The following is a 253,888-nucleotide window of genomic DNA, read 5'->3' as shown; positions in this document are numbered from 1 at the left end:
TAGTGTTATTAGACCTAGCCAAACTATGAGCTAACACCATTGTCCCAGCCTTAACCATGAATTTCATGGTTGTTGGTGGTTTAAGGAAGCTCTTAAATTTGTTTGAACATTTCGCAGTAAATTGTTTATGCAGTGTGTCTTACTAGCAGTTTATTATTGTAGGCAGTGATAATGACACTGTTCATTTTAGAAAGTAGTGTTAGGGTTTGTTTTGTGTTTTAAATTCTGAGTAAAGTGCACTGTGAGGGGTGAGGGTTGTACATTAGGTTGTAGCTTCCGTTAAATTAATCCGCTCTCCACAAAACTACCCTTATTATGAACAGGATCTAAATTTACTTTGAAGTGGATTCACAAAGAAAAGGATTAACTGACTCCATTTATGTTAAGTAAATGCCAGGATACATTTATTGCACAGAAGACAAACATTGCCATCTCTCATTAACCCCCAATCCCTTGCAACCCCAAGGGTCACACTACTCACTACAAGGCAACTTCTCTTTTTGTCAGTGGATCATAATTACGTAGCGTGTACTTTCATTAGGCTCTGTAAGTGCCCTTTTGTGCTATCCATCACCAAAGAAGAAAAAAAAAAGTGAATGGTATGCTGCTTGCAGACATAAAAGTGAATACAGTGGAGAATCAGAGAATCTAGCTACAACAGACAGATTTATAACCACCCTGTCCCAGCAACTTCATCAGCATTTTTTCTGTCTGACAGTAATCTTTTCTTTTTCCTCAGTACAGAAAATATGTTTGAAAAAAAACCAAACAGATGCCAAAGTACAACTGAGAGCTTCCAGTCCAAGCATAAAAGTTTACTATGTTTATTTCAGGAAGGATATTAGGGTGAGAAAACATTATGGTTCATGGGTTCTCTCTCTCAAAGAAATGCCTCTTTTTTAAGACACGGTAATTGACAAATATCAAATTGATACAAAAACACACCACAAATATATATCTTTTTCAGATAATATGACATTGTTAGGGTATTTGCTCAATCTTGTGTACCTGAACACATTCCCAAAATATTTATTAATTTGTGGGTGGTAAAATACTAATTTTGCTAAGAAAATATCCAACTTGTTGAATTGTATTAACATAAGAGATACCACAGATGGGTCAGAAGGGAAGGTATTACTCACTAGAGGCCTAGTCTAGTGCCTGTTGAAGTAAATGGGTCTGTTTGCAGTGATCTAATAAGAGTTAGATTATGCCTTCAGTTGTTTTCTCTGTTTTTGAGAGAAGGCTAGGCTCAAAACTAATGTAGTTCCACCATTTGTCTGGGTTTGGACAGTTCAATTAGCTTTCCCAGTTATAGTAAACATTTCAGTTACAAATTTCCTTCTGATGTACTAAAAGGAATATATAATAGAATTGCCTATTAATCTCCTCCCCCACTATTACGGGCAAAATTGTTAATTCATACATAAATCAAGTCAGACTGAGATTGCAATTTAGTTAATAGAGACTGGAATACATGTCTCTTTAGTTTCCAATTGTACATGCTTCGGGTGTGACATGTGGCAGCAATTCCTGCTTTTTTATATGCAAATATGGCTGGCTCTCATCCAACCTCTCTCAAAGGAACTAAGAAAACAAGGTCACTGTTCTCTAGTCCTTTCTGCCCTTAGTGTGTGATGAGCAGAGCAGGAATTTACCCACATGACCTTCAGTTAATATGAATGAAAGGAACAAAGAGAACATATTGAACAAAAACCACCCACATAAACAAATCCTTCTAACACCAGTGATAAGGGAGTGTTGCTCTGTTGTTTTATTTGAGAGGTGAATATATACAAAAATTACATTTTAGAAAATATTTTTCAATTTTAGGAAACAATGGAGTTGTTCAGCGCTAGGATTCTTGGTACCCCCCACATCTCAGTTCTTTATTCATAACATGCAGCAAGCAGACTGCTTGCTTAACTGTTTTACATGAAAACTGTGTAATGCTTCTTTTGCAAGTAAAGAACCTACACATAAAATACTGTCACTTACAGAGAAGGTTACTTACCCTGTGCAGTAACTGAGGTTCTTCAAGTTGTCTCTCTCTATGGGTGCCATAAGTGCCGACTCCATGGGTGCTCTGGGGCTGGAGCATCCATGGGAAAAAAATGGTGGGTCTGAGCACCCACCAGCAGCCCCCTACCAGAACCTCCCTCTCCTCACAATGCCTCCTGCCCGCCCCCCCCCATCCCCGCAGGCTCCACAGATCAGCGCCTCCCCATCCTTCCCAGTGCCTACCATGGATCAGCTGTTTTGTGGTGTCAGGAGGCGTGGGAGAGGGGGGAGGAGTGAGGGAGCAGTGTGCACGGGGGAGGGGGCAGAACTGGGCAGGGAAGGAGCGGGGTGGGGTAGAGCAGGGGTGGGGCCTTGGGAGAAAGGGTTGAGTGGAGGCAGGGGTTGAGCGGAGCACTCCCCCCAGAAGATTAGAAACTCAGCACCTATTATGGGTGCTCCACTTGTAGGTGCAGCAGCACACCCTGTGCCTGCAGTCAGAGATCATCAGCAGTGCCCATTGGACCACACATTAGCACCTCTCCCCTCTCATGCTCTGCATGGGACATATAGAGCTCTGTGGTCCGACTGCTCCCATTTCCTTCTCTGCTGCAGAATGTAGGTGTGACGCATGGTGCTCTGTACCTCAGGGGAACACCCAGCACCCCCATGTTCATCCTTGTAAAATGATTGTGTGGTATCCAATGCAAAATTTGTCATGTTGGGTGTCTTCGGAAGGCTCATGATGTACTGAGCATGGTTGTTATAGTAATTGTTACAGTAATGTTATAGGTTATAATTTAATGTATATAGTTACGAGGCTGAAAATGTATCCTCATGGCTTAAAGCAAGCCCAAACAAAAACTCTCCAAGAGCAGAGCGTCAGTTCACACCTCATCAGGGCAGGTATGGGACAAACCTAGCCTCACGGGAACAAAGGGTTCTGCCCTAGGCAGTAACAAAAGGATCTGTTAGACTCTGGAGGGAGTCACCCCCATTCCTTTGGTCAGTTTGAGACTGCAACGAGGTAATGCTCACCTGACTCTGAAGGTGGGGGGACAAAGCCAAGAGGGAAGAAAGAACATGATAAAAGGGAGAGACATTTGCCATTCTCTCTCTCTCTTCCACCTACATCTACAGACACCACACCAAGCGACTGAAGCACTGATCAAAGGGGAGAGCCTGGCTGAAGAGCAACCAGTCTGTCTGTGGTGAGAAGCATCTAAGTTTCTAAGGGCATTGAAAGTGTTAAGATCAGCTTAGAATGCATTTTGCTTTTATTTCATTTGACCAAATCTGACTTGTTATGTTTTGCCTTATAATCACTTAAAATCTCTCTTTATAGTTAATAAATGTGTTTGTTTTTTCTACCTGAAGCAGTGCGTTTGGTTTGAAACAGGTCAGAGGCTCCCCTTTGGATAACAAGCCTGGTACATATCAATTTCTTTGTTAAATTGACGAACTCATATAAGCTCGCGGTGTCCAGTGGGCATAACTGCAAGATGGAGGTTCCTAGGGTTGTGTCTGGGACTGGAGATATTGGCTAGTAGTGTCATTTGGTTGCAAGTAACTGGGAGCAGCTTACATGCCAGATGCTGTGTGTGAACAGCCCAGGAGTGGGGGTTCTCACAGCAGAGTAGGGTAAGACGGTTCCCAGAGTCAAGGATTGAAATGACCTAGCAGACCACTGGTCCAGATAACACTAGACAGGAACGTCACAGTATGTTTGTTTAACTCTGAAGCAGAGGGGAAGAGGAAGGGTAGTGGAGCACCCATAGGGACACACATCTCAAAGAACTTCAGTTACTGCACAGGGTGAGTAACCTTTGTCTTCGCATTGTGTCCGTATCTCAGGAATAGTCAATTATTTTTTGTCAAGGTCTACATTTCTTGGTCAAAGGTATAGTCAAGGTCCAGCCTCCAGAGAAAATAATAATAATAATAAAAAATAATAGTAAGTAAATGAAAAGATTTCAGGGTCCGTTCAAAAGGGTCTGGCGGTCTGGATTTGGCCCACGGTCCACCTATTGACTATCTCTTATGGGTGCTTCACTTTTAGGTAATTAGAAAGCAGTGCCCCTAATTGGAAGGCTGGGGTTTCGGAGTGACACTGACTGTCTATAATAGGACAGCATATCCTAGGAGAGTTTCCGTTGTGACGTTGTGTGTAATAGCTTAGTGCTGGACAAAAGTGTCAGACGATGCCCATGTAGCTGTTTTGCAAATGTCATCAATGGGGACATTATTGAGAAAGGCTATCAAGCTGGATAATGAGGGTGTGGAAAGGACAGTTACCTGTTCTGTAACTGGCGTTCTTTGAGATGTGTTGCTCCTGTCTATTCCACAGTAGGTGTGCCTGCTCGCCACAGGCACCGGTGCCAGAAGTTTTTCCCTTAGCAGTACCCGTACCGGGGGAGCACTGTGGCGACCCCTGGAGTGGCACCTGTATATCACACTATAAGGGGTGCTACGGGCTCCCTCTACCCCCACAACTCCGACAGAGGGGAAGGAGGATGGGATGTGGAATAGACAGGAGCAACACATCTCGAAGAACGCCAGTTACGGAAGAGGTAACTGTCCTTTCTTCTTCGAGTGATTGCTCCTGTGTATTCCACAGTAGGTGATTCCAAGCAATATCTGTTGGAGATGGGTAGGAGTTCATGATGGTTCGGGATGAAGTACCGCCCTGCCAAACCCAGCGTCATCCCTAGACTGGGAGACGATCGCGTAATGCGAAGTAAATGTGTGAACTGAGGCCCACGTGGCCGCCCTACAAATGTCCTGGATGGGGACATGGGCGACGTAGGCAGCTGATGAGACCTGAGCCCTCATAGAGTGTGCCCTTACAATCGGTGGCAGCGGAGTCCCTGCCAAGTCATAACACGTGCGTATGCACGAGGTGATCCAGCGGGAAAGCCGCTGGGTGGAGATGGGTTGCCCCTTAGCCCACTCGGCCGAGGCAATAAAGAGTTGAGAGGATTTCCAGAATGGCTTAGTCCAATCCAGATAAAAAGCCAATGCCCTACGCACAGCTAGCGTGTGGAGGCGGCGTTCCTTGTTAGAGGAGTGGGGCTTAGGACAGAGCATGGGGAGGAAGATGATCTGCTCCATATGGAAGGTGGAGACCACCTTCGGGAGGAACGTCGGGTGTGGGCAGAGCTGGACTTTATCCCTATGGAAAACGTATGGGGGGTTCTGAGGTTAAGGACCTCAGGGGAGATATCGTGGGCTATACAAAACTCCCATAGGTTCAGGGCTTCCCGGCAGAGGGCTAGGGAGCGAGTCCCACCTTGCCTGTTGATATAGTACATGGCAGTGGTGTTGTCCGTGAGGACTCTGACCACCTTGCCACGGAGGTGCGTGAGGAACGCCACGCACGCCAACCAAACCGCCCTGAGCTCCTGGATGTTTATGTGAAGGGGCAAGTCCGGGGCCGACCACGTTCCCTGGGTTTGCACGTCCCCCGTGTGGGCTCCCCAGCCCAGGTCCGAAGCATTGGACATCAGGTCTATGGACGGGTTGGCCTCGCTGAAGGGAACCCCTTGCAACATATTGCTTGGGCAGGACCAGCATAGAAGGGAAGTGAGTATCAGAGATGGGACCGTGAGAACTTTGTCCAGACTGTCCCGAGCTTGGGAGAAATGGGAGGCCAGCCATAATTGGAGGGGCCTCATACGGAGCCTGGCATGGCAGACCACGCAAGTGCACACTGCCATGTGTCCCAGAATCCGAAGACATGCCCTCACCGTGGTCACCGGGAAGGCCGTGACCAAGGCGATGAGATCCCTTAGGATCTCGAACCTGTCCAGGAGGAGAGAGGCTGTGGCCCTGGAGGAATCCAGCAGGGTCCCACTGAACTCTATGCGCTGAATGGGCACTAATGTTTATTTGGTCTTGTTCACGACCAGGCCTAGATCGGCGCATGTCGAGAGGAGCAGCTCTATGTGGGACTCCATTTCGAAACGGGACTTCCCATTGAGGAGCCAGTCATCCAGGTAAGGGAAGATTTGTACGCCTTCCCGCTTGAGGTAGGCCGCAACCATAGACATACATTTCGTGAAAACCCTGGGTGCCGTGGATAGGCCAAAAGGGAGGACCATGAAGTGGTAGTGGTCCATTCCCCCCATGAATTGGAGGAAGTGTCTGTGTCTCTCGAAAATATAGACATGAAAGTATGCGTCCTGGAGATCCAGGGCCACGTACCAGTCCCCTGGGTCCAGGGAGGGGATAATAGAGGCCAGGGACACCATGCAGAACTTGGAACGGGTTAGAAACCTGGTCAGGTCGCGCAGGTCCAGAATAGGCCTGAGACCCCCTTTCGCCTTCGGGATCAGGAAGTACCGGGAGTAGAACCCTTCCAGTGCCCCTAGATGGAGCAACCGGTCCACCTCCTGATGCAGGAGGCGGACATGTTCCAGGTCCCACAGGGCCATCGTGGATGGCAGGTGATTTGGCGGGGGTGAGGTGAACTGCAACACGTAGTCCTTGGAGATAATACTGAGGACCCATTGGTCCGAAGTTATGCGGGACCACGCCCTGAGGAAGGCAAACAAACAATCGGTTGCAGAACACAAACTTTATTAAATCGGGGGGTCTCCCTGGCAACAGGCCCGGTGCCCCCCTGCAGATAGTCAAAACCGCCTCTTCCCTTGCCTCTTGCCCTTAGAGGGACCAGGCTGCGGGGCAGAGCAGGACTGCCTCTGAGACCGACACTTCTGGTCTCTGGGCCTTTTGTCCGGGGGCTCATATCTGCCCCTTGCAGGCTGAGCTGCCAGAAGCAATTTGGCTTTGTCCTTAGCCGGAGGAACATAGAGGCCCAAGGTCTGCAAGGTGGTGTGGGAATCTTTCATCCCATGCAGCCTGACGTCTGTCTGGTCTGCAAAGAGCTCCTTGCCATCGAACGGGAGGTCCTGCATCAGTGATTGTGCCTCCGTCGACAGCCCGGACAACAAGAGCCATGACGCCCTGCGCATGGTGATCGCGGAAGCCATCGAACAGGCCGCCGTGTCTGCCACATCAGACGCCGCTTGCAGGGCCACTTTTGCTGCTGACAACCCCTCTTCCACCAGGGCCTTGAAGTCCTTCCTGTCCCGGTCTGGGAGGAGGGGCTCAAATTTAGGCAGGGACTCCCACAGGTTGAAGTTGTATCTGCTCAGTAAGGCCTGGTGGTTGGCTATGCGAAGCTGGAAGCTAGCCGACGAATAAAATTTTCTGCCAAAGGAGTCCGGTCTCCTGGTGTCTTTGTTTTTTGGGGTGGGCACGGGCTGGCCCTGACGCTCTCTGTAGTTTACCAATTCCACAACGAGCGAGTTGGGTGCCAGGTGTGAATATAGGTATTAATGGTCCTTCGCCAGCACAAAGTATTTCCTCTCGGCCTTTTTCGACATTGGGGCCAAGGAGGCGTGAGTTTGCCACAAGGAGTTTGAAATGTTGGCAATATCCTGGTGCAGAGGCAGGGCCACGCGGCCCGGTGCTGAGGGAGACAGGACATTAAAGAGGGAATCGGACGGATCCTCCATCTCCTCGGCCTGCAATTGGAGGTTGGAAGCCACCCGCTTTAGCAGGTCCTGGTGTGCCTGAAGTCCTCCTGCGGGACCGATGGCGGAGGTGCCGCTCTGGTGTCGTCCGGTACCGGAGAGAGGGCCCATACGGAGCTGGGCACCTCGGTCGGTGCCGGGGTGTTGATACCGAGGTCAGAGTCCTGGCCGACTCCTGACCTGCCGACTTGTCTTGTGGGAGGCCAGAGGAGGCCGATGGAGCCCAGGACACTCCAGCAACTGAACGGGCCTCTGCTTGGGCTGGCACCGATGGCCACGGTGCCCACTGGCACCACTGTTCTTGCTACAGACTCCCTTGCCATTGGTTTGGCTGAGCACGGGATGGCAATATGTGCCCCGGTGGAACGGCGTGGGCAGAGGGTGGGTGGATGTGTGCCGAGGCCGAGATCGCTGAAGAACGCTTGGTGCTGCGGGAGCGGTAGGAGCGGCATCTGTGGCGTCGTCTCCACCAGGACCGGGATCTCAACGATGATGAACGGTACCCACACAATGAACTGCTTTGGGACGCGTGACGGCGACGCAAAGCTTGGTCCCCTGATGCCGAGGTACATCGAGGGGAGCCTCTGGCATGGCACCTAGACGAGCGGGAGCTGGAACAGGAGCGGCCATTGGTTCGGCTGAGCACGGGATGGCAATATGTGCCCCGGTAAAATGGTGTGTGCCGAGGGTGGGTGGACGTGTGCCGAGGCGGAGGTCGCCGAAGAACGCTTGGTGCCACGGGAGCAGTAGGAGCGGCATCTGTGGCGTCATCTCCCCCGGGACCGGAATCTCGACGATGATGAACGGTACCCACACAACGAACTGCTTCGGGACGCGTGACAGCGATGCAATGCTCGGTGCCCTGACGCCAAGGTACCCCGAGGGGAGCCTCTGGTGTGGCGCCTAGACGAGTGGGAGTGGGAACGGGAGCAGCGACATCTGTCCCGTTGAGAGTGTCCCCGCGACTCCCATCCTGACGGCAGCCCAGATGGTCTGGCCGGCATCTACGGTGGCCAGGAGCTGTTGGAAGAGCGACTGCTGTGCGCCGAGCGGTGCGGGGCGTGATCTTCGGAGCGGGAACTGCGGCTGCTCAGAGAGGTCCAGTGGGCACCCAAAGGGGGCTTGCCTCGCGACCTAGGGCCCGTGCCTGATTGCGAGCTCGGAACGGGCAGGGACATAATACCCTTCAGAGCCTGCACCGCCTCCAGCGTCGACGGCATCTGTACCGGTGGGGTTGCCTGGGTCGACAGTACCAGGCTGCTCTGCTCCACATGAGTCAGAGCCTTAGAGCCTGGGCTAGATCGAGGGCTGCCCAGCACGGGACCAGCCTCCCCCTTGTCCTTATCGCTGCGTTGTTGCAAGGCCGAGCTCTTACCTTGCTTTTTGGAGGGAGAACGGGCGCCGACTGGTCGAAGGGGCTTTTCTATGTACCGACGACGCAGCAGCTGGTGCCGAGTCCGATCTGCGCACCGGCATTGGAGTCAGCGCTGACTCCATCAGGAGAGCTCAAAGTCTGAAGTCTCTCTCCTTCTTGGTTCTTGGCTTGAACGACCTGCAGATCTTGCAATGGTCGCTGATGTGAGTCTCACCCAGGCAGCGAAGACACTCAGCGTGAGGGTCACTCCTGGGCATAGAACTGCAACAGGAGTCGCACAACTTGAAGCCTGGGGCATGGGGCATGCCCTAATCCCGTTCTACCCACTGAAGAACAATCTACAACGGTACCACTAAGGTCGAGAAGAAAGGCTACAGCAGAGCTGGAGCACAAAAGTTCCGACTACCTTCACTGGCGGCAAGAAGGAACTGAGGGTGGGGGGAGCCCGTAGCTCCCCTTATAGCGGGATATACAGGCACCACTCCAGGGGTCACTGCGGTGCTCCCCCAGTACGGGTACTGCTAAGGGAAAAATTTCCGGCACCGGCGCACATGACGAACACACGCACCTACTGTGGAATACACAGGAGCAATCACTCGAAGAAGAATGTGCTCTGATTGAGGTAGGAGGTTATCTATCATAGGTTAAATGTATACACTGCAAGATCCACTTTGAAAGGCGTTGTTTAGATAGGGCAGTGCCTCTGGATCTTTCGGTGGTGGAGAGGAATAAGTGTGGTGATTTTTGGAAAGGTTTAGTCCTAAGTAAAAGGCTAATGCTTGTCTCATGTCTAGGATGTGTAGAACTGCTTCCTGTTGGTTGCTGTGAGGTTTTGGGAAGAAACAAGGAAGTTGTATTGGTTGGTTGAGATGGAAAGATGTTGGGACCTTGGGTAGAAATCTTGGATGTGGGCATACCGTAACTTTGTCCTTATAAAACAACGTGCAAGGCGGATATGCCATAAAAGCCACAGTTTTACCAACTCACTGGGCATAAGGGATGGCAACAAGGCTGTTTTCATTGATAGGTGCACGTATGAACAGGTTGCCATCGATTCAAATGGGGGGTCTAGTCAGGGAACATAGAAGGATGAGGACAAGGTCCCAGGCAAGGGTCAGGTCTCAGATATGAGCATAAAGATTTTGAAGACCCTTCAGAAAATGTTTTGTAAGTGGATGTGCAAAGATGGAATGACCATGTATAGGGCAGTGAAAGTTAGTGATTGCCACCAAGTGTACCCGAATGGAGCCTGTGGATAATCCTGTCTATTTAAGGTGTAGTCCAGGATAAGCGGTAGCAGAGTACATGCTGCATCAACTTGGTGGGAGGCACACCAGCTGTGAAATCTAGTCCATTTGTGCGCCTAAGTATGTCTGGTGGTGTCACACCTGCTATTCAAAAGCATCTATTTGATTGTGTCCAAATAGGTTACTTCTGAATCCATGGAGGAGCCAGGCTTTGATTTGGAGCATGTATGGCTTGCAATGGAGGATGCGTCCTGTGAAAGGAGCCGTGGTGTGAGATGGAGGAGATAAGGCTAATGTTGCTGGTGACTACGCCTGATGAGATTGGGCCTTTTGTAGACTAGTCCTGGAAGAATGCTGATGCTGCCTATGGAGTATGGGGAGTGGGAGAAGCAGTATTCCTGGAATGGCTTCCCAGTTTGGGGTGGAAAGAAGAAGTGAGCCCTAGTGCCCCATTCTCCTTTCTGTTGCCCATCTCCTTGTGAGGGGGCCAGGTGAGCTGGCAGCTTTTGTAGAAGTGGACAGCTGTCATCCAGGAGACGGACTGAGACCACCCACATTCAGCCCCTCTCTACAGCCATAGAAAAACAACTTGTGTTCATGCTCAGGCTGGTTCGGATTTTAACTGATGACCTAGAAGCAAAGGAGTCAGACAAGTCCAAATTCCCTGATCTATTCAGTCTCCCTAAATTTGGGTTATTTTAACGATATGTGAGCGCTGTGCTATAATTAGGATAGGCATGGTGGTAAGAAATCAATACATTCTACAAATTTAAAAGTATCATAATAGTACTGGCAGGTTTTTCACAACGGTTGCTGAGGACCTGTTATTAGAACCATATGGACTGAGCTTATATTACTGCTGTCAGATTCCCCTTAATGAACAATAAGTAAGTAGATTCCTCTATGATAAATACCATATCTTCAAGAATACATACATCTTGAAATGGACAGATTTGTAGCTTGATAATGGTACATTACTGTGTATCTTATCTCGTCCTTGAAAACATGGACAAGCCTTAGGGACAAAGAGCTTAAGTCAAGGACAGCAACTTTCTTGATGTATCTGTAGAAAAAACCCCACTTATAACTATAAGTAAAGTCATCTACATTTTCTCAAAATAAACCCAAATATATCAGTGCTATCTGGGATTTAAGAAGCAAGACTAAATGGGAGTCAACGTGTGTAAGGAGAGACCACAGCATGAGAGAAAAATAAAATAATTTAAAAAACTTAAGTCAGGATGTGAAAATGAGTATGTTTTAAGAGTAGGATACTTTCCTTTAAAAATATAAAAAGCAAATGAAACAAAAGCAAACAGCAAGAAAAGAGAACTTTCCTGGTTCATTGGTTTCATTATGTGCAGTGATTGGATTTCAGGAAGTATCTGGCACATACGCAGGGAAAATATAGAGAATTGGCTTTAATGAGACAAGAAAACACAATCAAGCATTTTAATTGCCAAAGTATTTCTTCTTTTGAATGTTTAGGCATTCTCTTGCTGTCAGGGTTCCCTCCCCACTCTGAACTCTAGGGGATAGATGTGGGGACCCACATGAAAGACGCCCTAAGCTTATTTCTAGCAGCTTAGTTTAAAAACTCCCGGAGGCACAAATTCTCCCTTGTACCTTGGATTAGGTAATGCTGCCACCACCAAGTGATTAGACAAAACTCAGGGAAAAGGACCACTCAGAGTTCCTACTTTCCCCTAATATTCCCCCAAGCCCTACACCCCCTTTCCTAGGGAGGCTTGAGAATAAACAAGATGAGCACAAACCAACCTTGGGTTTTTTTTAGACCACTAAAAAAAAAAAAAACCAATCAGATTAAAAAAAAAACACAACAGAACTTTATTAGAAAGAAAAAAGTTAAAAGAAGCACCTCTGTAAAATTAGAATGGAAGATAATCTCACAGGGCAGTCAGATTCAAAACACAGAGGATTTCCCTCTGGGCAAAACTTTAAAGTTACAAAAAGAAAGCCAGGAATACACCTCCCTCTCAGCACAGAGAAAATCACAAGCCAAAATAAAAGTAAGCCAACGCATTTCCTTGCTAGTATTTAGTAATCCTAATAGAGTTGGATTGCTTGCTTTCTTGATCTGTCGCCGGCAAGCACACAGAACAGACAGACAAAACAAAGCCTTCCCCCCCCATCCCAGATTTGAAAGTATCTTGTCCCCTTATTGGTTCTTTTGGTCAGGTGCCACCTAGGTTACCTGAGCTTCTTAACCCTTTATAGGTAAAAGGATTTTGTTCCTCTGGCCAGGAGGGATTTTATAGTACTGTATACAGGAAGGTTGTTACCCTTCCCTTTATATTTATGACACTTGCCTATAGCATAACAAAGCTTTTGCTATGATCTCACCAGTGCTACTTCGTGTTTTAGCTGGAGTGCTTCCCCCCACAATAGTTCCTCTATAATAAAAAACAAAACTTGGAGCAGAAATTAAGGTTTCACAAAAAGTCAGTCTTCATACAGAAAATGCAACTTCGCAAATGCTATTGTTCACTTTTTGTTGTCATCAATCTAAATGATGATCTCTCAGCATTTACCGCAAGCAGCTTATGCTTCTACCATGTCTGTCCAGGAACCATAATTCATCAAATACCCACTGGCTGTGCAGCACTGGCTTGAAGAAACTTGGTGAGTTGTCTCTTATGGCAGAATCTTGGCATGATTTTTTTTTAGGGCCATCATTTTTTTTTTTCTAGCAGCAATGGCAGGTAGCTTTCAACACTTTTTCATCCCCAGCACTAGCACGGAGCTTCCAGTCCAGTACCCGCATTGTGCTGGATATCAGTGGACTCTCTCAAAAATCCTCTAGTTTGCTATGAAGGTTGTGTAACTTCTATCCAGGCAGCTTGAAGAGGACATTTGAGGGATTATCCACTGCCTCCCCAGCTCTAAAACTGTAAAAACTAATTTATTGCAACATTTTGCTCTGTAACTTTAGGACTAGAGCAGTGGTTCCCAAACTTTAACAACCTGTGAACCCCTTTCAATAAAATGTCAAGTCTCGTGAACCCCCTCCTAAAAATGACTATTTCCAGGGATTTTCTCCTTTACCCAAGTATAAATTATGAAAGCAGTGATCTTGGAAATATAAAATTTGTTTTATGACATGCTTATTACAGTTTATTTTTAATTATTATTTATCATTACAGTATTTTTATTACGTTATGAAAACAGCAACACTCTTCCAAGATCTCACTTTCGTAGCTTGTATAACTTTGAATAAGCCTGTTATAAGACAAGGCTCCTATGTTTCATCAACGAGTATTAGCTGTGAAACAGCATGAAGGTATTTAAGAAGCCAACTCAGAGTTCCTCCTACACAAGCATTCAGGTCTTGAGCAGTCCAGGCAAACAGCGCATGTTACAATAAAGCTTAAACTTGTTCTTCATAATAATTTTAAAAACAATACTAGCTGCCTATTTAATTTGAAAAACAGCAAAAAATATCCACCTCCCTTTCCATTTCTTATAAGGAGTCTTGAAGTTTAAATCTCCTCAGTGTGATAGGTATGCTTGCTTTGATCTGCTTAGCTCTTGGAAGTCCAGGGGCTTCGGGCTGCTGGCCCCGTGCTGCCCAGGGTCTCTAGGGACAGCTCTGTCCGCCATTAGGGAATTTTTTCTTGAGAACCCCTTGTAACATTTTGTGAACCCCCAGGGGTTCACAAACCCCAGTTTGGGAACCACTGGACTAGAGTAATGGTCAGTCAACGATTACTCTGCAGAATTTTTTGGTAATCTTAAACCAAATATTCAATTTCTAAACATAAAAAAAAATCTTTCACTAGTTTAAAAATATCACAAATTGCTAAATCATGTAACACTTGATCAGCAAAAAAAAAAAAAATGTAAAATTATCTTTGTGTGAAATTGAGCTCTGAAAGAGCAGTTCCCTGTAAAGGGCTTATCAAATACTAGGTTAAGTATCCCTAAGGTCACGAACATATCCTGAGGCTGCAGTAACTTATGCACTTTCCTTTATCTTTTAATTGGTATAATTTAACCCATACTCTTTTGTTCATAAACTTGTTTTGCTTTCATTATAAAGCATCAGTGCTGTGTAAGTTCAGTAAAGTGTCTGCTTCTAGAAAGTTAACAGACTGGAGTGTTTTACTGTCTCCGTAAAGGCAGAGAACCTAACACCCTCTCTCTGAGGGTCCAGTGAGAGGGACTGGTGCTTCTTGCAGAACAATTTTGGGGTGAATTCAGGGCTGGAAGGGTACTAAGGTCAGCCTGCAAGAACTAACCATGTTGGGCAAAGACTAGATGAGGCTTGTGGGCTGCAGATAGGCTGCTAGAGTCAGAGCTCTGGACCACAGCTACACAGACACAAGATATGCGGCAGATGGTGACCGAACCCCTTAACTGGCCTGGATGAACACTACCTACTTTAGAACGAAAGCTTCTCAGAACAGGGACTGACTCATATGTTCTGTACAGCCCCAGACATGGTGACTGTGCTGTAAGACATCAATAAAAGAAAGGATACTTGTAAAATTAATTTTTCTAATGATGTAATATATTAATTCTTCAAGATTATGAGAATTTAGTTTCTACAGACTTCTTTATGCAACAGAACACCATCTTTTAGTATGGCTCCTCTGGCATAGTCTTACTGATTGAAAATATTCACTTAAAATAACCAATATGAGAACTTTCAATTGTAATAAAACCTAAATAAATCCAAACAATTTCAGCACTCAAAAAGCACTGAAGTGGAAAGGAAACTCGTTAATAAAAACCCCATGTGTTAATAATAATGAAACTGCAGTAGCCCAATAAAGAGGAAAATTAAAACTTTTATTGCATGCTTTGAAGTTAGTCCTAGGACATGTGGTGGTTGCAGATATTGAATTAAGAACCCTTCTGTTCTTAAGACATTAGATACTGACGCCAAGAGTGAAATCTGAAAAACACTTCAAGCTAAATGTTACCAATATTTAAAAAGTTGATCAGAATTATCAAAATTATGGCTGACTACATTACTTCCTCATTTTGACTTTATTCTAGGAGTCAGGTACTGTATCTAAACAGGGCATCAGTTCCCCTTGTAAATAATATTAGGGTCACTAGATGGCACTACTGCAGCTGGTATTACATGCTCTGTTTATCTGAATGTATAAATGCAAGCAACACCATCCCCCATTTTTGTCAATGGGTAGCTGAGATCTGCATCTGGATGAAAATCAGCTGACTAAAACCAAACCAAAACAAGACAAAGATGATGTTGGTAAGAAAAGGGAAATAATCTGAGGAACACCTTCACTCTAACAGTGCAATGTAGCCTAGCAGATAGCGCACTGGACTAGGATAAAGATGACCTAGTTTCTAGCTCTGGCACTGGCCTGCTGGTTGACATTAGGCAAGTCAATTCATCTCTCTGTGCCAGTTTCCCCATCTATTTAATTATCCCCATTTTACTTACCTCCTTTGTAAAACCCTTTGAGATCTAATGACGAAAAGAGCTAGATATTAATTTCTCTTACTATCAAATGCATCTGCCCCCACATTGCTAAATCAAAGAGCAGCCTCGGAGTTCTTAGAATCCTCAGTGCTGTTGCATCCTCAAACAGCCATGGTAGCAAAAAAGCAAAACAACCCCCCTCCCCCAAAATACCAAACCAACCTCACTTTCATCCATGACTGGCCAGAAGATTGCACTCATTTATCAGGCAGACATGGCCAGTGTAATCCATGCCTTTATGTTCTTCTGCTTGATTACTGCAACTTGTATCTAGGAATGAAGCCTCACACTGAAAAATCTCCAGTGATATAAAATGCAGCAGTCTATTAACAACTGTGACCATGAACATATCACTTTGTTGCTTTGCTCTCTTCACTTCCTTCCCATTGAATACAGGCTCCAGTTCAAGTTCTTTTTCTTGATATTGAAAGCCTTCACAGGACTGGCCCTACCCAGCAGAGAGAGACTCTTTCCTACCATCACCTCCCACAAATAGCTAGATTCTACTGGAACAATTCGTTGACCAATGTGGGAGATTCACAAGTGCAGGAGACAGAACTTTCACAGAAACTGGACCTCTATCATGGCACTCAGTTGTAAAAGAACAATCAAGCTTGTGGAGATAAATGCAAAATTAATTCATTCAGTTTAGCTTTGCCACAATAAATTCATCACACGCCACACCCACTCTCCCACACCAACCTATAAACTAATCACGTTATTTCTCATACAGGCTGCCAAGGAAGAGTGATCATTATTTCCAATATTAAGTATAAGGAAAGTGCTCAAATACAGCAATGATGGGGGTGATGCAAGTACTCAAATAGAAGTGATAGTAATCTGAATTCTATTGCCAGTCATTGCTGCTTGGTGTGTGCTTCACAAACCGTATGAGATAGTTGTTTGTTGTAGAATCAAAGAGTTCTTTGTTCAAGCTAGTAACCTGCCACGGAGGGGCAAAAACTGAATGGCAGCAAATACTAAGCAAGCAAATCAGATAAAGGTCAGTATTTTTCTGTACTGTTTTGGGGAAGCAGGATGAAGAGAACTGAACTATTATTAATTGGCAAGTTAGTGGTGCAGGGGATTGCTGAAATATACGTACAGCTATTTGGGGGGGAAAAGGGAATTGCCTTCACTTCTCATAAGCCCCATACATTTTCTTCACATCCTTAACTACAGTATATACAATATGGGTTATTCTGATATAACATCTGTTAAAGATAGCAAAGATTTAACAAAGTCTAGTAAGAAAAACTGGTTTTCTACATTCCAGATCCTGACTCCAAAACACAACAGCAAAATAGTCAAACTTCTGCAAAACATCAGGATGACCATAGACAATGTTACACGTACTTTATGGAAGATACATTTTGATATCATAACTATTTTACTGTAATGTTTTCAATGAAAGATTTTTATATAGATAACTATATAAACTGTATTGTAGAAGTTTGTTTGGGGAAAGCTGGAGATTTTGGCAACTGGCAAGGGAGCATTTATTATTTATACTATTTTTATTATGGTAGTACTTTGAATATGTCTACACCGCACTGTAAACGTAGGCTCAGACTCAGGTTTGAGCCCAAACCTCCCTACCATCCACACACAAAACCACCTGACTCAGGCTTAGCAAGCACTCAAGTCCTAGGACGCACCTGTGGGGGTGAGTTGAGGTCTGAGTGCTGCTGAGACTCTGGTCCAAGCCCTGTTATTTTACAGGTGGGTGCAACTCAAGCCCCAGACGTGAATCAGAAGGTCCACATAGTACAGCATGGATGCATTAGCATGGTTGAGAGACCTGTGTCCAGAAATTATAAACCCAGTTTACCATGCAGCGTGGGCATTCAATCATGGGCTTTAAAATACCGAATCCACAAGCATGGATCCACAATACAGCGCAGACCATTCAGAGGCCTCAGTCAAGGCCCTTTTTTCCCCCTAAGTGCTGAACAACTGTCCCTATCATGGAAAACTTACACTCTTAAAAGAAAAAAAAAAAAAAAAAAGAGAAAGGAGGAATAGAATAGAACAGAAACAAACAGGCACGTCACGTTAGTTCCATTTTTTTTTGCTCCCAAAGCCAAAATGTGGGGGAGCGGGGGGAATGCAATAATAAAAATATGCACAATATTTATATATTTTATATATTAGCTGAATGTTTCTGATAAACCAATCAGCAGTGAAAGTTATTCATATTATTTAAAGTCATTTCTCAAGGGTCAGAATTAGTTCACCTTAAAGTGTGAATGGGAAGTTCACTACTCAGAGGAGTAGTTACAATCCATCTGCAGACTCAGCTCTGTATTTGTTTAGTCAAATCATTTTTTAGATTATCTTCTCAAACAAGCTTATATCTGGAGAACAATTCCACATCAAAGAGTGAACTTTGCAGCATGAAATCACAAAATACACAGGACCCTACCCATAAATAGCATCTCTACAGTCCCAAAGGATGAGCTGAAGAGTGTAGGGAAAGAGGCAACAGTCACCCACCCACAATAGTCTGTTGTGGTGCTGCACAAGCATTGAGACAAAGTATATCAGTAGAATCAAGGACAACCATGTGGTTTAATGTCACCATCATGGTTTTCAACATGCAAGTCCCCATCCATGTGCTGTCTTCACTTGTCTTTGTCCCCTCCTACTGCAGCTCAGCGTTTCTCTCCTCCATTTTTCTTCTGTGTACCTCTGAACCTCCAAAATGTGTAGGCTAAAGGCAACTGTTCACAAGTTATTTTGTGTATGTACAACTGTGGCCTTACAGCTGAAAATTATATACTTTTACAATTTCTTTATTGCAATAAGTGTACAGTATATGTAAGTTTAGTTTTATTCTAGTGTACTTTGCTTATATCTCAGTATTAAAATACTGAGCATTCATAATTCTTTTGAAAGGTTTCAGAGTAGCAGCCGTGTTAGTCTGTATCCGCAAAAAGAAGAACAGGAGGACTTGTGGCACCTTAGAGACTAACAAATTTATTAGAGCATAAGCTTTCGTGGACTACAGCCCACTTCTTCGGATGCATATAGAATGGAACATATATTGAGGAGATATATATACACACATACAGAGAGCATAAACAGGTGGGAGTTGTCTTACCACCTCTGAGAGGCCAATTAATTAAGAGAAAAAAAACTTTTGAAGTGATAATCAAGCTAGCCTAGTACAGACAGACAGTTAGATAACAAGTGTGAGAATACTAACAAGGGGAGACAGATTCAATGTCTGTAATGGCTCATTTTTTTATCATTCACAGACATCCATTAGCTTGGACGTTACTCAAGAGTTAGATTTGCTCATTTAAATTCATAATGGACGCTACTCAGACATATCCCCTTATGTGGGGCTCACTCCCTCTGCTGGACTGCTGCATCACCATACTGACTAGGGTGATCAGACAGCAAGTGTGAAAAATCAGGACACGAGATGGCGGGGTAATAGGAGCCTATATAAGAGACCCAAAAATCAGGACCGTCTCTGTAAAATCGGGACATCTGGTCACTCGAATACTGACCAAGATTTATCCTGCTTCCCAGAGCAAGAGCAGCTTTAGATTCACTGCTTTCTACAATAGAGCTTTGGAATGTGAACATTTCTTCTAGAAACTGCCCAGAACTTCAAATGAATTGGATTTTCAGTAAGTGGAACCTGTTGATAAACGATTTCAGGCAGCTTGAGAATTGTGCCTGCTGACAGCAGATATACCCTCCTTGATGAAGATCACAGAAATGAGAGATACAGAGAACAATGGACGAGATACTTAAAGCAGACTATGGAATGCAGGTGTAGCAACCTGCAGGGAACCTGGAAGAGCAGAGGTGGCAGAAGGGAAGACTTCAGAAGGGGCACTATTAAGTCAGTCTGTATGCTCATTGCTAGAATGGTAGCTGCAGTTGCAGCATCTCTGTAAATAGTTCTCTTAATAAAGAGCCAATTTAGTTTTAGAAATATGGGATCCTTTACAATGAATGGAAGATGATGTGTCCAAATCCCCACTGTTGGGATCTTACCCATTTCCCCAATAATTGAGGACTGCTCCCTACAATACATTTGCATTCTTTCCAGTCTAATTGAGCAAACTCAATTCACAGTGGAGTTTTCACTACTTTCCTTACAAAGATTATTCTGGTGAAAGATTAGGGAAGAAAATTCTGCTGTTCATCCTCAGTTTTCCACCCCCAGGGCTCCAGTGTTTGGCTAGCCTCTGTATACACAGCAATATATTTTCTTCAAACAATTTGTCTCATTCTTCTTGCCTTTCAGTTTCCTTTCTGGTAAAGAAGTACCCAGAACCGTTCACAGTATTATAGATGTGGTCACATCAAAGCATAAGTCGGACTATAACCATTCTGGCCCGTGACACAATTCTTCTCTTTATAAGTCAACCATCTTATGTTGCCTTCCTCACAGGACTGAGATAAGGCTTGATTATGTTATGTTTGTGAATGCTTTAAGATCTTCACATGATAAGCACCCTAAAAGCCCAAGGTAAATTATTCTCACAGATGTTTCACCCCTACCCACATCACCACCTTGGTCTTTTCTTGATTGATTTAAAGTGAACTAGCTTTTCTGAGGTGTTTGTGAAGGTTCAATTTTCTTCCCCAATCATGGATTTAATAACTTTTAGGATACTATATAGCAGTTGTTAAACACTCCTTTTGAAAAAATTAAAACAAACTGACTTTTTCCTCTCCTTAGTCCATTATGAAAGCATAGTGTGCAAAATCTTTAGTTTTAAAATTCAGTGGCGACACATACTGTATTGGCCAAACTGTACAAAGGTAAAAGTATGAACATGTATTTTTAGCCACTGAAGAATTTTAGCCAGTGAAGCTTTTATCAAAGTCTATTAAAATTTCATTAGGTTGTTTATAAGAATGATTTCATTATTGTCCTTGTTAAATAAAACCTGACTGAAAAAGGCAAGAAATAGACTTTTCATCTTTTTACTCACTTTGTGTGCATGTTTAATGCAAGTTAATTACTGCCTGTCTTGATTATAGGACTTTGCTTTTTAAAACAAAATACTAAAAAGCTATTTAAGATGTTGCATATACTATTTAATCTTAATTGAAATAAAACAAGAGGGGGGAGTTTTTGCATGCTATTTTAATGGTTAAGAACATTGCACTAGTTTGGCTTCAAATAACCAAAACACAAACAAGTGATAAAAGCACCGACTTTTTTTGTTTTTTTTTTTTAAACAAAACAATTTCAGGCATTGTAATGCATTTTTTAAGGAGCCACATGAGTTCCATGTAGGTTATTTATACATAGTATGGCACTTTGATTCTTTTAACAGGTTATTTAGTTACCCAGGATAGGTAGGTACAAAATCCTTGGCTAAAATTCTCCATTCTAGCAAGAAAAAACTATTTGTCTACCCCCAACCTTTTTTTTCCCCCTCTGAAAGTTTTCTGAAAAGATGCACCAAAGTATGATTTCTGATACTTCATATTTGTTTTGTTGCCATTGACAAAGATGCCAAGTCAACTTTTAATTTAGATCCCTGGTAATTTATTAACACACAAACACACACACACACACACACACACACCCCTCAACCACTACCATCAAAACAAAAACTGTCCTGCCCCTTATAATTTAATATTCTTCTGGAGGGCTGTTTCAATCTTAGAAGGAATTACACAAGCTATGAAAGAAGTCAAATTCGAGTAAAGGAGACAATTTAAAATGGCAGCATTTGCTCCAGGTAAAGCAATTACATGACATCCACTGGCCTGGTATCCAACCATACATTTTAATACACCGCATTTGTTATTTAAAAAGTAGCATATATATCAATCCAGAAATAAGAACAGTTAAAGGAACACAAATGACGTACATTAAAACAGGCCTGTATATTTTCATATAAATCCCACAGCCCTACCAACACTGTAGAGGGTTTCTATTGCTTTCTTAATTCATCTGAACTACTATATATTGTGAGGCTTTTAATAGGAGCAGCCTTGGGGGAAAAAATTACAATTGGAAGGGAAAAGAAAGTTATGACAAGTAAAAAAAAATTCAAGCATTTAAAAAAAAAAAAAATCTTTACTTGCAAAATTAAGCCGCATGCTATTGTATGATTTATATTTAAATTTAAAAAGACTAATTAGACAAATAAAAATAAAACCCTAAAAATGGCAATTCTATAAATAATGAACATTTTGATTTCACTAGACTTTAATGAAAAACCATTTGGTAATTAAATACTTCCTACTGTCCATTAGGTTGATGAACTTTATTAGGGTTAAAACTATAACAAAGTTCATCCTAAAACATTCTGCAATGCAAAATTATTTTCTCTCAAGGAGTGTCTAAATAAATTGAATGCTATGAATTACAAGCAATCTTCAGAAGCTGACTCACATTCATAAAACTTTATACATCTTTTTAGAACTAAGAAATTTATACTACTAAAAAAAAAAAAAAAATCAAACATGCATCACTTCCATACATTCTGATATCATGATTTATATTACATTATGTAACACCTTTCTTCTAAACAGCAGCAGTTTTATCATACATTTGCTCCATTTTCTTTGGATTTTTGATCTTTATCTTCATTCTTTACAATATCCTATAAAAAGGGGAGAAAAGGCAGTAGCGTAAGTTCTGTTAGCAGTATCCCTAAACTAAGCTGGAAACCAATTTAAAGGGCCTATAAACTTAAAATGAAAACAAGGTATACTGTTTTAACTTGTTAAAATATCAGGTGTGTTTTATGAAAACTATTATTTCTAAGCTGCAACACAATTCCTTTCTGAAAAATTAAGGGCCCACAGATTAAGCTAGGCACAAAATTAGGTCTATTTAAATTACCTGTTTTATATTCCCATGGATTTTTTTTTTTTTTTTTAAAGAAACCAAAAACATCTAGAGCAGGGGTTGGCACGCGGCTCACCAGGGTAAACACCCTGGCGGGCCAGGCCAGTTTATTTACCTGCTGACATGCAGGTTCGGCCAATCGCGACCCCCACTGGCCGCGGTTCACTGTCCTGGGCCAATGGGGGTGGCAGGAAGCGGCGCGGGCAAGGGATGTGCTGGCTGTGGCTTCCCGCTGCCCCCATTGGCCCAGGATGGTGAACCGCGGCCAGTGGGGGCTGCGATCGGCCGAACCTGCCGCATCAGCAGGTAAATAAACTGGCCCGGCCTGCCAGGGTGCTTACCCTGGCGAGCCACGTGCCAAACATTGCCGACCCCTAATCTAGAGTGCAATGTTTTGCAACCTAAACAGTGTTACCACATGCCAGTATATGAGAATCTGAAAGTGAAACTGACTAAATTGGCTTGTTTATTTTCATTGTTCAAAATAAGTAAAATGTAAAAACTAAACAAACATGAACAGTAGAAAGCAAATTGGATTCTTAAAATTCAGTTTTAATGATCTAAGATGCTGTTTTTAACACGTTAATTACATTTAAAAAAATAAAACTTTCTTTAAATGACTGGGTCCATTCAGTTACTGATCATCTTCCTCATGTGCAAGTAGTACTCCTGAGGGCATTCTGCACCAAAAAATTAAAAATTCTGTACCAAAAAATTAAAATCTGTGTGCACAGTATTTTAAAATTCTGCACATTTTATTTGTTAAATAAGTGTGTAGGCTCCAGCATGGCATTGGGGAGCACATGCCACTGACTGCACAAGGTGTGCAGCTCCCCCACCCCAGACACTGACTGAGCAGTGAGGCTGCACCCAACCTGACAGCACAAGGACAGAAACACCGCCTCTCCCCCCCAATGCCATATGCACCAGGTGTGGGCTGGCAGGCTCAGCAAGGCAGGATCCAAGTGTGGAGGGGCTTAGCGTGGGGGGATCCATGTGGGGATTGAGAGGGTTCTGTGTGGGGCAATCTGGGTGCAGGAGGGCTCTGGATGCACAGGGGCTTGTTGGGGGGTTCTGGGTGCAATGGTAATGGGACTCTACAGGGGGGTCCAGGTGAAGGTGGTTGGGGCTCAGCATGGGGGGGTCTGGATGTGGGGGGGGGGGAAGAGAGCTCAGCAGAGGTGTCTGGATGTGGAGGGCTCAGTGGGGTGGGGATCCAGGTGCAGCTGATTGGCCTCAGTGGGGTAGGGATCTGGGTGTGGGTGGCTCATCGGGGCGGTGCAGGGGGAGTGGGGCTCATTGGGATGGGGGGGGTGTTCTGAGTGCAGGGGGGTGAGGATCAGCGGGAGGGTCTGGATATGAGGAGGTCTGGATGAACAGGGGTTGGGTGGGTGGGGGAGTAGCTCCCTGTATAGGAATCCCTCCCCTTGCAGCTGAGGAGCGATGGGTGCAGGAAGCAGGGGTGGGGGGAGTTTGCAGAGCTTCCTACAGTTAGGGGAGAAATCTGGGGGTAGGTCTGACCCAGCCCCAGATGCCGTGCAGGGGAAGAGGAAGTCCCATCCTCTCCAGCCAGGACTAGCAGCTGAGCCTGGCGCAGGGTAGGGAGCCAGGTCTTCCCCAGTCCCACCCCCAGCCTCAGTGATTTACCTCTCTGCTGGCTGCCCTGGGCACCTAAAACTGCTGGGGAGGGTCGCATGACCACTCTTGTGGCTTCCCTTTGCTTCCCCATCAAAAAGTCATTTTTCTGCAGGGGACATAAATCATATGTAGTGGTGCAGGATTCCCCCAGGAGTAAAGTAGGAGATTCAGAGGTCAACACCATATCTAAGTAGCAGCTTCTGTGAGCTCTCCCACAGAGACATTGCTTTGGTGAAAAATTATGGAGAAACTACCATCTCTTCATGGATAAAGTTGAAGCTAGCTTTCCTTTATAAGTCTGACTTTGTCTATTGCCCTCATCTTCAAAACTACAATTCTCCTGAAATGTCACTTATAAGATTTTATGGTAGATTAGAATTTTTCTGGTAAGTCAAACAAATCTGGCATGTTTCCAATCTTTATTTGTTAATGGACCCTTCCAAGATGCCATATGGTGTCACTGAATCAACGTATAGCTGAAAGCAAGGAACTTTTGAGTTCTAACATCACCACTGCCACTAAGGCCAGGTCTACACTAACCCCCTAATTCGAACTAAGGTATGCAACTTCAGCTACGTGAATAACGTAGCTGAAGTTCGAAGTACCTTAGTTCGAACTTACCTCGGTCCACACGCAGCAGGCAGGCTCCCCCGTTGACTCCGCGGTACTCCTCTCGCCGAGCTGGAGTACCGCAGTCGACGGCGAGCACTTCCGGGTTCGACTTATCGCGTCCAGACAAGACGCGATAAGTCGAACCCAGAAGTTCGATCACTCGCCGCCGAACTACCGGGTAAGTGTAGCCAAGGCCTAAGTGTCAGCAATAGCCTACATTTATTCAAGCATTATAACATCCCAGTCAAGTAGATAAATAATATCATTCCAATTATAAATAAAGTGAAACTGATGCTTACATATGTAAGCTACTTGTCCAAGGCCACAAAGGAAGTTACTGTCACAAACAGGATTAGACTCCAAGCCTCCTGACACCCAAAGTTCTAGGCCTTATTCACCACACCACAATGCCTCCCATGCAAGTCTCTGGAAATACTCTACCTACCTACATCACAAGGATTCCCATATGATCCTTTTGCTCAACATAGGATTTAAGGTGGTGTATGGGACAGATTTCAACCAGTGGGTGATATGAAGGCAGAATTACTGTGGTTTTAGATACCTGAACTGTTACTTTTCATAGATAAGGTTACACCTTAAAATAGTTTCCTGGTTTTCAGATTTGTTTTTAAAAACTACACCACTCTATTAATATTTCTTTCACTTAAATGACCAATATGTATTTAGAGCCTTAACTACAGATTAATATGTACATTGTCTGGGAATATTCTGAAAACTCATTTTAAAATAGCTTACTTTATAAAGTGATTACATATAATAACTCAAGAGTTTCAAGATTCTAACCTTTTTAAGAACGCTGTGTATTTCATCCATAACAGTGGCTAAATTTTTGATTGTCTTATTCAGCTGCCCCTCAAATTGCAAATTGGTATCTTCTGAGGTCTTCAAATTCTCTTGTAGTTGGTTTAGGTCCTTTTTTACTTCTTTAAGCTCTCCAGACAGGCTTTTGTTAGAATTCTCCAAATGCAATATGGTTTTTTCATCTTCATCTGGGGAAAAAAAAAAAAGAAAGAAAGAAAAAAAAACCCAAGCTCAAGTTATCTCAAATACCTTATACTATGCCTCTTACCATTTCTTTCTGCATCCTAGAAAAAAACATTAGTACAAAATTTTAAAAGATAGTATTAAGCATTAGCACTAATAAAATGTGATAATTAATATTTAAACTCCTTGCATTTTGAGAAGTAAAATAATCTGTTATGCTGCTCCACATGGGGCATTAAATAATTAACTCCCCAGAAAAAGTCCTCAGGTAAAATAACCTGATTTTTTATGCAATTCAATATTGAACTCTGAGCTTGCTTGTTCTTTGTATGATATGGATTTGCACTTAATTTGACCAGAAAAGGCAAACACCACAAAGGACTAACATGGCTAACAATGGTTCTCCAACCTATTTGATTGGCCAATCAAAAGTGTTAGCTGTGCAAGTTCAAAGTGTGTGAGAGAAATACGGGAAAATAGAATTTAATAATGCATAACTGTTTTATAAATTCGGATCATAAACAAAAAAACTCTAGAATGTTTGAGTGTTATCTACTGTATATGTAGTATTTTATAATAAACATTTCAGAACAATCATGGTATATCTTCAAAGTACATTCTCAAACCTGTTTTCTCTTCCAGCAACTGAAGTTTTTGTTCTATTTCAGCCCGCACTCTTTCACTCTTCTCTAGTTTCTGCAACAGGCTCCCTACATCCACCATAGCTCCATTGTACACAATTAGGCCAACATTTTCTTCTGTGCCCTTAGATTCCTGTTTTATAGTAGGGGATGGTAGCAGCAATCTGTTTCCTAAAATAAATTAAGTAATGCTACAAAATATGTAAAACCATTAAAATTGTGTTAGTTTTCAACTGACCAGAATACTAAGAATGACCAAACTCGAACCTTCTGCCATGTGTTCAAAACCTTTTAAGACCAAAATCTTAAATATTTGAGAACCAAGGTGCTCTTTGCATATGTGGGGGAGGAGATAAAAAGCTGGTAGAGTCAGGTGGGAGGCCTGAAAAGAGCAAATGCCGTTTGCATAACATTCTTCCCATCCTCCTCTTATTGAAGGATGGCTGCATCAATTCGACTCCATGCTAAGGGAGAGGGGTAGAGTGGCTGCCCTTTGTGGGGAATGATACTGCAACCACGTTCCCCACAGGTAAGTAATCCTGATAATCAGCAAGCTCATCTACTTTCCCATTCCAATATACAGGGTTTGCACAATAAACACACCAGAGAGCATGGGGAGCCAGAAGCCCTGGGTTCTGCAAACTGTGCAAGATCTATGTAGACTTCACAAGATCTGCTGGTTTGAAGGGCTGAACTTGTAACTTTTTCAAGGGAATACATATTTTATCCATTCTTATCTCTATAATACAGCAGTGATTTTAGGTGAAGTTTTGCAATCAGGCAAATTAGTACTAACTACCTAACACAGAGGTCCCCAAACTTTTTCGTGCCTCCACTGTACCCCTGTCTATGCCTCCTGCCCCGCCAGCCACAGCTGGGAGCCAGGGGTGGGGCTAGAAGCAGACCTGGGGTAGAGTGGAGCTCGGTGACACTCCCTCCCCACCCCTGTGGGCTGGCCCGGGTCCCACCACACTCCTCTGAAACATTTCTCTGTACCCCCCCCCCTCGGGGGCACATCCCACAGTTTGGGGATCACTGACCTAACATATCTTCCTGCAGGGCTTCAGACTCTTCCTGATTTTCTTCATCTTTTGAGGTATCAGTTAATCTTCTGTAAAAGCAAGATTCTCGAAGTACTACCTTATTAAGTAGTTTCTTAACCTAGAATATAGCAAAGGAGATCAATATTATGTTAGTTTGTTGAATAATGCTATGATAATAGTTTGATATATTTAGAATAGTACTTTTAAAAGAAATATTTGATTTAAAATATTAAATTAAGTGATTGCATTAAAATGCAAAAAAGCCTACTGACTGCAACTTTAAACAAGTCAGGGAAAAAATAATATTTATAACATCACTAGCTTGCCCACAATGAATATGAAACAACCTTTAAATATATTATATACTCTTTCTGCAGCATTCCTGCCTCATCGCAAAACACATTTCTATATAATTATAAAACAGAACCTGAGCACGTGAAAGATGTAGTCCAAGTGTATATAGTATCTCCTCCATGTCCTTTTCAAGAAGGTATCCACAATGACTTTGATCAAAATAAACGAAAGCCATCAGAAGATCCCTGTTAACTGTAATCATCTGCGTCTTATCTTTCTCCTATAGAGAATACATTGCATATTAATTAGTAAGTTACAATATCAGTGTTTACTATTCTTTATAAATAATGACTAGAGTGCTTGGGTTAACAAGGTAAATTCCCTCTACGATTTTTACCATTTACTTTACGAGTCAAGGTTACTACTATTGCCAGTATTTTACACATTAGGCTCATACGTATAACATAGCTTTATTTAGTATGACATCTCTCATACAAGCTATATCCAAAAGTTCTTAACAGAATTAAAGCACAGAAGACAGTTTTTTGTACATGTAAACAGGAAAATATTCTTTTTTCCTTTTGCTCAGGCTACCATGGCTCTTATCAAATTACAAACATCCCTGCACCAATGGTATACAAGTGTGCTCATAGACAATGCCCCCTCAAAAACAATCTCAAATCTTTGAATTGACAATTATTTTCAAGTTAGAATATCCATAATTATGATTAACGAACATTAGAATCACACAAGATCCTGGGATTGATCTGCAGTTCTGCATGCAAGATTAATATTGTTTTTATACCTCCTTAGCTTAAAAGGAGAAAAGGGGTATGATTAAAAATCTGTTTTACTTTCTGATTTTTGGTAAATAAATCCTAGATTCACTATGTTATGGTTAGTTTTCATTGTTCTGAACTTGGAATGTGGAGAAAAGCCATGGTTATTTCTGAGGAAGAGGCTCTTTTTGTGTACGAGGAGACTTCCAAAAGGATTCCTGACATTTATATCCTAATAGTTTGTTGCATTAAAAGAACATCTGATTTACTGAGACATGAACATGGAAACAGCTTCAAGAAAAGGAACCAAGTTGGGATTAAATCACAGAAACCTCAAAGGGCCAAAAGAAACTTAAATGGCATGAACGCATAGGCTGAGCTAGGCCACACTTCTTTCTACCCTCCTTAATAGAGGGAGGCAATTTCACTGGATTTCTGCCTGCCTCAAATTAGTGCTTAAAGTCAGACCAGTTGTCTCTTATGGATGGGCAGGACTTACCCACAAACCTTTCAAGCTAATTAGTAGCCCACCTGAGAAAGTTTATTATGAGATAAAATTTTAAAGTAACTTATGAGAATTTAGAAGAAAACATATTTAAAGTTAGTCATCAGAAGCACTCCTCTCTAACTTATTTAGATGCAAAGTTTCAGGCTAAAAGGAAAGTTTTTGAGGGAAACAAACCAGTGAACAGATTTTATAATGAAAACGAAGGAGCAACCTTAACTGGTACTACTTTAATATTACGGCTATGTATAATATAAAATATGCAGTAAGTACTTTATCTTTAGAAGATCTCTCTTTGCAATGTCTGTTTCCCTCTCTTCTATCATCTCGCTTGTTCATTTCCTCATCATCCCGGTCTAAAAAACAAAAGTGGCATTCAGCAAATTCAGAGTGAACTAGCGTCTAGAGCCATTATTCAAATGCTTGTGTATGATTTTTAAAGGAAATACAGTTTGCACAAAAAAGTGATCAGATTAAAACATTCTCTTCCTAAATATGAAACTGAAAGGTAAAATGTCATTTAGCAAGATTATAATTAAAATACAGTTTTGTTTTTTTTCTTTTGGCGTACTTTGACACAATGCATTCAAATCTGTCAATTTTATCTTAATATATTTTTCAAATTTTCATACATAGGCTTGCTTTTCACATGGAAAGCTAGAGGGAACATTAGACAAGCTAACTTTAATATAGTTCAAACGCCACCATGTAAGTGAGTAAGAGCCACAGAAAGTCATACAACTTCCTCTATTAAGGCTCAAGTGTCTCTGTATAAGGCAGTATCCTTATTTTTATAGTTTTTGTTTCTCCTATTAGGAAAATGGTATTGCTTACTCTCTTGAATATTTTACATAATGAAAAACATCCCACCCACATAATCAAAATCATGCGTCTAAAAAGTCTCCAAGATTCAAAAATTATATCTTAATAATTAACCCAAATGAGAGAAAAAGGATAAGAAGAAAAGATAGATGTTTTACTGTAAGTTCATTTGGTTATGACATTTAGGTTCTCAAAAAACGCGTTATTAAAAGCTTTTTAACAAACTGCTTTTTGTAAGGTAGGCAATATAGTACTAACAAAAATCTAAAATAGAAGGGAGAAAAGTTTGGGAAAAGCAGGGCTGGTTTAAGGTATACAGCATTGTAGATCTGTACCTTGGGCCCCAGTTCTTGGGAGCTATAGGATCACCTCCCAATCCAAGTTTTAATTTAAAGAAAAAAAAAAAAGAAAAGAAAAAGTTTTTCACTTTCATTGTGGAATCTGACCCAGCTGTAAACTGCTGCAATGGTGTCTGCTCAAATCTGCTGACGGCCTGACACTAGCTCTGTGAAGTGTGAACTGCCCCTCAACTCAACTGGGTGTTCACTCCAAGACACACCAATCTGAGGGGCTCTGCCTACATCTCTCCAACAAAGGAGCGTGTATGTGACAAAAGAGTACAGAATGTCCTTCCCATTTATCCTCTCCTGCATTGATGGGCAGGGGGGGACAGAGGGCCACTGCTGCTGCTCCTGGAAAACAGAAGAGGTTTCATTCCACTGTTGCTGCTTCTTTGGAAGGAGATGGAACCAGAAGCCACAAGTCCAAGTGGGGGATGAAGGGATGCAGAGCCTAGGGGACCCTCTATTTTATGGTGTGCCAGAACCCCTGGATTGTGATAATTTGGCCCAGGAAAAAGCATAAAAACCACAAGCCAACATTTTCAAACTTGGGTGCATAAAGTTAGGCACTTAATAGGACTTCAATCCTGATTTTGACCACTCAGAATTACAACACAAACAGTAATATTAGAGTGTCTAATTATACTAATACTTTAATTTTATATTTTCTAATTCTAAAGCTCTCAAGTTCAAAAAACATATCCAGACACAATACAAAAGTTCTGAAGAAGTCAAAAAACTTTCACGTAATATACCATCATCCTCATCTTCAGCATCTTCTGCTTCCATTGGATCATACTCTTCCTGATTATTGTCCTCTTCAGTTTCTTCTTCATCTTTAGTATCATCTTTCCTTTTATCTTCCCTCTGTAATGAAAATGCCTAAAAATTAAGCAATCCAAAGCTGGGCAACAGCAAAATGAAAAAAATCACACCAGCATTAATTAAAAACCTCAATACACTACATAGGTTCATCCAAATTAGTATGTCTAATGAATTTAAAACATTTTTACAACACAGCTGAGACACTCAGCTACAGCAGTAGACACTTAAGAGAAAATGCATAATTGTAAAGTTCTTAAAGGTTAAGAGCTACTGTATCTGAGCAATCTTGATCCAGACAAATTAATTAACACAAAAACATGAAGTCCTGGAAATTGCAAAGTAAAATACGGTAAACTGATTATTGCTTATCCAAGCAACATAGTGTATTTTTACATAAACTAATTGCAGACCTTCCTCTCTTCTTTATCTTCCTTCTTATCTTTATCATCTCCAGATTTTCTCCTCTTAGGTTTTGGATCATCACTTTCATCATCTTTTTCTTCTTTTTTATCTTTTCTCTCCTCTTTTTTGCTCTTTTTATCTTTTTTGTCCTCTCTCTCTGGAAGGGATATCAGTGCTTTGTAGATTCTGACACCAAAATCCCTTTGAAGCATTTCATTGAATAGTTCTGCAAACAATGAAACCTGAATCAAAAAAACATGAGAAACAGCTGGTGAAGAGAGGTATGATATTCTTTTAAAAAATATAGTTATACTGTATTTGCATTTAAGTAACCGCATCACTGCTTCCTTATCAAAATTCATATCACATTAATCGAAAACATGGCACTGTATCAGAGCAACATACTGTTTATCTAAAAAACCCAGTTTGTTTGAATATGGTCATCTGAAAAAGGAAAGTTAAAATTAAAAAATGTTTTTAAAAAATATATTGTAGCTCTCAGGTCCCAGATTAATTTTTATTTTGCTATACAAATTCAAACAAATACTTGTATAGTACTAGGAGGCAGATATTATGGACTTGTTATTGTAACAAATACTTAGTTTAAGCTATACCAGTTCCTAAAGTTAAGAATGATGCAGAGCATAAGAACTTGGGGGGGGGGGGGGAGGGAGGAGGGGGAGAGTGTGGAGAGGAGAGAACGTGGAGAGGGAATCAAGAAACTGTGCATAATTAAAAACAAGTTAATTGCAGAAAGCAAACTATTTCCACACAAAAATAAAAAAGACAATACTGCCTTGTTGTATCAGAAGAAAACTACTGGCATTTAGAACATGGGATTAAAACTGTATTTTTAAAATGCAGATTTGCAAAGCAGAACACAAAAATTAATACAAATCAAAAGCCATGAGCAAACAGTCAATTCACGTATCTGCTTCACAGAAAGCCTGTGTACATAATTTAAGTACTGTAAGATTGGCTACAGCTATTAGTTTATTTTGTCTAAAAAGCAGACTTGTGAATTAGACCACATAGTAAGATGTGACCGAGTATTACAAAAAGGGTTGTATGAAAACCTGTGCAAGGAAAATAGCACCAGTTAGCCAGTTAAAAATAGAAGCCTGGGGGGGAGGGAGGGGAAAGATATATCAAGTATCAGAGGGGTAGCCGTGTTAGTCTGAATCTGTAAAAAGCAACAGAGGGTCCTGTGGCACCTTTGAGACTAACAGAAGTATTGGGAGCATGAGCTTTCGTGGGTAAGAACCTCACTTCTTCAGATGCAAGACATCTGAAGAAGTGAGGTTCTTACCCACCAAAGCTTATGCTCCCAATACTTCTGTTAGTCTCAAAGGTGCCACAAGATATATCAAGAACATAAGGAAAATATCAGTAGACTTGACCTTGGAAAATGCTCAAAGGGGAAAGCAGAGACCTGGTAATTATAAACCAGGGAGTTTGAGGTATGATGGAGGAATCCCGGAAAAGGAAAAACAAAATAGTCTAAAGAGGTTTGCAAATGGACAGTGCATGTGGCAAACACTATGGTGATCTAAAGAGGTCATAAAATATTAGTTAGATATCCTAGTAAAGCAATTAAGTACGAATTCTGAGCCAAGAGTATGTGGATTAAAATACTACACATATGTAAACAAAGTGTAATTACAGATGTCTGAACATGATGCTTGTCATTTAAATAAAACCAATACAATATTTAACAAGTTATCAAAATGTGGTATCTGAAATACCAAGGTATTTCTCTACACCAAGAGGAATAGCTACAGTACCTATGAGAGTGACTAGCATAGACAATCATGTAAGTTCCATGAACTGCTTATGTATTAATATGCAAGACATAATATTCTGAACATGTAATGTGTTAACACGTCTCGTCATATCAATACGCAAGATATTCATGAGTACAGAAAAAACACCCAATTGGCCTTACAGCCTCAGGAAAAGTTCCCTTTGAGTGAGTGAGTGAGAGAGAGTGAGAGAGAGAGAGAGAGAGAGTGTGAGAGAGAGAGAGAGAGCGAGCGCGTGCGTGCCTGAGTGTTTCTTTTAGAATTTATAGAGCAGTCATACTGCAGTGATAAATGTGGTATCAATACCTACACAGTTTTTCGAAGTATGGACCAAGGATTAAACTTCACTTGAAATTCGTCTGTGTTTTTACACTAGTACCTTAATATTTAGAATTTCAGGCTATAGATGCTAACATGAAAATAAGGATTCAGTTGTAGTAGTAAGTTATATTATTCAAATTCTGCTATATTATGTAATCCTTTCCACTGCAACAGAAATACAGAGTCTAAGAACTATTGCATTTAAAAGTACTTATTCAAATATTTGGTGTGAAAAGTTGGTATTTCTCAGTACAACATCCATACACTGAACTCACTAAAATTGCATTTCATTATGCTGTACTAGATACAAAGGAAACAAATTACCTCAAAAGAATGCTCTTTGTTATCCTCCAACCTGTAATCCAGAAGAACACTAAGAGACATAATACTACAATCAAATTTTCCACTTTTTGCTGCCCAGTTAGGATGTACAATGATTGCTGGTTCATCAGGCAAGATGTATCGTCTCTCTCGTCGTTGACGCTCCATTTCTTCCTGACGTTTCCTTTCTTCTTCCTAAAAAATAAAAACATTTTAGAGATGAAATTTCTATATATTAGCTTTATATGCTCACTGCTTTTCACAGAATGGATAGAAGGTTTCAGTGCTGGGAAATTTATTAACAGAGATTGTGGGCCAGTGGCTCCTAGAGAAAATAGGGATGCTATCCAGCGTCATCCTCTGCTGTAGAAATCCTGTTAGCCAAGGCAACATTCCATAGGGTATGTGGGAGTACCAGATCCTCTGTAAGGAGCAACATACAAACCCTTACTAGCACACGGTGCTAACTGCAGTGTACTTGCTTGATAGCTGGAACGGGACCAAATTATGTCCCTTAGAGGTATGATATGCAAGCTGGCAAGTTAGCAGACATTCCCGGGGCTCTTTTGAGCCCTTAAATTTCTTATATGAGAAGAGTAAAAGCTCCCTACACCACCTTCCCCCAGTGCATATAAGCAGCACAGATTTACCTTTAGATGGTAAGTGGTTGATTTTCATTTGGTTTTGTTTTTTTTAAGCAGGGTATCATGTTATATGCAATATCTCTAGATACAACTGCTATAGACTAAACAAAGATAAATAAAAATACCATTTTTTTAATGGTTGGTTTCAGAGTAGCAGCCGTGTTAGTCTGTATCCGCAAAAAGAACAGGAGTACTTGTGGCACCTTAGAGACTAACAAATTTATTAGAGCATAAGCTTTCGTGGACTACAGCCCATATGATTGCAGTAAATTTCATCTTGCAACAAAAAGCACAGATTTTAGCTTTTTAACTGCTAGGCCAAGAACATAAAAGTTTTGCTATTTAAAAATACTCAAGCACAGTCTCTGCTTGCTTTTAAAAACAGCACATTATTCAATGTTCCAAGAAACTCTGTGATTGCTATATGAAGTTACTCATATTCAAGTTTGATTAACTTGGTTGTTAATATACTGTTTTCTGATTCAACCTAAAGGAAGGAAAAATACCAAACTCATCTCTGGGGAAACTGTCACTCAAAGCAGCATCAGTGGCCAGAGACATGTAACAAATATTCCTCGAAGCAGAAGGAACCAGCAAGGTTTTCAGGGCTGGCACTAAGGAAAAAGGAGTCACCTTCCAAACTGAGGGACAAGTCGCTTACAGCACAAAGGTCTCCAACACCAAAGTACTCCCTGGAATTATGGTGCCTCATTGTTTTTTGGGAGTCAGCATTGGGTCTTGGGGGTAGAGACGATTCTTCAATGCTACACCATCTTTTCCAGAGCTGTAGTAAGAGGAACTGAGGCCTCTACCTAAGGAGGACTCAAATGAACCATCAGAGATGGGCCTATGGAAGACATACCACTGACCAATTCCCTTCTCAGAGCAGGCTTTTCAGTAACAATGATGCCTGTGGCAGTGAGAGTTTCAGTTTTGGGCACTGAGGCAAGTCTTTGGCATCAAAGAAACAGGCAACTAGTTTTCTGGTGCTAACAGTTGCACTTTGGCATCTTTAAAGTGTCTGGTGACAACGACATTCCACTTGGTCCTTTGCTTAAAGCATGATTTCAAATGCTTATGAAAAGGACAGACTTGAGCATTCAGCACTTAAGATCTACTTCAGTAGGAAGAGCTGAAACCAATGTCTTTCTTACATGTTTTTTATTATTTGGCACCCATCCCTGAATTACCTTTGGCACCATGGCATAGAAGCAGGGCACAAGGAATAATGCACCAGGGAACTGCCTTCTGCCAGACATCAGTCATCGAGTTTTGTTGTTGGAATGGCCATCCCAGAGGAGCAGGAATGCTCACTCCTGGAAGCCAGATTTTTTTATTCAGATCAACTAGAGACACTCTGTGCAGCACCACGGGGAACAGAAAAAAACCTGAACAAAACTACATTGTGAATATGGAAACTACCACTATATTGTATGATGAAAATTAAAAACTACTATGATTTAGCCAAAACTTAAAATTTAATTTTCAAGCCATAAGTCTGCAACTAACGATGGAAAGGAACCGAGGTAGTTGTGGTCCTGTAGCTTTTCACAGGATTAATTCTGAACGTTTTTCAAAATGGTTCACTGAAACTTGTAGCACCAGAAGTGCATAGCTCATAAGAGGAAAAATGTGCAAAGCCAATATACTTGAACTCCCTGAGCCTCCTAATGTTAAAAAAAGTTAAAATCTTACAAAGTAATTTATTCTTCCTGTTCCCCTCATTTTTTTTTTTAAATGGTCTGAATAATTTAACTCAGGCATATCTATTTTCAGTGAGTTTATATTTCTGAGTTGGGTTCACTGAGGTGAAAAGTTCAAACGACTTAGCTTAGACAAAGGTTTCATTACAAATCAGCAGTTCAAGTTAGAGCAAAAAAGCCTTTCCCGGTCCAGACTCTCAATCTGGCTAGTGGAGAACTATAAAATCTTGATTTAACTATTTCCCTCTACTGCATTGCATAACATTTTAAAATTAAACCAAGTACATCTCAATACCAACCTCTTTGTCATCTTCAGATTTCCTATCCTCCTCCTCCTCATCCTCTTTTTCAGATTTCTCTAACTCCTTCTGTTCTTCTTTTTGTTCTTCTACTTTCAGTTGCTTTGTCAGTCGGGCTATCAGTTGGGATTTTAGTCCTTTAGAGCTAAGAGTACGACTTTCTAATTCCTTGCGAAGGTCATTTACCTAGTAAATAGAAGTTGTGTAAGTGGTACTGATGGGTGCCATAGCAATATACATAATCAATAATGCTGAAGTCAGAAATGCAAACATTACCTACAGTCTATTAGCTAATGAAATCCTTTTTCATCAACATTGGAACAAACTAAACATAAAAATATATTAATAGCAAAACATTTTCTTGGTTTCTCGTTTCATCCCCCTGAAGCCCCTCCCTTTTCTAGAAGGTATTTTGGTAGCGGTAAGCAAGAAGTTGGAGATTTCATTTATTTATTTTTCACTATTATGTCTACTGTGGAGGGAGTTTTGTCTTATGATGTCTACTGGATTATAGTTCTGTATATTGTTGAGCATCATATTTAATGAGAGTTAAATTATGTAAGGGTCCAGAGGAAGTTGTAAGCATTACTTTTTACGTTTGTATACATCAAAATATGTTATATAAATAAAATATTTCCATAGGAAACATGAATGAAGAACTTTATTTGTCTTCCTAAACTAACCTTCTTCTAAACACCGGAGAAGGAAATCTCACTTGAGTATAAGTATATAGGCCAGATTACTGTAGACTCTTCACTTTCAGTTAAATAAAATAAATCTAACTGATTTCTTTAAATTGTACACAGTTTGAAGACTTTCAATGAAATAGTTACGGCTCCTTTATTGTAATCATAACGGACACTAACACACAACTTATATATTCGGATATCATTAAAAGAGTTGTTTACCTATAAAATTAGGAAAGAAGATAAAACAGAAGCATTGTTTAACTTCAAAAAAACTGCACTAGTTTTAAAAGTTTGAGCAAAGAAATGTATCACAACTTTGGCTCTTGATATCAATAATGTTCTTAAAAATAAAAATACACTGTATAATTGAAGAAACCTAAAATATTCAACAGTTACCTTCATTGTTTTTGGATCCAGTTTAGACCAGTGGGTAGGAGTAGAGATCTCTTTAGCTTCCCCATCATCCTTTTCCTCTTCATCCTGGCAAATAAAATTAAGAAATCATCATTCAGAAAGTTTAAGAGTAATTAATTTATTTTTTAAAATTCTGTTGCTGATCTGTGGCAAGGTCACAAATGTTTCAGACAGTCTTCTCCTAAAGTTATTGTTTAGACAAGTCCACATACACACATTCTACCACTTCATAACTGATCACAGTGCCACTCATCAGCCAATAAAAGCCAGATCTGTGAAACGCAAAAGGGTGATAAATAACACCACAAATAATGTCAGGGATACACAGACACTGCTGGTCTCCGCTAACCATACAGTGTGTGATCTTGCCCCAATTTTCAAACATCCATAGTCACTCTTGATTTAGTCAGACCTTTCAATATCCCAAGATGCTGATCAGCCACGTGGCCTGAAATTCAAGTGTTTCAGACTAATTCTTGTCCAATTTCAAATACCATAATTAGAACTGGCCACCAGAGAAAATTTAGAAATTTTAGAAAATGGCAAAATATTTAAGACTACTATTAGTACTGAATCTCACTCAACAACTGGTTCCAGATTCCAGCAACTAGTTGAAGATAAAAACAATGTTCTGCGCATCAAAAGCACAATTTACTTCCATTTGTGGTATCAGCACACACATTAAAAGTTAGTATACTAGCTGAAATAAAAAAACATTCACTATACTGCTGAAAGCTGGTTTACCAGTCATTGTTACCAGTTATGTTCCTCTTATGTATGTTTGTTGTGTAGTATGTGGTGTGCATTTTGTGCCTGTGTTCCTGTGCCTGTGAGAAGCAGAAATAGAAAAAGGGATTAGCGTTCAGTGCCTGTTCTCCATCAGCCTCCTTGCGTTCACCCTGAAGCTTCTCGACCAGCTGCTGCTTGTATCCTCGGGAGAGGGTTTCCCACTCTGAGCGGGTGGGAAGGCAATGCCAAACATCCGGGAAAAATAAAACCACTGTCTCCACATGAGCTGGAACTGTACGCCCCTTGTGGGTCTCCTCAGGGCGATGGTAGCGAATCTCTGCAAAACGGTACCTGTTGCAAGGGAAGAAGCATGTTGGAAAAAAAATTCTACAATACATTTTAAAGAGCCTAGTTCACTTGTAGCACATCAAGTAAAGAAACTTTGCTGCAAGAATCTGAGGTTTATCTAAAGAAAAAGTTATGGAAGCCATATTTTCTCTTTTGGCACATTTGTACAATGTATTGCAAGATAAAATGGAGACGAGTGAACAATATGCTGACTGATATAGGTAAATCGATGTACTTGCCAGTTTGTGTTAGGAAATATAATCCTCAATTAAAAGTAAAAGTTGAAACACTTACATTTAGTGTTAAATAGAAACTTCATTCATAAATTGGTAAAACAGTGGTAAGTGTTAGACAACACAGGACAAATAAACTCATCAAGAAAAAATATGGCTATATAACCAACAGCTAATTATTTACAAAAGAATAATGAAATGAAGTTCTCTTGACGATCTTCTCCAGCTATGCATGAAATGGAAAATATTTTCAACAAACAACCATTACAAAATTACAGCATAACATGTACAAAATTCAGAATTTTTAATTAGTTCTTGAGGCATTACTGAACACATTTGGCACCAATCAACCTCTTGTTACAAAAGAGAACATCCCTTCAAAAGCAGTTTACCTGCACCACCACCGGCTGCTAATAAAGAAAAAATGCTTTAGGTGTTTAACAACAGTTCTGTCTAAGAATAAATCAGAAAACATTTATTTCTATAATATATTCTGTTTTGGAGAACGGTACTTACCATTGTGTGCACACACTTAAGTCAATGCCTGTTAGAGCCTTGCAACAACGGATAGCAGTCTTAATCAGCACAGAGGGGTCCTTTTCTGGATCAGGTCCATCCAGTGATGGGGACCAGTGTCCTCCAATAGCCATAGCTTCATCTTTGCCTTTCATACCCACTAAAAACTGGATAAAAAAAGTCTCCTGAATGTTTCCCTGATAGGGAAAAACAGTTCCCCAAACTGTAAGAATAAGACTATAGGGTACACAGAGCATGAAATACACATCTAACTTTGAAATCCATGAGTAGACTACAAATAATTATTCTGAAATCCAAAATTAAAAGTCTCAATCAAGAAAGAGTTCAGCTAATTTTTTTCCACAGCATTTCAGAAATGGAATAGGTTTAAAACATCATTACTCATTCTTGATTTGCAAGACTTTCCATTCAAAAATGACTTTATGGGCACAGGATTATGCTGAGGAACATTAGTTTTGTAATATGGCTACATGCAGACAAACCTTTATGATAAAAGGTAAAAATAATGTCTCAATTCTAATAGAGATAAACAGATACTGCCTTATAAAAATGAGCTAGTAAAACAACTAATGACTGATATTTATACAGCAGACTTCATCCAAAAATCCCAAAGTGCATTACTGATTGATGTACAAATGATAAACTATGGGGTTCATTTGTCTACTGAAATGCAACCACATTTGAAGTACAAGCAGATGCCTTTAAATACCATCCAGCTGTAACACTACATGACAGCTCATGATGGAAAGTAAGTATTGTACCTTCTTCAAATAAGACCATAAGAACAGCCATACTGGGTCAGACCAATGGTCCATCTATCCCAGTATTCTGTCTTTCAACATTGGCCAATGCCAGATGCTTCAGAGGGAATGAACAGAACAGGGCAATTAGCAAGTGATCCCACCCCAGCCATCCAGTCCCACAGGGAGCAATCAAAGTTACCCAACTGCAATACAGATTGGACTCAGAGTCCAACATGCTTATTTATGGCAAAAAGGGCCATGGGAGTGTTTTAAAGACCACAGGCTCAAGCACCTCCATCAATTACTGAATAAAATAAGTATTTATAGTAACCAGAAATTTCATAGTACATTCTGCAGCAACAGAGTGTTAATTCCAAGGATCTTTTTTAAATTTCAACTTGGATAGAAAAAATATTTCTACTTAACTGTTGACCCAATTGGGTATTTTTCACCCCGAGACTTGAAAGACATCATAATGCTTGTGAAAAAGTATATTGTTAATTAGGCCTCTCTAGATATTTCAGTTTGAATACTCAAGTTTTAGACCTTTGTCCCACCAATCTGAACTCCCATGGTACCTCCTGCTGAAATACATTTTTTACCTTGACAAGTCTAGCAGGATGTTGAAATCCATCACGAAGTTCTTGTGGATCTTCAGCAAGGGCACATGATTTATGATAAAGATCTTCCATACTAGGACTAGCCATCAGCATCACCTGTTACAGAATCAGTTAATCCAGCCTTGTTAAGATATCCTAGAACAGTTGTAAAATACCCAAATCTTGCCAACACTTAACCCCCTTGAGTATTCCCATTGAAATCAACGGGACTACTTGTGTGCAACAGTAAGAATGTGCATTGTATTTCCAGGACTGGGCCCTAAAGTAGCAAGTCAGAGAGACCCTACTACTTCTAATTTATTCTAATGACCTTTAAGACACCCAAAACAGAAAAGAAATACCGAGTCTGGTAGTCAGTTGTCTAGATTAGTGTCAGCATATTTACTGTATATATAAAAGCACTGAGTTACTAGGATATGTAATTAAGACACTATATTTGAAAAGGTAACTTGAAAACCTACTGTTTACTGAACACATTCACAAACTCTAGTATTATGCACTCAATGCCCTACACAGCGATGGGCATTGAGCACAATTCTGGTTTCAATCAGGATCTCGGTTTCTGAATACTGCCATAACATGATCTGTTGTCACATTTTGTTACAACCTGACCTAAGGCTTGGTCTACACTACCCCCCCTAATTCGAACTAAGGTACGCAACTTCAGCTACGTGAATAACGTAGCTGAAGTTCGAAGTACCTTAGTTCGAATTAGTTCAAACTTACCTTGGTCCACACTCGGCAGGCAGGCTCCCCCGTCGACTCCGCGGTACTCCTCTCGGCGAGCTGGAGTACCGCAGTCGACGGCGAGCACTTCCGGGTTCGACTTATCGCGTCCAGACTAGACGCGATAAGTCGAACCCAGAAGTTCGATTTCCAGCCGTCGAACTTGCGGGTAAGTGTAGCCAAGGCCTAAGATACTAATAGCACCTCTCTTCTTTCAACCACTATTTAGTGTGGTTTTAACAAAAACTTATTTCCTACACCAACATTAATTATGGAAACACACAAGTTCATTAAGCTTGAAGCAAGGTTTCCACTATATTCCTGATTTTGACTCTCAGCCCTAACTTCACTAGAACCAAGTGAAATTTTAGACAGATTTTACACAGAGGTAGAACTTTTCTGGAAGTTTAAGGTAAATTAGACAAGGCTTTTTGGAAACACATGGATTAAAAGAGAAACTATTCTTCTTACAAAAATGTTACCACTTATAGCAACTCTAGAACAGATTGGTCTAGAAATTCCAGATTTGCTGTTATCTGCTAGCCTTAGAAGGGACTGGGGCATCTGACTAGTTTTAGGGAAGACTGTTTACAAAACTTAGTTATTAAGATGTTTTAAATGTTTATTATGGTTCTGATGCAGAGTTTATGGACTCACAATGGTCCCAACATGTAGAATAGCTGGCCGAGAACTCAACTGAGAAGGGAGGTAGTCTAAGAGCAGAGGGAAAGAAATCACCATTACATGGGGAAAGGTAGGAAGGAAGCCATATGGGAGGGACCAGTCTAGAGAGAAAATGAAGTCCCATTTAGCTGTCTAGAGACCACTCCTTAATAAATGCACTGAGTGCCCCACTCTCTCAACAGCTAGTTTTTTCCCCTACAACAGGAAGAATGGGATGCAGGGATCGACATTTGGTGTGTGTGTGGTGGCGGGAGATGAGAGGTGCAGTTTATTCTGGGGACCAGAAGGAGAGAGATCTCAAGATAAGCATCAGACTGACTGCCTAAAAATGTCTTAGTGATGGCAATCTTACAAACCTAAAGAAATTCTGAGGCAAAAAATATGATTAAGTTATTATAAGTTCATTATACACCTCTACCCCGATATAACACTGTCATCGGGAGCCAAAAAAATCTTACCACGTTATAGGTGAAACCGCATTATATTGAACTTGTTTTGATCCGCCGGAGTGTGCAGTCCCCCCCCGGAGCACTGTTTTACCACGTTATATTAGAATTTGTGTTACATCGGGTCGCGTTATATCTGGGTAGAGGTGTATTATATGTTACAAGTTTATAACCAGCTATTTATGGGGAAAATCCTTTGAGAATGCTGTACTTCTCTGAAATCCCCCAGATTTTCAAACATTTGGAAATTCAAAGTTAAGTTTACATTTAAACACACCAAACAAGTACACAACTATGGAAAAGCACAACTAAGGCCATTCAATAGCCTAAATTCTACTCCTGTATCACTATTCAAAGAACAACTGATATGCAGGAAACCACCCTATCCTCAAACGGAGGGTATTTTAATTGCATCAGTGACTCACTACCACCTTACTCTTGCCTAGACTAATCATACTGCAAATTCTCCAGGTGTCTAACCTATTTGTTTCAAGATAAATGCAAAGCTCTTGAAAAAATGGATGTTAAGTAACAGATAGATGGCATTAAGGCTGTAAATACCTAAATGTAAGTATTTTGTCTGGTAACAGATAAATTGCAATCTCTTTAATTCAAAGATCTCAAAATGCTTTACAAACATTAATTTCAACACACCCCCTCAGGTTGGCAGGCATCATAACACCCATTTTACAGATGAGAAACTGTGGCCTAGAAAGGGGTTAAGTGACGTAACCAAGGTCATACAGTGGCAGAGCTGAAGACAGAACCCAGGGGCCAAAAGATAGAACTACTAAACCATCATCAACCATTATCCTACAGTTACTGATTATTTTAAGCTTTAAGTATCTGCAGGTTACCTTTAAGTTAGAAGATCTAGAAAACTGAAAACTAACATCCACTCAAACCTCAGTCAGTTTATTAAACAAAATATTAATATAGTAAAAACTTTTTAAACTGGCATGCTGGAGGAACAGGGGGGTGCCAGTAAATTAAAAATGCCAGTTAACTCTGAGGGAGGGGTTTGGAGTACGCAGGGGGACGCCTTGAGGCAGGGGAGGGGGCTCAGGGTGCTGGATGGGGGGGCACTCACCTCTGGTGGCCCCCTGCAAGCGGCTCCCCATCCCTGTTGCTCCTGGCGGAGGCGTGACCAGGCAGCTCTGCAAGCAATGGGCTAGGAGCTGCAGAGTCAGCGCTTGAGGAGGGGGGAACGGAGGCAGCGTGCCTGCAGAGCCAGCTGGCCGCGGCTTCGCCAGCAACAGCAGGGACAGGGAACAGCTTGCGGGGAGCTGCCGAAGATGAGTTCCCCCCCACATCCAGCACCCTGAGCCCCTCCCGGTCCCCGACAGCCTGCCCTAAGCCCCCTCCCAGACCCAAACTCCCTCCCAGAGCACGCCCCGCAGCCCCTCCCAGGCCGACCCTGCACCAGCTGCACTATAAACCAGACTTTCAGTGCATATCAGAAATGCTGGTTCATAGAGCTTGCCAGCTGGTGAAGTGCCGGATAAAAGAGCTTTTACTGTATTATAGACAAGACTCAACTAAAAACATTTGAGCAGAGTGAAAAACTATTTGCTAAGGAAAGTAAATGTAAAGAGATGACAAAAACAATTAGAAAAATGTTACTCTGCAAGTGTATTCACAAGCTTCTCTCTGCCATCTTACCCCTTTTGTTTTCAAAAATTTCTAATGAAAAGTTAAACTATAAGGTGTCATACAAACCTTTGCGCTGTACAGGTGATCAGCATCTGGTGGATCAAGGACAGCAGTGTTTTTATCTAAAGGATCTACTTCTCTGTGCATTACATAGAAATTGCAGTAGTTCCCCAACTGAAATGGTCTTGACATAGGGAAAGCATCCACCCATGTAAACTGAGCATCAAAAAAGTCACTAGGGATGTACAAGTTTTGATAACGTCGTCTCAGTTCCATCATATCACAATTAGGACTGAAAGAACAAGAAAAAAGTATTTTGAAAGGTACAATAACAAGGGATCTTAATCTGAAAATAATTAAGCACTAAGATGTTTAAAGGGTCACTTCACCTTGAATGGGTCCCTTAGAATATGTACTAACTACTTATGCTAAACAATCAGTTCAATCTTGTATTTAGCTGTGTATCTTTCCCAGACCCGAAGACAACATCTCTGTGTAGCTCGAAAGCTTGTCTCTTTCACCAACAGATGTTGGTCCAATAAAAGATATTACCCTCACCCACCTTGTCTCTCTACTAATCTGGGACCGACATGTCTGCAACACTACATAAAGCTTTTGAGAAATATCCACCTGCACTAAGGGATCTGGCAATGCCCCATGCCAATACAGATTTCGTGCATAAAAAACGATATCTCAGTGTCAGTACTTTCTGACGGTTTCCACTTACAAGAAGTTACAAGAACCAAGAAGTTGTAAGTGGAACAAACTTATATTCACTGAAAAAATTCTTAAGAATCTACCCACACATTTGCTTATGAAGGATGGAGAAACCTACTTGACAGAAACCCATAAAGGATCAGCTCTACAGGAAATATGCCCTGCCTACAATGACTAAAGCCACTGGAGGATGGTCTCATTGCACATCACCCTACAGGTTACCCAAGTGAACAATCTGGTGTGCCTTTAACAGAGTAATTTCAGTAAGTGGAAAAAAGCAAGCTAAAGGTCTTCAAAAATCAAAAACATCCAAAAAACGCTGGGCTTGAGTCACACATGTGGCAAACAGCTTTCCAACATCTGTTAATGCTTTCTCTATGTAGTCTAGAAGCAAGCTGCTTATAATGTTTAAATTCAGGAAAAGTCCAAGGTAGTTGTTGGGGGTGTTTTTTTGAGCTAGCCTAGAGACGTGCATCTTACAATAATCTGTATTCATTTCTATATAAAAATGAACTTCAACAAAAAACTGATGGCCAATGAACATACCAGTCTAACGAAAACTTGGAAAACTGAACTGTGTAACGCGGGACAACACGCCGTGGTCTTCGAGGTGACCTTTCCCTCTCTCGCCGAGGTGATCTCTCTCTGGAGCGTTTTCTCTGGGGTGACCTCTCCCGTGACCTACGTCTCTCTCGTTCTCTTTCACGACTTAAAAAAATTTATATAAGATATGAACATTGCTCATTTTAGATGCAACAGCAAATTTTATGAAAATAGGCCTCTCACAGGTCAATAGTTCTACAAAGATACAATGCATTCAAACAACAAGCAGCATTTTTATAGAACTTTTCATCTCCAAAACAAATTGATGGTACAGTCTATGAGTAAAGAAAGAATCAAATCTCTATCAGGACTAAGCTGCTCAAATATACTCAGAAAATTAAACATAACATTTGATGAACTCCATAAGCAGATGTGTCATCAACAACACACCTTCTGTCATCTTTTCTGTTAGGCATAGGGTCCCCTCTGTCATTCCTCCCTGAAAATCTGGATGGAGGGTCTAGTCTTCGTGCTGGTTGAGGCTGTGAAACTATACGGACAGGGGGCTGTAACAAACCAGCTAAAAAATAAAAACAATTTTTAGGATTTAAGCATAATTAAGAACCATTGCCTATTATAAACTGTTATAAATATTGAATATTTTTAAATCATTCTAAAATTCACTTAATAGTGTTTTGTCCACCAATAAACCAATTGTAAAACAGCATATTTAATAGCTTAGTATTTCCAAAAACACCATTCTGATGCCTTTCTTCACTGTGTGAAATAGAAGGTACCTTAAAGCCAATTTTTAAATTTGTGCAGTAAATTTGAATGGCTTAATAGATGCTATTACAGTAATCACCTAAAAAACTTCCTGACAAAATGCAATGGATTATTTAGGAAATATCTTCAACTCAACAGAATATATTCAGGTTTTGAAGCATATACTGGGAAAAAAACAAATAAATTTCTATTGACCTTTCATTAGGGTTCTTCTCAAAAAAGCAAGTGGACAGTTGGATTTGTAGTTGCATTTATTTAACCCCATCTCCAAATAGTTTTGATAAAAAGATGTCCAAAAATAGTACACTTAACTGAAATATCATAACTTGGGAAAATATTCCTAAAAATCGTGCCCTAATGGTACCTGCCAGAATACAGGTCGATATTTTATTCAGGAATCATTTCTGCTAAAATGGTGTTATAGGTTTTTCTTTCCTAATCTTTATCACTGGCAACATGTTTATGAAATCAATGCCTTTGTTTCATTGGAGTACTGCTTCTGCTACTTATTAGTCATATATCATTGTAATTATACTGGTGACATCACAACAATCTTCTGGATAAATACAACATTAAAGGATTATTTGCCCAGATGCAGAATAAGCAGAATGTAGCAAATACGTTAAAAAAGTTGTAAAACATAAGAATTCTCCTAACTTGAAAAACTAAGTTTTCCAGGACGTTTCAGTGGATCTTTTAGAATTACATTCCAATTTGTACTTTGAATTGCATGATATTGTCCGTGAGAATAAATACTATTTTTACATTTTACGGAGGATTTGTTTTTAGATTATAAAACCAATCTCTAAATCACAGGAATTGCAGCAGTCCAGAGGAACTTCCCTTAGCAGGTTTTATTGAGGTACTACAGCTGAGTTCCACATACTGTATGGCTTTCTTCACATAACTCCATGTTTCAACCTGGAAAATGATACAGTCTTGCTCTTCTACAATCAACTATGTTCATTTTAGTTTTCGTTGGTTTTGTTACTTCATTCCTGTGATGGAACAGGTTTAAACATTACCTACATCAACACAACAGGGAGAAAAACCAATTTCATGTTTTGGAGGAATACCTTTCTGTTGTGGCTGTTGTAATAAAGGCTGAGGCTGTGTCTGAAGCAAAGGTGTAATAGAAGCTGCTGATATTTGTGCCTGCAACAGAGATTGTGGCTGTGGCTGTGCCTGAACGCTGAATGCAGTTTGCTGTGCAATAGGCTGAAGTACAGTTGGAGGTGTCTTAAGCAAAGGTTGGGTTTGAGTCTGGTTCTAATGGAAAAAGAGGGAATGCATTGTCAATTAACTTAATCAAAAGAATTCAACAAGAGCTAGATTGGGTAACCACATATACCTGATTTGGAAGTGTTTGAATCCTCTGTGCATTCCACTTGAAAGGCATATTGGGATTATAAGTAGCTTCTACCAATACTCTATCTCCTACTTGAGGCGTCTTCCCTTTAACAGCACTGCAAAATTTTAAAATAAAAAAGTTGTATTATAAGAAAATGTTGTTTAGCTACAAAAATTAGCTTTATACTTGAAGAGTTAGTTATGAGGGGAAAATGTAAGAGTTACTAGTAAGACAGAGCCATGCTTCTGGGTTCAGCAACTTCATGTACAACACTTCAGAAACTGACCAGGAGGAGATGGGAGCTGTTTTATACTTTAAGCATCTTACAAAATGTATCTAGGGTCACATTGTACCTTACTACAGTTAGATCCTAGGGTTGAAGGGAAAGAGGACCCAGGGGTAGATCTCTAGAGTTCCCTTTAAATACTTCACTCAGGGACAAGAGGAAAAGCCGTTAAATTCCCTTCCTGGTCCCACACCAGCAAAGCCTCAAATGCATGTGTTAAGACAGAGGAACTGCATGCTATGTTGGCTCCCCTACTCCCAAGTTCTGCAGCTCCATGGTTCTCAGTCCATTTAGGTTCCTAGGAGCTTCCCACCATGGGGTTTTGAGTAAGAAAAGTCCATATTATGAACCTAGCATTAACAGCCACTATCCTACCCAGGCATCTGACTTGCACTGCTGCTAAATGTCAACTAGCTGCAGAAATGGTCCCCAGTAGCAGAGAATTTGTAAGCTAAATTCTGAAACATTGCTTAGTGATGACATCACAGAACATAGCTGCAGCCAAGTGCACTTGCCTGAGCTGAAAAAAGACATCTTCATCCACAAAGCCAAATGTGTCATGCAGTTTTGTAACTACCCCTGTGAAGACACGCTGCTTCTGTGGTTGGGTTTGCTGCTGGCTTGACCGCGGTGTTGGATAGGAAACAGTTATCTGTGCTGCTGGCTGAGGAGTAGATAGGCTCAGGCTAGTAGGCAGTGCAACAGTTGGCTGTAACCAAAATAAAACATCAAACTCTATAAGCATTCAGATCCCACTGACACAATTATAAAGAATAGCTACTTGAGTAAGGAAAAGCATCTTTCTAAAAACAAATACTTTATAAACAAGGGGCTACTTTTCAAAGCGAAAAGCACATACAAAGCCACACATTACTCCTAAAGGAAATAATTAACTTTAAAATAAATTTAGATGATTCCCTGACACTAAAGAACTCCAATCAACCTAAAAAAAGGTAGACTGCATAGTTTTCAAACATCCATAGCTCTTCAGCAGGGCCACCCACCATTAACTCAAGCTACTGGGTTACCTGGGACTGCATTCTTAAAGTTCCTCCACTCAGCCTACGAGTTCGATTCTGCAAATTAGCAGAGTGTGGAACTAACAAGATTCTTTTCTAACTAGTCAATTCAATTCCTTGTCTATTCATAAATACAGTCAGCAGAATGATGTGCACACAAGTGAATGTGACAAAGTCAGTATTCTGTTTTTGCTGATGGTGGATTTTTAACACACATTGTTTTGAAGGTCTAACATTGAAAAATCAACTACAAATACTTTAAAGAATTGTGGCATTTTGGGCCTGTCAAGATCAGTAAGATCCCTTTAAAACAGTATATGAAATACTGTTTCTAAAAATACAGAGCATTAAATTATTTTCTCTTAAGTAAAGTTTCCCCAAACTGTCATACTGTAAAATAATTGAAATCTTGAAGTCCAAGTTAAATTATTGTATGAGACAATATGCAAAAAAAGTTATTCCTTCTATGGTTGAATGATAAAAATCTTTCCTTTACCTTTATTAAAAAAGGTAAAACTATGGAAATTTTTACAGCTGGATACAATACAATAAAGCTGTACCAGTAAAACTTCTATCATACTGGTACAGCTCAGATACCACACATTGTAACAAGACAGTATACAGGCAATCCACCATTATCTGTAAAATACCCTTAAAATAAAAACAATTGCCAAGATCACAGATTTTACATTGCCCTATTACCTATGTCTGGAGATGAAGACCAAACAATACAGCCAAACTAACCTGGGTTAAAAGGGTCTGCTGAGGTTGCTGCAACTTAAATAAAAAAATTATAAATTAATTTTACACACTTAAAGAAACTGTACAGTTTTACCTTCTCTTTATAAAAAAGGAAAAATAGTTTTTGCTTCATTGACTTAGTTATCTGAGTAGAAACAGTTAATGCATTGGAATTCGGTCATTTCTATAGTCATTCTGCATATCTATGAAAGTGTGTCCATTTATACATTTCATTAGGACCACAATTTCCAGACTTACTCAGTAATAGACACTTCAGTTTTCTTGATTGTTTCACCATCATAAATCATTAATATTTACGACATGTGATGGAGTGTCTCAAAAGAGACAGTTTGAGCAGCTGGGAAGGGTTAGGACTGTAATTTATCAATCCATGTATTCTCTCTCACAATACTGTAATTTCAGGTATGACAACAATGTATGCAACAGGGAACCTCTTTAGACAAAAGCATTCCAGCAGTTGAACTACATGGTATATTTAGAGCATGGCATTTATCATGGACCATATACAGTAGAACCTCAGAGTTCTGAACACCTCAGGAATGGAAGTCGTTCTTCATAACTCTGAACAAAACGTTATGGTTGTTCTTTCAAAAGTTTACAACTGAACATTAACTTAATACAGTTTTGAAACTTTATGTAGGAAAAAATTCTGCTTTCCCTTTAATTTTTTAGTAGTTATGTTTAACACAGTGCTATACTGTATTCGCTTTTTTCCCCCAGTCTCTGCTGCTGCCACCTGATTGCATACTTCCAGTTTCAAATGAAGTGTGTGGTTGACTGGTCAGTTTGTAACTCTGGTGTTCATAACTCTGAGGTTATACTATACATACATGGTACAGTATTTCAAATTCCCCATGGAGCACAAAAGGTAGACTCCTATTCTAGAGATTTTTCTCTATGGATGTGAAGTTAGACTCAAATTCTCTTTCATAAATAAAAACAAACTATTTACATTGTTTGTTTAAAGAAAATATTCAGTAAGGAGAAGTTTCCGGAGACTAATCCTGCAAAGACATGCACACTACAGTATAAGTTATTTGTGATGTACCCAATAAGAATTAGACAAACCTGTTGTTGTACACTATAGAGCGTCTGCTGAGGTTGTGAATATTGCTGAAAAACATACAAAAGCAAGACAGCTGATGAACAGAAATTACAAGCCAGCTACTAAATCCGTTAGGAAACAAACAAATACAAAATCTAACATTTATAAATTGCCTTAAATCTGTTTTAGAGGACTCATAGACTTTAAGGTCAGAAGGGACCATTATGATCATCTGGTCTGACCCCCTGCATGCTGCAGGCTACAAAACCCTTCCCTGGACTCTGCCGCTGAAGTCCCCAATCCTGTGTTTTAGTGACTTCAATCGGCAGAGACCCTCCTGCTAGTGATCCCTGCCCCATGCTGCGGAGGAAGGCGAAAAACCTCCAGAGGCTCAGCCAATTTACCCTGGAGGAAAATTCCTTCCCGACCCCAAATATGGCGATCAGTAAGACCCCGAGCATGTAGGCAAGAGTCTCTAGTCTGACCCCTGTTGGCCATTATACTATTTACGTACCATTGCTTGGTTTTCCTTGGCTACTATGTTTTACCATTAAACCATTCCCTCCATAAACTTATCTAACTTAATCTTAAAACCAGACAGGTCCGTCGCCCCCACCGTTTCCCTCGGAAGGCCGTTCCAATATTTCACCCCTCTGACGGTCAGAAACCTTTGTCTAATTTCGAGCCTGAACTTCCCCACGGCCAGTTTATATCCATTCGTTCTCGTGTCCACATTAGTACTAAGCTGGAACAGTTCCTCTCCCTCCCTTGTATTTATCCCTCTGATATATTTAAAGATAGCAATCATATCCCCCCTCAGCCTTCGCTTTGTCAGACTAAACAACCCAAGCTCCTCTAGTCTCCTTTCATATGACAGGTTTTCCATTCCTCTGATCATCCTAGTCGCCCTTCTCTGCACCCGTTCCAGTTTGAGTTCATCTTTTTTAAACATGGGGGACCAGAACTGCACACAGTACTCCAAATGAGGTCTCACCAGCGCCTTATACAACGGAAGCAGGACCGCCTTATCCCTACTAGAAATCCCTCGCCCAATGCATCCCAAGACCGCATTGGCTTTTTTTACCACCATGTCACATTGTCGGCTCATAGTCATCCTGCGGTCTACAAGGACCCCTAGGTCCTTCTCCTCTTCCGTTACTTCTAACCAATGCGTCCCCAGCTTGTAACTAAAATTCTTATTAGTTATCCCCAAGTGCATCACCTTACACTTTTCACTATTAAATTTCATCCTATTTCTGATACTCCAATTCACAAGCTCATTCAAGTCTCCCTGCAGAATATCCCTATCCTCCTCTGAATTTGCAACGCCTCCCACCTTCGTATCATCCGCAAACTTTATCAGCCCACTCCTGCAATCGGTTCCGAGGTCAGTTATAAATAGATTAAATAAAATGGGTCCCAGAACCGAACCTTGAGGCACTCCACTAGTAACCTCCCTCCAACCTGACACTTCACCCTTTAATACGACCCGCTGCATTCTCCCCATTAACCAATTCCTTATCCACCTCTGGATTTTCATATCTATCCCCATGTTTTCCAGTTTAACCAATAATTCCTCATGGGGTACAGTATCAAACGCTTTACTGAAATCCAGGTATATTAGGTCCACCGCATTTCCCTTATCTAATAAGTCCGTTACTTTCTCGAAGAAGGAGATCAGATTCGTTTGACACGATCTGCCCTTCGTAAAACCATGTTGCAATTTATCGCAATTGCCATTAACCTCAAGGTCCTCAACTAGTTTCTCTTTCAGAATTTTCTCCAGCACCTTGCACACTACAGATGTTAAACTAACAGGCCTGTAGTTACCCGGATCACTTTTTTTCCCTTTCTTGAAAATAGGAACCACATTAGCTATTTTCCAGTCTAACGGGACCACCCCCGAGTTTACAGATTCATTAAATATTATCGCTAACGGGCCTGCTATTTCCCGTGCCAATTCCTTCAATATTCTCGGATGAAGATCGTCCGGTCCTCCCGACTTAGTCCCATTAAGGTGTTCAAGTTTTTTTTCTACCTCGGGTACTGTAATCCCCCATCCTGTGTGCCCCTCTGTAATGGTGCTAGTATCCCTAATACCTTCATTGGCCTCATTAAACACCGATGCAAAATATTCATTGAGATATTGCGCCATGCCTAGATTATCTTTAATCTCCTCTCCGGCTATAGTCTTCAGCGGTCCTACTTCTTCTTTCTTTGCTTTCTTCCTATTTATATGGCTGTAAAACCTTTTACTATTGCTTTTAATTCCCCTCGCTAGGTCCAACTCTACATGGCCTTTGGCCTTTCTCACTCTATCTCTACATTCTCTGACTTCACTGAGGTAAGTTTCCTTACTGATCCCTCCCCTCTTCCACTCTTTGTACGCTTTCTGCTTTTTCCTAATCGCCCCTTTGAGTCGGTCGCTCATCCAGCTCGGTCTAAATCTCTTGCTTAGTAATCTTTTTCCCTTTTTGGGGATACAGGCCTCTGACAGCTCATGCATCTTTAACTTAAAGTAATCCCAGGCTTCTTCTGCCTTTAGATCCATTAATACATTTGCCCAATCCACTTCCCTTACCAGTCCCCTTAATTTGTTAAAATTGGCCTTTTTAAAATTATAAACCCTAGTCTTTGACTTAATTCTGTTGCTCCTTCCATTTAGTTTAAACCGAATTAGCTCACTGTCAAATTCGGTAATTTCTAATACAAAACTTGACCAATACAGTCCACCAATTACTCTTATAACAAAGACCTTCAGAATTAAAAATTCATCCTGGATCATCTTAGAATTCCACAATATCAAACATCATCCATTAATCCTGCCACTCAAAATAATTAAATATCTAGGTCACAAAACATGAAATTATGTCAAATATTGCTAAACTATGCATTGTGGCTTAGTGAAGTATTTGGAACTTTCAACGTGGAGCTTACTGACAGTAAAACTCAGTTCACTAAAAATCGATCTTGTTTGTACAGGGAAGGCAAACACATTTTATTCTACCTGGTCCTCAAGTTAGGCTAGTTTAGGCTTGAAGAGCCAATGTTTTCTATATTACGAAGTTTGTGTAGTAAGCAGAACCACCCCTAAAACACAATGTTCTTTACCTGCTGTAATGCAGCAGCTGCAGCTGCAGCTTGTTGCTGCAAAGCAGCTGTCTGAGTTAGCTGATAGTTGGTTGGAGTTTGTGTAGTGAGGCCTGCTGCCGCCAATGCTGTTTGCTGGGTATATATTGTAGGAGAGGCTCCAAGCAATGATGGCTGCTGAACACCAAGAGCAGCTGAAAACAGAACAAACAATTATGCATTAAGACTCATCATGGCAAGAAAAGGATCCTTACTCTCAATGCTAGTGCTTTCTTCCCCTGGCCTACTCCGAACTCTCTCAAGGGGTTGGGGGCACTCCTGAATCTTGACTCCCAGGTGCCATTTCCTTCCTTCTCTACCTTAGATAACAATAAATATTTTAAAAGCAAGCCTTTAAAAATCACACTTTGCCTCATATTAAATCAGAATCCATAATAAATAGAACCCACACCCATAATATTACAGTCACCAGGTTTCTATTCTAGCAACAAAAGAAGTTGCTGGAACTCATGCCTCTGTAACAAGCTCTTCTGCAGTAAGGAGGTTGGCTGCACTAGCAACTGCAATTCTGCTACATGGCAGTCCTTGATGCACCACTGTGGCTAATAAGACGTTAGTTGTAGAATTTTGCTGCTCATGATTGGCAAAAAGGTGGACAGCTTCAGCCTTGCAAGCTCTGCCCTGGTACCACAAAGTGAAATATGTTATTTTTTGATGGTAGTTACAGAGCATTGACAGCCACCACAATTCTGCCAGACTGACAAACAGTGCTGTTTCAGATAGATTTTTCTTGATGGAATCAAGAACAGGGTACCACATATAGCATGCACACATACTGTCATGACTTAGCTCTGATTTAGGACAAAAGTGCCTGTGACAAAGAGATGATGATGAAAGACGTCATGTTTTAGTAATGAGAGCACAAACCGAGATGTCATTACCAGCGCAATGAATCTTTTAAAATATTTACTTATAAATTAGGGCATTTCAACCCCCTCCATACCAAATGAGCCCTTTGGATTATTCCTATTTGCTTGCCACCCACTATTCATAAATACAATCCCAAGAAAAAGGAGCAGTTTAAAATACTCCGTAACAGGGTGACATACTAGCATCATATTGGCTATCCTGCTAACGTCTCTTCTAAAGTTAGAAGGAGGTAAGGAGTTTGATTTGCTAGTTTTTTTAATAACTTATGTAATTTTAATTTTGTCACATTAATAGCTTAACTTCCTTCTTTCCGTGGATTTTTGCTATTTTTTAATAGCTGGATTAATATTTCATTCTGTTCTGAGTTTTGCTACATGAACCAGAGACAGGAGAAGTCCAGAACCAGAGGGAAGACATCCTAATGGGCCCCTCCATACAGCTCAATGAGATTTCCTAACCACCTTCCCTTCCCCCAATCTTAATGCAGTAAGACCCCCAACAAATATATCTGTCCTTTAGTGAGAGACGGGAGGAGTAACCTGGAGCACCACCAGGTAATGGGTAGAGAGCTAAGATTTACTTAGGGATAAAGAGGTGAGAGATAGCTATTCTTTATCTATTTTCACTAGAGTCCCCCTTTTTCTGTTTCCTCTAAGGTCTTAGCATTGTGGTCTGTCTGCCTCATGCAGCTCCTGGATTGCTTTGATAACTCCCAGAAGAGTATCGATACATCAACCAATCACTTTCCTGGGCTACTCTCAGTGTTACTGATGACAGAATCAGTCGCCACAATTGTTACTGGCGAGAGCACAAGAGCATGGTGGAATTCTCCTAGGATAGCCAAATGAATTGATACTGACAGCTACATTACCTAAGCTTTCATTCTACACTAGTACTGAAATGGTCAAACTGAACTGGTCAGGGTTGAAGCAGTTGTAAACCTTGCTGTAGCTCAGGGGCGGGCAAACTTTTTGGCCTGAGGGCCACATCAGGTTTCCAAAATTGTATGGAGGGCAGGTTAGGGGAGGATTTGCCTCCCCAAACAGCCAAGCGTGGCCTGCCCCCACCCCCTATCCGACCCCTCCTGCTTCTTGCCCCCTGACCGCCCCTGGAACCCCTACCCCTGACTGCCCCCCGCCGCCCCATCCAACCCCCCCCATTCCTGACCCCCCCGACCCCTTCCTCATTCAACCCCCGTTCCCTGTCCTCTTACCGCCCCGACCCCTATCCACACCCCCACCCACTGCCCACCACCCCGAACTCCCCTGCCCTCTATCCAATCCCCCATTTCCTGCCCCCTTACCACGCTGCCTGGAGCACCGATGGCTGGTGATGCTACAGCCGTGCTGCCCAGAGCGCCAGGACAGGCAGCCGCGCCGCCCAGCTGGAGCCAGCCACGCCACCCTGCAGCACAGAGTACCAGGTCAGGCCAGGCTCTGCAGCTGCGCTGTCCCGCCCCAGGAGCTCGCAGTCCTCCGCCCAGAGCACTGTGCCGGCAGCGGAGCGAGCTGAGGCTGCGGGGGAACCGCAGGGGAGAGGCTAGGGGCTAGCCTCCCAGGACAGGAGCTCAGGGACCTGGCAGGAGGGGCCTGCAGGCCGGATGTGGCCTGCAGGCCGTAGTTTGCCCACCTCTGCTGTAGCTAGTGCGCTTATAATGGTACTTAGAATGTTTGCAAGCACTTTCACGTGTTGACACAAAGTTCCATGAGCATGAACTAATGCTATAAATGCCAATACTTTCTAGTGTAAACCAATCCTAAGAAAATCTAACTAGAAAGTTTGTGAAACTCACAGGATATTTTAGTAATTTCTATTATGTAAATTTGAAGGGCAAAACCTGAAATTGTACCATTGTAATTTTTTAAAAGAATTGCATCTTTGTTGATTTTAGTTAAACTTTGTTAAGCATTTTGCCACAACACCACACATGCTGGTAAAAGCAGAACAGAAGAAATGAAACTGAAAGAACTACCTCTGTAGAGAACACTGTTTCTACTCGGAAAAATACTTCACGGGTTCCAAAACTACTTTTCAAATCTACATTACGGATGCCAAATTACAGCTCACTAATCAAATACAGAAAGAGGAGGCTAAGTTTGCAGAGTGGAATTAATGGGATCTGAAGGGAACCATATCCTCCTTTGAGCTTGTCTTCTAGGCTTGTTATGACAGTGAAGATGTATATGAGGGAAAAAATATACAGCAAAAATAAAAAGGAATCCTCAAAACTACAAAATATTATCTAAAGATTGTAGAGATGAGCAGACCAGGCCAGAATCCATTTAACTTTTCATAGATGTAATAGTCTTAGAATTTTTACTTAAATTAACAGAATTGTATATTTAAACAAAAGACCTCATCTTCACTTCATTAAGCAAGTAGTGAAGTAATAATTCTAAATGTGTAACATTACAATCATTTCCTTATTAATAAACCAGACTAAGTCTTCGCTACAAGATGAAACAGCAGAAGTTGACTGAGAAAGGAGAAATAGATCTATATTTGCAGGATGCCTGTGTGACCTTGAGTGTCAAGGTAGAAGTCTCTAAAAACAACAGTGTGTTAGGGCTATGCACGCATGCCCTCCTCGTGGGACCAAAAATGTGATCCTAGGATTACTTAAGGAGCCCCAGCACAGCTGAGTTCCTTTTCGCGAAGAGCCTAAGACTTGAAAAGAAGAGGAAAAGTGCACATCTAGATAAGAAATCATGTCAACTAACTACATTTACTATTAAGTAGCTTCTCTTTCTCCTTCAAAAATCTCACATACAGAGTCCCACTTATTGGACATTACGTAACCATAAAAGCCCATGGAATAATGATGGTCTTGTGGTTAAGGCACTGGACTGGTAGTCAAGAGACCCAGATTCAATTTCTAACTCTGTCAAAAACTTCCTTTGTGACTTGGCCAAGTAATTTAATTTGTGTCTAAACATCCCCCACACCCTACCCCTCTAAAGTGAAAATACTACTACTCTCTTTCAAGGGTTTCTGTTGAGATTTATAAATCTCAAAGACAAAGAAATTTCTCATGCATAAAGACTACTGCCTTAGATTTACTGGAGTTTGAGCTTAGATACTGAGACATCTGTACCCTTATAGTAGGTCTGTATGTAAAGTGTTCTTGAGTTAGACAACATCTAGAGTAAATAAAGAGTAAATAAAGACTGTATTCTGTGGAATTCTCTCCATATGCTACAAATAGTGTGTGAGGTCTACCTAAAGGTAACTAAGAATATATTTAAAATGTAGGCTGCATAACCATCTACCACCACAGGTAATTCTTGAGGATTTGAGGGGGAAAACAAGGTTTGATTTAGGTTTAAAAACAAAACAAAAAAAGACCAGATTTTTTTTAAGTCAGAAATTCAGGATGGTGACACAAGACATTCTTATTTATATGGACCACCATATAAAGACCTTGGATTTCACCCATTCTCCCTGTCAATAACAAATCATTCCTTCTAGCTATATCAAGAGAAACTTCAAATGGCTTAAATAGTGATCCCATAAAGACTATGACCATCACATCTAAATATCAGGAAGGTAGACGCCTTAGTATTGTTGCAAAAAACTTCTAAGGTAACTAAAGCTAAAGAAGAATCTCTATTTCATTTGACTGTGCATTTGACAGTACTTTTTTTGTACAGTCAGTTTCAGTTTCCCCTGAGTATCAGAGGGGTAGCCGTGTTAGTCTGGATCTGTAAAAAGCAACAAAGAGTCCTGTGGCACTTTATAGACTAACAGACATATTGGAGCAGAAGCTTTCATGGGTGAACACCCACTTCGTCAGACGCAACGACGTGGGTATTCACCCATGAAAGCTTCTGCTCCAATATGTCTGTTAGTCTATAAGGTGACACAGGACTCTTTGTTGCTTTTTACAGTTTCTCCTGAGAAGTCTAAGTTATTCTTGTTTATGTGGCTCTCTTTCACAGGACACCAGGAGAGAGAAAAAAGTTTAAAGAAAATGTGTGTACAGAACCACAAAATATGGGAGAGAGACCAACTTCCAACAGTTTTTATTTATTACAGTTAATACTGTAAATAATAAAAGTATCAGAAAGTTTAGGATGTTTTTATAAAGTTAATGACAATAAGGAGACCCTTAAAAAAAAAATCTTTTCAATAGCACGTGAAAACATGAAAGATACTGAATCAGAGATAGGGCTTCTAGGTTAACCTTTCTGACTGTCTGAGTATGCTGATTGAAGAAAAAAATAAAATAAGTTGAATTGTGGACATTAACTAAGTACTACCCCAGCGGAGTCCACAATGAAAAGTCTCCCACTTCAGGGCACAAGTCTTCAAATAAGGTTTATTGGATCACCACCATAATTTTTATTTTATATTCAAAAGGTAGCTAGAGAAGTGAACAAAGTACAGTGATAATGTACTCTCATTAACCTCTTAGTAAGGAGATGGGTCACTGATTTCTGCACCAGAAGTCTCCCCCCCGCAATGTTGGTGCTTTCTTACCAAGTTACCTTGCATTACAATAAATCAAACCTCAAAGTCACAAATACATGGAAGGTTAAGGCATGGACTGCATCAGATAGGATAGGGCACAGCAAAAGTAGCTTTTTTATAGCTGTCACTATATGAGATTACGGATTGTATAAGGCATCAACCAGGTGTAGAACACTGCACTTGAATTTGACAATCTGGGGGCAGATGTCCTCCAGAGATTCGTGTTAGTGTGGCAGCATATTCTTCCAAGATTTTGCCTGTCCATTCCAAAGTGATCTGAGTCATGCCAAGGTTTAACTTCATCCAACTACTCTTTATCCAGGTAATGATCTTGGCCATGCAGGCCTTGAGATAAGTGAATGATGGTGTTTGTATTAGCTATAAGGGAAATTTCCACATATAGCTGGTATCTGACTCAGTCATCTTATGATTTTTCCCAGTAAAGTAATCTGTACTGCAAAACAATAGCTTCGAGTATTTAGACTACTGAATGCTTTAATGAAAGTGATAAGACTGCCCTCTTCAAATAAAGTCTTAGCAATTTCTATTAGTAGGGGGTCCTAGATGCTCATTACATGTTCCAATTTCACCCAGATACTGAGTAATGCAATCAACCACATTCTCAGTGGGGATGGAGTCATAAATCTGTGTCTCATCACCATATTGCAGACATTGCAACTCATGTCTCCTCCCAACATCACATGCACGTTAAGCAAAAGGAGATGACAAGATGGGACCCCATAGAACCACACAAGAGCACCACTAGAGAAGGAGAGTGCTACTCGAGAGGAAGAGTGACAGTCCATCATCAAGAGCACCCTCAGATGTGCTGACAATCACTACCAACAATGTACTCAGTTCTCCTCCATAGGCCGTCAACAGCCACAAAGGACATGGGTCTTGAGCACAAGTTGATGGATGAACTACTCCCAAAACCCTCCAGAGAGTGACACTGATTGAAACTTAAGCAGAGAAGACTTGCCATTTGTCCCCTCCTACACATATTCTTCCCCAAGCGAGGAAGCCAATCTTAACCAAATCAGCAATGGAATTGGCAAATTACGAAAGTTACTCAAGTTCTGTTCTTTTAAGATTTCTGGATTGAACTTAGAATGAAAGGAACTGCAGGAGAGTCATACAGGTGCTCCTGACTCTAGAATACATGCAAAAGCATCTTTCAAAGAATCTAAACCTCTATGTCCTCTTGATCAAAACAGAAAGGAATATGAATTCTCTTTAGAGGGAAAGCGATCTAATGGAAATGTTCACCACTTTTGAAATATGCAGGCTAACACTGAAGACTTGAGAGATCAGTTATGCTGAGCAGCGTATAATTTGGAATGAGGCTGTCCACCGTGCTAGTTCTCCTCCCCAGAAGATCATAAAATCATAACAATGTAGGGCTGCAAGGGACTTTGAGAAGTCATTCAAGTCCATTCCGCTGCACTGAGGCAGGAACTAGTAAACCTAGACCAGTCCTGACAAATGTTTGCCCAACCTTCTTTTCAAAAACCTCTAATAGAACCTCTCTTGGAAGCCTATTCCAGAACATAACTACCGGTATAGTTATCAAGTTTTTCCTTACAGCTAACAAATCTCTCTTGCCACAGATTAAGCCCATTACTTCTTGTCCCTACCTCCAGCGGGCACAGAGAACTGATTGGTGTCCTCTTTATAACAGTTCTTAGCATATGTGAAGACTTATCAGGTGTCTTCCACCCCTCCCCTATCTTCTTTTCTCAAGACTAAACATGTCCAATTTTTTTAATCTTTCCTCATAGGTCAGGTTTTTTAAACCTTTTACTTTTCTTGTTCTTCTCTGGATGCTCTCCACTTTGTCTCCATCTTTCCTAAAGTGTGGAGCCCAGAAATGGATACAATACTCCAAATGAGGCCTCACCAGTGCCCAGTGGAGTGGAACAATTATCTCCTGTGTCTTACATACAACACTCCTATTAATATACCCCAGAATATTAGTCAACAATGTGATGTAGTTGCAGGAAAGGGTCGTTCAGTGTGTGATCCACTATCAACCTCAGATCCTTTTCAGCAGTTATTCATCATTTTGTAGTTGTGCATTTGATTTTTCCTTACTAAGTGAAGTACTTTGCATTTGTCTTCATTGAATTTCATCTTGTTGATTTCAGACCAATTCTCTAATTAGTCACCGTCATTTTGCATTCTAATCCTGTCCTCCAAAGTGCTTGCAAAAAACTATTCCCAGTTGGTATAAAAGCCCAAGGTTCAAGATGAGGTAGAGTGCATCACTGGCAAAGCTGGGTTGTCCAAGCACCCCAAGATTCATTTTCCCATTGTCAATTAATATAGCACAGAGGTTCACAAGGTGGATACACAGAGGCTTCCCCCTTTAAATTACCCCTCATTTTTAATTTATAAGGGGGGGGGGTGTCCACGCTCAGAGGCTTGCTGTGTGAAAGGGGTCACCAATACAAAAAGTTTGAAAACCAATGATATAGCACAAAGCCATAGTGTTAAGATTAATTAGAAAAAGAAAAACTTTCAAGTCAAAATCAGATTGTTCCAGGTTCAAAGAAGTTTATAAACCTGGCTTCACTGGTTATCCACAAATCTTGATTCTGAAGATGGTCCCTACTAAGGGCTGCAGCCAAAATCTAAAGGGTGTCACAATCACTGCAGATGAAAAGGAGGAAACCCTTGCAGGCATTTACGGGAAATGTCCAGCACTATTACCAGGATCTGCAAATATGCTTGCATCTATGAGACTCATTCTCAAGATTTTCTGTAGTGCTCATCACCATAATATCTACCCTTAACCAGCGCAGAAAGGCTTTATTCCAAGTCTTGCAAACAATAGATGCAGGAAGCCATGAAACCAAGGATCTTTACTGTGTTGCAAGCTGTAATCTTGACAGAGAAGGCTGCTGGAGAAAAGTTGCTTATAACTTTGCCAAACTTCAATAGTTTCAGTTGAAAATTTCTGTGACAGGTGTCTCCTCTTTCAGAGAATGAAGATGGGGAAAACACCTTATTTTGACCACATTACAAAGTCCTTGGGACCTTCTCTTCAAAATACTAGCACTTCCATGCTTTGGAGCAGGCGCTTGAAATTTGAGAGGAGGAGGCTTTTGAGTTTAGAATGTGCTTTTTGCCCTCCCCATGAAAATCCACCCAAATTTGGCCAGGTTATAAGCCTTTGAAAAAATGTTCAGTAAAGGCTTACTAGAATTTAACAGCTAAACCCTGGAGAGTCCATTCTCACTGAGCATGTTCAAGTCTCTCACCTCTCCTAGTGTTGACCAGTTTGTTCATGCACCAACTCCAGAGTGACTGAGCATGGTCCCTCACCTCACAGCTCCTACAGCTCTGTGCATGCACCTACCCCATAGAGCAACTGAACATATGCCAGGCCACTTCCCTGCAATGGAGGCTCTGAACCAGGGCAGGGCCAAGCACTGTAACAAGGCAGAAAGTCTCTCTCCTGTGCTCCCAATGGCTCCCGCTGCTGGCAGTCAGAATCCATCTGATTCAAATGGAAGGGGGACAAGAGACAGCAAAAGGGAAAGGAATAAATAGGAACTGCCACTGGTTTGGCATGAGACAAAGACAAGGAGACAGGGAGCAGAGCTGGGAGAGTCTGAATGGAGGGGGAGAGAGCTTGGACAAAGAGATGGGAGGTGGAACTGCAACTGGCTAGGCAATGAAACTAGGATGGGGATGAGAAGCCTAAAGACTGGTGATTGGGATGTGGTAGGCAAAGAGAATGGGATTGGAACAAGGAACCTGGTATGGGGAAGAGAAAGTACCAGGACAAGTTGGAGGGGACAGGGCAAAGAGGGTTAAACTTCAAGAGTGGGGAACAAGCAGAAAAGTCTGTGCTCCCCAGAACACATTCCCTATAGAGCTTGGGATGGAACCAAAGATTCCTGATTCTCAACATTCCGCCTGCTGTCAGCAAATACTTTGCCAATGGGTTTCACAGTTATACCATCCCCCTCTACTGTTGCTCCATATAGAAATAGTATGTTATCTTCTATCAGTTACTCCATTAGCTCAAATGGCATTGGTCTGCGTGATGGAATTAAAGGTTCCAAATGTGATGATCCACGTGGGTGTCAATATACTGCCATGTGATGGAATTTGTGTTTTCAGTTTGCTTTTTTAATAAGCCAGGAAATTACATACAAAAAAGATACTAAGAACATTATTAAGGTTGCAAAGTCAAGCACTCAAAAGTTAGGAAATGCCCCAATTAAGATTGTTTGTAACCTTAATTTGGCCCCCTAGTGAATATGCATTGGGAATGAGTCTTCACTTACATGATCACATACTATATTTTTCCACAGAACCCCTGCCTCATCCAGTGCACAGGATGGACCTGCTCAGAGGATGAATTAGGACTGTTTAGTGAAGGACACTTGTCTGCAGAATTCCTGCCTCATTTGTTACAGAAGTTGGAAAATGAGTAACATATGACAGGTGATGGCCGAAAGAGAAAGATATCATGATTAAGACAGTTAAATGCTGCCTTGGAGAATTGAATTCTATCCCTGCCTCTGCCACCAAGTTCCTGTGTGATGCTAAGCAAGTCTCTTAAACCCAACTTTTCAGAGATGGTCACTAACTGTTTCTTATCATTTCTGGATGCCCAGCTTGAGACCCTGGAACCTCATTTTTATAAAAGTGCTGAGCACTCTCAGCTGCAGCTGAAGTCAATGGGAGCTGTGCTTGAATATACAGTCACCTATAATGCTAAGTACCTTATAAAATCAAGTCCTAAGCATCTCAAATTGAAAACATAAAATTAGTGCATACTTTTGATCTTACTCGATGCCTCAGTTTCCCATCTGTAAAATGGGGATGAAAATACTCTCTCATTTCACAGAGCATTTGGGAGACAAATTAATTTGTGTTTATGAAACACTCTGATATTATACTGATGAGTTTCACAGAAAAGCCCATGGGAAAATTAATAATTCTGTCTTTAGAGCAGAGGTTGAATAGTGTGCTGTAAAAAAGGCCTAAACTAAAGCCACACACTGAATAATGGGAAAACAAAATATTGCTTATTTGCTCATTAACTGAGCATCATCCATCCTGCACATTAAATGAGGCAGGGGCTCTGTGGAATGAAATAGTATGGTGATTGTATCAGAGGGGTAGCCATGTTAGTCTGAATCTGTAAAAAGCAACAGAGGGTCCTGTGGCACCTTTAAGACTAACAGAAGTATTGGGAGCATAAGCTTTCGTGGGTAAGAACCTCACTTCTTTACTTGCATCTGAAAAAGTGAGGTTCTTACCCACGAAAGCTTATGCTCCCAATACTTCTGTTAGTCTTAAAGGTGCCACAGGACCCTCTGTTGCTTTTTACAGTATGTGATTGTGTAATTAAAGCCTGTATCATAATACATATGCACAAGGGGACCAAATTAAGGTTGCACAAGTAACTTTAATTCCGGCATTTTTTTAACTTCCAAGTGCTTCACTTTGCAACTTTAATACTGAAATAACCCACAATGTTTAGTTCTGGAGTGCCTTTCTCCTCTCTTGGGTCCTAGCAAGCCCACAGTAACAGAAGTACCAAAACACTTGATTTCTTTGACTACTATATAGCAATCTTCAGATTCATGTTGCTGCTTGGGAACCTTTATACTCCTTTATGTCTAGAAGAGATTCCACCTAAAATACAACCAGTTGACATAGCTTCAAACAGGTTAGCCTGCAATTTGATTGGGGATTTTACATCACATTAAGATAACTGGCCATGAGGACTGAAAAATACTCTTTTGAACATCAAGACAGGACTTGTGGTGCAGGGAACTTTGATAGAGGGTTCCAGTTTGCACAGAGAGTGCAAGCACATCCCACAAATAGGAATCTATACAACCGATTCTCAAAGAAGAAGTACTTACAATATACAAGTACATTCAGTAATAAGCAAAAAGCAAACACCCATTGTGTAGATATGTGATATTGGTTGAAGTTTCCTTAAGGTAAAACTCTTAGGATTTCCAAGCAGTTATTCCATCAACCTTTACTAATCCTTTTACATTTCATCTTGAGTGACAAATTACCATTGTCAAAATGCATTTTACACAACTTTGGATATAAGTGACTTGATACGTTGTTCACTAAGATACCTAATTGATTACCATTATTATTTCATTCAAATCTAAGACAGTCAACCTTTAAATGTTAACTGACTTGTTTGGTAAATATTCTGTTAGCACTATATCATTCTTAACTCTGCACAACGGTAGAATCTGCAATTCAATTAGATGTCAGGGTTCAAACATTAAATGATGTACAAACTGACCTGGTTGAGATACTGCAGTGGCTGTAAACTGAGTAGCCCACGGGGGATTCTTCTGTCCTCCAAACTGAGCCATGATGGAAGGAAAAATCCTCAGTGTTTTATCTCCTATAACTGTGATCTATTAAAATGAATAAGCAGCTACTGTTATAAATATTTCCGCTAATATTAACAGTATTTTAAAACATGTTCCACAAACTTTTAACTATTCCATTCCTAGGTCAAAGATTTCTTTTTATACATGAGTCTGGTGTTCAACATGCAAGGCTTTTGAGCTCTGTCAAATTAATGTGCAATCTAACAAATGATGGAATGAGATCTTAGTCTTATTGAGACACTGAAGAGCCCTTCATAGAATCATAGAATATCAGGGTTGGAAGGGACCTCAGGAGGTCATCTAGTCCAACCCCCTGCTCAGGGCAGGGCAGGACCAATCCCCAGATAGATTTTTGTCCCAGACCCCTAAATGGCCCCCTCAAGGATTGAGCTCACAACCTGGGTTTAGCAGGCTAATACTCAAACCACTGAGCTATCCCTCCCCCCATCTTGACAACAAAACTAAAACTATTTAAATGTACAGGAAAGGCTGAAAACTGAATTAAACTAAGGTTTCTAATGAGGTCTGGGGGGATTTCACAGAAGAATAAAAAATTTTAAATAAAAAAATTTAAATAAGCAAAAAATCTTTTTTGTGCTCAGAGTCACTCACTCCCCAAACATGGTTAGTAGGAACATGCAATATATAAATTTTGGGCATGACTCACTTTTGCTTTGCAGTACAATTGGAACATTACACTCAGATATTTACACCTTTAAATAGGAAGGTTAAGATAGCAGTGAAGACACAGCAATTCTGCTTTTAACTAGAGTTAGGAGTTTAAGTTAAAGCCAGGTTGAACTCATGCTGCTAACTTGAGTTGCCTTCACTGCTATTTTAACCAGAGTTAAGAACACACTTTTTTTTTTGCAGCGTAGACACCCAAAGTAAGGAAAAAGTGGTAAATCCAGTCAACATACAAACAGTTTTTGTGGCTTAGACAGAAAGCTTAAAAGCCCTCCCCCCCCCATCAGCTAGAGTCACTACAGGAGTTATCTGTAGCTCCCCACCTGTACTACCTGGACTTTTTCAATTCAGACTATTTGTTAACTTGAACAGTCATTTGCAAAATGACTACAGCTTTAATACTTTCATTTAACTATGTATTTAATTACGTACAGACAGTCCCACTGATCTCTCAGGAATGACTCTCAGACATATGTACAGGGTTGGGACGTAAATTGGTCTACCAAACATTACTATTCATTGCGATTTGCATTACAGTAGCACCATGGGACCCCAGGCATAGAGCAGAACCCTACCGCGGTGGGCCCTGTACAAACACAGACAAGACAGTCGCTGCCCCGAGAGCCACCCCCCCAGAGTCCCGGTAATAACTAAGGAGGCACTACCCGCAACTCACAGTAACCACAATGCTCGAACCCCCTAAATACCGAAGCCGGGGCCTGCAACCTGAACAGACACGGGCCGCGAACACGGCAGGGGCTGCTCTGCGCGCCCTTGTAAGGGCGGCGGGGGCAGGTCCGAGTGAAGGAGTCTCGGTGCGGGAAACTGAGGGCAGGTGACCGTGAGGAACCTCCCGCTGCACCGAGCGAGACCAAAGGCCTCTGAGTGGTGGAATCTGCTCAGTAACGGCCCAGGCGAAGCAGGTGGCTTCGTGCAGCTCCTCCCCGCCAACAATGCGGGGCCTGAACGCGGGAGCCGGGCCTACACCCAAGGAATCCCGTCTTGCCTAGACGGGCCTGCTCCAGGGGCGCCCCCCCCCACCCCATCGTTCCCTTCGGAGCCTCTCCTCCGAACCCCGCGAGCACCCCTCGTACCTGAGCCAGGCCAGGCTGGGCCTCACTGGAGCCATTTCAAACCCATCTAGCCCACACACATACGCTGCCGCGGCTCCCCACTGCGCATGCCTCCCAGGACGGAGCGGAAAAGAGCCACGGCGCCTACTGCTGACGTTAAATTAAAACGTGCGTCCCCGTCCCCCCGCACACGTGCTCCGCAAGCGTCTCCAGCGCCATAGCAAGCCGCTACTGCGCACGCGCCAAGAGGCGACCTCCGGGCGGGCTCCTGCCGTGGAGGTCGCGGTAAGAGGGCGTCGGCACTTGCTCTGGATGAGGCACTTCGCCGCCATCTTGCTTCGGGGCATATGGCTCAAAGGCCGACACTACCGCCATCTTGTTTTCGGGCAGAGGTTGGCTAGTGGTGCCAAGCGAAGCGAATCCGGCCCATTTCTCTCTCACGTGGACCCCGCAGGATTCTCCCTGGCTATGCTGAATTTATGACACCTTTATGATGCCTCTCCCCTATCCACTGCTCCCCCCCAAGACTCCTGTACAAAGATCCCAGCTAAAGGAAACTCCAAAGGCTACATGACTCTTTCCTTGTTATTTACATGACTCATTACAGAACCTCATTGTAACCATTCTTTACTAATGATGTACATTATTTCAATGCAAAAGTGATGAGGCACCACATCTGTGTGGAACTTTGGTACTGAGATGAGGATTATTTGAGAGAAATGTGCTCCATGAGCATTCAAGGTACTAAATGCTGCAGGGCTACCGTGCAGACGGGCAGCTCAAGCTGCAGTTGTGCAGTGGGACTCCACTCCACACAAAGTGGACACACACTTCACAGCAGTTGTTGCTGCACCAGCACACAGGATCATTTGGGACAGAGGAAGAACAGAAACATGAGCGGGGCTATGAGTATATGCAACTGCTGGACAATATGTTCCATACAAATTATACAGATGTCTTAGCCTACGGGAGGGGGTATGTGCTAAGGTTTGACTTATATGGAGATTTCTTGCAAAAAGCTACTTGAATTGGGCTTTTGACGGAAGACAAGCATTTGCTTTTGGATGAAAAGCACCATAACAATGTAAGATACTGCTGGTCTCATTAAGAGGCCAAAAAGGCATGGATCTTACAAAAGCAAAATTTTACTCTTAAAAAGAGTTTACTAATATTTTTTTTTTAATTGGAAATGGAGCAAAATCCATTTAAAAGGCACAGTGTCACCAGAATTTTTCCCTGAGGGCATATTTTGGCTTCATCCCAATGAATCATGAATCATTCCACATTCACAAGTGGCACAAACTGCTTTATGTTCTGGCAGAGTAACTAGAATCAAACAACAGTCCACAAAGTACTCTAGAAAAATATAGAGTTGAAATAAATAAATTATCTCATTAAGGTTCAAAGAGAGGCAAAGTTATACTTAGAACTTTATTTATATTGCATTTTAGCTACTGAATACATTTGATGATTTAGAACGATCTTTACATTGTTAAGCATAGTTCTATAAATTTAAATTCTTTATTCATCGTACTATGCTTACTCAATCTAATCCTTAAGTAGTCTTGTTGAAGTCATCTATCTTGTGTGAGTAACTACTCAGTCCAAATAAAGACTGCAGAGCATGGCCCCAATATAGTTGTTACAGTTCAAGAGATCAAGCCATGTTTACAAGCAACACTCCCTACCATGCTCCTCAGTTATGGAGCATCTAAATGTGCTTCTGAAGCATCATAATAACAAGTCCAAATATTTCAGCTGAAAACTAGCTGTGCCATGGGGTATGTGATTATAGCTGTTTACACTCACAAAGTTTCCTTACTAAGGGAGGGATAGCTCACTGGTTTGAGCATTGGCCTACTAAACCCAGGGTTGAGCGTTCAATCCTTGAAGGGGCCACTTAGGGATTTGGGGCAAAATCAGTACTTGGTTCTGCTAGTGAAGGCAGGGGGCTGGACTTGATGACCTTTCAAGGTCCCTTCCAGTTCTAGGAAATTGGATATTAATTACTGCATTTTCTGGGCTACTAGTTTTCAGTGTGCTAAACTAGCATCTGTGGAAGGAATGCCTCTTTTTTGTCAGTGTGAGGAGCAGTATCAGATCAGCACAGTGAGGGGCTGGTAACCAGAGAGGCAATACAGAGGGGTAAGTGTGGGGACTTATGGTGACCTGGCAAAGAATGTACAATAATTAATAACATAAAAAATAATTGTAAAAATACACATAAGAGAAAAGTGGCTGGAGTTAGAGAACAAAATATTGTGGGTTGGTGGAACAGGAAGAGGATCCAGAAGAAATACAAAAGTGAGCTCTGAGCATATTAGCAATGGTTATAGTCATACTCTACCTGAGACAACAGGAAATCAAGATTGCAATTCCCCTTAAACCTCTAAATCAGTGGCTCCCAATCTTTCCAGACTACTGTACCCGTCTCAGGAGTCTAATTTGTCTTGCATACCCCCAAGTTTCACCTCACTTAAAAACTACTTGCTTACAAAATCATACATAAAAATACAAAAGTATCATAACACATTATTACTGAAAAACTTACTTTCTCATTTTTACCATATAATTATAAAACAAATCAATTGGAATATTAATATTGAACTTACATTTCAGTGTAAATATACAGAGCAATATAAACTAATCATTGTCTGTATGAAATTTTAGTTTGTATTGACTTTTCTAGTGCTTTTTATGTAGCCTGTTTTAAAACACTGCACGGTGTCCTTGCCTGCGAGTACCACCCCCGAAGTGTCCATTGGCCGCGGTTCCCTGTTCCCAGCCAATGGGAGCTGCAAGGAGCGGTGCCTGCAGGCGAGGGCAGTGCACGGAAACTTTTCCCACACCCAGGGGCAGTAGGGAGTGGTGCCGGCCACTTCCAGGAGCGACGCGGGGCCAGGGCAGGCAGGGAGCCTGCCTTACTCGGCTGCGCCATGGGGCTGGCAATCCCGCGGGCTGGACTGAAAGTCCTGATGGTCCGGATTTGGCCCACGGGCCATAGTTTGCCCTCCCCTGCCCTATGGTGCACCTTAGAAACTTCCAACAGGTTTATTTTTCAGGACATTTAAATGCTGATATGGAAGAGCTAAGAGTTTAAAACCATGTTTTGTCATGGCTTGCATGGCAGTGTCGCTAAAAGCTGTGTAGTGTACACATAGCCTCAGTGCTTCTACCACCCCACTCCATCCCAATTTTATCATCTGTAACCCTAGGCACCCTGTGTTCAGACCTAAATACTACTGCAATGATATTTGTACACAATGTGCCTTGTGAGGTATCATCTGAAAACTAATAACTCACTCATCAATAATATCATTGTGAAATGTATGGAAGAATGCTGTGTGTGGAATCATGGATACTCAGTGATATTATGCTTTACAGGCTGTGACTGAAAGGTGTTTAAACTAGACATAGCAGGGGAGTTAATAACAGTTTTTTTCTCTTACTTAATTGGCCTCTCAGAGTTGGTAAGACAACTCCCACCTGTTCATGCGCTCTGTATGTGTATATATATATCCTCAATATATGTTCCATTCTATGCATCCGAAGAAGTGGGCTGTAGCCCACGAAAGCTTATGCTCTAATAAATTTGTTAATCTTTAAGGTGCCACAAGTACTCCTGTTCTTTTTGAGGTTTTCTAAAGACAAAGCAAAGAGGCCAAACGAGGTGTGGCCTAATTCAATGGGCTATTAATTTGTAGCTGAAGTTGCACAAAGATAACATTTACATTGTAAATTGGAGCAGGAAGCATCACATTGGAACACAGCAGGGGACACCTTATTCAAGATGGAGTTGCTGCCCCCCTAGAAGACAGAGACTGAACCCCAAAGGCTTAATGTGACTGTACATATTGGGGTCCAGCAGGGTGGTCACCTGCTCTGGCCTTAAAGGGCCTAAAACAGCCCAGGAGAGGGCTGTGGCGGGAAGCAAGTCATTCCCAGGCTGATTGGGGAAGCAGGCTCAGCTGTGGCCATGCCCCAATCAGGAATCAGCTGGCCCTTATAAGAGGGCAGTGGGCCAGAAGCACTCAGTCTTTGTCTTGAGGGAGAAGGGCTAGACTGCTAAACAAAATACCTGAGGGGAGTAGGGCTGGGGAATAGGGCAAGGAAGCTCCTGCCTGGAAAAGCCCCAGCCTGTGACCTTGTCAAATGCCAGAAAGGTGCAAGGGTGCAGCCCAGGGTAGGCAGAGGCAGCTGGTCCAAACCCCCCTTTGCCTATGGTGAGTGGCTTTTACACTGCAGTCTGCCCCAGTGAGTGGGGTCTAGATGGTGACTGGCAGTACCCCAAGACTGAGGCAAGGTAGGGATAGTGGGTGGGGGTTCCCCTGGGTGGGGGTTCCCCTGGGTGGGGAGGCCCTGAGAGTGGGTGTACTGCCAGGGGGCAGCACCTGAGGACAAGGGGCACTGGGTTCAGGAGAGACATGGGGGCCAGCAGCAAGTGGGACACTGGCTTGCAGAGGGCATCTGGGTCAAAAGAGCTAATTCCCAGGATGACTGACAGGAGGTGCTGCAGGGGTAAGTCTCACTGCATTACATGACCCTTGAAACACAGGCAGATTTTGAGATATGACACACAGAAAGACTTTGGATTATCCTTCATCTAAGGAGACAAGGAAAACCAGCACCTTGGACTCTGTGGAGCCTGGCTATGTAAGCCAGCTATTGTTGGGAAAAGTAGATTGGTGAGGAAACAACTTTGAATACAATCTGTAGCTTTTAAAGTTAGGTCTTAGCATTAGAAACAATATTTTTAATTTTTAACTATTTCTATCTTTATTCCTTCTATTTTGTATCAATTAACCTATGTCCTCTTGTTAATAAACAGGTTTTAGTTTTATTATAAACCAACTCAGTGCTGTGTTTGAAGGGAAGGATGTGTTTACCTGACTAATAAGCTATAATATACTGATTATTTAAAAGAGCAGCAAAATGAATATCTTCTGTGACTGCCCAGTGATAGAGGCTATGCATTGCAGAGAAACGGCTGATGTTCACTGATTGTTAGCTGATAGGCCAGGTTTGAGCCAGGAGAGCCTTGAGGAGTTTGCTGCTAAGGAATACAGTCTCATGTAGCAGGAAGCTACACAGTCTAATCTCCAACAAAGCTAAGTCATACTGAGACAGAGGTAACAGTGGCTTAGAGCTCTGGGTGTTCCCAGCAGCATGTTACTGTCCCAATACAAATTGGAGCTGAATAGAAAGGGGGTGGGGTTGAGGTGGATGGGGGTTACACCTCAATTTGCCCCAGGCCCCCAGCGCTGCAGGGGCCCCCATGAGATTTTTTTGGGGCCCCTAGAGCGGGGTCTTTTACTTGCTCTGGGGCCCCCAGAAAACTCTTGCAGGGCCCGGGCCCCTGGAGCTTCTTCTGCTCCGGGTCTTCGGCAGCAGTTCGGCGGTGGGGGGTCCTTCTGCTCCGGGACCTGCCGCTGAAGTGCCCTGAAGACCCGCAGCGGGGGTCCTTCCGCCCCAGGACTCGCTGCCGAAGTGCCAGGTCTTCGGCAGCAATTCAGCAGCAGGGGCACCCTGAATCCTGTGGGTGGCCCTGGGGTTACATCCTGAAAGCAGGAGGGAATTCATTGGCTGAGGAAAAGTTAGTCACAGCAGTCCTTTCTTCCTTGGAAGATTATGGAAATTTTTATTGTCTGTGTTCCTGGTATCTGGCCTCTCCCCACACTGAGCCATGCTGCCCAAGCTAGGGGAAATGTGGGTGGGAGAAGGATGCAGTTTGGCATTTGAAGAAACACAGTGAGGTGTCCTTTTGCTGTGAAAAGGCATGGGCTCTGTGGTGCTTCATCTGAAACCTGACAAAATAAAGTTGTGATGTCTTTCCTTCTCCATTTCACTGTTAGGCAGGCATGGGACAGGATTTTCTGGTGATGCTGCAGTGTAGGGGAGGGTGGGGGGCTTTCTTCATTTGCATCTCCCTTTGTATGGAAACTCCATATTCATCTGAGAATATAGGCAATTCCCACTCAAATTGCTTCCCAGTTGTGTAAGCATATTTCAGCTACTACTTCTGACCCAATGGAATACAATTGTATCTACGTTTTAAAAAACTACTATAGACCTGATACTACAGCTTATTCACCAAAACATATTTTAATATATACTGGTTCCCACAGACGCTAATAGTAATGGGCCTTATAAATGCTGATTGCTCCTGGGAATGGAATTCCCTTGGTCTATTCCTACATTAGCTTATATGTTTTTGGGAGTGCCCCCATGTCAAGAATTTCAGGTATGAGGTGGGTCAGAGGACCAATTTGATATTGGGTACTAAGCTGGAGCCTTCCCCCTTAAATTTAATTATTGGATATGTCCTTGATAGGTGAAGATTATGTGGTAATAAGGCAGCATGGCTCCAACATACAGCTGTGGTAGCTTAAAAAAATTAATCCTGCAAAAATGGAAAAGTTTATCCCCACCAAATATTGATGCCTGGCTTGGTGATATGGCTAACCTTACAGCTAACAAGTGACTGTCCCTCCACAGAATGGGAATGCCTGACAAATTCAAAGCAATTTGTGCTGACTTTTTAGAGGTCTATGATTAAGATAAGATAGATATGTTGCTTCCCCTCCCCTCTCTATCCTAATCCTCTTTATTTACTTTGTTTTATGGTAAATCTTGTATTTTGGCATATTTATTGTATTTAAACAAAAAAAATAATTTTTATTAATTTTTCCAAAGACCTCACAGGGTGGTGTCAAGGACCAGCCCAGTTAGGAACAGCACAGCAGCTGGCCTGTTCCCTGACTGACCCAGTTGCACTGCCTTAGAACTCTGAGTGGCCACAGCCCCTGACCCGCTGCTGGTTTAGCAGCACTGCTCACAAGCCTGGCCCCCAGAGCAATTCAGTGGCTACTCAAGGTGTACCATGCCTACAGCTGTGCTTGATCTTGGTGCAGCCCTTGTTCCAGTCTCCTCTCCTCGGGCTTCAGACTTCTAGCTTCAGCCCCTTGCTCTACCTCTGGATTAAGACTCCACTTGACCCTCCAGTTCTGGTATTTGGCTTGTCTGTCTGTCCTCATACTGATCCCTGGCTGTCTTTGGCTTACAACGCTGATTTACCCGCTCTGGCTCTGGCTTCTGCCCTTCCAGTACTGACCCTCAGTTTGTTTTCTGGACTCTGCCCACCCTGGATGCAACTCTAACTGGTAGGCTAAATTCTTGCCTTCACCACTAGGCCTGATCACCCATGGCATAATTAGCAACAGTTGGTCATTAAATCAATCTTTAATATCTTCAAAATGTGCCTTAGATGTTGTGACATACCAGGGCACAATTCAGATCAATGTGTAGCTGTCTCACCCCTGCCCTGCAACCTGGGGTGCCCTTTACAATACCTTGCTACTATAGCCATCAGCATGAAAGTCATGCCCAGCTATGACTGTGTGTGGTGCAGTCAGCAAGCCACACCTTGCGACTACTAGCCTTAAAGATTACTACAGGGTGACTCCCAACACACTCCCAGTCCCAAATTTTCCTCCAGAAATTTGTCTTATACAGCCTGCCCTCTCTTGGACAGTATAAATATATCAAGTCTGTTATTCCTTTCAAGGAATCATATGCTCACAACTTGTTACCCCAAAGGGGGTTACCTAGACATTTAATCGTAAACACACTGGATTAGATAAAACAGTAAAACAAGTTGATTAACTACAAAGAGAGATTTTAAGTGAGTACAAGTAATGAGACCTAGAATTCAGAAATGGTTACAAGAAAAATAAAGATAAATTACTTACTAGTGCCTAACAAACTCTAATATATTGAAGCAAAACTTCTCACCACATGCTTCCAGCAAGATTACTGACCAAACTCTTTCAGGTCAGGACCTCTCCCCCAGAGTTGAATAGCTGCTTCCAGAGAAGGTAATGGGCCGGGAGGGAGACGGGGTTCCTGGGGGTGGGTCTGTCACTTTTTTGTAGTTTCAGTTCCCCTCTTGAAAAGCACTTCCATCGGAGAGACAAGGAGGCTATGTGGAAGGAAACTCCATGGTGTTCCTTTGCTAAAATGTAGATTTTAAGACCCTGACTGCTTTCTTGCCAGAGAACGGCCACTTAGCAGGTAATGGTCCATCAGCCTTGTTTACACCTGACTGAGGCATCAGCTTGCCCTTTGTGGCTGAGGAACTGGTCTGGCCACTCCCCAGACTTGTCTGGAAAATATACTTTTAGTCATGTCAGCTTGTTTTATAACTTCATGTATAATGCTGCCACATGCATTTTGCCATGATATTATTACTTGGGGAATTCTGCACCAAAAAATTAAAAATTCTGCACACAATATTTTCAAATAATGCAAAATTATGCATATTTTATTTATCAAAATAACACCATATAATAACCAGTTTCAATTATTTTTGGTCATTTATTTCAAAATACCTGTCAGCAAGTATGTCTGTAACAATACAGCCAACAAAAAAGATTCAGGAAATGTTTTTTGACAAATAGATTCCTTCCTAGGCATATTAATACAGAACTCTGAGTAAAAATTCATTTAAACTACAATACAGAACCATATTTCCTGCACCCTTCAGAAGCAGTGCAAAGGCTTGGGGGAGTCAGGGGTAATGGAGGAGCTGAGATAGAGAGAAGTAAATTGCTGGGGAAAAGCCAGCGTGTGAACTTGGAGGGGGGTTGGGTATGGGTGGGAAAAGTATGGAACAGGTTTTTTGGGGAGGCAGGGAGCGATTGTTAGGGAGCTTCCCCCCATGCAGACCCTGGCTGACCCCTAGTCTCTCCCATTCAATCAGGCACATCTGCCTCAATCCCCATGTGCCCTTGCACCCCCTGTCCACGTGTCCCTCTACCCCCACTCAAACATCTACTCCTTCCATCCCCATGTGTCTCTGTGCCATCACCCAGCCACTCCCCTGTCCCTATGTGTCCGTGAACCCCCTGTCCCCATGTCTGTGCCCTCACCCAGCCACTCCCCTGTCCCTATGTAGCTCTGCACTCCCTGCCCCATCACCATGTGGCCCTGTGCCTCCACTCCCATTCAGCTGCTGACCCAGTCTGTCCTCCCCCACTAGCCCTTATGAGTACCATCTGACCCCTCCAGCACGCCATGATGTCTATCTCCCCATAACCCCTGTCACCTGAGTTGGCCTGACAGGCACTGCAAAAAAGGCAGGCTCTTTCTCTTCCCTAGCTGGCTAGGAGCTGCTGCTGTGTTCTATTGCTACAGTACCCTCTGGTGGGCAAAAGGTGGAACTGCAGCAATATTTCAGGAGAAGCTTTTTTCTGCACAAAAAATAAAATAAAAATGTGCATGGCTCATTAATTATGCACATGCAATAGCACAGAATTCCCCCAAGAGTAATACTATTGATCAGCAATTTGAGTGTTAAAAGGGTACCTCAGAAGGCAGACCTTGTACAAACATTATTATAGTAGTGTGTAGAGCATGAACATGGGTATATTCTGTCACAGATGTCTAGATAAATCTTATGGGCCTTTGTGCTTTATAAACACATAGGACATTTGCATTTATCTCCCAGGAAAACCACTTAATACTTTTTGTTCCTAAAGTCCATTCTTGGCTGGCACAATATAGTCCTTTGAACCCTCTGGTCTCACATCTCACCCCCCCTGAGAGGTTGTATACAATCCTGGCCAACAAGAATACAGAAACAATTCACTTAATATAACAGATCTTCCCAAAGACACTTAAACTTAATTCAGTAAGGTCTCCCAAGGATATTGCAGGAAATGGCTATATCTGTTACAACTGTCATGAGGGTCTTACAGTCTAAGTGGACCTCCGGGATTTCAGCTACAAATAAAACAACAGTTGACAGTGCCTTTTGACACAAGTTGTACTATACACTACTGAAACAGGAGGGCCTGTTTTCCAGGCATTAGGCAACACAAGGAACCAGTGTAATGGATTATCCTTCTTTTTAAACTGACAACAAGGGCCAGATTTTTTTATAAGATATGAAGCATAAGCATATGCGCTAAGGGCAAGCATGCCTAATTCCTGTTCAAGCACAAACTGTTTTGCAGTTACTCTTCAGAAAGGTAGCTCCCGTAGGAGAGACTGTAGAACTACACTGTATGGGAGCTATAATATAGCAGAACACTTCTGCCATGACTAGTGTATAGTGGTTGCCATGGAAAAAGTCCATGTTTACCTAATTACCTTGCTGTGGTAATGGAGATCTAGAACAAGAATATTCCAAGGTACCTCAGCTACAGCTCTGCCAGCAATTAAACCCTGCGCATATAAGAGATGGCTTGAGGAAGCTTAGTTTTTGTTGAGCAAAACCCAAACCAGATGTAATTTTCAGCCAATCAACACTTTGGGACAAAATGGGGGGGGGGGGGGGGGGAAATGTCCCTGTTCTAGTGGGCATAATTTTGGCAATCTATAAAATTCATTACCAAAACTCTGAAATCAATGGTTTCACATTAACAGGTGAGGCTGTGGCCATGAAGATTAACAGTGATCAGTAAATGCTTTAATTTTAGGACCTTTCCTTCCATGATGTGCAAGACATTTTTCTAACTACTGTAGCCTGATTCTTTAATGGTTAATGACTGTATTGGTTACCAACTGGTACCAATTTAATGAGGAGGGTTCTAGTTCCAGAATCAGACACAACAGAATTAAAACAAAGGAGTTCAATAACCTGTTGGGAATCCCAGGGTATATGGCAAAGCAAAGCCTTAGCCACTTTTATTAACACAATCAGTAAAGACAAGAAAGCTCCAAAAATCACAAACAAACATTCCTTGCATATGCTCATATACTCACACCCTTCCTTAGGGATCTGGAGGTAAGAGACAAAGGACCAGCTCTGTCCCTGGCATGCAAATGAGTCCAATGGGCTAGACCAGGGGTCGGCAACCTTTCAGAAGTGGTGTGCCGAGTCTTCATTTATTCACTCTAATTTAAGGTTTCGCGTGCCAGTAACACATTTTAATGTTTTTAGAAGGTCTCTTTCTATAAGTCTAGAATATATATCTAAACTATTGTTGTATGTAAAGTAAATAAGGGTTTTAAAAGGTTTAAGAAGCTTCATTTAAAATTAAATTAAAATGCAGAGTCGCCCGGACCGGTGGCCAGGACCCGGGCAGTGTGAGTGCCACTGAAAATCAGCTCGCGTGCCACCTTCGGCACGTGTGCCATAGGTTGCCTATCCCTGGTCTAGACCCCAATGCCCAAAGGTGAGTGGTAAATAATCACAATGAAGAGCTGAAGGGTCAGTGGGTTGCCTGGTATTGTTATGTATTATCTCTCCTCTTAAGCAAGCTATTCCCAATTTCCCAAATTCTAGGGTAACTGTCAGGCCATTTTATCTGTGCTAAGGGTCTTAGGCCTGCTTCACTTATGCTAACCTGCTTAAGCCAGTGTCTTACAGGATACAAGTCTGTAGGTTCCTTGGGTTATGCTAAGTAAAAAAAAAAAAAAAAAGGCTAAGCTAGCTCTATTGGCTATACCACAGGGAGGTAGTTATTTCACTGTACTTATGATGTGTAACCCAAATAAAAAAACATGGAGTTACATTTCTGTGCTATTCCTTAGCTACATAAGTGTTATTACTGGAACCTGTCCTCTGTAGCCGTTGATAGGTTTATTAATGTACCTTTTTCAAAAAATCAGGAAAAAAAAAATCAGATTCAAATACATTTCCAGCTATCCTACAGTGCCAGGAAAACCTGAGTTTCATCAATCAAAGTGAAGGCAAGTATTTTTTCCTTTACACTTGAATCATAAAGAACAGGAATAGTGTGCAATCTGCTGAACAAATGAACTATGTTGTGTTCTTGCACAATAGCTTTTATCTCAGGCTTTTCTTGAAATTGCATAATATACTGAAGCTTTATATTCCCTGAATGCATGGAACACCCATTGTTAAACATTTTGGTATATGGAATTATATTAAATATTTGACAAAAGTGTGTCTTGTCTGGCTTGAAGCCACAGACACAAGGAAAAAAATCAGAGTTAATTTAACCTAATCTAAAATCAGGGCCCAGCAGGTGTTCCAGTTGGGAGCAGAAACTGACAAGGGAGTCTGGTATTTTCTTCTATGCAGCCTGATTTATCTACCATTTTTGCCACCCGAAGCAAGCAAGCAAAAAAAAAAAAAAAAAAAAAAAGCCGCCCGGACTGTGCTGCCCCTTAGCATGTGCCGCCCCAGGCACGTGCTTCCTCCGGTGGTGCCTGGAGCTGGCCCTGTATCTACAAGGAATATACAAAGTCCTGTTTTTCTGAACACAGTAGGAATCAAATAGCACGTGACAGTTCCTCTTTTTGCTGTTTCAAACCTACCTTTTCAGACAACATTCTGTACCCCAAAAGCTTTTCCTCCTAGGTTTAACTCAAGGCCTCCTTACTGTGCTTCTAGGCTGTCTGATTGGCTTTCTCCCTTTGCTTCTGTGTTGTCTCTGTCCCACCCATACAGATAATGCCTTGTAAATCAATCGATCAATCTCTCCCCTCCCCAAGTCCAAATTACTAGGGGAGATTATATGCTCTTTTTGTCTTAGGTGGGGCTGTCCCTCACAGATATCTTAAATTAGATCTGAAGATTACAACAGCTCTGTTGAGGTTTAACCCCTTAACATTATCCTTTTATTTTTAAGAGCCGTGAAACTAGGTTACATGTAATGATCTGCCACAGAGTCTCAAAATGGAGTAAGCTAAGAATGGAGTTTGCTGCCTTAACTTGGAATTTGTTTATGTCAGAGCATTTATTTGGTTTCCCCATTCACAGTTTAGACAGTGTCTCTGGCTACACCTTTGCATTTATCCTTTTGGGGATGGATAATTTGCATGACTAGTATGGATAAACTGCCTCCCACTAATTTTGGTGAGAAGAGCATTTAAAATGCTGATTAACAATTGCTTCAATGTTCTGTTCAATTTGAGTGGCTGATTAATTTTACTTTGACACTTTGTTTTCTTTGGTAATTGTGAGATGTTTAAATTCTCCTTTTTCCAAAATAGTGCGTGATATTTATTTCTAATCCCTTTAGGTTGTCCTGTTCCTTTTAATTTCTGTTGATGCTGGCCATGCTTTGTTTTTAAAGGGCAACTTTATTTGTTCTTTGAATTCTGACTTTTCCTAGTTGCTTCTTGCAGGCTGCGTCCTTCCCAGTTACATCTCCCAACACAGGAGCACACACAGATCACAGTCCCTGCAAGAGCCCACTCGCATTGCCCCACTGTATTTTAAGGTCCATAAAGCATGTATCTCATTCTTCCATTTCCCTCATTACATAAGTAAAAAACATGGCTATTTTTAAAAAACAAACTTAAAAAACAAGTACACATTACAACAATAGTAATAATTTTGTATATTATATCTGTAAACATTAGGAAGCCGTTTCTAAAACTTTCTATTCCAGTGTCTTCACACATGTATGCATCCTATGCTCCAAACCATATTGCTTTAGTGGGAGTTGCGATCAGCCGAACCTGCGGATGCTGCAGGTAAACAAACTGTCCCGGCCTATCAGTGGATTTCCCTGATGGGCCGCATGCCAAAGGTTGCCAATCCCTGATGTAGTGGATAGGGCCCTGGATTAGACTCCAGAGATCTGGGTTCAGTTCCTGACTCAGTCCCAGACTTCCTGTGTGATCTGATCATGTAATCTATCCTATTCTTGTAACTTTTTTTTTCTTTACATTGAAATTAGAAGTGTATGGATAGGAGAAGACAGTCTGACTTTCCTTCAGAAAGGAACCCTATCTGCCGGATGGCTGAACCACAGCCCACAGAGTTTTACAATGCAACTCACAGCTGCCTTCATCTGTATCATGTACAAAGGTGTGACAATGTAAAAGGGTAACCTGCCCTGTACTGCCTCCTGCTAGCCAAGTATGTCTCTGTGGCACCCTGCTTCAGTTTCTCTTCTTGCAGGGCACAGTCCAGAGTTAAAGACAAAATTTCCCTGCTGAGGTTCAGCTTTAGTAAGTTCAAATAAACTTGAAATAAAGACTCTCTGTCCTGTAGTCTCTTCTCTTGGGTTCAGGGATTGCCTGGCCCTCTTTCCTTGGGTCCTGTGTTTCTCAATCCTGGCCTCCCTTTGGCTTCAGGGGCCAGAGGTTGTACAGTGTCTCCCCTTGGCTTCAGGGGCCACGGGTTATTAAACAAGATCAGATTACACAGGAAGTCTTGGGGAGGGGGAGGGGGTGGGGATGTGGGGAGGGAGCAAGGCTAGGGTGTTTGGTTTTGTGCCAATAGAAAGTTGGCAACCCTACGCGGGTTGTATGATTGTAATTCCTTGTGGCTTGTATTTCTGAACTCTCAGCACCTCCTCTAGCAGCTTGCCCAGTGGCTTCCTCCAGGAACTCTTTCAGCAGCTGCCTCTATCATTCTTTCCCTTACCTCCCTAGGCTAAGAGGTCTACTGCTAGCAGTCCTTCCCCTACTGCTGTCTCCTCCATTCCTCTTATGTGTTACTGTGAAGCAGACTCATCTACTGAATCTAATTGCCACCTATGATATTTCCGGTATGTTTATGCCACTACACTCAGGGCCAGCGCAACCCATTAGGCGACCTAGGTGGTCGCCTAGGGTGCTACAATTTGGGGGGTGGCGACCGTGGTGGTATTTCGGCGGCGAGACCTTCCGCCACCTCTGTGGGGGCGGCATTTCGGGGCGGGACCTTCCGCCGCCTAGGCAGCAGAAAAGCTGCCGGCGCTCCTGACTACACTCTTACCCTGCTCTAATAATAAAGTTTTTTTAATGTTACCCCACTTTCTCAATACTCTCACTATACCCCTCATAGTATATTCTGTCACCTTAAAGCATCTGAATTCTTCAGAAAGAGCCTTTCTTTCCTGGGTTCAACTGCTTCTTTAACCTTACATGTGTTACATAGCCCACCTTTGTGTCTCTGATCAATAAAAAAGTATTGTTCAAACCACAGTGACCAGTTAACAGTATAAATACAAGTACTTCACTGATCCTTTCATAACTCTGGAGTAGTGCATTATCCTCTCTTTAGGGCACACTTCATAGCATCTTCTTCTTTTCTCCTTGATCCACAATTCTTGCCATTCCTTTTAAAATCCTTTTAAAAACTAAGCTCTTAAATTCCCCCTTACTCAAAGGAATCTTCATATCAATTTCTCCATTTTAAAATATTTTTTTGCTTCTTTATCTGCCATTTCATTGCCAGGTATCTCAGTGTGTGCTGTAATCCAGGCTAGTATTTTGTTCATGTTGAAGCCTACTATGCTATTGTCAAAAACAATATTTAATGTTTTAGATCATGCCTGCTTTCTGAGGTACCCCCTTTAAATGGAGAATCTGAAAAGATAACAGGTGCATCTAGGTTATATGTCCCTTATCCATTTGATTGCTAATGTTACTCCTGCCAATTCAGCTGTTGTAATGGCTACAAAATTATATATTCTTCGAGATTTCATAACGCCAGTCTCAAGGATGCAAAAGTCTGCTCACACTCCACCTGTTTTTCATCTCCTCCTCTATTCTGAGGGAAGAGACAGTGTATATATACAGCCTTCTTCCCAGAAGAAGGCTTCTTTGTCCTGACTGGCTGGGAGAGATGGGAGCCTTGCCCCACCCACTCCACAAGGCTCCTGATCCCAGGCCCTTCAACCATAAACAGGTGTTGGACTGACCACTAGTCCTCACTACCTTAAGGGGATAGTCATTCTGTCACACTCAGTGAGACTGAGAGTTTCATGGTGATCCATCTTGATGTAGCAGATTGCATTGCCAGCTGGTACTCACAGCTTCCCCAGCTAAGAACTCTGTATTAAAAATGAGGATGGTTGCATTCTGCTCTAGTTTATGCCATTCAGATGCAATTCTTAACTAGATGCATATAGTAGTGCACAATCAGCCTTCTCTACAATTCACCCAGATATAACAAAGCTCAAGTTATCTGAGTTGGCAAAGTTCCTACAGCTGACAGGTGGTAGAACCAAGTGGCCAAGGTATGCTTACCTTTAATAAATATAACGAACGCTGGAGGAAACACAAATAATTAACACACTCTCGCTCAGACAAGCTTTAAAAGCTTCACACAATGATTTCCAAATTAGACCCACACCCCACAAAGTAATTTTCCAAGTCAGTATACCATATGACTTCATTTTATATACCATTGCTCATACAAACTGTATCCCATAATGTTTCACAGAATTAATTATTACAGTAATTGCCTGGTTCAGCCACTGACTTCCATGGGATGACAACAGGGATGACTCAGCCCACAAAGTTAACATAAATATGTTAGTAGACAAAAAAGTTAAAAGGAACAGACAACATATGGTTCTGGATGAAATTTAAATTAGATGAAAAGTGAGTGAGAGAGAGAGTTTGAAGGAGAATGAGGCAATAGAGGAAGGCTGCTCAAGATGGTGGCTATGCTATAGAGGAGAAGGCTCTTACTCTGGGCAAGGAAAACCTCTCTTCACAAGGGAAGCTGCAGTACAGACAGAAGCAGTGCAAGTACAGTCAAAGTACAGATTTTTGCATACAGCCCTGCTAGGTTCAATTAATATTTGGACCAGCTGTTGCCTGAGCTCTGGAGCAAATCCTCCCAAATGCTCTGATTAATAATATGAATGAGCTGAAATGATAAAGTCTTGAATAAAAAACAACAACAATGGAATCAAAAAGAAGTGATGGGTTTCTTTAAAAAAAACAAGGAATTGAAATCTAACATGTTTCAGCTAGTTATTTAAAGCCCATTATGTGGAAACAGGACGGAATTATATTGTAGGACAGGAGCAATACAGCCTGGAGACATCTCTCCTCTGCAGTAGTGCGACTGTAGGTCACAAAGCAGCAAGACAATCACTAAAAACCCTTTTCTCTACCCAACCCCTTCACTTCACACACACGTCTGGAGGCTCCCTGTGACTGACACGTCTGGAGGCTCCCCTGCCAGCTGCCACGGAAAGTTGGCTTTCATACAGCGGAGCATGCTGGCTTGCCTATGCATGCTCGTTCTATTAAAGCCACCTGCCACCACATAGATTTTCTTTACTATGTATAGAAAATACGTTTGGTCTCAATGGCTTTGAAATTTCAATGTCATGTCCTCACTCTGACGGTTTATGGGATCTTTTGGAAGGAAGTCCCCTTCTGAAGGTGTGTCTGTACCTTTCACTAGGACAGATTCTGCTGAGCCAACTATCGGTTCACAAACTTATGAATATGTCTTTGTTTTTATGTAACATTTCAGTTTAACATTTGGTTTTAATCAGAAGACTTCATTTGGATCTTATGTTGTCCTCAAAGGAGGAGAGTCTGGGAAACGCTGTTTCTAATTTTGCTTGAGAGGAAAGTTATTTAATTATTATTATGAAAATTAATAAATTTCATGCAAGCCACGGTCTTCAGAGAATCAATGGTGTTTTGGGATATGTTTGGGTTTTTTTGGTCAGGGTTGGTGTGTGTTTGGTACTGCCCATCGGCTATTTACAGAGACAGTTAATGGAGGGTACTAGGACAAATACCTTGATTGTGGGAATAGCCCACTAGAAGGTCCCTGGACCCTGGGAGGTTGTCTGCCTTCTTCCCCAACCCAGCACACATTTGAATAGTTTAGGAGAAACCTAGTACCTCATGGGGCTTTACTTGGTAAATCAGGAGCCATTTTGAACCTGGGAAAGGCTTTTTCACTTACCCATCTGTAATCCCATGATAACACAGCTGCATGGGAAATGGAGTCCTTATGTGCCTCTGTTCTGGCCAGCTTATGGAGTGGGACCCCTCCCCACCTTTCAGGTCTGAGCTTCTTTCCCTGGAAAATCAAGTGTTTGTTGGCTGAAAAGCAGAGTGGCACAATTCCTATTCTGCGGCTGCCTGCATTCCGAGTCTCCTTCCCTGGCAGAGCAAGGATCTGCAGGGCTGAAAGCCAGACAAGCCCATTTCCTATTTTGCTGCAGCTGGAGGCCTGGCTTCATTGAAATAACAGGCTTCTCCTCATGCCCAAACATGCTGCAGGAAGTCCCATACAGAGCACAGTGACAGCTTCTGTTCAGGAAAAATATCCCAGCAAACACTTCCTCAAGGTAGGAGGGCAAAGGAGACAAAGTATAAACTGTGATTTTAAAACCACTTGCCCATTAACAATGCAAATTATTTCCTTGCAAAGGGGATGCTTGCTTTTGCCTTTTTAGAGACCTGGAATCTCTGCCCTTTGGAAGACTTACACCTGAGCAGGCAGTGGGGAGTTCTCCTCTCCTTGGGAATCCTCATGCTGCTGGTTGAGATGTCTCATGACCACAGTATGGTGGGAGTGTCGAGGACCTGCTGCACAGTCCAAATCAAAGTCTCATGCTCTGGCAGAGTGAGAGTTGGGGCTTAGAGCAGCAGGACCGAGATCATCCTCGGTGTCTTCTGAAAAGCTGTCTGTAACACCTTTTGGACCATCACCTGACTCAGTACTTGCAGGGCTTTTCCACTACTGTGGTGGGGGTGTAGAGGGAGGCTGCTGAAGGGGGTCTGCACCTGAGGAACCAGAGGGCTATACCCTTAGTGCTACAGTTTCCCTAATTGAGGGACAGCAGTGCTAGAAGCTGAGCCAAAGTTGCTATTATATGAAAAAGGATACAACTTAAAGTTGTAAAACAAAATGGTCACAAGAAACTGAACAGCCAACTTCTGCAGCAGGAGGCAAAGTTTCTGGTGGCTTAAATGGAAGAGGTGCAACTCCATCCTGCAGCCTCTACAAGCAACCTTGGACCTCCTCTGAATGGCACAGGTGAGAAATACTACCCATTTGTTAGGAGAGCAGCTGGGCAGCAGAATATAGCAGAGATGAAGGTTCAGATTCTGCCCTTTGGAAGAAATGCTTTAGTTAAGAATTTTGGGTAACTTTTGTCTGTTATACAAGCAGAAGTAGTTCTACCAGGATTATGACCATTCAGAAAAGTAGATCAGATTGTGAGCAGCTGGTGGAGTGATTTAGATTCGCCTTCAGAAAACACAGGGTCATTGTTCAACCAGTAGCTAATGTCATGTCTGGGATTAGATTTAAACATTTTTTTTTTACATTTATTTCAGTGTGTCATGGATCCAAAACACATAGCAGGTTTCCTTAGTAATTTTTTTTTTTTTACATTAAAGCACATATGTCAATTCTTAACCCAAAATAGCATTAACTAAAGCACAATTTTGTTTGTGGTTTAAAAAAAAATCAGGTCTGAGTTTAAAATTCACTGTAGTGCAGGAGGTCCCTGCAAAGCCCTGCCTATTACTTAACTCCCATTTTAAGATGTAAGTCAAGTTTAGATGCATGTAGGACTTTGTGTGCCCTTTGCACTTCGCAGAATTTAACCCTCAATGAATAATCCTAAAGATTGTTCTACAATGGACTCTCTGGAGGGTTATTTACAAAAATATGAACCAACAGTATTCAATGGAAATCTGTCTATGACCAGCATAAAAATCATTAAGATATCACAAACAGTATTTGAACTGCAGTATCATGCTCCTTCAGTGTAGTTATCAGATAGTGGGATGCTTCTAAACACTGAAAGATAGCCCCTACAACAAAAAAATTAACTTGGAGTTGCTGCAATAACTAATGTAACTCATATGCAAAATATGTGACGAGAACACTACAATTTAAAGCCCTATGACCCTAAAAAATTAAAGGTACATAAATATTCTATTACCCTTCATACATGTTTTACAATATTGACATGCGAAAATTCATTGTACATATTCAGATAATAATCTGCCTCCAACTCTTAATATAAAGTGTATATTTTGGCTGTGGAAAATATGTATCTGTTGGAAGAGTTATTAAGTATGATGTGGAGAAAAAGTGGGGGCAAGGCTGGTGGATAAGTCACTATAAAAAGCCACAGGCCTGTATCCGCCCAGATTGGAAAGGAGCCTTCCTGTAACTGAAACCTCAGACCAGTAGAATTTCCTAACTTTTGGGGGTTCCAGTTTTCAGAAAGAACTTGATAATACACCTCTACCCCGATATAATATGAATTAGGATATAACATGGTAAAGCAGCGGGGGGGCGGGACTGCGTACTCTGGTGGATCAAAGCAAGTTCGATATAACGCGGTTTCACCTATAACGCGGTAAGATTTTTTGGCTCCTGAGGACAGCGTTATATCGGGCTAGAGGTGTACAAGCTTTTTGGACTGAATTTTTGTAATTAAAAAAATAAAAATAAACAAAAGGAGAAAAATAACCTGAATGGTCACAGTCTCCTCAGAACAGAATTTCTTTCTATGTAGTATTGTATTAATGGAAGTAGTGAGAGCAGAGCCTCAATCCTGAGAGTTGCTGTGGGGCACTTTTTGCGACAATGTTGGCTAACATTTTTGTCTTTTTTTCTGAAAAACAAGAATTCAAAATTTTTGACCACATCTGTTGCTGCGGGGTTTTGTACTGCATACTTCAGCCCTGCAAATAAACAAGCAGGGATTGGTGAGAGAAGGGCCAGGAATCCCAAGAGATACTGATTCTACTTGCTGATTGATTCCCCCTCCGATGCAGCTAGCCCATAGGGTTAGATGGGATCAAACTTACTCCTGGACTCCAGCAGGGGTGAATCAGTCGGTTTGTGTTCACCATAAATAAATACCCAAATATAACCAAAAGTGTTAATGATAAGATTGGAAAATTTTGTTGGGGAAATACTTCACAAAACTGAATACTTTTATAAGAAAACTAATGACAACTACTATTTTTTTTAACCCCTTCCTTAATAAGATGAAAAGGAATTGCTTTTATTTTACTAATTATAAAAGAGAAAAGATGTATTCAGTGTACAGAATCCGGAGACTACCATGATGCTGGTGAGCATAATTGCCTCCAAGGCACAGCATATTTGGCTGAAAGATTATTAGCATCCTCATATGTGCTACAATACCAAAATATTCCTAGCTATGGAATCAGTATTTATTGCTTGATAAAATAAAAGTTTACATAAAAGTAAATTTTAAATACTATTTGTTTCAGCAATAAGTTCAATTATATGGGTGTAAGATTTTGTTCTACATTACATACTATGGCCCTGATACTGGAACAAGATGCAGGGAATGGGGCCTGTAGCGGCCCAGTCCTCCTGTCCTCCTCAAATGACTTCAGCATGCATTTTGTCTTAGCAGGATCAGGCCACATATGATCAGGAATCTACTCTTTTTATTTGTGTTTGGAAACACAAAAATAGTATTGCTATTTTTAAATGCATATTTACAAAACATAACGATTTAAGAAATATAGGAAAGAAAAATTAGACTACTGAGTGCAAAATAGAAGTATAAAATTTATTTAAAACCACCCACAAAGTTCTGTGTAATCAGGAATGATACAATTTGTAATAGTCTTTTTTTAAAAACTCATGACAAGATTTAAAATATATTTTCAATTACAGTATTCATTTAGCCTTATTCAGTTAGGACGATAAAAAAAATGAAAATTTACGTTCTAAACAGATGAGACACACAAGAAAAATATAACAGAACAGACAATTTCCACAACAACAATCTTTACATGTATGTTTCAACACTATTATCAACATTTCAATGCATCTTGCTACATAAACATGAAATCGTGTACAACAACTGCTTGCACCAAAAACATAGTTTAAGTAAGTCTTTCAAGTAACATGCAGTCACAACTCACAAGTCTTCAAGTACTGCTGGTAAGAGTTCCCTTTGCTGCAGAGAAGATTTCAAGGGTCAGATCCTCACTGATGTAAATCCACATAGCTCCACGAACTTCAATGGGACTATGTGGATTTACACTAGATGAGAATCGGGTCCCAAATGTATGAGAAATGAAGTAACTTTTTAACTTTCTTCTATACATACTGTGACATAATGAAGTGCTTTTTCTTTCTGTTTTTTTTTTTCTCCATTAGGAACTAAAAACATGTTAATGTTAAAAAGAAAATTGTATTTGTCTTTCAAAAGTTATTTCATTTTTTCAGGTCTAAATACAGTAGGTTGATAACACCAAAAAACAAAAAAACAAAACACCACCACCAAATCCCCAAAACACAGAAGTTCAAAGCTGCAAAATAAATATTAAATGCATTCCATATAAAGAAATCAAGAAATATACAGAATATATTGATCAAACAAAAATCAATTTTTCTGCTTTGGCATACTGTACCTTTTTAGTTTTTTTATTAAAGTCAGGAGAGAATCAAACTGCATTCTCTGAATGTAACATTGTAGCCTTAAAAAATAATGTTGTTGTGTCTGGTAATGCCAAGTTTTTAAAAAGCATTTATGACATGTCATGATATTGTGACATTACCAAGAACTGTCCTCTTCCAAACTCAGCAAAGAAATAGTAGAAGAATTTAATGTTAAAGTATTAAATGTCCAATATTAATACTTAAACAGATTTTTCTTTTAACTATATGGGAATATTCAGTTTGCCTCTCTTGATTTGTAATAATTTTTTTAATCTTCGGAGATATTTTGAGGACTAGAGGCTCATAACATTCAGAATGCAAAGGTTGCCTTGTGTTTTGCTAGAATTATAAAGTGACATTCACAAAAGTAAAAAGAAGTCTGTTATAGTGATGTACAGTATCACCACAATTTAGACATGTAAGAATGAAAAGCAAAAATTTCTTTCTCCCCAGTATTTATTTATTTTTAGGAGATCATTTTATAATTCCAATACAATAGTATAGGATGATGAGGCTCAATACTTGCTAATGCAAAACTCACACTGGCAGCAATGGAAGTTTTGCATGACTCAGGCATGCAGGATTGGGCTAATGGTTTCGCTGTCTAATATCACCAAAATTAGGGTGGTGAGAAAACTTTGGCTTTTAGCTTTGTGCCTCACATTTCCCTGTAGTGTGGCAATATTACACAGTATAACAAACCTCACTGGATCTTATGTCAGCAGAGAATGGAGCTGAGTGAATTCTCACAACCCCGCTTCAAGTGGTCAAGTAAAGCTGTTTAATAATAATGATAAAAATGTTGTGAATAATTATTTGAGGAAAAATTGCCCAAATTTGCAATTAATATTATTCACAATCCTACCAGTTCTATAGCCAGGTCACTAATTTGAGGTACAAATCCCTTACCACATTCTTTTTGTAGGCAAGAGGGGAAAGAAGGTCAGCCTACAGCTGGATATCTAAATCCTACAAAAGAAGCTAGATTAGAATATCTTTCTAAACTACATTTCTAATTTTCTCTAAACTAAACACCAGCATAATGATTTGGATCTCGCTGGCCAATACGTGTGCAGCAGAGATACTGTAAAGATCATCCATTGATGACTGCACAGTCAACTTTGAGGCTTGATTCTCAGTTACACTAAGACTTCTTTACACCACCCTGCTAGAGTTAACACACCTTACTATGTGTCAGTTTCATTCAGTTCCACTTTAATGTCATTTTGTTCTCCCAGAAGGGTGATAAAGGGCCTTAGCGTAAATGAGAAAAAGGCCCTTTATTTTTATGTTTTTAAAAAAACTTTTGCATTATAATAGTATATAACAAGAAACAAGTAAGACATCTAAAATGTTTATCAAACAATTCATAAAATCTTCCACAATACAGTATTAAAATGTTCTGTGGCAACAATTGTGATATCAATTAAGTGTCAAATGATTGACATCTATTCCAATGTGAAGCTACAACAGCAATTTTTTTTAATACATTCAGTCTACTGCATGTGACATCTCTATGTAGCTTAATTGTCAATTGTGTTCTACTTCCTACGCATAGAACATTTTGGCATCTATTTATAACAGTATTGTGCCCTTTGACTTTGTGGAAGGCTGTAATGGCGCACAAAGTGGGTAGAACAGTTGAGTGATAGTACAGCCACATTTAAAAATGTTGTCAACCTGAAACAGTGATTGACGTATGACTCAACATATAAAACAATTTAAGGCCCAATCCTGCAGTCATTGCAAATAAATCATTGGGAGCTTTTAGCATTTTAGAATTAGACACCAATGAACATCGTGTCACAGTAACATCAATTTCATTTCATTTGAATTAACTCTGCGGGTTCTGAATCACACAACAGTACAACTTATCTTGATATAGCAGCCTTCATACAAAGTGTCATAAAATGCTTAACAGAAAGAGGCAAAAGAGAGAAGACTTTCAAGCTGAGCACAGCAACTCATAAAAGGAAAAATGACATGGATGAAGATCCAGTAGGAGAAAAGAAAAGAGTTGACATTAAAAGTGATAAACATGCAAGTGTTCTTGCAGATTAGCTATGGTGGGGGAAGAACTGAAGTATGCAGTACTGAATAGGATCTAGTATCATTTGTAGGCTAAAAAGAATGGGAAGATTTGGGCTAAAATGTAGCTTATGGCTACAGCCCATTTGGGGTGGAGGGAGTCAGAAGAGGCTGGGGAATAGTAGGAGTCCCAAAGAGAATTGTAACAGAGTGGAGAAGCACACAGCAAAACTGGAACCCCTACACCCTTTCACAGAGTGCAGTTTATGTTCAACTCCTTCCTGCTCAAGCCAAATCACCCCAAGAAAAGGCAAATCCATAACTCCACTCCTCTTTGGAGAGTCTAGTGCCAGTGGTGGCACTAACTTTATGCAGTCCTTGAACTTCCCACTGGGACTACGGCTGATCCCTGCACAGGGACAAATAGAAGACACAAAGAAGCACCATCTCCTGCTTGTGGGTCTTTGCAGGGACAGTCATAATCTTATCTGTTATGTTAAGATCTGAACAGAGTAAATCATACAGAAGGAAGGACAGAATGCCAGAGATACAGCAGTACAAGCAAAGAATGATCTTCAGCTGTGGAGAGCTGAGACTGGGGGCAAAATGGACTTTGTTGACCATATGTGGATAGAGGGTCAGACAGGTAGAATGCCAAAAGTTTATGGATAATTTTGAAAAATAAATGGGCAGTTTACAAGTGGATATGAAGATTGATAGTGAAGGTGAAGGGATGGACTGAAATGCCCCTTTTTCTTGTAATGAAAAAGTAATTTAACTGCAGCATTCTGGACTCCATGGCAGAGTAAGGCTATAACAGGATGATCAAAAAGGGAACTATCAGAGTTAAGACAGAAAATGATTGACGTGAATATAGATTTTGAAAGAGTTACATTAATAATAAATTCTTGTAAAATTTGAGAGGTGGAGATAAACAGATTTACAGACAAGGGAGAGGAGAGATTAAAAAACAAAAGTCAGGAGGCAAGGCTGACGCTTACATTGCTACCCTTGGGAGCAAAGGTCTGTGTTAAAGACAATTAGAAGACTTGTATGCAGGAAATTATAAGTCTTTAAAGCATTCAACAGCAGAAGGCTATAGGGTCACCAAGCACTGACAGACAAAAGGGGTAAATACAGCAGATGAGCTACAAAGGAATCAAAGCATGAACTGAGCGAGTTGTAGAGTTCAGTGTCATCTATACAGAACAGAAGTTAATGCCTAGGGTTGAAGCTAGCAAATAAAATGTCCTAGAGGGAGAAAGAAGAACAGGAGTACTTGTGGCACCTTAGAGACTAACAAATTTATTAGAGCATAAGCTTTCGTGGACTACAGCCCACTTCTTCGGATGCATATGCTGTAGTCCACGAAAGCTTATGCTCTAATAAATTTGTTAGTCTCTAAGGTGCCACAAGTCCTCCTGTTCTTCTTTTTGCAGATACAGACTAACACGGCTGCTACTCTGAAACTAGAGGGAGAAGATATAGTATACACTGAGAATTATCTCCATTCTTTAGAAAACAAAGCAGCACACAAATGACACTTAAATATTACACTCAAATGAAACATTTAACTAACTCCTCTGAAACATCTACAATATTTTAATATAATGATAAAGTTAACATGAAGTGAGTACTAACTTTGAATCATCCATAGAAGGAAAGAGGCAATCGCTAGCATGGACAGAGTCTGATCTCAGTAACACCTGCATATCTATGGAGTAACTCCACTGACTTCAGTAGAGTTACTCTGGATGTACCTGAGTGTAACAAATCAGAATCTGGCCCATAATATTTAGAGGCTATTCCTAATCTTCTACATACTTGTGCCCAATTAAATATTATTAGAGATTTTTTGGTCCCTGGGATAGCCTCAAGTGATACACGTCTCTCCTCTGTCAGAGTCCCAGGAGAATAGCATTCATATAGTTTTTACAGCAGCATACATCAGTACCATATAAACAATATAATTCAAGACAATTTGTCTAAAATATCAGGTAATCCCAGAAAACTCTGATCTGTGGTTTCACTTATACTCCACTAAAATACTGAGCAATCAAAATCTCAGTACTTTTTACACTGACCATGCTTCTAACATAAGATTAAAAAGGAAGAGATGGATATAAATGTGCCATAGTTTTACACACTACTAAAAAAAGATTGTGTATTTAAAATTTGATATATCTAAATAAACAGTGGTGATATGGCTATACAGTACCTAGGCAACCAAGAAACGGCTTAAGGAGCAACTCAAGTCAGGGCTCACAAGATGCATGCGGTTCTTCATAGCCTGGTTTATAACTATTTTGGGCTTCATATATCCGATTAGTCCTCCACTTGCTCTATCTGGATCTGAGGCAGAGTGAGCAATTATAGCAGTGCTCACATCTCTGTCCAGGGTACATGTATCCGGCAGATCAAAGTAAGAGTGACCTCTCTTCTTCCAGAGGCCGATACAGATTGGGGCAGAGAGAATAGAGAAGAAATTGATTCCGCAAGAGGAAGTGGAGGAATGGAATTAACATACATCAGTACACAGTGACATGATGTGATGACATATCCCTATCAGAGATTGCAAGGCAATGCCAGAATGTCATAACACAATTATTGTGTTTCTTTGCACTTTACTTTTTGATGATAAAGTGGCCTTATAGCTGTTACTGGTTGAACAGCCACTTGGTTAAATTAAAAAACAGTTTCCATATGTGATTGGCCTATTACTCATCTATAATTTCACAACGCGTGATCAAGGGCTTTCATAATGTGTTATGGTTAGCCAGCCAACTCTTCCATACGTAAGAAATAAAACACGACGACAATTTTACTGCAAAGACCTGCCACAAAGATCTCACTACTGAAGAAATGCTATTTTAACTGCCACAGTGGATGTGAGAGGCCATTCATTTAATACTGCATGAATATCACAAATGTTGATACATGTAAATAGGCTGAAAAATGGCATATACATTAATTTTTAAAATATTGGGAGGGAGTAGGTGTCCATAATACAAGTATTTCTGTGCAAATTTGAGAAGAAATGAGATATTTATGCAGCCTGTAAATTAGAAAGCATATTTTATCACTTGGCCTGACCAGGTAGCTGATTTCACACAGAGTCATATTGATCTTCCCCTGTGTAATTTAAGGTAGGACTGTGCCCTACATTTTAAATATAAAAATGCAAATACAATTTTGTTAACAAGCTTTCCTAAAAATTCTACATTTAACTAGAAGCATATTAACATATTGGCCCAAATCCTACTGCACTTGCATCTGCAGAGCTCCACTAACTGCAGTGGGGTTGTACAGATGTGAATGAGAGTAGAATTTGACCCACTAAAGTTAGCATAATACTGTAATGGTGTTTGAAAGGTTTTTAAAGGAGAAAACAATTGTGTATTATGTATACTAGTAAGCATTAAAAAGTTGCCATTTACCTACAGTTATCACACCATGTTACTTCAGATACTAGAGTTATTTCCTATTTTAAGCATAGGGACACATTCTGGTAACTAAGCATGACTTTGTTCTAATGGTGGTCACTGTAAATACAAAACATTGACTTATAAAATTAGGATTATTTGCAGAAAGATATGATCACATCTTAATTGTAGCTTATGAGCAATTAGTCTTTGTATGAGTTTTGTACAGTATTATTACAATATTTGAGGTGAGCTGGTCATATGGCCTTATAGTCATACTCTCTGCTACTATCTGTGGGTTCTAAGTGTCAGATCCCAGCTTGGTACCTCATTCCTTGGATCAGCATGTGCAGGAGAATTGCAGTGGTGACACTCACAATTTCAACGGGAGCTATTGTACTACTGCAACAGTGGCCCCCTGAGAGTCCAACAGGAATGATATTCTCTAGAGAGCATCACTCCTTTCCTCCAAAATGAGGTGGTGTGATGGTGCAGGGCCTATTAGAGGGAGGGTATAGGGACATTCCTGCTAGAAAATAAAAGGTTGCTATGTTGTGTGGCAACAGTCGGTGGTGGTATACTGTGAGGTGATATAAAAGGTGGTGGGGGGGAGAGAGAACAAACTGTCGTCAACTCCGAGTTACAGACTTGGAGCCCTATAGTGCTGTCTGTCTATGAGCATAAACTCCTATTGAAATCAATATAAGTTTTTTACAGATCAAGGGAAGTATACAGTTTTTCCTAGCTGTCTTGTCTTTAGATGTGGTTCCTGACCTAGCTGGCTAATCTGGAAGGATCCTGCTGCTGCAATGTGCAGGAGGTCAGACTAGATGATCATGATGGTCCTTTCTGACCTTAAAGTCTATGAGGTTGAGAGGAAGTCATAGAGCAGTTGTGTGGGATGGAAGGGAAAGAGTCACTTTCTAAAATTTGTAACTTTTAAGAGGACAATATTGTTGCAAGTACAACCTTACTCAATACAACATTGATCTGTGTGCACAAGACTGATAAATATTCTGAAATGTTACAATAAATAGCACACAGCTGTAAATACAGTAAATAGATGTATTTCTCATATTGCAGTATATTTACTAGAAAATATTTGCTTTTCAGATCACAATCTGCTAAGCGCCACATCAGGAAATAAAACTTGGCCAGCTAATTTTCTTATTAGGTATGATTTACCAAAATGTCATGTTAGAAATTTATTATACATTGTAAAGACAATATAATTTTGTTTGGACAGTATATTTTAGCTGTATCAATAACCTTAATAAAGAAGTCCTGAGGGTTTTCTCAGCTATCAATTAATAACATGAATATCTGTTGTTATGTTAAGACATACAGTTCTCTTTTAACATTGCCATTATGAATCTATTAGGGCTGGATTTCCCTGTTGGACTTGCTGAGTCCCTACTGATAGTCAACTGAGAAGACAACCATACTTAAAGATGCCATTTAAGATGCACCAATTCTGCTTCCCAGCTATTTGAGGAAGCTGCTGTTTTCTCTATTAATTGTTTTTAGCATTTGAACTGCCTAATCACATACAAGCCTAAAGGTCTGAAAGGATTCAAATGGAAATTCCAGCCATTTTAATATTTCTTGAATTTCTTGTAAGCAGAATAACGGCCCTGAAACTTTTCCTACTAAATTTGAAATAAAAATGGTATTTAGTAGAATTGCTGAGAAATAAAGAATTCCTTCATTCTGCACTAGACATGCGTATGGCATAGTGAAATTATTTGAAGCTAACATGTGTCTAAATCTATCAGTGACACTTACTAGTAGCAAAGTAATCCTTCTGGTAGATAACTGACCATGATGCTACACAAGGGTACTCAGATAGCAAATATGTTGTTGGAGCAGCTGGAGCAACTTAGAATACTACTTACTGTATATACAGCTGTAGTTTTTACTATATCTTAGCCTCACAAAAAATAGACAAGTTTTAAAATGGAAATCTAAGGCACACAAAATACCATAATGATTTAATGTATACTGTGCTTTACATATTCAAGAAGCAGAAAACTGATGGTACAAACTGATGGCATAATATTGACTTTATTATTTATAATCCCTTCATATCCTGTACTTGAACTAACAGGTTTTAAACTAAAATTTGCAGCATATGGGGTTTTCACAAACTTTACTTTGAGCTAGATAAAATACAAAGAATGGGTCCAATCCTCCTGTCCTTATGCCAACAAAATTCCTGTTAATTTCAATAGTCAGTCTACATAAGAATTTTAGATTTAGCCCAATATCATTGGAACTGCTCCTACGTGTAAATATTTTCAGGATCAGGGTTCTAGTTAGCACTGTGTGTACAAAATAAAATTCACATATTCTTTGTACCAAAACTGTAAATATCACAATTATTATAGAACGTTTCAAGAAAAAAGCACCTTGTCTAGGTATTAGATAAAGTGGATCTAGACATTTCAGATTACTTTTGTTACAGCACCACTGCATTATAGTATTATCAAGTATATTATTGGTATAAGTTCTCAATAGAAAATACTAACCTCAGTTACATCTATGGGGTTACATAAACTGTGAGGATTCACAGGTAAAATTAAGGTAGAGCTTGACCCGTAGGATCTCATCCCACAACCATTATACACAAGAGTAGGCCTTACTTGGGTAGTCCCACTAATTTTAATTGGATTGAGAAGGTGAGTAAGGCTTGCAGGACAAGGTCCTTACTTAAACAACTTTTTTGTTTGGTGATTAGATGATTCAATAAATAAATAATAAAACAGAAATGAGGAGGAGAGGAGAATCAGAGAAAGAAGAGTGGGATGGATGCTACATTATTTATGAATGGAGTGTCTACTTTTCCTCATTTAGCAAAATGTAACCATAATCATTTGGTGATGTGTCAATTTTCCAACTGAAATGCAGAACATAAATTCAAATGTTTGGAACTAACAACTGTTTCCATATGAAATGTATAAATCATTGTTAAAAATGATACAAAGCATGCTTCTAAAAAAACTGAACTGAAAAAGCATTCTTATTAGCTAGTGAACATTCTGGAAGGGAATTATCAACTAAAAATTGCTGTTAATCATTAGATATTGAAAATTTCTTACTTTTTAAAAAATTAATTTGTCATTTTTATAACTTTTTTTCTGAACAGAGTAAGGCAACTCTAGGGGGTATTTTTTTTTTTTTTAAATCCCAAAACGATCCTACCCCTGAGGCATTAGGAACATTTGGTTGTGTCACATAACTTGCAATGGTTTAGATGAGTGAGACTAATGTGCTTATTGCTCAAATAAATCATAATAATTTCTGTCTTAAAAATTAATTATTTAATTCCCAATAGCAACACACATTGACAAGATGTTTCTTCATTCCATATTTGTAAATAATTAAAAGTTTCTGCATTTTATTACTCTTCTGTTTATATGTAACATAAAAATCTTCAATGGAAAAAGGGAAAGTCTAAAAACAATCAAATATGTTATTAGCATACATATTGAAATTGTAACAGTATGGAAATCTACACAGCAAGAACAAAATGATTTCTTCTGTAGAGTATGCACAAACCTTAGACAATATGATCCTTATACTATACTAGTTCAAGTTAATTTTAAAAATAGAAAGTGCTTTTAAAATATATATTTACAGCTTACAAACAACTTCCAGCCATCACTAGTGATAACTTCATTTTTTACACTCTGAAAACTCTAGAGAGAGAAAATTTCATTGGTTCTCTTAAAAGGTTTATCTGTAATTTGGACTTTTTAGCAATGATTGGAAGTTGTTGGAACAATGGCACCATGAAGTAATAATTCAGCTTATTTTTACTGTTTGATGTGGTTAAGCACCAAGAGCTGTGTAGAGCAATCACTGTATAACTTGATTTTACATCATAAAATGTGAATCTGTTAAAATCCCTATAAATGACTTGTTCTGTAGTAAACAGATTTGATTTAAAGCACCAAAATATAATTTCCTAAAGGTAATAAACTGAATGATTCAATCAAGGTTAATAACCTAACCAAAATCTTCTTTTATAACATATTAAAACTATACAATTTTTTTTTGCTTAAAATGTGCTCAAGCACCACCAAATGTTAAAATATAAAGTCACAGTTTAAGATAAATCCCCATTTTTACCTCAGCCTTAAAATGGTTGAGATGAACAAATAGTAAACTACACATGACTCTGTTCTTTAACAGCACCTTAAAGAAATACTGTATAACACTGCACCAAGGCAAGGCATCAGCTACTAAAACCTATGCCCAATGGTTATAGGGCCCTGCAACTCGAGTGAGGGCATAAGAAGACACTGTTATTACATTATCTTGAGTTACTGTTAATGCTCTGCGTGATGGAATTTGGTTGAACTCATTTTCTTCATAGAAAATCTCTCTGGTTTCACTGCTCTGCTTGGTTTTCCTGCTGCTAGATTTTAGTTCAGTGTTTTCAGTCCCTAATCTTTCTGCTTCTTTTTCCTTCTCTTTTGCTCTCTCAGCCATCTTTGCTTCCCACATTGCTAATCCATGTTTTGGCTCATTTAAATTTTTGTGTTGGTAGAAGACTAAAGAGATTCGTGTGGGATGACTGCGGTTTGGTTTCTTAATGGGTGTTGTGGCATGGAGTTCACGTCTTGCACATTCAATTAAGATAGAACCATGAGAAGGTGCCACAGCAACACCACCAATATCATTGTCCAAAAAATTGTGCTCACTGTCTGACCACATTTCCTCAGCTTTTTCTTCAGAATCCATTGGTTCTGCCAGCACATTTTTTTGCTTTTCATCACTAGCTTTGGAATCACAAATCTGTTCTTGATGGGAGCCACCTTTTTCCACTGGACATTTATGAGATGTGTTAGCTTCATTTCTGGTTACATTCTTTGCTGGAGAGTTTAATGGTACTGACATATCACAAGGGTTGATTGACTGCGAAGGAGCATTTTCTAATTGAAGTTGACAATTTTGCTTGTTGTCTGGTTGGTGTTCAAGTATGCTGTGCAGGGGGTCTTTAAGGGTTGGGTGGTCTGAAACAGTAATATCTGGAAGAATTGGTGGCACACCATTCCTCTTTTCGTTCAGCAAAATTCCAGTATAATCTTTAACTGACACATCAAAATTCTTACATTTAATATAAGGTGTGACATGAGGTTGCTTACTACTGCATTCAAAATACCCGTAGGGAACTGAAAAATCTTGTTGAATATCAGTCACTGCTGTTATGCTAGGCTTATGTGTTAATGATGAATAAGGATGTAAACTATCCACCTTAAAAGGGGAGGAAGCAGTATATTGTTTTAATACAGAGCAACTTTTAGTAGCATTTGAAGTATGTTTCAGGGCATAAAGATGATCTGAAGGCTCCATTTTTATTCCAGGTTGAAAAGCATCTGTTTTGTTCCCTAAAAAAAAAAAAAAATGCATACCAAAATGTAAGTATCTTTTCCTTGTTCAGTTATTCAAAATATAGCTATTACAGTGATGTTCCCCACTTGTTCTATAATTTGGAAGATATGGACAGTGACTGCATTTTTTTCAAAATGATCAAATTTATGGGACTATTTGTATAACTTTAAGGCATGCATGAGTATTTGCTGAATTACTGTCTTAATCACTTCATTATAGACTGGTCAATGCCAGTATATAAAACAGAAAACGTGCATAAAGATCTTGCCTACATTATTTTATTCATCCCTCAGTAAAATATTCTTTTATCAAATAAGCGCCATATCTAGAACTATCATAATTCAGTGACTGTTTTACCCCAAATTATGATCCAAGAACATGTTTATTTTAGCTTGTTTCCAATTCAACACAAAAACCTTCCTCTATTACAATAACTGCTTAATTAAATAGCAGATTATTATTCACACAGTTCAGTGGATTCATCTGAAGATATGATCCAGGTAAATCCATTTTTGCAGAGTGGCAACAACTGATTTGGCTGTATTCTTCTGTTTGTTTGCCAAAGACTAAAGTGGTTCCAAATTTTGTCTGAAACATATTGGGCTCAATTTTTGTCTGTTCTTTAGTCATAGATAGTCTTTCTTGACCTGTTGCAAATTGTGCACTTTTGTGCGGTGCCCTCCTCAGATGGCTTGTTCTTGTAATAAATAAGAGTTTGAGCTAAAGTCATAGGAGAGACTCCCATTAGCTTTGATGGGCTTTGGATCAGGACCTGGAATTGTTTAATGGCTGCCTTACTGACAAACTGGCATGCCATAGAGAATTCTTGAACATTTTCGTAAAAGACAGGTTCTCAAGAAGTTTCTTCTGTGCCCCATAAATATATGGAAGCTCAAGTATCTGTCTAATGAATACTAACTATAGAAGTAGTATTCCCTTTAGTAGATGGTGATACATATATGCCTAACTAAAATGAAAGAAAAGGAAACTGAGGTGCAGTCAACACATAATCCAATTAGTACATAGGTGATTTAATTTATGGAGGTTACTTATCTAGATTGACATTTCTGAGTATTAAAAATCTTATAGTTCTTTTCTTTTAAAGACCCCCTCAATGAAATACAACATAAAACTACATTAGTAATTTACTTAAAAACAATACAGATGCCTTCCTAAAAATGTAACACAGTAAGTTTAGCCTAGTAATTAAAATGGAATCTGAGTGACATGATGGGTACATACCATAAAATCAAGAGAGAAACAAAAATACATTTAAGCTTAGTAAAGACAGAAGAATCACAATTAAATGCCCCAGTTGCTGGAAAGAATTTGACATTGCGTGGTGGTTACTAGTATATATTCTTAGTCACCTGGCAGTGAACTCCAGTTGAAAAGGCAACTGTGCATGTTGAGACTACATTTGACATAGTGGTAGAAGTTAATATTTTCCACCTAGAGAATATCCATATTCAAGCAGAGAAACACAAAAACATATTTTTTTGTAGATCTTGTAATATGTGGAGCTACAAACTCCTCTGAAAATAAAACCAAAACAAAAGAGACAAGAGATGGTTATGACTGGAAGAAAAAAATATTACAAAGGAGCCTGAAAAGTTAATTCAAAAATATTAGATACACAGAAATTACTAAGTGTACCTTTCTTGTACTTATTCTGTGCATATATGATTTCAAGGGCTGTGAAAATGGGCATTTTTCCCAAGCACAAAAGTTTTTAAAGTATAGAGGTACTCAGATCAGGAGGTGTAAGGTATTTGCAGGGGTTAGAGAGGAGAAAACCTCATTTAATACTCAGTCATCCACAAAGAACTCCCCAGAGCCAGTCACTATATATCAATGCTGCATGCATGCTGTACCTGCTCAAAGCAGCACCCGAAACATGGCCTGAGACATAGGCGCCAACTCCATGGGTGCTACAAGGCTGGAGCACCCACAGAAAAAAATTAGCGGGTGCTTAGTACACACTGGCAGCCAAGCTCCCCTCCCTTCCTCATCCCCCCCATCACCTCCCGCCTGTTGGTGGCCCCACCTATCTACTCCTCCCCCTCCCTCCCAGTGCCTCCTGCCTGCCGCGGATCTGCTGTTCCGCAGCATACAGGAGGCATTGGGAGGGAGGGGGAGAATTGGGGATGCCGTGTGCTCCGGGGAGGGGACAGAACTGAGCGGGAAGAGGTGGGGTTGGGGTTTGGGGGAAGGGGTGGAGTGGAGTGGGAATGGGGCCTGGGGCTGAGTGGGGGTTGAGCACTCCCAGGGAAAGTTGGAAGCCGGTGCCTGTGGCCTGAGGGTTGAAAAAAGCTCTTCCTCATCAGCATAAAAACAAGCGACAATAATTTAGGGTCTCAGTTGAGCAAAGTATGTGCTTAACAAAGTTCACTCAATCTGCTTCTGCTACCACAATATTAAAAAAAAGGGGAGGGATAGCTCAGTGGTTTGAGCATTAGCCTGCTAAACCCAGGGTTGTGAGCTCAATCCTTGAGGGGGCCATTTAGGGATCTGGGGCAAAATCAGTACGTGGTCCTGCTAGTGAAGGCAGGGGGCTGGACTCAATGATCTTTCAGGGTCCCTTCCAGTTCTATGAGATAGGTATATCTCCATATATTATTTAAAAAATGCAAATTTTATCTGATTGAAAAATTTGTCATGATCACTCCATGGGCACTTCAGTAGCAGGAATACATTTTATAATAGGAAGAGAAGATGTATTATGAGCTATTTGTGGGTACTCCAGTGGAAAAAAAAAAGTAGCGCTAAGATCAAAGGGGAACTTTAATCTTAATGGTTTAATAAACACTTGAAAAAAGTACTGTACTATTTACCATTCATTTTCCCCATAAAAGGTTTATAGTGATTTACTTAATGAAGAAAGAAGGGAGTAAAGGACTAAAAAAACTGAAATAAATATGATCAAGTGGGACTCTGATTATAAGTAGCATAAAATAAAGTCAGAGTATTGTATTCTAAGACCAAGAAGTCTAAAGACTTTGAAGAATTGTATTCCCAAACCAAAAAGAAAAGGCCTTTGCTAAATGGAGTTAAGGGCATAGGCGCTAGGTTTGTATAATTTTTGGTGGTGCCCAGAACGGGTCCAAGCAGAGCCGTCCCGTCCATAGGATGGACCGGGGCAACTGGCCTGGGCCCCACGCTTTGGGGGGCCTCATGCTTCAGGGGGATGGGGAGTCCAGGGGGATTAGCGGGGGGCCTGGTGCAGGCAGCAGTGAGCGATGGTATGGCATGCAAGGATGGCATGATGTGGTATTGCCACCCTTACTTCTGCACTGCTGCTGGCAGGGTGCTGCCTTCAGAGCTGGATGCCTGGCCAGCAGCCACCGCTCTCTAGCCTCCCAGCGCTGAAGGCAGTGCAGAAGTAAGGGTGGCAATAGTAATTTGTGCATCCAAATTGACTTCAATTCACAGATTATAAATTCTCTAAAAACAATCCACTATAAAATACAAGCCTCTCACAATAGACACCACATATATCCCTCAACTCACCTGGTTAGAAAAAAGCCCAGGAAAAGAGATGGGCCTCGTAGATGAGCTAAAGGTCAAAACATTCAAGTTCTGTGCAACCAGTGGGGGCTGGTGAATACATCCCATATTCTTTTACATGACTGAATTATGCTGTGGCTTCATTTTGCTTCCAGCTGGCTGCAGTTGAATATCTAGCAGCAATTAAGTGAAAGAGCAATATTAACCAGCTTCCAAAGTCTGTAGCTGGCTTACTTCCATTCTCTGGCTCCTTTGATTAATCACTTCCCAGTTCTTTTCAATTTTTCCTCTAGCTTTGATTCTAATAACATACTGTACTCTTGGAGCCCAATTAAACAGTATGATCAAACTGCTTTGTTGTTGCTCCAGTCCTGCACAGCATCCTAAAACTACCTTAACTGTCTTTCCGAATCTTCTAGTTGCATAGCTGTGCTGTTGGGGAGGCTAAATCCTTCCCTGCTCAGCCACTGGCATAGGGTGTGTGGCCTGAGCACTTCATTGATCCCTGGCTGTGGGAACCAGGGGCAACCAGGCATAAGTTTGAACAGCCTTCACAGAACTCTAGTGTGTATCAGACACCAGCCCAGTCCCAAGCCAACCCCATAAATAAGAGAGTATAATGGTTGCTTAAAGCTATCTTTACCCTTCCCATTCCTCACCATCTGACTGCTCAATGTACAGCTCATCTGCATTAAGGAATCCAGCCCTTGATTTTTATAGGCAAATCATAGTGTGAAGTGGAAATGGAACTTCCTCGCTATATAAACATAACTTAATTAAATGCTTCTTTAATAATGTATTCATATAGTTTTCTTAAAATTAAAGTGGACAAATTTGGATATACAGCTACCTTTAACACTGCTGAAGTTCTTTGAAGATATTGCTGACAGATAGAAACGGGAGAGTCACAGGATTAATAACAGATGTCAAAAAGTATTTGAGAAAGCAGTTAATTTCTGAAGTATAACCTACAGTAAAATATCAGAAAACTGGAAATAAAATAGGGTGCTGGAGAGAAAGAGTAGTTGTAGTGATTACAAGTGTGGTGGCACTTCCACGGTCAGTTGGAGGATACCTTTTGTACATAACATATAAATGACCTGGGAAACCATCAAAAACAAGATCATCAAATTTGTGGACAAAACTAAAACTGGGGACAAATTTAATAAGGAAAAAGGTAACCATGTTCCAAAGGATTTGTATTTACTAGGCAGCTGGGCCAGCAGATGGCTAATGCAGTTTAAAGTAAGGTAGAAAAATGTAAAATAATTAGTCTAAAACCAAACTACCAACTAAGTAACCAATGAAATAATCCAATGTACTCATCAGGAAAAATGATCCAGCAGGTATATTAAAATCTCTCTAGGGAAAGAGTGTAATTTTTAGTGCCAAGCTTCAGGGACTCTCCTTAATTTTTTTAGGAACATAGAAATTGCTGTATCAGATCAGAGAAGTGATTCATTTAGTCCAATAACCTGTTTCTGACAGTGGCAACTACTTGATAGTGGGAGAGAATGGTGAAAAGGTTACTCCCTAATTCTCCAACTTGTGGGCAGGGAGGATTTCTTCCTAACCCTTGTACCATCTTCTGTTAATTGTCAGCCTCATGTATCCTGAAACATGAGAGTTTGTATCTTTTAGATAAAATGCTTATCCCATCTAATGTAATAATGGCTGTTTTCATTTTCCATATCAATTTTTAATCCTTTTAAACTGACTAAGATCTTGTCCTCAATGATACCTTGAAGCAAGGAATTCCATAAGTTAACTATACATTATGTAAAAAAGTATTTCCTTTTATTAGTTTTGGACTTGCTACCTTTCAATTTAATTAAATGTCCCTCTGTTCTTATATTATGAGAAACATTAAACAGGAGTACCTGAGCTGCTTGCTTTGTAACATTCATTGTTTTGTCTAGCTCTTGTCATGTCACTTCTCTAAACTACAGAGCCAATCCTTGCTATCTTCTCATGGGGACGTTTTTCCATGTTTCTAATAATTTTCTAATTCCCTGTCTCTGAACCCCTTCCATTTCTGCTATATCTTTTTTTAAACTGTGTGATCAAAACTAAACACAATATTTCAGGTGAGGATTGGTAAATTTCTTAGCTGATAAATTCCTGTCTGCTATCAGAATTGTGGAAGACGCTGTTACATATGGGCTATTCCCCTCCAGTGCAGTTTCCAGAGGCAGTTCAAAGCTGTAGCACAGCCCATGCTAGCCACCCTCCTTCTCTAGCCAGCTGCCAGATGATTCATTCCAAAGCTATGCAAAAACGTGTAAATACAACTAATAACAATAACGTCAATGCTAACCAATAAACTGTACAGTAGACTATGGTCTACAAGCATAACTATCCAAATTAAATACTGTTCCGTGACTCGGAAGCCATCCAGGGAGGGTAGAATTGTGGGAGATGCTGCTAGCAGAAAGGAAATTATCAGGTAAGAAATTGATTATTCTGCAGCCCAGCATCTCCCATTTCGATATGTATCGGAAGTATCAAGCAGTGAACAGAACTAGGGAGGAATAAGAAAAACAGAATGAGATAGGGAAGACACCTCCCCCCACCCCGGGTTAATTGCCAAAATGCTAGTGGTATTACTGGACCACCGTTTGCAGCACCTTTCTACCAAAAGAGGCATCTGTGGAGGACAGAAAGTCCACTAACCCATTGTGCAACTGAGCTTGCCTGAGGAGTGCAGAGTTCCAATCACTTGGGAGGATAGTCTAGCACGGCTAACATTTCCCTCTCAATAGCCAGGCTGTCAGATGTGGACAGTCTGGGTCTGGACGGAGGAATGAGCCTTGCTAAAGGATGTCTGGTCTCACCTCTAGCTGCAATGGTGTTTCCAATTTCAGTTCTATCTGACTGGATAACTCTGGTCTCCTTTGCCAGTGCAGAGCTAGCACTGTAACCTTTGCGCCTTCTCGCTTTATCTTCTGGATCATCTTTTCTAGAAGTGGAAAGGCAAGGAATCTGTATAGCAGGCCTTGTGGCCATCTCTGTGAAAGAGCATCAATCCCCAGGGATTTGGGATCTGCTTCCGTGGTGAAGAACTTCAACTGCCCTTTGTTCTTGCGATTGCTGAACAGGTTGACTGCCAGAAGGCCGAACTGCAAAATCACAGTGAAGACTTCCTGATTTAGGCACCATTCTGAGCTGTGCATCTGTTGAGCCAATCTGATTTTGATTCAGTTCTCCTTTTAGGTGTCTTGCTCTTATGGAAGGGAGAGTCCTTTCTGCCCATTCCATTATCTCCACTGCTTCTGTGTGTACAGTTACACTCCTTGTTTCCCTGCGGCTGCTGATATACAACCACAGTAGTCATGTTGTCTGACTTGAATAGAACATGTTCACCCTTTAGGCAGTCCAGGAACTTTCACAGGGCTAGCTTGATAGCTACGAGTTCCAGCGGATTCATGTTCTAGTACCTTTCTCTGGAGTTCCAGGTATTCTGCACTGTCTTGTGCCTGAGATATGCTCCCTATCCTGTCAAGCTGGCATTGGTTGTGAGTACCTGTGAGTCTGGAAGGCATGTGGAAAAATCCTTGTGGACATTCTGTAGGTCTGTCCACCATCTTAGAGAATCCAGTACTCAATTTGGGACCAGTACTCAATCCTGCATGCATGCTGGTGAATGGTTCCATACTTTCAGAAGAAAAATCTGCAGACATTTGATATGGGATCTCACTCATGGGGTGATTCCACAAAACCAGGAGGCCCAGTAGCTGTAGACACTGAGCTATGGCCAATCTTGTTCACTTTACCAAGACGGTTCTGGATCTTGTGGAATCTGTCCAGTGATGGATAGACCTTTGGCACAGAAGTGTCAATTTCAATTCCCAAGTGAACTATCTTTGTGGAGGGAGTCAAGGAACTGCTCTTGGTATTTACCACAAATCCGTGTGCTTGAAGTAGATCCAGTGTCCGAATTGTGGCACTCTGTGGTGCTGCTTGGGTTGGAGCTCTAATCCTGATGTGCTCTAGGAAGGAATACAGGTGAGTGCTGTGAGACCTGAGTCTATCTATTATTACCACCAGCACCTTTGTAAAGACCCTGAGCCTGGGTCCAATGAAAGCCAAATGAGAGAGTTTGGTACTGATAGTGGACTGTGCCATATGCAAATCTCAGCAGTCTGCAAAGGCCTGGTCACATGGGAATGTGGAGATACACATCTGTTAAATCCACAAAGCAAGGAAGTCCCCTTTGAGACAGGGATGCTACTGTTGAAGCTAGGGTCTCCATCTGGAATCTAATATTTTTCATCCACTTGTTGAGCTGCTTGAGATCGAAGATTGCTCGACACCCCCATCCCTCCACCTTGTACACTTCTGGACAATCAAGAAAATGGAGTATAGTCCTAAGAATCTTTCTTCACAGGGAACCTTTTATATATTCTCCTGTGTCCAGGAGATGCAATATTTTGTTTAACACTCACTCATGTTTGATGGGATTGCTGTCTCTGGTGAAGATTTAGATGGTCTTTAGGTTTGTCCACTAGCACCTGCTCAGGTTGGATCTGGATTGTAGATGCAGCCTTTTTGCACATGGTTTCAAACACTTCAGGGCAATCCCCACCCTCCCCCCACCCCACCCCCACCACCTTTGTTGCATTTTTTCTGTATCCTGCTCAGAACCTGAATCTGAGAGCTACCTTCCTCGGAGGAGGAGGTGTCTGAGGGTACATCTACACTGCAATAAAACACCCACAACTGGCCCATGTCAGCTGCTTTGGGCTCATGGGGCTCGGGAGGGTCCCAGAGCCCAGTCTCTAGCCTGAGCCCAAAAGTCTACATTACAATTTTATAGGCCCATGAGCCTGAATCAGCTGACATGGGCCAGCCACAGATGTTTTATTGCAGTGTAGCCAGACCCTCAGAGCCCAGGCTCCAGCCTGAGTTTGGGTGCCTGCACTGCAATTTTTAGCCCTGCAGCCTGAGTCCTCTGAGCCTAAGTCAGTTGACCCAGACTCTCAGACTTGATGTCATGGGTTTTTATTGCAGTGTAGATGTACCCTTCATCAGAGGATAACTACCTCTTAGATTTTTTTATGATTTTTTCTTTCCTTTTTGCTATTTTCGGATTTTTTTTTAGCCTTTCTGGCCCGCTTGGTAGGTATTATCACCTGGTTGGGGATAGAGCATCGTCTTTTGTGGCTTGCTTTATGCAGTGCGTTGAGTCCTCTGAATATATTTCCCTCAGTGTCCTCTACCTCAGGGTTCCACTCCTTGTGGCTGGGGAGTTTCAGTATCAAATTGTGATCTCAGATACAGCAGTGTAAATCTAAAGTAACTTAGAGTGTAGTGGAGTTATGCCACATTTACAATACAGAAAGTGAGATCAGAGATTCCCAAGAAAGAGATGTGCTCATCTGTATCTCTTTATAATACAAAGCAAAATCTAAGTGTGCTTTATTCAGCCAGTATCAGATTCTGCCACTCCCTCCCTTACTCTCAGTATTTAAAGGAAAAAATGAGAATGAGAAATATTAAAACAACTTTTACCTTTAATTTGATAAAATTGACTTCTTTTTGCAACTCACTTGCTTTGCTGCACCATCCATATAACCAAAGTGATGCAAATAAGAAAACTATAGTCAATTCATACTCCTTATGAAGAGAAAAACATCACAAACAAACTGCCACACAAAATGTGGAGAAACAGTCCTTGTACTTCTTTGTATAAATGACTGACATTTAGAGAACTTGCCCCGAAGTAACATTTCAAGATCTTCCTATGGTCATTATTAGAATAAGCAATCTCTGAAATCTTTCCATTGTCACCATATCATTATCTATAATTTTTACAATATAGTAAAAACTATGCATAAGTTTTTGTGTGATCACCTGCTCCCTTCTGCAAAAATATCTGAATATAGTGACTCCTTCGCAACTCTGTAAAAGGTGTGATATGCAAATATTTCTAAAAAAGTGAATGCTGAGGAGGCAACTGGTTTTGTAAATGAGATAAGACACATAGCACAATATAAGTGTCACTTACCTAAATACTGTGAAGTTTTACCAAGATTTTCAGGAGCTCCATTTTTCAGCTTTGCTGGTGTTGAATATTTCTTATCCGCTAATGTCTGCTTTTCAACTTGTGTCTTCTTTGTATCTGGCTTCTTTTTCTTTGTAGCTCTAAGTGGCTCAGCTAACATCCGTACTTCTCTGGGAAAAGCAGTAAGCACCTGTATTGCTCCTGCTTTTATCTTAGCTTCCAGTCCTTCCTCGGTTCCAAATTCATCTGTCTGTGAAATTTTGTAAAGAGGCAACACATGTAGCTGTTCATCATTCGGTATCACCCCCACTGAACGGTTATCTTCTTTTGTTAATGTGCAGACCTGACCAAAAAAAGAAGACGATATAAATGAAAAAATAAACCTCCATTTACAAGTTACAGAAGTTATTTGAACGCTTAATCATTTAACTGGATTTATGGCCCTAAACATTCCCCACGAGATCCACAGTAACAAAGGAACAGGCCTTTTAAACACATACATTTGACAATCTCAGTGATGATCTGAAAGGGGATTTAGAATAGGGATGGATTAACTGGTTCTTACAGAGTAAGAAGAAATGGCTCCCAACTCTAATTCAAAGCTTTATAAGGGTACGTCTATACCCAGCCGCTAGTTCGGCGGCTGGCAATCGAACTTCTGGGTTCGACTTATCGCGTCTTGTATGGACGCGATAAGTCGAACCCGGAAGTGCTCGCCGTCGACTGCGGTACTCCAGCTCGGCGAGAGGAGTACCGCGGAGTCGACGGGGGAGCCTGCCTGCCGCGTGTGGACCGAGGTAAGATCGAACTAAGGTACTTCGAACTTCAGCTACGTCATTCACGTAGCTGAAGTTGCGTACCTTAGTTCGATTTGGGGGGTTAGTGTAGACCAAGCCTAAAAGTTTGGTTAAATTAACCCTCTTTTCCCAACACTGCCTCCGTACTGTAATAAAGTTATGAGGTCCAGCAAATCTACAGTCTCTCTGTTCAGTAAAACTATATGCTGTTCTAAGATGCAAGATTTGAAAGGAGAAACCTGCTTGGATTGAGCCTGATACGGACCCTACTCCAAAGTTTTGGATAAATATTGCGGGTATTTATTCTAATAGTTCAAAACCATGGCTGAACCTTTGAGGTGCTTCCAAACTTCTGGACCTCTGGAGGTTTGCCTATTACTAATGCAATAAATTCACCCTAAAAAAAGTGATTAAAATCGCCACTACCCTTCTTTCTTAACTACAGAAGCTTTCTTAACAAGAGAAACATAGACTAAATTTATCTTGTTACATTCCATGCACTTCAAAGGATAAATTATGCTCTACATGTATAAACAAGTTTATGATTAATCAATATATTGATGGTATTCATAAGAGATTGATTAGTTTTCACAAAACTATACTGCATTACCAGAAACCATGCATGAATGTTATGGCTTAGCTAATTTCCTATTTGTCCTGTGAGGTACTGACTGCATACATATAGCCATTGGAGCACCTCCCAAAGATGAGAGATGCTTTCTAAATAGAAACATGTCATTCCATAAGTATGTAGGTTATATGTGATCCCAATCAATGATGTTGAACCAAAATTTCCAGACTCTTGTCATCTTGCCCATGGTTCCAGGAGGGAATAATAATAATAATAATAATAATAATAATAAAACCTTTATTTTATAGCACATCCGTCATACAAATGCATCACAAAAATTATTTATATAATTAATAATATAATTAATAAAACTAATAAAAACCTAAATTAGTAATCTATTTAGGGATCTATAAAGAAGTTATATGCAATGCTGAATGACTGCAGAACATCAGTGAGAGAAAAAATTTAAGCGGCATAGATAAGAAATGAGAACTTTTTAGGTGATATTTTAAAACAGAATTTAGAGAAGGGCTCTCGAGAAGGGAAGATGAAGGAACAATTAGAAGCTGATGAGTGGCATATACTGTTACGTTTGTCCACATTTATTTAACTCTACTGGCCAGCCTGTTGACTATGGGGGGGACTGGGGAGAATTTTCAAAGACAAAAATAGCAGTTAGGCATCTAACTCTCATTAGCTTTCAATGGGAGTTATGCACCTGTAACTTTGAAAATCTTCCCCTATCTCTGCACACATATCTGCGTACTAGCCTAAAAAACATGTACAAATCAAGAAAATTGAATCCATAAGAGAAAAGTTACTTACCTTATAGTAAATGGATGTTCTTTGAGATGCATGGTCCCTATCTGCATTCCATTGTGGGTACACATATGTTCCATGTGCCTGGAGCCAGAGAATTTTGAAAGCAATGTCCCTTGGTCTGCACATGTGCCCTGTCTCACCTTTGCCTCCAGTCGAGGAGATAAAAGGCAGGATGAACCGAACGCCTCTCCAGTTTCTTCTCTACCTCCACCATGAATCAAAGAAGAGCCGAAGCAGAGGGGAAAGAGGGCGAATAGTGGAATACAAATAGGGACCATGTATCTCAAAGAACCTCCAGTTACTAAGGTAAGTAACTTTCTCTTCTTCTTCGAGTGCTGGTCCCTGGGTGTATTCCACTGTGGGTGACTGACAAGCAGTACTCAAATAGGAGAAGGGTGTGAGAATGTAGATGGGTGAGGCAAGTGAAGGACTGCCATTCCAAAAGGCATATCAGTGGAGAAGGCCTGTACCAACACATAGTGTCTTGCAAATGTGTGCATGGAGCACCGTATAGCTGCGTTGCAGATATCAAGCAGAGATAGCTCTTGAAGTGATGCCATAGACATTGTTGGCGTTCTTGTGGAATGAGGAGGGGGAAGATTAGACAGCTGATACAAGAGCAAAATGCAGCCTGAGATCCATTTTGAGATTCTTTGAGAGGATATAGCCTGACCCTTTCCGCTATGGTGACAAACAGTGTGGGACACTTTCTGATTCATTTTATTCTCTGCAGGTAAAAGGCTCAGATTTGCCGAACATGGAGGGAAGGAGCCTCCTTTCTTCTGAGGGTGCATGAGGTTTTGGGAAGAACACAGGTAACTGAATTGACTGACTCAGCTGAAACTGTGAAATTACTTTAGGAGTGAATTTAGTGTTTCTCAAATGCGGCCCTCAGGGGTTTTTCTTGTGGCCACAGCTGGGTAATGATGGGGGGAGAGAGGGCCAGCAAAGCATTCACCCCTTCCCCGGGGCCACCAGTAGGGGTTGGGCCCTGCCCCCCTCTGGAGCCACAAACACCAAAGGAGCAGGCAGCCAGTGTGAGTTCTCCCCTTTCCCAAGGGCAGTGGGGCTCGGGCTTCTGACTTCAGTCCTAGGGTGTTGGGTGGCAGGCTCTGGCCATGGGGCTTCAGGTTCCAGTCACAGGGCTTTGGGCTCCAGCCCTGGGCTCACCCACCTCCCATCACCTATGGTCCCTGCTGCCTTTCCCAGCCCTCCATTGCCCATGGCCCCTGCTCCCTCCCTACCCTACTAGGTAGTAAGTCTTAAAACAAACAAACAAACAAAAAAAACAGCAACCAAAAAAACCCCCAAAAGAAACAACAAGAAAAAAGAGAAGAATGTGTAAGGCACCTTATTTCGTTTCTATTCTGTTTAGGTCTAGTAAAGAATAGAGGCAACTGTACATTATTTTTATTACGGAGTCTGAAAAAAAACCTTACACAAATAAATTACAATGATTCGGACATGTATATATGCATATTTATTTGTTTTTCCTAAAGTTAATTACGTATTTTAGGAAAAATTGTCAGTGGCCACCAGCAAGTGTTGGTGGCCGCACTCTAAGGCCACCAAAAATTTTCTTGTGAGAACCCCTGATTTAGGGTGTAAATGTAAATGTAATGATACATCGTCCTTATGGAATGCAATGTAAGGATGATCCACCATCATTCCCCCAAGCTCACCAACCCTTTTGGCTGAGGTGATGGCTACAACCAATGCAATCTTCCTGGATAGGAGAAACATGAAACAAGAAGCTAATGGTTCAAAGGGAATCTTAGTGAGTACAGAAAGAAGAAGAATCAAGTGAGAAGCCATTGAGAAGCAGACTTTGTAATAGGCAGAAAGGTTCAGGTTAGGTCTTTCCAGAATCTGCTAGTCAGTGAGTGCACAAAAATCGAGTAGCCATACAAAGATGTATGGTATGCACTGACTGCTGCCAATTGGACCCATAAGGAGCTGATGGACAAACCTGCTGTCTTTAAGGAAAAAATATAGTCCAGGATGACAGGAATGCCTGAAGCTTCTGGGGGTATACATCTCTGATGCTCCCGGATAGAAAAATGCTTCCACTTAACTAGGTAACATTTTCTAGTGGAATGCTTCCTACTGTTAGGAAGGATGTTCTCCACAGCTTCAGAACATTATCACTCTAGGGATGATGTCCACCCAAAAACCAAGCCCTGAGATAAAGCGGACATGGATTGGGATGCTTGATCTTGCCATTCCCCAAGGTCAGGATATTGGGAAATATTGGTATAATGATCAGTGTCCAAGATGATCTGAATAGGTGGCTCAGGAACTAAAACTGTCTGGGCCAGCTGAGGGCAAAAGAGAATAACTCGTAACCTCTCCTGCCAAATCTTGTGTAAAACTCAAGGCAGGAGTGGTGGCAGAGGGAAGGCATAGTTCAGATAGTCTGACCTGGAAGAAATAGAGTATTGCAGTGTGAGTGGTAACCTAGGTTCCTCTAGAACAGTATATGTGGCATTTCCTATTTGTTTGGGGGTTGAACAGTTCCCTGGTGGAGGTCCCCACAGAGCAAAAATATTGTTCACCATCAAGTTATGTAGCTCCCACTTGTGAGACAGCAAAGTGTCTGCTGAGAGTCTACTATGTTCTGGGTTCCTGGGAAGGTAAACTGCCAACAGGGTAATCTGATTGTCAACACACCAGTTCTATTGACTGACCACTTCTGCATGCAGGGGGATGGATCTCGCTCCTTCCTGTTAGTTGATGTAAAAGACGGTTGTGATGTTGTCTGACATTATGAGGGCATGGTGAGTTTGAATGAATGGGAAAAAGGCTTTGTAAGTCCTCTGACTTGCTTGCAACTCCAGAACATTGATGTAAATCCTGGGCTCTCAATATGTCTAGGTGCCTGGGCTGTACGTTTGTCCATATGTGCGCCACAGCCCAACAGCGATGTATCAGTAATGGTTGTCCTGGCCAGAGCAGAACCAAGGAAGGGAATGCCATTGCATACGTGGCGGGGATTCTTCCACCATAACAGGCACAATATCACTTTGGCAGGCATTCACTATGGTGTTCATGAACTGCCAATTTGGTTAATACACTGTTTGAAGCCACACTTGTAGGCAACAAAGGTGGAGTCTTGTCAATTGTGTGACGTAAATGCTTGAAGCCATATGACCTATGACAGAGAGACAAATCTTGACAGGTACTCGGGGGTTGCTTATGACCTAGCTTGAAACCTGTCCCTCAACAGATAAGCCCTTGCTGTGATTTAATTTAAGGACACCTTGATAAAGTCTAAAGCCTGCATAAGGGTGAGGATGGATTTTTCGGTGTTTATGCTGACCCCCAAAGAGGAGAGGAGTTGCAGCATTGTCGAAGTCGACACATAGATATTCTGGCATGGGGATGAGGAGCTAATCGTGAAGATGGTGAAACAACAGTGTCTGACATAGGCTGCTACTACAGAGACCACCTTGGTAAAGGCTGTGGGGGCGATAGCAAAGCCAAAAGCAAGTATTCTGTATGGATGGTCAGAGCCCACCATGAATCTGAGAAAGCATCTGTGAACTGGTGGACGTTCATGTGAAAGCAGGTATCCTTCGTGTTGAGAGTTGTAAACCACATGACCTTTTCCAGGCATGGAATTATTGATGCCAACATGACCATGCAAAATTTGAGTTTGCAAATAAATCTGTTGAGATGGCAGATGTCGAGAATGGGTCTCCAACCGCTCTAGGAAATATGTCAAATATAAACTCCTCCCTTGCTGCTGAAGAGGAACCCGCTCTATTGCTCCTTGCTGTAAGAGGAATTTCTTCTTGTGAGAGTGGCTGCAGAGAGGGTTTGGGGAAGGGTTTTTTTGGATGGGGTAAGGATGTAAACTCTATCATATAGCCAGAATGAATGATGTTCAGCACCCATCTGTCTGTTGTTATTGCACGCCAGGTGTTGAAAAAGAGTGCTAGATAACCCCTAAAATGTGGATGGGGGTCGTGTGGTGTAGGACTTAATGGTTTGCAGCTCTTGAGCTCCTGTCAAAAATAGCACTTAGCCGAGGTCTGAAAGTGGGATGATTAACCTGCTAAAGAAGATGAGGAGAAGTGGGTCTTTTGAACCCTTTGCCTCTTAGGGGGTGGATCATAAGGTCTCTGGTGGTAGAACTGCTGAACCATCACTCTAGGCGTGTAGGGTTGCGGGTGGACTTTTCTTTTGGGGGCAGCTATATCTATTCCTAGGAAACACAGAGTGGCACTGGAGTCCTTTAGAGTGTTCAAAGGTTCATCAGTCTTCTGGTTAAATAGAGAAGTCTCATCAAAGGGAAGGTCCTCAGTAGTGTTCTGGACCTCCCTGGGAAACCTCAAAGCATGAAGCCACGACTCCCTGCACATCGTGATGGCAGTAGCCATTGTCCTGGAAGATGTATCAGCCACATTTACTGCTGATTGGAGAGTGGTCCTGGCAACCAATTTGCCTTCCTCTATGAGAGCCTGGAAACTAGCTCTGTCCTGCTGTGCTGCTGGAAGTCTGTCAGTGAAGTCTGCAAATTTTGAATAGTTCAGGAAGTCATACTTAGCGATTAATTCTTGGTAGCTGGTTATCCTGAACTGGAGGATAGAAGAAAAGACTTTCCATCCCAATAAGTCAAGATGCTTGCCCTCCTTATCAGTCAGGGTAGATCAGGGATGTTGTTGCTCTGTGGCGACTTGGACCACTAAAGGGAGAGAACAGAAATTCTGCCATGTGGCTGGAATAAATAACATTTCTCTGCCCTCTTAGGCGTTGGGGCACAGGTAACTTGGGGTATACCAGACCGCTCTGGCTGGCTCCAGGATGGCTTCGTTAACAGGGAGCGCTGTTCAACTGGAGCCGGAGGCATGGAGGATCTTCCAGAGCTTGCGTTGAGGATCCTTAACCTCCTCAAGAGGAATCTTCTCAATTCCCCTGCAACTCTGAGAAGTTGTTGAACTGCTTATAGTCATCCGGGGGATGGGAGGGAGCCACTGGAACCCCCACTTCACCTGGAGATGAAGATGGCAATCTTGTCAGTTCCAGTGGAACTGCGGGATCCAGCATACATGCCTCCTCCTCATTTGGATCAGAGGGCAGTTCTGTTTGCCCTCTCAAAGGAATGGGAAGGGACAATAGCAGACCAGACCGACTCTGCGGGATGGTATTGGTCCCATGGCCCCCAGTATGGCCCATAGGAAGGGTTGAGTGGGTGTGGCAGTAGTCTCAATGGCATGGAGAACCAACAGTTCCGAGGCAGGTGATGAGGTGGAGGTTTGTCCTAAACTTGTTCAGGCCTTCTGACCAGGAAGTTGTATCTTGGAGGAGGAAGTAACAGATCACAGGTGGTGCAGATCCTCCAGATGAGGAAGAAGCTGATGCTGGTTCCAATGGTGGTACTGACAGAGCTTCTGGAGGGAAGTCATAGCCTGAAGATGGAATGGGAGACAGACTCCTCCCAAAAGTTGGCTCCCCTGGTGAAGTCAGAACATCTCTCGAGAGGGACCCAATGGAGCAGGAGACTCCGTATCTGGGAGACAGCAAAGATGTCCTCAGGAGCAGTGTACATCTTGGCTCTTCCCAGAGTGACCGGGGTCCTGTCTGCCCAAACCACGAGAGCTGCAGTACAGACAGTCTGTGCCACAGCTGTGGAAGACAAAGTCGGTACGGTTGGTAACTGAGGCTCTTGATGATCACTCTTTGTTGGTTCCAGTGGATCCCAGCATTTGTGTTTGGGAGGTACCGGTGCCACCAGATTGTGATCCAGTGCCAATGAAGCTTGTGGGCTTTCTTGTCACGACTTTGAGACTTAGGATGAACTAAATTCTCTTGGGCTGAGCTTAGAGAATTGCTCAGTTTAGAAAGGGCTGAATCCAACTTCTTCAAAGTGGATTTGAAGGAAGATTTAGACTCATGCTTATGAGAAAGCTCCCTGCTGTCCCAACAGGACCCCGCCAAAGTATCTGTGGGGATAGACTTCCTGGCTCCTGAGTTTGGACCTCATGGCAGGAGATGCACTCCTTGCTTAGTCAGGCCAATGTATGGGGTTACCCCAGCCTGGGTCCGATTATGGCCTCATGGCCTTTTCCATTAGGTGCTTCCTAAGATGAAGTTCTTGCCCTTCCTAGGTATGGCTGGGGAATGAATGCAAGATACTGCACCTCGCTGTTATGTGGGCTTCCCCAAGGCAGTGCTGGTGGTCGTCATTGACCAAGAAGGATCGTGGGCAGGAAGCACAGTTTTTGACGCCCAGAGTCCTGGGGATAGTCCAGTACCAAAAACGAGGTACGGTGGGGGAGGGAGGGGGAAGATAGGTCCTCACCTTGAGAAGGCTAACTATAAAACTAACAGATAAAACTTTTAAACTCTAAAACTTCTAAAAACTATTTACAGATATCTAAATATGGTAACAGATAAAGGAATAAAGCTGAAGCTTTGGGCACTTGAGGTTCCAACCCAGACCATATTGCAGTGAGAAGGAACTGGAGAGGTGGTTGGTCTGTCCTGCTCTTTATCTCCATGGTTGGAGGCATGAGGTGAGCCAGGGTGTACGTGCAGACCCATGGACACTGCTTTCAATATGATCTGGTTCTGGGCGCATAGGTACCCACGATGGAATACACACAGGGACCAGCAATCAGAGAAGAATGCATGTCTATTTTAAAAATTTAAAGTCTGGTGCCAGTTGTGGTGGCACATGTGTACATGCATGCATTTTTGCACATCAATAGACAAGTGCCTGAAAATCAAGCCTTGTATGTTTTTAGTATTTATTCTAATCTCCTATGCTGGAATCTTATCTGGGAATTTCACTTCTTTTAACCATTTTCATCTTTTCAGCTGACCTATAGGGCAGGCAGGGACAGGGAAATACATTTTGCCATGCAGGGCCAAATGAAAAAAAGATAAGAGGAAAAAATATGGAAGGGGGGAGCTCATCCAAGTGAATGTCTATTTATATGACAAAACCAACACAAAATTCAGCACAAGTGGCAGTTTTTGTTCAATGAGGTCCAGGACTTGCACTGAAAGACTGTTACAGGTCAGAATTGAGGTACATTGGCAGAGCTGTGGGTACAGACAGGGTTACTCCACAAGCCAAAGCATTAAGACTATATAAAATAGAACAGTACATTTATTTACAAAATAATTAAGACATCATTATGCATGTATCCAAAATGCAGTGATGGAAAGTTTAACATAGGTAAACTTTCATTCTAAGCGCCTCACTTATATACTTGTCAAGTATCAGGGGGTAGCCGTGTTAGTCTGTATCTACAAAAACAACAAGGAGTCTGGTGGCACCTTAAAGACTAACAGATTTATTTGGGCATAAGCTTTCGTGAGTAAAAACCTCACTTTTTCGGATGCACTTATATACTTGTGCATCTAAAAAGAAGAATCAAATAGTAAGCAGACCAGACTAGTCTATGGATTCAAAAATTAATCCTAGAGGGCAGCAAAGTATGATCTAAGAGTCTTTTAGATGCTCTAACAGTTTGTAGACTCAGTAGAGTAGTTCACTTAATGTGAAACATTCGGTTCAAAAACCCTTTTATTAATGGTGGACTCTACATAAAGTAATCCATTGGAAAACCTTTGGAATGTACTACTGAGAGCATTCAAAGTAGCTTTTTACATGAATTACTATTAATATTCTATTTCAAACCAATCAAAGCAGACTGAAAAAGACAAAATACTATACTATTTTGGATTTTAAGTATGAGTTATGTCCTGCTGCATGTCCTGCTGCACTAAATATTTTTCCCAAAAGACACACTAGTTGGATCATTAAGGACACTTAATAGCCAAATTAAAAAATGCTGGCCAAATGGTTTGTTTGGATATCCAATAAACTTGAAGATAAAAACAGCTGCATGTTCAGATAGAAGCTGTTTCATACCCCTGCTCATTTTTGTTACCTTTCTCTGTACCTTTTCCAATTCTAATATATCTTTTTTGAGATGGGCTGACCAAAACTGATGCAGTATTCAAGGTGTGGAGACACTGTGGATTTCTGTTCTTTTTCTAAGATGCACCCATAAATTGAATGAAATGATTAAACCATTTGAAGAAACATCTGTAGCCAAAGAGTTCTGAATCCTGTAGTTCTTTGATCTGCGTCTTTGGCCACCTGAACTTCTTGAGTTGAATCTGATGTAGTCTTTTCCACTACATCATTAGTAAGACAGATGTTTTGAACTGAAGATGCAGCAAAGTGGGCAAAATGCATTTCTGAATTTGCAAACTAAATTTCCTGTATAGTTCTTTTCTATGTAGATTGGGAACAGAACAGATGTCCTTTCGGAACAGAATAGATGTCCATTCTCTCAGATATGCTGCATCATCATCTAGCTCTGCAGTGGCCTGCTAAGATGGTCTCAGCACTTTGACAAGGCTATCCATTAAGGTCCACTCAAGTCATAAGAGTGATTCACTAATTTCACAACTGAATTACTCTGCTTGCTTTACTTTTACTATTTTCTGAGATCTACAGTAAGTAGTTCTATTGGATTATTACAGACAGAATACGTTTACAGTAGGTTATGGAAACAGTTTTGGAAAGCATTTCTGAAGCTCCTCAGCTCTTACAAAATGGAAAAAGCAGCAATTAAAATCCTTCCTTTGAAATGATATTGGTATTCTGAACAACCAGAAAAGGCATTTATAGAAAGCATGGGACATTTTCCACAAATAACTATAATTAGTTATGGTGTGTATAATGTCAGGTCATTTATCCTTGACAACCATCCTATGTTGCAGCTTGTAATACTGTATACATTTATCAAACACATTACTGATATTGTCCAGAAGGGTAACATACAGTCACCTTTACCCATTCTCAAAAGGCATTTTAGCAACTACTGCAAATGTCTGAACTTGCATGCAAAGATGGTATGATAGATTCATAACCAAAAGAAATTCAATGAGCTGTTGGGGACAAATATTCATTCCACACACTAATTCTAGTGCATGTTAGTAGAAAAGTCGTCTTTGGATTCTTTTGTAGGAACTATTGATTGACTAATGGTTGATTGACAACATTTACTGAATCTTGCCTACAATATATTCTATATTATCCTGTGAAATTCTCACTCTTTATCTGTAGAAAAGGTTGAAGAAACTGTTTATCAGTTCTCCTAGTGAAATTGGTATTTTATTCAGAAACTGACCCCTTGCCTAAGAAGAAATGTTTAACTTTTAAACTCTTTATGTCACAGAGTGACTGGCCCCCTGTGATGGAAATAGTCCAGAGTCCTTACACCAGAACAGGTACTTCCAGCTGAGTAATTAAGAGGGCGGAACTGCACCTGGGCTATAAAGGGTCAAAGAGAGTTTAGTGAGGACAGATCTAGAAGGGGAACTATGCAGTAAAGCTGTACAGAAAGTCTCCTACCATGGTCCCTACAGAAGGGAGCTGGGGCTGGGGCAGAAGATCCCCAACTGAAAGTTTAGTTTTCCTTTGGGAGAAGGCAGGGCAGGCCTGGCCTTGCACTGTCTAGCTGCTCAGACAGCAGGAAGGGACAGTACCTCAGGGAGCATAAGGCTGGGTGGAAGATTTATTGTTTGTTTGCTTTTTGCAAATTGTTAATAAAGAAACCAGGCCCCAAGGAGGTCTATGATTGGATTAGCAAGACTGTAAGGAGTTTTGTTTAAGGAGTCCTGAAGAATGGGAAAACAGAGGGAGGGCACTGCAGAGACACTCTTGGCCGTGAAGGGAGATGCTCAGGTGGAGATCACTCTATTATACTTTACTATTGACATTTGTTTTGTTTTCACAATGAAGTCTGTTCTCCAATAAGCAACTCATTGATGTAACCATATAAAAAGGTATCCTTGAAGTTTCTAGCACTATAAATTCAACATTTATTTATAGGCCATTTCCAGCAAACAAGTTGCTGCAGGTCCATTGAGTAGGTGCTTATAATGAATTTTTAACTGCAGGATTCTCCACGGCAAAAACTGATGGTAAGCTAAAAACAAAACCAAACTCAATATGAAAGATTTGTACAGGACACTTAGATTCAGCCAGGCGGACAGCTGTCCTACCAAAGTGTTTTCAAAATCACAGCTTTGCCAAATGAATTAATACTAGTATTAGGTTTAGTAGTACTGGATATTTGTGTGGAACTTTTGTTGGACTTTTCACCAGGTGGGTTAACAGAGATTTAGTGATTTTGATTAATCTAATTACTTGCAGTGATATGATAGCAGATGGAAATTTTACTGCTACTAACACAGAGATTGACTGACTGTCTTTAAATGCGGATGGTTCTCTGTATTAATTATTATTATTAATTTGTATTGCAGTAGCATCTAGAGGCCCCCACAAAATCAGTGCTCCATTCTGCGAGGTACAGAGTAAAGGACAGTCCTTGCCTTAGAGAGCAGAGCTGACAGTCTAAATCTAGTTTATGGATTTGCATGTGAAAAGAATAATGGATTTTAAGTTGCATGGTTTAAAGTCTTTATTTTTCACTGTGGACTGTGTGTTTTTATAGAAGAACTTTTCCGCTTTTTGGTTTTCATTTCATGTTTATGTCCTCATTGTCTGGAATGGAAAACATTAGATACTAGGTTCTAACAATTAATCGCAAACAGTAAATCAGATTTAGAGAAACATGTCTTCAGTAAAGCATCATGCTGATACAAATAAAAAATAATAATAATTAACATTGCGGAACATTATCTTTGCCATACATTTTGTATACAATACCAAAAACCAAACCTCTGGAGAACCAACATCATGAACTCAAAGTCAAAGGACGTTTCTCACTTCCTTATGACTGTTTTTCTTACATAGTAAAAGTATGTGTGTCCAGTAGGGTACTGTTATTATGTTTGTAGCAAGAATAGGTTTTTTGTTCTCTTCTGCTGACATTTTAACTTGTTTACCATGCAAAGCTGTGCAAGTCAACTCTGCTTTTGCAAGTGTGTTTACAGGAAATTCCAGGAAGCTCTGCCAGTTACACATGATGGTGGAAAGACCTACTTACAGCATTGAACTAATGGAGGGTCGTCATCAAGACCAAATATGGAGGTATTTTAAAATAGTTTTTTATTCTTTTTAAAAGACGGACTGACTGGTCTTTTTAATCCAAATAAGGCTCTCATTTTAAAACAGCTGTCATTGGCGCCAGCTTTGCTTTAAACATGAACTACAAATAAACCCTGAAAACACCTTCTATTTGTGTCACATGAGCACAATCTCACCTTCAAACTACCCCTTTTCCTCTTTCAGGTTCCTTGAGAGACGTAACTGCTGTCTCGAGCTTTACTTTGATGCTTCAGCTCTTGTTCTATGGAAGTCCTGGAGCATGGATTTGGTTCTCAGGGGCTCAGACTAGTCCATTCGCCCCCATCCCTTTCTTTTAAATTATTTAATATAGTTCTTCAGTGTTTCTTGTTTAAGTAATAACAAACTTTGAGAAAACACACATATTAAAACAGGAATTTACTTAAATCCCTATGCAACAGCTCGATGACAGCTATGATCCTACAGCATGGTGAGGCGACATCATTAGAGCTGACTCCAACCAGACATGACTTTAAGGGCCCTAACAAGCGAAAGTTTGATTTTGTATAATAAAGTGCTGGGCGAAACTAGAGATCCAAGACAAAGCCTGACTAAGGAAGAATTCTGCAAATATCGCTAATTTTGAGATTTTTATTTACAGTTCATCTTTAACAAGGATTGCTGGGAGATAGCAACAGTAAGTCTTGCAAAAATTAGTTCACTAAGATAGAACCTTCTGCCCAAGCAGACAACCAGCTGGAAGGGTGCTTTACACACATCTCCACTAACCAAACACCATGAAACAGTCTGTGAAAAGAGAAAATTTTGCAGAGATTTTCTCTTAGAGCACTGTCTTTCAGAGGTGAACAGAGTAATGATCATGCAGTCCTGTGAAAAGTGCTTTCTGTCTGTAAAGAAAACTCAGTTAATTCCCTCGCAGTCAACCAAAGCTAATGGATAACTGTCACAGTTCTATTGGTCCACAATACACAAAGTAGAGCAACTTCAATTCCTTTGTATGTATTTGCCTACCAATTCTCCTTCAGCCCAAATGCACAAATTTTCATGAGGGATTGTGGCATGAATCAGCAGTAAGCATCCCTCCCTTTACATATCCTGTTTTATAGCACTCCTGAAGAGCTAGAACCTGCTGGTAATGCACTTGTACATATTTGAAATATTGTTCATATTTATACAGTTTGTACAAATTTCTACCAAACCCTGTCCCTGTAACTGCTTGATTTCCAACACCTTGTCCTCTATTGGCTATCATGTTGTATACAATATGGTTTTGGATTACAGAAAATGCACTCATATGAGGAAAAAATAACCTCCTCGAGTTAATTTCTGGTCCTTCCAATTTTCATCTTCCTTGTGACCAAGTCACCAAGTTTTAAAGTGCTAAATAGAAGTATATTGGCGAACTATAATAAATCAGGGGTTCTCAAGCTTTCTCTTTCTGAGGTCTCCCTAACATGCTATAAAACTTCAGGGACCAGTGGGGGGAGGAAGTGAAGGGGGATTCAGGGCTTCAGCCATGAGGGAGGCACTTTGGGGCTCTGGGCTTCAGCTGCTCGGTAGTGGGGGAGGGGAGCTCTGGGCTTCTGCCTGATGGGAGCTTCTGTGCCGTGGGGCGGTTGGGAGCTTAGGGCTTCTACTCCATGGGGCACTGAGGCTTGGGGCTTCTGCTCCGCAGGGTGGTAGAGTGTGTGTGTGCGTTGTGGCTTCAACTCTGCGCATTGGAGAAGCTCCAGGCTTCAGCCACGGGATGGCGGGGCTCAGAGCTTCCTCCCTGCTGGGTGGCGGGGCAGCAGGGCTCTGGGCTACAGCCACAGGGAGTAGGGCTTGGGGCTTCCGCCCCACAGAGTGCCAAGCTTTCTGCTCTAGATAGTCCAGCTAGTCTAATGCTGGCCCTGCTTCGGCTCGCACACCCCGGGGGGTGGGGTGGGGGGGCGCAGACCTCTGATTGAGAACCACTATACTAAATCTCAGCCGTTTATCAGCCATTAACCAGATTAACTATCAACCCAAATTTTTCAAAAGTCCACACAACAGCTAATGCATGCATGGAAGTCAGGGTAGTGTGTATGAAAATTTACAATTTACACGTGTGAATTGGATAGTAGCACTATGCAAGTTGAGCACGTGCTCTTTCGTTAGATGCATTTTGAAAATTGGGTCCTGATCTTTAAAAACTACTGCACGTGTACCATATGAGGTAGTTAGGCTGACCACTGAACACTTCCAGTTTTAACAATAAAGCACTTCCAGTCTTATAATTCAGTTCTTCTTAGGATATCCATTTGTGGCCAACTGATACTTGTGAATTGCCTGTGCCCACTAAGACATTAATGAACATCTGTAACTGCCACAAGTACCACACAACACAAGCAATATTTCCTTAGGAACAAAGGTCAACAAGGGTTTGGATTTTTTGTTTACATTGGATGCAGTATATTTCTGGCTCCACTGTATACATGCCCAGTAAAGCAATGCTAGTTTAAATATTTTGATAGTCATTATCCTCAGGGCTTTAGTTGTTTTTCATTCTGTATAAATCTATTAGTTTTACTTGGTGCTGTAGGGGGTGTAGTAGCCAAACACATTTCTTAGCACCTTTGGTAGCTACAGTATAGGCATGTACGTGCTTTGCAGGGTACCTGGGCATAGCTGCATTATGTTCCAAAACTGCAGGCAGTATCAAATAGTTGTTTCATATCATAGGTTCCGCTACTTCAATTAGTCTTTGTCTCTGACTTAAGAAACTGGTATTAAAAAAACTTAACCAGTTAAATAAATCCAGTCTCACCTGATCTCCCTCTTGCTTTTTGAAATGACTTGGTTGATATGACTCCTCTGGCACTTGACAGTATGCTAATAGTGATTCCACTACGATGTGATAAAAAGAGTTCCCTGTAAAGCCATAACTAACACAGGCTTCTCTGACTTCTTCTGCAATCCTAGGTAGTATTTGGCCAGTACTATGCAATGGCTAGCCTTTCAAAAGCCCTCAGTATCAGCCTCCTATAACGGTGGCATTTTTTGTTTTTTTCCAACAACCACATCAGAGGTCAAGATGAGGTTATGAAGGTAGTGTGACTTTAGGTGGAGCTAGATCTTCAGATCTTAAGGTTGCAGCCTGGTGGTAAATTTGCAGTGTCCTAATCAATTTAAACCATCTCTTATTCTGATCTTCTCTCTTCTTATCTCATTCTAGAATCCTAGGGATGGAAAAATCCTATTAGATTATCTAGTTCCTCCTTCTGCTAATGCAGGAGTGTTCCCTACAGAACATCTAAGTACAAGTTGCCTCAGCCAAGTTTCAATAATTCCAGTGATGGGTATTCCAGCACTGTCCTTTATTCAAATTATTCAAAAAATTTCCTAATGTCCTGCTTAAATTTTCCATTGCTGAATAATTATTATTCCCCACTTAAAGCAAACCTGGACAATTCTGCATTCCTTAACAGTGACATATTTCAAATTTGTAGATAAATATATCATTCTTTCTTTATAATCTATCTCTACAACACTTACAATTCTCCTTATCTTTATAGGACAATTCCTCCGTTCCCTTAACCATCTTTGTTTCCCTTCTCTGCATCTTCTCTGGTTTGTCAATCTCATTTGAAATACTGGTAGAACAGTGAAAAACATGCATGGTACTCCAAATTAAGTAACACTGATGCTATATAAAGAGGAATTATTGCCCTTTTAACCTGTGATATCATACATTTGCATGTATGGCATCTCCCTTACATGCAGTAGCTTTCGTTCAGAATAATATTTCCAGAAAAGAAAAGTTTACTGCATTTTTCCAAACCTGAACCTCATTTTATGAATCTGTCATTTTTCTAATCTCTCTAGTTTGATATTTGGGGTGTGATTCTCTTCTTGCACCGGATTCACAAAAGTGTAATTTTGTTAACTTCAAATCACTGACTTATGGTTTACACTGTGTGCATGTGTGTAACTGAGAGGAGAATCAGGCCCTAGATTTGTACTTTATATCCTTTCAGTGTTTACAGAGGATTCAAAGCCAGGAGAAGTTACATCTTAGTTTAATTTATTTTATTTTTTTGCTTCCTTTTTCAGATCATTGATAAAACTACTAAAATAAAATAAAACTCCTACGTTAACACTTGTGAAATCCAAACTGATTGCAGTGCCATTTATAATTATTCTTTGCCCATAAGCCATTTTTCAGGGTTTTTAAAAAGTAGTGTTGATTATGTTTATTTTAATTTAATTTTTTGGTAATAAATGTATTAACGCATGGTTTCTAATGCTTCAAGAGGTCCCAATATGTCTCACCCACTATATGAGCTTCATGTATCATATTAGTATTCTACGTAGATCACAAAAAGTGATCAGACTCATATGGCATGATTTATTCTTCATGAACCTCCATGCTGCTTATTGTTCATGAACCAGAGTGATGGGGTATTATTTGTGCTAGTAAAGAAGAAAGCTGTAGGCACCCGTGTGCTGTTGTGAGAGTGAGAAAGGGCACTCTTGCTAAGCAGTGAAGAAGTGTGAAGAGAAGCTGAATGGGCAATTTGAAAGGTGCCATCATCTCTTCTCTTCTCACTAACTTCATTCAAAGCTAGGGAATGGATCTGCAGTAAGGTCTGAAGTATGGCAGTTTCCTCAAAGCCATTGACCCTCTCTGTGCAGGTATCTTTTGCTACTCTACCAACCTCTCCTTCCTATTCAGAAAGGCCAAAAGGAAACAGGCAGCAGCCCTTGGACCACAGAGTCACTTTCCTCCCTTTACTTTTTCCACAGCCAGTGCCACAGACTAAATGGTATGAGTAGTCACATATAGTTGTAGTTGGTCTCCCCACTCATCCCACCCTTCACCCATTGTCAGAGGCACTGTCCAATAGGACATGAACCACCAGTATAGCTATTACTGCACTAGCCATGCTTTCATTAGTTACTTTTGAGCCATTCTTTGTAAAATCCACTGGGCCAAATTAATCCCTTGTGTAAATCCACTGATTTCAATGGATTTACACAGGCATGAAGTTGACCCATTTCAGCTAATCCTTTGAAGCAACACAAATACTTGAGACAAATTCAGATTGACACCTTTAATTCTTATACGCCTGTCCTTGTGCCATTCAATTGCAATCATGGCTTCCACCTCACCAGGGAACACTCTACCTTAACACCATTGTTGTCAGCTACCTGAATCATCTTAAGAAGACTGTTAAAAAGATAACAAAAGAGTCTGATGGAGTGAAAATGATGCTATATTTATTGGGTAAAAAAGGTGCTTTCATAAAGATAAAGTACATCCAGTATTTCCAGATACACAGGTTAGTACATACCCGTGTAGAATTTCTAAGTATTTTTACACCACTACAGAGCAAACAGGAAATATTCACACTGGTTAGCTTTTCCACGTAAATATAGTTTTAATACCTTCAGTTTTTTGCTCAAATGTGATCTCCATAGAATCAATTCCCATAAAAAAAAACTAGATTTAATTTGCTCTAGCTAAAGATGAAGTTAATAAAGAATATGATTACACAACCAATTTGATTTGGAAAAATTCACAAAACATACTGCATATGAAAATATTCAAAGAAATACAGAAGCGTCCCTAATGAACATTTCCTGGTGCTGAAATAACAGCAATGACTCTAGATAAATAAATGTATATTGAGTTGATCCGAATATGTTCTTTAAAAGGAACCCATATTAATTTAAGATCATCTAAGAAATTCCTACTCTGATACACTGTATTTTCCAACATCATCATCATTTCTCTTTTCGGGATCCATTCCTAAATAGGTGGTAGTAGACTTAAGTTCTATGTAATTCTGTCTTTTAATATGAAATAATATTGCATGTACCAAAATAATCCTATTTTAGATATAACCAAGTTATATTAGCATACAATCTCCAAAGGCAAGACGCATTTTCAAATTCTGAATTCTTAAATCTCCAAAGGCAAGACACATTTTCAAATTCTGAATTGTTAAATCTTCCCTCTGAATTTCCACATTGAGGAAGTTCTAGTTCAATACAGTTGCACTGTATGTACTTTAATAACATATTGGTTTTATACTATTCTGTAAAATATATTTTGTGAATAAGCTATTTCATAATCTTATCTGAAGACACTCACTATTAGCAAAACACTACAAGTCAATTCAGGTTTGCTGTTCATGGATAGCCTTTAAAGACTCTTACAGCCTTAAAGCCAGAGACCCCTATCCAACAAAGCACATAAGCACATGATTAACAGTAAGCATGTGAGTAGTTCCAGTTAAGTGACTGGGACTATTCACAAGCTTAATGTTGGGCACATGCTCAAGTAATGTGCAGGATTGGGCTATATTTCTTAAACTACAGGAATATATTACATTAAATTTTAATTTTCCAGTTTTTGAAGAAGACACTAACCCTAATTAAGGGTATGTCTTCACTACCCGCCGCATCAGCGGGTAGTAATCGATCTAGCGGGGATTGATTTATCTCGTCTCGTCTAGACGCGATAAATCGATCCCCGAACCCGCTCCCCCTCGACTCCAGAACTCCACCAGAGCGAGAGGTGGAAGCGGAGTCGACGGGGGAGCCGCGGCCATCGATCCCGCGCCGTGAGGACCCGAGGTAAATCGATCTAATATACGTCGACTTCAGCTACGTTATTTTCGTAGCTGAAGTTGCGTATCTTAGTTCGATCCCCCGCCCAGTGTAGACCAGCCCAAAGGCAGAGATTTTACATATACTTTTAAATACAGAGATTATGCTTGAATGTGATTTCCAATGACATTCACAAAAGCATTCCAACTATGCAGGAAGTGCTTGTAATTAAAGCTCACACTGCTGAAAACAATATATTTACAAAAGCATTCTTGGATTTATTTTGTTCTGAGCTTATCTGTCTTCAGGCCTCATTTTCTAAAAGGTTATTTAATAGAAATGGTGTCCCTTGTCTCACTCTTCCCCACTAATCATACAATGAACATCTATGGTATCAACCACATACCACAGAATGACAACTAGAGGGATTCTTTCCACACTGGGACTATGGAAGACTATTCCCCTTAATTAATACTACAAAGACTTTTAAAAATAACTCCAGCACATGCTCCATGATATTACCTGGTCTATTTTCCTACCAACAGCTACACCAGCCTAGAGCCTGTCAGGCACCATGGTGATAAGGAAGGAGAGGTTGGTGAATGTGAAAACTGGGAGTGATAAAATGTGACAGATAATGAGCTTATTTACATAAGATCTTCTTCTGCAGGAGCGTTATGCAATTCTTGGCTGCAGGGCATGTTTCTTTTATTTTACTTCGGACATCAAACCTTTACTTTGAATACGTTATCTGTCCTGAGGTAGACTGAGCATGCAGGACTTGTATATCTGAGATATCTGTAGGTATTTTATCCTAGATTGCACCCTTGCTTTTCTTATTCTGCAGAATAATAAGGTGAATAATAATAAGCCTTCTGCAGGCTAAGAATGACACACCCAACTCCTGTGGATATTTATACGAAGAAACACTCGTAATATTTTAGCACCTTAAATGCTTCATGCAAATGTATCACTAAATGAAGCAGCATTTAAAAATCACAACAGAAAACAGCACAAATGAGAAAATGAAATGTACATACCACAGTGCTTCCATTGTGCATATTGTGTGTGTCCTTATGGGCGTGGGCACAGAAATCTATACAAGCTGTAACACCAGAGAAAGGCCTACCATCCTTGGATCCAAGCCGACAGTCTGGGCCCATGTGTTCATTTTCCACCTAAAAATAAAATAACTAGGTTTATTTGGAGATGGCACTGAGAAACTTCAGACTCTGTGGGACACACTAGCATTGATTTTTAACTAAATAAAGGTAATCAGGTAAACTGCTTTATCAGAAAGTAAATACTTCATTGTGCAACCTGTAATTAACATGTGACATTCAGTATAAGACATTACTGAGACAAACAGCTGAGCCAGATTTAAAGAATTATTAGACTCCTATAAATAATAAAAACTCTCTAGTTACAAAATAATTTACCAGGGTTATTAATCTTCAAGGCATAATCTGAACAGCAGCTGGGGTCAGGAAGACATTTTCTCCAGGACACAGCATTACAAAATTAAGGTCACTTATCACCGCTGCCTGAATCTCACAGACCTACCTGATTCTGAAAAGCATCAGGAGCAAGTTTCTTATAAAGTGGAGCCACATCAGTAGCTAAAGTTTGCAAATTATTTTCAAGATGTTCTTCCTACAGACAAAAATATTTACAGAGTTATAATTTACTTGGAACATTTAGCCCAGTTTGGAGAGGTACTAACACAAACCATCAAAGTCAGGAAATTCAAAATTAACATGGCTTCAATTTTATATTTTATTTATTTTACTTCTGTTTTCTGTGTTTAAAATAAACCTGCTGTTTGACATAGCAAAGTGTCAAAACTGGTAAAAACACTGTAAATTTAAATAGTCAAACAAATAACAGAGTAGTATACAATTCATGTTTGCTAATGGATTGGGGGCACTACTTCATAACCAGTACACAAGGGGTCAACTTCAGTTTCGTTTTCCCCTTCACTTGCACAGATAGTCTGGGAAGAGCAATAAACCAAACATTCCAGAGACAGAAGTAAGTTAATGCCTGTGGGAATGCTAACACACCCATGTGCTGAGTACTGGAAGAACCAGTACTGGGAGAATCTTGGGGAACCTTTTAATTATGTTTTTGCTTGTGAAAACTCGTTTTGATTTAAACTGGTAAAAGATCTGCTCCACCTGAAAAATCCTACTCATTACTGCTGCTTTATATCTGCAGAGTCATCCCACCAGTTTAGTATATCATCTTCAACTCCTGTTTGGGAGATAGCTCCTCCCACTGCACCACAGCTCTTGATTGTTTTATCTGATAATGACTGCCTGGGAGGTATGCAGGGGTCTCAATTAGGGCGTGGACTGAGGAGGTTTCTAACAGAGGGACAGGACTCTTTTCCTCATAGAAATAGAGCTATGAAAATTGGATAAACTAGATGCCTTTCCATGAGGGAGTAATATTTAAGCTCTATTACTTGCCTCAAAATGTGTGTTTTCCCTGAAGAATGGCCATCCCAAGAAAATCAGCAAGTGACGTGCTCCCTATTATTTTTTTAAATGTGAAGACCAGACTTTTGCACTTGCAATTCCAATTGCAGCCTTACAAACACGTTACAAAGCAGAAAATCAATATAACTTATGTTCTGCATGAGACTTTTCCTTCGGAGAGTGCATGTGTAGCTACATACACACACGCGTGTTTCAGTCTTGGATTAGATTTACATAATGGCATCACACTGTGAATTCATACAATAATCAATTTATTATCTAGAGCTAATTCATGTTTCTTCTCGACTGTATTCTAGGTAACAATCTTTAGTTTAAATCTATACTATATGCTATTCTTACCTAAATGTATTATCATACACTTCTTTACATTAAACCTCATCTGACTCCGTCCAGTGCCTCAAATGATCAAACGATCCAAATCTCTCTGTACATTGAATCTATCTTCTTCTTTATTTGCTATACCTCCTAGTTTTATGTCATCTGCAAAATGATCAATATCCAACATTTAGCTAAGATGAAGAAATACCTGCTTGTTAGAATTAGTGACAAACCCAAATGAAGGGAATAAAAGTTTTGTGATGACTTCCCCTGAATTTTTTCCTATATGTTTTTTTTAATTGGAATTGGAACTCATTATCTGTGAGTGGAAAGGTGAAAAATGAAGGACTTATAGGAAATATTTAGCTTCCGTGGTATACAGAAGATTTGGGTTTTTCAAGGTTGACTTTTGAGAAGGAATGAATGTCAAAACTGCACAAAAAAGCATGAAAACACCCTTATTGTCTGAACCTGAACAAGTTGGGTGTTTGGGTTCTCTGGCAGCAGTGGGTGGGACAGAGTAGTAGGAGAAGTTCACTGATGAAATAATATACAAGTGTATATTGAATCCAATTAACTAAGAATAATGGCAATTTGCATATGATGTGTTTAAACAATATGTATTTTGAAGCACATCAGGTTATCTGGTCAAGGTGCAAACAATCTTTTCCCTCAGACCTCCAGAGAGAAGTGAGGCTAGAGACAGCTAAGATCAGAACAAAAGGGACCTTGAGATTATTTTCACGTTCTCTCATGCTGGGTGAGCAAGCATGTCACTGGATAAGACAGGAGTCAGCTGTCATTTTTAAGAGCATACCTTTAATGGTCTTCACCTTTTGTTGTAAAAAGCTTTCCAACAGCATAAACAAATCCACTAGACACTTTTTAGTAGTGTACTTTTTGTATAATCAGTTTTTATATTTCCTGTGCTATACAAGCTGTCCCTCATCAGTCATGTTCACATGCAATAATTAAACAATTATTTGACTGCATCATGTTTAAGGACATATATTAGGAGGCATGATACCCAAAAGAAAACTAGTCCATTATACATGGTAGACAGGAGAACCAGTCCATCAGCTGGGCTGACAGCAGTGGGAAAGTGGCAGAACCCAGAGATGCCATTCATTTATTCTAAGGGCTGGTCTACACTAGGAGGGGAGATTGATCTAAGATACGCAACTTCAGCTACGCGAATAGCGTAGCTGAAGTCGAAGTATCTAACGGTATGTCTACACTACGAAATTAGGTCGAATTTACAGACGCTGGTTTTATAGATATCGGTTTCATACAGTCGACTGCGTGTGTCCCCACATAAAATGCTCTAAGTGCATTAAGTCGGTGGACTGCGTCCACAGTACCCAGGCTAGCGTCGACTTCCGGAGCATTGCACTGTGGGTAGCTATCCCACAGTTCCCACAGTCTCCGCCGCCCATTGGAATTCTGGGTTGAGATCCCAATGCCTGATGATGCAAAACAGTGTCGCGGCGGGTTCTGGGTACATGTCATCAGGCCCCTCCCCCTCTGTCAGAGCAACGGCAGACAATCGATTCGCGCCTTTTTAACTGGGTTACCTGTGCAGACAACATACCACGGCAAGCATGGAGCCCGCTCAGCTCAGCTCAGCATCACCATATGTCATCTGGGTGCCGGCAGACGTGGTACTGCATTGCTACACAGCAGTAGCTAATTGCCTTTTGGCAGTAGACGGTGCAGTATGACTGGTGGCCTTCATCAGTGATCTGGGTGCTGGCAGATGTGGGGCTGCATTGCTACACAGCAGCAGCCCCTTGCCTTTTGGCAGTAGATGGTATATTACGACTGGTATCCGTCATTGTAGTATTCCAGTTCGATCAGAGGCACCTGGGCAGACATGCTTTGTCTCCTGGAGACTCAGTCCCGCCAGCAGTCCTATTGAACCGTCTTGACGATGATGGCTAGCAGTCGTAGTACAGTATCTTCTGCCAAGCACCCAGAAGATGCCGAGGGCTATCAGTCATGCTGCACCGTCTGCTGCCAGCTTAAGATGTAAAAAATAGATGGACCAGATTTGTTCTGTATTCATTTGCTTCCCCCTCCCTCCGTGAAATCAACGGCCTGCTAAACCCAGGGTTTTGAGTTCAATCTTTGGGGGGGCCATTCTGTGTGACAGTTGTTTGTGTTTCTCCCTGATGCACAGCCACCTTTGTTGATTTTAATTCCCTGTACCTGTACGCCATGTCGTCAGTCGCCCCTCCCTCCCTCCGTCAGTTTCGGGCCTTTTTTCAGACCAGATGCCATAGCACTGGGATCATGGAGCCCGCTCAGATCACTGCGGCAATTATGAGCACTATGAACATCACGTGCATTGTCCTGGAGTATATGCAGAGCCAGGACATGCCAAAGCAAAACCAGGACCAGCCGAGGAGGCGATTGCAGCACGGCAACGACAGTGATGAGGAAATTGACATGGACATAGACCTCTCACAAAGTACGGGCCCCAGCAATGTGCAAATCATGGTGTTACTGGGGCAGGTTCATGGCGTGGAACGCCGATTCTGGGCCCGGAAAACAAGCACAGACTGGTGGGACCATATCGTGTTGCAGTTCTGGGACGATTCCCAGTGGCTGCGAAACTTTCGCATGCGTAAGGGCACTTTCATGAAACTTTGTGACTTGCTTTCCCCTGCCCTGACGCGCCAGAATATCAGGATGAGAGCAGCCCTCACAGTTGAGAAGCGAGTGGCGATAGGCCTGTGGAAGCTTGCAACGCCAGACAGCTACCGGTCAGTCGGGAATCAGTTTGGAGTGGGTAAATCTACTGTGGGGGCTGCTGTGATCCAAGTTGCCAAAGCAATCAAAGACCTGCTGATATCAAGGGTAGTGACTCTGGGAAACGTGCAGGTCATAGTGGATGGCTTTACTGCAATGGGATTCCCAAACTGTGGTGGGGCGATAGACGGAACCCATATCCCTATCTTGGCACCGGAGCACCAAGCCACCGAGTACATAAACCGCAAGGGGTACTTTTCAATGCTGCTGCAAGCCCTGGTGGATCACAATGGACGTTTCACCAACATCAATGTGGGATGGCCGGGAAAGGTACATGATGCTCGCGTCTTCAGGCACTCTAGTCTGTTTCGAAAGCTGGAGGAAGGGACTTTCTTCCCAGACCAGAAAATAACCATTGGGGATGTTGAAATGCCTATCGTTATCCTTGGGGATCCAGCCTACCCCTTAATGCCATGGCTCATGAAGCCATACACAGGCAGCCTGGACAGTAGTCAGGACCTGTTCAACTACAGGATGAGCAAGTGCCAAATGGTGGTGGAATGTGCATTTGGACGTTTAAAAGCGCGCTGGCGCAGCTTACTGACTCATAGACCTCAGCAAAACCAATATCCCCATTGTTATTGCTGCTTGCTGTGCGCTCCACAATATCTGTGAGAGTAAGGGGGAGACATTTATGGCGGAGTGGGAGGTTGAGGCAAATCGCCTGGCCGCTGATTACGCGCAGCCAGACACCAGGGCGGTTAGAAGAGTACAGCAGGGTGCGGTGCGCATCAGAGAAGCTTTGAAAACCAGTTTTGTGACTGGCCAGGCTACGGTGTGAAACTTCTGTTTGTTTCTCCTTGATGAGCCCTCCACCCCCCCCCCGCTTCTGGTTCATTCTACTTCCCTGTAAACCAACCACCGCACCCTCCCCTCCCCCCTTCGAGCACCGCTTGCAGAGGCAATAAAGTCACTGTTACTTCTCATTCATGCATTCTTTATTAATTCATCACACAACTAGGGGGATAATTGCCAAGGTAGCCCGGGATGGGTGGGGGAGGAGGGAAGGAAAAGGACGCACTGCAGTTTAAATCTTTAACACTTATTGAAGGCCAGCCTTCCGATGCTCGGGCAATCAACTGGGGTGGAGTGACCGGGTGGCCGGAGGCCCCCCACCGTGTTCTTGGGTGTCTGGGTGAGGAGGCAATGGGACTTGGGGAGGAGGGCTGTTGGTTACACAGGGGCTGTAGCAGCGGTCTCTGCTCCTGCTGCCTTTCCTGAAGCCCAACCATACGCTGGAGCATATCAGTTTGATGCTCCAGCAGCCGGAGCATCGACTCTTGCCTTCTTTCTGCAAGCTGACGCCACCTATCATCTTCAGCCTGCCACTTGCTCTGTTCAGTCCGCCACCTCTCCTCTCGTTCATATTGTGCTTTTTTGCACTCTGACATTGACTGCCTCCACGCATTCTGCTGTGCTCTTTCAGTGTGGGAGGACATCTGGAGCTCTGAGAACATATCATTCCAAGTCCGCCGTTTTCTCCTTCTAATCTTCGCTATCCTCTGCGAAGGAGAAACATTTGCATCTGGTGGAGGAGAAGGGAGTGGTGGTTAAAAAAGACACATTTTAGAGAACAATGGGTACACTCTTTCACGTTAAATTTTGCTGTTCACATTACACAGCACATGTGCTTTCGTTACAAGGTCGCATTTTTCCTCTTATATTGAGGGCCTGCCGGTTTGGTGAGAGAGATCACTCAGGCAGTGCCAGGCAACAGAATTCGGCTTGCAGGCAGCCATGGTAAGCCACAGTCTTTTGGCTTTTTTAACCTTCATAACATGTGGGAATGGTTTCAAACAGCAGCGCCCTCATTCCCATACCAAGGACCTATTGGGTTGGCCATTTAAAATGGGTTTGCAATGTAAAAGGAGGGGCTGGGGTTTCCGGGTTAACATGCAGCACAAACCCAACTACCCCACCACACACACACACACACACACAAACACCAATATTTCTGTTCAGCCGAGCAGGAACGGGCACCTCTGAATGTCCCCTTAATAAAATCACCCCATTTCAACCAGGTGACCGTGAATGATATCACTCCCCTGAGGATAACAAAGAGAGATAAGGAATGGATGTTGTCTGCATGCCAGCAAACACCGGGACCGTACGCTGCCATGCTTTGTTATGCAATGATTCCAGACTACGTGCTACTGGCCTGGCGTGGTAAAGTGTCCTACCATGGCGGACGCGATAAGGCAGCCCTCCCCAGAAACCTTTTGCAAAGGTTTTGGGAGTACGTGAAGGAGAGCTTTCTGGAGATGTCCCTGGAAGATTTCCGCTCCATCCCCATACATGGTAACAGACTTTTCCAGTAGCTGTACTGGCCTCGATTGCCAGGGGAAATTAATCATTAATCATTAAACACGCTTGCTTTTAAACCATGTGTAATAATTTACAAATGTACACTCACCAGAGGTCCCTTGTGTGTCCTCAGGGTCTGGGAGCACGCCTTGGGTGAGTTCGGGGGTTACTGGTTCCAGGTCCAGGGTGATAAACATATCCTGGCTGTTGGGGAAACCGGTTTCTCCGCTTCTTTGCTGTGAGCTATCTTCATTGTCTTCATCATCACCATCATCTTCCGCGTACCCCGAACCCGCTTCCCTGTTGCGTGTTTCTCCATTGACGGAGTCAAAGCACACGGTTGGGGTAGTGGTGGCTGCACCCCCTAGAATGGCATGCAGCTCCGCGTAGAAGCGGCATGTTTACGGCTCTGTCCCAGACCTTCCGTTTGCCTCTCTGGCTTTGTGGTAGGCTTGCCTTAGCTCCTTAATATCTGTTACAGCTGTCCCCCTGTTGGGACTCCTTTTCCCCCCTTCCTTTCTGTTTGTGCTGAGTGGCCGCCCCCCTGGCCATGGAACTGACCAAAGTAACAGCCTGGCCCTGCTCATGGAAATGGCTTGTGCAGACTGACTGGAGCCATTGCTCTGCTCAGGGAGGTGGGGGCTTTTTCGCTCCTTTGTCTAGCTTCTTTGTTCGGACCCGGCTCGGTGTAGGGTGCTCTGCCCAGGTATACAAGACCTAAAGTAGGGTGACCAGACGTCCCGATTTTATCGGGACTGTCCCGATATTTGCTTCTTTGTCCCGCGTCCCGACCGATGTTTGGTCGGGACGCGGGACAAAGAAGAAATTTTCCCTTCCGCTCCGGCTCCGCCCCCTTCTCCCCCCATTGGCTCCCTCCTCAAATCCCCGCCCTGGCCCCGCCTCTTCCCCAGCATTCCTCCTCCCTCCCAGGCTTGCAGCATGGCGGTGCAAGCCTGGAGGGAGGGACTGGCGGCGGCGGTGCCTGGATCCTGGAGCTGGTAAGTCAGCTCCAGCACCCGGGCACCGGGCAGGCAAAGGGGGCCTGGCAAGGGAGGGAGAGGGCGGGCTCAGCTGTGAGCCCCCCCGCCGCGCCAGAGGGCTTCTTTTCCCGCGGGCTGCCTCACCCGGGGCCGGGAGTGCAGCCTGGAGGCTGCTCCAGCCCTGCAGCCCGCGGGGCAGCGCGGTGGGTCCGGGCGGGGGCAGCGCGGTGGGTCCGGGCCGGGGCAGCGCGGAGCGGGCGGGGGGTGGGTGGGTGGCGCGGGCTGAATCCCCGCTGCTGCTGGGGAGCCCCGCGCCTCTCCGTCCCGCTCACGGCCGCGGCTCCTTCCTGGCCGGACGCGCCCCCCCCCCCCCCCCCGGCTTGCCCCGCGCACATGCGGCGCACATCCAGCTGCTCCTTCCCGGCGGGAGGGAGACTAGGCGCGGGGGACGCGCGCCGCATGTGCCCGGGGCAGCGGGGGGGCGCGTCGCGTCGGGAGGGAGCCACAGCCGCGAGCGGGAGGGAGAGGCGCGGGGCTCCCTGGCAGCAGCGGGGATTCGGCCCCTGCCACCCACCCGGCTCCTGCCCGCTCCGCGCTGCCCCGCATATGTCCGTGGCGGGCCAGGGGGTGGGAGGCTCCGCGGGGAGGGCAGCGCGCGGGGCCTGCTAATGCCCCAGGCCCTTTAAATTTTTTGGCCCCGCCCCCTTTTTTGGCTCCGCCCCCGTCCCGATATTTTAGGCTTGTAATCTGGTCACCCTAGACCTAAAGTGGCCACGTAGCTGAGCATATGAGTCATACCTGTGACTCAGAACTTGCCCAGACATGTCCTGTGCCTACCTGCAGTTTCCCTGCCTTCTCTCCTCCCCTGGATTAAGGGGAACCAATCAAAGTTACTGGCAGGAAACTGCCTGAATTTGCCCTTAAAATCAGACATTTTCTGATCAGACCCCCGGAGAAGGTCCTTGCTTTGCCACCTGGTCTGATCAGCTAGGGGTCTTTGGGGGGCCCTCTCCCGGCTCTTGTTTGTTTTTGAGCATACCCCCCGTTTTTAAACTCCCCTCCCACGAACAACGAATTTGTGCCTGGAAATCTTCTGATTATTGTAAGCGAATCAAGTCCTCTCTGCGTCCTCTGATGCTGAAACTGCTGTTCCTGCTGCTGCTTTGGAGATTGGTAAGGAAAAACCTTTTGCACACTCCCCTTGTTCTAGCTGCTGGCAGGGTCAGCAGGCAGACCCAAGCTAACTCCTTGGTCTTTATCTGTAATCTGTTTCTTGCTCCGCAGCGCCTTTGCTGCTAGAAATAAGCCTACTTGCAGCCACCACTAGTTAAACACCCCCTCTCCCCCCTTGAAGCTGTATCCTGGGCACACACCACTCTGCCCTCTGGAACTACCCCTAGTATAAGGTGCACCCATTAGGTTACATTTAGCCTTTAGTCTAGATAAATTGTAATTTCATTTTGCATAGTTGTGGTTAAGTTAGGTTTAGAAAATTGCTTGCATTGTACTCTGTAAATTAGGCTTAAAGAATTGTTGTATTGTGTTTTGTTACTTGCTAATTTGTGTAGTCTTGGTTAAGTTAAATCATAGATAAGATTTTGCTATGTACTGTATAATTGTCTCTCTGCTGTTTAAACTTGCAGCCTGTCTGCTCTCTGTTTCTCTCTCTCTCTCTTTTAATCCCTTCCCCCACGTGCTCACCCCACTCCTGTTGCTGCCAAACCTCAATTGTATTACTAAAATCTAGCATAAAACCCCATTGGTTACCCTTTTTCTCTCTAACAAACCTCACATTTTACATTTAACCACTGTGACATATTTTTACCTAGAGTTGTTGGTTATTTAACACATTTTACCCATAACTGTTAGTTGGTTATATGCTGCTGTGACACACCCTTTACATAGAAATTGTTAGCTACCTGTTAATTGGTTACCAACTGTATTGTACCCCACTGTATTGTACCCCACTATTGAAACCCCCTATCCTATTTACTAAAAGAAACCCCTCCCCAATTGTCTACCTTAACAAACTCCATACCCCTCACAATTGAATTTTCCCTGTTTTTGCATTTTCTTAATAAAGTTTATTTTGCACCCCACCAGTGCAATAGTTGTCCCCCAAGATCCCCTACCTGCTGGCAGAGTCACTTAATTTTCACGTGGCACTGCTGTGTGTTCCTGTTATGGCCTCTGTCCTTCATGGCCTTTGAGACTTTTTCTAATATTTTGCCATTTTGTTTACTGCTACGGAGTTCAGCTAGCACTGATTCGTCTCCCCATATGGCGAGCAGATCCCGTACCTCCCGTTCTGTCCATGCTGGAGCTCTTTTGCGATCCTGGGACTCCATCATGGTTACCTGTGCTGATGAGCTCTGCGTGGTCAGCTGTGCTCTCCACACTGGGCAAACAGGAAATTAAATTCAAAAGTTCGCGGGGCTTTTCCTGTCTACCTGGTCAGTGCATCTGAGTTGAGAGTGCTGTCCAGAGCGGTCACAATGAAGCACTGTGGGATAGCTCCCGGAGGCCAATAACGTTGAATTCCGTCCACACTACCCCAAATCCGACCCACAAAGGCCGATTTTAGCACTAATCCCCTCGTCGGAGGTGGAGTAAAGAAACCGGTTTAAAGGGCCCTTTAAGTTGAAAGAAAGGGCTTCGTCGTGTGGACGTGTCCAGGCTTAATTCGATTTAACGCTGCTAAAGTCGACCTAAACTCGTAGTGTAGACCAGGCTTAAGATCGAATTGTCTGGGGTCCACACAGCGCGGGATCGACGGCCACGGCTCCCCCGTCGACTGCACTACCGCTGCTCGCTCTGGTGGAGTTCCAGAGTCAATGGTGAGCGCATTCCGGGATCGATATATCGCACCTTAACGAGATGCGATATATCAATCCCGGATAAATCGATTGCTACCCACCGATACGGAGGGTAGTGAAGACATACCCTAACACAAGATAGGGAGACTGTACTACAGGAATGCAATCTTTGGGTGTCCAACAGAGCTTTACACTTTTTTATTTGGGTGAGCCCTGAATGGCCACAATGTACAGGCATCTAGGAGTGAAGTATGTAACAGGCTTTCTAAAGGTGTCACTCTGTTATTACTGCTTGTAAAAATATTTTTTTTGTTCTATTAGATGTTCACATAGTATGAACATTTCACATGAACACAAATAAACTTACACAGTGTTGCTAAACCTGCACCCAGAAACAAATCAAGAGACACATAATAGCCATATGAGAATAATTTTTAGGGCATGACATTGCATAGCAAGATACACTGAATTTTCATCACGTGGTGAGAAAGGTAAACGTATAAGTTCTATGGTGGAGGGGGCGCAGGCAAACGTGCATGTGTGCGTATGTGAGTGAGTAAGTGGACATCTGTAGACTCTACCACTAGTCCTCTAAACATTCCTATCAAATTATTTTCAGAGAAAGAACTTACTTGTTTAGGGTCATCTGTGAGAAGTCTAAATTTCCTGGGGTTTTTGCTTCTGGCAAATTTACAGCCATTGAAATACATACTCCATGAACAGCCAAATGAGAATGAGGCTCCACAAGTTTCAGGATCAAGTCCTTGACATGCACAAGTGCGGCTATAAGACAGGTAATTGCATAACAATCAGCTGGCAAAGCAGAAACTTTCTTTAGATACATAATTACTTACATGACTTCTATAATCCATAGTGAAATAACAGAATGATTTATAAATATAGCTGAAATCTTTAATCAGTTGTTTCTGTTAATAATTATCTATTTATGAAAGTATGATTGGCTTATTGTTCTTAAAGAGTCACTCACAAGTAACTCAAGCCCCAAAACTTTTATCTAACATGAAACTATATATCTCCTTGTTATACCCACCATACTGTAATTTTGACTTCTCCAGCTTTGACTAATTTTTAAAAAAAATGCAAGTAAGTACCACTCTTATTATAGCTGTCCTGCAGCCCAATAAATACTGTCCACAGCTCTGACTGTGTGTGGAACCAGTATATCGAAAGTCATCCACATTTTGAAATGAAAGCATGCTAACATGGAGGAACCATTAAAAGTAAATTAGATTTAAGTCAAAGTCACTGAAGAGTTGTAAAAGGATTCTGATTAGAGACAAGCTCTCCAAGGATCTGCACTGAGGCAGAACTGCTCTTGCGGTCTCATTTGGCTGCTGTAAACTTTCCAGTCAATTTACCAACCAATGGGATGAATTAGTTTCATTTCTGACGTGCAAAGGAACATCCCAGGCTTGAGTGCCCAGGCTCTCTCACCTACAAAGCTCAAGAAGTTTGATCATAACCTACTCTATCCTGAGCAGCACAGCATCAGTGGGAATGTAGCAGGGGTGCAACTAATGCAGAACCTTAGAGCATGCAGGGAAAGGTTTTGTTTTTGTCTTTTTTAAAGTCTGGACATCTGCAGAGAAAACTCATGTGGAGAAAGAGAGAGACAGTCAGGCTTTTGGGGAGATGAGAACTGACTCGAAGAAGCCAAGCTGGTAACATTGCTCTGAGGATGGCTGAGCCATGGATGCCTGTAAAAGCAGACAGTTCTTTTATAGCTGGGTACCTAGGAGAACTGTGGAGACAGTTGAGCAAGGTGAGTGTGGAACAGGACAAAACTACTAAAGAACGCTCTATTTCTGTCTAGAAAAAAAAAACAACAACCCAGTAAGAGGCCTCCGTTATCCCCCCAGTATCTTGGTGTCTACATTTATTTCAGAAGCCCCATGTTGCAACATACAAGATAATGGCAATCTTCAAAAACAAACAAACCCATAAAACCATCCACTCAGGAGAAATCAAAAATCAATACAAAATGTGGGTACAACTAGCTAAAAAGCGTAAGACGCTTACAATTTTCCATTTACAAGAGAGCTTGAAAAAGTGTTACATATAATTTAAAAAACACCCCATTTAGGGACATTATGGGCTAGATTGTACCTGATATGACATGCACTGATAATGGTGTAGAGCCACACTGCCTGAGGGGGAAGTCCTGGCGCAACTGTACCACCAGGAGATGCAATTCTTCTGGGACTCCCACCACACAGAATGAGTGTACACACTATGCTCTTCCTCAGGGAGGTGCAGTATGCTTTCCACTCATAGTCCAGCCAAAACTGATACAGGGTGGCAGTCACATTTCACCTCCTTCCCATCTCTTTGGGTGATGAGAGGCCTTGAGTACAAACAGAGGGAGCAGTCCGTGTACTCTCTTAGCACATGTATACCTGGTTCACAGTCTGGCCCTTAGTGAATAACAGAAATTTAACATCACACTAAAATGACACCCAATGGTCTGTATTTTAAATAAGCTTATATATTTTGATTTTTAAATCAAATATGTTTCCTTTTATGCAGACCAACCTACAAAACAAGGAGAAAATAAACAGGTGCTATGAACGTCACTTACTCTTCGTTTAACGCACATCTACGGCTTGTGGGACAACCATATTTTCTGAGACTCTGTGTCAGTTCTTTATATAATGTATCAGCCAGAAGATGAGGAATCCCTTCCCAGGCCAAAATCAGAATCACTATGACGGCAGTTTGGCAGTGATGTCCTGCACGCTGACGTACCAAACACAGCAACTTTTCCTCATCACTACTTCTTCGTATCACCTGCAAGAATCATTTTATTCATTCTTAGATTAGGAAAGGATATATTTCTAAGATCTTGATGCCACATCCTTACTCACAAAATAAACCCTTACTGACTCACCATATAATCTTTTTATGCATTACTAAATAAATAAATTACATTAAAAACAAAAAAACAAACCAAAATACTTAAATAACAGCTATGTATGTACTTCTCCCATTGAAGTCAACAAGAGTCATTTTTGGGACCTGTCCAATTAACTTCAATGCAAGTTGAAGCCCTAACTGTTAAACTAGCTAGCAAAAAAACAAGAAGAGCCAAGGTTAATGTTCTATAAACTTGGAACGTCCTAACTTTAGCTCATTTATATCACAAGCTTAATATTACTGAAACATTCTGTATTAATTGTGAATTTCTATTCTCTATGCTGGAATGGCCTAGATTTGAAACATTCTAGTAGGAACCACTGCTGCCCAAAGAGGTCCCACAATCATGGGCTCTGGAGAGTACCATATTTTATCCTCTTCTGTGGAACATGTTTCTGCATTTCACTCTGGTCTGTGTAAGAAATCAGGAAATTTTTTCTGTGCCCCATTGAGCAGAAACAATCAGGAAGATGGGTTAAAAAGAAAATAATTATAGGGGGAAATGACAATCCTGGTATAATCGATCCACTGACAACCTAACCTCTCCTGTGAATTGATATTGTAATGACAAGACTTCCTCTAAAAAGTAAAATGCAGGTACATAAAAGAACATATCACAAAATTACATATACTTACGTGTTAGGATAGTTTCTATAGTTATTACCAGAGATCATATAATTAGAAGAAAGCAGTGAAAAGAGGTACATTGTTTGCTCCCTTTCGGCAATAAAACTATAAGTAAGACTTTTCCTTGATGCTGTTTATATCAATATAGGCCTTAAAATAACTTCTCAAGAGAACTTGGAAGTTAGACTGTGTTCTGTTGGTCACATAATTTAATAACTTAGCAAACTTCACCCATTCGATATCACATACTGAAGACTAGACAGAATACAGGATCATATTATTAGTGATGCTGCAGAAAGAGAAAAAAGGGATACTAAATATCTCTAATTCCTCTGTATTTAAATTGTAAAATTTTTAGGGCAAGGACCATCTTTTTGTTGTGTGTTTGTACAGCACCTAGCACAGCGTACTCCCAGGGAAATTCTGTGCCACTGTGCACGTGCAAAATTCATGTCCTACCCAAGAATATTTTTTTCTCTGCAGAAAATACGTTCTGCTGGAGAGGGGCTGCAGTTATGCCTTTCGCCCATTAGGGGCTGCTGTGTTGCCAGAACAAAGGACAGCTACTCCTGGGTGGGAGAAGCCCCAGCTGCAGATAAGGAAAAGAAGAGGCTGGGTTCCTCACATAATCCTCCCCGTGGGGCCAGGTGGGGAGGCACAGGATAGGGGGGGACAGGCAGTGTGGGGTACATGGGGCTGCTGGGGGGGAGGTCACAGGCACCCCCAAGTTCAGATGGGTTAATGGGGGGGATAGACTGGGGCAGAGGCTGAACGGAAGTGGGGGTGAAGAGACAGGGGGGAGGGGGTGATTGAGTGAGGGTACAGGGCCACATGGGGATGGGAATAGGGGGTGGCTGAGCGGGGGGGGGTGCAGAGACACATGGGAATGGGGCGGGAGCTACAGGGCCACGTGAGGATGGGGGAGGGAGTGGCTGACTGAGGGTGCAGGGCCACATGGGGACGGGGGGGCAGAGGGCTGCAGGGACACATGGGGATGGGGGAAGAAGGGGTGGCTGAGTCAGGGTGCAGGGACAAATGGGGACAGCAGGAGGGGGTGCAGGGACACACTGGGACAGGGGCAGATGTGCCTGACTGAATGAGAGAGGCTAGGGTCAGCCAGGGTCTGTATGGGGGAGTGTAGCAGGGTGGATACCCGCTTCTGCCCTGAGGGGTTTGGAACAGCCCTGGGAGAAAGCTGTTGCAGGGAGAAGCAGCTACTGGGCTGATTGGGGAAATAGCTGCAGCTCAGCCACGCCCCAATCAGAGCCCAACTGGCCTGTATAAAGAGGCTGGGAGCCAGGAGCTCAGAAGTCTCTTTAGGTCTTCAGAGGGAGAAGGGCCTGGCTGCAAGGAGCTAAGACAGAGTACCTGGGTGGAGCAGGGCTGGGGAAAGGCTGGGTAGCTCCAGCCTGGAAAGCCCCAGGCTGCGGCCTACTATTAGGCTAAGGGATACTGGGGGTTGCAGAGGGCAACCCAGGTGTAGGCCAAGGCAGCAGGTCCGGTCCCAACCCTACCAGTGATGAGTGGCTGATACTGCAGTCTGCCCTTGGGTGTGGGGCTAGATGATGACTGGCAGTAGCCTTTTTCTGAGGTGAGGTGGGGTTAGTGGGTGGGGGTTCCCCTGGGAGGGGAGACCCATCATGTGTGGGTACTGCCAGGGGGCAGCACCCAGAGCAAGGGGCACCGGGGTCCTGGGAGGGACATGGGAGCCAGTAGGAGGACAAGGCGGATCACTGACCTGCAGAGGGCACTCCAGGCTGGATTGAGCTGATTCCCCCAAGTGACCAGCAGGAGGCACTGCAGGGGTGAGTCTGACCCCTTACAGGGAGGCTCCCAACTCCCTAACAATCTCCACCCCACCCCCTCAAAAAAAACTGTTCCATACTTCTCCCATCCACACCCAACAACCTTCCAGGTTCACTCCCAGGCTGCTTCCCAGCAATTACTTCCATCTAACTCAGCTCCTCCTTTATCCCTGACTCTCCCAAGCCTTTGCACTGTTTCTAAGGAGGGCAGGAAATACATTTCTGTATTGTAGTTTAAATGAATTATTACTCAAAGTTCTGTATTAATATGCCTAGTAAGGAATCTATTTGTCAAAAAACATTTCCTGAATCTTTTTTGTTGTCTGTAGTGTTAGACATATTTGCTGACAAGTATTTTTAAATAAATTGTCAAAATAATTGAAAATGGCATGATTATATTGTGTTATTTTGACAAATAAAATATGTAGAATTTTAAAGTATCGTGCACAGAATTTTTAATTTTTTGGCACAGCATTCCCCCAGGAGTAACAATGGGGTCCTGGTCTATGCCTAGTAATACAAATGATAATAGATAATCAGGAGTACTTTTAACTTTATAAGACATGCAAAATTAAGGAAAAATTTGCTTGCTATCCTACTCCTATCTGTTCATTAGGTATTTGCCATAATTAGTGTCAAAGATACATTATGAAATAAACAACAATATAATAAATAACAGGTAGATAAAATTAGCTTGGCAACGACTCAGTATTCGCCAAATAAAACTGATGGGGTACTGTAGTCTCTCCATAGGGCATTGCCATTCCCACTAAAGGGTCGAGGTTCCATTTATAAGCTTAAATAACCACATAGTTGGAGCTTGGACCTCTCATGGGTAATACTGGGACAAATCTCCTCTTCATAGTCCATTCACACACAAAACTGAACTATTGAGAGGTATCCCCCACACCTGTTGCAGACATCTGATCCTTAAACTGCTGATATTCTGTTCCAGTATCTGTGTGAGACAGCGAATCAATCAACCAGTTTATTCACCTGGCTACCCCCTTTTACTAACTAGGATTATCTGTTACAAAGGACTAGTAGTACAGAAAACATATATATGAAGCTCATGTTGAGAAAGTCATGAATCACAAATGCAGTAACAAGCATGTACAGGCACAGTATGGCAACTATGACATCCTGACAGAAATGCAAGCAATAATATGCAAGGACACAATAATTTATTACACTATACTACACAGAAAACCCAAACATTCAGCATGTGGGCAAGATAGTGCTGATGGACTACAAATGCAAGAAGGCAAGAGGCCTTCACCTGCCCATATGATACTTTTAATGTCTGGGTCAACACGTGGGTTGCCTATCAGATCAATGACCCAGCCTCCTTGTTGTTGCCACACGAGTCTAGCTGTAGTACATGATCCTTGACCTAGTCATCCATAAGCATACGAAACATTCTGACTAGTTAATGTGAGGGGCCAGCCACCTTTGCAGTTTCCCTGAAAACTCACAAACAACCAGAGGGTGTTGAATAGATTTAATATTAATGGATTCAGAGGCAAACTGTGCCAGCTTAGCTGGAAAAAATAGGCACTATGCTCATTTGTGTTAAGAGAAAGGCAGTTACAAATCATTTAAATTGAAATCTGAATAATACACGTAACAAACACTGATATACCTTAAATTTAACAAAAAGCCTACTAAGTACTTCTAATTGCAGTACCAATCCTCAAAAACAGTCCTGATAGTGACTAAGCAACCACAATTTGTTACATAGGGAAAATAACAAGAGTAGGAAAATACTTCATTTTCCATTTGGTCTAAGTTGGAAGTATTTACAGGAAGTCTATTGTGCCTGATATACAATACAAATAATTTAGAATTCATGACAGTTAATATTTTATAAACTTTGTAAAAACATAGTTCTTCCAACTCAACAAGAGAAGAAGGATTTAATTTCATTGTTCAACATAAAATATGATGTTTCTAGTCTCCCTAGTCTTTCTCTTTCTCCAGCTTCATAACTGATATGAGAAAGGTTAATACCTCAGTTTCTCAGTGCAAAATAAAGTTGTCCTTTGTGAGCTCTAATACATTTCTAAACTGCAAATGTATAGTTCAGAAAATATGATGGTCAGGAAAATAATTTATACAGCCATCATACCTCCCTGGAGTGCAATATGACTGGAATTTGCTTCTTTATTTATGCAGAAAATAATGTGATACCTTTATTGGACCCCCAAACCACTTTATAATATACTGCCTTTCAGGTCATAAAGATGGCAAATAGATTTATCAGTTGTCTGAGTTTTATTTTTGTGGCTCTTCTGAAATGGAGTATACCATATGCTCTTAATTGTATTGTGTTGATTTGATTCCTGCAGCCATATTGACTTCTGCTCTTTGTATCCAAGGTAAGGTACTTTTCTCGCCTGGTAACCTAGTTGGAATTCACCATGAGGCTAAATAGTTAAGTACAGTTCCTCCCTGCCAGCAGATGGTGACAGTGCAGGTAGAATTCTGGTGTAATGTAATTTCCCATATAAGTAGAGCATGCCAGCTCACATTCCACAGCTGACTAGTTGAAATCAGTAAAAAAACAAACCCTGTCTCTATTAACACCTACTCATTCCACAGCAACACCATAAAAAAAAAAAAAAAAGCATGTACAGGCACAGTATGGCAATCGTGACATGGAGATATCCTAGAACTGGAAGGGACCTGAGTCCAGCCCCCTGCCTTCACTAGCAGGACCAAGTACTGATTTTTGCCCCATATCTCTAAGTGGCCCCCCTCAAGGACTGAGCTCACAACCCTGGGTTTAGCAGGCCAATGCTCAAACCGCTGAGCTATCCCTCCTCCCATATCTAACTTTAATTTACATAACAGCAAACTTTAGTGGGATGTCTGCACGGCTTGAGGGCAAGTCCAGCAAACTAAGTTAGCAGGTAATTCTTGCAATTTATCAACCCTTCTAGCAAGGCAAATTGCCTTTAAATACATTATCTTGAAAGAAAAAGAGAGAATTCTTATAGCTCTCAGAGTGATTTAACAGCGAGCTCTATTACATCCTTTTATTCATGGATTCCCAAAGAGTTATTTGCAGGCCAAGAGCAGCATGTTGAGCTCTGTAATACACCTCTCCAGGGCTTACAATACAGCCTCGACTATTATAATGTAGGTGCAAGTCAGCTGTCCACCATTTTTCCCCATGTGCAGGGATGGGCTTCCGGAATCCTGGGTGTTGGCCAGCTGGACTGCTCCTTCCTTCCTTCCATGGGATTTGCTCTTACAAGTGGGGCCCTAAAACATTCCAACAACACATTCTTTTCCAATGCATGCTGAGATCAGAAGTAATGTGGCACTTTACTTCTGACCAGGCATTCTACAAGGCAAGTAAAATCAAGGTTTCACTTGATTTCTGAGGAACACTTAAAGTACTAGTTTTGACCTATGAAGTCCTAGATGATTTGGGTCCTCACTACTGAAGAGACTACCTCTCTCCCTGTGCAACAGGAAGCAGTTACGATATTCTGTGGTACTTAAGTCTTAGTCTGGATCGGTAAAAAGCAACAGTCCTGTGGCACTTTTAAGACTAACAGATGTATTGGAGCATAAGCTTTCGTAGGTGAATACTCACTTCGTCAGATGCATGGCTCATGCTCCAATACATCTGTTAGTCTTAAAGGTGCCACAAGACTCTCTATTACTTGTGGTACTTAAGATAATAGCACCTGATTTAATTGTGAAGGGGCCAGTGACAGGGTTTTTCAGTGAGGAATTCTGAGCTCTGGAATCAACTTTCTGCATTGATTCCTCTGGATCTAGATTTCATAACCTTCAGGATACCCCACAAAACTCACCTGTAATCCCAGCTGTTTCCTGGGCAGAACAGAGGATGCTACTGAACAGGGTAAGGTTACAAAAGAAGACATGATATTATGTTGGTTGTTAGGGAGATTAACAAGTATAGTTTTGAGGTTTAAAACCTATTGAATTTATTTTGTTTGGTAAGGTTTGTTTTTAACTGTATTTAATGCATCTAGAGTTTGAGATCCAAATAAATAAGCTAAAATATGTACTATAATAGGACTAATGAATTTAACAAAGTATCGTCACAGATGGAATTTTAGATCTTGTAGCCTGCAAAATATGCCCAAACTGAGCTAGGCAAAAACTTTAGGCTTCACCAAAATATAGCAATTCAGCAGGGAAGGATGCTATTCCACTCAATGGAACTGATTGAGAACAGGGTACTCAATGTCACTTAAAAATCCTAACTGCACTGACTTAATCTGTGACTGGAAACAAATACAATCAATCATCAATACTAGTATTAAAAAAAATCAGTGAGTAGTGATATCATATCGGATGAGTAGAGAAATCAAATTTTACAAATGTCAGTCCTAGATATTGGCTAACTTGCTTTTGAGTGAAGGTAGAATGGTAAAGTGGCTGCTAACGTTCAGTTACTTTTACCACACCAAGACAGTGTATCTGTGTTCAGATTTTTAAAATGTTAAGCCTTTTCAACATTTTACTTAGTTGTACTGAACAAGTATGATGTAACTCAATCAAATATACAAAGAAATACTGTGTTTAAAATGGCACTTTCAGATTTGTTTTGATGACTTGTCATTTAGGGCACCCGTTTTTACTGCTATTAATGAGGGATTTCTAATTTCTCAGTTACATTAAAATGCCTGCTTGTATCAAATGCTTTACTGAAATCTAAATAACTTAAGATCACTGCATTCAATTTTACTATAAACTGGTAATTATCTGAGTGACTGGCATGATCTGTAAATAAGAATCCATACTGCTTATTGTTCATCAAGTTTTACTCTTAAATGCTTACAGATTGAATCTCTTATTGTTTGCTTTAGTACTGGACCAAGAATTAAAGTTACACCAACTGTCTGATCATTTCTTGGATTACTCTTTTTATGCATCTTAAAGATGAATAGTACATTTTTTTCTCCCCCATTTGACTGTTGTAAATGAGTTAAACAAGAGAGTTAAACCGTTTCCTTGGCTAGCCCTTATGAAACCTTAGATGCATGTATTCTTTCAGCTGTTTATCAGTTCTTTTCATCAACTTGTTTGGAAAGCGCCTAGCATACTTTGATGTTACAAACATACAACAGCAGTAATAATCTGATAAAATTCTCATTAGAATATAACACAAATTCCATATTCTCAATGTTTTATTGAGATTGACTGAGATGAAGTTACTGAGTGTTGCAGCAAACTTGAACACTCTAATATTGAATTCCCCATCTCATTTAGCTTTGGTTCTGATCTCTGCTTGACTTATTTACCCCTAATATACTTTTAAAACTAAATTTATTTCCTGTAGTTAATTCATTTTTCACGTTTGCCATTCAACTTTTCTCAATGCAAGTTTTTATTGATACCACATACTCATGCCTTCTTCCTTTCCTTTTTTATTATTTTCACTACTATAATTTCTCTGTTTCTCTTGGTTATCAAAGTAGTCACAGCAGCATTTTCTTATTCTTAGGTAAGACAACTGCTTCCTGACATTTATCTGTAACAGTATCTCTTAGGCTCTTCCATTCCCTCTGCATCACTTTGCTTCCAGATATTTTTACACCTGGGTCCTCCTTTCCTGCCTCCACACTAGTTCATTTGATTTTCTACATTGTCCGACAGTTAGTGTATCTGTTTACTATAATGGTCCTCCCTCAACAGAACAGATTGTTACAATTATACAGAATAACATGATTGTGTTTGCAATTATATATGAATTGGCAATTAAAGTGCTTAAAATCAATCCCATCTTACTTATTATTTACATTGGACCATATGTATACAGGATCTTAAAGGAGATATGCTACAAATATATCAAAGCTAGTTGCTAAATTTGCTTTCCAGATTGCAGAAAGTGCAGAAATTAGTTGGCAAAGCTTTGCTGATATTACTTATGATGTTGGGGATGCAATTGACAAAATAAGAAAGTAAATAATCTGTTGCTACCATCTGATTAATTTTGCTCCTTAATGTATGGAAGAGAGAGAAGGGAAATCAATATTTGCGGGATGTGAAAGGATAAAGCTGTTAGGAAAAGAAACAATTTTCAGACTTTTAAGGTTTTATTATAAAAGATGGAATGCAAACACATACATGCACAATACATACTAGGGAAGGTACTGCAGTGTTATCTGAAAACAAATGGAAAATGGCAATTAATTTTTAAAAGTTAATTAACTTTTCAATTGCCATTTTAATTTTATGTTGGGCTGAAATTTGACATGCAAACTATAAAGCCAGAAAATGACTTAAAACTATTACAATGGATGGGTGATTTAATATAGTGCAATAATATAGTCATTAAAATGGGTTTGCAATGGTTTTAGATGTTTTTCTAACTGAAAAACTTCCTAATTTTACAAGATTAAATTTTGCAGCCATTTAGGCTAGATTTTCAAAAGGTCATTTTGGCCAAACTGTAACTATAATGAGTATTCATTTACATCCATCAGAAAATTGCCTCATTTACAATGACTGTAAGCTACAAAATGTGTTTTGAATGTTTTCAGTGAAATCTAATATTTGTTAAAAGTAGTGGACTAAGCACTACAGATTGAAACCTAGGTATCATACATACAATATGTTTGATTTTTTTTCCTTCATTTTTTGTACTTTCTTTCAGTGTTGCATTTTGTCACCTACTAGTCCTGTACTACTTAGGATGCCAAATCTCCACAGTATTTTACAGCTGGTTTTCACTGCACTGAGTTATTTTGTAACTTAAACTCTATGCATTACATAACAACTCATATTTACTGTTTATATGTAAAAATGTAGGAATGTGAAATAACATGTTAATTTGCACATTTTTTTAAAATCACAATTTCAGTCTCTGTGTTCAAGTTGTTCCTAACCAACATCTTTTATTTTGGATCACTGATTATAAGAATCATGCTTTATACTAAATGATACTTTCTTTTAATTTTTAAAGAATTAAATGTGTTCGGTCTCCTGCTCTGATTTATTATGGTATATCCATGGGTTCAATCTAACCACACTAGAGGAGATCGTCAGGTCCTATTTAAATAATTCATCGTTTAGTTAGTTAAAATAAAGATGTTTTAGTGAATAAACTATAATAGGGGAAGATTTTATGGGTAACTGATGAGACAACAACCTGTTGGTCAGAGCAGAAATATAATAAACAGTTATGAAATAAATGATAGCTCAACATATGTTGCAAAAGGTAGAAGTGGGCATCATTTTCTTCAGGAAATACATGGCCCAGTAACTAGAGTGGGATTACTAAAGAATTGTGTCACAAAAAAATGAACTTCCTCCAGCAATTAAGCTAAAAAAGTATAACAGAAACAATAGGAAAAGCCCATCTCCCAACCATGACATAATTACACTGCGGCTAAAAAAGCTCAAGAATATAAGTGATATGGAGACTCTCATAAGAACTATTTTGCTCTTTCTTAGCTCAGTAATGCTATTGGTGCAATTTGCTTCAACTGTGCAAATGCTTTAGTTCTACTTACTTGAATTATTTCTTTAAGATTGTTGAAGTAATTGTCTCAACCATTGGCAGGAGCTCTGGAATAAGGAATAAGTTCTCTGTGAATAAAAATTACTTGATGTATATTTTCCCTTAAAATAAGTCAGTCTATCTAATTAGCAGGTGTATGAATTAAGGTACACAAGTAGATAAGAATTAGGTTTTTTGGTTGAAGCCTAACATGTTAGGTGCTGAACTGTTGTGTGAATGATAAATTACTTTGCAATTTGTTAAAGATTACCAATATGGATCAGTTAAAACTCAAATACAGTATGAATGGTACACAATAATCAATTAAATATGAAATTTTACTTGTAAGTAAAATATGAGACTACAGGAAATTACTGGATCAAAAAAAACGCGTGACCCAGCAAGTCCTCGTTAGGGCTATTTCATTTCCCCCATTCTCTTCCACCACTCTGCTTCGACACTGCATGCCTGCCCCCTCCCCTCCCCCTTTCTCTGTTTTCCCATAAAAGTGCACAGATGTCTCCTCGTGGGGTTTTTTTGTGTCTTGTTTTGTGTAAGGGTTTTTCTTGTCTCCAGGTGGGATTAGATAGGAAGCATATCTATTCCATATCTATTCTATTTGTGAGTTTGTTCTGTGTGAATTGCTTGTTTATTGACAATTTCCTAATTTGTGGATTTTTTTGACTCTCCTAAGCAGCGGGAATAGTTTGTGTCAACATCTCTCAACTACCTCATTCATACAGTCTGATTCTCCACTGCCTTGCACCTTTTGTAATCATTTACACCGGTGCAACAGGAGTCCAAAATGGGTGTTAAACATTACCTGGCTGATCTGGTAGCTTTTTATGCACTGGTGTAAATAACTACAAAAGACACAAGGCAGTGGGGAATCAGCTCCTCTAAATCCAGTGGCTAAAGCAGACTGAAACAGGAAGGGGAACTCTCATTGCTCAGTGCTCCAGCCAAAAAGGATGGGATGCTACTCTTACATTGTAGTGAGAGAAGGGGATGCTCTCACTTTGTTTTTAGCAGAGGAAGTGGGAGCACACTCTCCTCTGATCCCTCATTCATTAATCACTGTATACATCTATTAAATCATGTTAAATTTTTATCTTTTCCATTGAGAATGTGATATATCTTTACATTCACCTTGTCACAGAGGTGACAGAGGTTTAAAAACTAATTAACCTATCTGACCCATGATGAAGCTTCTCTAGAGTACTAGCAGACTCTCTGTGAAAAGTGAGCATAGTATGATTATTGTCCTTAATATACTGAACTTATAGAGCAGTATTTCTAAGAAAATCTCAGTGTTTTACAACATTTAATTAAGCATCATAATATCCCTTTGAGATAGTTACAGTGAGCACTAAGAGGAGTTTCCTTACCTGTAACTGGAAGTTTTTCATGATGTGTGGTCCCTATATGTATCCCACTATGGGGTTACGCATGTGCCCGGAGCCAGAGAATTTGAAAGCAGTGTCCGCTGGTCTCTACATGCACCCTGGCTCACCTTGTGCCTCTAACCAAGGAGATAAAAGGTGGAGTGGACTGACTGCCTCTCCAGTTCCTTTTCTACTGTGATTCAGATAAGATCCAAAGCAGAGGGGAAGGAAAGTGGGTAGTGGAAGACAAATAGGGATTACACATCTCGAAGAACTTCCAGTTACAGGTAAGTAACGTCCTCTTCTTCTTCAAGTGATGGTCCTTATTGTATTCCACCATGGGTGATTGACAAGCAGTACCTAAGTAGGATGAGGGTGTAAGGATGTAGACGGTAGGACTGAGCAGAGTTCTGCCGTCCCAAAGGAGGCATCAGCAGAGTAGTCCTTCATCAGGACATAATGTCTTACAAATAGGTGAATGGAGCCCCATATGGCCACTTTACAGATGTCGAGGGGCACCTCCTGAAGAGATGCCACAGTTGTTGCTTGCACTCTAGTGGAATGAGCTCTTATTCCATGCCGGGTGGGGCGTTTGAAAGCTGACAGAATAGAATGCAGCCAGTGGAGATTGTCTGGGTAGAGATGACGTGCCCTTGGATTCTTCTGCTATAGCAACGAACAGTCTCAGGGATTTCCTGATTGGTTTTGTTCTCTGTAGGTAGAAAGCCAAGGCCCACTGAACATTGAGGGAGCGGAGTCTTCGTTACTCTGCAGAAACGCGCAGTTTTGGAAAGAACACAGATAAGTGAATGGACTGGTTAAGGTGAAATTTTGCTTTCCTGGAAAGTAGACTGTTGATAGGGTGATTTGATTGCTGATACACCAGTTCCTCAGGGTGACTGTTTCTGTACACAGGGAGAAAATCTCCCCCTCCACCCCCCCCCCCCACTGATGTAGAAGACAGTTGTAATGTTGTCTGACCATAAGGAAATAGTGAGCACAGATGAACAGAAGAAAGGATTTGCATACTTTCTGGACTGCTTGCAACTCCAGGATATTGATGTGTGGGGGTGATAACAGATTTTTCAGTGTTTACGCTGATTCCCAGTGAATAGAAGAGACATAGCAGTATGGAAGTTAACACATAGGCTTCCCGGTGGGACTTGGCAACAAGGAGCCAGTCGTCTAGGTAGGGGAAGACAATGAGACCACAATGTCTGACCGCTATTGCTGAGAATATCTTGGTAAAGACTTGGGGTCAGTCGCTCTTCTGAAGGGGAGTACTCTGTACTGAAAATGGTTGGAGCCTACCATAAATCTGAGAAAGCATCTGTGTGCAGGATGAATGACTATGTGAAGGTAGGCATCCTTCATATCAAGAGCCGTGACCCACATGCCCTTTTCTAAAGATGGAATTATCGCTGCCAACAGGACCATACGAAATATGAATTTGCGAATGAAGCAGTTGAGATGGCAGATTGGTCTCAAACTGCCCTTTTTCTTGGGTATCAGGAAGTAGGCTGAATAAAACCCTCTCCCTTGATATTGAAGATGGACGAGTCCTATCACTCCTCACTGCAGTAAGGAGTTCACCTATTGTTTGAGAATACGGTCATGGCAGTGGTCCCTGAAAAGGGGTATAAGAAAGGGGGTTTTGGAGGAAGTATGGATGCAAACTCTATTGTATAGTCAGAGTGGATGACATTCTGCACCCACCTGTTCATTGTTATCACACTCCCGGTGTTGAAAAAAAGTGCTAGGTAACCCCCCAAATTTTGTGTGGGGGTAGGAAAGTGTTGGGCTTAGTCTTTTGCGACTCTTGAGCTCCCGTCAAAAATAATATCAGTCTCAGCCCCTGGCTTGATATCCCAAACCTGTTGCACAATGTGTAGGGAAGAGGGACTTTTAAACCCCTGGTCTTCTACGTGGTGGATCACAGGGCCTCTGATGGAAAAACTGCAAAGCCATTTGTCTAGATTTGACCGATGGGTGGTGAAACTTCCTCTCAGGGGCAGGGGTGTATATCCCCACTGAGCAGAGGGTAGCCCATCAATCATAGGTGCTAGAACTAGAGATGTGGGGGGTTCTGCTGCACCCCCTGGCTTGAAGTGGTTTCCATTATATACAGGGTTTACAGTTTGATTCAATGGCTCCCACCACCCCCACTATAAAAATTGTTCCAGCACTCCTTCCTGCAATCCTTCAGGGTATGAAGGGACTTGTTTGTCGTCTAGTTGAAGAGGTGTGATTAATGAGGGGAGAGATAGCTCAGTGGTTTGAGCATGGGCCTACTAAACCCAGGATTGTGAGTTCAATCCTTGAGGGGACCACTTAGGGATCTGGGGCAAAATCAGTACTTGGTCCTGCTAGTGAAGGCAGGGGGCTGGACTTGATGATCTTTCACAGTCCCTTCCAGTTCTAGGAGATAGGATATCTCCATGAATTTTTTTTAATTGACGGGTAGGTCCTCAGTGGTATTCTGGACCTCCCTAAGGAACACTGATGGATGGATCCTGGGGTTGGGAGGAGCCAGAGATGGTGGTACTGACAGAACACAGTCTGGTATCAACCAAGCCCAATGCTTATGGGCTTTCTTGTTGTGCTTCTGGAGGACTTAGGACATCCTAAATCCTCCTGGGCCAAGCCGGTGGGCTTGCTTACTGCCAAGTCCGACTTTTTTTTGAAGTGGACTTAGAGGAAGACTTAGTCTCATGTTTAGGAGAATACTTCCTAGCTTCCTGACAAGACCCCGCATGGGGTCTGTGGGGATAGATTCTCCCACGCCAGAGTTGGACTTCGCAGCAGGAGATGCACTGCTTGCTGAATCAGACCGATATACAGAAGGGGGAGGTTTCCCTGGGCTGGGTCCGATTCAAGTCTCACGGCCTACTCCCTGAGATGTTTGTCGAGACGAAGTTCTAGCCCTTCTCTGGTACGGCTGGGGAACGATCAGCAGATACTGCATCTCTCTGCGATGTGAGCTTCCCCAAGGCAATACAGGCAGCACTGGTGGTTGTTGTTGACTGAGGATTGTGGGCAGGAGGCCAAGAGTTTGAAGCTCAGAGTCTTGGGCATAGTTCAGTACCCTAACAGGGTACAAGCCGGGGGGAGGTCCCCCCGGGAGACTAATCTAATGCTAAACAATAAAAACTATAAAAACTGTTAAGCTATCTACAAATTATTTTGTAGAACGAAGCCAAAGCTGTGAACAGTAAAGATCTGACCTGGACCATGCAGTGATGAGAGAGAACTGGAGAGGTGGTCAATCCTCCCCATCCTTTATCCCCTTGGTCAGAGGCACGAGGTGAGCCAGAGAGCATGTGTGGACCAACAGATGCTGCTTTCACATTCTCCGGCTTTGGGCGCATGCATAACCCCACAGTGGAATACAGATAGGGACCATCACTCAAAGAAGAATCCAGTTTACAGATTAGTAAACTGAGGCACAGACAGGTTAAGTGACTTGCAGAAATAGGAACAGAATCCAGTCTCAACTCCGGCTGCCCCTACTCCAGCTACCAAACAACATCCCTTCCTGTTGTATTATAATTTCAAACCAGTGCAGTTTGCGCCATCAGAGAAACATATTTTCAGAAATTGTATCCACTCATTTGGTTCGTATATCATAGTAACTGTTTCCCTTATTTGCTACAGCCAGAATAATGGCTTCACATTTTTTTCCACTGTAAACCTTACATTTGTTCTTTTGTCTGCATAATTGTTCTATTAAAAATACTGGGGCAGTTTTGCCATATTTAAACACTTTACATTTGTATACATTAAACTTTAATTTCTTTCTGCAATCATCACAAAGAGCTTAATTGTCTGCATCTAGCAGCATTCCAGCACATAAGAAAGAACAGTTCCAATTTTGGTCACATCAAATCTTTTTGATCCAAAATAAAACTTCTTAATTTCATATGTACTGAGGTACCCCAAACTGATCAACTATGAGAAAAATATTTGCAGGAAAACAATACCCACTAAACAAACTCCAATAAATTATAATGTTATGGCAAGAGAGAGACAGCCCTACAGGAGAATTTTGCAGAAAGGTGAGCTAACAATTCATAAGACTTTTCATTTTGAGATCATCACTGGATCATATTCAGAGCTTTAAACAAGATTATAGACCTCTAGTGACAATAAGCTATTCAGGAAGAATGGAGTTGCAAATTCCATTTCAATGTGCATCCAGGGGACATTATTTTCTCCAACAGAATTTACTTTACAGCCCTCCCATGTGTATTTCAAAGTCTCCTGGCTGTATAAGTTTCAAAAAGGCATGCTAATTTCACTCTCCCTTAACTACTGTAAGGGAACAGATACATTATCTGCTCCACCTGCATGAGGAATAATAGGAGAAATCTGCTCCTACATTTGTTCACAGGAGCGTGATTTTCTGAGGAAATGGTCCTCTAATAGTTTGGTTAGCTAGTTATTATCATCTCCTCTAAAACAGTGTATCCTGTTCATTTTTAATGTAACTCCTCTGAGTAGATATATATATTCTGATCTTAATAAATAATAACAAGCACTAATACAGCTTAAAAGTTAGAGTATCCTCTCAGTCTCACTGTTAGAAAGAAGCTATATTATAAATGAAAGTTTGCGAAGGATTCTGGATAAATTGCATATGCTGGGCCAGGTTCTCTGGTTTGCTGTAATTTTGTAGGTAATGCAAAGTAACCTTAAGCTATTGGGAGATATCCAGTGAAGACATCCTCCTGTGCAGGGGCAGGCGAAGTCTCTGCTAACCGCTCCCTACCCTGGCATCAGAGGAAGGAAGGTGTGTGTCTGGGTGTATGTGGGATGAGGAGGGTGCATGGCTGAGCAGAGTTCCACTATGTCTGATTCACCACTGGCCTAAGGCCTGTGAGGGACCTTGTACAAGTGGTGTAAATTTGGGCTGCTGTTGTGAAGTCCTCACTTGTGCCAGGGCCAGGCAGTGCCAAATCAGGGAGCTTCAACTGTATTGAGGCCCTTACCTTTACTGTAATATACCTTTATTACCTGTACTCCTGCTGAAAATGCTGAACTTTACTTTATATAATTTATCTCAACCACAGAGGGAAGAATGGTCTGGGTAATTGTAATTATATTATTGGCAATATTTTCACATTAATCTTCAATTTAGAAAGGGCTCCTAAGTCCTCACATAACAGGTTAGATTGTGATTTTGAAGCCATAGTCACAACTGGAGAGGATGCAGGCTCTCCATATCAATGGAAAACTCGCCCATACCTTCTCCCACACAAAGCAATTCTGGTTGATTCAGTAAAAATTCTTTCAAGAGAATATATCAGAGCAGCCACTTGTACACAATTTATCTAGGTTTAGTGTGTGCTCCCTTGCATACTAGCTTAGGGTTACCATATTTAATAAATAAAAAAAGCGGACACTCCTCGGGCCCTGGCCCCGCCCAACTCTGCCCATTCCCCGCCCCAATTCTGCCCATTCCCTGCCCCTTCCCCAAAGTCCCCGCCCTAACTCCCCTCCTCCCTCCCAGTCACACGAAAAGGGCTGCCTGAGCGCTACCGGTTTAACGGTTTGCCGGGAAGCCTCCAGACCCTGCACCCCCAGCCGGCGCTTCCCCAGCGCAGCTGGAGCCCGGGAGGGGAAGCACCCAGCCGGGAGTGCAGGGTCTGGAGGCTGCCCGGCAAACCGTGAAGCCGGTAGCGCTCAGGCTTCGGGCAGCCCCCAGGCCTCTGGACCCTGCGCCCCCGGCCGGGCACTTCCCCACCCGGGCTCCGACTGCTGTGCTCCTCCCCTGACTCTTCGGCTCTGTTTAAGAGCGAAGCTGCCCGAGCGCTACCGGCTTCGGGCAGCCCCCATGCTTCTGGACCCTGCGCCCCCGGAGCCCGGGAGAGGAAGTGCCCGGCCGGCGGCTGGGGTCCGGAGGCAAGGGGGCTGCCCGAAGCTGGAGCGCTCGCGCAGCTCGGCTCTTAAACAGAGCCGAAGAGTCAGGGGAGGAGCAGAGCAGCTGGAGCCCGGGAGGGGAAGTGCCCGGCCGGCGGCTGGGGTCCGGAGGCAAGGGGGCTGCCCGAAGCCGGTAGCACTGGCTCAGGCAGCTTGGCTCTTAAACAGAGCCGAAGAGTCAGGGGAGGAGCAGAGCAGCCACGGGAGAGGAAGTGCCCGGCCGGTATTTTTCCCAGACATGTTCGGCTTTTTGGCAATTCCCCCCAGATGGGGGTTTGATTACCAAAAAGCCGGACATGTCCAGGAAAAACCGGACATATGGTAACCCTATACTAGCTCCACCCCACTCGCCCATGTGGCATTTCCTTCTCCCTTTGAGGTGTTGGGCTGGTGCTTGAACTTTCCCAGCCTTTACACTCAGACAGTACAAAGATTAGGATTGCAACTGGTCTCTGTGAAGGGGCACAAGGGATTAAGGCTTCTTCCATCCCTTGCCCTACTTGCAAATCCATGGAAGGTCAGCCACAGGTAGACCCAAATAAAGCAAAACCACTGGCTGTACCCACTGACCAAAATGCTACTTTCCACTGAGATCGGACAGGATCACACTGCAACACTGAACAACACAAGAGTGAGCGCAAAAAACAATTTGTACATTATTAATTACAGAGATATGGGAAAATAAAAAAACAATGTTAACCCTACTGCAAAACAACCTACCAAATTAAATTCATTTAGGCCCAATCTATACCAGTCCACATTAGTACAAAGTTCCAGTGAAGATCCACTACATCAGCATACAACAGGGCTTGCACTGCTCCTATTTACCCCAGTAAGCTATGGAAAAGAGGGAGCAAAGTGAGGAAGGGCCAGGTTTACAGTGTACATACATAATCAAACTGTGGAATTTACTGTTACCAGAAATCGAGGCAAAGAGTTTTGAGAATTCAAAAAATGATATTGATATGAATATGTGTGCACTAATTTATCCTCGCTAGCTATTTAGGTCAAAAGTTACAAGGAAGCAACCTTCATGCTCCAGTACTTAAGGTGTATATTTACAGGGTTTAGGAATTATTTATGACATAGGAGTATTTACAGGGTGTTTCTGACTTCCCATAAACCATCGAATACAGGCCACTACAAGAGGAAAAATTCTGGAAAGAATTCTGAGCAATGATTTGCTTCAGTATGGAAGATCTTATATATTTATAACAGAGTAAATAATCGTGAACAATACAAACAGATTAAGAAGGATTTGGTTCTTTTAATTGATCGGGCTAGCCTGAGATAGCAAATCCTTCTGAATTACTAATGGAGTATTCTTAAAGCTATCTTCAAAACAGTGTAAGGATATTAGTCCAATAAAAGATATACGGTTGACTTTTTTATAATTCTCCAGAACTCTGGTAAACCTATGATTAGATATTAAAATTCTATTCACTAGTTTTTCTAATTTAATTGGAATAAATTGTTTCTGAAGTCTGTAAAGAAATCTGTTTCCACAACTATTCGGTCATCGCTCCAACAAGCCTGCCAATTTTCCGTATCTTCATAACATGAAATTCAATATATCTGCTGTCTTAGAGATTCAGTTTTTGATCAACTTTTGTCTTTAAACAGTTCCCTTCCTTCTCTTCCTCCATACTTGCAGGTGGAGAGTTGGCCAGTGAATATAAAGAATATGGAATCCTCAGTGGATTAGGGTAAAAGTTTATGATTTATCATTTTAGCTTTCCTTTTTTATCTTATTACTATTAACTTGTATTACAGTATTGTCCTGAATCATAGCCAACCTCAGGGCTCCATTGTGTTAGGTGCTGTACCTACACATAGTAACAGAGTCCTTGCCTTAAAGAACTTGCAATCTCACAGACAAAACATATAAAAAGTCTTGACATTTTATTATGGAACTCTATGCTCTACGAAGTTTTATCCCAGGCATAACCATAGTTCTTGGGACAGCTCTTTCATGGAGCTCTAACAGCCATAACCCACTCTAAAAGGGACAAGGGAGAGTGGAGTGGAGGCAGGACTACGGTCTGCACAATCCTTGATAGGAAGACCCCCACCGTGGTGCAGTTCCACTCCACGAATTACTTACAGCTGTTCCTGAATGACAAAACTGACCTCCAAAACCTCTCTTCTCCTTTCCTTTGTAGTTAGTACAGGATTTCTCCAGCTAGTTCTGTTACTTTTAGACTCCTCTATGTAAAGCAGACTTTCTGTTATATTCTTAGTAATGCTGCTCAGATATTATGACTATAGTTTTGCTTTGCTTTCTTTCAGAGCACTATTCAAATGTCTCAAAGTATTTCTTCAAACAACAGAGGAAATTAACATTATCCAACACAAATAGTCTTGAAAGACATAATACAATGGAATTCTTCAAACTTTCCATATCAAATACTATAATTTTCATTTTCTCCCATTGAATTGTATGATGGGCAGTGTCTTGTCTGCCTAACATGACCTGAATCAGCTATAGTAAGTTTATTTACCATTTAGTGTTATATAAATTATGCTTTAATCTTGTAATTTATGCTGTGTGACAGTTAGTTTGTGAAAGGAGATAGGTCCCTTTACATAGTAATGAAACATTCTCTTCCAAAAAGCAATGAAGGCTATCAATAGGGCTGATTAAACTTTTTGTGAATGTCTTCGATACCTCCAGCTAGTTTTACATAGTCAAAGTGGGACAGAAAACCTTTAATTAAATGCACATCAGTGTTTCTGTGACAGCAGATAGGAAAGGAAACAAGAACCGATATCAAAGATATAATGCCTGTATCATGAGGGGGACAAAGAGTCCTGTGGCACCTTATAGATTAACACACGTATTGGTGCAGGGGTTCTCAAACTGGGGGTCGGGACCCCTCGGGGGTCGCGAAGTTATTACATGGGGGGTCGCGAGCTGTCAGCCTCCACCCCAAACCCTGCTTGGCCTCCAGCATTTATAATGGCATTAAATATATATAAAAAAGTGTTTTTAATGTATAAGGGGGGGGTCGCACTCAGAGGCTTGCTGTGTGAAAGAGGTCACCAGTACAAAAGTCTGAGAACCCCTGTATTGGAGCATAAGCTTTCGTGGGTGAATACCCACGTCAGATGCATGTGGTAGAAATTTCCAGAGGCAGGTATAGATATGCAGGCAAGAATCAGTCTAGAGATAACGAGGTTAGTTCAATCAGGGAGGATGAAGCCCTCTTCTAGCAGTTGAGGTATGAACACCAAGGGAGGAGAAACTGCTTTTGTAGTTTCTAGCCATTCACAGTCTTTGTTTAATCCTGAGCTGATGGTGTCAAATTTGCAAATGAACTGAAGTTCAGCAGTTTCTCTTTGGAGTCTGGTCCTGAAGTTTTTTTGCTGTAAGATGGCTACCTTTACATCTGCTATTGTGTGTCCAGGGAGGTTGAAGTGTTCTCCTACAGGTTTTTGTATATTGCCATTCCTAATATCTGACTTGTGTCCATTTATCCTTTTACGCAGGGATAGTCCAGTTTGGCCGATGTACATAGCAGAGGGGCATTGCTGGCACATGATGGCATATATTACATTGTTGGACGTGCAGGTGAATGAACCGGTGATGTGGCTGATCTGGTTAGGTCCTGTGATGGTGTCGCTGGTGTAGATATGTGGGCAGAGTTGGCATCGAGGTTTGTTGCATGGATTGGTTCCTGAGTTAGAGTTACTATGGTGCAGTGTGTGGTTGCTAGTGAGAATATGCTTAAGGTTGGCGGGTTGTCTGTGGGTGACGACTGGCCTGCCTCCCAATACATCTGTTAGTGTATAAGGTGCCACAGGACTCTTTGTCACTTTTTACAGATCCAGACTAACACGGCTACCCCTCTGATACTTGTATCAAGAGGGTATTCCTTGACACCAGGGACAGGAGGAGGAAGAACTTAGTACAGTGCACACAAACTTCCTAAAACTAAGCTGACATGCTAAAATAAGTCCTTTTTTGTTATTTCCCATGAGATTGTAGCCACAGACTGCCCTCATAAAAGATTGCTGCTGTTTCATTAAAAGCTTAGTATGTGGGGGAAATGAGGCTGTCCCTAGTAAAGATGGCCAACCATTGCCTATTCTAGTTGGGAATGAAGCCAGCTGGCTACTAGGAAAGATGGCTGCCCTGTATGCTACATGTTTAGAAAAGTTTACTGCAAAGACTGACTATGATAATGTCAGAAAAACTCCACATATCAGAGTCTGCAATGTAAAACCTATAAGTGATGCTATTGGAGCTAACTTAGGGTATACACTAGAAACACTACAGTGACACAGTTGCAGTGCTGTAGCACAGATACTTACTACAGGGACAAAACGAGTTCCATCACTGTAGTAAACCCACCTCTCCAAGAGGCGGTAGCTAGATGACTGGAACAATTCTTCCATTGACCTACTGGTGTCTACACTAGGGCTTAGGTCAGCTTCATTACATCGCACAGGGTGTAAAATTTTTCACAGCTCTGAGCAATGTAGTTAAGCCAACCTAACTTTGCAGCGTATATCAGCCCTAAAATGCCTACGCTCATAATTTAAGATTGATATTACTATGAACCCAAAGAGTATTTTATAACGATCTTACAAGCAAAATTATGTTCTCTCAATTGTTTTATAAAACAAATTACAAGAAAAAAGTTCACTTTCTTGTACCATTTCACAGTTGTCTGTAGCTCTATTTTGCTAACGCAACTTCACATTGTCACATAAGCAGTTAATAACAAGGATTTAAACTCTATACTTAGCCAATAAATCTTAAGTGATCTAACTGTTTTAGGAATTCTAGGAGTGATACACTGACCAAGTTCTCTGTGACACAGAAAATAACAAGTTTAAAATCCTCTAGAGTTCACTAATTCCGCTTATCTGCTACCTCCATGCAAAACCCCAGCGGCTTCTTCAAGACTTTTTAGTGTATATGGGCCCAAGCCAATGCACACTGAAATCAACAGAAGGGATTCATGGGAGGTGGATTATACCCATCTTGCGAGTATAACTCTTTTTTGTATCAGATACTCACAGAGCCTGATGTTGTGTCCACTGAAGTTAGTAACTACAGTGGTTCAGGATCAGACCCAGAGTGAACTGCTCATGATCAACCTATACAGAAAATTAATCAGCAAAATATTTCACATAAATTAACTACAGTAAATCTTGATTTGCCATCAGACAAGGCTAAATTAATTGAGTAAATTATTTCCTATGAAAGATTCACTCAGCTCTTGTCACAAACACTGATAAGATAATGGAACCAATTGTGTTCACTACATACATCAATGGCCTGCAATAAAGAATGTGCAGTAATGTCATGTTGCTTCTACTATACAATTGGGCTAGCAGTTCAGACAAACAAGGACAAACAATTCAGAATGACTAAGATCAGGAATACTGGCATTAAATGCTTTACCTTACATTTCTTCATACTGAATTGATAATGACTTTAAGTACAAAAAAGCAAGTAAAAGGGATGCATTCACCTTGGCAATATGGCACAGAACAAGGAGATAGTAGCTGATCACATATTTATTACACATACAATTTTGAAATCTTAGGCAAAATTCTGACCTGGAGTATGTAATAAGCCAACACAATTTGATGAATAAACAGAAGTCACAAAAATGCAAGTCTCTGGAAGTTATTCTGTCCGTGTATAAGAATATAATGAGCCCAATGTTTACATTGCTACACACAATTTAGCTCATTTGATTAGAAAAACAGCATTACAGGTATTGCTGACAGCAGCCAAAGTGCTAATGGACATTATGGTCCTACTGAAGTCAATAGGAAATGGAAATTCCTTATTCTTGTCCACTCAGAGTTAAATATGATCTATGACTAAATTTTTAAATTTAGTTTTCTCTCATCACATTCACAACATTATTTGCTTCATGGTGAGTAATGGTACATTGTGACTGTGATTGGTGGAGAATAGTGCAAACATTTTATATAAATAGACAAATTTTACAACAAAATTTCTTCTGCCATGCTCAAATCCCAAATATAGCCACTTTCCGTGAACATTTTGCATTGAGAATATAAATTGTAAAGTCTGATACTAAGTATCTGAACTGAAAATAGTATATTTTATATGGGATGGAACTCTACTTAATAACAGAGGGAAGAGGTTCCTAAAACTGCTCTCCAGAACCTTTGCACAGTGGCAGTTAAACTAGCCAGACAAGGATCAGAACGCAAAGGCAGGTTTACGTGATTGGGGACTCCTTACTGAGGAGGTTAGACAGGCCTGTGACCAGGGCGGACCCAGAGAACAGAAGGGTGTGCTGTCTACCGGGCGCTAAGATACGAGATGTGGACCTGCAGCTGAAAAGCATCCTAAAAGGAGCAGGTAAGAACCCCTTGATCTTCCTTCATGTAGGAACGAATGACACGGCTAGGTTCTCGCTAGAGAGAATCAAGGGAGATTATGCCAGGCTGGGGAAGACGCTTAAGGAAATCGAGGCTCAGATCATATTCAGTGGGATTCTGCCTGTTCCTAGAGAAGGGCAGCAAAGGGGTGACAGGATTCTGATGATAAATAGTTGGCTAAGGGAGTGGTGCTATAAAGAGGGCTTTGGGATGTATGGCCAGTGGGAGGCTTTCGGGGACAGAAAACTGTTCTCACGGGACGGACTTCACCTGAGTAGGGAAGGAAATAGACTTCTGGGAGGGAGGCTGGCTCATCTCATCAAAAGAACTTTAAACTAGGAATTTGGGGGAGACGGTCGGGAGATGTCCAGTTAATCTCCACACCAGATTATAACATTGAGAGGGAGGACAATGAGATAAGAACAGATACAGCCGGGGGGAAGAGATTGGACATAAGGAGGAGGGGGGGGATGGATATTAGACTAATAGGTCATACTAGCAGTACGGGGTCCATACCAAATGGGATAACGAATGTGAGAGAGGCCAAACGGCATAAATTAAGATGTTTATACACCAATGCGAGAAGCCTAGGTAACAAAGCCTAGGTAACAAAATGGAGGAATTGGAGCTCCTGGTCCGAGAAATGAAACCGGATATCATAGGAATAACTGAAACGTGGTGGAACGGTAGTCATGACTGGAGTACAGGTATGGAAGGGTATGTGCTGTTTAGGAAAGACCGGATCAAAGGTAAAGGTGGGGGAGTAGCATTGTATGTCAATAATGAAGTAAACTGTAAAGAAATAATAAGTGATGGAATGGATAAGACGGAGTCTGTCTGGGCAATACTCACATTGGGTAAAAGAACTACTAGAGCCTCCCCTGGGATAGTGCTTGGGGTGTGCTATAGACCGCCAGGATCTAGCCTGGATATGGACAGAGAACTCTTTAACGTTTTTAGGGAAGTAAATACTAATAGGAACTGTGTAATCATGGCAGACTTTAACTTCCCGGATATAGATTGGGGAACAAATGCTAGTAACAATAATAGGGCTCAGATTTTCCTAGACGTGATAGCTGATGAATTCCTTCATCAAGTAGTTGCTGAACCGACGAGGGGGGATGCCATTTTAGATTTGGTTTTGGTGAGTAGTGAGGACCTCGTTGAGGAAATGGTTATAGGGGACAACCTTGGCTCGAGTGATCATGAGCTAATTCAGTTTAAACTAAATGGAAAGACTAACAGAATTAAATCGGAGACTAAGGTTTACAATTTCAAAAGGGCTAACTTTAATAAATTAAGGGGACTAGTTAGGGAAATGGATTGGACTAACATATTTAGGGATCTAAAGGTGGAAGGCGCCTGGAATTATTTCAAGTTGAAGTTGCAGGAGCTGTCGGAGGCCTGTATCCCGAGAAAGGGAAAACGGTTCGTAGGCAGGAGATTTACACCGAGCTGGATGAGCAAGCGTCTCAGAGGGGTCATTAAGAAAAAACAGAAAGCGTACAGGGAGTGGAAGATGGGAGGGATCAGCAAAGAAACCTACCTTATTGAGGTCAGAGCATGTAGAGATGGAGTGAGAAAAGCCAAAAGCCGTGTAGAGTTGGACCTTGCAAGGGGAATTAAAACCAATAGTAAGAGCTTTTATAGCCATATAAATAGGAAGAAAACAAAGAAAGAAGAAGTGGGACCGCTTAAGACTGTAGATGGAGTGGAGATTAAGGATAATCTAGGCATGGCACAATATCTAAAGGAATATTTTGCATCGGTATTTAGTGAGGCTAATGAAAGGCTGAGGAATAGTGGAAGCGAGACGGATGGGAATAAAGGAGTGGGGATTAACATTACTGTATCCGAGGTAGAAGCCAAACTCGAACAGCTTAACGGGACTAAATTGGGCGGACCGGATGATCTTCATCCGAGAATATTGAAGGAATTGGCACGGGAAATAGCAGGCCCGTTAGCGATCATTTTTAATGAATCTGTGAACTCGGGGGTGGTACCGTTTGACTGGAGAATAGCTAATGTGGTTCCTATTTTCAAGAAGGGGAAAAAAGGTGACCCGGGTAACTACAGGCCTGTTAGTTTAACATCTGTAATATGCAAGGTCTTGGAAAAATTTTTGAAGGAGAAAGTAGTTAAGGACCTTGAGGTCAATGCCAATTGGGACAAATTACAACACGGTTTTATGAAAGGTAGATCGTGCCAAACCAACCTGATCTCCTTCTTTGAGAAAGTAACAGATTATTTAGATAAAGGAAATGCGGTGGATCTAATATACCTCGATTTCAGTAAAGCGTTTGATACGGTACCGCATGAGGAATTATTGGTTAAATTAGAAAAGATGGGGATCGATATGAAAATCCAAAGGTGGATAAAGAACTGGTTAAAGGGGAGACTGCAGTGGGTCGTACTAAAAGGTGAACTGTCAGGTTGGAGGGAAGTTACCAGTGGAGTTCCTCAAGGTTCGGTTTTGGGTCCGATTTTATTTAATCAATTCATTACTGACCTCGGAACCAAATGTAGGAGTGGGCTGATAAAGTTTGCGGATGACACAAAGTTGGGAGGTATTGCCAATTCGGAGAAGGATCGGGATATCCTGCAGGGAGATTTGGATGATCTTGTAAAATGGAGTAATAGTAATAGGATGAAATTTAATAGTGAGACATGTAAGGTTATGCATTTAGGGATAAATAACAAGAATTTTAGTTATAAGCTGGGGACGCATCAGTTGGAAGTAACGGAAGAGGAGAAGGACCTCGGAGTCCTGGTTGATCGCAGGATGATTATGAGTCGGCAATGTGATGTGGCCGTGAAAAAAGCTAATGCGGTCTTGGGATGCATTAGGCGAGGTATTTCTAGTAGGGATAAGGAGGTGCTGGTTCCGTTATACAAGGCACTGGTGAGACCTCATTTGGAGTACTGTGTGCAGTTCTGGTCTCCCATGTTTAAAAAGGATGAAATCAAACTGGAATGGGTACAGAGAAGGGCCACTAGGATGATCCGAGGAATGGAAAATCTGTCATATGCAAGGAGACTCGAGGAGCTCGGTTTGTTTACCTTAACCAAAAGAAGGCTGAGGGGGGATATGATTGCTCTCTTTAAATATATCAGAGGGATAAATACCAGGGCGGGAGAGGAATTATTTCAGCTCAGTACTAATGTGGACACGAGAACGAATGGATATAAACTGGCCGTCGGGAAGTTTAGGCTTGAAATTAGACGAAGGTTTCTAACCATCAGAGGGGTGAAGTTTTGGAACAGCCTTCCGAGGGATACGGTGGGGGCGAAAGACCTCTCTGGCTTTAAGATTAAGCTTGATAAGTTTATGGAGGGGATGGTTTGATGGGATAAAGTGATTTTAGTCAATAGGTCAATGATGTGCCATCGCTGGTAATTAGTAACAATGGTCAATGATGGGATATTAAAAGTTACTACAGAGAACTTTTCCAGAGGGTCTGGCTAGAGAATCTTGCCCGCATGCTCGGGGTTCAGCTGATCGCCATATTTGGGGTCAGGAAGGAATTTTCCTCCAGGGTAGATTGGCAGAGGCCCTGGAGGTTTTTCGCCTTCCTCCGCAGCATGGGGCAGGGGTCGCTTGCTGGAGGATTCTCAGCGATTTGAAGTCTTTAAATCATGATTTGGGGACTTCAACAGCTGAGTCAAGGGAGAGAATTCTTCCAGGAGTGGGTGGGTCAGCTTTTGTGGCCCGCATCTTGCGGGAGGTCAGACTAGATGATCATAATGGTCCCTTCTGACCTTAGAGTCTCTGAGTCTCTGAGAACGCTCTCATACTAACTAGAGCCAAAAGCTGAACCTCACACTTAAAGAATTCACTATTGCACAATGTAAAACTCACTGGTTTTACAGATTAGGAAATATTGCATTATACAATAAATAGGGCTGTCAATTAATCGCAGTTAACTCAGGTGTACAGTGCTCACTTTATATTATTATTTTTATTACAAATATTTGCACTGTAAAGAAGACAAACAAAAGATATAGTATTTTTCAATTCGCCTCATACAAGTATTATAATGCAATCTCTTTATCGTGAATGCAACTTATAAATGTAAAATTTTTTTTACATAACTGCACTCAAAAACAAAACAATGTAAAACTTTAAAGCCTACAAGTCCACTCAGTTCTACTTCTTGTTCAGCCAATCGCTAAGATAAACAAGTTTGTTTACATTTAAGGGAGATAATGCTGCCCTCTTCTTATTTACAATGTTATCTGAAAGTGAGAACAGGAGTTCGCATGGCACTGTTGAAGCCGGTGTTGCAAGGTATTTACATGCCAGATGTGCAAAACATTCATATGTCCCTTCATGCTTTGACCACCATTCCACTGTACACTTTGTATTCTGTGTTGTAACTGAAATCAATATATTTGAAAATGTAGAAAACATCCAAAATATTTAAATAAATAGTATTCTATTATTAACAGTGTAAATACATTTAAATTAAATTAATCATAACTATTTTTTTTATCATTTGACAGCCCTTGTTGATGGGAAATATCAATTCCTGTGGGGTCCATTTCCCCTAAGCTGTGAGATTTGGAAGTGTGCGTCCCAGCCTATCAGAGAGCCATCTGTAGTAATGATCCTTGTGGGAGTAGGCTGCAAGAATGGAACTCCCCCACATCCCTTTTGTGGATCCTTCCACCAGTTTAGAGAATCGAGGATCCTCCAAGCTACAGACGCCTGCCTGGACAGACTGTGGTTGTTCGAGTGTAGACAGTTCTCAGCCATTCCTGAAGATACCAGGAATGTAGTCTTGCTAAGGGTGTCACAAACGTACTGGCTGCCATATGGCCCAGAAATTTCAGGCAAGCCCTGTGTTGTTTGTGGGCTCTGTTGTATTGTGAAATGAGGCTGGACATTGTGGCAAATCTGTCCTTTGGCAAGTATGTTCTGGCAGTGGAAGAGTCCAGAGGGGCCCCAATGAAGTCTATTAGCTGGGTGGGTGTGAGGGCAGACTTTTCCTTGTTGATGCAAAGGCCTAGTGAGTGGAACAGAGAGAGGGCTGTGCTGGTTGCTATCTGTACCTCAAGAAATGAGCAATTTTTCAGGAGCCATTCATCCAGTAGGGAAAGATAATTATTCCCATCTGGCAAAGATGGGATGTGGTGGCCAAGAGAACTTTGGTAAAGACCCTTGGGGAGGTGGAAAAGCCAAAAGGTAGGACATGATACTGTTAGTGGTCCCAGCCACTCACAAAACATAGGAAACATCTGTGCAAGGGGTGTATGGTGATATGAAAATAAATGTCCTGAAGGTTGAGGTGACAAACCAATCCCCCAGATCCAAAGACAGAATTATCACTGCTAGGGTTACCATCATGAAGCAATGAGAGCAGACAAAGGTGTTCAAGGTCCTGAGATCCAGAACTGGTCTCCCACCCATCCCCTCTCCCCAGATTTTCTATGGGATGAGAAAGTATCAGGAATAGAACCCTTTTCTGACTAAATCTGGGGGAACACATTCGATCGCTCACAGTGTTAGGAGGTATCAGAGGGGTAGCCGTGTTAGTCTGAATCTGTAAAAAGCAACAGAGGGTCCTGTGGCACCTTTGAGACTAAGCTTTCATGGGTAAGAACCTCACTTGCATCTGAAGAAGTGAGGTTCTTACCCACGAAAGCTTATGCTCCCAATACTTCTGTTAGTCTCAAAGGTGCCACAGGACCCTCTGTTGCTTTTTTTAGTGTTAGGAGGGATTGTAAGAAGGGTACCTGAAGAGGGACGGGGTAGCGAGGGGCATGAAATAAGGACGAGAACTGGATGGAATAACCTGTAGAAATCACCTCCAAGATCCACCTGTCTGAGGTGATGAGCCCCCAGGAAGATAGAAAATGAGAGATGATCCCCATAAAGGTGGAGGGGGGAAAGGTACAGCACAGGATCCAAACTAGGAGAGTGTTCATGACCCACAACCAATGGGTCAAAGGGTTTGTTTTGAGGATGTCACTTTCTGAGAGTTCACTGTAGAGCAGTGGTTCTCAAACTTTTGTAATGGTGAGCCCTTTCACAGTGCAAGCCTCTGAGTGTGACCCCCCTATATTTAACACCATTATAAATGCCGGAGGCAAAGAGGGGTTTGGGGTGGAGGCTAACAGCTCGGGAGCCCCCCATGTAATAACCTCAAGATCCCCTGAGGGGTCCCGACCTCCAGTTTGAGAACCCCTACAGAGGTTGGTCCTTTCTTAGTGAACCTGGGCTTCTTCCTAGAGAGTTCAGCTGTTCTCATGTGCTGGTAGTGGAATGTGCAAGACCACTGAGTCATCTGCAATCTACTGTATTTTTCCCTTTGCCGCAGGTGGCCCAGAGAGCATAGTGTGACCTGAGAATCTTTAAGAGAATGAAGTGACATGTGGCATCACTAAGGGCCCCTCAAAGGGAAGATCCTTGAGGGTAAGTAGGCTCCAGGAGGTGAGCTGGTCCTGGTTGAGCGTGTCTCTTGGAACCCCTCAGCAATGATGATTCATGCTCTCCCATAATTCAAAGGACCTAATGGAGTAGGAGCCTGGATGGTGCTGGGGACTCTGGATAGAGACCCTCAGGAGTCAGTATGTCAGGTGGCTCTGGAGGCAGTACTGAAGTGTGATCAGTATGCCTTCAATGTCTGGCTACAGAAGACAATACTGATGACAATTTCGGCTTGGCTCTGGAGTCCTTGAGTTTCAAAGGCACTGAGTCCGGTGCTGATGCCAGGGCCACTCTAAGCTGTTTCCCTGATTGCTTCTGGGTATGCAGCATAGTCTTCTTAGCTGGTGCTGTGGCCTTGGTACTGGAGGGGACGGATCTTCAGCTGTATCCATGTGAGAACACTAGGTCTCCTGAGACCCAGGTCAATAGGGTGACTTTCCCATTCTCTTATCCCATTCTGGAAAAAGGGGTCTTTTCTTCTTTGAGGGTTCAGACGGTGTTGAAGGACCCCCAGGGTCTTTGGTTAACCTCGCAGCAGAGATGGTTGCCAGGGCTTTCTGAGCAACTGAATTCAAAGTACAAGGGGTGAATCAGACCCCCCCGAGTCTCACAGAGTGCTTTACCAACAGGAGTTTTAGTCTGTCCTCCCTCAGTTTCTTAGATCTGCTTTAAAACCTGAGCAAATCTTACATTTGGAAAGGATGCGAGTCTGACCCTAGGCCAGTGGCTCTCAACCTTTCCAAACTACTGTACTCCTTTCAAGAGTCTGATTTGTCGTCAGTACCCCCAAATTTCACCTCAATTAAAAACTACTTGTTTTCAAAATCAGACATAAAAAAGACGTGTCACAGCACACTATTACTGAAAAATTGCTTACTTTCGCATTTTTACCATATAAATATTGTACTTACATTTCAGTACATAGTATATAGAGCAGTATAAACAAGTCACTGTCTGTATGAAAGTATAGTTTGTACTGACTTTGCTAGTGCTTTTTATGTAGCCTGCTATAAAATTAGGCAAATATCTGAGTTGATGTAACCCCTGGAAGACCTAAGTGTACCCCAGGTATGCATACCCCTGGTTGAGAACCACTGACCTAGGCAGTAGAGGCAACTTGAATGTCCATTGCCATGGGAGGGGAAAGACCTATGGCTAATCTGGCAGGGTTTGAAGCCCAGGGTGTTGGGCATAACCCATATACAAGGCTGCAGATCAAGGCCCAGATTGGGCAAAAGAAAAAGGGAAGGGAATGCCCCACCCCCCTCCTCAAAGCATAAACTGTGCTAAAGAAACAAAGAAAAAGAAAGAAAATACAAAGAAAAGAGAGGAAGATTAAGTGAGAGAGATAGCAAGCTGCATAGTTAGATAACAGACACCGCGACACTCTGTCTCAAGCCACAGGCAGTAGAGAAGTAACTGGAGGGACGGTGGGTCTGCCCACTCTCTATATACCAGAGGTGGGCAAACTACGGCCCACAGGCCACATTCAACCCACGGGACCCTCCTGTCCGGTAGGCTAGCCCCCAGCCCCTCCCCTGCTGTTCCCCCTCCCCCGGAGCCTCAGCCCGCTCTGCCGCTGGCGCAATGCTCTGGGCAGTGGGGCTGCGAGCTCCTGGGGCATCACAGTTGCAGAGCCACGGCCTGACCCGGTGCTCTCTGCTGCGCAGTGGCGTGGCTGGCTCCAGGGGCTCTGGGCAGTGCAGCTGTAACGCCGCCAGCCACCGGTGCTCCAGGCTGCGCGGTAAGGGGCAGGCGGGGTTGGATAGAGGGCAGGGGAGTTCGGGGTTGTGGTCAGGGGGTGGGGGTGTGAATGGGGGCAGGAGTTCCCAGGGGGCAGTCAGGAAGGGGGGGTTGAAGTGGCGGGGGGGCAGTCAAGGGCAGGGGTTCTGGGGGCGGTCAGGGGACGGAGAAGGGGTGGTTGGATGGGGCAGGGTCCCGGGGGGGGGGGCAGTCAGGAAGGAGAGGGAGGGTTGGATGGGGCAGTGGGGGGCAGTCAGGGGCAGGGGTTCTGGGGGCAGTCAGGAAGGAGCGGGGGGGGGGTTTGGATGGAGCGGCGGGGGGCAGTCAGGAAGGAGCTGCGGGGGGGGCGTGGAGGTTGGATGGAGCGGCGGGGGGCAGTCAGGGGCAGAGGTTCCGGAAGCGGTCAGGAATGAGAGGAGGGGTAGGATGGGGTGGCGGGGGGCAGTCAGGGGCGGGAGTTCCGGGGCGGTCAGGGGACAGGGAACAGGGGGTTGGATGGGGCAGGAGTCCCGGGGAGGCCATCAGGGGGCAAGAAGCAGGAGGGGTCAGATAGGGGGTGGTGCTGGGCCACACCTGGCTCTTTGGGGAGGGACAGCCTCCGCTAACCGGCCCTCCATACAATTTTGGAAATCCGATACGGCCCTCAGGCCAAAAAGTTTGCCCGCCCCGCTACATACCCTCGTATCGGAGCACAAGGGTGTTTAGGGTGCAGGGGTAGACCCATGGACACTGCTGATGAATGCATTTCCTGATGTGAAGTACCCACAGGGACACGATTTGAAGAAGAATATTTATTTTCCTCCATGAAAAGAACTTTATAATCTTTTTTGGGGTCCTCAATTCACTTAAAATTGATTAATTTTAAAACATCACATGCACATGTAATGAGGAACACTTGCTGTGCTAAGTCTAAAAAAATGATTTGGTAAGTCCAAAATTATAAGTAATATGCGCTTAACATACAATACTGCTCATGCACAGTATATAAATCTCTACATTTTTGTTGCACAGTCACAGTATTATTATATATCAGAGGGGTAGCCGTGTTAGTCTGGATCTGTAAAAAGCAACAGAGAGTCCTGTGGCACCTTTAAGACTAACAGATGTACTGGAGCATAAGCTTTCGTGGGTGAATGCCCACTTCGTCAGATGCATGTTATATATTATTATATATACTTTATCTTCACTATTTCAGCTATGAAATTAATTTCTAAGTCTACCACTGATTACACAGACCTGAATGTCATAATGAAAATATTTCTAAAACCACCTCCATTAAGATTTCCAAAATCTAGTGGCAAGACTTCTGCCTACATCAACCGTTCCAGCAAAAATAAAGACAACTAGCTCTTTCCTGAAACTTGTCTCTGTTACCACATTTCCTGGCTCCCATAAAACAATAAGTGATACAAGTCATAGGGTAAAAACTAAATGCTATAGCATCTACATTTCCGAGATCCGAGTTCACTTCCTCAAAGATAGTAGTGAGTGCTCCGGTATCTCAACGCTGCACTTCTTTATCCACTTCCACCACACTTTGTTTGTTATCTTCAGGCACTCACAGAACTGAAAGGTGGTTTTAAAATGTCATTGCATAGCTTTCCATCTCTCCTGAGCAACCATGCCTTCCTTTATCTCTTTTACTCACAGTATCTTTCTTCACTAGGGACTCTACCTTCCAAAAACTGTCATGAGCCTCCTTTTCTTGATTTGGTCACTTCTCCTTTGAGCACCTTTCTGTCTTTCTGTAGTGTAAACTACATTACCACACAATGAACCGGAGCTTAAAAATATAAAACGATACCATGAGTGTACGTTTTCCTCAGCTGTAACAGGCAGGAGATATCTATGAAGAATTACATATTCAACCAAGAATCAGGTGCTATTTATGCTGCAAAACTATAATGTCAAAATGTAAACACATAAAACAGAATTCCACTAATGTAATAGAAAAACTTACCCATTTGGCAATCGGACACCCCTGAGAGCTTTTTCCTTCCTTGCCAGTATAAACCACTACCTCTATTCTTACAGCACTTCCTTTTGCTCCATACCTGCATAAAATAAAAAGTTTATGAATATAAACTAGACTCCTTTTTAACACCTGTTAGTAGTTTAAACTGGGAACTGAAAAGAAACAAAATATTTATCTATTTTAAGATGTGAAAAAGCACGTTTTACATTAAAAATAAATCTGCAAATACCATTTTAAAATCCTCCTTTCTTCCTCCAACAAACTACTGCTGCTAGTGTTGTGTCATTTTGGAAATAGAAATTGTCTCTGATTTTTGTATGCAGAGAACGTGTTCTATAAGTTCATCTATTCTTTCATTATTTTGACTCCTCTCTCTATCTTAAAGAAGTGGAAGATTTGACAAATGACCAGGGAGGAGTATAAAAATAATGCTCAGGCATGCAGGAGTGAAATCATGAAGGCCAAATCACACTTGGAGTTGCAGCTAGCAAGAGATGTTAAGAGTAACAAGAAGGGTTTCTTCAGGTATGTTAGCAACAAGAAGAAAGTCAAGGAAAGAGTGGGCCCCTTACTGAATGAGGGAGGCAACCTAGTGACAGAGGATGTGGAAAAAGCTAATGTACTCAATGCTATTTTTGCCTCTGTCTTCACAAACAAGATCAGCTCCCAGTCTACTGCACTGGGCAGAACAGCATGGGGAGGAGGTGACCAGCCCTCTGTGGAGAAAGAAGTGGTTCAGGACTATTTAGAAAAGCTGGACGAGCACAGGTCCATGGGGCCGGATGCGCTGCATCCAAGGGTGCTAAAGGAGTTGGCGGATGTGACTGCAGAGCCATTGGCCATTATCTTTGAAAACTCATGGCGATCGGGGGAGGTCCCGGATGACTGGGAAAAGGCTAATGTAGTGCCCATCTTTAAAAAAGGGAAGAAGGAGGATCCGGGGAACTATAGGCCAGTCAGCCTCACCTCAGTCCCTGTTAAAATCATGGAGCAGGTCCTCATGGAATCAATTCTGAAGCACTTAGAGGAGAGGAAAGTGATCAGGAACAGTCAGCATGGATTCACCAAGGGCAAGTCATGCCTGACTAACCTAATTGCCTTCTATGAGGAGATAACTGGGTCTGTGGATGAGGGAAAAGCAGTGGATGTGTTATTCCTTGACTTTAGCAAAGCTTTTGATACGGTCTTCCACAGTATTCTTCCCAGCAAGTTAAAGAAGTATGGGCTGCATGAATGGACTATAAGGTGGATAGAAAGCTGGCTAGATCGTTGGGCTCAACGGATAGTGATCAACAGCTCCATGTCTAGTTGGCAGCCGGTTTCAAGTAGTCGGTCCTGGGGCCAGTTTTGTTCAATATCTTCATTAATGATCTGGAGGATGGCGTGGACTGCACTCTCAGCAAGTTTGCAGATGACACTAAACTGGGAGAAGTGGTAGATACGCTGGAGGGTAGGGATAGGATACAGAAGGACCTAGACAAATTAGAGGATTGGGCCAAAAGAAACCTGATTAGGTTCAACAAGGACAAGTGCAGAGTCCTGCACTTAGGACGGAAGAATCCCATTCACTGTTACAGACTAGTGACCGAATGGCTATGAAGTAGTTCTGCAGAAAAGGACCTAGGGGTTACAGTGGACGAGAAGCTGGATATGAGTCAACAGTGTGCCCTTGTTGCCAAGAGGGCTAACGGCATTTTGGGCTGTATAAGTAGGGGCATTGCCAGCAGATCGAGGGACGTGATCATCCCCCTCTATTCGACATTGGTGAGGCCTCATCTCGAGTACCGTGTCCAGTTTTGGGCCCCACACTTCAAGAAGGATGTGGAAAAATTGGAAAGAGCCCAGCGGAGGGCAACAAAAATGATTAGGGGTCTGGAGCACATGACTTATGAGGAGAGACTGAGGGAACTGGGATTGTTTAGTCTGCAGAAGAGAAGAATGAGGGGGGATTTGATAGCTGCTTTCAACTACCTGAAAGGGGGTTCCAAAGAGGATGGATCTAGACTGTTCTCAGTGGTACCTGATGACAGAACAAGGAGTAATGGTCTCAAATTGCATTGGGGGAGGTTTAGGTTGGCTATTAGGAAAAACTTTTTCACTAGGAGGGTGGTGAAGCACTGGAATGGGTTACCTCGGAAGGTGGTAGAATCTCCTTCCTTAGAGGTTTTTAAGGTCAGGCTTGACAAAGCCCTGGCTGGGATGATTTAATTGGGAATTGGTCCTGCTTTGAGCAGGGGATTGGACTAGTGACCTCCTGAGGTCCCTTCCGACCCTGATATTCTATGATTCTATTTCTGCATATATATATATATATATATATATATATATATATATTTGCCTGTCTGCCTACAGGGCTCTTGAGAACCAAATCTTGATTTCCTTGGGAGGTTTGAAAGAACCCAGCACTTGGCAAGATTGGAAATTGCTTTTGCTCTAAAAAGATGACAACATTTAGTGTTGATGCAATAGTTCAGTCCACATACATCAGAAAGAGAAGATGTGGTACAAATAATTACTGGGAGGGAAAAGAGGCGAAGGCAGACAAAGGCCAAACATAATGTCACCTGTACCAAATTATTTTCTTCTTTTATGTTTATACAATAATAAATGATTTTTATCACTATGTAGTGAACAGATTTTTCTCACCTGTTTTCCATTATTTCCCTGACAGCAGCAACACTTGGTCCTGTCCCAAGGTGTGTATAATATGGACCTTCATCTTTTTCTATAATTTGCTCTGCAGGAAGGATCAGAAAAATAAATTTGGCATTTACAAAATTTATTTACAACATTAAATAATAACCATACAAGTTTGTTACAGAATTATCCCTGGAATTAAATGCATAAAATCTTAAAGCCTTTCATCATGATTAATACATAGTATATTAATAGGCCTCTTCTTAAAGAAGCAATAAAATGCAACCTTTGTGAAATTTGCTGTCTTCCATAACCTGATAATGGACTTTTTCCTTGACATTCTAAATAAATCAACTAATAACAACAATAATATTTTGCACTTCTAGAGCACCTTCTACGAGAGATTTAAAATATTTATGAATTAAGCCTCACAATACCCCTGTGAAGTAGGGAAATTTTCTTACTTCAGTTTAGACATAGGGGAATTGAAGCATAGAGAAGTTAAACCCAGTGTCACGCAGGAACCTGCAGGAGAACTGGGAACACAACACAGATCTCCTCACTCTCTATTTGGTGCCTTATGCACAAGATCAGAATTTTAGGACCAGAATAAGAAATCAGCCCCAATGAGCATGTTTTGTTGTTTGATCTGATTTAATTCACACAAGCTGGGGACTGAATCTACCCTGCACTAACCTGCCACAGACTAACTGTATAGACCCTGCTGATGCACATTAACAGTTTGTTAATGCACTTTGATCTAGTTCATTTTCAAAGAGGACTAATCACTGAAGTTTTAATGTGCATCAGCAGAGTCCACAAGTATGGTTAGTCTGCAGCAGACTACTGCAGGACAGATTCACACCCCAGCTTCCGACAAACTTCGGGCTTGGCTACACTCGAAACTCCAAAGCGCTGCCGCGGGAGCGCTCCCGTGGCAGCGCTTTGAAGTGCGAGTGTGGTCGAGGCGCCAGCGCTGCAGGTACTCCACCTCCCCGAGGGGATTAGCTTACAGCACTGGGAGCATGGCTCCCAGTACCGGGGCACTATTTATACTGGCGCTTTACAGCGCTGTAACTTGCTGTGCTCAGGGGGGTGTTTTTTCACACCCCTGGGCGAGAAAGTTTCAGCACTATAAAGCGCCAGTGTAGCCAAGGCCTTCGGCTATGTCTACACTAGGCAGCTTTTAGGAGAGCGCTCCTGCCAACAAAGCGCTGTTCACACCAGCACTTGTCGTCAACAGAAGTTTTGTCTTTCAGGGAGGTGTTTTTTTAACACCTCTGAATGACAGAAGTTTTGTTTTTCACTTGCCAGTGTAGACAAAGCCTAACTGTTCTTGTAGACATGCCCTTAATCTTTGTCACCTGAGTGCTTTGAAAGTCTGAAAACATGAGAGAACTACATATCGTTGGTGCCACCAGTTAAGCAGTGTCAGTAAAATTCTCAACACCATATTTGTTCTGAAGGCTTCTAGACAGAACTTTATTAAACTTTTTTAATGCCACACCTTAGAACAAATCAACCAAAACAGTTACCTTGTACAGCTGTCAAAAACATTCCAACGAAACATCTTTCCATCAAAATTTGTCAATTTGTCAAAATTGAAATGTTCGGCGGAGACAGTTGATTTTGACAATGTTCCAATGGAAATCTGCCTGATTTTCTCCCAGTTCACCTGCTTGGCTCCTTGTCAGCCTGCCAGGTGGACTACCACAGGCTATATCTACACAACAGACCTTACAGCAGCACAGCTGTACTGCTGCAGCTGTACCACGGTAAGGTCTCCCATGTAGCCACTCTATGTGGACAGGAGAGAGTTCTCCTGCCAGCATAATTAAACCACCCCCAACGAGCAGCGCTAACTATGTTGGCAGGAGAGCATCTCCTGCCGACACAGCACTGTCCACACCGGCGCTTTTGTCACTGAAACTTATATCAGTCAGGGGTGTGGTTTTTTCATAGCCCTGACTGACAAAAGTGCTAGTGTACACAAAGTCCCAGAGAGCAGGGAACTCCTGGCTCCAGGGCAGCCCTGCCAAGGAGATGCCCAGAGCCACAGCCTCAATCCCTTTTGTAGTGAATTTCAAAATGTTGGGGTGGGGATGGGAGTGTTCTGAATTAATACTAAACCCATTTTCAAAATACTGAAATCTTCCATGAAGCGGAGTTACCTTTCTCCCCCCAGCTTTATTCCTTGGCCACCCTGAGTCCTGAAGGTGTTCTTTCATTGTAGGCTTTGAAGGCCTATGGGGTCCCCTACTGACCTGTGGACTGCAGTCCCTTCCCACCACAATCCCATGTAGGGTATGTCTACATAGCAGTGTGAGCAACACTCTTGCATCCACACATCAACTGTGCTAACCTCGGGCTCAGACCCAGTGTCCCAGGAGCTTGCAGGGCTGAAGGGTCTGAGCCTGTGCTAAGCTGGGACCTACAGTCCAAGCCCTATTGCTTTCCTGTGTGCACATGCCTCTGGTTTAACTTGGGTCCTGGAAGTCCTCCAGATGTATCCCAGAGTTCCCAGTGGCAGAGGAGCAATGCTGCAGGCAGCCAGGGTAGCGGCTAGAAGCGCCATTACTGCCTAGCCAAGTGTGTTTCCTCTTCCTGCTCTGGCTCCTCCTCTCTGCTGCACAGAGCTTGCCCAAAGCAGGGAGTAAAGCTGACAGGTGGTAGGCAGCTCCCAGCTGCCAGGATTTTGGGGGTCATCCCTGCCCCAGCCGTGCTGTACCGGGATCTCTCCTGCTCCCTCTCCCTGCAGGGCCGTTATTTGGTCCTGCTCTGCTTTCTGTTCCTTGCTTCCAGGAAGCCCCCGCCCTCCCTAGGGCTGCGTGTGCAGAGGTGCCTGGGTAGCATGCACTGTGAGAGCAGTGAGTGGGAGCCAGCCCCAAAACTTCCCCCCAGTCTCCTGGGGATCTCTTATCCCTGCGTCATGGGGTATGTATGTGGGGGGGGCAAGGATAAGTTATCCCCCAGGGGAGGGGTGCTGGAGCACACTGCACCCCAAGCCCTGGAGATGTTCTTCACTGTTTTGCAGCTGGCAGCAGACAGGCTGGGGTTTGTGTGTGTTTTTCCTCTGAAACCTACATTTTATGTGAAATTTCAAAACAAACAGACAAAAATAAATAAAACACAAACCAAACTAAAACACTTTCATTGAACATTCCATTTTAAAAATTAAGAATTACAAAGTTTCATTTTAATAGTTTGACAACCCTAGAGATTGATGTCCTAATTATCCTCAGAACATTTTTCTGCTACTGTGACAGCCTACAGGGTGGAGAGTCCAATTCTCATATTAGATGGTAATTCAATATAAAGCCTTCTCAAACTGCAGTCATTGGTTCTACTGAGACTGCCACCAAATGAGTTAATTATGCAGTTTATGTACTTGTGGGCTCTTTAGGGGCACCTGAGTCCCATCAACAGCACCACCACAGTTAAGAATCAGGGTGGGCAGTAGAGTTTCCTTACATTGCACCACGTTCCTAGAGCTAGAGTGTCAACATTGCTGTGTAGACATACCCTTAAACGGTCAGCTTCACCCTGTGAGGATGCCCTGTGTCTATGTAAGGCATCAAGGTCCCACACCATGGGTACAAACTGTTATGCCATTAGCCTCATCTCCCACACCCTAGCTAAGGGCTTGTCTACACTACCGGACGGATTGACAGGCAGCGATCAATCCAGCGGGTATTGATTTATCGTGTCCAGTATAGACACGATAAATCGACTGCCGATCACTCTAGCGTCAACTCTGGTACGAGTTCTCAACGAGAAGCGCAAGGGGAATTGACGGGAGAGTGTCTCCCGTCGACACACGCAGTGAAGACACCGTGGTAAGTTGATCTAGGTACGTCGACTTCAGCTACATTATTCAAATAGCTGAAGTTGTGTAACTTACATTGATCCCCCCCTGTACTGTAGACCAGCCCTCAGACTCTGGGATAACAGACATCCATAATCCTTCTGCAAGGACTCCCATCACAGATGTGACAAACCAGTCATAAGGACCACCAATTAAGGCATCATGACCACCCATATCTGTGCCCTATCTCAAATTCTAGGTATGAATGTTCTCCCCTGCCTTGTCAGCCCTGTGCAGTATTTCGAAGAAGACAAAAAATTCCCCATGGCTTGGCCAATCTGTCATGTGGAAATTCCTTCCTAACCTTGAAAATAACGATTGATGAACTGGAGCCCACTCCCATGTGCCAAGCCAGTGGTCACAAAGTCAAAGGTGGGAAGATGACCCTTAGCTGGAGGGATGATTGAATGTCTCTCCCTCCCCAATGTTCATTTTTGCATGTCCCCTGAACTCCCCCCACACACAGGCCAATCACTGATCTGGCGACTTAAAACTTACCAGCTGCAAGGCAGAGAAAGCCCATAAAACCACCTCACTGAAGTTACCCACATAAGATAGGGTGGGGGGGAAAGCACCTTCCTCCCTCCCCTTGATGTCTAATTGGCAAGGACCCAGCAAACAGTGACCCTCATGGAGACAGAGGTCTGCACATAAAAATATTAAAAGGGTGCTTTTTTTCTATTAAGAGGAGTGATGTGAATATATATATTATTTGAAAGGTGCATGCAATAATTACCTAATAGGCACTTACCAACACAGTCACAGATTGGAAATTCAGACTGTCCTTTTTTGGTAGGTGTATCAATCAGATTTTTTGTAGGAGTGTCTAGGAACTTCATAGGAGATTCAAGAAAACTGCTGAGTGTATTCTTTGCCGGAGAACATCCCAAGTCACCTATACTCTGGGGGTTTTCAATACCCAAGCTTGTTGATGTCAGAACTGTAATTTCACCTGCACAATCTATATTCCTGAGAGTTTCTATTGTGTGTGGTAAATGGGTCTCACAACAGGTAACTGGGAGTGTTTGCAACTTCTGATCCAATTGTTGCTCTGCAGCATTCTGCTGAAAATTTGCTTGGTCTTCATCAGATATCTCATGAGCTCTCTGGTTAGACTGATTAAGTGTTTGAGGCAAGGGATATGTCTGAATGACATTCATTGTTTGCTGTACCTGAGAATTATTATATTTTTCTGTAAACATCTGTACATTTTCACTTGGTCTGTTTGAACACGATTCTGTTTTAAGTTGTGACGCAACCATAGGATTACTGGAGAGCAGGCCATTGTATTGTGAAGAAGTAACAACAATGTCACTTTTCAGTGGATCAATACCTAGTGTGTCACTGGCGCCTACAGTTTTGATGTGCTCAGTTACTACTTCACAGCCAAACAGCCTGTCTTTTGTTTTCTCCCATGGTACCTCAGGTAGATGTCTATGGATTTTTATCTGAGTCTGTGGAAGAAATAATCTAGTTTTTTGTTGTGATGATAAAGTACTTTGATTCAGTTCCTTCTGTACTTTGGTTCTGGGAGGTTTTTTTTTTGATGCAGCTATTTTCAAATCCCGTGGCATGGTACGACTAAGTGGTTTTGATGATATCCAAATGTCCTGCAATTCATTATGCTCGTAAGCCAAATGCTCTTGCTGTTTTTGATTATTTTCTTGATAGTCCGGTACTTGAGGCTTCTTTTTGTGTCTTTGTTTCCATGGTACAGTTTTTCCTTTTTTATGTGTTGGCTGTTTTTGCTTTACTAACAATGAGCTATAATTGTGCCTTATAAACACAGATTGTTTTTTCTTCAGTAGGCACTGGTCCTGGTTATGTTTTGGCTGAATCTCATGTGATATTAGACTGAGAAGTGATGTCTTTACATCATTCTTCTGCTCTGGACTTGTCTGATTTGATTCAATTATTGCTGCAAGTTGAGTTAACTGTGTAGCTACATCTTCTTCATCCTGGCTGTGAATTCCTCCTTCCTTCACTGCAAAATTACTTTTCAAGTTCAGATCATTATAAGCTTTGTTTTTCTCAAACTGGCTCAGAATCTCCAATTTGCTACTTGTTTGATGGACATTACATGAATTGTTGAAACATGTAGCAATGGTAACTTTATCATACAGAGAGTTTTTCTTGGTAGTATGACCTGAACATGACTTTGCATTAGGTACTGAAACAGACAAAGATTTGGTATCTCTTGGGGATACATGTGATCTATATGATCCACCGGTAGTATTAACAGATTTATCATGTGGTTCAGAAACAGTACTTTGGCCATTGTACAACACTGCCTTATTAAGGAGCTGCTTCTGTGAACGAGCATAGCGACTCAAGAGATGTTGTTCATTCTGTAAGTAAGTCTCTTTGATTTCTTTTAATGTAGAAGAAGTCAAAGAGCAGGAAATGTCCCTTTTGTAATTATGGAGTAAATGGGAAGTTGTTTGTTCTGCATGTTCAATATTTTTTGTTTTATCTGGTGCAGATGCTTCTAATGGGGCTTCTGATAATTTTGTTAATGCTTCAATAGCTACAACCTGCTCTACGGTTAAATTTCTGTTTTTAATCAGGGACAAAAAGGTTGGCTGAAGTGAGGAGTTTTCAAGTTGTGTCTCTTTGTTTGGTATTTTAACAACATCTTTTTCAACATGGACTTCCTTTTCAGGCACAGGTGTATAACATGATCTTTCCTGTGTATTCACAATAGAATCAGTTTGCAGAACTGAATTGTCAGATCTTTGAAAGGTCTTGCAGGTACAGTTTGACTTCTGCCTCAGGAAAACATTTCCTTGTTTTTCTGGATGAGCACAGCAAACACCAGTTGTCAAAGCGCTTACAACATTATTCAGATTAGCAGTATTTGTTTGATGTGAAGGGGAGTTGTTTTCTCTGCAGTTGTTTGTCAAATCTGCCCTTTCTTCTACAATTACTTTTGTCTGTGACACATCTGATTCTGATGGTGGATAATGTATGTTTTTAATGCCATTTCTAATGGTTTGTGCAAACAACTTTTTTGGCTCAACTAACTCACTGGGAGAGACTGCTCTTTCTTCTTCAGAATTTTTCAGGTGTTCATTATCTGTCACAGTTCCATGGATATCTCCATTGACACAGACGCTAAATGATGGTTTTTCATTATCTGTCCACTTCTCTGCTTCTAAGCCTGTCATACTTTCTTTTTCATTAGATTGTACATTTTCAAAGGGTACTGTTTGATTTGTTTTCACCCTGTATTTTTCACCATGACCGCATATACTGCATTCCATGAGTTCTGGTCTGAGGCCATTTACTGGTTTGTTTTCTAAATCTGCCTAAAAAACAATACAAAAAATAGTTGCATCAGCTGTTTAAAATGTAAGGTAAGAAGCAGTGACCCTACACTAATTAAACCCTTTCATGGTTGATGTAAGGAATGCCATGATTGAGCATTAGCAGACAGAACAGCTGCAGAACAAGTCAGTAGCACAGGCAATCCATAAAAGAAGATCTGAAGACTAAGGACTTGATTCTCACTTATACTAAGAACCCCTTACACCACTCTAGCAATAAGTGCAAATGTAATGGGCTTTAGTGTAACAAGAGTCAGGCCCTCAGGCCTCAATCCTGCAATGAACTTTGTACAAGCAGACACCTTATGTCTCTCTGGAGCTCACTGCAGGATTAAAGTCTAAGGTGGGGTAGTCACTAGGCGGACCACTGGCCAAATCGGACTGCCACACACTTTGAACAGACCCCAAAAATATTTTTATTTACATATTATTAATTATTATTATTATTTTCTCTGGAGTCTGAACCCTGACTATACCTTGATCAAGGAATTTTGCCCTTGACAAAAAATAATTGATTAACCCTGGTCTAAGAGCTTATCTACATGAGAAAGTTTTACCAGTTATATCAATATAATTATACCAATATAATTAAACCAGTATAGTTATACCTGTGTAACTCCCCATGTGGACACTCTTATTTTAGTATAAGAGTAACTTTTGGGGAGTTAGTTTAAACTTCTTCTAAAGCAACATAAGCTAACCCCCAAAAAGTCACTCTTATTCTTGATGGAGAGTTATACCGGTATAACTATATTGATTTAAATTCACACCTTAAATTATACTTTAGGCCTTTCCCATGTAGACACACTCTAAGAGAGATTTAAACAGTAAATAATATTTGTATGGTGATTTTAGATTAACTATATTTTACCCAATTAAATGCTGCATTAAGTAGCAGTACCTCTTGCACAATGCACCATCAAGGCTGTTGTATACACACCATAGTGACTCTAGGAAGAGTATTAGGAGGGTACCCCTTCGCTTCACCAGTCTAATCAAAGTCTTCGAAATTTCAGAGTTTGATTTAAAATAAAAAGTTTCTAATCCTAATCACTGTGAATAAAACCTTCCCAATGTGACACAAACATGACACAATGCACAACTGTCTTCCTGAAACTTCAGATAGCTTGAAACAATGGACAGATTCTACCCCAAGTTCACAGTGTTGCCACTTTGAGGTCTGCCTGAGAACAATATAAAAAGTCTACATTAATAACATTTTCAAAGCAGGGGAGATGGGTGGGGGATCTGAGCATATGCAAATACCTGAAGGCTTGTGATAAAACTACACACCACTTAAGTTCTCCTTAAGTCTTAGCACAGAGTTTATGCAAGACTTAAATGTATAAGGCCTTGTGAAGGCCCTCTGCACAGGAGTGAATTTTACCATATTTAATGGAACAGAGCACTGTGAAGTTTCTTTTGTGTGGCAAATTGATGGAGATCTCCTGATGACAAGTGAAAAATTGGTACATATACATGTCTCAAGTGAATGTTTGCATTGTATCTCAGCAGAGCACTTTCTGACCACTGAACATTCTCTGATGTAACTGAGCAAATTTTCTTATTTTTCCATTTTAACTTCAATATACTAATAATTTTTTTAGTGAAATGTGTTCTTTCTAATATATGGGACTACACATATATTACCAGAACCACATCAGGTGACTAGACGGAGTTGGAATATTTCATATTGGGAAAAACACTAATAATGTGCATCATACAAGCTATTACTTTATGAAGGAAGGATCTATGTAATTTAAGGGCTGGTCTACACTGGGGGGGGGGGATCGATCCAAGATACGCAACTTCAGCTACGCGAATAGCGAATAGCGTAGCTGAAGTCGAAGTATCTTGGATCGAATTACCTGGGGTCCAGACGGCGCGGGATCGATGGCCGCGGCTCCCCCATCGACTGCGCTACCGCCGCTCGCTCTGGTGGAGTTCTGGAGTCGACGGTGAGCGCGTTCAGGGATCAATATATCGCGTCTTAATGAGACACGATATATCGATCCTGGATAAATCGATTGCTACCCGCCAATACGGCGGGTAGTGAAGACGTACCCTAAGAAAACATTAAAGCAGGCGATCTGGGTGAATAAAAATTGATGTTTTGGTTTCTTTTTTAATTAAGAAATTGATTATTAATTTTAACTGGATTTTTTATTGAAATGAAATACATTTTTATTTTTAAAAATAAACCAATTTAAAATTAAACTTGAAATTATGACAACCTATGTTAAGGCCTAAACTTTCTACAATCTATTAAAATCATATAACTTTTTTTTTTTTTTTAAAACCTACATCAATATGCCCTCCTCAAATTTTAATAAGTTAAAGAGTGTTGCATTTTTAATTATATACAGGATCAGGAGAAAAACATTTTTAACTTTGGGGTCAACTCACATGTTATAAATCTGTCATAATTTCATGTACTGCATTAAGTAAGTATCTATATTATTTTCAGTCTTTACAATATTCAGAAAATATAAAAGTAGAAAAGCTTTTGCATTAATTACTTTTGGTGTGAGTTTAGCAAACAGGTGCAGAGACAATATTTTCATCATTTTATTCAAAGTTGAGAAACCATCTGGGAATTGAAAAAGCAGGAAAACTTGTTTTTGTTTTCCAATCTATAAATAAAAACCAGGTGGCAGAGAATCAGTTCTACTAATTTTAAAAATGTAAAGGACATGGGAACAGATTTTCAAAGATATTTAGGCATCTAAAGAAGCAATCACTAGCCAGATTTTGAAAACACCTAAGTAGGTTAAGCACCTAACTAGCTCCCATTGATCTCAATAGCTGTTAGACACCTAACCTGCTTTGGCACTTCAGAAAATCCCATTAGGCACCTGTCAGCATCCAAATACTTTTGAAAGTCTGGCCAATTGTGATCAGAAACAAACTGTCAATTCACTACATACAACTAATACTTTATCTGCTTAATAAATCAGTTAGTTTTAAATGCAAAACATGTTTTTAATAAACTTTTTTTCTTACATATCTATCATATTTAAGGTAGTTTTATTTAAATCATAAAAACTATTTTAAAATGCTGTTTTTGTGCATGTTTATTGAATTCTACTGTCCATCCAAATGCAGAGTGACACAAATCCTGAATAAAAAATGATCGTCCAGTAAGAAAGATAGGGGACATTCTCTATTTCATAACATAAAAAAAGTAAAATTTAAGACTCTTGAATAATTATATTAAGCAATATGATTTCTTAAGTAAATGTGCATATAGTATATCTCCTGGTTAGCAAAAAGAAGCACCAAATTTAGTTTAAAGCCTATATTTAATTACAGATCAACATATTTTAATGGTTATATCAAGCAATAAGAATGAACCTTTCTTTAGGAAAATAACTAAAAAGTACAAATGCAAAAGAGGATTAAAATCCATTATTTAAATCAAGGTTTCCTCTCAGTAATTTAAATCACTTTGATTTAAATCAAACCACCCCAGCAGGCAATGCTTCCAGAAATCCACCATTCAAAACTAAACTTATAGCTCAGACACCAGATGGAGCTTGGTGTTCACTTTAAAACAGTCTTCTCTTTGATAAACAAAATAAGATAAGAAAGCGGGGACCCTAAAGTACACATAGATAACACCATCGATTTTATCAGAGGCATCACAAGACCTGTTGGGTCATGGTTGTGAAAACAGATTATTCAGCAACTATGTAGTAAACCAAAATCTAGGAAAACAGGCTATGAAAATATGAGACCTTATTTAACAAACTTTCATTAAACTGAGATATTTACCTATGTTCTTGTAAGCGGCACCTCTCTGAACCATCTATCTGAACCAGAAGCTGCATTTAAACTAAGACTTTTTTTTATTTAATTTCATAAGAAGGTGAACTGAAAGGTGAAACTGTACTTTCTGTTCAACAGAAAGTTTGTCATAGGTACCAAGACCCTTGTTATGGAAGGCAAAAAGGCACTATAAATTATATTATGCCAGTTGATACAGAATATCTAAGGAGAATAATGTCTACTCAATAATTAAACTGAAAAAGATGGTTCACAATTGATCAAGAGCCTGTGTGAAGCAGAGCAAATCAGGCTCAGAGAAAGTGGTAACGCTTTCACCGAGGCAATTACCTTAGTCCATGTAGGTGGGCATACTGAATATGAGACCTGGGGTGAAACCGTTGTCCCCCTGAAGTCAACAGAAAAACTACCTCTACTCTTTAATGCCTTATCTCATGCCATAGCATGCCCATTGTCTCTCTATGACAGGAGACAAAGGGATTCTGAAGCATATCCCTCAGTTGCTGGTCATTTTGAGCACATCCCTCAGATCAGTTTCAAAGTTGCCCATGTTCTACACAAAATTGGTGTCCTCTCACTTTTGCCTTTAGAAACAAAGAATTATGAAACTGAGGTAAAAGGAAGAGTTCTTTATGTTAAAGGAATGAATCCCCACAACAATTTAAAATTCCAGCATGAATAAATGTATATTCCTTGCATTCTGGGTCATTGTCACTCATTTGCATTTTGGGCATTGCCAGATTGAGTGGTATGTTCTGAAGAATCAGAGAGTTGCATAGAAAAAGAAACAGGACAATGTACCAATTTTCTTTTATTCCCAGAGACTGGCACCTTCAACACACAAGGTCCATTGACATAGAATATTGGGATTGGAAGGAACCTCAGGAAGTCATCTAGTCCAACCCCCTGCTCAAAGCAGGACCAATCCCCAGGCAGATTTTTACCCCAGTTCCCTAAATGGCCCCCTCAAAGATTGAACTCAGAAGCCTGGCTTTAACAAGCCAATGCTCAAACCACTGAGCTATCCCTCTCCCCAAATAAATGGAGATATACCTATCTCATAGAACTGGAAGGGACCCCGAAAGGTTATTGAATCCAGCCCCCTGCCTTCACAGTATATGAACTACAAGATTCTTCAGAGCAGACTTTAATTCTTTTGTTGCAATACACTCAATCATTTTGTTCTTTAATAAAATAATTTTAGCAAACCTAGTATTATTGCTGGGCTTGAAAATCGTCAGGAGAGTCACATAGGCCCCAATCCTGCAAGTGACTAAGTGTGCGCAGGTGCACTGCTGTGCCTGTGCAAAGCCCCAGTCACCTCAGTAATAAAGGGCATTATTCTAAAAATCAAACTATTTCCTGTACTCCATAACTTCCATAACATTTTTGGAAGTTATCCATATGCACTGAGCAGAAAAAAGATTGTGATGAATCATGTCATTGGCATGGTTTGGTTTATATCTCATTTTTCCATATAAGAACTGGAATTATCATGACATTTGATTATTTTTATTGGAACATATTCTGTACCATTTGACCACTAGATTTTTTTTTCTCTTTTACTTGTGCAAAGATATTAACACAGAGGCACAAAATACAACAGATTGTGGCTTTTCTTGTTAAATAATTGGTTTTTCTTTGCTTGCTTTATGAACATAAGAACTGTCATACTGGGTCAGACCAACGGTCCATCTAGCCCAGTATCCTATTTGCCAACAGTGGCCAGTGCCAGATGTTTCAAAGGGAATGAACAGAACAGGGCAATTATCAAGTGACCCATCCGCCCTGACATCCAGTCCCAGCTTCTGGCAGTCAGAGGCTTAGGGACACCCAGAGTATGGGGTTGCATCTCTGATCATATTACTAATAGCCATTGATGAACCTATCCTCCATGAACTTATCTAGTTCTTTTTTTAATCCAGTTATAGTTTTGGTCTTCACAACATCCCCTGGAAACGAGTTCCACAGGTTGCTATGCCCCACTATAAAAAGAAGTGTTCCCAGAGGACTTAGCAGAGCAGGTTTCACTTAATTATTTCTTGGGTCTAGGTCTGGCAGACCAAGTACAGTCCAAGAAAAGCCTCTGCTATAACTGAACAACCTGAAGGCAATATATCTTGAGAGCTATGTTGTAAAACTTGAAAGCTGTACAGCCAGGGACCAAAACTTGCAAGTAATGGTGCCTTCAAATGCCAGGATTTCGAGCACAGAAGACTCATCTGATTAAAAAAATTAACAAAACTGTGAGTAATTTCAATGAGGGACTAAAGAATGAAGTGGAGTCCATAAAAGCTGTTTCACCTCCCCCTCATTAAGGTGAATACTGCTCTGTCTGGAAAATGTGAAGTGCTAAGAAATCATGTTCAATCTAAAACTATACAGTGTGGGGTATAAAGGAGAAAACTGGGGGGAGCTGAATCTGTTGTGAGAATTGCTTGAATATTTAACTTATATCACATATTAAATCTAATCCACTCCTTCAGAGGCATCTGCTAATGCTTCTTGCATGGATGAAAAGCCAATCGGAAACAAAGTTTCTGATAAGGGTCAGAATTTAATAGTGATTTTTCTCTTAAAACAAGAGTGACAGTGTCCTGAGCGTAACAAGACAGCTTGGACAGAGACTATACCTTTTTCTTGACACTAAACAATCTACACAACAAAAATAATGAGGGCCTGACACCCTGAAAGAAGAATTCTCTCAGAGATTAGTTCCTAGTTACTTAGTGTTAAATATTGTTTTTCAGCTAATAATCTCATTTTAGTACAGAAATATGCAGGAGAAAATGCCTGTGCATCTTCCCATTAGTACAACTCCTCACTTATTCTGCTTACATATTGTGACAAAGAATGGACCAACATTCACCACACGCGTCCAGAGCCATCTCTAAACTCTATGCAGAACCAAACGCTCTTGGCTGATATTTAGTAAAAGATGATGGTCCTTTGTATCCTGGTTTCAACCCTTTTGTTCCCTACATACAGTAGCATGAGGTACTGTGACAAGCAGAAACAACAAGGAGTCTGGTGGCACTTTAAAGACTAACAGATTTATTTGGGCATAAGCTTTCGTGGGTAAAAACCTCACTTCTTCAGATGCATAGAACAGATGCATCTGAAGAAGTGAGGTTTTTACCCACGAAAGCTTATGCCCAAATAAATCTGTTAGTCTTTAAAGTGCCACCACACTCCTTGTTGTTTTTGTAGATACAGATTAACACAGCTACCCCCTGATACTTGTGACAAGCAGGTGTAGCCCAGAACAATTACTTCTATGACCTGCAATACAAGATAACACACAGACCCAGATCCCAGCAAGAGTGGTTAATGGGATCAGCCACTCCAGAGGAATTATATCACAAGAAATAACAAGACCCTTCCCCTTCACTGGGTGCATGGGGTTCTGCCCAGGTGTTGCACAATGGAGCTGCAATGCAGGCACCAGTCTGATATTCATAGGAATGCTACAAACTCTTAACCCCCGTGAACGACAGCAATGACTTGAGAGTGCAACTGTTCCCTTGCACATTGTGTCCATACACAGGGAACTGATGTGTGTGTGGGAGCTGAACAGTTGTGCACAAAGCTTCTCTTCATCCAGTATTCTAGCTGTACCTACTGCCACACTATTTGAGAACACACGGTTTTCCCTGCATGTCCATTCGGATTGGCACAGAGCTGGTGGTATCTCAGGAATAGCTCTCTACGCTGACAGTGTGCTGCACATTGCTGCCAATGATGGAGGCTTGTGCAGGATTTGCTGGCAGACTGCCATTAAATATAGAACAACAGTTGATTCATGGGCCCACCTACTGGCTGATGCTCTCTGTCTCACCATGGACCTCTCTGGCAGTTTTAAGTAACTATATAACACGTATGTAATTAAAGTGAATCTGAAACTTTTATATCTTTTAGTAAACTGCATACTTGCTGCTGTGTACGCTGGTTTATCTATGCACTTCTTTGCTAAGATATTGAATTGGGTCCTATGACAATACATTAAAAAAATCCAGATGCAAAATGTTCTGCTCCTCAAGACGAGGATAGGTTATACTGGCGCAGCATCAAAAGAATAAGCTGGTGATGCCCCTTCCAACTTCAGATGATATTAAAATAAAAGAGTATTTCTAAAAATTACTGAGGTTTTATATCCCCTTACCCTAATCATTTGGGAATATTTCTTAATACCACACAGAGGAGGAGCTGTGGAAGTGTTTTAGCAGAGGCAAAGGTCAGTTTGTGAGTGTAGGGGAGACTTGTCCTGGGAATGGAGGAGGCCTTTGGAAGCAGAAGATGATCAGATTAGTGATACATAGGTGAGATCAGCTGCTGAAGGGGTTGGGATGATGGTGTTTTTCACTGGGGGGACAAAAGGGGATGCCCTCACTCATGACTTTCCCTTCCTCCAGGATTTCAGAAGTATCCACCATTGCCTATTCAAATATATAAAAGAAGGTACATTCAATCAAAGTAAATAAATAGATCAACTGCCCTCCTCCAATCACTTCTCTTTACATTTGTTCTACTTAAAAGGAAAAAAAAAAGGTAAGAGCTCAGAGCTCCTCTTCCACCTACTCACAATGGACTCTACAGCTCCAGCTGGAAAGTTTGCTCTAGCTGACAGAGTTTACATTTGCAGTACTAAGTACCCTTACCCCAACCTGGAAAGAACTCTCAAAAAAACTTGAGTCTTAAACAAATAGGAGATTTGGAAAACAGCAGTCTGCTCCTGTTTTCTCCCTCCTCCATAGAAATAGAGCAAGAAAGGGACAGCAAGAGGTTCACACATTCAGAGTATGTCTATGTAGCACATTAAGATCAGGCTCTGATTCAGGTTTAAGCCCAAGCTCCCTTCCACCCACAGAAAAGGCTCAAGTCTGGAACTCCTTTGGACTCGGGTCTGCAGACCCTGCTGGGGGGTGGGTCAGAGCCCAAGTCCGGCTGTGATCTAGGACAAAACCCAGGCATCTTGCAGTATGGATGCAAATCAAGTCTAGGTTGCCAGGCTCGGGTCTGTAGAGTCTGCCAACACTATCCAACAATCCCCTGGGGCTGTGCTTCCCAATCCTTCAATCCCAACACTTCCCACTCGCTTCCCAGGAACAGGCAACCTCCTAGTTCAAATGCAGCTGCTCAGCATTTCATCCTTAATTTCCACGTGGCCTGCTCAATTGGAAATACAATCAGAGTGTGTATTTCATCCATTGCTTGCTTTAATACTAGAGTCCAAATTACAGCAGAGGGAGGCAGTCTGTCTGTGCACAGACGCATGGTACCTGTAAAGAGATTCTCCTGCATCTCCATGTTAAATCAGCACCTTGTTGACTTTACCACGAATTTTCACCATTGCTGACTGGTGATGAGAGTGAACTTCTCACAGAGTAAGAACTCCAGATAGTTGATTATAATCCAGGATAGTCCATATGTACTAGGGCTGCCTCTACCTCACAAGCCAATCTCCATTACGAGATGTGCTGGTCAGCCACTAGATGCCCAAATATCTCCTTCCCATACATGGATAGCTGTCCTCCACTGACCTGAAGCAGAAGTTCATGCTTCCATCGGCAACCTCCTGACTATCAGTCAGTCCTGCCTAAAAGGACTGAAAAACCATAGCTAGTGACTAGATTATTCATCATTCCTCTCCACCCCCGGAAAAAATGAAGGGGAAATAATTTAAATTTAATTTTGCATGTGTATCTTACCATGATGTGTGATCAATTTCTTGGCTGAAGTGGCCAGTGTTTTTTGTGTGAATAAAATAAAGTCCATTGATAAAAAGTATCATCCTTTGAACTTGTATTAAAGCGGCCTCTTTGACAGAGTGGAAAATGTAATTTTTTATCATGGTCAGACAATAACATGGTCTTTCTCTTTCCTTTCAAGGCCCTTTCACATCCACAGAGCAGACACACAGCACCAACAACCTGGGGGAGCAGTCTCACCCACTGCGGGTAAGGAGAAAGAGAGTCCGGAATGATCTGATGGAGGAGATTCTAGATAAAACTAATTGGAACATAGAGTTCCAGAAGGACCAAATGGAGCATCAAAAGAATAAAGATGAAACAAGGGCGGAAAGAGAGAGAGAGAGGCTGCACAGAGCTAGGAGAGATTGGTGGACAGATTCATGGAGCATGACCTCAGGCTGAGAGTGTAGCAGAAGGAGCTGTTCGAGCCATTACTTGTGCTTATGGCTACCAGAGTGCAGGCTCCACTGGCACCTTCAGCTCTTGCTCCAGCCCCATGCCCTGAGTCCCCTCCATGCTATTGTGTCCTGCAGACTATGCAGCCCTTGGACAATTCAGGGGATGCCACACCACCACCCGAAGCTGATTTGCCAACTCCAAATTGGTTAGCCACAGACCTGAAGCAGTTTGGGGTAGCCAGCTATAGCAACCCACTTTTGGACTGCCATGGCCTCCTTCATGTGGGTGCTGGCACTGGAGGGTAAGGAGGGCCAACTAATCATAAACCTCCAGGAGCACATTCTCCTTAATGCAAAAGTTCAGGACCTACTGTTGGTCATCCCTGGTCCTCATGATGATGTAGTCCCACCAATCTGTTCTTAGCAACAGAGGGTCCTGTGGCACCTTTAAGACTAACAGAAGTATTGGGAGCATAAGCTTTCGTGGGTAAGAACCTCACTTCTTCAGATCTGAAGAAGTGAGGTTCTTACCCACGAAAGCTTATGCTCCCAAAGAAGTGAGGTTCTTACCCACGAAAGCTTATGCTCCCAATACTTCTGTTAGTCTTAAAGGTGCCACAGGACCCTCTGTTGCTTTTTACAGATTCAGACTAACACGGCTACCCCTCTGATACTTGACAATCTGTTCTTGTAGCCAAGCTCCAGAAGCACTGGTCTACATGGGGGAAATCTGTGGCTAAGACAACTGTCACGAGCAGCATCAGCGGGGTCGCAGCTGGCATGTCAATGTCCCCTAAGGTGCCTTCAGCAGTTCAAAAACTGTCACCAAAATGTCCCGCAGCGTCTTGCAGATGCTCCACCCGATGCTTGAAATAGGAGTGACAGCATAAGATGGAGAAGTTCTTCCACCGCGTCGGGATCTATGATGATGGCTCCAGCTGCTGGTAGTGTGCAAACACAAAATGGCTTGGCCGGATGTGTTCGCAGGCTAAAATCACCTAAAATACTTCTGGCCAACTCCCATGGGACAGACCGACAAGTTCTCCCACAACCCACTATGAACCAAACCCTAGAGCAGCATCAGCAGGAGAAGGCCCTAGGAATCCTGGGATACAGCGGTATACACCCAAGTTCTGACTTGGGTCTGTGTAGTGCAGTATGGATGCACCAGCATGGTTGTGGGGCCCAGGTTTCCAATGGAGTATGGATGCTCAAGTGTGGGCTTGGAAACACTGAATGTGCAAGCATGCGTCATGCAGACTCAGGTGTAGTGTGTTGTGCAGACACCCCCCCACAGGCTTCTGTGTCTTTGCCTCTCACTTGTACCACAGTAAATCAAGTGAAAACCCATTTGAGTGATTGGACACATCAGTGCAAAGTTATTAATGAGAGGAGAATGAGGCCTACAACCTCTAGCTTCCAACTCACTGCCCACTGCAACCCCACCTTCCCATGCAATGACCTGCAGCAGCCCCTGACATTCAGGATGAACTTGGGACGCAACTGCCTCTGTATGCCATCTGCCCACCTCACTGTTTGCTTCTGTGTGTGTTGGAACAATGCAAATTGTGGGTGTCATCTGGAACACAAGATTAGAATTTGAAATGCCCCAGCTGGCACAAAAGGAAGCCAGAAAGTAGCACACCAGGTCTCAGACCAGTGACAGCTGGGACCAGAACTCAAGTTAGGTATGGAGGAGCGGTCAGGCAACTGAGGATGCAGAAATGGAGACAATCCCTTAGTTTCAATATAATCAGCTAGTACACCAGTACATCCCCACATTGTTGATAAATGTGCTCACTCTACCCTGAAACCTGCAAGAACAATTGATTTAACTTTTTCAAAACTGAGTTCTGTGCACCTCATCTGTGATCTATGAAGCAAAAACTGTGCTAGTCAAGGAAAGGAGTCACACTATTAGTTCTTTCCCTCCCCCTTCCAGTTCAAACAGTGAAATAAAATATTCCAACTATATTCCAATTCCAGATCTCACCTTTTTAAAAGTTCTCCTATCCTGCATCTGGGACTCAGTTTACCAGAAAAACATCCAAAGCATTTTAGGACATGCAACACACAAAAGGTTATGGACACGGGCAAATCTATTCAGCAAAAATGTCCCCTAATGTAGGACCATATTTAAAAAACAAAAACCACGATTCCCAACCTCTTTAGGTCAATGTTGTAACTCCAGTTGGGAGACACAGAGTTCATGCAAATGATCTCTCAGTTTACCACTCCCCACTGCTTAAATCTGTGGTTACTGTATTGTATATTCTCCTTAATAGGTGCTGGGAACAGATTGTAAAAAAGAAAGAGGTGGAGAAAGCAACTCATGGAGGATTTGAAGACTAGGAGGAAATACTGGATTTTGAAATGGAGCATTTCCAGTAAGGACTAATGTTGAAAAAAATAATTTATTTTTAAGAAATTTAGACTCAGGAGAAGGCCAAAATGGACAAAACATTGGTATTGGCTGTTTTTAAAGATAATAAATGAGATCACCCAGCACCTGAGAAAAAGGTTAATTCCTGATTTACAAATGTAACATTTTATTTTTTTCTTTCCATATTATGAAAAACAGAAATGTCAAAACCAACCTCACACCACACTATTAGCAAACTCTTTCTGTCTTTGAAGTTTCTAATACCCTTTGCCTCCTCTTAGCAAATCAGTTATCTATCCAGGAATGAGTGGAATGACAACTGATCTGGTGGAACAGAACTTTTAAAGCAATGTCAATTAACATATTGTTTGGAATGGAAACACCATTCAGAATGACTCTCCTCTTATTAATATTGATCTGAATATTTTAAAAAGGTACTAGTAAGTATTCAGATATAACACTGATTCTACTTGCTCCTTCCACACAAATTTCATATTCATCCCTGCTATCAGGTCCTAAATGTTTGGCTTGTCATCAAACTAGTTTACTTCCTGTGTCTTTGGGGTCAGTAAATTCACTTGAGCTCACCTTCAGAACATTCCCCAGACCTGACACTAGACTGCCCCTCTGCCAAAACTTTCACTGATGCCTCCCTTTCTTATTCCAGTAATTCTTTCTTTATGGCCTTCAACTCCCCTAAGCTCCAGGTTTGACCAAAATATAGTGTTTCATCCCATCCATACCTGGATTAGGAACACATTAGCCAAACCCCAGAAATCTTCACTAGCTCCCTGTCCATTAAAAAAATCCAGCACAAATTCTCTGTAGCTATTACCTCCCTCCCCCTCTTTCCAATCTCATCTCCATTTTATCTATACTCTTATCTGTGCTCCTCAAATAGCAAGCATCTTTCCCGAGCTTCTCTCTCCACAGAGAGAGAGAGATTTTTCTTCCCAGCTTCTTTCACTATTTGGAACCATTTCCTTGTGCATGATTTGGTTTCAGAAAGAAAGAATTAGTGAACTCATCTCTTTTCTTCACCTATAGCTCCTAATTCTCTAAGGACCGGATTCCAAAAGGTACTGTGCACCCACAACTCACATTAAAAACAATGGGGGGTTGGTGTGCTCATGACCTCTCACAATCAGGCCTCCAGGGCCTGATCCTGCTACCCTTCTTGCTTAATAAGTTCAATGAGACTACACACATGAATAAGGTCTACAGGATCAGCTCCTAAATGATGGTATGTATCAGTGGTATCTATGCTGTAGTTTGGAGCCGTTTCTGACTCCCAAGACTCTAAATTATTGCCCTCAAAGGCAACTGCAGTAAGGAGAAAATTTGTATTTGATTATGAATTAAAAATATGCATTGAGATTTAAAATTATTTCCATCAGACCCATTGCTATAGTAAGTAGATAGGTGACTTCCCTGCCAGGTTAGAGAAGCCTCAGGGAGAACAGTCCCAACACACACCTCAGGACAAGGATAAAAGAGAAGCTGAGCATAGAACTGTATTTCTACTGTAAGAGATGCTAATGCAACCTAATATCTTGTCTTCTTTTTACTACTGTTTTTTAATACATTTTAGCATGTTTTCTAAACTGAAATGTAGTGAAATAAAAGTGATGCTGATAACACCGGAAAATGTAGTGCTCTGTTAATCCATAAAAGAAATGGTATGATCAGTAGCAATGTGCATTTCTTCACATTACCCTCCTAATATTCTTTAACTCAAATTTGGAGTGATTATCTCTAGAGGCGAGAGAAGTTCAGTCTCTGTATCCATCCATTCAAGCTAGTTTCTCTGTCTACATATTTATACAGTGTCCATCACAATAGCATATGAATACACTGTCTTATCTACCAAGAATACTAAAAAGCATGTCATTAGGTAGGATAATCAGCATATTGTGGATCTATGTTCACTAGGAACAGATGACACAATTCACTTTATATAGTTATAGTCCACCAAACTGGCACGAGCTATAAGCAATTTTCATTCACTATCAGTACATCTTAGATTTGAACTGGTGACTTAGAAGTAACCTATTCTACCTTCTGCTATCAAAACAGTGAGCCATCTAGTTCCTTAATCCAAATACTTTTGAATCTGGTTACATTACTTTTTGTTTTTCTGTTCTGCCACTAATTTTATTATTTATTACTTGTTGCACTCCAATAATGTACTTGGCTCCAATCCAGACACAGACAATACATATTAAGCATGTTTATCTGCAGACTTGAGAGAACTTGTTTTATGTCATGAAAAAGAGATCTCAAATACACACCCTTTTCTAGGCCTAAACAAATTCTGTTTATAGCAATGCTCTAGTCCTGTTTTTAAAAGGTTAAAATGAGGGCATTGTTACAGTTTCAGTAAGGAACAAACAAGTCAGTGACAGATAAATCAAAAGGTTGACTATAGATACTTTAGATGAAAAAAAATAGCATGGGACTGACAAGGTGTGTGTCACCAATCACCTACCTTGTGTGTTGCAGCACTTCCCAACATCTTTCATCTGTATTTTGTCAATTTAGATTGAAAGATCTTTGAAATATGGACTGTGTATTCTTTTATCTCTCTAAAGCAGCTAGCACACTATTCATGCTGTTTCCATTTTCTATTACACTCTGCTGGGACTTTCACTTTTCTTTTTAACAAGTTTCACTCTTAACGTTCTTATGCACAAGAACAATGCTGTAAAGTTCAGGCTGCAAGAGTACAGGACAATGCTTATTTGAATAAAAATTAAACTTTTTTGGATTCATAGAAACTTTTCTTTTAATCATAGGTTCCTTGAAAATTTTATTTTACAAAAACTAAACTTTGGGCCATGTTTAACTGGACAATGTTGATTAAATATAACAAGACAAACACCAGAAATGAAACAGCAATATGTATATTTGTTCATAATCAGCTATCCATGATGTGACACAGACTACTGACCATTGAACAAGCACTGAAAATTCTATCATTTAATTTTTTTTCCCCAAAAAATGTTAAAGCATGATGGCAAGGGTAGGTGAATAGCTTTTAAGCCTCGACTGTTAAACCTAATAAAAAGTGATTCCACTTAATTTCTTTAGCTATACCATATACAGTACTTTAATATTTATTGTATTTTGCTTTGAGATACTTCTATGGATTTGTATATTACAAAATGGGAAATGACTCCCTTGTGAAGGGAGGTTGTGGAATCTCCATCACTGTAGATTTTTAAGAGCAGGTTAGACAAACACCTGTGTGGAATGGTCTAGATAATACTTAGTCCTGCCATGAGTGCAGGAGACTGGACTAGATGACCTCTCAAGGTCCCTTCCAGTCCTATGATGCTATGAAAAAAGAATTTACTTAGTAAAAGCCTCTCTGTATGGGTTAAATATCCTGCATTAGTGATTGATTTAAATCCTGAAGCCTTGACACAGGCAAGACTCTTAATGAAGTGATGGAAACTTTGCCTGAGTAATAACTGCAGGATCAAATTTTTGGTATATTCTGTCACTGCATACACTAACTCCATACAATATTTAAGGAATAAAACAAACACCAGACATGAAATCTGGTCCCACTGAAGTAAATGAGAGTTTTGCCTTTGACTGCATCCCAGGTCAGCTAGTGAAGGCAATAAATGGCCTTCTTAGTCAATACAATAATATTAGTTTAAAAGATTAATAAATTCCAAAAATAATGTTCAGAAGCTTGTCTATTTTTAATGGATAAGTTTGTGTTTATGGATTTAAAGCTATATAAAAATTTACACCTCACTTTTGAAATTTGAAAAGAAATTTGAAATGCTTTTCTGTTTCAGGAACCTTAATACATATATTTTACAAGCTAAGTAAAAGAGAATCAATCATTTTTATTGAACATTCAATAATGAGTGCAGACAACATTAACAATACAGTTATTTGAGTTAAAAAGATTAAGTTTATTTTGTAACATAATTTCATTAAGAATTTCTAATGATACATGAATTGTGAATTAAGCTTTAACCTTTCCCCATGCCTGGACGTATATTTCTTGTAAATTTCCTTTCAGCAAATTAGCTTACTTTTTATTTAATTCTAAAAGTCAAACTCCATTTCAGAATCACGACAACATTTTCTATGAAATTTTAAAAGTAACTTTCAGAATGTTTATTCTTCTAAAATCATGCAATGTTTGCAGCTTTAACCCTGCAATGTGACCTAATATCGTGGACTTTTGCATCCTTACAAAACACCACTGAAGTAAACGGGACACTACCGGTGAAAGGATCTGTGTTTGTGGTTCAGTTGGGCTGTTCATAGATGTAAAATTACTCACATGTATAACTGTTAGCAGGATCAGGGCCTGAGTTATACCAGTACAATCCCACTGGCTTCAACTGAGTAGCACCAGCGTAAAGGGAGGGGAAAAATTAACCCATAAAATTATAGAACACTATCAACTTAAAAATAACGCACTGTACGAAAATTTGTTACCTATTATTGTTACAAACAACAACTAGTTTACTATAAATGGAAGATCTTAGAGGAAGAGTTTCCCCCTCCCCATTTCTTTAATTTGTGCATTTTAAAACACTTTGTAGATTGTTAGTTTTGCTCCTTCACCTTACATACTCAATTGTTTTTCCCCTTTTATTTGTGTGACATTCACACAATAAAAACAGAGCAAAACTACTTTTTTTAAAACCACAAAAACTGGCTGAGAGATTTAAAGGCAGGTGTAGTAGAAAATTTCACTAATATTTTTTTAATTGGCTAGATTTTAAGTTGAGAGTGTCCCTTTAAAAACACAAAATGTGAGATAGTAATTTTCAGGATAGTATTATATCCAACATGTGTAGCATCGTTCTATCTTCCTCCTCTGTAAGATTCCATTACAGTGGGGCTCCATCCATCAAGTTGTTGATATCTTAAAAAAAAAAAAGTAATAAAAATGAATTATTTCCAGCTCTGTATTCTGGCAGACGTTCTTCATTAAAAACATATCATATATCACAAGTTGGAATAAATGGCTTAAGACTAGTTCAATCCAAGATCACTAAAAGCATGATCACATTCATTAGCAGCTGCTTTTCTTGTCTTCTGTTAACATTTATATCTCAGAAATGTGTATCATGTGGGTTTTCTTAAAGCAACATAGCTAAAATTGCACTGTGACCAAGACTAATAGAAGCCTTGACATCTTCATATTTGCAAACTGGTCCTATGTAGACACACAGGGACTTATGCATGCATGCATAGGGAAGGAATGAGCCATTTTGTACAAGTGTGTTAAAATATATATTTGCATCATTCATTGAAATGTGACGTTTATAGTATTTGATACAAATAAACCAAAAGTACTAAGTATTTAATCATCGCTTGCTTTTTGTTTAGCTTATATTGAACTGATTTTTACAGAATTCAGCAATCACTGGTTCTCCCTTTTCTGGCACACATGGAGTATACTTAGGGTGTTTATAAACAAACCTAAATCACAAAGTACATGCATGCAGTTGTAATACTCACTTAGCAGTGTTTATATTATTGACGACTCTTGTATGAATTCTGGATCCCTCTCATAGGCTCTTCCTTTATTATCTCCATCAACGTAGAAAACTTCTGCGGCCATTCAAAAGGTGACCTTGGCATTGTGGAACCTAGTGACAAGACCACGGATTGTACTTCTTCATCAGCTGTTGTTCTGTGCATGGGTTCCTGACTGTTCCACTTCTAGCTGTATTGATAATAGCAGTTCTCTCTGACAATCTGATGCCATATTCAATGTTTGTTTCTTCTGATCTGTGCTTTCATTTTACTAAAGTGTGATTGTAAACATTTCCTCACTGTGAAACAGGGTGCATTATACACAAAGTGGGTGAGAAATACCATTAAATAGGTAAAAGAAAAAAAAAACCCACTCTCTCACCCCTCTATTTGTTGAAAATGTAAATGAGTGCCTCAACACCTACCAGGTACCGCAACAAGTAATAGGTCCTCTTGCATAGGTTTTCCATTTATGTACCAGAAACAAAATGCAAAAGGTATTTGCTTCAGTAGGAAGACATCATGTAATGTTTGCAAGTGAAATTGTAAATACTCTCTCTTTGGTTTTAAACAGCTATTCCCACAAACACACATTACTTTTGCCTTCAATTAGTGTTTGTTTCCTAGAATTTACAGTCAGAGCATTTAGATTTTTATTCACACATCTGTACAATTATGAAAATAATAATAGAATGTTAGTGTCAAAAAAATTAATTTTGAAGTGACTTTATATGATAACAAAATGGTAGCAATAAGGTACAAAATAGTAAATTCATCAAAGTAAACAAAATCTACAGTAGTGTAACAATATTACCATATGTGAGGTTAATGCTTATAGCAGTGCAAACTATTTCCAGCAAGCAAATATTTTCCTATTTTGAGACATTTATTTTCTACCAGATAGGGTACTGTTATTAAGAAAAGTGATAGTCCCAACAACTTAAATCTGAAAGATATATTTAATTGATTAATCCATATTTTCCTTAAACATACATGTAATTATATTTACAAGAACTACCTTTCATTAAGATCTAAGGCCTGGTCTACACTAGGAGGTTATGTTGAATTTAGCAGCGTTAACTCGAATTAACCCTGCGCCCGTCCACACACCAAAGCTATTTATTTCGACATAGAGGTCTCTTTAAATCGATTTCTGTACTCCTCCCCAACGAGGGGAGTAGCGCTAAATTCGACATGGCCATGTCGAATTAGGCTAGGTGTGGATAGAATTCGACGCTAATAGCTCCGGGAGCTATCCCACAGTGCACCACTTTGTTGACACTCTGGACAGCAGTCCGAGCTCGGATGCTCTGACCAGCCACCAGCCACACAGGAAAACCCCGGGAAAATTTGAATTCCTTTTCCTGTCTGGCCAGTTTGAATCTCATTTCCTGTTTGGACATCGTGGCGAGCTCAGCAGCACTGGCAACGATGCAGAGCTCTCCAGCAGAGATGGCCAAGCAATCGCAGAATAGAAAGAGGGCCCCAGCATGGACTGATCGGGAAGTCTTGGATCTGATCGCTGTGTGGGGCGATGAGTCCGTGCTTTCGGAGTTGTGATTGAAAAAACGGAATGCGAAGATCTACGAGAAGATCTCAAAAGCCATGACAGAGAGAGGATACAGCCGAGATGCAACGCAGTGCCGCGTGAAAATCAAGGAGCTGAGACAAGGGTACCAGAAGACCAAAGAGTCAAACGGACGCTCCGGATCCCAGCCCCAGACGTGCCGTTTCTATGAGGCACTGCATTCCATTCTAGGTGCGGCCGCCACCACTACCCCACCACTGTCCATGGACTCTGACGATGGGGTACTGTCAACAGCCGCTTCCTCTGAGATGTTCGCGGACGGGGAAGATGAGGAAGGAGATGAGGAGGACGAGGCAGTCGACAGCGCTTTCAACGCTGATTTCCCCGACAGCCAGGATCTCTTCATCACCCTCACAGAGATCCCCTACCAACTCTCCCAAGGCGGTAACCCGGACCGTGAATCAGGGGAAACATCAGTAGGGAAGTGTTTTAAACATTTATTTTGAACAGAATAGGAATGGTATCTTAACAATGGTTTTTTCATGATTAGTTTGCCCTAGGCGCTTTAGTTTTTAGTCCTTGCCAGTGCAGCTACTGGAAAATTCTGTCAATATGTATGGGGATAGAGCAGAAATCCTCCTGGGACATCTCCACAAAGCTCTCCTGGAGGTATTGTGAAAGCCTTTGCATCAGGTTCCTGGGGAGAGCGGCCTTATTGCGTCCTTTATGGTAGGAAACTTTTCCGCTCCAGGCTAGCAGCAAGTACTCCGGGATCATTGCCTCGCAAAGCATGGCGGCATACGGCCCTGGTTTTCGCTGGCATTCATGCAGCATGCGGTCTTTTTCTGTCTCCAAAATCCTCATCAGAGTGATATCACTCATGGTGACCTGCTTTGAATTAGGGGAATGTTAGTATTGGGACTGATTGCCTGTTCCTTTACATAATTGTAACCGGCGGTTTACAGCCACACGGTGGAGGCGGGACAGGGGCAGCATGCAGGGATCTTTCCCGGGGACAGCCGCGAGGGGGGTGGGACAGGGGCAGAGTTCATGCTGGCCGGATTGCCGGCAGCAGGAACTGGCCAACGCTAGGGGCATTGCTTTGAACGTGAAAGGAGGGCACTGCTATAAATTAAGCTTTCAGCAGCCAAAAGTCTACGGCTTACCATGTCCACCTGCTAGCCGAATTCCGTTGTCCGGCCCCGCTTGTGTGATCTGTACAGCAAGACCCCAGGCACTCAATGGGAAGGCCGAAAATTCAACCTTGTACTGAGTGTGCATGTGATAGGTACTGTGCGTGGTCTTGTTCACAGAGAAAGACTATATTCACTGTTCGTAAAACTGTATCTTTGTGAGGAATTCACTCCCTTTTGCCCATCCCACAGCTGCGAGTGTCTCCCGAGCTACCCCGGCATCCCACTCCCAGAGGCTGGCGCAGATCAGGCAACGAAAGAAAAGGACACGGGACGAGATGTTCTCAGAACTTATGGGCTGTTCCCGAGCCGAGGCGGCACAGCAGACCCAGTGGAGGGAGAACATGTCGCAATACCAGCGATCACACAGCGAACGGGAGGACCGGTGGCGGCAGGAAGACCAGCAGGCGACTCAAACGCTGCTTGGACTAATGAAGGAGCAAACGGACACGCTCTGGCGCCTTGTAGATGTTCTGCAGGACCAGAGGCAGGAGGACAGAGCCCCGCTGCATTCTATCTCTAACCGCCCTCCCCCACCACAAAGTCCCATACCCCCCTCACCCAAAGTCCCAAGAAGGAGGGGTAGCAGGGGCCGTGAAAACAGTCACTCCACCCCTGCAGACTGCTCAAGTAGCAGAAGGCTCTCATTCTCAAAGATTTGATAAGTCCTTTCCTTCACTCCAAAAGCACCTCACCCAAGCCCCCATCCCAGTTTCATCCCCTAACTGTGTAGTTGTTAATAAAAAATAAATGTGTTAGTCTCTAAGGTGCCACAAGTACTCCTGTTCTTCTTTTTGCGGATACAGACTAACACGGCTGCTACTCTGAAACCAATAAAAAATATGTTTCTGTTAATTACTGTTTCCGTCATGTTCTTTTAGAGAAGAGTGTGTTTGAAGGGGGGAAAGAGGGTTGGTAATTGGAGAGGACAGTCACCTTTACAGGGTACAGACACGGAGGCAGGTTCAGCAGAAGGTCACACACACATTGCAGTCACTAGGCACCCTGGTCAGCCTGGGAGGTGGTTTTCATGTTCTGTGGGGGGGGGGCTATGTGAGTTTGTGGCAGGGGAGGGCGGTTACAGATCTTATGCAGCAGTCCTTAGCCTGGAGGACAGAGCCACGCAGCAGGGGATCTGTAACCGCCCTCCCCCGCCACAAAGTGACATAGCTCCCACACACAGAGTCCCGAAAAGAAGGGGTGGCAGGCTCCGTTGAAACGACCAGTCCACCACTGCGGACCACTCTAGGAGCAGGAACCTGTCATTCCTCGAGTTTAGAAGTGTCCTTTCCATCACTACACCCGCTCCCCACCACAGTCTGCATCCCAGTTTCAACACTTTACCATGAAATCCTTAATAAAGAAAACGGTGTTAATAAAAAAAAGTTTCATATATTTTATTTTTAAAAGTGTGTTGGAAGGGGGGGGAAGGGGGTTGGTAACTGGAGAGGATAGTCAACATTAACTGGGTAGAGAAAGGAGGGCAGGTTCAGCTTCTGTTTAAACAAACGTAATAGTCACAGGTTACCCTGCTCACTCTGGAACCTAGCTTTCAAAGCTTCCCGGATGCACAGCGCGTCCGGCTGGGCTCTTCTAATCGCCCGGCTGGGCGTAATCAGCAGCCAGGCGATTTGTCTCAACCTCCCACCCTGCCATAAACGTCTCCCCCTTGCTCTCACAGAGATTGTGGAGCACACAGCAAATTGCAATAACAATGGGGATATTGGTTTCGCTGAGATCAGACCGAGTCAGTAAGCTTCTCCATCTCCCCTTCAGACGTCCAAAAGCACACTCCACCACCATTCTGCACTTGCTCAGATGGTAGTTGAAGAGTTCTTTTTCAGTGTCCAGGGCGCCTGTATAGGGCTTCATGAGACAGGGCATTGGCTGGGTCCCCGAGGATGACTATAGGCATCTCCACATCCCCCACAATTATTTTCTGGTCCGAGAAGTAAATACCTTCCTGCAGCCGTCTAAACAGACCAGAGTTCCTGAAAACGCGAGCGTCACGAACCTTGCCCAGCCATCCAACGTTGATGTTGGTAAAACGTCCCCTATGGTCCACCAGTGCGTGCAGCACCATTGAAAAGTAGCCCTTTCTGTTAATGTACTGGCTGGCCTGCTGGTCCGGTCCCAGGATAGGGATGTGAGTTCCATCTATAGCCCCACTGCAGTTTGGGAATCCCATCGCAGTGAAGCCATCTCTGATCACCTGCACGTTTCCCCAGGGTCACTACCTTTGAGAGCAGTAGCTCAACGATTGCGTTGGCTATTTGCATCACAGCAACCCCCACGGTAGATTTGCCCACTCCAAATTGGTTCGCGACTGACCGGTAGCTGTCTGGCATTGCAAGCTTCCAGAGGGCTATGGCCACTCGCTTCTGGACAGTCAGGGCTGCTCACATCCGGGTGTCCTTGCGCTTCAGGGCAGGGGACAGCAACTCACAAAGTTCCAGGAAAGTTCCCTTACGCATCCGAAAGTTTCGCAGCCACTGTGATTCATCCCAGACCTGCAGCACTAGGCGGTCCCACCAGTCCGTGCTTGTTTCCCAGGCCCAGAATCGCCGTTCCACAGCATCAACATGACCCATTGCCACAATGATGTTCACGGCGCGGGGTCCCATGCTTTGTGAGAGGTCTGTGCCCCTCTCAGACTTAATGTCCTCACCGCGTTGCCATAGCCTCCTCGCCCGATTTCTCAGCATCTGCCTCTGAAAAAGGTGGATGATAAGGTGCGAGGTGTTGACAACGGCCATAACTGCAGCAATGATCGCAGAGGGCTCCATGCTCGTGGTGCTGTGGCATCTGCGCTGTCAATCACCAGAAAAGTGCGCGAACTGATTGCCCGCCGGCGCTTTCACGGAGGGAGGGCGGGAGTGACGGCTGAATGACGACAGTTACCCAAAACCACCCTCGACACATTTTTTGCCCCACCAGGCATTGGGGGCTCGACCCAGAATTCCTATGGGCAGCGGGGACTGGGGGAACTGTGGGATAGCTGCCCACAGTGCACCGCTTCCAGTGTCAACGCTTGCCCCGTTAGTGTGGACTCACAAAGTCGAATTACTGTCCTTAGTGTGGATACACACATTCGACTTTGTAATATCGGTTCCACAAATTCGCTTTAAGTAAAATCGAACTACTCTCGTAGTGTAGACATACCCTAAGGCTGTGTCTACACTGTCACTTTTAGCGCTAAAACTTTTGTCATTCAGGGGTGTGAAAAAACACACTCCTGAGAGACAAAAGTTTTAGCACTGAAAAGCGGCAGTATAGACAGTGCTTTTCGCTGGGAGAAGCGCTCCCAGCAATAAAACTACCACCCCTCTTTTGGGGTGGGTTTTTAAAAAATTTGCCGGGAGAGCTCTCCCCAGCAATAAAGCATGCCTACACTGCCCATGTCACAGCGCTGCTGCGGCAACGCTGTAACGTGGGCAGTGTAGACATACCTTAAGAAAAATTAGAAACACAAACTATCATATTCTTCCTTAGAACAAAGAAAGCTACAAATTCTCCTTTAAAGGAAGTTTACATTACCATTACAATCAAAATCACATTGCAAGGAAACTCCTTAAAATGCTAGTAGATTATTATTTAATTTTAAGTGTCACTTGCTGGATTCATACATCTGCCATTAATCATTAAATAAAAGCTTGGTGTTCTAATTCAATACATGTTACTGCAGAAATGTTTATTATGGCATTTCAAAAGCCATCAATTGAAAAAGGAGGGGCAGAAAAAACTACTATTCCAGAGTATCGGGTATCAGACTGTATATGATGTATATTTCATTTTGGAAAGTTTATTGCAGCTGATATAAAGGGAGTCCAGCTCCATATTACATATAGTGAAAAACAACATCCAGTACTTCTAGAAGAATGACAAACACATCCAGAAACACACTACTTGACATAAGCCAATAACAAATCTTACCAAATACAGATTCAGTAACCATGCACTAGGAGTGAAAACTAGAAGACACAAAGTACACTATAAAACCAGAGAGAAATAACTGTACAACCACTTCAACAGAGGAGAGATCGAAGCAGAAATGCACTTTCCAGTCCAAAGCCCAACATATGATATAGTATGCATGAAAATATTTCCTCAAATTATCAATAAGATTTTCCATTAAAAATCAAGGATGAAAAATTGTGCATAAATCTGTGAGAAAGCAAAGGGCCAACAGAGACAGCATCATGCTCTATAGCAACCTGCCACCAAATCAGAAACAATGACAAATGGACATGAGATAAAATCTTAAACATACTGTGAAGCCCTACCCTGGGCAGATATTCAATACAATGTAGCTGCCTCTGACAGAGGCCAGACTTCTGTTCTTTTTGAACCTTGACAACATTGGTGTAACTTGTCATATCAACTAAGTATTATAGAATTGAACAACAATTAATTTATGGAAAGACATCATTGTCACCAACAGAGGAAAAAAATTCACACTACAATCAAACATTTTTCACCACATATTTTCTAAAATGAAATCAAGTTATAATTCTGATATCTGTTGTGCTACAAAAAGCAATTATTAAAATGAAAAATTAACACATGATTATGATTTAATGAAACATATTAGTTCTATAATTGATTAATTCATTTAATGAATGGAAGGTGGAGCTTTTACTGCTATTGTGCCACTACAATTACTGTTATAAAAGATGCAAGAGGTGTTTTAAAATGCACAACTACTTCCACATTAAAACAGACCCCTGAGGTTAGACACATTTGCAAGTCAAATACAATTCAAAAACTCTGTTCTTTCCTTAATCTGAGCATTTTATTTAATGTTGTATTACTGAATAAGTTATAATTTCTTTATACAAGTGTAGTTTCTTGTGATCCATTTACCACGCAATAAGTGAAATAGGTGAAATTTCATTTTAAAACGTCCACATTTATAAAATTACATTTTAATGTATTGTACTTTTACCAAATTCCTCATGTACCAAAGCTTTTGAAAATATATGAATGGTGAAAAAATGTTTAGATAAATAATAAAATTCTCACACTTAAGTGCACTTTGTAGGATAAAAAATAAATAGCATGTTTATTTAAGGTCCTTTCATTTACTGTACACAAGTTCTTACTATCCTCTTTAACTATTTTGTAGTTTTAAAATAAGAAAAGAATTCCTGAGTAAATATTTCTATATATAACTTTTTAGTAATGATATAGTTCTGACTTCAAATATTTAAATTTCAGTTCCCATCAAACCTATATGCTGAAAAAAAATCACCAAACTTTTACTCTCAGTATATAAATATTAAGCTATGACTAAATGAAATTTGAATTAATCTTCAACACATTGGAAGAAGGTAAGCTTTGTAGCCTGCAGACTTGTGCAGAAAGATCCAAATATGTACATAATATATAAACAGAAAAGAAAACCTATGCTTTTAAAATGAGCTAATCCTCTGAAAATCTGGAAAGAACTGATGTCCAGCAGTTAACCCTTTGCCTTCCTATTCCAAGTGACAATAAAATACGGTTTAAAATGGGGAGGGGGAAGAGGAGGGAAGTATTATTAAAGCAATGATTGGTTACCTTTAAAACTCTTTGCTTTCTCCTCTGAGGCCTTTTGTTTTCAGTTAGCACCTAAAAAAATATCAAATTGCAGAATAAAGTTTAACTTAAAAAATTAAATCCCCAATTTTATTAGAAAACTGTAATACTGTAAATACCCATAATGCTTTATATGCAGTATTTGAACTGATGGAGACTTTACACTGTAAAGTCACTGCAACCAAAACAAAAAGCTGTGCTATAAAAACATAGCAGGGAAAGACCCTTTCCCCCCCTGAAAGTCTGCCTTAATTAGGCTCTGCATTCTTCACAGCAAAAACCCACGAGGTGGCCATCTTGCTTCCTTCTGCAGAGGAACCCTCTACAGTGTAACACTTCTTGAGGCTGCTTTTTGGGTATTATTATCATGGTGTTTAAAAGCAGCAGCCCCTGCCTGCCAACGCTGGGGACGTGCTGGGCATGCCTCTCGCAAAAAGAGCTCCAGAAAGGGCCCAGCCAATGGCAAGGCGAGGCCAGCCGCTCCAAACTGATCTTCCCTGCCTAGCCCTTCCTAAACAAAGGGTCTCCTATGTGGGCTTTGCTCTGAGCAGAGGACACAGGGCAGGCACAAGCTGCGACATGGATTCGCAGCGGCGGATCCGGCCCCGCGCGGCGCGCGCTGGAGAGGCTGAGCTCGCTTCCCCAGCGCAGCGCAGCGCCGCGGCCGGGCCGATATCCCCGCAGCAAGCGGTCTGGCCCGGCTCGCGTGTGGGGACGAGGCGACAAGCCTGGGTCGGCGTGAGGGGAGCCGGGCGGCGGCTTGGCCCCGCTCTTGCCGCCGGGGCTCAGGCAGCGGGCTCCGCTGAGCGCACCCCTCCCCCCGGGCAAGGTACGGCGCAGTTTGACTTTATAAGGCAAAGCTACATATTAGCGATATTGAAAGGAGGCGGAGGTGATGCGAGGACACAGCCCCAGGCTGGACAGGCCCCCGCTGGATGCAGCAGGCGCGTTGCCCACCACGCTTTGATGGGTGTCAGTCACTGTCTGCTGCTGCCGGGGGCCGCGCGTTCCTTTGCTAACACCCCCGCCTCGCGTCCTGCGCTGGCTTGTGCCCTTGTGCTCAGCACGCTGCTGAGGTTTTATTTTTCAGGGAGTCTGTAAGGAGCAGCTCTCAGCTCGCTTGGGCCCCAGGCAGGCCCCCTCTCGGCGCACATCAGCTTTTATTCAATACTCCGTCTGCTTCCACTGTGTTTTTAATACATTATCTAATGAACAAAAACCGTCCCTGGATAGTGTAGGGAACAAACTGGATTAAGGACTCTAGCAAACTAGTTTCCACGTGTCCCAGCCACAGCGAGGGAGGTTTACAGACATCTCTCATTAGATTTAACATAAATCTATTTTTTTCTTTTTTAAAAAAGGGAATCAGGTATTGCACAAAAACTAGGGCCTAAATCCAAAAACGCCTAACTTCTAGCAAAGACTGGGATTGACCTCAGAGGGCTCTGGAACAGAGTGGGTCTCATCAGGCCCAGTTGGACAATTATAATTTACTGTTTACTTAAAACTTCACTAAAGAATTTTCAGTAAATATGTCTCAGCCAGAAAATTGGCTGTACATTTGTGTACTGCCTCTGGAAATAAAGGGAAATTTACATCTGATAGTAGTTGCAGCAGAGAAGTGCCCCCATTTTGCATCTGCAGTTGAATAACATACAAATCCAAGTATATGCATGTCTAGCTACTTGATTGTGGGTGCAAATTAGGCAGCTACAGCTGTAAACATGGAGACTTGCACCACAATCCATTTTGAAATGTATCAGTTAAATTAGAGGTATTGTTGCTATTTGTTTATTGCATAATATTAGCTACCTGAACCCTAATTTGTTTTGATAGGACTGGGTGACATAAGGTATTCAAATTTAATGTTATGTTAAAATACATGTGGTAAACCATATTAAAAATTATAAAGATGTACATATGCAGCGGTTTAATTCTGTCTAGTACCCTCAGTTACCTAAGATTTTATGGTCCCGCAAAAATGTATTTTCATTTTTTTAGAGACAAGTGTTCACTTTTTTTAATTCAGGCAATCACATTAATTTGTGTGTGTGTAGCAAGAAATAGAACTGATAAGAGTGTAAGGTTAAGCAGAACCATCCTCCATCAGTTAAAAAAAGTTACCCACTATTACTAGAAGTAACATGTAAAATTATTCTGGCGGCAGGGGGAGAGAAATATACTATTTCCCCCTAGTTTGTTAGCTATGTGCATTTGAGAGTTCTTGGTGTACAATTAGTTTTGGATTTCACTTTCCCCTGTTGTTTGTGTGGGTCTTTAACATAACAACAGGGAAAAAATATGTTTAACATAAAAAAAATTTAATTAACAAAAATGGCACAGAGGCTTAGAGGAAGGTTCAATGTTCAAACTATTTTTAAATCATTCTTTGAAAATGATTAGATATCAAGTTCACAGCTTCTATTTAATGAATACCCCCTCATCTTCAACACTCAGTACCACATAGAATACCAAACTAGTGTAAACTATAATTATTTTGCATGTACACTGAATGCCAAATCAAAGCAAGTTACACAACTTTGTCGCCTTGCCACTTGAGCATGATCTGCAACTTTACAGCACTGCTGAATTTTCCCTAGTAGATCCTACAACATTTCCAAACAACACAGACCTACATTGAGACTCAACAGCAACAAAACAAACTACTGAATGAAAGCAAATAACCTGTTTTGGTAGAGGATAGCTGTGAAATAACCCAAAATATCTATATTGCGTGCTGCAATGATACAGCAATTTGTATTAGAATAAAAACAAGACAAAATGTAAAAGGTACATATTCATAATAATTAATAAAGTGTTTCTGTAACATTTATTGTGAGATCTGTTAAATATAAAACCTTTATTGTATTTTTAAAAGCTTAGCATAGTATTTGTTAAATATAAAAAAAATTATATACCCTTTATCCTATATATTTGAGATTCTTTCCTTTGTACTGCCAACTCATAACAAAATGTCATGACTCCATCAAAATGAGGTGTATTACATAAAAACAATTGTATTACACATACAATCTATGAACTAGAGCCCACAATGCTTTAACCAGATTTTCATGATGTCATGTCTCTGCAAAATCCATTACATTCCTCAAGGTACAGTATTCCTGAAAGTTTATGTGGATGTTATTTCAAAAAGATGTATGCATGCCCAATATAGTTTTCAAATCTTATATCTCAATTATGTGCAAATTAATTCAAGTAACAGAATAGTAACTAATATTGGTTCCAAATGTGAAACTGATTCTCTCTAGGTTGATTGTGCATGCATAACGGCACTCAGATTTTAGACCTCAGTCATGGACTCTACCAGCTGGGTCTTGTTGTCTCCAAAGGTAAATCCATATATGATCTTAAAAGTCATTATTCCTTTGCGTTAAGCAAGGACAACTAACCCATGCTTTGTATCTTCAAAGACATATCCTGAAGTAATTCCACATGCAGACTTTCACGGATTTCAGTGTGCATTTTGTGCATGGTACAATGTAATTCTAGCACTTTGTCTAGTTGAAACTAGAAGGGAGAATCCTTCTTTTGAGGGGAAACATCTGGCACAAAATGTAGTTTAAGGATGAGAATAGCTATCCCCCTGCTCTCCAGTGCAAGAAAATACTCACATTCCACCTACATGAGGGACAGACCTATGACTCCTTGCAACCAGCAATCTACTGAAACTAGCCTGATTCCCTTCTTTAAAAAAAATATATTATTTTACTTTCTACACTCTGGACAGAGTCCTAAGGCATTTCTCAATTCCCTTCCACTTGAAAAACAAAACCTACTCCCAGAGCAGTCTTAAACCCTTCGCCAGCCAGGGATTCCCTTCTGAGCAGCTAACACTTCTATCTTATCTGAAAAGTAACTTTTGAGCATTGCAAAATACTGCTACCCCTCCCCCACTACCCTCCTCAGGACTCAGCTATACTACACTCCTAGACCCTGCCAGATTTTTATATTTCAGAAATACGTTCAATTTCTTTCCGTTTCTCAGACAATTTTGTGTTCTAGTAAGATTTGTTGTTTACAAATATTCAAAGTAAGAATCTCTGTATTTCATTCAAATATAATTTTACAAGAAATTATCCAATGGTGTGTTCCCAAAGGGCAGGAGTACACATTTTGCTCAACCCAGTCTTCTGAAACTTTACAAGGTGAAAAGTATTTTTTGCCATCTACTTGAAGAGGCAAGGAGGCCTTTTGGGTTGTAGTTTTAAAACAATTGGATATGCACAGTATAAAATATACCCCTTTTTTTCTAAAAGTACACCAGAAAATGAAACTGCTGGAGCAGAGGAACATAAAGGGAAAGGGGATATAATTAAGAAGGCAAAGAGGGGGCTTAAAGAAAAAGAGGTGAAGAAGCAAAGCAGGAATACAAAGAGAAGGTCAGATTATGCAAGAAGAAAATAAAAGAAAAGCATGTTTAGCCTGGAAAAAAAGATTGACAGAAAAGCTGGAATTCATCCTTTCCTTGACCCTGCCTCTGCTAAAATCCTTTTTCATGCCTTAATCACCTTATTATCTCATCTCCTGCAATGCTCTCTTTTAAGGTCTTCCTGAGTCCATACTCATTAAAAATAAGGAAGAGCATAATGTTGCTGCTACATTACTCTTTTGCTGTAGGAAGCAGGGAGTTTCCCCATACTCCATCCTCTTCACTGGCTTGTTATTCATTGATCTTCAAATCAAATTCTAAATTGGCCTTGCCCGAATTTGTTTATTCCTTTTTTAAGTTCTCAGAAGGGGTCATGTGACACACATATAGTAAACCTCATTCACAGTGAACTCAGAGGCCAGCTATTTAATTTTTTTTATCCCCCACTCCAACATTATATAAAAACCACACACACATCACATTCATCCACTGGTGTAAGGATTTTCTGCCTACTTGCCTACTCTGAAGAAATGGAACTGACATATCTGTAAATCTTGTAGGTTGTGGGGTGGAGACATACAATAGAAGTTTTCCCAGGGCACTGTCATCTATCCTAAACTCATGCTTGATGCAAGAGTCAAAACTGGCTTTACCCTACCTTTCTGCCTCCTCCAACTTTGGGGCTGGCCAGAGGTGGAATTGGTCCCCACCACAAGTAGAGTAACTTCAAGCCTGCTTTAACTTACACCAACTGGAACAGTTCTCTAGTGACTATACTACAGCCCAAGAAAAATTGTAAGTATCCCCTCCTTTCCCCTACACCAGGGATGGGGGGGAGTAACGTGGCATAAAGCTATCTATGCCAAATTTATACCAGCAGAGCATTCTACATCCAGGGAATCCTCAACTTCCCTTTAGGGTTGGTTTAAAAGTCCTTTCACATTATTCCAGCAGCACAAAGGGACCTTAGCAGGATCTGAAAATTTGGCCCAGAGATTTGATTGTCTCTCACTTTTAATTTTTTTCCTCTCTCTTTTTACACTGAGAAAAAAAACAAGTGAAAGGTGGTATTTTCCCCCAACAAAACAATACATTGTTTAGAATTTTTTTTGTTGAAACATTAAAAATTGCATGAAAAAAATCAAATATACATATTTTAAATTTTTCACAAAATAAAAACTTATCTGTTTTTAATTAGCTATACTTATGCAGTACAGAGGAGATGGAGGTGGGTATCCGCGGATCATTTTTAGCAAATTTTGTATCCACGTAGGGCTCTAGTGGTGGGATCAGCTGATGGGGGCAGGATGCTAGTGGGCAGAGGATAGATTGGGAGCAGATGACTGGAGAGAATAGGTGGGGGTAGTGAGATCATGTATTAGAGTCAGAGGATTTATAAGAGACCGATAATTCATGGGGCTAGAGGAGTAGAGGAAGTTCAGGGGACAAACGATGGATGGATTAAGGGGGTTCAATTGTGAGGGAGGATGGAACAGGGGGATGAAGAGAAAAGACAGAGATTGAGAGCCTCCAGAAACAGCAGAAGGCTTTAAGCATGTTTGGGGAGTGGAGAACAGAAACTTGTGAGAGGGATGAGCAAGACGACAGACCACTGGAACTGAAAGAGCATAGAGGGAACAGAACAGGGACCAGAGAGGAGATTAGGGGTATAAAGAATATATGGGTAGGATGAGGTATGAGACCTGGCTGAGTAACCAGGAATGAATTAGATGCAAGAAACAAAGGGACAGGCAATTAGAAAGAAGGAGAGATTTAGAGGGAGAATGCAAATAGAATATGGAGCCAGGGGGGGTTTGTTGTAGTTTTGTTCGTATTTTATTTATTACCAACCAGTTTTTCTAGAATTCCAAATACAGAGCAGGCTACCCCTGTCCTAAAATCCAGGCATTTGCACCTGGTATTTCACAATGTGGTGAAGGATGATCCAGCCCACCTCAAACCCTCCACTTAAATCTTTATTGCTTTCTCCGGCCCCTGATTAGTTTAACTATCTCTGGGCCTACTTTTTCACATTGGCCAATGTGACCAGATTTGCAGCAGACTAAAAGTTATGCCCACCTCTAGTTATATGAATGCATGTGGTATGAGCAACAGAAACACTAGCTCACTCTAATCTTCAAGGCTTATAACTGGGGAAGTATATTCAATTGTTATGGTTAAATTTTATCTAATATGTTGTCCAAATCTACACAATAACTAATATTTTTAAGAATTTTACAAATGGACCTCAAATCTTACGTAGGTGTATTGTTTCTGTTTCTTGCTTACCTCAAAAGGTAGCATTATTGGCGGTGGCGGCTTTTTCAGTTCTTCACATTTTCTCTTTTTACATATCCGGTGACTAGTTTTGCGTTTCCTGCAACAGCTGCATTCCTCACAATTAGTTTTCCGCAGACAAGGTTCACATACCCCACACCGTCTTCGTTTCTTTTTTTCTAACATAGGGAGCAAAGATGAATATGAGAGAGGGTAACTGTAAACTGGGTTTGTAAAGGTGGATGGTTCTGAAGCCTCAGCGGAACCAATGCTATTGCTCCTGTTGTCCTGAACTGAGTTCAAGTTTATTCCAACACTTCCTGATTGTGATGAAGAATCCTTATACCGCAGTTTTGAATCAGTTGGTGAATGCACATTTATCTCTCTGTCAGAGGTAAGAGTGGAACTTCCTGTGTTTGAGGACAACCCTGAAATAGAGCCTTCAGAGGAATGTCCAGTATTTTCTTTGAAGACCGCAGTTGTTGTAGAGATTAAGGCTTCTGTGCTTTTTTCTGTGTTTGATGATGAAATAGGGACATAACCTGAGTCCAGAACTAAAGTTTCTTTACCAATGTAATTAACAGGCTGCTGCACTGCAAGATTAACTGGTTCACAAACTGTGACCAGATTTTTTGTGTCAGATTCTGAATCATCTCTTTTACAGCACAAGTCAGAATTTGAGTCAGGTTCTTTATTAACAGGCACCAAATCCAAGTTGGTTTTTATATGGGATCCAACAAACGAGCCCAAATCTTCTAAATATATGATAGAATTTGATTCAGTGGTAACTAAAGAAGCAGAATTTGAAGTGGGTTCTTTATTAACAGGCTTCAAATCTAAATTCATCTTTACATGGGATTCTGCAAATGAGCCTGAATCTTCTAAATGGTCTTTTGTATTTAATTCAGAGGGGATTATAGAGTCAGAATGAAAAGGTGTGGGAACAAGCTCAGAATTCTGAGCAAAACTTTCATCTGAGCTACCTGTATTGATCTTACTTGATGTCCACCCACAGGGCGGCTCTTCACACTCATACTCCTCCTCTAATACTTCTGGATTGTAAATGCTTGGTAGACTCTTTGAAGTGGAGACACTTGATTCAGGTCTCCCTATCTTTTTGTCTTGACTATCACATTTAATGGAGGAGGGCTCAATGTCTGTATCACACAGAATGTTGAGAGGAGTTAATTCATTTTGTGTTGAATCTTGTTTCAAAACCCTTTCATCAGCTTCAACTTTTTTTTCGTCCAATATAGTAAGGGTTTTTTCTAATCTTTTCTGTGCTGTAACTTTCTTGGGTTTTGTAATTACTGCAGTTTGGGACAGTCTATGGGAGAATGATCTGCTACGAAGAGACATTGTAAAGCCATTGACGTTTAAAGAATCCTGGTTATGAAGGAGAATATTATCTCTTTTCTCCATATTTACCCAAGATGTTCCAGATAAAGCTCTAGTTACACTACTCCTGAGAAATCTAACTGATGAGCTCAAAGGTGGTTTCTTTTCTTGTTGCTTTTTCTTTACATCATTTTTTTCTTGGATTGACTTTTTGCATTTTCCAGAACTCACAGACTTTTTGGAATTCTTCTTGGCTTTCTTTTTCACTTGGCTGGATTTCTTTTTGCCTTCACTAGTTTTCCTTTTGCCTAACGCTTCCTTTTTGACTAATCTGGAAGGTCTGGCGTGGTGAGCCATGTCTATCAAGTAGTTGATATGTAAAAGGAGTAGTGGAAAAAATCATGGGCTCTTGAAGGAATTTTTCACTTCAGTAGAAAATTGCATACTCTTATTGCTGTTCTCTGTCATAATACAGAGTTGAATCTGAAATAAAAAAAGTTTAAGATTTTTTAAATTTAATCATAAAAGTCTGTATATCAATATTATATTAAAGTCTCAGTTAATGCTAAATATTTAAAACACTGAGGCAAAAATAGGAATATTTGAGTTTTATCAAATATTAACATCTTATTAACAGAGCACCCTTTTAATTTGCATATACTCTATAGTCCTTTCAAAGTGGGAATCTTGCTAAAGTGGACAAAGAGCAAAAGATCAAGGAAACTTCACACTTTACTGACTCATTATTTGTACACAAATATATAAAAGAAGCCTCAGTTCACTTCAACTTGTTTCAAGTTAATTAACAGCCCTCCTCCCCCATATGATTCAGGACAAGAGTGTGCCTGATTACATGTGGCTGCACAGAGGATTAAGACCTACCTCCATAAGGCCATGTAGGACCTACTCTTATCACGCCTCAGGAACAGATCACCTAATACACACATCTGCCCACCCCAAAGAAGCAGCCAGAGAGAGCTACTGCTTCTCCACCCACATGCTGGCCAGTAGACTTGGCCAGGTGAAAGGTGAGGGAAGTAACCTGTATCTAGAAAGGGGTATTCTAAGTTACTTTTCCTCCCCCTAGCCGGAGAAGAGCAGGAGAGGAACTGGGATTCTGAGTCACAATTCCTTCTGGGACGGTGTAACTACATATTGCACCATAATCAGCGCTAAGCCTAAAGCACACAATCTTGCTGTCAGTGTCACATAAATACGTTATGTAGGTAGTGGTCACTGCTCCACAGACGTTAAGGTTGTTGCCGCCAATATTCAATGTAAGGCTTATCCTGCCTTCCCAATCTCCCATAACTTTTAATTTTAAGGAACTCCTGGTCTGAAGTTTTCCGTAATAAATGCAAGTCTGATTTTTAGATCAGAATTGTTTAGGGGACAGAGTCAATATACATCTATATTTTTATCGGGCTGTCAAGCAATTAAAAAAATTAATTGCAATTAATTGTGCAATTAAAAAATTTAATCGTGATTAATCGCACTGTTAAACAATAATAGAATGGCATTTATTTAAATATTTTTGGGTATTTTCTACATTTTCAGATATATTGATTTCAATTACAGAACAGAATACAAAATGTACAGAGCTCACTTTATATTTATTTTTGATTACAAGTAGTTGCACTGTAAAAAACAAAATAAGGTTGTTGTTTTTTCAAATCACCTAATACAAGTACTATATTGCAATCTCTTTATCATGAAAGTTGAACTTACAAATGTAGACTTGTGTACAAAAAACTGCATTCAAAAATAAAACGATGTAAAATTTTAGAGCTTGCAAGTCCACTCAATCCTACTTCTTGTTCACCAATCGCTCAGACAAACAAGTTTGTTTATATTTGCAGGAGATAATGCTGCCCGCTTCTCATGGCACTGTTGTAGCCAGCATTGCAAGATATTTACATGCCAGATGCACTAAAGATTCATATGTCCCTTCATGTTTCAACCACCATTCCAGTGGACATGCGTCCATGCTGATGACGGATTCTGCTTGATAACAATCCAAAACAGTGCGGACCGACACATGTTCATTTTCATTATCTGAGTCAGATGCCACCAGCAGAAAGTTGCTTTTCTTTTTTGGTGGTTCGGGTTCTATAGTTTCTGCATCAGAGTGTTGCTCTTTTAAGACTTCTGAAAGCATGCTCCACACCTCGTCCCTCTCAGATTTTGGAAGGAACTTCAGATTCTTAACCTTGAGTCAAGTGCTGTAGCTATCTTTAGAAATCTCACGTTGGTACTTTCTTTGCGTTTTGTCAAATCTGCAGTGAAAGTGCTCTTAAAATGAACAACATGTGTTGGGTCATCATCCTGGACTGCTATAACATGAAATATATGGCAGAATGCGGGTAAAATACAGCAGGAGACCTACAATTTCCCCCCCCAAGGAGTTCAATCACAAATTTAATTAATATTATTTTTTTAACAAGCATGTCCTCTGGAATGGTGGCTGAATCATGAAGGGGCATTCAAATGTTTAGCATATCTGGCACGTAAATACCTTGCAATGCCAGCTACAAAAGTGCCACGCCTGTTCTCACTTTCTGGTGACATATTGTAAATAAGAAGAGGGCAACATTATCTCCTGTAAATGTAAACAAACTTGTTTGTCTTGGCGATTGGCTGAACAAGAAGTAGGACTGAGTGCACTTGGAGGCTCTGAAGTTTTACATTGTTTTGTTTGAGTGCTAAATTTAATTAAAAAAATAGAAATTAAATAAAAAAACTTTATTATATGAACATTAAGGTTAAGTTAAACTCAGAGAGGCAGTGGTATGATGAATAGAGAACTTGTCAGGAGACGTGGGTTCTTTCCCTACTCTGCCATGAACTTGCTACATGACCTTTGGCAAGTCACTTCGCTTCTCTGTCTTTCTGTTTTCCCTCCTGCCCTTTGTCTGTATTATCTATTTAGACTAATTTTGGGGGGACAGGGATTTGTCTCTTCCCATAGGTTTCAACGGTGCCTTTCACACCCAGTGCTACTGTAATGCAAATGTTGCTAAGGGGAATTCAAGAAAAGACATCTTTAAACTAGAGTTGTCAATTAATTGCAGTTAAAGCCTGCTATTAACTGAAAACAAAATTAATTCAATTTTTTTAACTGCATTAATCGCGTACCTCTGAGTGAGGTATTGGCTGCAGAGGGACCGGACAGCCTCGGGTCAGGTGCAAATCTGCCTCCAGAGTGTGGGAAGAGAAGAGGAAGTGCCTCCCATCCCGGCTCTGATGGAGAGATAGGGATCCTGATCCCGCCATGCCCCAATGCCCCAGCCTGCCCCTCATTCTAGGGACCAACCCACCCCATGTCCCATTGCCCCCAGCCAGCCCCTCGCTCCAGGGACCAACCCCTCCCCCCAGTACCATCTCTCATTGCCCCCAGCCGACCCCCTCGCTCCGGGAGGTACCCCATAGAGAATAGGGGCCTGGCGAGCTTAGCCTCCCTGAACCAGCCTCTCCTCCCCTGCCGCATGCCGAGTCCCTGAGGTAAAATCTACCCTCCCTTGCAAACAAGGGCTCGCTCAGCTGAAGGGAGTCCACCAGTGTTTAATTCAGCCCCGGCAGCTCTGGGCTTACTGCATCAGCTATGAATGTAAAAAAATTGCTTGATCCCCGGCACCTAATTGCCTGATCTCCAATACCTCTTTCATTACAAATTAAGCCCCCCTAGCTCAGTAAAAAGAGGCAATCCTGGTGAGCCCAGTAACAGAAAGCAGCCTTCCAGAAGCAAGACACCTCCCTCACCCTCCTCCTGCACAAGTCATTGCTAGCTCCCCATCCCCAATCACTGAATGCAGATTTCTAAGATGAAACTCTCTTCCTCTTCAGGCAGTAGGTGAGCCTGGCGAGCTCAGAAACCCAACCCAAGAGGAGCAGCATCAAGAATTCACCCTTCTCCTGCACAACTCACACCATTCCCATCTCCAAAATATTGACTTTCTGAGATAAAAATATCTTACCCCTTCAATAAGCCAAAACGCCTCTAAAAGGAGGAACAAGAACTAGGACTGAGTGGACTTCTCGCTCTGAAGTTTTACATTGTTTTGAGTGCACTTATGTAAAAACAAAAACAAAAAAATAATTCTACATTTGTAAATTCAACTTTCATGATAAAAAGATTGCACTACAGTACTTGTATGATGTGAATTGAAATGCTATTTCTTTTCTCTTTTTTACAGTGCAAATATTTGTAATAAAAATAATATAAAGTGAGCACTGTATACTTTGTATTGTGTTGTAATTGAAATCAATATATTTTAAAATATACAGAACATCCAAACACATTTAAATACATGGTATTCTATTAATGTTTAACAGTGCAAATAAAACTGTGATTAATCCCAGTTAATTTTTTTAATGGCTTGGCAGCCCTACTTTAAACCCATTCTTTAAAAAAAAAATCTCAACTATATAGTGTGGAAATGACAAACTAAGATTGCTTAAACCAGGGGTAGGCAACCTATGGCACGTGTGCCGAAGGCGGCACGCAAGCTGATTTTCAGTAGCACTCACACTGCCCAGGTCCTGGCCACCAGTCCGGGGGGCTCTGCATTTTAATTTAATTTTAAATGAAGCTTCTTAAACATTTTAAAAACCTTATTTACTTTACATACAACAATAGTTTAATTATATATTATTGACTTATAGAAAGAGACCTTCCAAAAATATTAAAATGTATTACCGGCACGCAAAACCTTAAATTAGAGTGGAGAAATAAAGATTCGGCACACCACTTCTGAAAGGTTGCCAACCCCTGACTTAAACAGTGCTGACACCAACCTTAACATTTAGTTAATGGACAGACTATTAAACAGAAACATCCCAATGAGCAACCAAATATGCTCAACTCTGCCCTTGTAAAAGAACGTTCACAATAACTACAAAGTCTATATAAACATTATCTATTCATCACATAGTTCTGTCTTAGAATGGTACATAAAAACTGTAATAACTTATTCTTATGTATACAATGGTTGTAAAATGCCTAGTCTTTCATACTACCTTACACAATCCACAACAATCAAAGATATGTTAACACTTCAAGAGTACTTGTATCATCTATGTAATATAAATTTACAGGGTTTTAGTTGTGATAATCAGTGATTTTCAACCTTTTTTCATTTGCAGATGGGGTGCTGGAACAATTTTTATAGTGGGGGTGCTGTGAGACACTGAATCAAACTGTAAACCCTGGATATAATGGAAACTACTTCAAGCCAGGGGGTGCGACAGCACCTCTAGTTCCAGCACCTAAGTTTGTGGAACCCTAAATTTTTGAATGGAGGTGGAAATCTTAGGTTGAAAACCACTATTCTATGGTAATGACCACCTTTCGCAGACCCCTTAGACACAATCTGCAGACCCCAAGTTGAGAACCATTGTGATAAATCACCCATCTCCACGGTATATAAGCACATCCAAATATCAGTCTTTTACTGATAAAATAGTTCTATGTCAGGGGTCTCAAACTCAAATGACCACGAGGGCCACATGAGGACTAGTACATTGGCCGAGGGCCGCATTATTGACACCTCCCCCCCGCCACCCTTGGCCCCGCCCCCACTCCACCCCTTACATGAGGCCCTGCCCCCATTCCAACCCCTTCCCTGAAATCCCCACCCCCAACTCTGCCCCCTTCCTGCCCCCAGGGAGGGCAGGAGGGGTGTGGGGCTCAGGGCAGGGAGTTGGGGTGTGGGCTGCAGGAGGGGTGCGGGGTAGAGCAGGGGGTTGGGCTGCAGGAGGGGCTCGGGGGGTGGGCTCCGGCCCGACACGCACCGGTGGTGGGGCAGGCCGCCTGCCTGCCTGTCCCCGCACCACTCCGGAAAGTGTCTGGAACCTGGGGAGGAGGGGTACAGGGGTCTGTGTGTTGCTGTTGCTTCAGGCACCACCCCCAGCAGCTCCCATTGGCCGGGAACGGGGAACTGCGGCCAATGGGAGCTGCTGGGGGCGCTGCCTGAAGCAAGAGCAACACACAGAGCCCTGTGCTCCCCCTTCCCCATGTTCCGGCTGCTTCCCGGAGCAGCAGGGGGCAGGGCAGGCAGGGAGCCTGCCCTTCCCCCAGTGCGCGTTGGGCTGGAGCCACTCTAGGTAAAAGCTGGGGGGGGCCGTGAGGAGCTCGCGGGCCGCAGAAAACAACCCCGTGGGCCGCATGCAGCCCCCAGGCCGCGTGTTTGAGACCCCTGTTCTATGTACACCTAATGAAACAAACATAATGAAACAAATTTACCATATGAACATAGGCTAAACATATCCCAAATCATCAAAATACGTCCACTATATTAAAACAGAAACCCCATTCCTGTCATAGCAAGCCATTAAACATGATGCTAGAATAAATAATATACACATATGCTCAATTACCCACATCTTATGTTAAAAAGGCATATAAGCAGTCCAGGACCCAACAAAATTAGAACACTACCATTGCTTTCAGTGGAAGTTGGTTCAGACCCTGAAATAGCAACATAAATCCAGAATTGGAGTTGAGGTTGTTTGAATGCTGGTGATAGAGAATTTTTTTGTTTGACTGCATGATCTGAGTTTCAAGACTAACTGCTTACGTCAGCAGATCCCAAAGCACGGTCAATGAAGCACTTGCAAGTAGTTTGCAGAAAGCTAGCTAATTAATCACAAGGTGCTGGCTCTCCCCTAGTTTCCAACAGCTTTTGCAAGCCTCCAGGCTATTTGGTTCAATCAAGAGCCCAGACTCATAGAAGCAGTTTGAAACAAGGAGCAGGCAGCATGTCTGTTGCCCTTAGCGGCCAGCGCTCTACACAGTAGTAGTAAAAGAAATACAAGCTACTTTCAGGGACCTGAGTTGTCAGCCACTAGTGTCAGAGGGATGTCCGGGGGGGGGAAGAGAACAAGCCCAGCAGGAACTAAGTCCAATGAACCAAGGGAGAAGGAAACTGAACAGAAAAGGAGCATGTACAAGGAGAGAGGACTGAACAAGATGTAAGTATGTGCCGGAATGCTGGAGCAACTTTTATAGTCAGGGTGCTGAGAGCCATTGAACCAAACTGTAAACCCTGTATATGATAGAAACCACTTCAAGCCAGGAGGTGCGGCAGCACCCCGAGCTCCAGCACCCAAGATTATGTGAATGAGGAGGAGACCAGGCAACACAGAAGCTTTTTCAGAGGATCACTGGGCAACAGAGAGGAACAGAAGAGAGGGGGAGGGAGACGGAGAGATAAAAGAAGAGCAGAATTCAGTGAATTCTGAACTCATATTTAAGACACTGAAAATGTATGAATAGTTTTCCACAAAAGCAGTGTCTGTAGTTGTCACAGGGATATTATGAGATCCTGAAAGGTGGGACATAGTCTCCAAGATAATCTCTCTATTAAAAGGTATTCCACACTTTAAAAAAGTTTGAGATCTGGTTTATATAACTTAAACATTAAAAAGTATGGAAATTACAAGCTTAACAGTAAACTTAGGCTGACCAGCTCTACAGAGTTTGATCCTCCTACAAGTCTATAGGGAAAGCTATAGAGGAAGAAATATTTCATTCATCTACAGAGTATTTATTCATCTATGGAGGAAGTAGTATTTTATTATTGTTTACCCCCTTCTAAGGCCTCGTCTACACTTAAACATAGCTGTGTAGGTAAGGGATCTGATTTTTACTGAGATAGTTATACCAGCACAAGCCCTAGTCTAGATGCAGTTCCACTGATATAAGCATTCTTTCACTGCTATATCGGTCTACAGAGGGGTGGGATTTGGGGTTTGCTGCTTTCATGATGACAGCAAAGATAAAGTGGCAAAATGTTTAAGTACAGACAAGGCCTAAGTGGCTGCCTACCCCATTCCTCTGCAACCAATCAAAGCTGGCTGGATATATTGAGGGGACTGCCTGATACCACAGCATGTGTAGTAACCAATACCCCACACACATACATGCTGTTTGTTTTTTTAAAAGAGCTGCAAGAATTCCCTTCCCCCTTACAGCCAGATACTTTGGACTAACTCTGCATCTCCTCCTCCCCCCACTCCCACTAGTGTAGAATGTGAGAGAGGACTCCAGGGTTAACTTTCTGAGGGCTGGAGGGGTGCGTGAAGATCTCAGTTTATCTCCCTTGCTGCAGCTGCTCAGTGGGGGAGGCTCAGACTACTGTTTTGCACTCATGCACACCCCAATCACCACTTCAAGAGAGTTCAGGCTAGATACTCCATCATTTTGCATGGGACCAAGACAAGAAGATTTCAGTGTGTTCCTCTTTGCAAAGATTCTGCTGAGGAAGGAGAGAAAAGCCAAGAGACCCACACCTCTCCCATTTCTTGAAGGCAAACAAGGGAAGATTCTAAAAATAAAAGATCATGGAAAAAAGGCTTAAAATGCCCACAGTAGGGGGTAGGGGACAGAAGGTGAAATGCTGCAGGTTTGATGTGGGGAAAGAGTTAAATGGTGGAGGGGAGGGGGGGAATTATGAAATGCTGGGATGGGAAGGAGAACAGAATGAGAAGTGAGGGGTGGGGGAATTCAGGGATGAAATGCTTGGGTGAGGAATATAAAGAGGGAGCAAAGGATTAAATGTTGTGTGGAGAGGAGGTGAGATGATAAAATAGTGGGGGAGGAAGAAGCAAACACAAACAATGGGATGGTCAGTAAAAAGTGATGAACTGGAGGGTAGAAGTGGTCTATCTGGGAAAGAGCAAGCCAGAAGTAATTGATATTTCCGAACAGAAGTGGACTTGAATTGTTAGAAGGGGTATGTTGGGACAAGCGGAGAATGGATTGGGGAAGGAGGAACACATCCAAGACTGGACTGTGAAGGACAACAAAGGGCAACACACTCTCATGCAAGAGGAGAGGAATTAGAAATTTCTGCCCCACTAGGACTGCCTACACCCACTTCCTAGGATTGCCAGATATCCAGTTTTCAAGCAGAACGCCAGTTCAAAAAGGGACCCTGGCGTCTCTGGTCAGCACAGCTAACCGGGCTATTAAAAATCCAGTTGACGGGGTTGGCAGGCTCCTTACCTGGCTCCGTGTGGTTCATGGAAGTGGCAACACGTCCCTCTAGCTCCCAGGTGCAAGGGCAGCTGGGGGGCTCTGCATGCTGCCCCCGCTTTGTGCACCGGCTCAGCAGCTCCCATTGGCCAGGAACCGCAGCCAATGGGAGCTGCGGGAGCAGCGCCTGCATGCGGAGGTAGTGTGGTACGTGCACCACCCAGAGCCACCTGGCCACCCCATGCCTAGGAGCCGAGGAACATGTTGCCGCTTCCAGGGAGCCGCCCAAGGTAAGCGCTGCCCAGAGCCCAAACCCCCTCCAGCACCCCAACTCCCTGCCCAACTCAAGCCCCCTCACACCCTGAACCCCTCATTTCTGGCCCCAACCTGGCCCCCAGCCCAGACCCTCCAACACCCTGCCTCAGCCTCCTCCCACACTCCAAACCTCTCAGCTTCACTTCCCAGCCCGGAGCCCCCTCCTGTGCCCCAAACACCTCATCCCCAGTCCCACCCCAGAGCCTGCACCCCCAGCCAGAGCCCTTACCCCCTCCTGTACCCCAACCCCCTGCCCAGCCCAGTAAAAATGAGCAAGTGAGTGAGGGGAGGAGAGAGTGAGCAACAGAGGGAGGGGGAATGGAGTGAGTGGGGGCGGTGCCTCAGAGAAAGGGCAGGGCCTCAGAGATGGGGCAGGGGCAGGGCAAAGGTGTTCAGTTTTGTGCAATTAGAAAGTTGGCAATCCTACCACTTCCTGCTATCAGACCATTGGGAAAGAAACTGGCACATGCTCCTCAAACCACCAGGGCCCCTACTAGCAGCCAGTGCCCACACCGAGGGAGGAGCTGGAAAATCCTGCACATTCAGCAAGTGATAGTGATACAGTAGAACCTCAGAGTTATGAGCATCTCGGGAATGGAGGTTGTTCGGAACTCTGAAATGTTCGCAACTCTGAACAAAATGTTATGGTTGTTCTTTCAAAAGTTTACAACTGAATATTGTTTCAAAGCTGTATTAAGTCTACTATGCAGAAGAAAAATACTGCTTTTAACCATCTTAATATTAATGAAACAAGCACAGAAACAGTTTCCTTACCTTGTCAACAAAATTTTAAACGTTTCCTTTATTTTTTTAGTAGTTTACGTTTAACACAGTACTGTACAGTATTTGCTTTATTTATTTATTTATTTAGGTCTCTGCTGCTGCCTGATTGCATACTTCCTGTTCCAAATTAGGTGTGTGGTTGACTGGTTAGTTCATAACTCTGGTGTTTGTGACCCTGAGGTTCTACTGTCAACAAATGTTTACAAATTCATATTCCTCTGGTTTATTGCCAGATGTCACATATGTAAACGTGATTTATAATTATTTCTGTTTAATGATCTGGTGTTATGAGTAAGCACAGATTAGGGATTTTTTTTTATGCATAAGGTTTTATTTTAACCTGACAGTGTTCCTTGCACTGCATTAGTGACTCTCCCTTTTCCAGCAATGAGCTAGAGACAACTCATCCAATGCTGTTCCTTGCCTCAGATAAAAGTGTCTCATGGAGAGTGGCATATGGCATGACCTCTCAAGGGCAATTTAATGTAACTTTACATCATCTTAACTTTTGTAGCAGGTAAACAATCTAATTTCAAAATGTTTACACTAATTAGTCAATGTCCAAATATAATGGGTCAGTCTAACAAATTGTCAGTTTTAGGACCATGCACAGAGATGTAAAACTATTCTGCTGACTCACCTGGCAGACAAGACCAGATGGGTCCTATTGTCTCCATTCCAGGAGCAGTAAAGGGCTTGAGTCTGAAGTAGAAGGAACTAGAATGGGAACAGAGGGTCCTGTAGAGAACCATTCTAGAATAGACCACTACAGGTTGAAGCTGGTTTGTTATTTACATTAAAAATAAAGGGGAAAAAGGAATGGTTTAAGTTTTAACTATATCCTTTCCTTGTGTACTATGCTAGGAGCAAATGCCAGATACTTACAATTATAGTCTGCTCTTCTTTATACTAGTATAAATGTGGAATGATTCCACTGATTTAAATAATGCCCCATATATAAATATAACAATGCTATGAAGCTAACCAAGAGCTAATTCTTCTAGTCCTTACTTAGGCAAAACTCCTATTGAGTTCTATGGGAGTTCTGTTTGAGCAGCAGTTGCTGGATTTGCCCCCAAATCACGGGCAAGCTGTTACAAAGCCATATATTTTTGAATTTACTTTAATTCTTCATATAATATAAATATAAAAAATCCTCCACATACTATTTTCTTTATACTTGAGTATTTTAGAAGTAGTATGTTTGTTTATGACACTCATGTTTTTCTAATAGAATCTTTTAAGAGGAGAAAGAGAAATTGGAAGCATTTAAAAAGATGTAGGTTCTTTAAATTATAGCAGTCTTTTAATGACATCATGAAAGAGAGCAGTGACCCCTCAAAAACACATCTGCAAGGGAGAAAACAATGTGTACCATTCAGGCAAATAACCAGAAACAATCACAAACAATGTAAGGACTAGGTTAGGACCCTAATTTTACCATGCTTGGATGCACTAATGAAACAACATTTTGTTTCTGTGTATACATATGTTTTTAAAAGTCAGAGCTTTGCATGATGGGGAAAAAATACCTAGGAAACTTTCATATAAACTATCTTTTAAAAATCCAGGTACATAGTATTATGGACCAAATTCAGATTTAGGAACCTAGGAGTTGCCATCCTGGATCAAACCAAAGGTCCATCTAGCTCAGTATTTTGTCTCCAATAGTGACCAGCACCAGACGCTTCAGAGGAAGATGTAAGAATTCTGCAATACATAAAAAAAGCCATACTGGGTCAGACCAAAGGTCTATCTAGCTCAGTATCCTGTCTTCTGACAGTGGCCAATGCCAGGAGCCCCAGAGGGAATGAACAGAACAGGTAATCATCAAGTGATCCATCATTTGTTGCCTATTCCCAGTAAGCAGATGTAGGAAAATCGGCCCTCACATTATATCTCAAGCTAATTTCTAGCAGTTAGCAACTGGCTTAAGCCCCAAAGCATATGGTTTTGATATCCTTTCCAAGTCTTTTGTTGGCATTTAGTATCACTCTGGATGTTCTTGTTACTGTTAGCCATATCAATGTCAAATCTCTTTTTAAATCTTGCTAAAGTCTTGACTTCAACCTAATGTGGCAATGAGTTCCACAGTCTAATTATGTCCAGGAGTAGTGGTGGTGAAGCGTTTTTTCCTTTTTATCAATTTTGAATTTGCTATCTTCTAATTTAATTGACTGTCCCCTTGCTCTTGTGTTCGAGACAGGGAGAACAGAAGCTCTTGAGCTGTCTTCTCAGTACCAGTCATTATTATGTCTCCTTTCATTAGTTTCTTTTCCTAAGGTAAACAATCCCAATCCGTTCAGGCTCTCTTCTTATGAGTTTTTCATGCCCCTAGCTATACTCGTTACCCTTCTCTGAACCTCTTCTAATTCTGCAATAATGTTTGAGATGGGATGACCAGTCCTTCATAGTATTCCAGATGAGGCTTCATCACTGACTTACATCATGACATCATAATTTCCCCATATTATTCTCCATGAATACACCAGATTTGGTGTAAGCAGCCAAATCTGAATTTGTTCCTAAAATGTCTAATAGTGTAACTGCAGAAATTGGTTAATTAAACTGTTTACAGACTTTACTGTGTGCACAATGAATGAAGCACTGTGGGCAATGTGCACTGATGAATCAATCCTTCTCCCATAAAATCCATGGCAAAAAATAACTTTGGCAGATGCTAGATCAGACACCAAAGTCCTGATCCCGAAATCTGTTCTGCCCTGATGCAAAGGTCTACCATGTGGAGCAGCTTGTAGGATCACATCCTGGGTGAGGCAAGGCTGCTTGATTCCTGGCTCAATCCTCCAAACTGCTGAGCACCTTTAATTCTGCAGGACTTCAATAGGAGATATGGGCACTTAGCATTTTGCAAGATTTAATGCCCTCAATCCACAATTTACAGTATGCACCGTGAATGAGACTGATAACCACGCTTGTCAATATTTTGAAAATAAGACCATAAAAAGCCTTTCACAATTTTAGCTAAATAGGTATGAATGATAAAAAGGTTGGAAGACATGACAGCTAGATGGTGCCACAAGAACAAAAAAACCCTCTTAAATATTGGCATAAAATCATTTTAAAATGTGTACACTTTGTGTGCATGGCCTGGTGCATTCTCACAAGAGGTGTGCAGCTCTGCCTTATTCCATGTTCAGTACAGTCAACCTTTGCTCCTAATGTTGTGAAATTGTACTAAAAAATGGTACCAACTGCTCTATTGGCCCAAAGTAACTTTTAAAGGCGCATCACTCAAACTGAAAAGTTATTACTAAGATAGTCCAAAGCACTTTTGAATTAACTGTTCCCCTCTAAAACATAAGTTTTTTTACCCCACGCTACTTCTGCACTAAAAATATTTAAAGTTGAAATGTTGCATGTGTTTTCACAGAAATTGTTTTTCTGCTTTAAAAAAAAAAAGTGGTTGAACCACTTAAACTAAACCGTAATAAAAAAAAAATTAACCTTCAGGCAGAGACTAAGCCTGGAAAAATTCAGTCTGAAAGGTGAGTGTTTTGGAAAGTAATAAGTGACTAAAAACAGAGCTTAGAATGCAAATGCTTAGACAAACATTCACAGTTGTGAGCAGCATGCCAGCTAAAATAAAACACAATCAATAAAAACTTCAAAATATTATAGATTGAAGGTTTGTGTTTGCTGTGAAGAACTCTCAAATGTCACAGAATTATTTTGTACACCTCACTTTTCATTTCATTCTTTGATTACCTGCTTTACATGATCAGTCCATCCTTATAGACCCAAAATATGGTCTATCTCCTGCCTGAGAAGGACTAGACATGATTCCCTTCAGGTCACATCAACGCTACTCCTCAGCTGCATAGAGAGACAGCTGCTGTTGCCTTTAGGGCTAACTAGGCTATTTCTCCAGGTCTGTCCAAACAGAGAAGTAAACTGATTTTGATTGACTTCAATGGGAGCGTAAGGAGCGCGGCACCTAACAGGCTTGGATTCACAGAAGAATTCCTAAAGCCAGAATAAATCTTAGCTTAAAAAAAAAAAGTTACTGAAATCAACCAGAATGATCTGTTATTTAGAAGTCTTCATTTTTATATAAATTTTGTTAAGTTTGATTTCTCCGTTGGCTTTGAAGTTTAAAAAGACACAAATCTACAAGTCATTCTTTTAACCAGTGTTTTTACTAAAAGCATTTTAGATGCGTCATATTACAAGGGCATATTTGTCCAGTTTGACAATTTCCTAATTTTATATTAAGATTTTTAAAATTAGAGACATTAGGCCAAATTTATTCCTGGTATAACACCATTGACAAGTTTGTTTACACAGCCTGATTCTTGTAGCTCCACGTGCATGGTGACATCAGCGTGCTCATGCCCTGCTCTGGATGCCTACATGCACACTTCCTTCTACTCCTTAAAGGAATAGTATCTCATTAAGTTGAACAGCTGTTATGTACCCAGAGATACAAGTGATGTAATACATTTAAACACCACCACAGATTATGTCAATTTGTAACTAGTCAAATTTATCCCTAGTGTAACTCCACTGATTTCTGCTTTGTTACACCAGGGATGAATCAGGCCCATTTTTAATAGCATGTCTTTTTGAGATAGTAGAGATGTAAATTATAAGTATGTTAACCTCCGCCCCCTCCCAAACAAGCCACCTGGCTCCAATCAATTCCTCTCAGACAAGCCACCTGGCCCCAATCAATTTTATCCAGTAAACTACCCTACTCCCTCCAAATTACCTGAAGACCAACAGTAAACTGTCTGTACCAGTTCTCTCCCGAGTCTTGACAAACCATCATCAATTTAAACCTCCGGACTCCTACCAATTCACCCAGTCCCCAACTAATCTGCCTCAGTTTATTTCTCCAGGTGAGAACTCAGCAGCCCCTCCTCAAGGCCAGTAACAAACTTGTGAGAGGAGGCCCAGTCTTCCTCCTTTTCTACTAGCAAAACACCCTTCTATGGGAGATATTTTTGGTACTCCCCCACAACTGTTTGTGAGCAGCAGCAATAGGAACTACTTTCTTGTGACTTACAATTATGTGTGGCAGGAGGGCCTATTCCCCTACTGACCCTCCATCTCAGCATGTATTCTAAGTGTCTCAATGTGAGGGGCCTCACTGGCCACATAAGCAAATGGCTGGCTCACTATGCTGATGTTTTTAGGAGTCTCTGGAACCAGCCCTACAGGCAAGTTGCTATCCTTCTCCAGTTGCCTGTACTGTGATGGGCTCTTAAAATGAGAGGCCTTGTTGAGCACAAGGGCAAAGGATTTGCCCTTTCCAGTGAGTGCTATGGGATGTGTTATTGCAGTGTAAAATACTTGCCAGCCCCCAAAACAAGCCCCCTCTCCTACTCAAGGCATACCTGGGGATTTATTTTTGCAAGAGGTAGAAAAAGTAGTCAAAGGTGGTCCCAGGCTACTATTGTAAATCTTCTCATGCAGAGAGGAGCCAAACAATGGGTCAAATTAGGCTTTCACTTACAGTGATGTAAATCAAGAGAGACTCCATACAGATCCATGGAGTTACACTGCTGTAAATCTAAATGAACAGACCAGAATTTGCCCCAGGGCTTTTAAAGAGAAAGACAGAAAAGACCAAAAAAAAAATTACTTAGATTAAAACCTCCAAACCCACGTTAAAGGCAACCTCCAAAGGATGCTGTATGGCCGTTCCTTTCTTTTTAAAAGGCACACTAGAGCCCAAACTCCTGGTCAGTGTCCCTTTAATTGTTCCCTGCCTTTCCATGGAGGTTTAAGGCAGCTTTGCTTGCCTGGCGGGTTTTTCCAGGCAGGCTCTAGCTAGCTGCTGTAGCGCAAACAAGGTAGCAGCACAGGCAGAGCCCGGACTGTCTCAGTCGCTTAGCCAACAAACTGTCTTTGATTTAAATACACGACAATATTTATTTTTTCCCCCCAAACGTCCATGCAGAGCTCTACCGCCCCGTAAGAGAACTGCCTAGACAGCTTACCGACTAGTTGTAAGTTTTACGAGCTGCTTGCCTGGGTGTCCCTGATTGCACTTTCCACGTCTCTCCTAGGGAGGCTGCAGCTAAACTTTGCAACTATCGAAGAAGTCGTTACTATACTTTAACCAAGCCACCAAAGCGGACATGAAACAGGCTCCATGCATTAAAGGGGGCTTCGCCGCCGACTCGGGCGCGTTAACGGCTCCGGGAATTGATTCCAAATACATACCAAGGCTGTTGCATTGTCGGTAGGATACTAACAGGAAAGGGCGATCCGTGCGCGGCTGGGCGAGCCACAGCTGGAGAGGAGCAAGTGGAGTTCCATGGCTCGTGCGGCGCGGCGTGTCCCTCCAAGCAGCCAGCTCGGAGAGCAAAATAAGCCCCGTGCGGAATATGGATACCCAGTGGCACTGGGGAGTAAAATATGCGGCTCTCCGCGGACGGCTAGCCTCTCCCCAGGCCAGACCCTCTGGGAGGGAGGCTCGGCTATGCTCTCGCTGGACCTACCCCTGCTAGTAGAAAGCAAAACGCGAGCTGGATCCCCCTAGCTGGAGTGGGATTCCTTGCCCTGCCCTCCCTGGCCTCTTTAGGCAGGAGACTGCCCTTTCCCTCTCTCATAACAGAAGACTGCCTGAAGGAGAAATTAGATGAGAATACCATGTGCAGCGCAAATGCTCCCATAATACAAGAGATGCCTTCAATAAAAGCTAAATTGCCCAATTCTTTACAGAATCATTAGGAGGAGAGATGGAAAAGACCTATCTGGTTCTATTTGGTCCCTCCGGGACCACTGCAGGTTTGTCCCCTGGACTTTGTTTTCTAACCAGAAGTTTGCCGTCAGCATATAGGGGCTTTAACCTAAAAACAGACACTGAAAATAATTTTAGACCCAATGTTTTGGCTTTAGGTTTTAAAAAACATGCGAAACAAATTATTCTATTAATTATGGAGTGACTGGTCATGGTTTCATAATTAAAGTTCATCACCTCTTAGTAGGTGATGCCCAATGTGCCTGTACAAATCATGAATTTATTAGATCCGGGGGTTCAATGTTGGGTTGGTATTCACGATGGTGTGATTGTTGGTTTTAAAACATTGCCCTATTATTTTTAATTCAAACAAGGAGGGAATGTGCACATGCCTATGAAATATGCATCTGTGTGTACATGGCCTATAGTAGAACCAGCATCATAGTGACACACTCATCCATAGGTGCTCAATTAGTCACTCATAGAGAAAGAGAAGCTGCTACTGTTCCCTCCCCATCCAAAGGAGGATACGCAAATATGCCGAGGGAGTTGGAATAAAAATACAACAAGGAGTCTGGTGGCACCTTAAAGACTAACAGATTTATTTGGGCATAAGCTTTCGTGAGTAAAAACCTCACTTCTTCGGATGCAAAAACCTCACTTCTTGCTATGCATCCGAAGAAGTGAGGTTTTTACTCACGAAAGCTTATGCCCAAATAAATCTGTTAGTCTTTAAGGTGCCACCAGACTCCTTGTTGTTTTTGTAGATACAGACTAACACGGCTACCCCCTGATATTTGATACCATGCAAAGGAATAAAAATAAAAGCTCCTGTTGCGTCCCTACCCCCAATGGAGAAAAATAAGAAGCTTCTCTGGTAGTCCCACTCTCCCCATAAATCCCATATGCCTCCATGTTAGTCTTCACTGCACACTTTCCTCTACAGCCAGTGCAGAGAAAACTAAAACCAAGGTTAGCTTACAAAACAACATACTCAACAAGCTGGTTACATCAAAGTGGAGTGCAGCCCTGCTCACTTTTCAATCAACAATACTCTAGGACTTTGCTACTCCTTAGTTGAATGTACTCGTGCAGCGTGGACATGATCCCCTCACACAAAGAAGTTAGACCCTGAACTTAACAGCATGCCGGCTGCTATATTAAAGAATGCCTTAAATCTAGTCACATCAACAGCCTCTACATTCCCCCAGGTACTGCTCCTTCTGATATAAGGCAGGAAGTTGCTAGTAGAGTCAAGCACACAAGGCAATGCACAGATCGAACACATCCACTATATGATATAACTTGGACACTATGTCGACTGAAGTCACAACAAAGTTTTCTTACCATGGTTAGACCCCTGACATTGTCAACCAAACAAGAGTTCAGTTATGGCAAACAAGAGTAGAGAACAACCCTGTAGCCTGAGTGCTCCACCTCCCACTAGTTGAACATCTACCACCCAGTGCAGACCAGCCCTGGACCATATAAAATGTCTTAATCAACTCCTCTCTGGAGTTGGCCAGTCTGTTAATAAAAAATTCATGGCCCATGGCCTGTCCATAACTTATACTACAAATACCTGTGATTAAATCTTGCTGGAAGTGTGTGGCGGGCCACTGCTCGGGGGTGCGTCGGGGGGGGGTGTCCGTTGCTGGGGGAGAGCGGGGGAGGGCGCTGCTGCGGGGGCCGCCTGGGGCCAGCGGCACCAGCTGCCGGTGGCCGAGGACCGCGGCTGCTCAGGGACCGCTGCCAGGGTCCCTGCTCCAGCCGGCCACCCAGGGACTGCTGCTGGGGGTCACCAGAGCAGCAGCTGGTATGGCTGTCCCCTGGGCCGTTTCAGCAGCGGCTCATGTGGGTGTCCCAGGGGCCACCTGAGCAGCTGGCCCCGGAGCCAGCTGCTTGGGCAGGCCTGGGGTCAGCCACACTGGCCCCTGCAGAAGTCACAGAAAGTCATGGAATCCGTGACTTCCGCAACCCTTGTGACAGACACGGAGCCCTACACATGTGCATAGATGTAATAAGAGGCAGTATGAGGACACAACAAGAAGACTCTCCTTATGCCTCTCTCCACCCAGGAGAAGAAACTTCAGACAAAACTGCCCACTACTTCCCAGAGACAAAAGGAGCAAGAAAGTGTGACTGGAAGTAAGAGCAAAGTCAGCCCTCCCAAATCCTTCACAGTCAGTCCTGAAGAAAGACTGATGCCATGTCTACACAAGAGTCACTATAAAGGGGTAGCTACAGTGCTGCAAATGCTTCCTACAGCGATGGAAGGAGTTTTTCATCACTGTAAATAATCCACCTTTCCAAGTCTGCACTGCAGGTTAATTGTCAATTTAACTTTTAAGTGTACATCAGACCTTAAAATATTCCTGTTATTGCCTCAAACGTTTTGTCAAACTGGAAAGTGTGCCACTCTCTTTAATGTATCTCTACATTGGGGAAATGGTCTAGTTCTGTTGCTTTCCTGAAAACTGCTCCTGCGATGGTAGCAGGGCTAGGAAATACCCAATTTGGGCCAATATGCCAAACTGATACTTCTCTGATGATACTATCTTGTTCTCCAGAATCTCAGGCCTGGTTTACACTTAGAAGTTAGGCTGACATAGCTACAGCAGTCAGGGATTCACACACCTTAATGCTGTAGCTATGCCAACCTAACCCCCCAGTATAGACACAGCTAGGTCAACAGACAAATTCTTCTGACAACATAGCTACCACTTATCAGAGGTGGATTACCTACAGTGGTGGAAAAACCCCTTCCATTGCTGTAGGATGTGTCTTCGTCACCTTAGAATGTACAGTAGACATGGCCTCAGTTTTCATTGAATAACAAACACTAAGTCTCTAGCTGTTTCAAAGTTTCTTAGAAATGTGAACCAACCCATGCAAAGTTGAGTCTGCCAAGAGCCTGGCATGACAGCTCTGAGAGGTCTGAACTGTCCCATTCACCTCGGTTAGGTGTTAACACACATGCCCAGTGATGATTTTAAATTACAACATTATTATTTAATTCCTCGTGTAAGAAAAGAAAGGGAGGATCATAGATCTACAAATTTTATTGACACATCTAATTTTGGTGCCACAAGTAGGTGGCACTTGATAGATACCACCACTGATCTCTCCCCACCTAATCAAGATGGAGCAAAGCTCAAGGAATCTACCAGAGCCCAAGGACATAGTTCAGCCTCACTGAGGGAGAGCCAAGCTCAAATAGGGCAGTAGAGCCAAGCAGCACACATTATCATATTTTGAATAGCTGTGGCTATTTTTGTTGATTCACACAGGTGGAGATTATTTTGTAGGTGGAGTTTGGAAGGTGCCACCCCCCTACCCAATTTGATCCTTCTAGAAAGACTGTTCTTGTGGAGAAGTAGACCCCAGGACCTCCTTCATTGCAAAAATAGTTCTTGCTAAGGGAAGAAAGAGAGCCTTGAGCTGCTTCAGAGGGTAAATCTACACTGCAACATAAGCCCAGGATTAGTGGGAGTCAAGTCCACAGACCCTGGGTTGTAAGACCAGGGCTTGAGCATCCACATTCATTGGTGACCCCAGGTTTACAATTTCTGGACTCAGACCCCAAACCTGGGAGACCAACATCCACACAGCAGTACACTGACTCAAGTCAAACCACCATATTCCAAACTTCCCAGTGCCTTCCTAGCTGTGGCCGCTCTAGTCCCTGGTTTGTTGTGCAGTGTGGAACAACCTGACTGTACTACCATACGTTACAGGAAGTTGTCACAATCCACAAAGTTCCTAATGCATCCTGCTGACCTGTCTTTTGGGTCTACATGGTCTTGGCAACCGCAGCCAGCAACATGGAGGAGTAACCATTTGAAGATCTTCTTTTGCTTGTGTTTTTGTTCCTGTTTCAGCAAACAGGCAGAGTATCCATGAGACACTGGTGGACATTCTGGTGGCATTTTCTAACCTATCAAAGACTCCTGATGGAGAAAGAGGAGGAGGATTACAGACATGGAAGATTTGAACTGGCTGATGCTCCATGTGACTCTTGGTATCGCCACTATGTAGACCAGCCTTTCTGGAGCAGGGCAACAAGCACAGACTTGTGGGATCACATTGTCATGCAGACTTCAGATGACCAGCAGTGGGTACAGAACTTTTGCATGAAGGAAGCCACATTTCTGGAGCTTTGTGAGCAGCTTACCCCCATCCTCCAGTATCAGGACACACAAATAGTGGCTGCTATGTAGATCGAGAAGGAAATCTATAATTGTTTGGAAGCTGGCTACCCCAGACTGCTACAAATCCATTGCTAGCCACTTAAACGTTGGAAAGTCAACTTGGGAGATATCATAGCTACCACTGTGTAATGATTTGGGTGATTTACCCAAAAGTGGTGGGCATAAACAATATCCCTGAAGTAATTGCTGATTTATGGATGTCAATGTGGACTGCACTGGAAGAGTTAATGATGCCAGGGTTTTCTGATTATCAAAAGTCGACATTCATGGACAGGCTGGGACACTATTGCCACTAACTGCCATTGTCATAAATGGAGTTACTGTTTGGGGGATCCCACGTACCCTCTTTTGCCTGGCAAAAAAAGGTTTAATTACACTCTCAGCTTGTGCAGAATGGTGGCTGAATGTGTGTTCAGCTGATTGAAATCCTGTTGGTGCTGTCTGCAGACCCATTTGGATTCCTATGTCATCAATGCTGTCTGCATTATTGTAGCTTCCTGTTTTCTTCAACAATCTTTGCAAAGCCCATGGTGTGCCATTTGACTCTGAATGGACCTATGACAGTAACAGATTGTTGAACCAGTACACTCAACCAGAAAGTGCACTTATCACAGCTGCGCAGGAGGCACCTGGGCAATACAGATCAGGGACACTCTGTGCTTTTTGGCGCCCCCAAATCTTGGCACCCTAGGCAACCGCCTACTTTGCCTTAATGGTAGCACCGGCCCAGTTGACTGCCATACATTGTACTTGTGAACAATATAACTGCTTATGAAATGAGGGTGATGGGGATTGATTCCCATGCATTGTACTTGTGAATGAGATGACTGCTTATGCAATGGAGAGAGGGATGTGTGGCAAGAATTGTGGATTTACATTATGGCATATGGCTTGAGGTAGATAAAAGTAGTAAGAAATAGTGATTGGATTCAACTTACCAGTTGTCCCTTATCGTGTGTTTATCTTTATTATTTGAAATACACTTTATATGATGTGATGCACTAATGGTAATAACATTTCTTAGTAAAATAAAAGTCTTTAATTATGAACATGAATTAGAAAAAAATATATAAAACCATTGCCAGCCTGCCATTAGCATACCAAAACATCAGTAATAAGCTAACAACAAAACCAGTAATAAAACAAAGTGCATAAACCAAACATTGAACAGTGAAACCAGTGCCAACAAATAAACCCCTACTATTGCATGTCCCATACCACCTCTTTCCCGTCTTTCCACATTTAGAATGCACTTGGTGCTGTTGCGAAGGGGTGGAGGCATTCCGGGGGGTACTTGTCTGCAGAAGAGTGAAAGTATGTAGGGAGTATGGGGTCAGCACAGGGGTGGAGGTATGCAGCAGAGGTGAAGGACTGCATGGGGCAGATTTACCCTGTCCAGCTGCTATTGAGTCCCACTTGTATGGGCCACACAACCATGGAAATGTCCAGAACGTTCCTGGTCTGCAGCACATGGTACTGTGAAGGGCACTCAGCATGTAGTTTGGGTGCAGCAGGAGTCTGTAGTCTGGTGGCCGTAAGCGTCGGCAGCCTCTTGAACAGGTCTTTCTGCTGGATGCTATCATCCTCCCTCAGCCAGTGTTCCTGCTCCAGAAACTAAGCTGCAAGTCTCTCCTCATGCGCTGAAATTCTCTCCTCTTGCTCTGCAGCTTGGTTGTGCCTTCCCTCTTGTCGTGAACCCTTCTCCCTCTGGTACTCCACCTGCTTGTTGGCCCTGTCCAGAATGTCCTCCATGCAAAAGCATCTGATTGGACTGGTCTGTCACAATTCTGCATCCCAGGGACCTGCTTCAGTGGGCCTGCACTGCTGAGTTGGAAGAGGCTGAAGGGAGTAAAAGCAGAAATCAAACAATGCATTATTATTTCAGTGCTTCAAAATAGGTTCTGGGTATCCATAGGTAAGACTGCCTTATGGAATCTCAAGGCCAAAAAATTATATTTTGTAAAACTGAGCTTCAGTGTATTCTGAGAGGATCACCTGAGCTCCAAGAAGCAGAATGAACTCAAATCAGTTAATCACAGTGAAAAAACTACACAAACAATGGAAAATTACAATTTACTATTGCTTTTTGTTTCAAAATTGCAGACCTGCTGGCCCTTTGAGTGGGGAGGAGAGCCGTGGCTTAGTATATAAGCCTTCTCTGTACTTTCAGGCATTCCACATTCTCAAGGACATAACGATTCTAGGGGTTCCAGAATGGCAAAGCAAGATTTTATTCCAAGCTGTCAGTGCCAAGCCAGCTGTGTATGCCACAAAGGTTTTCAAACTTATGGTGACAGGGAAGCATATTTATGAGTAGAGTGGGCTGGTGACTTAGAGGAGGGCCTGGGAAATGTGCCCTTCCCTGAAATTTTACTACCTACCTGGATATCTTACTATGGAAAAAGTTTGCGGCTATCAGCACCCACTATTGAATCTAAATTTGTGGGGGAATCAACATAAGAATGGCCATACTGGGTCAGACCAATGGGACCTCTACTCCAGTATCCTGTTTTCTGACAGTGGCCAATGCCAGGTGCTTCAGAGGGAATGAACAGAACAGGGCAATAATTGTGTGATCCAGCCCTTGTCGTCTAGTTCCAGTATCTGACAGTCAGAGGCTCAGGGACATTCAAAGCATGGGATTGCATCCCTGATCATCTTGGCTAATAGCCATTGATAGACTTATCCTCCATGGACTTATCTAATAACCCAGTTATACTTTTTGCCTTCACAACATCCCCTGGCAACGAGTTGCAGAGATTGCAGGGCATTGTGTGAAGAAGTACTTCCTTTTGTTTGTTTTAAACCTGCTGCCTATTAATTGAATTGGATGGCCCCTAGTTATTGTGTTATGTGAAGGGGTAAATAATACTTCCCTATTAACTTACTCCACTCCATTCATAATTTTATAGACCTCTATCATATCCCCCCTTAGTAGTCTCTTTTCCAAGGTGAACACTGACAGTCTTTTTAATCTCTCCTCATATGGAAGATGTTCCATACCCCTAATCAATTTTGTTGCTCTTCTCTTTCCACTTCTAATATATCTTTTTTGAAATGGGGCGACCAGATCGGCACATAGTATTCAAGGTATGGGCATACCATGGATTTATATAGTGGCATTATAGCTACTGTTTTATCATCTGTCCCTTTCCTAATGGTTCCTAACACTCTGTTAGCTTTTTTGACTGCTGCAGCATATTGAACAGATGTTTTCAGAGAACGATTCACAATGTCTCCAAGATCTCTTCCTTGAGTGGAAAAAGTTAATTTAGACCCCATCATTTTGCTGCATAGGTGGGATTATGTTTTCTAATGTACATTACTTTGCATTTATCAATACTGAATTTCATCTGCCATTTTGTTGCCCAATCACCCAGTTTTGTCAGACCCCTTTGTAACTCTTTTGCAGTCTGCTTTGGATTCAACTATCTTGAGTAAATTTGTATTGTCTCCAAACTTTGACACCTCACTGTTTATCTTTTTCCACATAATTTATTAATAAATTGAACAGCACTCGTCTCAGTACAGATCCCTGGGGGACATCACTATTTACCTCTCTCCATTCTAAAAACTGAACATTCATTCCTACCCTTTGTTTCCCATCTTTTAACCAGAAACTGATCCACGAGAGGACCTTCTCTCTTCTCCCATGACTGCTTACTTTTCTTAAGAGCCTTTAGAGAGGGAGCTTGTCAAAGGATTTTTGAAAGTCCATGTACAATATATCCACTGGATCACCCTTGTCCATATGTTTGTTGACCCCCCTCAAAGAATTCTAATAGATTGGTGAGGCATGATTTCCTTTTGCAAAGCTGTGTTGACTCTTCCCCAACAAATCATGTTCATCTATGTATCTGATTATTCTCTTCTTCACTATACTTTCAACCAATTTCTCCAGTACTGAAGTTATGCTTACCGGCCTATAATTGCCAGGATTGCCTCTGGAGCCTTTTTTGAAAAGCATCATATTAGCTTCAGTCATCTGGTACAGAAGCTGATTTAAGTGACAGATTTCATAGCACAGTTAGCAGTTCTGAAGGAACTCAAATATGAAATTGCAGTACTCTTGGGTGAATACCACCTGATCCTGGTAACTTATTACTGTTTAATATATCAATTTGTTCCAAAACCTCCTCTATTGACACGTCACTCTGGGACAGTTCTTCAGATCTCTCACCTAAAAAGAATAACTCAGGTGTGAGAATCTCCTTCACATCCTCTGCAGTGAAGACTGATGCAAAGAATTAATTTTGCTTTTTTACAATGGCTTTGTCTTCCTTGAGTGTTCCTTCAGCATCTCTATCATCCAGTAGCCAGACAAATTGATTGTTACGCTTCCTGCTTCTGATATACTTTAAAAAAATTTGCTGTTAGTTTTTGAGTCTTTGGCTACTTGCCTCTAACTGCCTCTTTTACTCTGTTGGTTAGCCATGGTGGCATTTTTGGGGGTCATCTTACTGTTGTTTTTCTTAATGTGGGGTATACATTTAATTTGAACCTGTATTATTGTGTTTTTTAAAAGTTTCCATGAAGCTTGCAGGCATTTCACTTTGGTAACTGTTGCTTTTAATTTCCATTTAACTAGCTTCCTCATTTTTGTGTAGTTCCCCTTCTTGAAGTTAAATGCCACTATTAACTGTGATGAGCTTCTTTGGTATTTTTCCCCCTACAAGGATGATAAATTTAATTACATTATGGTAGCTATTACCAAGCGATTCAGCTATATTCACCTCTTGCACCAGATCCTGTGCTCCACTTAGGACTAAATCAAGAACTACCTCTCCCCTTGCGGGTTCCAGGACTAGCTGCTCCAAGAAGAAGGATGATGCTTTAGTGTCCGTGTGGATGATTGCCTCCCTACTGCTTCTGATACAGGCTGAATGCATCTAACCAGGGACTACAGGCAAACACACACAGACTTGCAAAGAAATACACAGCCATCTCCTCCACGCCCTGTCATATTTCTGGACTGCATACAATCCCTAACCGGCTGACCATACCTCAGACACTGATTTTGTCACTCATAGACTACATTTAACCTATCCCCCCATTCCCACCTTCGACAGTTTTCTATTTACAGGTGGCTTGTAATGTTGTGGCATGCCCACTTTGTATGGAGCAGCATACTAAAAGGGAAGACAATATAAGGTTCTTACTTTTAACACCCCTGCACATCTCTATAAAAACGTGTGACTTTCAAGGAAAAAATTAATTTTAAACGCTTGTTTCACTGTTTGAACTTCCTGGACTACATTCTGAATTCTACATGGTGGTTGTGGTGGGATGACGCCAAGGTGCTGGTATGCAATCTGCCATAAGCAGATATATGCTGCTGTCTGCAGTTTGTAATAAATTTTACATTGGGTCATAAACTGGAAATCTCTCCCCATTCCTATATTAATAACAACAAACATGGGATAAGAAACGTACCAGGCTGAGCGGCTTTTTCTGCCTTGTGTTTCTGCTGCCAGTTGTGCAGTGGGCTGCTCCCCCCAGAGGCATCAAAATCCTCTTCTGACTAGGGAGCCAGAATGTGCTGTAGCTGCTCTGGTGGCAAAGCCACTTCAGGGACAAGACTGAGCACAGTTCCCAGCACTGGTCAAACTCCTTGTAAAAGAGGCAGCATGATAGCAAGTTCACAAAGGTGCGGTTCTCATCCCTGGCTTTCCAGTAGTTGTTCTTGAGCTGCTTAATTAGCTCCTTGTACTGGTCAGCGATCTGGTGAATCTCCAACGCTGCCAGCTTCTTTGCTGTTTCCTGGAACTCATGCTAAAGTCAAACTGTTTGCTTGTCTCACACTAGATGAACCAAAATCTGGTTGTGCTCCTGTGACCAGCTAGCAACCACATGGCAAAGGTCTTCTTTGTATCGATCACCATTACATACAAAGGAAAAGATTCATTCTGCTTGTAGCTCAATGATCAGAATAAAATGGAAGGGTTAAATGCTGAGCAGCTGTATTTGAACCAGAGATGTGACTTCCAGTTCCTAGGAGTCAATTGGCCAGTCTTGGGATAGAAAGGACAACATCCCATGGGACTGCATTGATGATCTCTCAGGAGTAGACTCAAGTCTGTGGGCCTGGGCCCAAGCTGCATCCACACTGCAGAATAATGGAGTTTGGGCCTGAGTTCTCACAGGGCCCAGGCTTGAGCCACCCCCCAACCCTGCAGGGGACTGGGGCCCATAGACGTGGACTCCATGGGTGCTCCAGGGCTGGAGCGCCCACAGAGAAAAATTAGAGGGTACTTAGCACCCACTGTCAGCCAAGCTCCCCTCCCTCCCCTCCACTCCCACCTGCCACCAGCCCCCACGATCAACTCCTCCCCCTCCCTCCCAGTGCCTCCTGCACTCTACAGAACAGCTGTTCAGAGGTGTGCAGGAGATGCTGGGAGGGAGGGAGGGAGAGAGGGTGGGAGTGGGGATGGGGCACACTCGGGGGAGGAGGTGGAAAGAGGCGGGGCTTTGGGGAAAGGGTGGAGTGGGGGCAGGGCTGGAGTGGAGTGGAGGCGGGAAGATGGGGGGTAGGGGTGAGGTTTTGGAGAAGGGGTGGAGTGGGGGCAGAGCCTGGGGCTGAGCAGGAGTTGTGCACCCCCGGGGAAAATTAGAAGCCAGACTCTGTGCTGGAGCCCAGGCCCAAGTCAGACGGAATTGTCTGAGAATGGAAGTTGGGTTTGGGTTTACATTGCAGTGTAGACATACTCTTAGGAGATGGTAGATGATTTAAGGGTGAAGATAGTATTGCTCATGATTAGAGCTGCAGATGTGTCAAGGTAGGAAAAATGTCACAGATGCTTTGATTTTCCCATTTGTCTGTGACTTGTTTTTGTATCCATAACTTACCCTGCATTGGTGGCTCCTGTCTCATGGGCCTGAGCCTAGCTCCCTGCTCTGGGTGTTGTGACCTGGTGCATGGGGTTGCAGCGCCGCTCAGGTCTGGCCCATGGGGATGGAGAGGCAGCTGGGAAAATTTGAATGAGTTTCACTTGACCTTGTGCACCAGGTCGCAGGGCCACTCACTCTGATTTGTCCCATCAGACCTTCCCCATGATGACTAAGAGGCAGGTCAGCCAAATTTGAGCTGTGCTGTGACCCCAAGCACCAGGTCACAATGCCCAGAGCGAGGAGCTCTGTCTGGGGGGACAGAAGTTGCTGCAACAGGTTGAGTTCTGGGCAGGCTTGCTCTTCAGCTCCTTCCCCCCCGCTCACCATTTGTCACATTTTTGTATCCAAAATCACAAAACATGTGACTTGTGCTAAATTTATTGTGACCGCTGTGACTTTTTTTATTAAAAAATGCTGCGATAAATCTGCAACCTTACTCATGTGATTAGGGCCCTACCAAATTCATGGCCATGAAAAGCGCATCACGGACTGTGAAATCTTGTCTCCCACCATGAAATCTGGTCTTTTGTGTGTTTACCCTACACTATACAGATTTAATGGGGGAGACCAGTGTTTCTTCAATTGGGAGTCCTGACCCAAAAGGGAATTGCAAGGTTATTTTAGGGGAATCGTGGTATTGCCACCCTTACTTCTGTGCTGCCTTCAGACCTGCATAGCCAGAGAGCAGTGACTGTTGACTGGGTGCCCAGCTCTGAAGGCAGCGCCCCCCAGCAGCATTGCCACCCTTAATTCTGCGCTGCTGCCTTCAGAGCTGGGCAGCCAGCCAGTGGCGGCTGCTGACTGAGGGTTCCACTCTGCACACCATGCGGTGCTGCTGGCGGCGGTTCTGCCTTCAAAGCTGGGCTCCTGGCCAGAAGCTGCCGCTTTCCAGCTGCCCAGCTCTGAAGGCAACGCTGCTGCCTGCAGCAGCGCAGAAGTAAAGAGTACTAAGAAGAAGCAGTACCACAACCCCCCCCCCCCAACAGCAACCCCCTCCCCCCACAACTCCTTTTTGGGTCAGGACCCCTACAATTACAACACTGTGAAATTTCAGATTTGAGTAGCTGAAATAATGAAATTTACTATTTTTAAATTCCTATAACCGTGAAATTGACCAAAATGGATTGTGAATTTGTTAGGGCCCTACTCAAGATACCTGGGGGAAATTTGTTAGGGCCCTACTCAAGTATACTCAAGATACTCTGGGGGAAAGAGTCAAGAGTCAAGGTTCTTGGATGAGCACAGTATAAATATATAGAAGAATGCTGGGATTATGGAATGGGGGCATGAGATAAGAGGATGTTTATTGGGATAAAATGGGAATTAAATGAAAGTTTCTTAGGGTCTTGAAGACTGGATAGAATAAAAGTTGAATGACTTGGAGGTAAGTTTTGAGGGGAGGACTGCAGGAGATGGAGGTATGCTGGGTGAGAGGTAAATTTGGGTTTATAATGTAGTTTTTTAGGTGTGTTGGTAACAATTTGTAGCAGCAGGGTAATATGCATTTTTTGGAGAAGGAAGCAAGTTTTTTTGAGAAAGAAGTAGTTTGTGGTCAGGAAGGCCACTGCTAGGATTCTCCTGAGGGAAACAAAACAAGCGATGAGGAGCTTTCATAAGAGATCCTTATGCATGAGTGGAGAAATTGAAGGGTCAGAATATATTGGAGGAAGGGGAAGTGAAGGAGAGGATCAGCTGCTGTCTGAACATGGGGCAATGGGAGATGGAAATTATTACACATAAGAGAAAACCTGAACATAAACATAAAATCTTGTTTCACTCACAATGTGGACATATAACAAGGAAGAAATGTATAGTAGCGGAGAGATAATTTTGTCTGTCTCTAATTTCTAATATTTCTCTATGATTTTGTGAACAGCACTAAGTAAATAAACTTATTTTTAAACTGACAATATCATTTTAATGAAAGGAATAACATACACCCAAATATACCTGGGCAGCAAAGGTACATAAGGAGCAGTGCAACTAATGTAAATAATTTAAAAAAGGAGTTAAGAGAGGTATTAGAGTGAAGTCTTGTATTACAGAAGTTTGGTTCAATGCCCTGACCACAACACTGGTTGCTAGAACTCTGGAGTTCTAATCCTGGCTTTGACGATGATTTTCTCAGAGAGGAAAATAACTTAAATTCTCTTGTTTCTGGAGATGATAATATTTACCCACCTCAGAAGGTATTAACTATTAATTAGGTAAAGTTTGGAGAGCATTTTTAACATGAAAAATTCTAACTATTAATATTGTTAATACTGCTAACTGAAGAGAGGAAACACACCTAAACAGATGAGCTAATTGTCTTAAATCTCTAATTTATTCATACTTCTTGCAATATGTACTGGAATGTTGTTCATTTGTGTTTCTCTTGGAAGGGGCAGTGTGTCCTGTAGCAAAGAAATGCACTGAATCGGAAGAAATGAGTAGGGATCTTGAGGTTCAGGAATTGTTTGGCAGCAGCAATCCTATGATGATGTACCGTAGTCCTTTGCCAGTTTCATAGACACCGCTAGAAAATGTGAAATTGTGCCATTTATAACGTACTTTTCATCTGAGGGACTCAAAGCACTTTTCAATTTATGACTTACAATACTCCTGGGAGGTAGCTAAGTACTATTATACCCATCCTATAAATGGATAAAAACAGGTACAAGGGGTTAAAAGTACAGAGTGAAGCTCCAATTTTCTAAACTAATCCATAAAAGCAGACCTTTGTCCCGATGCAGAGCCCCGTTTACTTGAATGGTATTGTGTGGGAGGCAGGGGTCTGTTCAGATGGCTCTTATTGCAGGTTCAGTGTAGACCATGGAAGAGAAATCTTTAGTCTTGACTCTGTGTAATGCTTTAAAAACTTGATTTGTACACACTCCTTCCTGCCATTAAAATCTTAAATATTTTGAACTTTTATATAAAAATGCATTAAAACAATAGGGTTTGCAGACTATTATTTTGCAGACAAAGATTATTCAGGCAGCTTGGCCCAGATGAGAGGGACTAGACCCTGGGTGTCTGACCTTCCAGTTGGCTTCCTGAACCATCAGACTATAGCACGCTCTCTTTCTACCACTCGTCCCAAAACTCTTTAATTATTTATACAAATTGAACTAGTTTCAACAGCAGAGACTGAAGATACTCCACTTTAGAATATCTCATAGCCCAGTGGTGAGGGCCCTCTCCTGAGAGATATGGAAGGTCCCTGTTCAAAATCTTTTCTCCCCCTCAGGCAGATGAATTGCACCCAGGTCTCCCACAGCTTGGGTGAATGCTCTAACCACTCGGATAAAATTTATAACCTCTTCCTCTTTCAGCCAGATTTTTGAATGGGAACTTATCCAGCAGATACTGGTTCAGGCCCCACAGGCAAGATGGGCAGGCACTCTGTCCCTATTTTCTCCTAGTTTGTGGATTGTACTGAGGGGCTTAGTTGGGAGATAGCCATACAAAGTGAGACAACAACGTGCATGCTCAAAGGCAGAAATGTAGGCACTTCGGGAAATTTTGCCCTACAAATTGGGGCATTTACTTAGTTAATTTAGGCACCTACAAGGTGCCTAAATTAACTAAGTAATACAAGGTTTGGCAGCAGCTGTGCAGGGGTTTTGTGGCTTGCAGTGCAGTCTAACATTGGGGCTTAGGTTCCTAAGTACCTTTGTGGATCTGGGACATACCAGAGCAGGGGTGGGCAAACTATGACCTGGGGGCTGCATCTGGCCCTCCAGAAGTTTTAATTTGACCTTTGAGCTCCCGCCAGGGAGCGGGGCATGGAACTTGCCCTGCTCTGGTGCTCCATCCGGGGAGCGGAGTCAGGGGCTTGCCCCGCTCTGTGCAGCTCTTGGAAGCAGCGGCATGTCCCCGCTCCAGCTCCTATGCATAGAGGCAGCCAGGGGACTCCACATGCTGCCCCCGCCCCAAGTGCCACCCCCATT

At 41.9% G+C, this 253,888-nt stretch overlaps 2 protein-coding genes, 4 long non-coding RNA genes and 1 other non-coding gene across 15 annotated transcripts; 3 read left to right on the top strand and 4 right to left on the bottom strand.

The window, feature by feature from the left end:
• Positions 1–3,136: 3,136 nt before the first annotated feature.
• On the top strand, positions 3,137–10,446 carry LOC122174348 (uncharacterized). The gene is made up of 3 exons (XR_006176037.2): positions 3,137–3,209; positions 5,907–5,993; positions 10,338–10,446. It is a non-coding gene; the product is annotated as an uncharacterized LOC122174348 (long non-coding RNA).
• A 10,285-nt stretch (positions 10,447–20,731) lies between these two features.
• Positions 20,732–67,762, bottom strand: CCAR1 (cell division cycle and apoptosis regulator 1). Of its 2 annotated transcripts, none has more exons than XM_005297306.5 (25): positions 67,460–67,762; positions 65,585–65,702; positions 53,911–54,083; positions 50,823–50,867; positions 49,737–49,769; positions 48,489–48,682; positions 47,688–47,802; positions 47,413–47,605; positions 46,001–46,130; positions 45,554–45,715; positions 44,357–44,582; positions 40,764–40,877; positions 39,398–39,564; positions 38,441–38,651; positions 37,554–37,637; positions 36,469–36,654; positions 33,826–34,017; positions 31,387–31,620; positions 30,907–31,018; positions 29,262–29,344; positions 27,838–27,984; positions 27,408–27,528; positions 26,353–26,538; positions 25,526–25,731; positions 20,732–22,223 (listed from the first exon to the last, which is right to left on the bottom strand). In XM_005297306.5, the coding sequence occupies exons 2-25, from the start codon at positions 65,655–65,657 to the stop codon at positions 22,164–22,166; spliced, it is 3,447 nt and encodes a 1,148-aa protein (XP_005297363.2). In that variant the 5' UTR covers positions 65,658–65,702; positions 67,460–67,762; the 3' UTR covers positions 20,732–22,163. The 2 variants fall into 2 exon arrangements, with proteins under 2 accessions (XP_005297363.2, XP_005297364.2); XM_005297307.5 differs by having other exon boundaries at positions 49,737–49,763; positions 67,460–67,657.
• LOC112058907 (small nucleolar RNA SNORD98) lies at positions 39,739–39,801 on the bottom strand. Its single transcript, XR_002888079.1, has one exon. It is a non-coding gene; the product is annotated as a small nucleolar RNA SNORD98 (small nucleolar RNA).
• Positions 41,259–41,826, top strand: LOC135972894 (uncharacterized). The gene is made up of 2 exons (XR_010589497.1): positions 41,259–41,398; positions 41,699–41,826. It is a non-coding gene; the product is annotated as an uncharacterized LOC135972894 (long non-coding RNA).
• A 20,901-nt stretch (positions 67,763–88,663) lies between the features above and the next one.
• Positions 88,664–238,636, bottom strand: TET1 (tet methylcytosine dioxygenase 1). 7 transcript variants are annotated; one of them, XM_005297303.4, is made up of 13 exons: positions 238,335–238,636; positions 233,675–233,852; positions 220,745–222,553; positions 214,048–214,098; positions 185,359–187,915; positions 180,752–180,842; positions 178,091–178,184; positions 144,029–144,237; positions 142,062–142,212; positions 131,263–131,352; positions 130,740–130,877; positions 109,917–110,256; positions 88,664–100,398 (listed from the first exon to the last, which is right to left on the bottom strand). In XM_005297303.4, exons 3-13 carry the CDS (start codon positions 222,425–222,427, stop codon positions 99,257–99,259), a joined length of 6,546 nt encoding a protein of 2,181 aa, XP_005297360.2. In that variant the 5' UTR covers positions 222,428–222,553; positions 233,675–233,852; positions 238,335–238,636; the 3' UTR covers positions 88,664–99,256. The 7 variants fall into 7 exon arrangements, 6 of the variants coding, with proteins under 6 accessions (XP_005297360.2, XP_065409554.1, XP_005297359.2 ...); XM_065553482.1 differs by having other exon boundaries at positions 233,751–233,852; XR_010589493.1 differs by lacking the exon at positions 233,675–233,852 and adding an exon at positions 101,773–101,937 and having other exon boundaries at positions 100,266–100,398.
• LOC135972893 (uncharacterized) lies at positions 136,250–138,852 on the bottom strand. The gene is made up of 2 exons (XR_010589496.1): positions 137,743–138,852; positions 136,250–136,854 (listed from the first exon to the last, which is right to left on the bottom strand). It is a non-coding gene; the product is annotated as an uncharacterized LOC135972893 (long non-coding RNA).
• Positions 139,356–144,111, top strand: LOC135972892 (uncharacterized). 2 transcript variants are annotated; one of them, XR_010589494.1, is made up of 4 exons: positions 139,356–139,786; positions 142,049–142,223; positions 143,021–143,212; positions 143,977–144,111. It is a non-coding gene; the product is annotated as an uncharacterized LOC135972892 (long non-coding RNA). The 2 variants fall into 2 exon arrangements; XR_010589495.1 differs by having other exon boundaries at positions 139,357–139,786; positions 143,036–143,212.
• Positions 238,637–253,888: the final 15,252 nt, after the last annotated feature.

The sequence above is a fragment of the Chrysemys picta genome, chromosome 7 (genome assembly GCF_011386835.1).
Source record: "Chrysemys picta bellii isolate R12L10 chromosome 7, ASM1138683v2, whole genome shotgun sequence".
NCBI classification, from domain to species: Eukaryota; Metazoa; Chordata; order Testudines; family Emydidae; genus Chrysemys; species Chrysemys picta.
This window is presented reverse-complemented; position numbering and strand designations above follow the sequence as displayed.

Excerpts from the sequence above, each read along its gene's own strand:
- CCAR1 (XM_005297306.5), bottom strand. The coding sequence starts at position 65,657 with ATGGCTCAGTTTGGAGGACAGAAGAATCCCCCGTGGGCTACTCAGTTT. Across the intron at positions 44,583-45,553 it reads TCCAAGTTTTCGTTAGACTG|TCCTAATTGTGATATGATGG; the intron begins GTATGTTCATTG and ends TTGTTCTTTCAG. Across the intron at positions 36,655-37,553 it reads TGGATCCAAAAACAATGAAG|GTAAATGACCTTCGCAAGGA; the intron begins GTAACTGTTGAA and ends TCTATTTACTAG.
- TET1 (XM_005297303.4), bottom strand. The coding sequence starts at position 222,427 with ATGGCTCACCACGCCAGACCTTCCAGATTAGTCAAAAAGGAAGCGTTA. Across the intron at positions 178,185-180,751 it reads AGGGAAATAATGGAAAACAG|GTATGGAGCAAAAGGAAGTG; the intron begins GTGAGAAAAATC and ends TATTTTATGCAG. Across the intron at positions 142,213-144,028 it reads AGATGTGCGTTAAACGAAGA|CCGCACTTGTGCATGTCAAG; the intron begins GTAAGTGACGTT and ends CCTGTCTTATAG.